We start from the raw sequence: 209,446 nt of genomic DNA, 5'->3' as shown, positions 1-209,446 counted from the left end.
AAGTGTCATATGGTGTTCATGAGCTGTCAGATCCATGATTGCTTAAAGCTGGCAGCAGGTTCCCAAGAGGAAGTCAGTCGATCCTGCACTGCCTTCAATGGGATTGCAACATTTGAGTTGGGCAGGGAGCCTTTGAGGAGCTGTGAGTCTGCCTTAAAGAACTGAGGGGCTGCAGTCTTTGGGAGCTCTGGGGAGCTGAGGGGCACCATTTGTGGCCACTGTCTTTTAGTGGAGCTAGCATAGGCACAGTGTGGAATTGGGTCAAAAAAGCTTGAGACTCGCTGGATATTTCCTGCAAAAGCAGCAACAGCTACATGAGACTTTCAACCTGGTCTTCCCGACATGTTCCAAAGCATTGCAGTGCAGGGCGGTGGCCTTTCCTCCAGATAATTTGGATGACTGTTACTCATCATCTAATAAGGAGCAGGGGGCAGAGCAGGCACAGAGGATGATAAGCCACTTATACCAGTGATGAGAGCCATCGAGAGATACGCAAGAAAGACTTGTGATTCACACTCGCTTCCAGCAACCTTGGTACCCTTGAAATGCCTGCCGAATGCTCTATGTTGGCATTACATTGCTTTATACTTATTACTCACTATCACCAGCTCCAAGCCTTTCCAATGTGTGCTACCACTTGTGAGATGAGCAGAAGAGAAGCAGTGCAGAGGGAGAGTAGACCAGGCACCAGATGCACCACTGCAGCAGGGCTGCCTCCAGCTGGGCAAGGCACAGAAGAATGTCGAATGGATGGCAGCAGAATCACATCCCAAGATGGGGCTAACCATGGCCCCAGGTTTTCTGGACACACCTGAACTACCTCCAGAGGTTGGAGTGCCAAAGAGCTCTACGGCTGTCAGGGGAGGCTATCAACGACCTGTGTGCAATGCTGCAGGATGACCTCTGACCCATTGGACTCGGTGGACATCCAAAGCCTGTGGCACTGAAAGTCCCCACTGTGTTGAACATTTATACATCCACCTCCTAATGGGATCCACTGGGGCCTTGTAAGAGGTCTTCCAGGCAGCAGCTCATCACTACATAAAATGGTGAACAATAAATTGCTCCAGAGGGCTGGTGATTTTATATTCCACACTAATTCTGATAGATGGACAGAGAGGTCTGATGGCTTTGGGGTCATTTCAGGACTTCCCCAAGTGTAAGGTATGATCAATTGCACCCATGTGGCCATCAATGCTCACTCGGACCAGCTAGCGGCCTTCATTCAGATTAAATTGCCACCTGTGAGGAGATGAGCAGACTCCATCCTCCTCCATACAGGCAGGCAAATGAGGGTGCAAGTTATACATTCCAAAAGACAAGAAACCAAAATGCATCAATGACACATTCAAAACCTAAATCCCTTTTTTTCCCAAAAATATACTTAATTCATAACACTTCTAAAAGTACATTACAAAATACTTTGACTTAGAAATTACAGAAAGTACAATAGAATTCAACTTTTCTCTATGCAACATATTCCACTCTGAGATGGCTCAATACAATTTCACTACTCTTGTGAGGCATACAGCCCAAGGGGTTCAACATAATTTCCAGCCCTTCTGTTTACTATGACTGAAGGGCCTCAGATAGTGATCTTCCCTATTGCATCTCTGCAGTGGTTGCCCCAAGCTTTACTGTGTTCTACAGCATATAAGTCCTGGACCTTGGAATATGCCAGACTGCCTCACTTGGTTGAGGACAACTCTTTACACTGGAAGACCAGCAAGTTTCAGGCAGATCAAAGAGTGACTTTTATCATGTCCATGGTCCTCCAGCCACAGTTGATGTTTATTTTGGTGTGTATCCCTGGGATCAGCCCATGGAACATCGAGTCCAGTGTCACAGGGCTGCCCAGGATGAACCTCGGCAAAAACCACCGCATCTCTGTCCCGACCTTCTTTGCAAAGCTACATTCCAGAAGGAACAGCTACCTCTATGAGGTAAGACTCCAGCCATGTAGGAAGGACCTGATGGAGAGTGCCTTTCTCATCACGAACTAAGGGACCACTTGGTTCTTGTTTGAAATTTCTCGAGATGAGACGTTCCGCCAAATGACTTTCACAGTCTGTGCAGGGAACTAGCTGATAGGATTTATTTCCCTATGCGATTCCTGCATTTGCAGTTGAGGTGGAGGCAGGCTGCTAGTTGCTGTCATAACTGGGATAACTTTAGTGGCTGTCCGCTTTAGGGCCCCAGCCTGCTGAGGAGATTCTGTACAGGTTCAGGGTTCCTCGTGGTCACCATTGCTATTCGAGATGCTCAGGCCACTGGTGGAGGGGTGGGGGTAGGGACACCTGTCTGCTACTGAAGCATCCTGAGAGGACTCCCTGATGCAGCTGCCAGCCAATCTTATTTTCAATGCACAATGGCATCACCCCGATTATCAAAGGTGGAGGAGGGGACACCAGTGATCCCAGAAAAACTGGGAAAACTCAGCGGGTCTGACAGCAGCTGTGGAGCAAGAATGGAGCCAACATTTCGAATCAGGATGACCCTTCGCCAGACCCCCCAGAGCAGTGTTGAGCTAATAGCCAAAGCAATGGTTTGCACACCTGCAGGCATCTCTGGCATCCGCTGACTGATCTGGTGGATCTGGTTCTCCATGAGGGTCAACACCCACTCGTTGGAGGACAACATGTGCTCACACACCAGAGACATGACATGGCATAGATAGGCTCCTGCATCATCTGCACATGACTGATTTGCCTCTGGCAATGTTGCCAGATATTACTTTACCTCTCACTGCAATTCCATAGGTCATGACTGACACCAGAGGCCCATCATCAGCATGGGCCTGGTCTCTCTGGATCCTCTGTCTGTCAATAATTCCGCTGTCATAGTGATATGCTCAAAGCTTGTAATCCTCAATCTAGTTCTGAATGCTGACCCATCAAAATGAGAGTTTCTGTGCTAGTTATTATTGTGGGCGGGGTGATGGGGGGAATGACATGACAGTGCGCACTTTGATGATCCTCATCCTGTTCCTCAGGAGTGGACAGCAGTGGAGGTTCTCCAGCTCACCAAACAAAGCAGGACTACATTATTCTATCACCAGGTGGATGAGTTTTATAAAACATCAGAGTTAACAGTCGACTTCATCATTCTTAGACCTTTCGGTATTTGGCATTGCTTTCCTTTGTACATTTCATATAGAATTGGGGGAAGGCAAGGAGCTGAATATAACAAAGTTACTTCTAAAGCAGAAGTGGTTAAGAACCTTTATAGAAATCTTTTATAACTCTTATCGTTTAGTACTGTAAAGTCCTAAGAATAGCATCAGAATTCACAATGTGCAATTTTGCTGGTATGCTGCCCTGATTTAGTCACTGCTTGTCTTTTGGATTGGTTTCCCTGCCTGTCCTAATATCTCTTTATGTGGCTTGATGTAAGTTTTGTTTAGTAACATTCTCCATGAACTGTCGCACACATGATCTACTACATTAAAGATGTTGTAGAAATGCCAGTTGTTAGTTGTTTGGTTGTGGTTAAAGATTTAAATTTTCTCCAGCACATTACTTTTTGATGACATCTACCAGAGAAGATGAACTTGCATGCATTTTCATCAGGCAGTAAAAGAGGCAACTGGTATGTTGGACTTCATTGCAAGAGGATTTGAGTATAGGAACAGGGATGTTTTACTGCAATTGTATAGGACATTGGTGAGGTCACACCTGCAGTATTGTGTGCAGTTTTGGTATCCTTATCTGAGGAATGATGTCCTTGCTTTAAAGAGAGTACAGCAAAGGTTTACCATGCCGATTCCTGGTATGGCAGGACATTTGAGGAGAGACTAAATCGGTTAGAATTCACTGGAGTTTAGAAGACTGAGAGGGGATTGAATAGAAACTTATAAAATTCTAACAGGATTAGACAGGGTCGATTCAGAAAGAGTGTTCCCGATAGTGGGGTAGTCCAGGGGTCATAATTTGAGGATAAGGGGTAAACCTTTTAGGACTGAGGTGAGGAGAAATTTCTTCACCCAGAGGGTGGTGAATGTGTGGAATTCACTACCACAGAGAGTAGTTGAGATCAAAATGTTGTGTAATTTCAAGAAGAAATTAGATATAGTTCTTGGGGCTAAAGGGATCTAGCGATATGGGGGGAAGGCGGGATCAGAATATTGAATTTGATGGTCAGGATCAAAATGAATGGCGCAGCAGGCTTGATCGGACGAACAGCCTACTCCTGTTTCTATTTTCTATGTTTTGATGAGTCCCAAATCAACTTCATGGTCAAGGCTTGTTAGCATTCCAAAAGCTGAGAAAGGGAGATGGAAAATCTGGCAAACCCGCTGTTGCAAAGTCAAAGGAGGAGGTCCTGAGGAAGGTAAGGAAGAGCCAGGATAGATTTTTCTGGGGCCAGGAGGAACAATGAAAGTTTGCAAACCACTTTCTTAATTTACCATTATGTTTTATGATAAAATTGCATGTTCACCAGTACTATCAATGAGCATAGAACATTTCTGAGGGTATAGATATTTTTAGAACTACAACTGTGACTTTGCGCAGAGCATAGAGAGAATAGTTTTGGTCACCATTCTTCTACAATGATAAAAGATATACATTATGTTGCTTTGGATGAATTGTCCCCTTGCTTTGGATGAAGACCATAAAGCAGTACTTCAGCATTCCCTATACGCAAAACAAATGAAGACATTAGCCAGGGATTACTTACAGGTTGCTAATCCTGTCCTATCCTTCCCAAATTCAGGCTGCAAGGATTATTTTAGTGAATTATTCTCTTTACATTCTTTTATTTCTGTGAAGTGATGGGTAAGAAACCACCTTAAGTGGCAGAAAGCAATGCCGTACAAAATATAAGATATAAATATCTTCTCTGGAAATTTTATTAACATAAATAATATAGATTAGAAACTAAAAAAAGGAATGTTCTAGAATTGTATATTGTATTATGATTTTACACTGAGAAAGTGCTACTTTGATTCAACTTTTCAAATAATAAATGGTACTGCTTCAGGTGCAATATTCTGGGGAAAAAAAACCATGTTACATTATTTATGTCTCCATTATAATAGTGGTATCATTATTCAATATGGCAAAAATGAATTACTTTTCAACATAGAATTATTTTGTGTGTATTTTTTAATATTTCCCTGTGCCTGATTTTTGGTTTGGTTTGAGAAAAATCAATAAAACACTCAATTTTCAAAATTAAAATGTAATTTCTGTAGATTTCAGTTATAAATCTGTACGAATTGCCGACAAATTCAACTTTGCACACTGGCCTCAGAACCAACAAGGATCTTGGAATGGTTTCAAATTCCCCTGCCCTGATATTGGATTGTAAGAAGTTTAACAACACCAGGTTAAAGTCCAACAGGTTTATTTGGTAGCAAAAGCCACACAAGCTTTCGAGGCTCTGAGCCCCTTCTTCAGGTGAGTGGGAATTCTGTTCACAAACAGAACTTATAAAGATACAGACTCAATTTACATGAATAATGGTTGGAATGCGAATACTTACAACTAATCCAGTCTTTAAGAAACAAAACAATGGGAGTGGAGAGAGCATCAAGACAGGCTAAAAAGATGTGTATTGTCTCCAGACAAGACAGCCAGTGAAACTCTGCAGGTCCACGCAACTGTGGGAGTTACAAATAGTGTGACATAAACCCAATATCCCGGTTGAGGCCGTCCTTGTGTGTGCGGAACTTGGCTATCGGTTGCATTCTTGGACACGCGCATCTCCATTAAGGACGGTCACCTCAGCACCTCACTGTACCGCAAGCCCACGGATAACCTCACGATGCTCCACTTCTCCAGCTTCCACCCTAAACACGTTAAAGAAGCCATCCCCTACGGACAAGCCTTCCGTATACACAGGATCTGCTCGGATGAGGAGGATCGCAACAGACACCTCCAGACGCTGAAAGATGCCCTCATAAGAACAGGATATGGCGTTAGACTCATTGATCAACAGTTCCAACGCGCCACAGCGAAAAACCGCACCGACCTCCTCAGAAGACAAACACGGGACACAGTGGACAGAGTACCCTTCGTTGTCCAGTACTTCCCCGGAGCGGAGAAGCTACGGCATCTCCTCCGGAGCCTTCAACATGTCATTGATGAAGACGAACATCTCGCCAAGGCCATCCCCACACCCCCACTTCTTGCCTTCAAACAACCGCACAACCTCAAACAGACCATTGTCCGCAGCAAACTACCCAGCCTTCAGGAGAACAGTGACCAAGACACCACACAACCCTGCCACAGCAACCTCTGCAAGACGTGCCGGATCATCGACACAGATGCCATCATCTCACGTGAGAACACCATCCACCAGGTACACGGTACATACTCTTGCAACTCGGCCAACGTTGTCTACCTGATACGCTGCAAGAAAGGATGTCCCGAGGCATGGTACATTGGGGAAACTATGCAGACGCTGCGACAACGGATGAATGAACCCCGCTCGACAATCACCAGGCAAGACTGTTCTCTTCCTGTTGGGGAGCACTTCAGCGGTCACGGGCATTCGGCCTCTGATATTCGGGTAAGCGTTCTCCAAGGCGGCCTTCGCGACACACGACAGCGCAGAGTCGCTGAGCAGAAACTGATAGCCAAGTTCCGCACACACAAGGACGGCCTCAACCGGGATATTGGGTTTATGTCACACTATTTGTAACTCCCACAGTTGCGTGGACCTGCAGAGTTTCACTGGCTGTCTTGTCTGGAGACAATACACATCTTTTTAGCCTGTCTTGATGCTCTCTCCACTCCCATTGTTTTGTTTCTTAAAGACTGGATTAGTTGTAAGTATTCGCATTCCAACCATTATTCATGTAAATTGAGTCTGTGTCTTTATAAGTTCTGTTTGTGAACAGAATTCCCACTCACCTGAAGAAGGGGCTCAGAGCCTCGAAAGCTTGTGTGGCTTTTGCTACCAAATAAACCTGTTGGACTTTAACCTGGTGTTGTTAAACTTCTTACTGTGTTTACCCCAGTCCAACGCCGGCATCTCCACATCCTGATATTGGATTCCATGGGGGTACATTTTCATGTAACCCATCCATCGGAGGACAGTAGGCAGAATGAGACATTTCAAAAGCTAAGTATAGGAGGTAGAATATTTGACGGTTCCAGTGGACCAAGGAGTTGGCACCTTCCTCAAGGGCCTCCTCGTCCTTCCCACCCTCAAGTGCTCCCTCCCCCTCAGCCTATCCATCAACACTCAAAACCCACCTTCCAATCACCTGGGCCTCCACTCCCATCCCTGTTGTTGCACCTCTCCCTCCTGGCACCCACCTTCACCTGGTCTCAGAACTTTTGACACCTGGCACTGCTTGTAGTCCCAGCAGTGACCAATGCGCCCAGTGGCACCACCAGGACTACAGAACTGCCGGCCAATCAGATTGGTCAAATCTCTGAGGGGGTACTTCTGCCTGAATGAGGGGCAGATGTCTCACCCCCAGTCAACTAACTCGCTTGTGTTAAATAGCTAAGGTATAGCTGGTATCAGGATGTGTAACGCATAACTCTTCTGGTGACAAGGCAGGAAAGCTGTTAAATCCTTCTCCAGGACTTCAAAGAATGCAGAAAATAACAAGTAGAACTGTCTGCTAACTCACTGCCTTTAACAGGTTTAGTGTCCTTTGGTACACTCGGTCATCTTGAGATAATTTGCCACTTTTCATAGATAGAAAAAAGAATTATTTTTAAATCTTGAGATTTGTAATCTGTATTAAACTGGTCTGAAAATGTTCAATTGGTTGTTTAAACAGAGCAGCTTACTATTTTAAATGTTTGTTAGCAAGTAGCACAGCAGGCAGCACTGTGCCGCACAGTGCCAGGGACCTGAGTTTGATTCCCAGCTTGGGTCACTGTGCGTGTGGAATCTGTACATTCTCCCCGTGTCTGCATGGGTTTCCTCCGGGAGCTCCGGTTTCCTCCCACAGTCCGAAAGATGTGTTGGTTAGGTGTATTGGTCATACTAAATTCTTCCTCAGTGTACCTGAACAAGCGCCGGAGTGTGGCGACTAGGGGATTTTCATGGTAACTTTATTGTAGTGTTAATGTAAGCCTACTTGTGACACAAATAAATAAACTTTAAACAGAGGTCAGTTTAATAGAGTCTCGTTTGCCCTTCAAGGCAAAGGTGACCACAACTTTCATCTGCCGTGTTTCACAGGATTCCAGTGAGTATGAAGATGACTGCCAAGGCTGATATGGACCTGGAATGTTACTTTGCAAATAGGACTGGATGTAGCAGATGATTGAGTTTTGTATGAGCTGCTGGTTCAGGATTTCTTCTCTTCATGTTTTCTCTCTGCCTCCGGTATGTGCTTGCTTTTGAAGAAGGCTGACCCCTTTTTATTTGGATGTACCAGGTGCAGCAATCCTGAGGAAACGTCTTCCAGGTCTCGGGTTGATATGAAAATTCCTAAGCACTTCCTTTGACCACCCGAGAGCCCACCCCAAACTCAAACTCTCCATAACGGATTCACTTTGTAAGCGAATGTTAGACATTTAATAGTGGCTCTGACAACTTGGCATGCAAGCTTGAGTGAGTACTTTAGTGTCTAGCATTTTATCAGAACCATCTGAAGACAGCATAATTGAAAGTGGTTTAGTTTCTTGGCATGATGCTGGTCCAAACCGGTCCAACACTGTTCAAATCCTACAGTGGGCAGACTTATTGTTCCAAAGACTTTTGGTTTGGTAGGCAGACTTAAATCTCTTTGTTTCCAGTCTGAGGTTCAAAGTCTACTGAAGGCTACACTTGATTTGGCAATTCTTGCATGTGTCTCACCCTCAACATGCACAGTGCGAGAGACTGTGCAGCTGAGAACAGTGAATTGCTGCTGGCAAGTTTTGGTCATGGAGTGAAACCTTGGGCTTGAGATAGGGATTTCTTGGAGCAGGCTGGTGTGGAGGTCTGATCAATGGCAGAAAGCCACAGACCATCAAAAATAAAAGAATATTTTGCATACTGACCCGAGTTTAAAAACTGCACCCAAACTCCCAATGGGAGCAACAGCCTTTGGCCTTCAGCGGAACCATCTCCGTAGACCCCAGTGCGATGCAGGCGGACCCTAACCATGATGCAGCCAGACTGGAAATGCCCATTGAGGCCCAGTTTGGAAATAACAGTTTTACAATGAAAACAGAGAAGAATTTCCCTGCTGTTATAAAAGGTATGTCGAAGATTTAAAAAAATTTTTTTTTGGCTATTTATTTTTAGTAGTTAGCCTCATCTCTAGTCATCCTAAATGTCCTAATGCTCTCCTGCTCCCCACATTCCCAAGATTCACATTGGAAATTTCCTCAGGATTCACCTGATTCACAGCTATAACCTCACTGGATGATTGTCAGAAACCTCACTTATGCATCTATCTGGGGTTTCTATTAAACTTCTGCCCAAAATTGGCTGATTGTACTGTGAATCTCCTTTGTGATTCACCCAAACAAGCAAATACTGCAGACAGTGGAAATCTAAAATAAAAACAGAAAATGTTGGAAATACTCAGTAGGTCTGGCAGCATCTGTGGAGAGACGAGCAGAATTAACTTTTCAGAATTGTGATCTTGCATCAGAACTGAGAAATGTAATGGGTTTTAAGCAAGTGAAAGGGGGCATGGTAGGAAGGAGAAGGGAAGGTTTGTGCTAGGATGGAGTGCAGGAAAGATTAAATTACAAAAGATTTCATAGTACAAAGCCAAAGGGATTGATAATGAGACATGTAAAGAAACAAAAGGTCTGCTGAGATGAGGCGTGAATGGCAAAAACCTACTATCCAAATGCAAACTAAAAGGATTAAGAAACAAAATGGAAAAAAACAGCAGATGAAATGACTTAAAATGATTCAACTCATACTGAAGCACTGTCGCAGGCTAAGGACTAAAAGGTCAGAGTGGAGCAAGGTAGAGAATTGAAAAGACAAGCATTCGGAAACTCAAGGTCATGTTGTGGCCTTTGCATTTATGCAGTGCAAAAATGGGACCAGTACAAAGTTCTGGTTGCAGGCTCTTCTGCCTGCAACCAGAAAACCACCTCCAAGCTACTATGGGTCTCCTGACTTAATGGGGGTTGGGCCAAACGCTAGCAGCTTCCAGTGGCATCTGCAGCTTGGCCCTAAGAGGGTCCTTAATTGACCTTAATTAGCCCTTTGCCACTGCCGAGCAGATAACCACTGCCACTTTGCACCCTCCTCTGACAAAAGCACATGGGAACATGTCAGGGAGTGAACTCCATAAGACCATAAGACCATAAGACATAGGAGCGGAAGTAAGGCCATTCGGCCCATCGAGTCCACTCCACCATTCAATCATGGTTGATAAAAATCAGAGATCATAGAATCCCACAATGCAGAAGGAGGCCACTCGGCCCATCGAGCCTGCACAATCCCACCCTAACCCCATAACCCCATGTATTTACCCGCTAATCCCCCTGACACTAAGGGACAATTTAGCATGGCCAATCCATCTAACCTGCACATCTTTGGACTGTTGGAGGAAACCAGAGCACCCGAAGGAAACCCACGCAGACAAGGGGAGAATGTGCACACTCCACACAGACAGTGACCCAAGGCTGGAATTGAACCCGGGTCCCTGGCGTTGCAAGGCAGCAGAGCTAACCACTGTGCCACGGTGCTGCCCCTTAACTCGTCACGGAACTTTCTAACTTTACTTGTGATCCTGTCTTTAAAACTAACATGTTTATATTCTGTAATACCACCTAATTCTGTATTTATTTTAATTTATTCTTTCAGTGTGTGGGTGTCACCATCTAAGCCAGCATTTATTGCCCATCCTTAATCGCCCTTGAGAAGGTGGTAGTGAGTTGTCTTCTTATATCGCTGCAATCCATGTGGTTTAGATTCGCCCACAGTGCTGTTAAGATGGCAGTTCCAGGATTTTGACCCAGTGACAGTGAAGGAGCGGTGATATGGTTCCAGGCCAGGATGGTGTGTGGCTTGGAGAACTTGCAGGTGGTGGAACTCCCTGCATCTGCTGGCCGTGTCCCTTGAGGTGGTAGAGGTCCAGGTTTGGAGGGTGCTATTGAAGTAGTAAATAGTATACCCAACCACCTGCTGAATGTGTTTAAACCTTCCCCACAGCATTGGTTAACCTGCCTGTGAGGATATTGTTCCCAACTGGGTTCAAGTGTAACCCATCCATCTTCAACAGGTATCAGGTCTCCAATCTCCCAGGATCATGTGTCCAGCCATACATTAACTTGTCATTTCCTCCCATTTCTAATCTCACAAGAGTGTGACACTGTGAATAATCTATAGATTACTCCCTCCTAAGGCCCTTTAACTTCATCTGTAGCTCCTTAAAGTCAGTCTGCAGGACCGTTTCCCTCTAGCTCCCTCTGTTGTTATTTCCAACATGGATCATGACTTCAGAAAAGAAACTCCTATAAGTGACTATTTATATAATTGCCGATAATTAAGTCCAAACTATTTTCACATATTAAATTACACTATTATTTTTCTATTCACTTCTCAAAGCAAGCTAACCAAAGATGAATTACTTACTCAACCTTAAGAGGAACTATTGAGATTATTGAACACAAGGAATATAATTATTGAATATCTAAATACTTAACCTTAATACTTAAACAGAGGATCCTTGTCTTGTGTGACTGCCCTCTTTTAAATTTACTTCACCGCATTTCTATGATCACCAAATCTCACTCTGATTGCAATTCACTAGCTCTGTCTCCGAGCAAATGTAAGTTTTAAAATCTTTATGCATGAATTTGGCCAATCGTAATTTCTACTTTGAAAACTTTTAGGATGATTAAAACCATTCTGTCTCATCTTACAAAGATGGGCAACCACCAAGTAGATTAGCGACTAAACCATTTATTAAGCTAAGTAACTATGCACAGGGAGTGAATATAAAGGCTACTGTACTCCACGATTCCAGACTCCTAACTGGTGAGGAAAACCCATGCTCAGCTCCAGGATTTGTGCACTCTGGCCCAATTGGCCAAACGGTTCGGTCACATGACCCTTGGAAAGCTTGCCCCTTAATGGGGCACGCTACCACATCCCTCCCCCGTTAAGTTCCCAATTAGCAGATTTCAATAACAATTGAACTATTTACAATATGTTATGTTGTGGTAGTTATGGCATTGTCATTTCAGACTTTGTTAGGAACAAAAGATATTTATTGAATAAGTGAAGGGGGAGAGTTGCAGCTCTAGGCCACCCTGGAGCAGTGCTCCAATCCTCACATGCTTACAACATAACTTCTAGATCATTTTGCCCAAGCGCGGACTCCACCCTCTGGGGTGATCACTCACTCTCGGATCCCATTGGTTCCTCAATGGGACTCTCGCAGTAGATGATACAGGGGCCACAATCTTATCTTCTTGTCCCACTGGCCGGTGGGCGGGGCGAGCCGGTAAAATCGCGAGAGCGCTCAGAAATCAGATTTGCTGCCAATTTCTCACCTCTTGCAATCTTACCGGCACTGAATATCTGGTATGAGGCCAAATATTTAATTTAAATGTATTTAAATTCAAATTTGAATGTAATTAGTCCGGGAATCATCCAGGCACACTTGCCTCTGTGGTCTTGCTGGGGAAGGTTCTCTTCGGTGAGGATCATGTATGGTCCCAATCAATGAGGACCAGACATGATGGCCTCGCCGATAGAACCGGAGGCCCCCCTCCCCGAGAGGTCAGGGGCAAGGGGTGCCCCTTGGATAGTGCTGGCCTGGAATCCTGAGTGCCAGGCTGGCTGGCACCTTGACACTACCCACTGGACACTCTGGCATCACCCAAGGAAGCAGGACTAGACCAGGGGTGGACCATTCGGTTGGTGGGGAGAAACCACTGTGCACTCAGCACAGCAATTGGTGAGGGGAGTGAGGGGTGCCCACTGCCACTCTGCAACGGCAGGCCTGGGGGTGCTGGGAGGCTTGCTATAGCAGTAGAGGCACTGCACAATGGCATTCTCTGATGTTATCAGGCGGCTTTCAGGCGCTTTCGGCCCCGCCCACTCCCCCTGCTGGTGAATTTCAAGTTTGTCAAGTTTTTTTGCCAGAGTACGGTAAAATTCAACTTTTAAGTTGCCCAAGAAAACGGCACAATTTTCTCCCGTTTTCACGTTCATTTGGCACTTAGGCTCTTTTTGGTAAGATCGCCCCCAGAATGTCATACAAGAGCACCATGGAACAAATCTTTGATGTGTTTCACTAGCAGTTCTCTCACCTATCACAGAACTGATAGCATCCATTACATGGGATTTTCTTGTCTCTTCGAATTCCATGTAATGACCTCTGTTGCGGAGTTCTTCTTGTGCTTTTTCTCTCAACCCCTTTTTACCTTTTATTCCCATCTTCATGCTCTAACTCCAGTTCCTTCACTGCTTGCTGGTGAATGTTGTACTGTTTTTTCCTGGCCCTAATAGATTTCTGTAGTGTTGCGACAAAAGCTGGGGGTTCTTTGTACAATGGGTTTCAGGATGCCCTTGACATAGCCGGAGAGGTTCTCGCACAGGGTCCCATTGCCCGATACGATGGGTCGGCCGGGTGTGTTTGCCTTGTGTATCTTCGGGAGGCAGTAGAGATCTCCAACGCGTGGAGTACGTGGGATGAGAGCACGGAGGGTGTTCTGAAGGTCCGGATCAAAAGTCTTGATCAAAGTGTTGAGTTGACGGGTGTGTTCTTTGGTCGGATCTGTGGGTAACTGTCTGCAGTGTGCCTCGTTGTTCAGTTGTCGGTACACTTCTTTGCAGTAATCCGTTCTGTTCAGAATGACGATGGCCCCTCCTTTGTCTGCTGGTTCGAAGACAATGTTGCGGTTGGTCTTGAGAGCGTGGATGGCGTTGCATTGTGCATGGGTGATGTTCGGGGCTGTCTTGTGAGTGCGGCTGATGAAGTTGGTGTTGACGCGCCTCCTGATGGCTTGGGCATACATGTCAAGTTGAGGGCAACAGCCTTCCGGAGGAGTCCAATTCGACTCTTTCCTCTTCGGTTGCACTGCGGATCTCTCTGTCGGCTGTTCCAGTTCATTGGCTGTCTCATTGTGTTCGCTGTTGGCCTCTTGGGGTTTGTGGAAGAACTCCCACAGCTTCATTCGCCTGATGAATTCCTCTGTGTCTGCTGCGAGACTGATGGGGTCTATTTTGGGGGTGGGGCAGAAATTGAGCCCTTGGCTGAGAACTTCGATTTCATCTGGTTGAAGTGTGTAGTCCGACAAGTTGACAACGGACTTCCCTGCAGTGGTACTGTTTTCTACTGTGTTACCGGGGTTGCTTGGTTGCTGCTGGTGGTGATGCCGAGTTTCTCAAGTTTCCTGTTCTTGATGTGCATGTAGATGGTGTAGTTCCTTTGTCTCATCTGCTTGGCAGAGTTTTGCAGCTGGTCTGCGCCCTGAGCACAAGTTGAGAATATGGATTCGATCTTGGTTTCCAGGATGCGGCGTTTGCTGTAGAGCTGGTGTATGAGGTGGTTGAGGAGTGTGAGAGAGGTGCGACGGCAAAGTCCCTCAGCGTAATCTGTGTTATAGGTTGACCTGAGTGGGTTCGTGATCCGTAGTCCTTTCGGTATCTTGTCTGCTTTCTTGCATCTTTGTAGAAACTTGGTGTCTGTGTCGATATGCGCGATCTTCTTGGAGATCCTCTCCACTTGGAGCCAGTTCCTAATAGATTTCCCAGCTACTTCTACCTTTTAATAATGCTTGTTTTTTTTTACATTAGCTTTGATGCAGCTGGGCTGCTTCTCATTTAGGTTGGGGGTTACAAAATGTAATCTCATTTCTATTTGCTGTAGCTCCTGGTGAAGTCTATCCAACACTTTTTTTCTCTCTTTTCCGTGACATGTCTTACTTTTAGACCAGTTACAACTTTATTGTCTGCTTATAGTTCATTGCTACAACTTTAAGGAACTTCTCATTATAATACAAAAGGATGGGATGCAACTCGGTTCTGCTTTCAGCTCTTCACTTTAGTTATTTCGGTGCCCTCTTCCTGGGGTCTTTTGTTGCCCTCCCCTTATCCACCACCACCGCCCCCCCCCCACCGGAAAGTTTTACTGCCTACTCTGCAGGAGGGATTTGGTGCAAGAGGGTTGCAGTTCTAGGCTGCCCTGGAGCAATGCTCCAGCCCTTACATGCTTACAACATGGCTGCTCGATGATTCTACCCAGAGAGGACGCCACCCTCTGGGGTGATCACTCACTCTCGGATCCCATTAGTTCAAGTCAGGTGACTCTCACCTGCTATGCTGTCTTAAAGAGACGGACACCACATACACAATAATACACAACAAATGGATCTCAAACACAGTCCCTTATATGGTAAGTCGGTCTGGGGACTTCCTGGTCCTTTGGGAGCATTGTAATTCACTAACAGGTTCTCTTTCAGTCGAAGCAAGTTCGATTTGAACCTCAACGGGTTGACTCACGACTTGTGAATGTATTTCAGTGCAGATAACTTCTCCAGTTCCCACTGGCACATTACTTGGCTCCACCTTGGGGTAGCTTGTTGCTCCATTACTTTAATTCAGAGCAGTATCACTGACAGGTAAACTAGTGGCAGACTGCCCCAATAGGGGATTGTGATCAGTAACTTCTATAAAATGCCATCCATAAACATACTGGTGGAACTTCTTTATTCCAAAGATGACGGCTAGTCCCACTTTTTCGATTTGAGAGTAAGTTTTTCAGCATCGTTCATAGTCCTCGAGGTGTGGGTAATAGGCCTTTCTGCATCATCTTTCATCTGATGCAATAAAACCGCTCAAAGTTTCCATAAGGAGATGCGTCACAGGTAAGAACTTTCTATTTTGAAGGGTCAAAATGAACTAAGGGACTGGGTGACTGCAATGCTAGTGTAAACTGTTCAAAGGCTTCTTCCTGATGCTCTCTCCAATAGCACCTCTGGTGCTTCTTCAGCAGTGTGTGTATAGAGGTGCCAACAGTGGAGAGAGATTAGGAATAAATCTACTGTAATAGTTCACCATTCCTAAAAAAAATTTCAATTCCAACACATTTCTGAGAGCCGATGCTTCCTTAATTGTTTGTATCTGCTCCTCCATAGGGTGTAGCCCTTCTCTGTCCACTTTGAACCCCAAGTACGTGATTTCATGAGCTTGGAATGTACATTTCTCCCTTTATAGCCTCACTCTGGACTTCTTAAATTTCTTGTAAACTTCTTTGAGATTTGACAGATGCTCCTCTTCGGATGCTCCTGATCAGATCATCTAGGCAGGCAACCACCTTAGGTAGGTCCTGTAGTAAACTTTGCATTGTGCGCTGGACAACTGCACACGCCGCTCATACTCCAAAGTGCAGTCAAGTATATTGGTATAAACCTCTGTGGGTATTTATTGTAACAAATTCTCCAGGTGCTTAATCTTACATATTCTAATGGTTCTAAAAGGCTTAACCGCATGAACGGTTTATTAAGGTAAGTAACTATGTACAGAGAGTGATATAAATATACTGTACTCCACAACTCCAGACTCCTAATTGCAAGCTCCAGGATTCACCCACTCCAGCTCAATTGACCAAATGGGTCACATGACTCTCTGAGAGCTTGCCCCTTTAAGGAGTGTGCACACATTCAATCAATAATTAAATTGCAGGTGGCTTTAAAAATTCCTGTCTTGAATGTTTTCAATCTTGTACTAGTATTGTACTCGAGGGTATGTGAATGTCACCACACTGCCTTAATCACCACTTGGTGGAGCTGGAGCTTTCTGAATTGGAGTCAGGGAAAAGACATATCTGCATGAATCAGTTCCTTTTTTATTGTATAGAATCCAGGCCTGGAAAATGTCATTCATTATTTTGTTAGAGGTGTTAATGTTCACTTTTGATGAGCTAACACCAAAGGCTGTAGTAATAGATCATGTAGCAGAAGGCATGCAGGACTGCAGTTATACTTTCAGCGGCTTGTAGCTAAGAATTTGAATTTCCTCAGCCGTAATAAATTCCTGGTATGAGCAAAGTTTTGATCACTGCCTGTAAACCTTATGAAGACAATTTCCAGTTGGCAGGAACATTCCTGACAGTGAAAAAATAGTGAATTGGGAGAAATACCTTATCTACGAGCATACAAATATGAACATACAAACATTTTTTAAAAATTAATTTTAGGGAATGCGAGCGTCGCTGGCTAGACCAGCATTTATTGCCCATCCCTAGCTGCCCTTGAGAAGGTGGTGATGAGCTACCTTCTTTAACAACTGCAGTTCCTGTGTTGTAGGTACACCCACAGTGCGATTAGAGAGGGAATTCCAGGGTTTTGACCCAGCAACAGTGAAGGAAGGGCGATATATTTCCAAGTCAGGATGGTGAGTGACTTGGAGGGGACCCTCCAGTTGGTGGTGTTCCCATGTATCTGCTGCTCTTGTCCTTCTAGATGGTAGTGGTCATGGGTTTGGAAAGTGCTGCCAAAGGAACCTTGATGAGTTCCTGCAATGCATCTTGTAGGTGGTAGGTGTTTGGGGAAATAGTAGCAATCACGCGGGCTGCTTTTCCCTGGATGGTGTTGAGCTTCTTGAGGGTTGTTGGAGCTGTGCTCGCCTGGCCAAGTGGAGAGTATTCCATTACACTCCTGACTTGTGCCTTGTAGTTGGGGGATAGGCTGGGGAGGGGGCGGGCGTCAGGTGGTGAGTGACTCGCTGCAGGATTCCTAGCCAATACCTGCTCTGGGAGTCACAGTATTTATATGGCTAGTCTAGTTAAGTTTCTGGTCACTGGTAACCTCTCAGGATGTTGACAGTGAGGGAATCAGGGACGATAATGCCATTGAATGTCAAAGGACGATGGTTAGATCTTCTCTTGTTGAAGATGGTCATTGCCTGGTACTTGTGTAATGTGCACGTTACTTCAGAGCAGGAATAGGCCATTCAGCCCCTCAAGCTTGCTCTGCCATGCAATAAGATTATGGCTGATTTGACTGTAACCTTAGCTCCATGTTCCCACCTATCCTGATCATTTTTCACCTTCTTATCAAGAATTTATCTACCTCTGCCTTAAAAAAACTCTGCTTGCACTGCCTTTTGAGGAAGAGAGTTTTAAAGTCTCAAGACCCTCAGAGAAAACAATTCTCCCAATCTTGGTCTTAAATGGGCAACAAATTATTTTTAAAAAGTGAAAAGGGGGAGTTCTGGATTCCCCCAAAATAGAAAACACTCTGCCAAGACGGCTCAGGATCTCATATGTTTCAATAAAGTCGCCTCTTACTCTTCTAAACTCCACTGAATACAAACCTAGACTGTCCAACCCTTCCTCACAAGACAACCCTCCCAATCCAGGTATTAGTCTAGTAAACCTTCTTTGAGCTGCTTCCAATGCATTTACATCCTTCCTTAAATAAGGAGACCAATGCTGTACACAGTACCCCAGATGTGGTCTCACATCATAACTGAAACATAACCTCCTTTTTTTTGTATTCAATAAACAATAACATCCTATTAGCTTTACTAATTACATCTTTAAACTGCATTCTTTTGTGATTCATGCAGATCCGCCTGCAATCTCTGATCAGTTAGATATTCTTTTATTCTTCCTGCCAAAATGGACAATTGCTCATTTTTCCTCACTATACTCCATTTGCCAAATCTTTTGCCCACTCATGTAACCTCTTCATATCCCTTTATAACTTCATTATGTCCTCTTAACAATTTACTTTCCTATCTATCTTTGTGTACTTCTATCATGATGATCTGAATGATCATCATTCAGAACTATTCCACAGATTTCCAGCCTGCCTTCAACACCTATGCATTATACAATATGGAAAGGTTTAATTATGCATGTGTTGTGCATTTGAGTAAAACACTTGCTGTTAAAGTTAGGATTATCTATACTTCAGGTAAAAGCCCTCAGAGTTCTAATTCAACCCTTTCACAATGGCTTGTTTCAAGTTGGTTGAATTGGGAATGCAGCTTTTAAAGAGACTGGGTAATTGAAATGAGGAAGAATTTCTTCACTCAGAGGGTGGTGAATCTTAGGAATTCTCTAACCCAAAGGGCTGTGGAAGCTCAGTCACTGAATGTGTCCAAGACAGAGAATGATAGGTTTCTGGGTATTAAATATAAGTGATATGGGGATGGTGCATGAAAATGGAGTTCAGGGTAGATGATCAGCCATGATCTAGTTGAATGGGAGAGTAGGTTGGAGGGGCCAAATGGCCTACACTTGCTCTTATTTCCTTTTTTTTGTTGCGTGGACAATTCTTCATAGATTAAGGGTATTTTTCTGAACTGCATTATTTAATATTGGAAAGTTGTCACTACCCTCAATCAGTATACTATCAGCTGCTTCCAGAATGGCAGAGGGTTCAACGACAGTCAGCTCAAGCTGTCCAAACAAGAAACTGAACCTGTAATCTTTTGGTATGTTTGTTCAATCACACCTGCTCTTACAAAGTGTCATGATGAGAATTGATAAAGAAATCCTTCTTACATGGGAAAATCTGTTTTGGATGGGGATATGGATGGGGACATGGTGTATTCCATTGGGATTGGGTGAAATTAATAGAAAGTCTCAGTCAAGTTATGTCAATCCTTTCCTATTGCTGGAAGATGTATGGCAACATCTGTCAATGGAACAAAGCAGAAGAGAATGAAAGGGCCAATGCCAACTGAAAAGTCTGTGTCACTGATTCTGTCCATCCCACCACACACCTGGTTATACCAAACAAGGAAAGGAAACTCATTGAATTTATCAAAGAAAAAGGAATCTCCAGATTGATTTTGCAAGTTACTTATAAGTTTACTAATACTGAGCACAGGAATTAATGTCGACACTTAAAGCTGTGTGTTAGAAATGATCAGAGCTGGCATTCATCCCCCCACCCTGTGGCATCTGTTCCCCAACCCCACCTCCCCGCGAACAGAGCTGGCACCTATCCTGTCCACTACCCACACACACACACACACTCGATCAGAGCCGGCATCTACCCCCCCTCCCGCGATCAAAGCTGGTATCTGCCCCCCACCCCTCACTAGAACTCCCACTAGGGTCCGCCCCTGGCATTTCCCCAGCACAGGTTGGGGGACAGTGTCAGGGGGCATTGGTAGGCCAGTGCCTGGTCCCTCTCTCCTTTGGTCTATACTCACCTTTACGTCCCCGGGGGACCGGGGGTGGGGGGAGGGGAGCGGTGGATCCCCACCACAGGTTCACATCTGGGTTAACCATTTGTGAACCATGCTGACGTGAGGGATCAATATTTGGTGAGGGGTTTAATTATATTAAAATATATTCAAATCAGGTTCATGCCCAGCAGTGGGCTCATAATCCCACCCAACATTTAAATATGAAATTTTACCAATGCTTTACGGAAACATCAAAACACAACATTTAAATATGGGATAATTATAAATAAATAACATAATTAAAGTAAACAAGGCAGAAGAATACTAATGATAAACACATTTAGATTTTCCATGCTCCAAAATGTGAACTCTCCTTTGCTCAACCTCACACAGTAAGGAATCCAAATCAAAGGGGCGGCACGGTAGCACAGTGGTTAGCACTGCTGCTTCACAGCTCCAGGGTCCCGGGTTCGATTCCCAGCTTGGGTCACTGTCTGTGTGGAGTTTGCACATTCTCCTCGTGTCTGCGTGGGTTTCCTCCGGGTGCTCCGGTTTCCTCCCACAGTCCAAAGATGTGCAGGTTAGGTTGATTGGCCAGGTTAAAAATTGCCCCTTAGTGTCGTGGGATGCGTAGGTTAGAGGGATTAGTGGGTAAATATGTGGGGGTAGGGCCTGGGTGGGATTGTGGTCGGTGCAGACTCGATGGGCCAAATGGCCTCCTTCTGCACTGTAGGGTTTCTATGTTTCTGTAACCTGGTTGAATGGTTCAAGAAATTCTGACCCCTCTTTTTCTCAATTAAAGTTTCAGTTTCCACATTCTAAATTAAAACATACGAACATTTATAACCATGCCACACCTAGTTATATAATTATATAATGTAGATTTAAATAGTAGTTTCACAGAGTTTATTTTAAGTCTATGTTCACTTATACATATTAATCATATGTATATTATACATCTTCAATCTTAAAAATAAAATTAAAAATTACACTTTAAATCAGCCACTAACAATAGGATTAACTGCTTAAAAGAAAGGCAAAATTTGTTTTTAAAGCTTCAACATACCTTAATAGCAGGAATCCTTTTGATCTCTCTGCTTTCAGCAATGGCACGGTGGAAATGTGGTTAGCACTGCTGCCTCACAGCACCAGAGACCCAGGTTCAATTCCAGCCTTGGGTGACTGTGTGTGGAGCTTGTACATTCTCCCCATGTCTGCATGGGTTTCCTCCGGGTGCTCCAGTTCCTTCCCGCAGTCTAAAGATGATTTGTGTACTCTCTGGTCTTCTTCCTTCTCTTCTCATTTCCCCTCTAAAATCTCTATATTAAGACCCAAGGCTTTTTACTCTTATGTGAGGAATAAAAGAATGACCAGGGTGAGGTTAGGGCCGGTCAAGGACAGTGGTGGGAACTTGTGTATGGAATCAGTAGAGATAGGCGAGGTGATGAATGAATACTTTTCTTCAATGTTCACCAAGGAGAGGGGCCATGTTTTTCAGGAAGAGAAGGTGTTACAGGCTAATAGGCTGGAGGAAATAGATGTTCAGAGGGAGGATGTATTGGCAGTTTTGAATAAACTGAAGGTCGATAAGTCCCCTGGGCCTGATGAAATGTATCCTAGGATTCTTTGGGAGGCGAGGGATGAGATTGCAGAGCCTTTGGCTTTGATCTTTGGGTCCTCGCTGTCCACGGGGATGGTGCCAGAGGACTGGAGAGTGGCAAATGTTGTTCCTCTGTTTAAGAAAGGGAATAGAAATGACCTTGGTAATTATAGACCGGTTAGTCTGACTTCGGTGGTTGGTAAATTGATGGAAAAGGTCCTTAGGGATGGGATTTACGACCATTTAGAAAGATGCGGATTAATCCGGGATAGTCAGCACAGATTTGTGAAGGGCAAATCGTGCCTCACAAATTTGATAGAATTTTTTGAGGAGGTAACTAGGTGTGTTGATGAAGGTAGGGCGGTTGATGTCATATACATGGATTTTAGTAAGGCGTTTGATAAGGTCCCCCATGGTCGGCTTATGATGAAAGTAAGGAGGTGTGGGATAGAGGGAAAGTTGGCCGATTGGATAGGTAACTGGCTGTCTGATCGAAGACAGAGGGTGGTGGTGGATGGAAAATTTTCGGACTGGAGGCAGGTTGCTAGCGGAGTGCCGCAGGGATCGGTGCTTGGTCCTCTGCTCTTTGTGATTTTTATTAATGACTTAGAGGAGGGGGCTGAAGGGTGGATCAGTAAATTTGCTGATGACACCAAGATTGGTGGAGTAGTGGATGAGGTGGAGGGCTGTTGTAGGCTGCAAAGAGACATAGATAGGATGCAAAGCTGGGCTGAAAAATGGCAAATGGAGTTTAACCCTGATAAATGTGAGGTGATTCATTTTGGTAGGACAAATTTAAATGTGGATTACAGGGTCAAAGGTAGGGTTCTGAAGACTGTGGAGGAACAGAGAGATCTTGGGGTCCATATCCACAGATCTCTAAAGGTTGCCACTCAAGTGGATAGAGCTGTGAAGAAGGCATATAGTGTGTTAGCTTTTATTAACAGGGGGTTGGAGTTTAAGAGCCGTGGGGTTATGCTGCAACTGTACAGGACCTTGGTGAGACCGCATTTGGAATATTGCGTGCAGTTCTGGTCACCTCACTATAAGAAGGATGTGGAAGCGCTGGAAAGAGTGCAGAGGAGATTTACCAGGATGCTGCCTGGTTTGGAGTGTCGGTCTTATGAGGAAAGGTTGAGGGTGCTGGGGCTGTTCTCTCTGGAGCGGAGGAGATTGAGGGGAGACTTAATAGAGGTTTATAAAATGATGAAGGGGATAGATAGAGTGAACGTTCAAAGACTATTTCCTCGGGTGGATGGAGCTATTACAAGGGGGCATAACTATAGGGTTCATGGTGGGAGATATAGGAAGGATATCAGAGGTAGGTTCTTCACGCAGAGAGTGGTTGGGGTGTGGAATGGACTGCCTGCAGTGATAGTGGAGTCAGACACTTTAGGAACATTTAAGCGGTTATTGGATAGGCACATGGAGCACACCAGGATGGTAGGGAGTGGGATAGCTTGATCTTGGTTTCAGATGAAGGTCGGCACAACATCGTGGGCCGAAGGGCCTGTTCTGTGCTGTACTGTTCTATGTTCTAAGACCAGTTCTTACCTCTCAATCTAACATCCATCCTACAAGCTCTCTCAGTTTCATTTTACTCTCTCTCATCATCCAGGGAGCTCTGGTTTTGGCTGCATTAACTTTCTCCCTTGTGGGAATATAAAGTTTAAAGTTTTAAAGTTTATTTATTAGTGTCACAAGTAGGCTTACATTAACACAGCAATTAAGTTACTGTGAAAATCCCCTTGTACTGCAATTGTACACAAACTATCTCCTCCGCCAGCACTATTTGGTTACATTTTTGTCTTCCTATCTTTGATTCCAGTCTACCCGAAATGGATCCGTTCTCAACCTGTTGAAATTGGCCCTTCTCCAGTTAAGTATATTTTCTCTGAATTGCTCCTTGTTCTTTTTCCATAACTAATCTAAACCACACTTGTTCTACTTGACTCGCCTCATTCCCACTGTAATAATCTACTTCTTCAATATTGCCACTCTCCCCCTCTTTCTTTTCTTCCCCATTTGAATCCAGGAATATGGAGTTATTAATCCTTCTTTTATTGGAACCAAGCCTCGTTATCATTACATCATATTCCCACATAGACATTTGCACCTGTAGTTCACTAATCTTATTTAGCACACTTCATACATCTACAGTCAACCTACCTTAGACCTTATTGTATTCTGTTTCAGTCTGACTCCAACCTAATGCGATATTATTTCTTACTCTGGTGCTATCTGTCTCTCACCATTCTTTGTGCACCTTGTTTCTCCTTTCTAATGCTTGTTCCCAGTGCCCACCCACTGCCAAATTAGTTTAAATCCAAGTCCCCAGATTTTGCAGGGTGGAGGGTCTGGGCGTCCTTTGCTTGTGTTTAGTGGCTTTTTAAACATTTTCACAGTGGTTCGACACAACTGCTGAGCAGTTTCAGAGGGCCTTTAAGAGACACACGTAAACCAGATCAGATATGGAAAGCCAATTTTCCTAAAGGACATTTGTGAACTAGATAGATTTGTACAGCGATCCAGTAGTTTCATGGTCATCATTACTGATGTTTCTTGCAGATTTATTTTTGTCAACTGAATTTAAATATCCAGTTGTCATGGTGAAATCTGAACTCATCCCCCAGAGCATTGGCCTAAGCCTCTGTATTACTACTCCAATAAAATAGGTCTGTTCTCTTCTGCATCCTCCCTTTCTCCCACCATTGGCAGCCATGTCTTCAGCTGTCTAGGCTCCATGGTCTGGAATTGCAGACATCTCCTTCCTCCTGCAGTCCCTGTTTAAAATCCAGGTCTTTGGTTTTGCTTTTGGTCCGCTCTCCTAATATCTGCTCTTCTGGCACAGATCCCATTGTTGATTATATCTGTGTGTGACATAAATGCAATCTAACACTAAATGGAAGGTGACTTTATATCCCAATAATTGATCAGATATTTGGAGTAAGGGAGAGAAAATCGGTGAGATTTTTCTATGGCAGCTATCATTTACCCTTAAATCATTAGTTTTGAGATTAGCTTTGGCCATTATCCAAGAAATAGATACACTTATGGTTTTTTTGAAAGCTGGTTCAAAAATGACCAGAAAATAGGGGGAAAAAATGAACCAATAATCTTTGCACATTTGTCTACCTGAACCAAACCCATTTTTTCTATTAACTTAACAGTTTTCTTTAAAAATCATCTTTCAGATGATAGGGCATCCTCAAGTTTAACGAAACAGGTGACTGCATGTTAAGAGTACCACTTACTCTTTGAAGTGTACTATGCTGACAATGTCAAAAGACACCTGCAGATAGAATTAATTGACCTTAGTGTTAACATACATATCCCTGTACCAGCAGCACAGGCCAATTAGATATGAAAAATGTGGAGTTTCAATAATGCAGTGTAAGGCATTCCAAATAATAAATTCCATTGTCAACACAGGTTACATCTCAGAGGTATCCCTACATTCTAGTTTAGTGTTGAAGCCTTTCTAAAGGAAATAAGTGTATGTATATCGTCAAACAGTTGAGGATTTTCAGAGGTTTTGGCCCGTAACAGCACTTTTTTTTATGGCCACCATTAATAAAGAACAGCAATGGATTTACAGACCATGATTTATTAAGCATTTTGTTCACAAAGCACACTCTCACAGGATCCTTGGTTTATATTCTTTCTACAATTAATATCATGGCACCTTGCAGCAAAATCATTGCTATCTCAAGCCTTAACAAAAATAAGTGAAATAAATTCATCATGCAGAGGAATATGTAAAACATTTCAGCAACAAATATTTAAAATAAAACACATCTTAGCTTCTTGATGTTTTCAGCTGATATACATAAGTAATACAAAGTACCAGATCAGATGGTTCCAGCACATGCACCAAACAGAAAGAACAGAAGTAGCTATTCACAACATTAGGTAGTTAACCACAATATTGGATTTTAAGATTTTTTAAAAAATTCATTTCAAGAGGCAGGATCTCAGTGCTTTGAAAAGGTTACATATCTCATTCTAGGTCATGAATACAACACCATGCACTCCCAGGTTAGGTACAGCACACAGACTGAATGCTGAGCAAGTCCCTTCATCATGCCTGGGTCCAATTTCAGAAAAGCATTCCTACTGCACCCAAGTAAGTTACAATTTACCACTGAAGACATCCTATTGTCTATGGAAGATTATTAATTTGAATGCCAACACCGACGATGAACCAGAGTGGATCCTGTTCTAAACCATTTCACATGGGAAAGTTTAGGCCATCATAAATAATAACTTTTGGTCTAGCAACCTGGACTAGATTGAACCCAGCTCCTAAAGGTAAAATGATAATACACTAACTTACTTTATTACTCAGTTCTCCAGTTTTCCTCTGCAAAATTTCCAAGTTGTTTAAATATGGTCACAGATTTAGCTTAGATTCCTGAGAACTGGCATCCATTGCGAAATTAGACTCCTTTATTCTAAAGGTACACAAGCAAAACAGGAATCCAAGCTAAAACCATGGCATAATATATGTGACTCTTGAACAGTGATGGGCAACCTAGGCTAGTGAGTGGGCCATAAAATTGAACCCAGGCATTTTCACTATGATTAATGAGATTGAATACATTTAATACATGCCACCTATTTCATAAGTTATAGAAAGTGCTTAATCATTCACATATCAACTTCAGGTGGTAAAAACAAAATAAATATTTACGCTTGATTGGACACAGAGGGAGTGCATGGCTCCCATAGTCAATGTTGTGCGTAATCAGCCCCCACCTTCCTTCACATGTCCTTGCTTTACACGTGTGTAATTATAGTAGGAAAAAAGCTATACAGTTGGAAACCAGTGGAATGTGACAACCCTGCACGTGGACAAAGGTCAACAAAATGTCTCGTGGCCACACTCAGAAACCAGATGGCGGCAGGTTGTCCACCACTGCGGCAGATAAGATAGTGGCCGTGTTCAGAAAATGAATTTGACTTAACTTCGTGCAAAATGCTTATGAAGACATAGCTGCGTGTCTTGTGTAAGATTATACAGTTCAATGAATATCAACCTACTGTCTTTTGATCTCATTATTATATGAAGTACAGGAATAGCAAATCTATTCAAATTGTTCAATGAGAGGCAATATTTTGCTAAAAGGAGTAAACCATTAATCCAAAAATGGAATATTAAATAATCCCTACAAGATAAAAATATGAAAAAATATACGCAATGAACTTCCACGGGATTACTACTAGACACCTGTCACTGAAGATTTGGTGTTTTGGTATGAATAATTCTGAGTGACTTTCTTTTGAACAGTAATCGTGCTGTTTTATGACACCTTGGAACAATCATGTCGGAAGGCAGTTTGTTTGCAATTAAGGTTACCTGGATTTGATAACATATGCTAGGCAATGACGTGAGAGACATAGATAATTACACTTCCTGGATTTTCATGGCTTCTTTAGGCCATTTGTAGTCGTCTAATACAAAGGAATCATAATCAGGGCTGTAGATTTGAGCACGAATAAATGTCTCCTTGTCCGCAGGTTCAGGGTACCAAGCAGCTAGGTTATTTTTATAGGCGTAATCCACAATCTATAAGCAAAAAGACAACATCTTAAAGACAAATAAACAGTTGCCGCAGAATTTAAAAGCATTAACTCCACCATAAGGTATCAGGATTTTCAATTAATCTCTTTCATGGAAACGGTTTGGGGATGAGTCATATTTAAATGTCGAGAACTAAAACAAGGTGAATTTGTATAAGTTGCAGTCTCGGAAACGGTGGCGGGGGGGGGGGGGGGGGGTCAGATTTCTGGAGGGGAAATAGGAAATTGAGGTCTTAATATGAGAGATTTTTTACAACCAGTGGGGACATTATTGCACTTGTTACTGCGGTTCAGCCTGCCTGACAAAACAACCACCTACATAATAGGGATGATTCTAGTCACCTAGGTTGTGACCCAGCATTGGGGGAGTGGCCACTCGGTTTGGTTGCCAGGTCTATTGGCAAATCCCTGAATGGCAAAGAGTCAAGTCAAAGGCACCCACTACCTTATCCACAGGAATTCAGGAAGAGGAAAGGACAGAAGAGTCACGTGTGCCGTCAGTCAGGTTTAAAGAGGAGATTGTGTGGAGCACGCGTGAACCATGGACCCATTATTCCATTTGTTCATTTGCTGTCTGTAAAATAAAACAGCTTAATGACTTGTATCTGGCCTCAGATCACCAAAGTGTTTCTCAATCCATCTCCTAAAAGGCTGGAGAGTGTAAGAGGATGTGAGAGAAAGCCATCAATGTCCAGTTCAAGTTAGAGAAACTACTGTTATGTTATCTGAAACAAGAATAGAGTCCGCCAGCATGACTCCAACATTCCTGTCGCTTGGCATTGTAACTCAGCACCTTGCTCTCATGCCCACATGTCTGTCCTTTGCCTGCAGCAATGCTCCAGTGAATACTGGCACAACCTCGAGGAACAGCATTCCCTCTTCCAGTTGGGCTTGTTGCAACTCTCGGGACTCAACATTGAGTTCAGTAACTTTAGATTTTGACATTTCTTCTCCATTTAAACTCATTTTTGAAGTATCCCATACATGTATTGCCTCAACACAAACCTCCCTCATCCCACACCAGGTCATCCATCTTTTGTTCTTAAAAGTCGCTACTTTTTGTTGCAACTTCTTAAAGCTCTAACTCATTTTCCCTCCCCTCAGTTCTGAAGAAGAGCCAAAGGACTTTCTCTCCTTACAGATGCTGCCAGACCTGCTGAGTTTTTCCAGCATCTTCTGTTTTTGACTGAGGTTTCACTATCTGGCAGAACTAGACACTAGAACTGATTAGGTAGAACTAACCAGCAGTGCTATACCTGATAAAATACCAAAGCAACCATGGAATTTGCAACTTCTGCATTATGAAAATTGAAGCTATCTTCAATTATACATAATGTACAATTGATATTTTTACACAGTTGTTCTATTGAACATATTACAGACAAAAAGATCCAAAGAAACAGCGTTTGCACAGTGACTGTTATTTTAAAACCAGTTATCTGGGCAGGAAAAGAACTTGAGCTGAATTTCTTCACTGAAACTTGAATCCACATGGAGAGGCACAAAGAATGTGGGTAACCTCAGACAGGACACAGACTTTTTAACAACCATCATCATTGCTGCTCCATAACTGACAGCAGGATATGCTTGAAATAGGATAAATAGCTGTGTTTGCAGTCTGCCTGACAGTGGCAATATTATTGCATTTTTTTTGCAATATTACAAAGTGCCAAACTATATGTCACACAACAATCCTGTTCACTCACTCATCACTCTTTTACTTGCCTGCCTACATTAACTTTTAATCCCCTGTGCCTCAAAATTAAAATTCTCATCCTCACAATTAAATTCTTAAATTTCCTTACTGTTCTCCAGCGACCTTACAACCCTCTCTCGCTGAATGTTTTGTTTCTGTAGCTCTGGCTTCCTCTTCTCCTCATTTTGTCTCAACTGTGCCTTCAACCATTTTGGACCCTTACCTCCCATCTCCCTCTCCTTCAAGATCCTCCTTAAAATACAATTTTGATCAAAGGTTTTGGTCTCCAATCTCAATCCAATCCCAATCCTTTGCGTGGGTGCCATTTTTCTTGATTAATACTTTGTGAAGCATTTTGGGACTTTTTCTACACCAAGAGTACTACATAAACACAAGCCGTTGTTACCACCCCCAGGTTCAGTTCCCCAATGTATCTAAATTAGCCTGCAGTCTGTTTATCTTGTATGAAGTTCTAACTTCCGCACAATCCTTAACGTCACCAATAAACCGGAGTTCTGTACTTAGGACAGCTTCATCTGAATCAAGAACAGTGAAGAGCCATGATCTAAACATTGATTACGCTGTGGGGAGGTAGTGGCGTAGTGGTATTATCACTGGACTCGTAACCCAAAAATCCAGGGACCTGGGATTGAATCCCACCACTGCAGATGGTGGAATTTGAAATCAATAAAAATCTGGAATTAGTAGTCTAATGATGACCACGATTGTTGGAAAAGTCCATCTGGTTCACTAATGTCCTTTAGGGAAGGAAATCTGCTATTCTTACCTGGTCTGACCTACATGTGACTCCAGAGCCATAGCAATGTGGTTGACTCTCAACTGTCCTTCAAGGGCAACTAGGGATGGGTAATAAATGCTGATGTGGAGATGCTGGCGTTGGACTGGGGTAAGCACAGTAAGAAGTCTCACAACACCAGGTTAAAGTCCAACAGGTTTATTTGGTAGCAAATACCATAAGCTTTCGGAGCACTGCTCCTTCGTCAGATGGAGTGGATATCTGCTCTCAAACAGTGCACAGACACAGAAATCAAGTTACAGAATACTAATTAGAATGCGAATCTCTACAGCCAGCCAGGTCTTAAAGGTACAGACAATGTGGATGGAGGGGGCATTCAACACAGGTTAAAGAGATGTGTATTGTCTCCAGACAGAACAGCTAGTGAGATTCTGCAAGATCAGGGGGAAAGCTGTGGGGGTTACTGATAATGTGACATAAATCCAACATCCCGGTTTAGGCCGTCCTCATGTGTGCGGAACTTGGCTATCAGTTTCTGCTCAGCGACTCTGCGCTGTCGTGTGTCGTGAAGGCCGCCTTGGAGAACGCTTACCTGAAGATCCAAGGCTGAATGCCCGTGACTGCTGAAGTGCTCCCCCACAGGAAGAGAACAGTCTTGCCTGGTGATTGTCGAGCAGTGTTCATTCATCCGTTGTCGTAGCATCTGCATGGTTTCCCCAATGTACCATGCAACCAAGTAGACGCTACGACAACGGATGAATGAACACCGCTCGACAATCACCAGGCAAGACTGTTCTCTTCCTGTGGGGGAGCACTTCAGCAGTCACGGGCATTCAGCCTTGGATCTTCAGGTAAGCATTCTCCAAGGCGGCCTTCACGACACACGACAGCGCAGAGTCGCTGAGCAGAAACTGATAGCCAAGTTCCGCACACATGAGGACGGCCTAAACCGGGATGTTGGATTTATGTCACATTATCAGTAACCCCCACAGCTTTCCCCCTGATCTTGCAGAATCTCACTAGCTGTTCTGTCTGGAGACAATACACATCTCTTTAACCTGTGTTGAATGCTCCCTCCACCCACATTGTCTGTACCTTTAAGACCTGGCTGGCTGTAGAGATTCGCATTCTAATTAGTATTCTGTAACTTGATTTCTGTGTCTGTTTGCACTGTTTGAGAGCAGATATCCACTCCATCTGACGAAGGAGCAGTGCTCCGAAAGCTTATGGTATTTGCTACCAAATAAACCTGTTGGACTTTAACCTGGTGTTATGAGACTTCTTACTGTAATAAATGGTGGCCAGACAGCGACATCCATGTCCCACGAATGAATAAAAAATTAAGAAAATATTTGTTTACCTTTGTGGCAATCTTGAATGAAACATCTCTGATGGTGCTTAGCGGTGGGTACAGACGTCCTTCTGCAAGATTCTTCTCCGTCACTAGTTCAGCAACAACCTGGGCAAAGAAAAAAATTAAATCACGCAACTGGGATTCGTGCAGCATTAAAGAAAGTGGGACCGAGTATCACTAATTTACCGCCGCCATATGCCTCGTTTACTATGAACACTTGTTTTGTACTTCAATTGTTAAAATGTAAAGAATTTGAGTCCTTTTCTGCAAGAATTACTGTTTCCATTTACTTTTCACAGGGAGGGACGCTCTCCTTGAAACTAGCTTTATAGTGGCATTGGGTATAGGTCCCCTATATCTGGGTACAGATCCCCTATTCCACACTTGATGAATGCAAAGAGAACTAGAGATGAAAGAAAAGTGAAGAAAACTACAAAAAGGAGGATTCTGAACCCACCATTGAAGATATAATTTCTAAAACTGGATAAAGTCAATGTGGTAGCTGTACTCCAATACATCATAGCAATGACAATACTACCATATGTATTCCATGAACAGTATCCCAGCAAAGGACACAGGTTACCTGTGATTGTCAATATGTGCTTTGTACTGGCATATGATGCCACAGTTGCAAACACTATAGTTCTTTCATATACTTGTGTGTCATGATCATTTTTGCTTAAAATATGAATAATCACATAGATATTATATTACATATATATTTCTATATAACTACCTATATACACAAACACCCATATTATAAACATATAACACTAATGATTGGGAGTTGAAGTGGATGAGGGATCATGAATATATAATGCCAACCATTTCAAGTTGGGTAGTTCCTTGTAGAGAGAACAGTCTGTTTCTTTGCCTTCTGCTTTTTTTAAAATGAAGGGAGTTATGTAATAATGAGGATTAGAAACTAATCCTCGTTTCACTATACTTGCATGACTGCAGGAAAAGAAATAATAAAAGAATCCGAGATTGATGAACTTATTTTCCCTACAGCTAACTAGATGCTGCAAGTTAAAAGCACAATACAGTTGGACCTTTTGACACATCTAAATGGACAATGCAAATGCAAGTTTTGCTCTTCTTTCTTGAATGTTCCTCTTGTCTGTAAGAAGACAGGATAGTCAAAGGATGGTGTACAGGGAGAGGTCAACTTTCCTATTAATAAAGCAGTTGTGCATTTGTACTTGCAAAAAAAAACATTTTTGTTCAGCCATACGAGAAGAAAGAAATGTCATTTTAAAAATAATTTTGCAGTAACTCCAGAAACTGGGAGTTCATTGATGCAAACCTCGGCTGCAATGAGGAAGACCTCTTCTTCGATGTGTCTCAGTCCACATGCGATAACTCCAAGTGCAACTCCAGGGAAAATGTAGGCGTTGTTGCCCTGTCCTGGGACAAAGGTACGACCGTCAGGAAGGGTTACAGGATTGAATGGACTGCCACTGGCAAATATTCCACGGCCCTGTAGATAGTAATCAAATATATTACTTAATATGCCAATTAATAAAAGAAATCAAATATTTACGTATTCATTATTTCCAGAATTTATTGTATAAGCAATGCATTAGAACAGATGGTGTCAGTAACAAAGAATTTGTGTCAACAGAGACTGTCTCTCTGAAATCTCTCTGAATGTAAAATAAATACCCTTACACCCTGATTCAATTATTCATTATCACCTTTCTTTAAATTGGAGAAAGAATGGATCCGAAGCTATGGGCTGGATTTCCCTGCCCACTGAGATCGGACTGAGAGGTCAGAGGGCTGGTATTGGGAGGGGAACCCAACATCTTTCCATCATCACCGTATATTATCAGTGGAAGGAAACTTGATGGCATGGTTGCCCAAGTTGAGCCACTTAGGTGACTAATAAAAGGGTCACTTTCCACTCCCACCAGCGTTTTGCCTGTGATGGGAGGGTCCAAATCAAATCAAAATCAATGAGAGGCTCCTCTTCCTGCTAAGGTTTACCTAACAGTCTCCCAACATGGCAATGGGCCCTCCCATTGGTGTTATATGATCCAAGGAGGGCCTTCTGTGGCAATTCATTCATGGGACATGGGAGTCACTGGCTGGCCAGCACTTATAGCCCATCCCGAGTTGCCCTTGGAGGTAGTTGAAAGTCAACTACATTGATGTGGCTCTGGAGTCACATGTAGGCCAGACCAGGTTTGGACGGCAGATTTCTTTCACTAAAGAACATTAGTGAACCAGATGGGTTTTTCCGACAATTGACAATGGTTTCATGGTCATCAATAGATTTTTAATTCCAGATATTTTTTATTGAATTCAAATTTCACCAGTTGCCGTGGTGGGATTTGAACCCGTGTCCTCAGAATTGACCCACATCCAGATTGCCAGGGCCCCAGCTTTTCCCAACCAAACTCACCTCACTTCACTGGTACCCCACCTCTTATAGGTGGTGCGGTCGAGGACGCTGGCTATGCGATTGGACCGAGAGCTCTTGGGAGCTGGCTGTCATTCTCAATGGTCAGTGACCCCAGTGGCAGCCTCCTAATTGGTTGCAGTTGGCAAAATGCCATCCCGGGGTCCTGCCAACCACTGGAAAGGGATTGCCTCTGACATACGGTCCTGGTAACTTCAATGTCCCCCATAAAATTCAGCACTATATTTCATCGAATTTAATTATGTAACTTACGATTGTGCAAGAAATTAATCCTTTGTCAGACTTATGCAATTATAGTGCAACGAGCAGCAGTGCCAATGCTGGAAACTGAGATTGTTTGGAGTGATTCTAAAATGATATCAACTCAAATCACTAGGCTATTGTTGAAAGACGTCTCAAAGAACACAAGAGGTTTGTATTTCACCTGGTGGAGGTGGAAACCCACAGGAGGTTAAAGCTAACGTATCCCACAAAAAATGTTAATCTCATGCACTGCATTATAAAACTTGTCTTCAAATAAACAGAACTTGGCTTGAAGAAGCAAATACCGTGTAGATTTCTTACTTCAGTCAGTCGATAACAGGCCTCTGCTGTGCACTCTGACTTGCTGGTCGGATTACTCAAAGCAAAAATAATTGGATGTTCATTATGTGAAGCCATTTCCTTTAATATTTGCTCTGTAAAGGCTCCCCTAATGGCTGCTACTCCTGGGAAAATACAAAATAAGAATGATGCGGTTATTCAGCCTCAACATTTTTGTCACTGAAGTATTTGGAGATTTAAACACATTCAGTGCTGCATGTCGGTTCTCTTTAACTGCAGCAACGCTATGGGATATTTCCAGGCCCAGACAAAGGGAGCAAAATGACAGCTTTCATTTTATAATTAAAACGAGAGGGAGGTGGTGAGAGGGAGGGTTTAAAACCTCTCCTCTTTTCATAAAAGATCATTTGAAATAACCATTTACAACAAGATGCAGTAGCTGCAAACATTTACAGTGTGTCTAAAGCAGAGCGTTTGGGTGGAATTTTCCCGTTCCGCCTGCCAACGGAATAGTAGCAGGTGGGACACGGACCATGCAAAGGTCCGTTTACCTCGGGAGGGATTTTCCGACTTTGGGGCGAATGCTGCCGGAAAATTCTACCCTTTGTCCTTAGGAATATTTTAGCTGCATGACGAGATAACACAGATAAAATTTAAAAATTAGTTTACCTGTGATTCAAAAATTATTTTCAACTTATTGCAGCTGACCAAGGGTTAAAATAGAAAATGACTTCTCTTGCCCATTACAAGAGTGATGGAGATGAACTGACTGTATGACCAAGCCAGGTTGCTTGATCTGTAAACTAATGAAGAACCAGAAGCTTCTTCCTACATGCTAATCAAATTCTACATGACAAAAGCATGAGTAGCAATGAGAGGCCTGGACAGAATGTGAATTTTTGCTTGTCAAATCATTCAATCCATCAAATGCTGCATAAGGGATGCTGAAATAGGAAATAAAAACAGAAAATGCTGGAAAATCTCATAAGGTCTGACAGCATCTGTGGAGAGAGAATAGTGCCAGCATTTTGAGTTTGGATGACCCTTCGTCAAAGTTTGTGTTCTTGGATCACGGCGCATCCCCTGGGAGCAAGCTTTCGGCCCTTTCCCTGGGAGCAAGCTTTCGGCCCTTCCCCTGGGAGCAAGCTTTCGGCCCTTCCCCTGGGAGCAAGCTTCCAGCACTGAACTCACCAGAGTTTGCAGAGCCTCTCTTTCAATTGGGCCAAGCGGGTGCAAACACTATGACACCCACATCTCCAGTAATGCCCAGTACCCTCTCAGCTGTGGAGAGCGGGGACTATCCTTCTGATAATAACTTACTTGGCTCCAGCTAAGAAGGCCAATCTGCAGCATTAAAAAATAATCCGGGTGTTGGAAGTTCAGGCCACTTCCCTGGCCTGTTGTGTACTGGTGATGTTCACATCTCCTTTCGTACACCTCACTGGGGTCCACAATTGCGACTGATTTGAACCTGAGCATAATGGTACTTAACTATGAATTCAGTCATTTAAATATTAAATTATATAATTTCTCTTAAGGACTGTAAAAGCTATTCACTTTACTACTCATGACCTGAGTGAACTGCCATATGTGGAAAACTTAATTATTTCAAAGTTCAACAATACTGAGCCCACAGGGATGTGAAGTTGTTGAGTTCCTGTCACTTCAACTCCTCTCCATATGGTTTCCCTGTAGAACTGCGCTGTGTTATCTTTCTCTCACTGTGGACCAAACTCTTGGATCCAGTCCTGGTTAGTTTTTCTTTTTAAAAGAGCCCTGCATTGACTATAGCCACAAACAAAAGATGTGGAGGCCAGAGACATTTTCCTGGCAGCTGTCTAAGACAGAACCAGATGGTCTGACCCCAAGATAAGCTTCCAACCTCATATCTACACCATCACTAAGGCCATCCAACCTTTGTAACATTATTCTGTATCATCTCTGCCCATCTGCTGCTGAAGCCCTCAGATGTTCCTTTTAACTAATCCAATGTACTCCTGGCTTGTTTCTCGTATTCTCTGTAATGTTGAGGCTATGTGCTGCCCATCTTCTCAGTTGCACCAAGTCCTGCTCATTTTTCACCCCTTTGCTCGCTGGCCTACAATGACTCCAAGTCAATCAACCATCCCAATTTTAAAATTCTCACCCCTGTTTTAAAACCCCTTTTGAGTTTTTCCCCTCCATATCTCACTAAACTACTCCAACCCCATGACCCTCCGAGATGTCTGTACTCGTCTGATGCTGACCTCTTCCATTTCACTGATTTTAATTGCTCTACAATGGAGACCATGGCTTTAACCACTGAAGCCATTAGATCTGAAATTCCTTTCTTGAGTCTCTCCACCTTCCTCCCTTTAAAATGTTCCTTAGGAACATGTAGGAAGGATGTGGATGCATTGGAAAGGGTGCAGAGGAGATTTACCAGGATGTTGCCTGGTATGGTGGGAAGGTCTTATGAGGAAAGGCTGAGGGACTTGAGGTTGTTTTCGTTAGAGAGAAGGTTAAGAGGTGACTTAATAGAGGCATACAAGATGATCAGAGGATTTGATAGGGTGGATAATGAGAGCCTTTTTCCTCAGATGGTGATAGCTAGCACGAGGGGACATAGCTTTAAATTGAGGGGAGATAGATATAGGACAGATGTCAGAGATAGGTTCTTCACTTAGAGACTGGTATGGGCGTGGAATGCCCTGCCTGCAGCAGTAGTGGACTCGCCAACATTAAGGGCATTTAAATGGTCATTGAGTAAACATATGGATGATATTGGAATAGTGTAGGTTAGATGGGATTTAGATTGGTTTCACTGGTCGGCGCAACATCGAGGGCCGAAGGGCCTGTACTGCGCTGTAATGTTCTATGTTCTATATGCTTCCTATTTGACTAAACTTTGCCACCTGTCCTAATATTTCCTTACATGACTTAGTGGCTATTTTCTTTAAATAACAATCCAATGAACCACCCGTGGTAATTTGAAGGCACAATATAAATGCATGTTGTTGTTGTTGTATTGTTCTGCACCAGTTTCGGATTTACCCTTCAGTCGTCCCCCTATCCCTTCAGCACCAGCTTTCAATACCATTATAGAAACACGCGAGTTTGAATTTGATAACCTCAGTTAGGGCTTTAATCCCAGCTCCTGTTCAAGAGGAGCATAGAAACTATAGTCAGGTTAAGCAAATCCTAAAGTTACAGGGAGGGAACAAATGACAGGAAGAGGTTAAAGTGCAAGAAGGTTGTTGCTGACGTGGAGTGTTGAAGCAAAGGAAGTGTACCAGCAATATGGAAACCCTGGTTTATTCTAACTGTGATTATGAACACACAGTGTGGAAATAGAAATGGCCAGAAAAATGCAGTAACTGACAGAATGGAGGGTGGGGTGGGTTGGGTGGAGGAAACTGGATGATGAATACTAAGACAGGATGGCTTTTGCTACCTAGACTAAATTTCCCTTAAATGAAAAAAACAAGTCGATTGAAAAATAGAGATTATTTGTTCAAAGAAAATATGGGCAACACCCTTCAGTCACCAAATATTCAACACAAAAGATCTCAGCCTCAGTTTACCCTGGGGCAGGGCTTTTTGACAGCCAGCTGAACTTTCTCTAATGTTGGAAGGAACAGTTAGTACCTGCTGTCTCTGTGTTCATTAGAAGAAAACCTGTTCATTTGAAGTAAATATATAGAAACATAGAAAACTACAGCACAAAAACAGGCCCTTTGGCCCCACAAGTTGTGCCGAACATATCCCTACCTTTTAGGCCTACCTATAACCCTCCATCCTATTAAGTCCCATGTACTCATCCAGGAGTCTCTTAAAAGACCCTATTGAGTTTGCCTCCACCACCACTGACGACAGCCGATTCCACTCGCCCACCACCCTGTGTGTGAAAAACTTCCCCCTAACATTTCCCCTGTATCTACCCCCCAGCACCTTAAACCCGTGTCCTCTCGTAGCAGCCATTTCCACCCTGGGAAAACGCCTCTGAGAGTCCACACGATCTATGCCTCTCAACATCTTATATACCTCTATTAGGTCTCCTCTCATCCTACGTCTCTCCAAGGAGAAAAGACCGAGCTCCCTCAGCCTATCCTCATAAGGCATGCCACTCAATCCAGGCAACATCCTTGTAAATCTCCTCTGCACCCTTTCAATCTTTTCCACATCCTTCCTGTAATGAGGCGACCAGAACTGAGCACAGTACTCCAAGTGGCGTCTGACGAGGGTCTTATATAGCTGCAATATGGATGGAGTGTTTAAAGTTTATTTATTAGTGTCACAAGTAGCAATGAAGTTACTGTGAAAATCCCCTGGTCGCCATACTCCAGCGCCTGTTCAGGTACACTGAGTGAGAATTTAGCATGGCTGGTGCACCTAACCATCATGTCTTTCAAACTGTGGGAGGAAACTGGAGCACCCGGAGGAAACCCACGCAGACACGAGGAGAACGTGCAGACTCCACACAGACGGTGACCCAAGCCAGGAATCGAACCCGGGTCTCTGGCACTGTGATGCAGGAGTGCTAACCACTGTACCACTGTGATGCCCACAAATTTATTTCTTTGCATAAAACCACACACAAATGTTACTAACAGTAGGGGCTGCAAGGGCACTAAAATATCGGAAACATTAAGGAATGCTGTCCTTCAACAACCTCCATCATTATCTTTTTGAAAATGAATACTTTCACACCAGGTTTTGATGATATTTGTAATGTGACAGCAATTGCAAATCTGTATGACAATCCTACACTAATTAGTCTCTACAAATTCCCTGATCTGGGACAGCTGAAATCACTGTTTGAATAAAACTCTTAAAAAAGATCAACAAAAACGTAACAGAAGAAAACAATATGCTTGAAGCTAATCCTAACGGTAGCACAGTGGTTAGCACTGCTGCTTCACAGCTCCAGGGTCCCGGGTTCGATTCCCAGCTCGGGTCACTGTCTGTGTGGAGTTTGCACATTCTCCTCGTGTTTGCGTGGGTTTCCTCCGGGTGCTCCGGTTTCCTCCCACAGTCCAAAGATGTGCGGGTTAGGTTGATTGGCCAGGTTAAAATTGCCCCTGAGATGCGTAGATTAGTGGGTAAATATGTGGGGGTAGGGCCTGGGTGGGATTGTGGTCGGTGCAGACTCGATGGGCCGAATGGCCTCCTTCTGCACTGTAGGGTTTCTATGATTTCTATGATTTCTATGATTTCTAACTCATATTTCATTTTTAAGAAGTCGGTTGTACAGAATTTGGATATTGCTGAAAAAAGAGACATGTTGCTGAAACTTTTGGTCTTGCACTCATCAGGACAAATGCAAGAATACCAAATTTCAAATGTTCACAACAATTTATACCACTAGAGAAAAAAGGTGCTTGCTGATTGTCTGGCAGATTTACTTTGATTGGCTGAGACATGGCCATGGAGAAAACAATATGTAACAACGGGCTCCCATACTTCTGGATAATTCAGAAAAGGTGCAGTGCTTGAACATATCCCTCTTGTTTGCAGAGATTGGATTCTGTGTACAAATGTATGTTGCTTCTGGCAAGCGTAAATGAGCCACATTATGAGCTTGTAATGATGCACTTTCCAATACTTCATTAATTAATAACAAATTAATTGTCATTTAATTATGCAGTTAAAGTTCATAATAGTCATGAGGATGAGCAGCTGAGTGCGTGCTTTACCCATCCCGCCCTGAATTATGGAGAATGGTGGTCCTATACCTGTTGGACTTTAACCTGGTGTTGTTAAACTTCTTACTGTGTTTACCCCAGTCCAACGCCGGCATCTCCACATTATGGAGAATGGGTCAGGGTTGGGTGGGAAAGTGGTGGGCTGGTCACCTGATATAATTTAATTACCCCCTTGCTGAAAACACATACAGCTGGGGGGGACATAAAGTCCAGCCTTCAATCTACTTCCAGTTGAATATCTCCATACAGTTCCAGTTTAAGATAGAGTAATAAATTGTTCCTTATTTATGGTAGCTCAGTGTGATAATCTGACATTAACATTCAGTATGAACCCAAGTGTAAGGTAGGGGTGGCACGGTGGCACAGTGATTAGCACTGCTGCCTCACAGCGCCAGGGACCCAGGTTTGATTTCCGGCTTGGGCGGAGTTTGCACATTCTCCCCGTGTGTGTGTGCATTTCCTCCGGATATTCTGGTTTCCTCCCACAGTCCGAAAGATGTGCTGACTAGGTGCATTGACCATGCTAAATTCTCCCTCAGTGTACTCGAACAGGCGCCGTAATGTGACGACTAGGGGATTTTCACAGTAACTTCATTGCAGTGTTAATGTAAGCCTACTTGTGACACTAATAAATAAACTTTAAACTTTAAGTGTCATTCATTCTTTAACTGTACCTATTAAAGCTGTTGGTTTAACTTTCTTCACAACTTCTTCCAAGCTTTTTGTTGGTGGATGATCCTGAGCAAACATCTCCTTTTCATGGGTCAATTGGCTTCTTTCCTGAACAAGAGCAGAAAGGAGCATTAAGAATAGACTTTATATGTGCAGCACATCCATTCCACATGTGGTAACTTGGGGCAGAACCTGCCTTTCATGGATTGGTCTCTTCATTCATCAGCAAATGTGCACCACATAAAACTTCCCTATCTCCAAAGTATTTGATTTGCTGCAGGTCCTTAATCTAATGCAAATGGAGGGATACCACAGCCGTTGATATCCAGCAAATCAAATGTCACTATTTTTTCTTACTCAAGATTAAAGGGCTAAGCAGCTGTACTAGTTTCAGACTATTAAATCATCAATGCTCCCACAAAACTGAAGCAGCAGCATTTGGCTTTTTATATTTGCTCTTACGCAGAACACCTTGCTGCCATTTACAACAACTGGCACTCATATACTGTACCATAGAAAGTTGTTCCAAAGTACAGAGGTATGAGGGAAAAAGAATAGGAGCCAACCGCATGAAAGACAGTGGTGTGTGTACATGTGTGAGTGTATGGGAGGGGTGGGGGAAATGGGGAATGGCCAAACATTTAGCTAAAGAACTGGATTTTTAGGTTGGGTCTATAGGAAAGTTGGGGGAGGTCTGAGAAGGGAATTCCAGAAATTGGGATCCTTACACAACAGAAAGCCAGGTTGTCAGTGGCAGGGCAATGGGAATGGCTGTACAAAGAAGCAAAGTTAAAGGACTGGTGGGTTTGGGGATGGGATGCTGTTGCACTGGAGGGAGGACAGGGCAAACTACTGGGGAAACCATATGAAGATTTATTTTCAAGGATGAGAATCTCACATGTGAGGCACACGGGGATCAGTGATGGATGTTACAGGCAAACATGAGCCAGGGGAGCAGAGTTCTGGATGAGTTGAAGTTTACAGAGGGTGCAGGAAGGAAAACCAGGATGATGATGACAACAAGAAAAACAGCTTGTATCTAGATAGCATCTTAACACAATGAAATGTGCCCAAGCACTTCACAGGTGCATTACAAGACAAAGTATGACACTGAGCTACGCAAGGAGATATTGGCCGGAATTTTACCATCCCACTAACCACGGGAATCGGAGTGGGCGAGGGGTGGATCATGGAAATGTCCGTTGACCTCGGGCAGGATTTTCCAGTTTCGGGGTGAGCGAGGCCGGAAACTCCCGCCCATTAAGTCTGATGATCAAAAGCTTGGTCAAAGTGGTAGGTTTAAGAAGTGTCTTAAAAGGAGGAATGTGAGTAAGAGGTGTAAGGGAAGGTATTTCAGAGCTTGGGCTGACTTAACTAAAGTCACATTTACCAAGAGTGCAGCAATTATAACTGCAAATGCACAAGAGGGATTAAAGAGGTAGAATGTCTTAAAGGTGGAAAGCGTGGTGAAGAAGTGTAGGGAGTGTATTTCAGAGCATGAAAGCACAGCGACCACTGGTGGAGCAATTATAATTGGGAACTCACAAAAGGCCAGAGTCAGAGGTGTGCAGATATCACAGAGGGTTGCTTGGCTGGAGGAGATTACAGAAATAGGGAGATCTAAGGCCACAGTGGGATTTGCAAACAGGGATGAAAATTTTAAAGTCCTTTATGGGAGTCAATGTAAGTCAGTGAGCACAGCCGTGATAGGGCAGGAATTGGTGCAAGTTAAGACACAGGCAACTGAGTTTGTGATGACTTCCAATAGTTCCAGGTAGAATGCGGGAACATTGGAATGGTCGGGTCTAGAGGTGGCAAAGTATAGATGTGAATTTTAGCAGCAGGTAGGGACAGAGGAGTCAATATCATGGAGATGGAAATTGTGATCTTAAAAATTTCTTCATAAAATGTGTGTGTTGTCGGCAAGGTCAACATTTATTGCCCATTCCTAACTGTCCTTGACAAGATGAGAGGTGCACCACATTCTTGAACTGCTACAGTCCATGTGATGTGTAGGTGCACCCACAGTGCTGTTTGGGAGTTCCATAATTTTGACCCAACGACAGTAGAGGAATATATTACCAAGTCAGGAAGGTGTGAGGTGCAGGCGGTGGTGCTCTTCAAGATAATGGAGGTATGGGTTTGGAAGGTGCTGTCGAAGAAGCTTTGGTGAGTTGCTGCAGTGTATCTTTTATGTGGTACACACTGCTGCCACTGTGCGTCAGTGGTGGAAGGAGTGAATGTTTAAGATGCTGATTTGGTGCTAATCAAGTAGGCTGTTTTGTCCTGAATGGTGTTAAGCTTAAGTGGTGTTGGAACTGCACACATTTGGGCAAGTGGAGAGTATTCCATCGCATTCCTTATTTGGGCTTTGGTTTTCAGACTTTGGGGAGTCAGGAAGTGAGTTGCTGCAGAAGTCTCCGCTTCTGACCAGTTCTTGTAGCACAGTATTCATATGGCTTGTGATCTTTGTAATGCAGAATATATAGGATTGGAAAATCAACATGGAGTCAAACAGGACATTGAAGCTGCAAATGCAAACAACATGACTCAATCTGAAGCAATGGTTTTGACTTCCCAATGGTTAGTAGGAGAAGGTTATTCTGCATGTTGAAATAGAAATGCACCTAGACAAGTGCAGTGGAGAGGTAGAGCCAAGGGGTCATCAACATACAAGTTTAAGCTGACTATATATGTCTGATAAGGAGGAGGAGGACTCCAAGAAAATATATTTGAGGGATTCTAGAGATGTGGAATTGGGAAAAAAATCTATTGCTGGGGATAGTTAGGTGGTGTCTGGGTTAGTAAGAATGAAACAAAGCCAGGACGGTGCCACTGAAATGGGAAATGAGAGAGAAAGGCATCATTGGAGAGCAAAGCAGCAGAAAATGTATTTTTCATTTTGCTTCTATTTCTTTTCATGAAAAGCAAATTGAATTTTGAAAGGAAAAAATGTTAATATGATTGAAGTTGTTGGTGTAACTGAAACAAAGACAGAATTTTTCTTTATGGAGAGAGTTTATTGACTTGTTCAATCTCACAACTCTCCTCTCACTCCACCCAGTGTCTCAGCTATCGCCAATTTGTACATGTTCAAAGACAATTAATACCCATCACCTTTTTCTCTAAACCGTAACAACGTAATTAACAAAACATTAACAACAAAGCCTCTTTGAAGGAAAGATGAAGGAAGGAGGAAATAGGGAAACTGATCGAGGGTGATGAGACCTCTAGCTTCTTTGTACCCACCCTTGGCGGGGGCAGTACGTGCTTGTACAGTAGCTATAATAGGATACAGGAGTTGAGTTGTCATTCAAAGAAAATGGGACTGGGGTAGTGATAGATCAGAGCAAACCATAGCAATGGACATTCGTAGTGCGATAGTGAGGGGCTTACGGTTGTAAAGGGAATAAGGGATAGCATGAGCGAGGCGAGGGGGGGGGGAGAAGTGACCTGAAACATTACATCACCCTGCAAGCCTCAACACTAACAGAGCCTGCAGTAATTGGGGGCTCTTTTCCAAACCACATCATTCCAATTATCACACTATAACATACCAAACTGTAACTCCCACCTGAAAAGGAAGAAAATGAAGAAAGAGTTAAAAGAGAAGCAGCACAGAAGAGAAAGAGACAGAAACAGAAATTATTAAACTTTATAGAAATCAATTAAAGTTACAGTAAAACATTTTTTAAAGTACCTTAGTAATAAGGCCCTTTGAGTCCACCATCCAAATCTTCTTTAGCGCTTCTTGCTTTGGGATTCCATCTTTTTCCATAGCCATCACAAGGAGCTGAGCAATTCCCATGGCAGCCTGTGATACATTAATAAAGTCATAGCTAATGATGTAGAACAATGTTACAAAATTCAAATTCATTACCAAATTAATACAGCAATTTTAACGTTAAAAACAAAACATTCAAATGAAAGCCCAGAGGTGAGACTGCATCACAAAACACATCAGTAACGAAGACCAAGCGCCCCATAAATACTAAAATATTGCACATAGTCTACTAATGCTGTAGTAAAGTGGTTGCAGGATGTTAAAATTAATTCACCATTGATATCAGCCACAACTATAACTGAAAACAAATTTGACAATCAGGCCATCTCTGTAACCATGGCAAGTCTCGCCTTTGCTCTAATGAAATTCAAAGAGGGAACACACCTTACTTGGCAAAACTCATTATATCTGTTTTTACAACACAGTGCGTAGAGGATGCGCCACCCTTCAAGTCAACTGGCATGGTTGCAAGAGCAAATCAAAGTGCCAATAGTATTTGAAATTTAAAAGTTCAGAACAGGAGTTAAAACCAAATGATACTCTCTTGGACCAATCTTGAAAGAGAGATGTTGGTGCTTCAAGTACTCTTATTGCAGCTCAAGGTAGGATAAGATGGCACGAAATGTGTACCATCAAACAAACATGAAAAAGGAGAGACATGTAATGTTACCTCGCCAGCTCCTTGGAAGACAAACTTATGATCATGAAGTTTGTTCTTGGTGATTCTCAGTGCAGCAAATATACCAGCTACTGCCACAGATGCAGTCCCTGTGAAGAAAATCAGGTGCAATTATAGCGAGAAACTCTGAAACATTAAAAAAAAATTACAGGCTCCAATCAACTGCATTAAATAAACAGAATACTCTGAACCCTAATTTGATTTTGAACAGTTGTCTATGTAGGAAGATATTTGAATGACACTTGGAGCAATCGCAGACTATTTTAGAAAGGTGGCCAGCCCACTGATTGTCCAGACAGATTTAGCTGTTAATGATGCCAAAATTTCTGACCTTGTTTGCTAGTCATACCCAGATGGAGGCAGTACTTTTGCTCGGTGTTTAATAAATTGGCAGGTTTTGGCAAAATTCCTGCCAGCAATTTTAACAAAGTTGTTTGTTTTAAATTGAATGATAACTGGATGGAAATAGTGTACAGAAGAATTTATATTCATATTGCATGTCTATTTGACTGACAGTAGATTATAATTAAAAGCTTTCACTGAGAATCATAATGAAAACTTGCAAATAATGTTTTTGGGTATTACCTTGTAGAATTTTTTACTTTTCTTCTACCAATATCAATTTCATATAATGTGTCATTTTCTATATGCTTAATGAAAATCAAAAGCAATCCACTTTCTTGACATGTTTATAGGTGTGTGAGTGAATGAGTTGATAGTGCGAGGATGCAACGAGGGAGGATGCCAAACACTTGTAACAAAACTAGCATTTCAAAAAGCACATTTTTATTTTGTTTAGTTTAGGATGTTGGAAGGAAATTCCTTTTGCCAACAAAAGCAATAATATTGATAATAATGAGAATGAAATATTGTTCTGCAATAATTCCATGGGGCCTCCTGAACAAACCACAATTCACTTAGAACCAAACTAAACAGACATTGACTCATCAAGGGAACCAAGTGGTTTTAAGTATACCTCCACAGAATGAATCAGTTATATAGTAATGTAAACAGCTCCAGGTGGTATAAATATTCCTAAATAAAATGATTGGCAGTTAATAAGAAATTACTCTTTGCAACACTAAAAGATAAATTTAATCCAGGGGATTCCACAGTGTCAGAGTCAATAAAGGTACAGAAGGAGGTGTTAGTCCAAGAAATTCAAGCTGGCTTTCTGTGAAGCAATCCTCTCAGTCCCATTCCCCTGCTCCACCCCATAGGCCCTGTAAGTTAAAGTACCCATACAACTTCCTTCTGAAACTATTCATCGTCTGCACTCCCACCACAAATATGGGCAGTGGGTTCCAGGTCATTACCACTCGCTGCATTAAAAAAACTTCTTTCCCTTTATCTTTTGCCCTAAAACTTAACTCTTGTGTCCCTTCGTCCTTGCACCATCAGCTTAAAGTACCTAATCCAAATCTATCATAATCTTGTGCACCTCTATCAAGTCTCCTCTCAATCTCCTTTGTTGCAAGGAGAACAACGTTAACTCCTCCAACATAGCCCTGCAGCTAAAATCACCTATTTCTGAAACTATTCTGGGAAAAATTCCTCTGCACCCTCTCAAAGACCATCATATCCTTCTTAAAGTGTGGTGACCAGAACTGGACACAATACACCAGTTGTGGCCTAATAGGAGTTTTATAAAGGATCATCAGCATTACTTCATTGCTTTTGTACTCAATACATGAAGTCCAAGATCCCATATGCTTTGTCAATTTGCTCGCCCTCTCAATATGTCCTGCCACTTTCAAAGTCCTTTCGTTCCTGCACGCTCTTTTAAACTGTACCATTAAGTATATATCGCCTCTGCCTTAATCCTTTGGCCTAAAAGCATCAGCTTACACTTCTCTGTATTAAATTCCATCTGCCACTTGTTCCCCCATTCTGCTGGCCTCATTTTCACACACAAAAACGGCTGTTTTGTGTTTTGGGACCAGAAATGGAGAATTCCACACGATTACTTTCTAAGTTGTGTCATGAACATTACATTCCTAATTTTGACTTGGGGCAAGTGTGTGTTGTGGGGCTGGATTGGGCAAATAATAACTTTGTGCCTCTGCTCCACCTTAACTCCTGAGCTTCATCACCATGTTTCAAATTTGCTCTGTTTAGGGTAGCCTTCCTAGGTGCAGTCGACATGATGTGCAACCCAGGGTTCAAACTATGTTAGGGTCTGAATTAGATCAGTGGATCCTGACATTCTGAGGCTCTTGTTTGCCTGTTACAAGGGCCTCAAACAGCAGCTGAGGAGATTGGGGAGGCAAGTAATCTGCCCCTATTTTAACCACTTGTATGCATAGCACTCACTTGGTGAAGCAGTAGGTTAAAATTTGCAGTTTACGACTGCAATAATCTGGAAGAGGGCAAAGTCACATTTCTGTACAAAATTAAAATGGAACAATTTTTTTTTAAAGTGTAGTTCTCAGAATATTGCAAATTACGATGCCACTTCTGCACATTGGCCTTATCGCCTTCATAACATTGCCACATTCTGGATTGTGAGTACAGAGTTTTATTTCTACAGTATGTTATCAGTCAATCCTTCTAACTCTATTTTCTCCAGGAACAGCCGTTTCTATTTTAATTTAGGAGGGAAATCCCCTTTGAACCTTATTGTTGAAACAAGGGGTGGAAATTTCCCATCCTGTCCGCCACGGGAATTGTAACTCTGGCAAAGGTCTGTTGACCTCGGGCGGGATTTTCCAGTCTTGGGGAGAAGATGGTCGAAAAATCCCGCCCAAGGTGTGTTAACTTTTCATGTCCCAAGTCTTCACAAAGGCACCACGGGCACTTCTGAGTAGTAAGAACACAGCAAGAGTTTTAACAACACCAGGTTAAAGCCCAACAGGTTTATTTGGTAGCAAATGCCATTAGCTTTCGGAGCGCTGCTCCTTCGTTCCATCTGACGAAGGAGCAGCGTTTTAACAGTTGTTAAAACTCTTACTGTGTTTACCCCAGTCCAACGCTGGCATCTCCACATCGTAAGAACACAAGACATAGATGCAGGAACAGACCATGTGGCCCATCGAGCTTGCTCCACCATTCAATACAATCACGGCTGATCTCAAGTGTCAACTCCACTTTCCTGCCCATTCCCCATATCTCTTGATTCCGAGACACCAAAAATATATTTAATGCAGATTTAAATATAGTCAACCATGAAGCATCCGCAACCCTGGATACAGAATTCCAAAGATTCACAACCCTTTGAGTGAAGAGATTTCTCCCCATCTTAGTCCTAAATGATCAGCCCCCCCTCGAAACTAGGTCCTCTTGTTCTTGGTTCCTCAGCCAGGGGAGACAAAGAGAATATAGACCCTATTTACTCAGCCTCTCATCATACAATAATCCTCTCATTCCAGGGACCAATCTAGTGAACCTACACTGTACTGCCTCCAACGCAACTACATCCTTCCTTAAATATGGAAATCAGAAACTGTACACAGTACACCAGATGTGGTCGTACCAAAACTCTGTACAATTATGGCAAGCCTATGTTAATCCTGCATTCCAATCCCACTGCAATAAAGGTCAACATGCCATTCGCTTCTCTAATTGCTTGCTGTATGTGCATGCTAACTTTTTGAGTTCTTTGTAGGAACATTCCCAATCGCTCTGAACATTGATATTTGGCGAGAGGTGACTCATTGAACATGTTAAAAGGTCTTTCATTTTACATTATCTTCACAAATTCTGTATCTTTCTATATATATATCTTTACAAATTCTATAGGATAGCACAGTGGCAAGCACTGCTGCCTCACAGCGCCAGTGACCCGACCTCATTTCCGGCCTTGGGTGACTGTCTGGATGGAGTTTGCACATTCTCCCCGTGTCTACGTGGGTTTCCTCCGGGTGCTATATCAAAATATACACATCTAGGGTCACCTAATGTCAACATGAATGGAAAAACCTGGTAGCAACACTGGAAGGCAGGAACTAAAATAGTAACATAGCGAGGAGGACAACGCTATACAAAACAGAAAAATAACAACAATGATTCTATGATCCTAAGAAGCTTGTGCAAGCAGAAGACAAAGGGTTGCATGAAATGAATATTTGACATTATGTATTCAGCCGATGCTAGGATCGACAAGACAGCTATAAAGATGACACAATCTTCATTGGGAACTGTATTCAGAATAAATGGCGATTGTTTAGGAAAAACTGACTGCATCTGAGCCATGAGCCTGACAGCGAACAGAAGTGGCCAAAGCAAACCGCTTCAATGAGGTAATGGAGCTGTTGAAGAGTGGGGAAAGAGAGGTCTCTGTATTACATACAAAATTGACATTAAAATGTATGGTAACCAACAGACTGGCAGTGATTCACTAGCTCAGGGAAAACTGTTGGATGCAATACCTCCATAAGTCGTTCGACAGCAAAGTTTTGGCAGATGAAAGCTTTTATGACGAGTACAATTGAATATTTTGGTGGCATTGGCCTCAAACTGACTGAATTACAATGTTTATCCAATACCAGGGTACAGAATGTTCAGGAAGGAATGTAATAATGTTCATGTCCTCAGGATATCTCACAGCGATTTACAACCAATGAATTATTTTTAAAGTGTAATGACTGTTATGCAGACAAACCTGTCAATCAATAGCATGCACCAAGTTAACACAATAGCAAATGAATCACTAACTAACTAATCTCTTTTTGGTAGCATTGGTTGAAGGAAGAATGCTCCAGACAGTGGAGGAATTCCAAGCTCTCTCTAATATAGCCTCATGAGAATTTTTCATAAAAGCACAGAATGATGCAACAAAGAAGAAAATCTTTCAAACCTGTCAAAAACCCACGAAAGTATTGATAAAGCCATCACATTAAGTCCACTTTGTTTTTTTTCCAAAGCCACGTACATTTTTGCCTTCAAATATTTATCCAATTCGTTTTTGAAAATTATTATTGGATCTGCTTCTATCACCCTCTCAGGGAATGAATTCCAGATCACATGTCAACTCTTTGTCAATCACCTTAAATCTATTTCCTGGTTATTGATTCACGTGCCACTGGAAAAAAGTTTCTCCTTAATTACTCTAACTAAACACTTCAGGATTTTGAAAATCTCCTCTTAACTATCTCTGATGTAGGGAGAACAACCCCAGTTTGTCCAGCCTGTACAAAATACTAAACTCTTTCATTTTGCTACCATGCCAGTAAATCCCCTCAGTAAATTCTTTAAGGCCTCTACATTTTTCTTCAAGTTTTGTGCCTGGAATTAAAAACAGTGGCTTAAATTTTCATCACCAAGGCGGGAAGTGGGAGTTGGGAAAACAGCTAGTTTGGGAACAAGTGCCTGCAAAGACAGGATTGTCATTGCTAAAGGGGGGGGGGGGGGATGTGCGGGTTCGAGTCGGGCCAGTTGGCCTGGGAAAGAAGTTGGAGGCAGCCTAAGGGGGTGACGGATGCCAAGGCAGCCTGTTTAAAAAGCCTACTTTTATGGCTACCATAAAAAGCCTACCTCAGTACTGTGGGACTTCATCCTAATAAAATAAAACCACAAAGGTCCTCCACCCTCACATCTCCACACACTCCACATTCCCCATCCATTCCACCTCATGCTCCACACCTATGCCCATGGTCCCTCATAATCCCCAATGCCAAGCTATGCCCCTCCATCCTCCCACATGCCAAGCTATGGCACTTAAATGCCCAGTGACCCACTATACACTGTACAGAAGTAATAAACTTTGGAATGTCAATAGGTGGTTAATAAAAAAGCTTTAAAACATTTCATTCACTACTTTCCACTATATTAAAAAGTAATTTTGCAACAAGACAATGAAAGTCTCAAGTGTATGAATACCAGAAACCACACATCCTTGAAACCACTTAATCTGTACAAATATACATTTTGAAATTGACCACAGAGATCAGAAAGCTAGAGCTGTCAATCAAGCAAATCACCCTGGGGGTGGCATGAGGGACCATGGGGTGTGTGTATGAGGGCCTTACCTTGACATTAGATGGCGTCGCCAGGGGAGGCAGGGGTTAGTCCTGAGGACAACCTTTTGAACTCTCATTCTAAAAGGGTTCGTTCCCTCATGCAGACAGGGGATGACGACTCTTCTCAGGAACCGTGAACCACAACGCTTAAAAAAAACCTGGCCTGACTCCATGAATGTTATGGAGAGTAGGATATGCCTATCTTTGCAATGGAGCCAGCCACGTTGGGAGTGCCAGGTGTGGGTTTTTGACAGGAACCAGCCTGAACCCTTTAAAGGCACTCCTGAAATTCAGACAGCCCTGGGGTGGAGACAGGAGTCCTGGAATTGGGACCTACCTGCCATTTCTAAAGGGGTCCCAAGTGCTGAAGATTGTTTCAAGAGCATTTCAGCAACTGATAGGAGAGGGAGAAGGTATCCCTGAATTTGGGGGAATTCGCAGGAAGTGAAAATGTAATAAAAACAGGACCTTCGACTTGGGTGAATTTGGTTGTGGTGAAGGGAATGCAGGGGACCAAAAATGGGAATGGTCTGGGTGGACGTGAGAAAGGCGAGAGATGGTGGGAGCGAGAAGCTGGGACACATTCTTCGACTGCCGATAATTTGATATTAATAAAAGTAAAAGGGGTTAAAAACCAAAACCATGAAGACAGGAAAAGTTTCTTTCGGAATTGCAGAGCAGTACAATTTCCTTTATGAAGTAGGTTTTGGAAATGAATAAGGCAATGATATATTTATTACTGAATTTCTTATGATTAGAAGGGATATTATTGGTGCCCCACTGACATCGCTTTGGATCAGCATTTTTGTGACGATGACCTGGTGTCACTAAACATCTGTCTGAACTGTTGTTGCTTTTGGAAGCTTATCGGGAACAATGCAGGATAATAACTACAAATGCTAAATTCTATTATATTCATTCTAATCTTTCATTCATAATAATTTTGATTACAATTTTCATTTCAAACCTGTAAAATGTCTCATAGGAAAGTAATGTTAGAACCCTGAAATAATGAGTCATTGGTCCTGCTTCCATGAACGGAAAGGTACGTGGAATAAGACAGCCAAGTATGCAGCATAGCAATTTGTTTGTAGCTTTTAACATCCTTGCATGACATTGCCTTCTATAACATTAAACAATAAAAGACTGGGGATGAAATTCCATGGAAGAGTTACTGGTCAACAGTGAAGAAAAGTACAAATTCACTCATTTTATAGTATTCATTGAGTGTCCTCTACAGAAACAATGAATGCACAGCACAGGCCTGTTGCCTTTTTAGGTCTATCCAATCAGTTCCACTTCCCTGCTTCCTCGCCTTGGAGAAAGGCTTTTGCTTCCAGGATTTGATCCAAGCGGATGCACTTTCACTGCTCTCCAGGTTCTTTCTGCTACCTGAATTTTACTCATCTTATCTCCACCCCACCAGCTGTCAATGAGAGCCGTTTATGAAGCTCAACCCTGGACCTCTGGTGAAGGACAAGAGGAACAACAGCAGCAGATACCTCCTCCTCAGCTATAAGCTGCTTCACAGCACAGACAGGATGGACACAGGGATCCAGCTCAAAGGAGCCAACAACCCCAGCATAGAGTATCTGCAGCCTCCTGGAACAAGGCATAAGAACAAAAGTAAGAAGAGTAGGAGTAGACCCTTTGGTGCGTTGAGCGGGCTCCACCACTGAATTAAACCATGAATGATTGGATTGTAGCATTGTCACTTTCCAGCCTGCACCGCCAAAGTTACCAGAGCCTGAATTCCTTTGCCTCTGGCTCTTTCAGGAAACCTGCTAGTCACATTTCCAGGATTTTACAGATACCCCCAAGGCTTCTCCCAGGTGATTAATGTCATGTTTGCCAAAGTCACCAGTTAAGCTCGCTTTTGCATTTATTCTTATTTTATTCTTTCACGTGATGTGGGTGTGTCTGAGTATGCCAGCATTCGTTGCCCATCCTTAATTGCCTTTCCAAAGGTGATGAGCTGTCTTCTTGGATTACTGCAGTCCATGGGGTGTAGGTACACCCACAGTGCTGTTAGATAAAGAGTTCCATAATTTTGATCCAGTGACAGTGAAGAAACCTACTCTAATTCTGAGTCAGAACGGTGTGTGGCTTGTCCTTCTTGGTGGTAGAGGTTGTGAGTTTGGAAGGTGCTGTTGAAAGAGTGTTGGTGAGTTGCTGCAGTCCCTCTTCTAGATGGTACACTGCTGCCACAGCGCATCAATTGTGGAGAGACGGATTGCGTAAGTTGGTGGATGGAGTGATCAAGCAGGCTGCTTTGTTCTTAATGGCATTAGAGTTTCTTGACTGTTATTGGAGTAGCACCCATCCAGGCAAGAGACGATCATTCCATCACCCACTTAACCTGTACTTTGTAGATGGTGGATAAGCTTTGGAAATTCAATGGTGAATTATATGCCACAGGATTCCTAGCCTCAGACATGCTCTTGTAGCCACAGTGTTTATATGGCTGGTCCAGTTCAGTTTCTAGTCAATGGTGACCCTCAGGATGTTGAGAATGGGGGAAACAGTACTAGCAATGTCATTGAATATCAAGGAGAAATGGTTAGATTCTCTGCTGTTGGAGATGGTCACTGTCCGGCATTTGTGTGGCATGAATGTTCCTGCCCAAGCTTGAATGATGTTTCGGTCTTGCTGCAATTGGGCACAGACTGCTTCAGTATCTGAGGAGTTGCAAATGATGCTGAACAATGGCGATCATCCCTATTCTTGACATTATGATGGAGGGAAGGCCACTGATGAAACAGCTGAAGATCGATGGGTCTCGGACACTACCATGAGGAACTCTTGCAGTGATGTCCTGGGAATGAGATGATTGACTTCCAACAACCACAACCATCTTCCTTTGTGGTACATAAAACACCAACCAGTGGAAATCTGCCCCCTGCTCCCTCCACCCCTGATTCCTATTGACTTCAATTTTACTAGGCCTGTCTGATGCGACACTCAGTCAAATGCTGCCTTGATGTCAAGGGTAATCACTCTTACCTCCTCCCTATGCCTATCCAATAACCTAAGCGGTTATTGGATAGGCACATGGAGCACACCAGGATGGTAGGGAGTGGGATAGCTTGATCTTGGTTTCAGATGAAGGTCGGCACAACATCGTGGGCCGAAGGGCCTGTTCTGTGCTGTACTGTTCTATGTTCTATGGCTCTTTTGTCCACATCTGGACCAATGTTGTAATGGGATCAGCAGCTGAGTACCCCTGGCAGAACCCAAACTGAGCACCAGCGAGCAGGTTTTTATTCATTCCTGGGACATGGGCGTCGTTGGCTGGTCAGCATTTATTGCCCATCCCTAGTTACCCGAGGGCAGTTGAGAGTCAACCACATTGCTGTGGCTCTGGAATCACGTGTAGACCAGACCAGGTAAGGATGGCAGACTTCCTTCCCTAAAGGACATTAGTGAACCAGATGGGTTTTTCTGACAATCGACAATGGTTTCATGGTCATCGGTAGATTCTTAATTCGAGATATTTTTTATTGAATTCAACTTCCACTATCTGCCGTGGTGGGATTCAAACCCGGGTCCCCAGAAAACTGGCTGAGTTTCTGGATTAATAGTCTAGTGATAATACCACTAGGCCATTGCCTCCCCATGTAAATGCCTCTTGATAGCACTGTTGATGACACCTTTCATCACTTAACGATCAAAAGTAAACTGATGCAGTAGTAATCGGCCGGATTGAATCTGTCCCGTTTTTTGTGGACAAGACACACCTGGACAATTTTACCCTTTGCCAGGTACATGTCAGTATTATAGATGTACTGGAACAGCTTGGCTAGGAGCATGGCTAGTTCTGTAGCACAGGTCTTCAGTACTTTTGCCGGCATGTTGTCGCGACCCATTGCTTTTGTAGCATACATTTCTCCAGCCTTTTGTTGACAGTGTGTGGAATTAATTGAAATGGTGGAATGCTGACATCTGTGATGTTGGGGACCTCAGGAAGAGGACAAGGTGGTTCACTCATTCAGCACTTCATCCTTGACTTTTGTCCTGATGTGCTGGCGTCCCCCATCAGTGAGGTTGGGGATATTTATGGAGCTTCCTCCTCAGTTGCTGGGAAAAGTCAGATTCAGAGGACTCTTGCATTTGCAACAAAGAATCAGTGAGTGCAAACACAAGGCAATCAGGGACCTTCAAATAAACCAATAGTTATTGTCAATTGAAAAGAATTCCACGACGTAAATGTTCAGCTGTATATGATTACTAGAAGGTTTTCATGCATGTCTATGCAAGCTTTCTTGGAAGTTGCCATGACGCCCTCATTCTGGACCAGTTACATCTCCCAAAGATCTTAACATTTCCATAGTGAGCAGCTAGCTTCTTGGAGACAAGACCTAGCCTTGAAGGACAGGGGTGATGACACCTACCACTGATGTAGAGGAAAAAGACTATCTATACCACACGAGCACAAATACCTCATTGAGCAAGTCATTGGGTTGCTGAAGTGGCAATTCAGGTGCCTGGACAAATCTGCGGGTGACCTTGAATATGCCCCAGCAAGGGTGTCCAGAATGATACGGCGTCCAGTGCCTTGCAATTCATTGCACTGCAGAGAGGACTGGAAAAAAGCACCAAAGAGAATGACAAGGGAGTTGGAGGGAGGACTCCTTTCGCCTCTTACAACTCCAGTCCTCTCTGTTGCTCTGACAGCTGAAATGTCTGCAATAAATGTCTTTTGCCAAAGTCTGCCCTGTGTGTAATTGTGCAGGGTCATCCCATTGGGACAGCAGGCAGCATGTGGAGCTCTAACAAGACGGTCACGGGAGGCCGGTGGGTATGAGGGAAGGAACTTGAGTGCCTGAAGCATTTCTCCGTCTTCCCTCTCATGGTCCACCTAAACTTGCTGCACTTCAGAGAGATGCTGAACAGTTAAGGTGAGGTTTTCCTCCATCCTATTTCAGCAAGTAGATTTTGAATGTGCAACCAATTGGTCAGACCAAGCATGCACTTGGTTACTGTCCATGTCTGATTCTCCAAGCAGGTGACTTCTCTTCCCATTGAGGTCAACAACAGCACCAAGGCCTGGGACATCATGGCATTCATGTTTGAGACAAACCCCTCTCCAATCTGCCTCAGGAAAAGTTGCTAGAACTTCACATATTTTCTGCCGATGCTATAGAATTGTCCTCTTCATGGATGAACTTGAAGCTCAGCTGAGAGGAGCTTGGAGTGTTCTGCACTTTCCATTGCTGTCCCTATCTCCACCTCGTCATGTGACAACCTAGCTAATTCCTTTGGAGACCCCATGAGGGGCTGCTAATGCCATTATTGAGCTGAACAGTTACGAAAAAGCCTGCTGCTGTAGCAATCAGGTTTCCAATCTGGTAGGTTGTTAAATTCTGCCTGATGTTTTAGTTTGATGAACTTTGAGGGCAAGCATGTGAAATCTGGCAAAGAGGAGAAGGCTTACGTAAGCAAACAACCGAGTGAAGAAAGACATTTAGATCCAGGGGTGGGAACTACCCAACTGGGCCTGTAACAATAGGGGATTCCCAACCCAAGCACAAAATCATACATCTTCCACTACTAATGGTCCTGGTGGAGTTATTCTTCATCACCAGCACTCACTGTCTGCCAAAACATAATTTAAACCATGATGTCCCAGGCCTTGGTGCTGTTGTTCAACTTGATGTTCATAGCAAGGCTGCAAACTGTCTGACTGAAAGGTGCTTTTCCTCAAATTTGCTTGATGCATATTTGGAACAGTTTAGGAAGAGATGAACAGAGAGATCAGAGTGAGAGTGGGATGCGACAATAAAGTGAGAAGTGACTGGAAGTTCAGGGTGGTGCTTGTGGATTGAACAATGACATTCCACAAACCAATCAGGCAATCTGTGTATGTTCACCCCAGTGCAGAGCAGCAAATACATTACAAGTTGGGAGGGATTGAAGGAAGATTATTGAAATGGTGGGAAAGTGGAAGGAGATAACTGTCAGGGTAACTAACATAGCAAAACGTGTGCTAGGCCCAAACATCTTCAGCTGCTTCATCAATGAACATCTGCACTACACAAATGTCAGGTAATGACCATCTCCAACAAGACAGAAATTCTAACCATCTTCCCTCAATATATTCAATGGAATCACCATCACGGAATCCCCCACCAACAATATCTTGGTGGTTATTATTGAGCAGAAACTAACTATACTAGTTATGTAAATATTGTGAAAAGAGCAGGCCAAAGGTTGGGAATTCTGCGAAAAGTGACTCGCCTCCTGAATCTCCAAAGCCTGTCCACCTATCTACAAAGTACAAGTCAGGAGTCTGATGGAGTACTGTCTACTTGCATGAAAGATTGAAACTCAAACAACATTCAAGAAGTTTAATACCATCCAGGACAAAGGGCCCTAATTGACTGGCACCCCATTCACCACCAAAACACAGTGTCAGTAGTGTGAACAATCTACATGATGCACTGCAGAAACTCACTATGGGTCCTCTGACAGCAGCTTCCAAACCTGAAGCCTCTACCACAAGAAGGACAACAGCTGCATAGGAACACCACCACCTACAACCTCCAAGCTACACACTGCTTACTCGGTCAAAATCCTGGAAATCCCTTCCTATCATCACTGTGGATGTGATGTGCCTATACCAGATGGACTGCAGAATTCAAGAAAGTGGCTTACCACCACATTCTCAAAGTAAATTATGAACAAACACATCTACTGGCCTTGCAAGAGGCACTCACATCCCATGAAATAATAAAAAAAATTATATTTCCAGAAGACAATCAATAAGGCACCCTGTAAGGAACAAAAATGACAGGTAGAATGTGACCACACTAAAAAGGGTACAGAGGAGTTTTACAAGGACTGGAGAATATTAGCTCTGATAGGCTGTGGTTGTTTTCTTTGGAGGCCATGAGGAAATTTAATTAAAGTGTGTGAAATCATGAGGTGTCTAGATCGAGTGGATAGGAAAAATCTATTTTCCTTAGCAGAGGGGTTAATAATTGGTGGAAGGATTAGGGGAAATTGAGAATTCTTTTCACTTAGAGGGTGGTCGGGATCTGGCATTCACTGCCTAAAGTGGTGTTAGAGGCAGAAACCCTCTTTTCATTAAAATAAAGTAGTTTGATATGCATAAAGTGCCGTAACATTTCAGGGTATGTATGGCCAAGAGCTGGAAGTGGAATTAGGCTGGGTAGCTCTGCTTTGGCCAGCACAGAATTGATGGCCCGAGTGGCTTGAGTCACTCCCATGATTCAATGAATAGAGACAACATAGAAGCAAGTCACTAACATGCTGTCTTTAGGCTTTAGTTATGAGGAGAGACTAGAGAATCTGGGGTAAAAGCAGAAACTGTTGAAAACTCTCAGGAAGTCTAACAGCATTGTGGAGAGAGAAACAGAGTTCAGGTTACAGGTCTAGTCTGTGATCTATCATCAGAACTCACCGCAGATGCTGCAAGACCTGCTGAATGTTTCTAGCATTTTCATGAGAACAAAGAAGGTGAAGAAGGGATCTGACGTGGATGTTTCAAAGGTATGAGAAGTTTTAATATGGTAAATAAGGATGAAGCAAATCAGATAAACTGTTATGGTAAGCCAGTAATTAGAGACTGTTTTCATATATAGTTTTGTTTTCATGGAATGTCGTACAACAGAAAGTGGTGACTGCAAAATCCATAATATCTTTTAAAAAGAATGCAGATGAATATCTAAAATATACTTGGGGAGTTTTCGGGACTAAGTGAATAACTCTTTCAGAGTGTTTAAGTAGAAAAATAGACCCTTCAGTGCTCTAAAATTCTATGAACCAACATTTCCATTGACAAAGACAAAAACTGCTTCTCAATGCTGGATCTTTTGTGTTAATTATTGCAAAGGTTTGTTAATTAACAGTAACTTTAATTCATATAGGGTCTCTTGTAGAAAAATGTCAAGTTATTGTATGAAAGGGAACTATATAATGGGATCAATCACATGATTAATCACATAAGCAGTTTTGTTGAGAAGTTTTTATTTGCTTATATAAAACTTTTTGCTCACGTTACAGGAAACAGTAAACAATGTGACCGATTGTATTTGGTGTGGATTCACAATTTATATTACATCTGTTTTCGATTCAGATTTGACTGAACTTACTTGCGAGATGTTGCCGGAATGGCTACATTTGTTAAAGAGTTGTCTATTTTTCTCAATTCTTTGGGAGCGGTCAAAAAATGTTTGGGAAATGACTAGCAGTCCTGGAACTCCCTTAAAAATGTTAAACTGATTGGAGTGGAGAATGGATGTAGACTTGCAACAACAAAAAAATAAATCTGCAACCAGCACATGTCCTCAGAGACAGTTCAACAACTGTTTATGATTCACATCACACACTCTGTTTAGTATAATTTTGGCTATTTAAACATGTTACTGTAGAATCAGTTTTTCAACCATTTTATTTTCAGATCAATGAAACCTAAAATAGTGAAGTGTGAATATATAAGAACTCCAAACTGTTGTATCGTGACGCTAAACACTAAAGCCTGAAAGTAATTTTCTCGGGTTTTTAAAACAAGATATTTACTGTCATTCACCTTCTTTCTGGGCCTCCTCATTTTACGAGACTTCAGAGCAATGCCCAGAAACAAACTGTATATGTCTCATGTGACTTTCACCAACAATCACTTCAGAAAGGATAGTCATCTGTCCTTGGTTAGAAAGCCCACCTACTTAGTTGGTGTGTGGACCTTTCCAGTTTCATTCAGCTTTATAATGCTATAATGACAATTTTTAAAAATGTCACCTCATGCAAGATAACTAATTCCATTTCCCTTCTCCGTGAGATCCCCCTTCATAATCACTCAGCTGACACTGGGTGTAAAACAGTCAGGAATTGGTTAATGTAAACAAAATCAGAAAAATCAGCAAATTGACCAATTTTCCTCTCCTGAATGAAGACTCTCAGATGGGAATGTGCTACTATTGTGCTACTGTTGTGTACATTATCTCTATACGCAGGCTATGTGTATATCTGAGGGACTCCATCCTTAAATTGCTCCCTTTAAACTTTTCCGCTAAGGATAGCAAAACATGGAAAATTGTACTTTGGCCATGGTTCCAAAGTGCCTGGAGTGAAAGGTCCAAGTTCAATCGTAACAGATGGAAGTTTGAAACTTTTGAGTTTGGAAAGATAAACAGCACTTCCTGTACATAATGTATTTGGCTAATGTCGATTAAATATCAAGTATCAAGTATTCATCATGACGCACGTATCCTAAAGGATGAATTATTTAACTGCCAATTTCTAAAATGGCAAATTTTAAATGTTACCAGTAATTTCTCTACCTACCTTGAATGTCATCATTAAAAGTGAGGTACTTATTACGGTATTTGTTAAGAAGCCGAAAAGCATTGGAGTTTGCAAAATCTTCAAACTGAATGAGGCAGTTCATTCCGTACCTATAATCCAATGAAATGAATGGATAACCAGTTAAAAATAGAACAGTAATAATTAAACAAACCAACTGTTCAAATAACATCCTTATCTGCAATCAGACACTAAGGATGAAAAGCTACAAGGTTTTATTATTGCTGTCTATTTTGAACATATGATACATTCACCATGGCTTCTTCTGTGCTGCATGTTCTATGATTCTATGAAATAGGGAGGAATAGATACAGAATACTTCACTTTTTTTTTGAAAAGTGACTATGATGGGCTTTTGACATGTGACATTTTATAAGTGACATTTCACTCGTGATTCTACGGCTGTGTGATTGAATGGTCAGCATTGAACTTGTCTTTTAAATTCAGTCCTGGAACACACTGCGCTGCTTGTAACATTATTTTCATGTTTGATTAATCACAGATTTTCATATTTCAAATATTTTGGCCAGTGGAATCTTTATCCCTAAAAAAACCCATATTTCATTGCAGTGCCCTCCACAACTAATGTGTTGTTAATATACTATCATCTACAGACAGATCTGGCTCCAAATGCTACTAATTTACTTTCCTTATTCCCTGATTATTGCCACATGCATGTTTCCACTTAACTGATTTATTGCTTTTCATCTTGCCAAAGCTTTTCATCTTGCACTCATTAAGACAAATGCAAGAATGTCAAATTTATACTGAGGGGAAAAGGGTGCTGACTGATTGGCTGAGGTGTTGCCATGGAGAAAGCAACTAGGAACTATGGGCTTCCCAAACTCCTGGGTATTTCAAACAAGGTGCAAGGGTTTGAACATATTCCTTTTGTTTGCAGGCAGTGGGTGTTTGTATTTGAATGTATGTTGCATTTAGCAACTGTAAATGAGCTACATTACAAGCTCGACTGATGGTCTGACAATGGTTGTTAGCATAGCTATTAGCACACTCAGGATTATTCAGCAAGTATTGCCCAATCATGGAATCACATGTTGCGGTTTTGCAAGCGCCGACTGTTTAAAGTCTGTACTCTGCCAATTACGAACAAACAAAGGAACACTGTTGGTTAATTCGATCAGCCAGTTGCTAGGATGAATGGCCTACGTACCTGGCATCACACTGACACAGAGTTTTACATGAAGTTGCTAAATTATGTGGCAGTCTTTTTGGACTGACTACAGCATCCTATTGTGGCAAACACCACTTGTGTAGCCACTGCATTGTGGCAGCAGGAAACACCTTCCTTAACCTATTAATCAGATATTTTGCCTTTTGAGGGTAATTTGAGGAAAACCAGGCACTATTCAGGTTTGAAGTGATAGTCTTTGGCCCATTTGCAAGTTGGCGCGATGCACAACAAACAATGATCTGATCAGGATAGCCACTGTTCTGCAGGATAGCTTGATGAGCGTTATCTCTGCTTGCATGCTAAGAAAATGGCTAGGATCCTATTTACAAGATTTCTGATCAGGCAACTATATGAATGCCAACATGAATATTGAACGGTGAAGGTACATTTAAAATGGACAGTAGTGGGGAACCCAGTAGTGGATTTTTCAAGCAGCATGGCGAGGAAAGGGAGTAGGTTAGACTGCTCCCTCTCAAAAGCGCACTTGAACGCAAGATGGCGCACATTAAGGTAAGAAATCTTACATGTGGCTGCAGATTCAAAGATTGCAAACATATTGTCTACGTGTCGGAAGTCTGCACACAATAAGATTTTAAGAACTATCCCATCAAAAGCGTGTTTCTCATGAAAACAGATGAAAATATTAGCAAGTGCTGGGCCTAAGTGGGATCCCATGTCTATACCATCTATCAGGGTACCCATAAGTTCATTCAGCTCACATTTGCAAAGGCGAAAACACAACAGGGGTGATCTTACCAGAACTTGGCAGTGTCGGTTCTGGTGTGAAAAATGGAGTGACTACACCGATGGCTCCAGCCTGATTTCTGACCAGATCATGAGCCTCATTGACAAAAATTTTTATGGCTACAAAAATAATGCTGTGCTCACGACGGCCTCCCTCTCATTCAGCCACCACGGCCTAACTTAATCGCTGGAGAGCCGCATACAAAAGGCTCCCCAAGCACTTCTTCCGCATGAAGCGCAGGGGATGGCAACCAGCAAACCCGCACCGCAATTCTTAAAGGGAGCCCTGCCCAGACGTCTGGATGTAGTATAGCAGAAGTGGGATGCACTCTACCCCTACTCCCAAGATCACCACCCCCACCAAAGATGCAGTGGCAGCCTTGGTGAGTGCAAGCTCGCTGCAGAAGAGGATGGGGCAGCATCTTCGCTCAGCCAAGGTAAGTGAGCTTCAAGCAGCCTTTTACTGGACCCCCTAACACACACATCCCACCTCCACATTCATCTCACACCCATACACTTTGGCCTTTGCCAACACCTGTAAGGAGCTCTCCTCCCCTTCCCCCAATTACCATGTTCCCCCCTACTCACTTCCATGCTCCTCACACTCCAGGTCTCACTCAAGACCATGACTGCCACACCTCATCACCATCTTAAATGTCAACACTGCCACCTATACTCTCCTTATCTGTGTCATTGCAGGACAAAATCAACCACAACAAGCATGAGCAAGCATGCCCGGCCAGAGTAATGCTGGAACTCAGAACCCTCACACCATTTGAGGAGAGAGCATTCAAGCTGGCTGGGGAGGAGGAAGAACGTGTCTGCACTAATGGTGAAGTGGGGGCAGCAGACAAACATGAGAATCCTTGAGACATGCTGTCATTCCTCAAGTCTCAAATGAGTAATCGATATCCCCTCCTTTATCCCCTGTAATACACTGATGCCATCTCCCTTCTCTTGCAGTAAAGCAGCCAAGCAGCCCGGGCCATCTACTCGGCCCCTGGACTCAATGGACTTGAGCAGCTCTAAGGGAGGCTTCTGGGACCCCACCGCTGAAGAGGCGTCACAGCTGTCACCTGCACCCTGCACCAGCGCAGATACTCACACCTCGGCGAGTTCACTAAGTCAACAGGTTTTTGGGTCACTCACAGGTGAGCACCGCACAGTTGAAGATCCACACGCAGCAGGTGGAGGTGGGGACGTCCCAGGGAACCAGCACTCGGAGGGATGTGCCCCTGGGCCTAGTCTTTCCAGAGCTGATGGAATTGCAAAGCAGAGTCGTGAGTGCCAGGAGAGGATGACGATATCCCTCCTCGGACAGCAAGGCCGGCTGGAGGAATCCCATTGCTTTATGACCGAGGCGGTGGTGCCATCACCTCAGTGCACCGAGGCCAACACTGCGAGTTTGGCATCCACAGCGGATACCTCGGTGCAGGACATGCACTCCGTGGCAGGAGATGTCCACATCATGATTCAGCTCATGACTTCCATGCCTGAGGGCATGAACTCTACAAAGAACAAAGAACAAAGAACAATACAGCACAGGAACAGGCCCTTCGGCCCTCCAAGCCCGCGCCGCTCCCCGGTCCAGGATTGAATCCTGAATCCAGGATCCCCACCCAATTTTCCAGCCTATCTACATACCAATATCCTATCCACCGAGCTGTCCCTCACAGCTACGATGCTTTGTTCATTACAACCTATTAACTTACCCCCACCCCCCCATTCCAGACCATGTGATCTCCAGGGAGAGGCGAAAACCCAGAGTGAAAAACCCCAGGGCCAATATGGGGAAAAAAAAATCTGGGAAATTCCTCTCCGACCCCCTGAGGCGATCGAAACGAGTCCAGGAGATCACAATGGCCCCGATCGGAAAATGCTTCCCAACCCTAGTCATTTCCACTTCCACGAACACCATATGAATCCCCTGCCCCCGAGACAGGTTCCCAACTATCCGCAGTCTCACTCTGTACTGGCACCAGCAAGATGATCGTAGAATGAAGCCTTGAAACGAGAAACCAGGAACAATTAGCCCGCGCCGCTCCCTGGTCCAAACTAGATCACTCTTTTGTATCCCTCCATTCCCACTCCGTTCATATAGCTGTCTAGATAAGTCTTAAACGTTCCCAGTGTGTCCGCCTCCACCACCTTGCCCGGCAACACATTCCAGGCCCCCACGACCCTCTGTGTGAAATATGTCCTTCTGATATCTGTGTTAAACCTCCCCCCCTTCACCTTGAACCTATGACCCCTCGTGAACGTCACCACCGACCCGGGGAAAAGCTTCCCACCGTTCACCCTATCTATGCCTTTCATAATTTTATACACCTCTATTAGGTCTCCCCTCATCCTCCGTCTTTCCAAGGAGAACAACCCCAGTTTCCCCAATCTCTCCTCATAACCAAGCCCCTCCATACCAGGCAACATCCTGGTAAACCTCCTCTGTACTCTCTCCAAAGCCTCCACGTCCTTCTGGTAGTGTGGCGACCAGAACTGGACGCAGTATTCCAAATGCGGCTGAACCAACGTTCTATACATCTGCAACATCAGACCCCAACTTTTATACTCTATGCCCCGTCCTATAAAGGCAAGCATGCCATATGCCTTCTTCACCACCTTCTCCACCTGTGACGTCACCTTCAAAGATCTGTGGACTTGCACACCCAGGTCCCTCTGCGTCTCTACACCCTTTATGGTTCTTCCATTTATTGTGTAGCTCCTCCCTACATTATTCCCACCAAAATGCATCACTTCGCATTTATCAGGATTGAACTCCATCTGCCATTTCCTTGCCCAAATTTCCAGCCTATCTATATCCTTCTGTAGCCTCTGACAATGTTCCTCACTATCTGCAAGTCCTGCCAGTTTTGTGTCGTCCGCAAACTTACTGATCACCCCAGTTACTCCTTCTTCCAGATCATTTATATAAATCACAAACAGCAGAGGTCCCAATACAGAGCCCTGCGGTACACCACTAGTCACAGGCCTCCAGCCGGAAAAAGACCCTTCCACTACCACCCTCTGTCTTTTATGACCAAGCCAGTTCTCCACCCATCTAGCCACCTCCCCCTTTATCCCATGGGATCCAACCTTTTTCACTAGCCTACCATGAGGGACTTTGTCAAACGCTTTACTAAAGTCCATATAGACTACATCCACGGCCCTTCCTTCGTCAACCATTTTGGTCACTTCTTCAAAAAACACCACCAGGTTCGTGAGGCATGACCTCCCTCTCACAAAACCATGTTGACTATCGTTAATGAGTTTATTCCTTTCTAAATGCGCATACATCCTATCTTTAAGAATCTTCTCCAACAACTTCCCCACCACGGACGTCAAGCTCACCGGCCTATAATTACCCGGGTTATCCTTCCTACCCTTCTTAAATAACGGGACCACATTGGCTATCCTCCAATCCTCTGGGACCTCACCTGTGTCCAGTGACGAGACAAAGATTTGCGTCAGAGGCCCAACTATTTCACCTCTCGTCTCCCTGAGCAGCCTTGGATAGATTCCATCAGGCCCTGGGGATTTGTCAGTCTTTATATTCTCTAACAAACCTAACACTTCCTCCTTTGTAATGGAGATTTTCTCCAACGGTTCAACACTCCCCTCCGAGACACTCCCAGTCAACACATCCCTCTCCTTAGTGAATACCGACGCAAAGTATTCATTTAGGATCTCCCCTACCTCTTTGGGCTCCAAGCATAAGTCTACGGTTCAGGGTTTCAACTGCCTGGTGCAGGCACGAGTGGGAATCCATGAGTGTCAGCACAGAGGATGGTGGGGCTTTTGTACTTCACTCCAGTTGTTCCTCTATCCCATAGAGGACCACCAGGCCCATCGGACACCTGAAGGGATGACGATTGTCAGGTACAGAGTCTGGGGCCTTCCAACCTCAGCAGCAGATCTTGGGGAAGCACCGAGACATAGTGGGAGGGTGAGGAAGATTAAGAAGTGATAGGCACCTCGTTGGCACAGGTGAAAGTAGGTACCAGTGCAGAGAGGTGAACGCTGTATATAGTTACAAATAATAAATCACTCCGTTCACTCAGAACTTCCACCCTGTCACTTCATGCTGCCCAGTTTGGCCAACCCGCGCACACCCAGCGCTTCATTCCTGTGGAGTGAGAGAATGGTTGTGCTATGTCTCTCCCACATTGAGAATCATTCATCATCTCTACTTCCAGCACCTTTGTGGGCAGCAAGTTCCAGAACATTACGACTTGCTGTGCAAAAAAAGTTCTTCCTCACGTCACTTCTGCATCTCTTGCCCAAAAGCCTAACTCTTTGTCCTCTAGTTCCAGCCAATTGGAACAGTTTTTCTTTCTTATCCAAACTGGTTATCATCTTGTACACCTCTCTTAAATCTCCCCTGGATCTCCTTTTCTTCAATGAGAACAACTCCAGCTTCTCCAACCTAATCTTCTAACTAAAATCCCTCATCTCTGGAACCACTCTGGGAATTCTCTCTGTAGCCTATAAAGAACCCTCAAATCCTTCCTAAAGTGTGGCGAACCAATCTACATGATAGAAAAATAATACCTTAGGATTCAGAAAGGCCACTTGTTTCAGGTCAGAATGAAATGTGTGATTGGAATCTTTGGTTCAAAAGTTGGAATTCTCAAAGTTGTTTTTCATCCCCTTTTTATCAGCTATCACCCTTCAACAGAGTTATAGACCATGAATCATCGTCCCAATAGTTGCAAAAATAATACTGAAATTGGCAATTGCTTTATATTACAATGGCAACATCAACCTTTTGAGAGATTTCATTTGTAGCCTTTAGCTTTTTAAAACAATTGCATGGCATTGTATTTCCATTTGTATCTCCACATCATTGTATTTGACATCCAGGAAATATACGATAAGCCATTTATAAAGAGCTGCTGGAGACTATCCAATTTTCATGTATTTCTTAGATTCTCATACTTCATTAGGTAAATCTTTTACAAAAGGATACAAAGTTAGTTTTCTACCACAATAGAAAATTGAGATGACATAAATTATACCATGGTAAAATTAAGGCATATATTAGGTGCACATTTTAGCCAACAGAAGTTACCATCAACAAGTTATGAGGAGAGTTTGTGATTCGCAGCCAAAGAAAAGGAACTGGGTCTTCCCAATGTTGACTACAAGTTAAAACTTATCCAAGATCATATGTTGCACAAGCAGCATTGGACCAATGGAAAAGCAGCAACATAAAGTACACAACAGATAAAAAAAGATGCTGGAGGAGGTCAACAGTGTTAAATGTTGTGCAAGGAGGAACAAAGGGATAAGACTCCATTGGTGTGGCGAATACTGAACATGACCATCATTAGGGAAACTTTGGTGCTAAGAGCATAGTTGAAGCTGGGGAGGTGGTGGTGTTCGTGCTGAGAAGTGGCCAAAATAACAACATATCAGCTAACATGGATAAAAGGCACTGAATGAACAGGATTGGAATGGGAAGACAAATGGACTATTTATTGCTGAGGAGACAAGTCAATAGATTTACTGAAGTATTAACATCAAAACTCTTCTCTAGAGGGAAAGAAAACTCATTTTGGCTAATCACGGGCTGAATTCTACTGGTAGAGGTGAGGGAAAGAGGGTCCCTGCCCTCCACTTGGCAAGTTTGTCCAGGGGCTATTTAATGGCATGTCAACTGTTAATTGGCTTGAGGCAAGACATTCACCCCCAGCTGGGAAGGAAGTCCAGTCTCTGAGGGCAGATGAGTTAACCAGCAGTTCTTTGGTCCCAGCAGTGGCACCAGGAGCTGTGACTACTGCTGGGACTACACTCAGTCCCCAATGGTGATCAGCATCGATGGGACCAGATGCAAAGAGAAGTGCAGCCAGGCTGGTAGCCTTGGCAATGGGCCACGTTGGTTGGGGGGCTGCTGTGGACAGAGTGGTTGGGGGGATTTCTGGGGAGACCTGGGGCCCTTTCACTGGCCCCTCTCCCTTGACTGACCATTAGCCTGAGCAGTGAAAATTGCCGGGATTAAACACTTGGCATGGGCCTCTCCTACCATGGGGTGCTGCCAGGCCAGTTGTGCATTTCCAGCATTTTCTGTTTTTATTTCAGATTTCCACCAAGGGCCGTATTTTGCTTATGCATTGATGAAATGAACAACCATTGTGATCAATTCTATATGTGGTGGTTAAGGTAAGATCCATACACCAGAATAATTCTTGCTTTCCCACAAACAGCAGCAGAAATCTTTCTGGTTATATTTACTTGTGTCCCAACACTAGTGGGAACACGACCTGCACATGAACAGATACAGCATCAGTCACAGTAAATCAGTTTGTGATTATTATTTGCCACTGGACTGGCTCCCTCAATTAAATTCCGAGATGCAAACTAAAACTTGGTATTAGGGAGTAAATTAGAACAGAATCATGTTAGGATTAAACATTCCCCAAAGTATTTTATTCATTTTTCAATCATGATTCTTAAAATGTTCATCAGAAACATGTTTGGGTGCTGCTTTTTTATTAGGATTTTTTTGCCATCTTTTAACAAATGAATGTACTCTTCAGGAAATAGTTAGTTAAATAGAAAATAAACAGTAACAAGTAAAAGGATTCGTGGGATTTGAGACAATGGGGACGATTCAACAATGCCACTAGCACTGAAGGCGGGATCGCCACTGGCCCACTGAATCCAATGCGAGGGCCAAAACGGGATTGTCGCCAGGCATCAAACCCGTTGGGAGTCTTCTGGCCCACTGCGCCTGCCCTGATCAGATTCCTGCCCAGAACTCTCCCAGTGGGCAGGATTTGGTGCAGGTCCTGAGAAGCATGGACCTAGCACCTTGGACTCTTTGGGGGCGGGGGGGTGCTGCTCCAGCTTGGGGGAAAGGGGTTGACCTCAGAACTATCCCTCGGATTAGGGTCTCGTGGCTGGACTGCCCTTTCTATTCCTGGAAAAAGTGCAAATCACTTTTGGTACCGTGATTCCAGGCACCTGGCTGGTTAATATCTTTACTCCCATCCGTGTACTGTGAAACCTTTGAAGTGGCCTGGTCACATGAATATCCCTGAATACCTGGAAGCCTTAGAAATCGCAGCAACACTTTAGGGGGGGCTGGACCTTAGGGGACCCCATATCGCAGTATCTCTCTTGTGGGGAGAGGGATTGAGGCTTCTAACTCAGGAGGGGGTTGCGGGGGGGCGGGGTGCTGGTGTGGACTCGGATCACCGTCATGCCTGCGTGGTGTGGGGGAACCCGTTCTATCATTGGAAGCAGAGAGGATGCCTATCTGTGCTGAGGGCTTGAAAGTGCTCCCCTTGTCAGTGGGGGTCGCCATGTCTGTGGTAGGGCCTGTCAACGCTGAGATTGGAAGTTCTTTAAAGGGCTGTAAAGCCGGGCTGGCTGTCAGTTTTGCACTATGCATATTTTGAAATGCTAAAGGTGGGTGGATCCCACCTGACCTGCACTGTTAACACCAGTGGGAAACACTCCGGTTTTCCCGCTGGCGGCAGCAGTTTGTTATTTGTGGGGAGAATCGCGGCCCATGTTTTTGGGCTTATGAGTTCCTTAATTATCAACTGAATGAGGTGGGAACTTACTACACGAAGCCTTTCCAAATTGCTTCAGAAGACTGTTACTTGAAACTGTAGTGGCTCTTTCCACTCTGTAAATCTGTGATGCATTGGAAATTCACCAATAATAAAGTGGAAATCTGACATGGGACTGCACACTAAATTCCTTTCCTGATTCCTTTCTGATTCGCAGCAGGAGCTGCGAATCAGAACGGAATCAGAATCCGTTGTGCATGTGCTGTTGCCATAGTCTGACTGTGCATGTGTAACTGTTCCTAATGTCTTTCAGGTCAGTGACAGGAGTTAGGTGTTCTGGTTTATTATTGGGGATGAAAGCATCATGACTCCTGCCAGGAGAGTGGTCATTCACTAGTATGATGTTCTAGGTTGCAGCCAATTAGACATTCAATGAATGGTATCATTTATGGTTATAGGGCTGGAAGTAGTTACAAATATAGTGAGGGATTTAAAAACGGGAATTTTAAAATGAAGGCGTGGATGGATTGAGAGAGAATATAGATCAGTGTATACAGAACTGATAGGTAAATGGGACTTGGTGTGGGAGCTTTGGATGACCTCAAGTTTACAAATCTAGAGATGTGAGTTTCAGTGGCAGATGGACTGAAGTGCAGCATTAGAGTGATGGAAGATGATCTCAGCGGTGGATAGAATTTGGGTTCAGAAACTCAGCTCTGGGTGAGAGGATACTATATTACAATTAGTCTGGCTCAGCCCCAGACAGGAACCAGGGAGAAGAAGGAATTGGCACCAAGGGAACAAGTGTTTTTGGTGGGGATTTAAGACAACAGATTTAGTCTTCCCTACATTTAATTGGAGGAAATTTTTGGTGAGTGAATGCTGGATGTTAGACAAGCAGCTCAATAAAGCAGAGGCAGTGGTGCGTTTGTGAGAGATAGTGGTGAGATAGAGTTGGCAGCATACATGTGGAACTTGCGGCTAGTTTTTGGACAGTGCTGCTGAGGGGCAGAATGTAGATGAGTAATAGGAGGGGGTAGGAACAGAGGCTTGGAGTCTCCAGAGTTAATGGTACGGAAGTGGGAAAGAAATCCAGTATAGATGATTCTCTGGCTACACTGAGATAGATAGGAATGAAACCATAGGAGGGCAGTCTCATCCAGTCGGACAGCAAAGGAAAAGCGATGAGGAGGAGGCGTATAGATCTGGTCAACCATATGAAAGGCTGCACAGGGTCAAGAAAGATGGGGAGGATAGTTAGCCAATGTTAAAAGTAACATATGATGCAATTTGTGACTTTGATGAGCAGGTGGTTAGAGAATTTTGTAGATTTTAAAAGTTACGAACATGAAATTTAGTCAGCAGATGTGTATTTTAAATTGACCTCTTAGTAGAATGGAGAAGTGCTCCACCAACATTTCCCTCATTTTGCTGTGCAAACAAATTCTAGTTCATCAAACTTTGCTCTGTGAATCTTTTTGAGTCCTTGTTTTACAACTTTAAAATGATCTAGTCTTTAGGTCACAGCGAGTAAAAGTGAGTTCAGTCATCTGAATTATGTGAACCCAGATTTGCTGTTTTGATGTTAAACATTACACTTTAAAATAATATTTTGACATGATTTCGCAATAGTCTGCCACATTTGTGCATGATGGGAAATCTGCATAAATGGAGGCTGCCGCCATGATATGAATCACAGTTAATTTCAGCAGGGAAAGAAATGGTTGCAACATCCTACCTGTCTGTGACCGCCTGCATGAACTCATCAACCAATTCATCATACGCCGGCCCACGAACTCGCTTGTGTTTCAACCCAATATAAAGCGGGTCATTGAGGAGAGCCTGGAAAAGGTGAAAACCTTTCAATCTATGTTCACCAATTTTTCCAGGTTTTGCCTTGCAGTCAACTCGTCCTTGCATTTTTAAAAATAAATCTATATTTAAAAAATCATCCAGCTTCCTAGATTTGGATTTTTCGTCAAAGCATCTCGTTACTCGACAGCAAATAAATGGAAGACTAAATAAATTAGGCCACGAGAATTTCAATTTATGTCTTTGCAAAGCTTGGAGTGAAATAATTGGGAAAAAAGATCAAAACATTATTTTTGGTTGTATAACAGGCATACTGGAAACATATTAAAGAAAATAAGTATCATTCAAAATAACCATTTGTTAGGGTTCTGTAAGTCTTTCTTGTTAATGACTCTTTCATTTCTGCAGTGGGAAATATAACTGGTAGGTGAAGCAGAATTGAATTGTAATAGTTTTCAGATGTGGCTGAGAAGAGAACATTATTTCAGGGGTTGGGAGAAGTTTTCATATAAAATACTTCTCACGGTCAGGCACTTGTCGCAAAAAAAAAGCCGAAGATCTGTTTCATATAACTGAACATGATTATAGTGCTTTCTAATTAATTCAGGCTTACTGGTCATGTGGTTAGCACAGATCAATCACTTTCCACAGCAAGCAGAAAATATAATCGAGCTTAAATAACAATAGAAGTTGTAATCGGCAACTGAACTAAATGTAAACATTTTAAAATACAATCAACTCTTGTTAAAGATGAAAGTTCGGGTCTCAATTTATGAGCAAGCCAATCAGATATGTCCACGGCAGTAGCCCACTTCATTGCAAGAAATTGTTCTCCTTTCAAATTTATCTAAATTTCCCAATGAAAAGGAACTAAGAGAACTAAACAAAAGAAAAGCTAATTAGAGAGCGATAGTTGCTTATCTATCTAACACTCATGCTTGTCCAGTCGCACAGCTCACAGTATAGATGCGTTCTCTTACCAAAAAGGGAAACACCTTTTTTGTGAGACTGAACAAGTCAATCAGTAACAGACTTGTGATACTCTGAGCTTTCCTAATCAATAAATGGTGCAGTTTGCTTTACTGAAAGAAGATTTGGAACAGTGGGTGTGCAGCCTTGTTTATAAGTGTTTCTTAGTGGTAAAGATAAAAAGCAGATGTAAACAATAAACTTTTCTACCATCAAAGAGATTTAATGCAAGGGGGCGTTAAACGAGAAAAATTAAAAATTGAGGAACGTGTCCACATCGCATGTCCATACTATTGCATTTTTATGCTGGCAGGTAGTGAGGTGTTGAAGTGACCCATTTTGGAGAGGCAGAACACAATTATCATATTTAAATCAGGCCCACAGTACAATTGGCCCTGAAATTTTATTTTAGCAGCTGCTGATAGGGTTTCTTGTGGTTCAGAAAGTCAGCAGTGAAACAGAGGAGACAGCAGGTTATGCTATTTAACAGCACTCCTTATGGCCCAGGAAGAAGCAGGTGTGTATGCTCTCCCTTCAGTCCCCCACGCTCGCTCTTTCTTACCATGAGCGGTAACCTCTCATCCACCTCCCTCACCAAATGCTAAGCTACCACCTCAGGCCTCCTACTGGGATCTGTAAATCTGCCAAGCTGTTGGGTGGGAAACAGAAGAACATGTTAATCAGGTTGGTGCCATGGGGTGTTCAGAAGTTTAGATCAGCCACCACGCTCCTATGAACCCTCCCTATAAATATTGGGGCCAAATTTTCTCTTCAGACACTCTCTAACTCAGAGTCGTCAATATATTGTAATTTCCACAATGGCCCGAATATTTCAGTGCTGTTACCATTCTGCGAAACTGACAGCAACTTCTGGCGTCTGCACCCGTGCAGTTAAACACAGTCATTTTACTGTCAATGATTCGCCACTCCTATACCGGGAGTGTTGTTGAAGTCCTCACAAATGAAAACTGATTAGAAATCACTGAATTGACATGCATTTTCGCTTTGCAAACATCTTTGAAGTTATGTCTTGTTGAATGAGATTAAACTGTTCCTTTTTAAACAGCATACTAAATTCATAATTACTTCTGAATAACTTCTCTGGCTCTGAAAAACTAAGTTTCTACTGTAGAATGTTAAATTTCTCCATTCCACAATTTAAAAAAATCCATTGATTCTTAAACAACTTGTATTTATATAGCATCATCAAGACAATAAATAGTCCCAAGTTATTTCATTGAAACACTGTAGAGAAAAATTCAACATAAAAGCACTAAGGCGATACTGGGGCAGGTAACCAAAGCTTAACCAAAGAGGTGGTTTAAGGATTGCCTTAAATGAGGAATGTGATGTAAATAGGTGGTGTGATTTAGGGAGGGAACTTTTTTGAGCATATAACCAAGTGTGTGGATGAGGGTAGTGCGGTTGATGTAGTTTACATGGATTTCAGCAAAGCCTTTGACAAAGTTGCACGTGGGAGACTTATTAAGAAGGCTAATGCACATGGGATACAGGGTGATCTGACAAGGTGGATTCATAATTGGCTTAGCAGTAGGAGACAGAGGGTGATGACAAATGGCTACTTTAGTGACTGGAGGCAAGTGACCAGTGGCGTACCACAGGGATCCGTGCTGGGTCCCCTATTGTTCGTCATTTATATAAATGACATAGATGACTATGTGAGGGGTAGGATCAGTAAGTTTGCCGATGACACAAAGATTGGCCGGGTGGTTAACAGTGAGGTTGAGTGTCTTGGGTTACAGGAAGATTTAGACGAGATGGTCAAATGGGCGGATAAGTGGCAGGTGGAATTTAACCCAAAAAAGTGTGAGGTGATGCACTTTAGAAGGAGTAATTTGGCAAGAAAATATACTACGAAAGGTCTGACACTGGGAAGTTCCGAAGAACAAAGGGACCTTGGCATGTTTGTCCATAGATCTCCGAAGGTGGAAAGGCAGGTTAATAGGGTGGTGAAAAAGGCATATGGCACACTCGCCTTTATCAATCGGGGTATAGATTACAAAAGCAGAGAGGTCATGAAGGAGTTGTGTAGAACTTTGGTGAGGCCACAGCTGGAATACTGTGTGGAGTTCTGGTCGCCACATTATAAGAAGGATGTGAAGGGGGTGGAGAGGAGATTTACCAGGATGCTGTCTGGAATGGAACATTTAAGTTGTAAAGCGAAGTTGGATAGGCTGAGGTCATTGGAGCAGAGAAGACTGAGAGGGCGACCTGATTGAGGTGTTAAAGATTATGAGGGGCATGGACCAGGGTGGATAGGGAGTAACTGTTCCCCTTAGTTGAAGGGTCAGTTGCGAGGGGACACAAGTTACAAGTGAGGGCTGGGAGGTTTAGGGGGGATTTGAGGAAAAGCCTTTTTACTCAGAGGGTGGCGATGGTCTGGAATGCTCTGCCTGAGAGGGTGGAGGAGGCGGGATGCCTCACATCCTTTAAAAAGTACCTGGATTAGTACTTGGCACGCCATAACATTCAAGGCTATGGACCAGGTGCTGGCAAGTGGGATTAGGTGGGCAGGTCAGGGTATTTCATTCATCAGTGCAGATCTGATGGGCCGAAGGGCCTCTTCCGCACTGTAGTATTCTGTGATTCTGAACTCCAGAGCTTAGGACTTAGGCACCTGGGCCATCAATAATAGATCAATTCAGATTGGAGATGCTCGAGAAGCCAGAAACAGACACATGCAGATATTTCACAGGGTTGTGAGGCTGAATGATATTATAGAGAAAGGGAGAGGTGAGATGGAGAGAGTTGAAAGCAAGGATGAAAATTTTAAAATCATGGCATTACTTTATCTGGACTCCGTGTCGACCAGCGAACACAAGGGTGGTGGGTGAACAGTACTTGACTCGAGCAGGGACAGAGTCAGTAGAGTTTTGATAACCTCAAGTTTAGAGAGTAGAATGTAGGTGGCCAACCAGGGATGCATTTTAATAGTCAAGTCTAGAGATAACAAAGACACAGGTGAGGGTTTCAGCAGCAGCTATTGCTCTGGCTGCTATTTATGCATAGTCTTACAAAGAGAGGATGTTCATCTTCAAAGTGGCCATGGAGAACGGCCATGAAGAGCTGGCACCTGGGATATGTTAGGGACAGGTTGGTAAGTGACATTTTATTACAACTCAGTAGGTCTTTGTCCAAACTGTTACTTTTTTTTGCAGTAAATAAAACTGTTTCAGCTCTACTGCCCCTGTTTCCGCTAGGTTACAGCTGGCCAGTTTCACAGCCACTAACGGCCACCCACTGCCATCACCAGAAAGTGAATTCTTAACAAGCTCTCAAACCACCAATTAACAAAATGGGTGGATCTGCTTTTGCACCAGCCACCCTCGCTCTTCTCCCACCCCTTCCGTTCTTGGGAAAACCATCAGAGCCAGGTATGGAGGTGGCAGACTGGCATGCAGGGCACCGGCATCATTTTTTTTGCCATTCCACCTCCATTGTGTTCTGAATCAGGATGGGAAAATCCAATCCAAGGAATAGGAAATGCACAGTTTTCAGATGTCAACATCAACCTCACTCCTTGGCCACTCATTCAGACTGAATTAGATGGTGCAAACTTGAGCATCACATTCAACCAACAGCACAGCTTCAAGCTCCATATATTACTTATCAACAAAAATATTTACTTTCAATGCTGCTGAAACTCTAAGCTACATCTTCTTCACCAATGGACTTGATTTTCCCCCGTACCTTTCTCGCCTGTTTCATTGTCTACCTCCATAAACTCTGACACATCTGAAATAACATATCCTGCCGCTGTGCAAGTACAATCTATCTGATCATGCCATTCTTGCAGACTTACGCAGGCTCCTTATTCCCTTGTTCTCGCCTTCAAATCTTCAATTGTTTTGGTCCACTTTATCTCCACAATATCTTCCTTCAGTTGTCCTCCTTTAGCAACCTCCTGCAATACCCTCACTAGCACAAAGAAAATACTGACATATTCATGCTCTCAGGTCGTCTCAAAGCCCTTTATAGCTAAACTTAAGTACTTTTTTGTGAGAAGTCTAGTCAGTATTGTAATTTAGGGAACATGGCAGCAAATTGGAGTCTACTAACATATGAAACAGGAGAAGTCGGTCATTTGGCACCTCGAGCTTGCTCCACCATTCAATATCATGGCTGATCTGTTTGTTTTGAATTTCACATTTCCAACTATCCTGATAACTTCTTGTTAGGCAAGGGAATCGAAGATCACCTACCTCCATCATAAAAAATATTCAATGACCCTGCCTCCAAAGTCTCACAACCCGCAGAAAAAAAACATGTTCTTTGCCCTAAAAGGGGGGCCCATAATTTTAAAACATTGCCTCCTAGTTCTGGATACACCAACAAGAGGAAACATTCTTTCCACATCTACCTTGTCAAGACTGCTTAGGATCTTATATACTGCAATCAAATTACTCCTTCGCTCTTCTAAACTCCAGCAGAAACAAACCCAATCTGTCAACCTTCCTTCATAAGGCAACCCACTCATTCCACATATCAATCTAGTAAGCCTCCTTTGAATTGCCTCCAATGCACTTACATCTGCCCTTGAATAAGGAAATGTGGAAAGCATGGAGACACAGTGGTTAGCACTGCTGCCTCACAGCGCCAGGGACCCAAGTTCAATTCTGAACTCGGGTGTCTAACTGTGCGAAGTTTGCACGTTCTCCCCATGTCTGTGTGGGTTTCCTCCGAGTGCTCCGGAGGAAACCCACATTCCGGGTTAGGTTGACCGGCCGTGTCAAATTGCCCCTTAGTGTCAGCGGGATTAGCAGTGTAAATACGTGGGGTTACAGGGATAGGGCCTGGGTGTCATTGTTATCAGTGCAGGCTCAATGGGCCAACAGGCTTCCTTCTACACTGTAAGGATTCTATGAAAACTGCACACAGTATTTGAGATGTGGTCTCATCCTGTATAACTGAAGTACAACATCCTTATTATGTTTGATTCCTCTCATAATAAAGAACAACATTCCATTAACTTTCTTAATTACTTGCTGTACCTGCACACTGACTGTGTGAGACTCCTGCACGAGAACACCAAAATCCCTCTGCACCTCAGAATTCTGCAACTATTCTCCACTTCAGTAATACTCTGCCTTTTAATCTTCCTGCCAAAGGGAACAACTTCACATTTTCCCATATGACACTCCACCTGCCAGATTTTTGCCCACTCATTCAACTTGTGCATCATTGCATTGTTCCTTCAACAGGTGAGGACCCCAAATTCCCTGGCTCTCTGCACTGTCTTCTCCTGCAAGACAAGGAAGCAGGGATATGGATATGAAAAATGCCATTGTGAAGATGTGAGCTGGACAGCATTTGCGGAGGGTGACTGAGGCCTGGGTGTGGGATGGCTCAAAGATGAGGCGAGGTATGGGCTGTTGAGATGGGGATATAAGGAGGTGCCAGGCGAGAAAGGGATGAATGGAGCTGCAAGGTGAATTGTTGCTGTGTAGAAGAATGCTAAGAAAGGCAGTGTAGGCCTTGGCACCTGGAAGTGTAATACCACTCACCTTAAAGACTCAGTTTCCACTGCCTTTTGAGGAAGTGAATTTCAAAAGCTCACAAATTCAGAAATAATTTTCAATATCTGTCTTAAATGAGTGAATTCTTATTTTTGAACAATGATTCCTAGTTCTAGATTCCCCAGATGGGGACCTGAGGGTGACATCAATGCACACACTGGACTTAAAGTTCCACAGCGGGTGGGAGATCCAAACTTCCAGTTTTGAATTGCACACGTTGCTCCCAGCAGGTGAGTTATGTTAAAATACAGGTCTCTGTGTTAGCTATTGACACACTAAGGATCTCTGATGGGCCGCCTAATGTACACCACTTTCAGTTATGTCCAACTCTCATTAGTGCCAAACTCAGTTAACTAATTTCAGTCAAATTAACACTCGGGAAGAGAAAAACCATGTTTAATGGCACCTCAAGGTCAAGTTCCCTCTGCTGAGAAGCTCTAAACTCTTCTGGTCTCTTCTGGTGTTATTATTTATAATGCTACAAAATCTAAAAGTCACGTTGTATGAAAAGTGTAATGGGTGGGTGTCAAATCTTCCTGTAATTCATATACATTTAAATTGTTTGCAATTTTTCAACAGCTGAAGTGTTCAGAGCAGTTATAGTTTACAGATTAGCTTGGACAGATTTCCTGGCCCTGTACAAGAGGATACTGACTGAACTATTGCTCATTGCTCTAGGGAATTCTGTATTCGAGAGACTTTTCACATTAAACTGCAAATGATTGTATCCAGATTTTAACAGCTTTTTCTGATGTTTGCTGCATCAATGTGCTTTACTAGAATAATAACTCATTCCGAATCTGTTGTATGAATCTGAAACAATGGTTGGAATTTTCCGGCCACTCCCACCAGCAGGATCTTCTGGTCCTGCCGACAGCGATCCCCCGCCAGGGGTTTCCTGGTGGCATGGGCTGCATAAAACGGGAAACCCCATAGAACCAGAAGAGGGGGGGGATTCCACCCAGTATGTTTAGCATTTCTTGCTCACAGGAAATTTAGTCCAAAGTAACATATGGAATTACAGGAATCTGTGACAGTGCACTAAGAAATGGGATTGCGCACGCAAATTCTACACTACACGTTCTACACTACTGTTCTGCACCACAGGTCTCCATGATCAGGAGATACTTCATTCACTGTGTGCTGCAAGCCAGAACTCCATCACCCAGGATGATGATACAAAACAATCAGAGGATTCATTGTCCCCACATCCCCCCCTCAGCATAAAGACAACTACCTCTAAATGGATTTGCAACAAGGCTCGAGATCTCAATCCGGTGAATATGTCCCAGGTATACCGCAGCAGCTGGTAAAGGATGTGATAGCTGAGGTCCCTGATAGTCGAGCTACAGGCCCATGCTGAGCCTCATGGTAATGACAGGGCTCTAGGAATGGCTGCATCTCTAGCACGTCTCTTGCAGAGGCAGGCAGGGGAACACCCATCACAGATTCCAGTGGCTAGGTGCAGCCTCGAGCAAATGGTGGTGGAGTCTGTCCAAGCCACGAATTCTCTGGTTTTGGCATGTGATTATGTGACTTTCTCTATGGAGAAGCTGTCAGCCACCATACAGATTCCAGTCCAGCAGGATGCTTGGTGACTATCAAATAGGTGATGACAAGTTGTATATATCAACACATTACCACAAATACGCAGATATTAGGAGAAATGCAATGTTAAATATATCTCTACCCATGGAAGTCTGGTGCTACTTTGTACTAACAATTTCATTCCTCTCCCCGTTCACTGTCTGAAGCTGAAGCAGACTATTTGCATTTTTAGCACCTCATTTGATCATGAAATAAGTTTCTGATCAGTTGTCTGCTCAATCATCAAGGTTGTAACATCATCCAACTTGCTGCCAGCTTCATTGATCTGTTGTTGAAACTCTCATCAATGTCTTTGGTACCTCCAGACTTGTCTACTCCAATGTTCTCCTGGTCAGCCTTCCATCCATCAACCCCCAGAAATGTAAACTCATCTGCTGCCCATATCCAAATTCACACAAAATTCAATTCACACACCAGCCCTGGCCTCATGGCTTCTAGTCCAACAATGCTTCAATTCAAAATTCTCATCCTTGTCTTCAAATCCCTACACAGCCTTGCCCCTCCAACCCTACAATCTTCCAAAGTCTCAGCACTCCTCAATTTCTGACTTCTTGTGCGTCCCAATTTTACTCCCTCAACTGTTGGCAGCAGTACTTTCCATTGCCTAGGCTCTAGGCTTTGGAATTCTCTCTTTAGGTCTCTCTCCTTCTAAAATCTTCCTTAAAATGTACCTATTTAATCAAGCTTTTGGTCACCTGTCCCAATAACTGCTTACATAGAACATAGAACATAGAAAGCCACAGCACAAACAGGCCCTTCGGCCCACAAGTTGCGCCGATCACATCCCCACCTCTAGGCCTATCTATAGCCCTCAATCCCATTAAATCCCATGTACTCATCCAGAAGTCTCTTAAAAGACCCCAACGAGTTTGCCTCCACCACCACCGACGTCAGCCGATTCCACTCACCCACCACCCTCTGAGTGAAAAACTTACCCCTGACATCCCCCCTGTACCTACCCCCCAGCACCTTAAACCTGTGTCCTCTCGTAGCAACCATTTCAGCCCTTGGAAATAGCCTCTGAGAGTCCACCCTATCCAGACCCCTCAACATCTTGTAAACCTCTATCAGGTCACCTCTCATCCTTCGTCTCTCCAGGGAGAAGAGACCAAGCTCCCTCAACCTATCCTCATAAGGCATGCCCCCCAATCCAGGCAACATCCTTGTAAATCTCCTCTGCACCCTTTCAATGGCTTCAACATCTTTCCTGTAATGAGGTGACCAGAACTGCGCGCAGTACTCCAAGTGGGGTCTAACCAGGGTCCTATAAAGCTGCAGCATTATCTCCCGACTCCTAAACTCAATCCCTCGATTAATGAAGGCTAGTACGCCATACGCCTTCTTGACCGCATCCTCCACCTGCGAGGCCGATTTAAGAGTCCTATGGACCCGGACCCCAAGGTCCTTCTGATCCTCTACACTGCTAAGAATGGTACCCTTCATTTTATACTGCTGCTCCATCCCATTGGATCTGCCAAAATGGATCACCACACACTTATCCGGGTTGAAGTCCATCTGCCACTTCTCCGCCCAGTCTTGCATTCTATCTATGTCTCGCTGCAACTTCTGACATCCCTCCAAACTATCCACAACACCACCTACCTTGGTGTCGTCAGCAAACTTACCAACCCATCCCTCCACTTCCTCATCCAGGTCATTTATGAAAATGACAAACAGCAAGGGTCCCAGAACAGATCCCTGGGGCACTCCACTGGTCACTGACCTCCATGCAGAGAAAGACCCCTCCACAGCCACTCTCTGCCTTCTGCAGGCAAGCCAGTTCTGGATCCACAAGGCAACAGCCCCTTGGATCCCATGCCCTCTCACTTTCTCAAGAAGTCTTGCATGGGGGACCTTATCGAACGCTTTGCTGAAGTCCATATAGACCACATCCACCGCTCTTCCTTCGTCAATGTGCTTGGTCACATTTTCAAAGAACTCAACCAGGCTCGTAAGGCACGACCTGCCCCTGACAAAGCCGTGCTGACTACTTTTGATCATACTAAACTTCTCTAGATGATCATAAATCCTGTCTCTCAGGATCCTCTCCATCAACTTACCAACCACTGAGGTTAGACTCACCGGTCGGTAATTTCCCGGGCTGTCCCTGTTCCCTTTCTTGAATATAGGGACCACATCCGCAATCCTCCAATCCTCCGGAACCTCTCCCGTCTCCATCGACGATGCAAAGATCATCGCCAAAGGCTCCGCAATCTCCTCCCTCGCCTCCCACAGTAACCTGGGGTACATCCCATCCGGTCCCAGCGACTTACCAACCTTGATGCCATTCAATAGTTCCAACACATCCTCTTTCTTTATGTCCACATGCTCGATCCTTTCTGTCCTCCGCAATCCAGCAGTACAACCACCCAGATCCCTTTCCACCGTGAATACCGAGGTAAAGTATTCATTAAGCACCTCCGCCATTTCTAACGGTTCCGCACAAACTTTTCCCCCTTCACCTTTTAAGGGTCCTATGCCTTCACATCTCAAGCTTAGGTGGCTTAGTTTCAAATATTTTTAATAATAGCCCTGTGAAGTACCTTGAGAATGTTTTGCTATGTTTGATAAACACAAGTTGTTGCTGTTGTTACAATGCACCAAGAGTAGTTTAGCCCAACTATTTTGCTTAATTGAGTCTGGGGCAGAGAGAAGGATTTGTAATTAAGTGCACAATTTAAAAATACAGGTACATAACACTGACCACAGCAAACTGTTAACATTCAACAATATGGTGCATTGACCTCCCTATACAAAGAGTCTGTGAATAGTCCTTTTACTGGCAGATCACTCTCTTTCTCCACCTTTTCACCTGGGTCTTTATTGAAGGTATTGAGATGACCTTGTTGAAATCGTGTCAGTTTTTCATCGTATTCCATTTAAAATGGTCAGAAATGACAGGACCGATACCAGAGCCAGTACAATTTCCAGCAAAGACAGCATTTCTGCTCTATCCTGATAACATCAGTTCCAAATATTCTTTTCAAACAAAATAATTTTAAATTACAATTAAATTTGCAATGACCAGCCTGTTGGAATTCAAAATAACCAAGTTGTGCACAAATAATCATTATCCATCTTGTCCAGAATATGACATGAATCATTTATTGAAATTCAATTAATTCATTATTTTGATGGACCTAAAAAAAAAGTACAGAAACCTCAGAATGGACATTGAGCAATGACGGAGGATTTTATCTGCCTCAGTTGCATGTGTATATGAAAGGGGAGTGGCAGCTGGTATTTCCTTCAGTTGTAAATGTGCTTTGTAAAGGACATTACTTGCTTTGTGGGTTTCAAATCTGAAAAGATCAGAAACTTTTCCAAAAGTTCTTTTCTTCATTGTGCTATTAATCCATGTGCGCAAATGTTATTTCTTAAACTTAACATGCAAGAAAAAATGATTTACCTCATTGTCTGTACCGACATCCAGAAGCACAGGGAGGCAATGCTGTGGATTCACACCACCACAGGCTGTGTAGAGAGCTAGTTTGCCCACTGGAATTCCCATTCCATAGCTTCCAAGATCGCCAAGTCCGAGGATACGTTCACCATCAGTAACAACAATGGCCTTAAAAGTGCAAACAAACAAAATTCAGCAAAGGTAGCACGTTTAATTTAACTTTCAGTCCAGGTCTAAGAACTGATTGATATGAAAATACCCGAAGCAAGTGAATATCTATTTGCTTTTAGTTCAAGGTATTACCACACTAAGAGAGAAATACATTCCCATTATGGGGAGGGGCAAGAAGATGGAGTTGAGGCTGAGATGAGACCAACCGTGATTGTACTGAATGGCGAAGCAGGTTTGAGGGCCTGAACTGCCTACTCCTGTTCCTAGTTCTTATGGCTCTTCGCACCTGGCTCCATTCTTACCTATCTTATCATAACCAGCGTACCATTTGCAGTGGCTTCTCTTCCTGCCACCACACTATCACCTCTGGTGTCTCTAAGGATCTACCATTGGCCCCTTCCTATTTCTCATCTGTATGCTGCCCCTTGGCGACACTATCTGAAAGGACAGTGCTAGTTTTCCCATGTGCACTACTGGCACCCAGCTTTACCTCACCATCACCTCTGCTAATACCTCCATTACTACATTATAATTAATCTGCTTATCCAGTACACAATTTCCTCAACTCCCTTCTTGCCTGCTGTCATCAGACTTTTGAATGGACCTACCATATATTAAGCTGATCTTTCTCTTCCCCCTACCTCCAACAGCAACATGATATTCTGCACCCAATCCCTTCCTTCTCCCCTATTACTCCAAGTGGAGTGTTGGGAAATAATTTGACATGACCTCCCCCCTAGCTGGTGGAACCAGTAATACTACTTAGTGGAGCTGCAAGGCTGTCTGCCATCTTTCCATCTACCAAGTAGCAGCATGAATGCCTGGCCCCATCTACACTGTTTCTACTTGATCTTCTGTCACATCTCTACATGCCTATCTCATGGTGGAAACTCTACTGGAAAAGTGAATTATCCAGCATCAGTTCGGCCCGCTTACCTCTGAAGTAACACAGAACACTCATTATTTTCACTGTGGTCTTTGCACTTGACATCTTTCTTTTCTCTATCCTCTTTTACTGTATGCAACATTGCCACCCTCCGTCCATGTTCGAGTTTGTACAAATAAACTAACCCTCAGGGCCTGATTTTACCATTTCCATTCTAAGTGCTGAATCTGGGTGTAATGCAGATCCGATTTAGAAATCTGCTTTCAGGCGCCCCCATACACACTCAGCCTGAAAAAAAAATCGCGGGTCCCATTCGCGCTGTGGGTGGGGCTTATCGCGACCGAAATGATCGGAACTCTGAACTGCGCATGCGCAGTTAGAAAAAAAATTGAAAAAGCGCACCCGTGTCAGATCGCTCCCGGGCCGCAGAAAGCAGAGAAAGCGGCCCGGGAGCGAAAAGCGGGAGCGAAAGCCCCCACAGACATCACTGTCCCTCTTATTCACCCCACCCTCCCCCCTTACCCAGACCGATCACGACCCCATGCCCCCTTCCCCCCCACTGATTGCCCGCAGAATGACAGCAGACCACCCAACCCCTGCCCCCCCACCCCCCCGAGACAATTTTACCCCCCCCCCCCCCCAGAGAATGGTCTGGCCTCACTCCCCCTCCCCCCCCCCACCCCAGAGAACAATCTGGCCTCACTCCCCCCACCCCCAAGAGAATGGGCTGGCCTCACTCGTCCTCCCTCTCCCCCCGCAGAGAATGGTCTTACTTGTGACTAATAAATAAACTTTACTGGCTAAGTACTGATGTCATTACCTATGAATAAGCATTGCTTCGCCTTTAGGAAAACAAAACTTACAGTTTCCAGGAAAATAAAGGTAGTTTTAAGGGATTTATATTTGCATTGGTAAACATTAGAAATAAGATACAGTTTAACTGGATTTAATTCAATGTTTTTGTGCCTGGAAGGGTAAAACCTATAGTTAGATTCATGTTGGACAATGGTGTTTGTATGTGTGGGGGTTGGTTAACTTTCAACTGTGATTCTATTGTGCTTAGAGGGGGTTACGGCATGAAAAATAAATCAAAAGCATAGGCTTGTGGCCATTGCTTAGCAACTGGAGACCATTGTAAGGTAGAAAAAGCTGTTAAGTTTTATATATTGCAGTTAAAACACTGAGTGACCATCTCGCAACTCTGCCAGGAGAAGCTGGACAGGACAGGGGAGTTGCAAAGATGCAGAGACTTACTAAGAAACAAGATACAATCCAGATAACCAGGGCATTGGTACAGAAAGAATGTCTAAAATGCTTGAAGGTAAGAGAACAGAGACCAAGGTATTGTTCAGAAGAATTCAAGGAAGAGTTAAAAAAAAATGTTCTGCATTAAAGGGGCAATTGCAGTAACTACATTTAAAGTGGGATAGCAGACTTCAGAGGTAAATGAAACATTTGATGCCATTTTAATCCAGTCTAGGAATCAAGAGTTAAAGCAATTGTGAATAGTTTGTGTGGCAATCAGGACAAAGCAATCCTCAAGGGGTTGGACTCACTGTTAACAGTTGAGCAGAAGCCTTGTTTAAGAGAATCATTTGTAAAAGCTGGTCTGTATTTCAGAGAGCAAACTGCTAATTGAAAATATTGTGAAGACATTTTTAAAGCATGTATTTTGGGAGTGGAGTTAGGAAACTTTCACGTTGCAATCATCTGGGGGGATTTTGAAAATTCCACAAGACATACACTTGAGGTTCAGAGTGGAGAGTGTATTTGACCACAGCCATCTTGTGTGTTTAAAGGGACGTTGTGTTACTGAGACTGCTGTAGTTTAAGATATACTTCGTAATCCATGTTGATCTTAAAATTCGCATGTATTTCTTCAGATAAAAGGAGCGTAATCTAACTTTTCATGTTTAATAAATGTTTTTTTCTTGTTGTTAAAATGAATTAGTGGTCCTGTAACTCTGTTCCTCCATGTTTTATAAAGAAATAAAAGTTATGGTCTTTTGAGCCAGTGTTCCACTCTGGGAGCTTCCGTTCAGTTCTAAAACTAATTGGAATCGTAATATCAGTCAGAGAAAATTTACAGCACTAACCTATTCCTTTACCGATTTCAAGTTGTCTACTAAATATGTGTTTATTGTAAGCATATCACTAATTTCTAACATGGCACTATGTTCAGGTAATGCAGGTAATCTTTCAAAAGCTTCATAAGTTTATTCAGTATTTACCTAGATCCCATGTAAAATTGCAGTCCATTCTTCTGGGAACCACACTGTTTGCTCTTTTTGAAACTCATTTGCTCATATTTTCGAAACAGCAAACCTGCCCGATGGCTACTACTTCCAACATCGTTACCAATACTCCACATGCTAATTCAATTCATTGTAAACTCATGTCACACATCTTTTCTTCCAAGATGGTACTGTCCATCCAACAACAGATCTAAATCCTTGTGCAGATGGTTAACTGCTGCCCTCCCCATTTCAGAATCTGCAAGTCTGACATGTTTTCAATGCATTTCAGTTTTTAGAATACACACACAACTGGAAAATTGTTTCCAATGCATGCAATAATGGTCTCATTAACTCCTTCTCGCCATTTCCAAATCTGATATGATTCTGCTCATCGTTTTTTCTTAATTTTCAATGAATTTATCCGATTTCCTGAATCTTTTAGCTTAATCAAGTTCATAAAGTTTATTTATTAGTGTCACAAGTAGGCTATATTAACATTGCAATGAAGTTACTATGAAAATTCCCTAGTCACCACACTCTGGCACCTGTTCGTGTTCACTGAGGGAAAATTTAGCTTGACCATTGCACATAACCAGCACGTCTTTCGGACTGTGGGAGAAAACCAGAGCACCCAGAGGAACCCACACAGACACGTGGAGAACGCGCAGACTCACACAATGACCCAAGCCGGGAATCGAACTCGGGTCCCTGGCACTGTGAGGCAGCAGTGCGAACCACTGTGCCGCCTTAACAAGTCGAGTTTTGTTCAAAGGTTTTCCGAAGGTCTGTGTAAACTATATGGAACACTGCTGTGATTTTTAAAATATTTTATGGAGGTGAGAGAGAAGTAGCTGAGTGTAATAAAAAAGGAAGTTTTTCATTGAAAACTAATTCCATTGCATATCATTACAAACCAAATCCAGTATAATCACCATATAATGAAATGCCAGAGGAAGTCTTCCTGTGTTATGATTCAAAATTGCAAATATACCCAGAGAAAATAAAAGGGGAAAGAAATGTCAGATGAAGCCCTCAGGCCCAGTTGTGAAGAAGACAGTGAGACTAGGATATTTTGGTAGAGACCATTTATTGCTCACCACGGAACTTACTTCTCCACTCGAACACGATCGCAGTGCTGGCTGACTCTTCTTTATATACACATCTTAGTCTAAACTAATCAATACCCAACACCTGTACACTTCATTACCTTAAACTCTTAGGTATTTAGCATCCATCATCAGAAGCTAATAACTACTAACAGGGAGGACAACAATAAACAAGTGAGCAAGAAATGGAGAGAAAAGAGAAGTGAAAGTGAAGATGAACATTGCAATGGAATGAAAAAACAAAGAATGAGTTACAGAAAAAACAAAGTTCAGAAAATTATCTTTCAGATAGCATCTTATGCTTTTCTCAAAATGCTAGCGGATCAGGACTGCCGGGGGGGAGCGCCAACAATCAGGGCATGGGGGGGGGGGGGGGGGGGGGGGGGGGGGAGGCGTGCAGCGGCAACAATGTGGAGTCACGGGGCTGGCCAGCGATCGAGAGGCCGGCACTGCAGGGCCACTATGCATGCCCCAATCTCGGCGCTGACAGATCGGCACATGCGCAGTGGCCGCTCAGCACTCTGCTGCCGGCCTTTCCAGCGGGAATAGGCCCCGCCCACTGATTTTTCGTGAGATTCATGCTAGTGCACTCTGCAGTGCACAGAATGTGGGAGATTCATTTTGAAAATCCCACTGGAAAAAACAACGGGATTTACTCCAGTTTTTACAAAGATTTGACACTTAGAGCTTTTTTGGGAGAATCCCACCCCAGTTTTTTGCCAAAGAAACTTGACCAGAAACACAAGAAAGCTCCATGTTCCTCTTCATACGTTTCACAGAATAAAATCATAGAATGGTTGCAGCACAGAAGGAGACCATTCGACCTGTTGCGTCACTGATGATTCTCTGCAAGAGTAATTCACCGAGTGACACTCCCCAATCTTTTCCCCATAGCGCTGAAAAATCTTTCTTTTTAGAAAATGAGCCAATTTCCTTTTAAATGTCATGATTGAATTGTTATAATTCAGATCAGAAACTCCAAAGTGTTTGATGAAGTCCGCCTGGATCATAAGTTTTGCATTTTGAATTTGGCTAGAGTAAACAGGAGATGTTTCACTTCAGGTATGATTCAAATGACCCACTAGGGAGCTTTTAGCACACAAAGTTTATTTAAGAATACAGTTAACATATAGCAATAACCTTTACCAATCACAAACAAGAAAAAAAACCATCCATGATATTGTACAACCCTGAACAGCTAAATACCGTTCCAACCAAACAAATCCCATGAACAAAACCCTTGCCATAGGTTTAGCACAAAAAATACAGATGCTCACGTGATTCTGGAACTTAATCCTTTGGTTGGATGCTGCAGTTCTCTTGATACACACACAGAGACAAGCTTGAAGTCAGAACAGCTGGCCAAAGCACCAGGGAGAGAGAGGCTCTAGGTAGCAAATCACCAACAGCAGAACTTTCACTCCAGGAAGGCCAGGGGAACTTCTGCCAGCTAGCCAGCAAAGTGGTGGTGGTGGGGGGGGGGGGGGGAACTGAAGACAAATCCTTGGATTTTTCTGGGGAGGAACCACCCGACTTTGACCTGTCAATCAATCTTCCCCCTCACAATGCAGGGTCATTAAAAATCCCAGAAAGTACCTGAGGTTCAGAGTAAAATAAACAAAATCCCATTAAAACCACTGAAGCCGCAATAAAAAGACTCAGCAACAATGAAAAAAACCCAAAGCTGCTTAACAGTAGAGAACACGATTTTAAAAAAAATTTATAAAGGTACCAGCGTCACAGAATGTGCCACGTTCAAATTCTCAGACATTGCATTCCAGATCCTAACCATTCTGTCTCAAACAAGGCTTTCCTGTGTCACCATAGCTTCTTTTGCCAAATATCTCCAATCTGTGACCCCTGGTTCTTGATCCTCTCACCAAAGGGAACAGTTTAACTTTAGCTTTAGTCCCCTCAGGATTTAAAATAACTCTATCAAGTCACTTCTCAACCTTCTCTTCGCTGAGAACAGTCCCAGCTTTTCCAATCTTTCCATTTATCTGAAGTTTTTCATCCTTCAAACCATTCTCACCAATTTTTTCTGCATCCTCTCTCAAACCTTCACATCCTTCCTGATGTATGATGCTCAGAACTGGATACTATGGAAGGGAGTTTACAGTCTCGCTCAATCCAAGACTGGAAATCCCGTCCAAGGTCAACAGCCATTTCCATTGTCCGCCCTCACCTGCTCCGATTCCGTGGCAGGCGGGGGGCGGTAGAATTCCAGCGAATATTCCAGTTGAGACCGACCCAATGTTTTAGACAGGTTTATCATAACATACTTGCTTTTGTTCTCTGTCCCTATTTATAAAGCCTGGGGACTCTTATCAACTGTGTCCTCAACCTTTGATTTGATTTATTATTGTCACATGTATTGCTATACAGTGAAAAGTGCTGTTTCTTGTGCACTAGTAAGAAGTTTAACAACACCAGGTTAAAATCCAACAGGTTTATTTGGTAGCAAAAGCCACACAAGCTTTCGGAGCTGCAAGCCTCTTCTTCAGATGAGTGGGAATTCTGTTCACAAACAGAGCACAGAATTCCCACTCACCTGAAGAAGGGGCTTGCAGCTTCGAAAGCTTGTGTGGCTTTTGCTACCAAATAAACCTGTTGGACTTTAACCTGGTGTTGTTAAACTTCTTACTGTGTTTACCCCAGTCCAACGCCGGCATCTCCACATCTTGTGCACTATGCAGACAAAGCATACCGTTCATAGAGAAGGAAACGAGAGAGTGCAGAATGTAGTGTTACAGCCATAGCTAGGGTGTAGAGAAAGATCAACTTAATGCGTGGTAGGTCCTGCCACCTTCCATGATTTGTGCACATATACTTTCCCACCCCAAAATGGGTCCCTCTGCTCATGCCCACCACTTCATGCCCCCTTTTGCTGTACCCTCAAATTCTTCCTACCAAAATGAATCACTTTAAATTTCCTTGCATTAAATGTCACGTGCCACTTATCCAACCATTCTACCAGCCTACATCCTTTTGCTGTCGAACACTTGTCTCCTTGCAACACTTCCAAATTTCGAACCATCTGCAAATTTGAAATTGTGCCTTGCTCACCAAAGTCTACATCATTAACACACATCAGGAAGAACAGGATCCTAACACCAACTGCTGGAGAACTCCAATATAAACCTTTCTCCAATCTAAAAAATAGCCATTCTCTTTCCTGTCACTCAGCAAAGTTGTCACTGTCCCTTTTAGTACATGGACTCAAACCTTGCTCACAAATCTGTTGAGTGGCACTTATCAAATACCTTTTGGAAGTCGCATCACTAGCTTTATAACTTGTCAACCTTCTTTATTACCTCAGCAAAAATCACAGGCAAGTTAGTTAAACACAATTTGCCTCAACAAATCCCATGCTGGCTTTCCTTGATTAACCTGCTTTTGTCAAAGTAACAGTTTCAAACGTTTCCCCACCATTGAGGTTAAACTGATTAGCCTGTAGTTCCCGTGTTGATCTTTACATCCATTTTTGAACAAGGATATATATTTGCAATTTGCCAGTCCTCTGGCATCACCTCTAAGTCAAAGGAAGACTGGAAAATTATAGCCAGTGGCTCTGCAATTTCCATTCTCACTTCCCACAGTATCCTTGCATGCATCACATCCAATCCTTGTTGCTTTATGAATTATCAGTATAGTCAGCTTATCTAATAATTCCTCCATATCAAATTTAAATCAATAACATGTTTTGAATCACCACTTCTTCTTTCACCATGAACTGGGTAGCATCATCTTCCTTGGTAAAGATGCATGCAAAATATTCATTCAACATCTCAGCCGTACTCCCCGTTTCCATGTGTAGATCCCTTTTTTTGTCCCTAATCATAGAATCCCTACAGTGCAGAAAGAGGCCACTTGGCCCATCAAGCCTGCACCGACAACAATCCCACCCAGGCCCTATCTCCGTAACCCCACATAATTACCCTGCTAATCTCCCTGACATAAGGGGGAATTGAGCATGACCAATCAACTTAACCCGCACATCTTTGGATAATCAGTACTACTCTCTTGTTTTATTACCCTATTTACTATTTATAAGCCGACAGAAAATTTCTGAATTGTCATTTGTATTCAGAGCCAGTAACTTCTCATACACTCTCTTTATTTCTCTTACTTGCATTTTCAATTCCCTTCTGAACCTTCTATAGCATAAATGAGTCTTTTTCTGATTGGCTGTCAGTGACTAGTGGGGTTCCGCAGGGATCTGTGCTAAGACCCCAACTGTTCACATTATAGATTAATGATTTGGAAGAGGGAACTGAATATATTATCTACAAATTTATAGATGACACAAAGTTGGGTGAGAGGTGAGCTGTGAGGAGGATGCAGAGATGCTTCAGTGTGATTTGGACAGGCTGAGTGCATGGGCATCTGCTTGGCAGATGCAGTATAATGTGGATCAATGCGAGTTATCCACTTTGGTAGCAACAATAGGAAGACAGATTATTCCTATAAATTGAGAGAGGTGGATACTCAACGAGACCTTGGAATCCTCATGCATCAGTCGCTGAAAGTAAGCATGCAGGTACAGCAGGCAGTAAAGAAAGCGACTGGTATGTTGGCCTTCTTCCTGAAAGGATTTGAGTATAGGGCTAGGGATGTTTTGTTGCAATTGTATTGGGCATTGGTGAGGACATTGAGTACTGTGTGCAGTTTTGGTGTCCTTATCTGAGGAAGGATGTCCTTGCTATTGAGGGAGTGCAGCGAAGGTTTACCAGGCTGATTCCTGAGATGGCAGGTCTATCATATGAGGAGAGACCAAGTCGGGTAGGATTATATTCACTGGAGTTTAGAAGAGTGAAAGGGAATCTCATAGAAGCTTATAAAATTCCAACAGGATTAGACAGGGTAGATTCAGAAAGAATGTTCCCAATGGTGGGGGAGTCCAGAATCAGGGGTTATAGTTTGAGGATAAGGGGTAAACCTTTTAGAACTGAGGTGAGGAGAAATTTCTTCATTCCAAAGGTGGTGAACGTGTGGAATTCACTACCACAGAATGCAGTTGAGACCAAAATGTTGTTTGATTTCAAGAAATTAGATACACCTCTTGGGCGAAAGGGCGAAAGGGATGTGGGTGGAAGAGGGGATCAGGATATTGAATTCGATGATCAGCCATGATCAAAATGAATGGCGGAGCAGGCTCAAAGGGCCAAATGGCCCACTCCTGCTTCTTGTTTCTATCTTTCTATGTAATGGACCTGGTTCTCAATTATATTATCCACCTGATATCTGTCATTTGCATTTTTCTTTTGCTTTATCTTACTCTCCAACTCTTTTGTCATCCAAGGATTCGTTTGCCCTACCTTTCCCTCTTGTGGTAATATACCTTGACCATAGTCAATTACCTTTTCTATAAAGGGCAGTCAATCATTCAGTTACAGTGCTGTCTGCCAATCTTTGCTTCCAATTTATCTGGGACAGATCCATTCTTGCCCCATTAAGTGAACTGTTTCCATGATTAAACTAGAATGAGAAAATTTGTGTGGAAAGAACACATCAGAAAAATAGATGCTGGTTGGGATCGTGTAAAAATTTGCAATGTACTTTAGTCTGGATGTCACTAATCAGCTTTTGTGGCTTAAAAATACCAGATGAAACTGCACAAATATTATTATCCTATAAATGCATCACGACATTCTGATCCTTAAACAGTCATATCCTGTAGACACTATACAACGCGAATACAGAAATCTACAAATCTCGAAATAAGCTTACCTTTATATTGTCTTCTGACCAAGAGTTCAACATTGTCGCAATGTGGCCTTTGTCGTGAATGGTAATGAACAGTCCTCTGGGAGGGAGAAACAAAAAACAAAACTTAATTTGTGAAAAAGAAATCAACAGTCGAAGGCTATTTGGTTAGAAATTCATTTCATTTACAATTTGTTGCATTTATTTTTAATGGGAGTTGTCACAAGGGGAGATTCAAAGTTGAGGCGAGTGCTATTCATAAAGAAGACTGTTGCTGCTCTTTCTTTCTGTCTCTTCTTTCCCATTCTGGTTCACCCAATAAGCTGACCTAGAGATGGGCCTATTCTAAAATCATGCTCTTCGTGACCTTTGGCCTTGTTCTATGATGGCACAGCAGTGAAATATCAATAAACACCATTCAAGAAATGGCAACAAAGGTCAGCATTCTACCACCAAGACACAACATATTGAAATGTTAATACACTGTATCAACACACCCATCTGATTCTGCCATCAACACAATATATTTTAAAGGTGTTCCTTAGAATGGCACCTAGCTATGCTTCTAGATTCGGGAACAACCCTAAAGTCAGTATGGAATAGAAGAGCTAATATGCTGCTTTCTCCTTTTTTTCAGTTCTCCAAAATAATTTGTGCTTTAAGGTTGTCACTCATCAGTAACAATCACTTGTTAAGCCATTGAACATGGACAGACATGGAGAACTTTCATTAAGTCTTTCGGTGCCAAGGGGAAACTTGTTAGCCGTTGCCTCTAGCTGCTTGTTCTTTTGGCCCCTAATTAAATACAAGTTTGTGATGCACTTTAACAAAGCCCATAAAAATACTGAAATCTTAGAAGTCAAGCAGCAATTTTTTAATACATAATGAGTAATGAGGGCCCACTAAAAGTAACCATTCAAAGGTTTGGATAATTGAAATACTTGGATGCTGCTTCCCTGCCCCCACCAATCGTCAGATCCGAATCCAATTTAACAATTGATTATTTCAAGTTCGCTACCACAGATGATGTTGCAGAACATTTTGTGAACAGTATGCATTGCAGTCACGGAATGTGGAGGGAGTGAACATGCAAGCCAGTGGTTGTGATGTCAATCAAGTGGACTGCTTTGTCCTGCACGATATTGAGCTTCTTGAGTGTTGTACTCATCCAGGCATGGAGACAGTATTCCACCACACTCCGAGATTGTGTCTTATTGATAATAAAAAGGCTTTGGGGTGTCAGGAGGTAAGATATATGCATAAAATACACAACCCCTTGATCTGTTCTTGTAGTCACAGTATTTACCTGGCTTGTCAAGTTAAATTTCTGGTCAATGATGACCCCCCAAAATGTTGATGTGGGGTTTCAGCATCTTGGGGACTCTCAATGGGAGACATTCATTCCCTGGCGGTTACTTGCCACTGATTAGCCCTCATGTCAACCAGGTTTCGCTGCACATTTAACAAGTAAAGATAGAAATTATCCCTATGAGCATGGACAGCTTCATTATTAGAATCATAGAATCCCTACAGTGCAGAAGGAGGCCATTCGGCCCATCGAGTCTGCACCGACCACAATCCCACCCAGGCCCTACCCCCACATATTTTACCCGCTAATCCCTCTAACCTACGCATCTCAGGACTCTAAGGGGCAATTTTTAACCTGGCCAATCAACCTAACCCGCACATCTTTGGCCTGTGGGAAGAAACCGGAGCACCCGGAGGAAACCCACGCAGACACGAGGAGAATGTGCAAACTCCACACAGACAGTGACCTGAGCCGGGAATCGAACCGAGGACCCTGGAGCTGTGAAGCAGCAGTGCTAACCACTGTGCTACCGTGGAGGAGTTGCAAATGGAACTAAACCCTCTGCAATCATTATCATCTCCAAATATCAAATATCCCCATTTCTGACCTTATAATGAAGGGAGCTTATTGATGGAACAGCTGAAGACAGTTGGGCCCAAGTTTAGGAGGAATTCCTGCAGCAGTGTCAATTCAATTAAAATTTCACTTTATTATCCAAATTCATTTCAGGTCCTTGCTCATTCATTCAAAATTAGTATGAATAAATACAGTGCGGCCCCATTATAACGTGATGGTTGGGGTCCATAAAATGTTATCGCAAAAAAAACGGGGTTGCGCTAAATCGGGGTTCAAGAAAATCAGCGTTCAAACTTACCCAATGTTGACCTAACATCCTAAAATCCTATTATCGCCCTATTTGACCCATGTTTTGCACATTTACCATCTGGCAAGTAAATTACCTTTTAATTAAAGAAGTCCACGAATAAATCGTTGTTGTTACAGTAGAAATTAAAACACAAATTAATTTTTAGTAAAGCTTTTTAATAAACAAAACAAAACAACAAGTTTATTTCTTAAAAAAGTGATCGAGTGTTCCTTGCTTGAACGTAGCATTTCGCTGTCTGCAAGCGAAATCTAGAATGCTTCGGAGTTGGAGGATTTTTATGTGGTCCACGTCCTGGGTCTCCAAAACCGGTACACTTGCCTCCGCCGGTGCTATAGTTACGTTATGGACGATCTCGGCGTCCGTCAGATGCTCATATGTTGGGCATTCATCGTCGGCAGAGTGCCACTGGTGTAGCTCTTCTTCGCTGCATTCAGACAGCTTCTCTGCCTCACGCACATCTTCCTCTGTGAAGCCGTACAAATCTGGCTCGTCATCATCTTCCGTGGTGGATTGGCGTGATGAAAAGGCTGGCCCCAGACCCTTTTCCCAGCATTCCTCTACACATGACGAGCTGACTGGTGGAGCATGGTGGAAACAACGGGGCGAGCGAGATTTGCCAATCATGAGCGGGAAAAAAAAGGATCCAATGATTCATCGCGTTATATCCGAATTTGCGCTAAATTGGGGCGCATAAAATCGGGGTTCCACTGTAATAGCAAGAATGAATGAAAATTACCCCAAAGAAGCCCAAGTTTAGTTAAAATATTGAAAACTTTAAAAAAACCTCTTTCAATGTATTAAGATAATCAGAGAGTCCCATCATGTGTGCATATCCTAATCCATTCATCAAACTCTTGTTAAAAGTTCTCCAAGAGGGCACAAACAAATTCAAGAACTGATGTGTCCTGCATCTGAGGGATTGTATGTAGCCTTTCCCCTGAACACATCCAACAATGACACTGAGACAACATGGGAATTAGGGGCAGGAGACAAATTCAGCCCTTCGAGCCTGCTCCGCCATTCAATCAGATCATGGCTGATCTCTCAAGATAAATGCAAAATACTGTGGATGCTGGAATCTGAAACAAAAGCAGAAAATCTCAGCAGGTCTGAGAAGCACCTGTGGAGAGAGAATAGAGCCAATGTTTCAAGTCTGGATGAACTTCGTCAGAACCAAGGGCAAAAAGAATCAGAAAAGTGGAGGGGTGGGGGAGGTTGGGGGTGGGGAGGTAAGAAGGAGAGCGGGAATGGAGAAGAGGAAAAATTGAGAGAAAGAAGGATGATAAAAATGGGTAAATGAGGTGAAAAGAAGCAACAGAATGAAACAGAATGAAATAAAATCAATGGAAATGAGGTGAAGGTGGAGGCGAGAATTCATGCTCTGAAGTTGTTGAACTCAATGTTCAGTCCAGAAGGCTGTAAAGTGCCCAATTGGAAGATGAGATGCTGTTCCTCCAGTTTGCGTTGGGGTTCACTAGAACATTGCAAAAGGCCAAGGACGGACATGTGGACAGGAGAGCAGGGTGGTGTGTTGCAGTGGTAAGCAACATGAAGGTCTGGACTCCGCCCATGGAAGGACCAAAGGTGTCCAGCAAAGCGGCCATCCAGCCTACGCCTGGTCTCTGATCTACAGTAGACAACATTGGGAGCAGCAAATGCAATAGACCAGAGCGAAGGAGGTGCCTGTGAAGCGCTGCTTCACCTCAAAGGGGCACCTAGGATCTGAGACGGTGAGTAACGAGGAGACAAAGAGGCAGGCGGCGCACCCTCCACCACCGCATGAGAAGGCGCCATGGCAGGGAGTGAGACACCGGGGCGTGATGGAGTGGACCAGGGCATCCCAGAGAGAACGGCCCCCGTGAAACACCGACCGGGGGAGCGAGGGGATGACGCGTTGAGCATTTTTCACCAGAGCCGGCAGAAATGGCGGAGGATGATCCCCTGAACGCATAGACTGGTAGGGTGAAAAGTGGAGACAAGGAGGACCCCACCCTGGCCCCAGGAGGGAGGGAAGGGGGCAACAGCAGTGGCCCGCGGGATGGGCCGGACATGGTCCAGAGCCCTGTCAACCACAGTGGGTGGAAAACCGTGATTGAGGAAGAAGGAATATATATCAGCAGCTCTATTTTGGAAAGTGGCATCATCAGAACAGATGCGGATGAGGCGAAGGAACTGAAAAAATGTGGTGGAGACCTTACAAGATGTGGGCTGTGAACAGCTGTAGTCAAGATAATTGTGAGAATCGGTGGGTTTGTAATGGATGCTGGTGGACAGTAATGGAGACACAGAGGTCAAGGAAGGGAAGAAAAGTCAGAGATGGACCATGTGAAGGTGATAGAGGGGTAGAAATGGGAAGCAAAAGTGATAAACTTTTTCCAGCTCCAGACGAGAGCATGAAGTAGCACCGAAATAGTCTTCAATACACTGATAAAGGAGTTGTGGTAGGGGGCCGGGGTAGGACTGGAACAGAGAATGTTCCACATAACCCATAAAGAGACAGGCATAACTGGGATTCATGCGGGTCCCCATAGCCACACCTTTTATTTGGAGGAAGTGGGATGAGTTAAAGGAGAAACTGTTGAATGAGAGAACCAGTTCAGCCAGATGGAGGAGAGTGATGGTGGATGGGGATTGTTCAGGCCTCTGTTTGAGGAAGAAGCAAAGAACTTTGAGGCCATCCTGGTGGGAAATGGAAGTGTAGAGGGATTGGACATCCATGATGAGGAGGAGGCAGTTTGGGCCAGAGAACTGGAAGCTGTTGATATGGCATAGGGCATCGGAGGAATCGCGGATGTAGGTGGGAAGGGACTGGACAAGAGGAGAGAGAATGGAGTCAAGATAGGAGGAAATGAGTTCAGTGGGGCAGGAACAGGCTGACACAACTGGCCTACCGGGTCCTGTTTGTGGATTTTGGAAAGGAGTTAGAAGTGGGCTGCCTGGGGTTAGGAGGCTATGGGCCCGGTAGGCTACCACATCTGTGAAGTATTCCCTCCGATTCAACTTACTAACCTGTAGTTAGAAGGCAATTCAAGGTCCACATCGTGAATCCTGACAGGAACAATATTAACTGGCGTTTTCCTAAAATCCATAACTAGTTCTTTTGTCTTGTTTTGTTCAATTTAAGAGAATTGTCTTATTTTCTGAACTTCTCCACTGAGATCCTATAGTTTGTTATTCCTTATGAGACCCACAAGTACCATATCATCAGCATACTTCAGATGTACCATTGTGCTCTGATTGAATGAAAGACAAAGATGAAAGTTCACAATCCAAAAGAGATCCAGTATTCGTCAACATGGCTCCAAGTAAATCCTGGAGACTATTGAGTCCGGTTGTGAAGGAAACTACAGATCCAGAGTGGGACAATGGGACTGACAGCAAGGTTTTTCCATTTTCTCAGTAGGCTCGAATAGTTGCATGGTATTAAAAGCTGAAAAGAAATCAACAAACATAGCACCAGCATGGTTGCCTAATTTAACTGTGTGCTGTCGGATCAAATGGACCAAGGTCAGAACAGCATCATCCATTGACTTCGGCAAACTGTAACTGCTCACTATGTGAAACAAGAGAATCTAAAAAACACACCAACACAGTGCGCTTGAAACACTTGAAGACTATCGATCAAAGAGCAACGGGTGGGTAATCATTCGGTTCAGCAGGCTGTGACTTCCTAGCAACCGGAATGATGATGGCTGATTTCCAATAGTGAGACACAGTCCGAATGTCAAATGATTTCTGAAAGACCAGAGAAAAGGGGAACTGCCAACTGATGGGCGCATTCCTTAAGAATTTCTCCTTGGGAATCAGATAATCGGCCTCCAACAACTATTTCAATGTATTAAGGGAAATAATTAGATAGATGGAGAGAAACTAATTCTGCTGATTGAGGGAGTCTAGGACCAGGAGACATATTTTAAAAATTAGAGCCAGACCTTCAAGGACTGAAATTAGAAAACACTTGAACATGCAACGGGTGGCAGAAGTTTGGAACCCTTCTGATACTAGATAAATTATTAATTTTAAATGATATATATTTTATCCAAAGGTACTAAAGAATATGGGGGAAAAACAGTTATGTGGGGCTAAATCTTCCCAATAAAATGGCAGAGTTGTTTCCAGCAAGGAAACCAGTGTGATTCTCTTCAGAGAAACAGGCTGGATTGCTCTCCAGATCTCATGACACTTTGCCAAAAAAATTCAAGGGGGCTTGTTTCACACTGTCATACAGGAAGGCGGGGCCTCAACACGCCAGCAAAACCCAGTTGCGCAGAAATTGGGGCACCATCTTTGAGGGGCACCCCAATCATAACCGGAGTAAGTCATTCCCACACCCTGCAGTATTCTGTGGCTATGACTCATCTTTCATTCCCTCACCCTGCAGTATAAATATCTCCCACTTTCTATACCTTTTAGCTTTGACAAAGTGTCATCTGGACTCGAAATGTCAGCTCTTTTCTCTCCTTGCAGATGCTGCTCAGACCTGCTGAGATTTTCCAGCATTTTCTCTTTTGGTTTCAGATTCCAGCATCCGCAGTAATTTGCTTTTATAACCTGAGTAAACCTCCCCCCACCCCAGCCCACCATGGAGGTATCAGGGGCTTCCCCCCCCCCACCACCAGCATTCGTCAACATGGCGAGCATGGGCTCAAGATCGTCCCCTAGAGTGGGGTCTCAGATTGGCCATGATCTCATTGAATGGCAGAACAGCCTTGAGGGGCTAAATCACATGCTTCCATTTCTATGTCCCAAAAGCATTTTCCTTTGTGCTGGTGTGGTACCAGTCATTTGAGAGTTACCCCCAACAATTGTCACTTCTTTCAATTTTACAAAGATTCCTTGATGCCACAGTGCATCAAATGCTGTCTTGATGGAAAGAGCAGTCACTCTCACTTCAATTCTGGAATTCAGCTCTTTTGTTCAGGTTAGAACAGAGATTAATCAGGTCTGGACCGAGTAGCCCTGGCGGAACCCAAACTGAACAGTGAGCAGGTTGTTGGTGAGAAAAGCCACTTAATAGCACTGTCGACAACACATTTCATCACTCTCTGTTTTGTCAATGCTTCTCTCTCTTGACAATCCCAGGCAGACACTGTCAGATATTGACATTAAAGATCAATTCCACAAGGAAACTTAAACATCTTTCAGGTCCTAGATGCCAATTTTTGAGACAGTACAGGAAAAAAATGGTTCATAACAGCAGAGTGGCAGTTCCCTCATCCATCACACCCAGAGGTTAAGACAAATTACTGACAAACCAGGACGCTTATGTAGGAGCAGTTCGTCAATATATCTGGAACACCTCAATGCATCAACTGTAATCTCAAATACAATACAATAGGAATATGTGTTTTGCTAATGTAATTGTCATATATTAAGACAAATTTGTTGTACAATCGATGGTGAATTTGAAGGACAATCTAATAAATCAATAAATTATTCTGAGCTCAGTCATAGGCGAGAGGTGGAAAGGATCACAGTTACGCATATTCCAATAGGTAGTTGTAGAACTGCATTGACAGTTATTTTGGAATAGGTTAATGCAGCTTGTAATGAGTAAAATGGGCAGAAAATAAAGAGGAATTTAGATTCCAAAGAATTAAATCCACGAAAAAGGAGTTTACACATGAAGTATGTTTTCTTACAGTTTCTTACAGAAACATCAATAGAACCACTAAACAACAACTGACCTTTATATAGCACCTTTAAAGTAACAAAATGTCCCAGGGTGTTTCATAGCAGCATTGCAAAACAAAATTACACTGAACTATAAGAATCATAGAATCCCTACAGTGCAGAAGGAGGCCATTCAGCCCATTGAGTCTGCACCAACAACAATCCCACCTAGGCCCTATCCCTGTAATCCCACATATTTACCCTGCTAATCCCTCTAACCTACACATCCTGGGACACTAAGGGGCAATTTAGCATGACCAATGCACCTAACCTGCACATCTTTGGACTGTGGAAGGAAACCGGAGCACCCGGAGGAAACTCACGCAGACACGGGGAGAATGTGCCAGCTCCACAGACAGTGACCCAAGCCGGGAATCGAACCTAGGTCCCTCGAGCTGTGAGGCAGCAGTGCTAACCACTGTGCCCTGTGCTGCCTACAAAAGGGGATATTAAGTCAGATAATAAGGACTTACAGATGGAACATGAAATAGAGAGGCAAAAAAGGTGTAGTGTGAGAATTCCAGAATTTAGGGGCCTAGGCAAATGACAGCACAACCACCAATACTTCAGTGTTAATTACATGAAAGCGGATATCTGAGGGTTGTGGTGCTAGAGGAAATGACAGAGGTAGGGAGGGACGATGTGTCTGAGGGGTTTGAAAACAAGGATGTGAATTTTTAAATCAAGGCATTGTTTGACCAGGAGCCAATGTAAGCTAGTGAGCCCAGGGGTGACAGACTAATAGGATTTGGTGTGAGTTTAAGACATGGGCTACAGAGTTTTGGATAACCTTGGGTGTGACTTTTTTAATGTTTGTTTTATGAACATTGCAACCACCTTTGACCCATTTCTTTTTCAGATAAAGACTTGGCTCCAGAACTCTTTTGTTCCAGTCCATAAAGGTCCTCAACTCTGCAGATCCTATCCTTACGCCCCATCTCTCATACATGCCATGCATTTATTCTGCACTACCTGCCCAGGGATATTTTTAGGGTGAATATTTTAATTTAAATGCAAATTATTCAAAACTGCTGCATACAAAGGTGAGACTTTGCAATGAATCATTCAAGGTCCAGTAAAAATGTGCATTACAAATTTGTACTATGACTCAAGATAAGACTGGAAATTGCTTCCGCAATAAATTACTAAACTTGGGGAGACTGATGAAAGTCAATTTGCAAGTGCTTTGAGGCAGAACCGAAGCTTTTTGAAACAGGAATGGATAATATCTAGTTTGAATAACACAAGCAATAATTATTTTAGAAGTGGAAAATTCAGAGTCAAGGTATTCTACACGCTGCTGGCATGGCACTTACACAAATTAAATACTGAATTATAAAGGACAATGGGGCTGCTCAAGTCATGCACCTCGGCATCCGCACAATGCTCACATAGATACAGACCCCACCTAAACTCTTAATGCTTGCATAACTAGTGCTCTGCACCGTTGCCAAGCAACAAAGTCTCATTGTTACACTTTAATCTGCCATTCAACCCCATACTTAGTTGTCTACGCAAAATTTTCAAATACAAAAACCCTCTGGTAGTTTAAAGGACAGAATTTAGTCATGAACCACATCAATAGTAGACATCTGAAAGAAAGACTGTGTGATCCAAATTACTAAATATTCATTGTCTTTTTTAGAAGCACTAAAGAAAAACAAAAAAAAAATACACTTCCCAAAATTTCCTGAAGCAGTGTACCTAGAACAATAGGACATAGGGCGGAATTCTCAACCCTTCCTCCTGGTGGGAACTTCAAGTCCCACCAAAGCTGACCCCCCCCACTGCGGGTTCCCTATGGCGACACGGGCGAGGGATGGAAACTGCCGCCGACTTTGACAGGACCGGTAGATCTCACTGGCGGATGATGGCGAGCCAGCTCTGCCATGGGAAAATCCGCCACAGGAAGGTTAGAGAATTCTGCCCATTCTTAATCTCCTAAACCAAAAAGTTTTAAGGGATCAAAGATTGGAAAACAAAACTGTAAATGCCTTAAAGGAGAGGATGGCTTGGGTACATTTCAGGTAATTCTCATGAGTGCAAAAGATGGGGAAGCCAAAGCCAGAGATCATGGGAAAACAAAAAAAAGAGTACGACGAAGCAGAAAAAGGTTGCAAATGATAGATGTCAGGTTAATTATATAGGTGAGAACCAAACTGAGTACATAAGGATCCAAGGGGAAGTGAAAAAACAAATAAGAGAGAGTATGAGATGAGAATGACAGCTAAAATTTTAAAAATCCAAAAGTCTTTTGCAGGCATATAAATAGTGAAAGGTTAGTAAAAGAGGAGTGGGGCTTATCAGGGACCTAAGAGATGATTTACATATGGAGGCAGGTGGCATGGCTAAAGTGTCAAATGAGTACTTTGCACCTGTCTTTACCAAGGAAGAAGATGCTCACTAAGTCATAGATGCTTTTAAAACGCTCCAGGAATGGACTCCACAGTGTCAGTATCATGAGGCAATGCATCTGAAGCTTCTCAGCTAGCCAAAATGCAAAATCAAACAGCTATTCTTGCTGAGCAGTCCTCCAAACAAAAAGTATTAATAAAGGCAGAAAAGCAAAATTAATCAACAGCACAAGAGTTTGGACAAGAAGGTTAACACTCAAACTCTACAACCATAGTGATCTGGCTTCATAGTCCACTGATGCTGTTCCATATTTTCCCTTCAGGCAGCCCTGCTAGCAGCATTTGAACATGAAACAGATCATGGAATGCAGAGTTATACTGACTTGGCACAGATTTTTTCATCGACAATGAAGTGATGGTGCTTATCGCTGACCTTAAAGATAGCTGTCACGGACTTCTTTTTCTGAATATGAATTTGAATCTGGTGCTAAGTCAAGGGAATGTCCAAGTGTCCAGCAACAGTGATGCCATCAAGCAGTATAAGCAGCCAATCACATTGAAACATTCTCACAGATTTCAAACCAGTAAGTAAAATGTACTGATACTCATTTTCTAAAATAAATTGTCCAGCGAGCAAATGAAAGATTACGGCTTATATATAATAAACGAAGCACCACAAAACTATGTTTTACTAAATTATGGAATTGTTACATTGGAAAACTTCGACATTGCACAATTATAAAATTAGTTTACCCCGGGCCAGTTTTTTCAGCAGTCGCTAAGACTTTTTATGCCTTTAAAATCCTGTTTAAACCTCATTAACCTTCACTTTTTTAAAAACAGTGATATTGCAGTAGAGATTTTTGTAATTCAGTGACTTCTGGAGTACTGCCGCCTGCAGGGACCTATGGAGGAGCGGAGAATTACAACATTTGGATTTCCACATTTAACTGTGTATGTGTGGATGCCAGAAGTTGCTGTCATGTTCATAGTTGCAATTTAAGTAACTGCCTTTAACACAGGATAGACAAAGAACAAAGAAAAGTATAGCACAGGAACAGGTCCTTCGGCCCTCCAAGCCTGCACCGATCATGATGCCTGCCTAAACTAAAACCGTATGCACTTAAGGAGTCCGTATCCTTCCATTCTCATTCTCTTCATGTATTTGTCTAGTTGCCCCTTAAATGCCACTATAGTACCTGCTCCCACCACGTTCCCAGACAGGTCGTTCCAGACATTCACCATCCTCTGTATAAAAAACTTGTCTCACACATCTCCTCTAAACTTTTCTCCACGCATCTTAAATCTCCGTCCCCTAGTACTTGACTTTTCTACCCTACGAAAGAGCATCGGGCTATTCACTCTGTCTATGCCACTCATAATCTTGTAAACCTCAATCAGGTCACCCCTCAACCTCCGTCGTTCCAGTGATAACAACCTGAGTTTATCCAACCTCTCCTCATAGCTAATACCTTCCAGACCAGGCAACATCCTGGTAAACCTCATCTGTACCTTCTCTAAAGCATCCATACTCTTTTGGTGTGGTGACCAGAATTGTACGCAATATTCTAAATGAGGTCTACCTAAGGTTCTGCACAGCTGCAGCATGACCTGTCAATTTTTATACTCAATGCCCTGACCGATGAAGGCAAGCATGCAGTCTGCCTTCTTGACCATCTTATCCACCTGCGTTGCCACTTTCAGTGATCGGTGGACATGTACGCCCAGATTTCTCTGCCTGTCAATACTCCTACGGGTTCTACCATTTACTCTGGAGTGGAAGCATGGCAGAGTTAAGTACATATTGCATTCACGGTAAACAAGAAACACGAATTACTGACACTCTCTTGCAGATATAATTTCTGCAGAAGAGCGACTAGATACCAGATTCTTGATTAACAAGGGGGTGAAAGGTTATCAGGAAAGATTTTGATTTAATTTGATTGTCACATGCATTGTTGCTTTTGTACTATACAGACAAAGCATACCATTCATAGAGAAGGAAACGAGAGAGTGCAGAATGCAGTGTTACAGTCATAGCTAGGGTGTCGAGAAAGATCAACTTAGTGCGAGCTAGGTCCATTCAAAGTCTGATGGCAGTAGGGAAGAAGCTGTTCTTGAGTCGGTTGGTACATGACCTCAGACTTTAGTATCTTTTTCTTGACAGAAAGTGGTGGAAGAGAGAATGTCCAGGGTGTGTGGGGTCCTTAATTATGCTGGCTGCTTTTCCAAGGCAGCAGGAAGTGGAGACAGGGTCAATGGATGGGAGGCAGGTTTGCGTGATGGATTGGGCTACATTCACGACCTTTTGTAGTTTCTTGCGGTCTTGGGCAGAGCAGGAGCCATACCAAGCTGTGATACAACCAGAAAGAATGCTTTCTATAGTGCATCTGTAAAAGTTGGTGAGAGTCGTAGCTGACATGCCAAATTTTCTTAGTCTCCTGAGAAAGTAGAGGCATTGGTGGGCTTTCTTAACTATAGTGTCGGCATGGGGGGGACCAGGACAGATTGTTGGTGATCTGGACACCTAAAAACTTGAAGCGCTCGACCATTTCTACTTCGTCCCCATTGATGTAGACAGGGGCATGTTCTCCTTTACGCTTCCTGAAGTCGATGACAATCTCTGTTTTGTTGACATTGAGGGAGAGATTATTGTCGCCATACTAGTTCACCAGATTCTCTATCTCATTCCTGTACTCTGTCTCGTCATTGTTTGAGATCCGACCCACTACGGTGGTGTCGTCAGCAAACTTGAAAATCAAGTTGGAGGGGAATTTGGCCACACAGTCATAGGTGTATAAGGAGTATAGTAGGGGGCTGAGAACACAGCCTTTTGGGGCACCGGTGTTGAGGACGATCGTGGAGGAGGTGTTGTTGTTGCTTTCCTTACTGATTGTGGTCTGTGGATTAGGAAGTTCAGGATCCAGTCGCAGAGGGAGGAGCCGTGGTCCAGGCCATAGAGTTTGGAGATGAGTTTCGTAGGTAGGCAGGAATATGGGGTTGAGGTCACAAACGGATCAGCCATGATCTAGTTGAATGGCAGAGCTGGCTTAAGGGGCCAAGTGGCTTACCCCTGTTCTGAATTCATATATCTGTACGTATGTAGATAGATCCGTTTAGAATCCATTGAATCCTTACAGTACAGAAGGAGGCCATTCGGCTCATCGAGTCTAGCACTCTATCTAGGCACACTTCCCTGCCCTAACCCTGTAACCCCATGCATTGATCAGAACCAATCCACCTACCCTGCACATATTTGGACATAAAGGGGCAATTTAGCATGGCCAAACCACCTAATCTGCACACCTTTGGACTGCGGGAGGAAACCGGAGCACCCAGAGGAAACCCATGTAGACACGATGCAGTCACACAAGGCTAGAATCAAACCCAGGTCCCTTGCGCTATGTTGGTGGCAATTGTATTGGCACTGGTATGCAATGAAAACCATGCAGGGAGCACTCACTGAAATCAGCCGAGGACCAAAAGTGTCATATGGCACCTAGTTGGGGGCAAATTAAATCCCAGTGCATCCCCAGGAGCAGAAAAATGACAGCGCCAGGTAAAATAAGTGTGCCAGATGTCTGACAATTTTTATTCTGTGAATTATGTACATTAAGAGTGTAATTGAAACTGGAAAATTCATTCCGAATCCTTAGCAGGAATCAGGGAGAGAAACTCCCTTTCCCCTTTTTCTCTGGACTACACTCATACCCTGGTCTCAACTATGAAAGCAGAATGCTTCAAAACTGTACCATCTACATCCCTTGTGTATTTTCTTGGGTTACAGTAAAACAAAACTAATTATTTTTAAGTGGCATTTAGATGGGAGCACGAAATAGCGTTTTTTATAATATTTTAGAAAATAAAATGTTTAATTTTCATTCAGTGGATATTAAACAGAATGTAGATCTTAACCAATATTTACATGACAGATCAGTATTAAACTGAAAAGGAGAAATGACACAATTGTCTAGACTGAGAGTCAACCCTGATGTTCAATCTAATACATCACTCTTACATTCAGCTTGTTAGTTTTGTATCAAGTGACAAATACAGAAAGAATTATTTTAGCTGTTTGCAGTCCTAACCAATGGTTTACTTTGGTTTTTTGACAAAATCAGACAAAGTCCAAAATCCAAACAATGCATGACAAGAAATTAAGACCGACAGCCGAGAGATCCCTAGAGAAACAAGATTTCAAAACAAAAGGGCCCATGAAAAGTCTCTTGGAAGCTAAACAAAAACATTTACTGTTGAAGAATGGAAAGGATTAGCTTGGCATACAAGAACGATAGCAAATTGTAACATTTCCCAAAATTCAGAATGAATTGCTTTGAGCTTGGTGTACATACGCAAAAACAATTGTACTATTACAAGTTTCGCTTAATTCTAAAAGTGCTTTTCAAAAATTGCTCAAAGTCCAAAAATCTTGTAAAGTGGATGAATGCACTATTTCATATTATTCAACTAACATCTACACACATACAGATAGTTTACAGCTTTAAGTCTTTTTAAGGATACCTTGGTAGTGATGGTACAGAAAGTATATAACACTGGTGATAAATACTAGCACCGTGGAACTGAAGGTTACCAAAGTAGAGTTAATGGATCCTACATCAATCCATATTTATAAATGTGAAGTCAGTCCTTCATCCTGCTTTCGCCACAGCTGCTTTTGAACCAATGCTGGGAAGTGCACTTGATCTCCCTTGGCTACTTTCTAAACTGCTCCAAACTAATCAGCTTGGAAGGCCAAAATACTGACATTTTCATTTCTGGACGTCACTTTTTATGAGTTCTTTTTGTTCTTGTGGTTTCAAGCACGTCTTTGTTTGTCTTATGGTCTGTATATGAAATTTTAAGCTTATGTTTTAACATCCACATTTTAAAGGCCTCTATTTCTTTCAACAGGTCCTTATTTATTGTCCGGGTTTCTGAGGCATCCAGAAAATGGTTAGAATGTAGCATCTTGAGAGTTTTTTCCTTGTAACTAGCTTAAGTTTTCTTGTCACTAACGCATACTTCATAAAATTACTCCCGGTTTTCTCCATTCTTCTTTGAATTTTGGCATCACAACTACCACCTTCTGTTATCATTTGTTCTAAATATACAAACTATCTACTTGTTCCAGTGTAACACCATCCTCTTCAAGCCCCACTCTATTTTCTTCTATATATTTCTTCTAACTACCATTAGGGGGCAGCACGGTGGCACAGTGGTTGGCACTGCTGCCTCTCAGTGCCAGGGACCCAGGTTCGATTCCTGGCTTGAGTCACTGTCTGTGCGGAGTCTGCACATTCTCCCCGTGTCTGCGTGGGTTTCCTCCAGGTGCTCCGGTTTCCTCCCACAGTCTGAAAGACGTGCTGTTTAGGTGCATTGGCCATGCTAAATTCTCCTACAGTGTACCGGAATGTGGCGACTAGGGGATTTTCACAGTAACTTCATTGCAGTGTTAATGTAAGTCTATATTAAGACACTGATAAATAAACTTTTAAACTTTAATGAATGTCTCAACACACATGGAGGCGGGAATTCTCCAACCACACCCAGGACTGGGATTCTCCGGTCACGCTGCAGCTGAGTGCTAAATTCTCTGTTCTCACTGGCAGCAATGGCAGGGTGAATGAGGCCAAACCATTCCAGCCAGAATGTGCACTATGGTATATATTTGATCACAAATTTCTGTTCTATTTCTGATTCTATTTCTCCGAGAGCTTTAGGGTGTTCTGTTGTTACTTCATCTATCCTTGGAGCATTTCCTGCATTCATCAATTTCAAAGCATTCTTTACCTCTGGTATCATTATGTTTGGTGTATCATTTGCCTGCACATATTGAGGATTCCCTCGATATGGTTCTCATACTTATATGTTCTCACACTTATATGTTCTGTCCATCTTTTTGCTATTGCATCCCTTTCAAAATTTTTTTCTTTACCATCTTTGCCTTTTAAGCACCCACTATCTGATGCTATTCTTTTAACTTTTAACTGTTAAAGATTTCACCTACTGGTGCATAACTCTAATTTTGTGATTTATTTCCAGCTCTAATACTTCATCACATATCTCATTATGCCATTCCTCGTTAGACTGCAGTTTTTATTTTCTCTCATCATAGACTGGTGCATTTATTTTCTTCCCTCTCTCTATCATGATTGTTTGTATCTTATCTGTCATCCACTCCTTGTCTCTTTTTCTTTCCTATTTTGGTGGTATTTCCTTTGTGGCCTGATGTAGACTCTCTGTAGTGTTTTTTCATTTGTATTTCATGTCTAGTTCGGAGACTTCTGCTTGTTTTGTTTCCTCATTCCTGAGACGCTGATACCGGTTTCTTTTACTCCAGGAGTGAATGCCTCTCTGCTGTTCTCATCCATCCACATGTGAAGGTCTAAACGGTCGCAGTCTTTTACTTTTTTGATATTTTCAGTTTCATCTTAATTTTTACCACATGGAGAAATGATTTGAATTTATATCCCCATTGGGATATGTATGAATGTTCTTTATACTGTTTCTAATTTGATTTGATTTATTATTGTCACATGTATTATCATACAGTGAAAAGTATTGTTTCTTGCGCACTATACAGATAAAACATACCATTCATAGAGAAGGAAACAAGAGAGTGAAACTTTGTCACATAATCTATTTGATTTCTATGGGCATCACCTTGACTTCCCCAAGTATCCAGTTTGATTTTTGGTTGCTTAAAAAAGGTGTTTGCCGCCACCAACAGATTATTTTCGAAACAAAACTGCAACTGTCTCTCCTCTTTCATTTCTTGATACAAGGCCATATTGACCAACATGCTAATGTTCCATCAATGATTATAGCACTTAAGTCAACCATTACAATAACCACATCAGTTGATTTGGTTTGATCTTTAGGATGCCTCTCTTTCCTGTTGTATCTTGTGTCAGGACATAAACTTGCGTGACAACAAGCTCAGAGATACAAATCTGTAAATTTATGGACATTCGTAATATGCTGCAGATTTTGTGCCCAATTTATATGGTGTCATGCCTGACTTACTGCCCAAACATCATTAAAACCACTGTAACTTATACAACAGATTTAAGAGCCCTTTTAGGCCCTGCAGTACACATTTTAAGGATGCATATTCGGTGCTGAAATGTTGCAGTAGTCCTTAAACAATTCACAGGCACATTTCTTATAAGAAAACTCATACTCTGTTGTACTGGCAAGTACAAAATAACCACAGGCAAGCTTTCAGCCAATTCATAAACAAACTAATTTCAACAATTTTTTTAAAACGGGAGCCACTGTGTCACTTTGACCAATCTGAAAGTCTGACGGAGCCTTTGCCGATAAAGCCTGACAACCAAGAACTTCACACACATTGCAAGTCAGAACAAATATGGGTATTATACTGACCTTGTAATGCTGACATTAAGCCTGCATTACTCATGGGGGTGTGGTGCCAGGAGAACCAGCCAGGTCAGAAATGGCATTTGTGTCTTGGCCACCGGGACTGTGAAGCACTGTTTGAAAACAAAGCCACCTTTGTTCCCACAATGTTTATAGCAAGATACTGTAAATCTTACTGTAATTTATAAAAAAACAATCCTGCTTCCCAGATGACTCAGTGGGTAAAGGAACCAAAGCAATGTAGCACAAAAACTGATTTGCGCTGAATATGTGCAGACATAGCTGGTCTCAACAGTAGGACTACTGCAATTAGTGACAATGCCTAGATAAGGGTAGGGACAGGACATCAGATGAAAGAAGGTTCAGGACTGAGCTTGCCTGCAGTGCCCTTCAGAACCAAAAAGCTTGTTGATCAATTACCTAAGCTCGACAAGAGGAATAGCAGCTTAATTGAAGTATCAATGAACAGTGAAGATAACTCGGAGAAAAATGTAATAGCAGAAAGTCAGAAGTTATTAAAAGATCAGTTTGATATTAGAAAGTTGAAAACTTTGAAAAACAAATGTAACCCAAGCACAAATGTGCAGTGCAACCCAAGCAGTGTGAAAAATACAATGCTTTTGATAACGGGGGTTCAGAGAGAGAAAGAGAAAAGTCTCAACTTACCGTGGCCGTCTAAATGCAAGGCCATACTGCTGACATGCCAAACCCACAGTCGGAGTGTAAATAATGGGCATAAATCTTTCAATGTTGGAAGTAATCACTCCATAGAAAAGCTTTTCATTTCGATCCTGCAGAGTCATTAGAATAATATACCTGTTGAGGAAAGCATATTGGGCAGATTACAACAGGTAACATTTAAAAGCTCACTGATCAGAACTGGCTGGGTCTGAGACCTCAAACTCTTTATAAATATAATATATATGTATTATGTATATTTCTTCATTGCTAATTTCCTAAAATTTTAAAAACTGGATCTTTTAAAATGACTGAAGCACATATGTCTATGATCCTAAGCATAAAGAGCCACAAGAGCAGTATCGCAGAGACTTGCACCTCGTTATCTCTGAAGCTACACAAATGACCCCTGTGGACTACAAAGACCAAATTCAAACAGAATTATACAAAGGCCATCTATATTTCATAAGCTAGACCTGGGTAACTGGAACTGATTCATCTGCAAGGACAGAGAACCTTGCAATCTCCAATTAAGACTTAACGGTTGGAACATTAACAACCTCGGGAACGCAGACAAAGGGATAACTCCAAAGGGGAGAGGTGGGAGTTGTGTGACATGACGACCTCCCTGCCTACAGGTGGAACCAGTAATATTTAATTCAGCATGGAGCAGCATCAAAAGAAAGTTAACCTCACCTATAAGTTGAATGGCGATCCTTTTAAATAGACTTAGTGGGTGGCAGCAGGGGGGAGGGGGAGTTAGCTGGGAGTGAATTTAGGGATTAATAAGGATGGAGTTAATATAGAGTCAAATTTTGCAATGCTTGACTTTAAAATGATTAATCATCAACAAAGAAAATAACAGAAATCATCCTTTTACAAATTTTCTATATGTCTGTTGAATTACATTTATTTTATAGCAATTACCTACTTGTCAAGGTCATTGGTTTTGGTCTCATAGCTTTTAAGGACACGGAGAACTTGAACATCTTGGGTTAAAAAACATGGTGGGAGCAGACCATGAATTCCAAGCTGTAGCCGTTCTTCAAGAGTAAACGCCATACCCTGTAAAACAAAACCATCCTCAATAAAACTTCACTCTTACAACAATGTATTTTAGCCCAACAAATAAATTACATGTGAGAATATTTGCAATCTGCAGAGACAATGAGATCAATATTAACGACCTGACAACAGGAGAGAGGGAGAGAGTGTTCAAATTTAAAATTAGGGGCAGGGTGACCAGATTTTCCAGGACTGTCTCAGAATTTGCCTCAATGTCCCGCATAACGGACGTGAGCTTGCCAGGCCACCATTTGCCCCAGACTGCTCCAGATAGCGCATGAGGAAACTGTTGAGAGTCTCCTGATGCCCTTGTCTGATCATCACTGATATCTGTACATATGCAACCAGTCTGAATCTACAGATACAGTCATGAGGGAGCAACAGCTCTGTTGACCAGGATCACTCCCCTCCTGGCTTTGGCAGGTGGACTGGGGAAATCCAAGGGGATGACCATGGATGCCTGATGGGAGTATCCAGGGAAGAGAAAAAGGGTTCGTGGATTACACCAAATTGGGAGGGTGCAGGATTAGTCAAAAATGCAGAAGACTACAACAAATCGCAAGATTCCAACAAACTTGCAGAATGGACAAATAATTAGCACATTAAGTTCAACACAGAGAGATGTGAAGTAGGACGGGTGGGATCCTCCCAAAAAATTCGAAATGCCAAATTCCCGTAAAAACTGGTGAAAACCCCACTGGTGTTTTCAGCAGGATTTTCGAAATGAATCTCCCACACTCTGTGCATCACAGTGTGCCCTAGCACGAATCATGCTATAAATCAGCCTATCCCCGCTGGAGGTGTCAGCGGCAGAGCACAGAGCGGGCCACTACACATGCGCCGATCTGTCACGCCGAGATCGGTGCATGCGGAGTAGCTCTGCACTTTCAGCCTCCCAATCACTGGCCAGCTTGATCGTTGGCCAGCACAGCAATCCCGCATCACTGGCCGTGTGACACTCCCCAACCACCTGATCGCTGGCCTCCCAGATGTGTCAGGCAGTGAGGCTGGCACTGCCAGGCTGGCAATGCCCGGGGGTCAACCCCCCCTTACCTCTGACCTCCAGAGGGGCCTCCATGGCTCCCCTTCACTCTGACAGGGTCCGGCTGCCAGCTCCCCGTTAGTGGGGAGCTGTTGTAAACCCTGCTGGAATGAAACACCCCTGGTGGGGGAGGGTGGTTATAGGAGAGGCTAGCAGGCCCGGAGACTTCAGTCCCAGGCCCACTAATCAGATGGAAATGCTCATTTAAATAATTTATTCAACCAATTTATGGCGCAGAGCTGACGGCGCCTGAAATCCGGCGGCCAGAGACGCGCGAAGGCTGAGGCGCCCAGCGGGAAGCCCGCGACCTGGCAATCGCTTAAGCCCCCCGCCCTGCAATCTGACCTGAAAAAAAGAAAGACTTTGATGAAAAGTTGTAAATTGATAGAAAGAAATCCATAACAGACATGGAGGCTGGAAGGCAGAGAAGAAATCAACCGATGCAGCTCAAGAAGAACTCCACTACTGCATGTAGATGTTTGTTAAAAATCCGAGTTAAAAAGCAGAGGCAAAGACCTAGCGCGGATTGAGGAAGGATGAGCAATCTTTAATAAGGGCTTCAAAAAAGCTTCTAAACAAGGTGCAATAAACCAGGCAGCACTGGGAGACAATTCCCTTTTAAGTGTGTGGCTTCAAACACATGCTGCAGCCCGGGGCCAGCGTCAGCACCATAATGCACGGCAACAGTATGGTGAAAAAATAGGCAGAAGAAAAAAAATTTAAATGGCTTATCAAGCAACAAATAAAAGGTTTGTCACCACTAACCCAGGAAATATTAAATGTGATTTGATGGAAAATGTTGAGATAAGCTTTTAGATTGCAACTTCCATATTTCTCCTGTCAATTTTAGAACATAGAACAGTACAGCACAGAACAGGCCCTTCGGCCCATGATGTTGTGCCGAGCTTTGTCCGAAACCCAGATCAAACTATTTCTTCCCTATCATCCCGATGTACTCCATGTGCCTATCCAATAGCTTCTTAAATGTTCCTAAAGTTTCTGACTCCACTATCCCTGCAGGCAGTTCATTCCACACCCCAACCACTCTCTGCGTAAAGAACCTACCTCGGACATCCTACCTATATCTCCCACCATGAACCCTGTAGTTATGCCCCCTAGTTACCGCTCCATTCACCCGAGGAAATAGTCTTTGAACGTTCACTCTATCTATCCCCCTCATCATCTTATAAACCTCTATCAAGTCTCCTCTCAACCTCCTCCGCTCCAAAGAGAAAAGCCCAAGTTCCCTCAACCTTTCCTCATAAGACCTACCCTCCAAACCAGGCAGCATCCTGGTAAATCTCCTTTGCACTCTTTCCAGTGTCTCCACATCCTTCTTGTAGTGAGGTGACCAGAACTGCACACAATATTCCAAATGTGGTCTCACCAAGGTCCTGTACGGTTGCAGCATAACCCCACGGCTCTTAAACTCAAACCCCCTGTTAATGAACGCCAACACACTATAGGCCTTCTTCACGGCTCTATCCACTTGAGTGGCAACCTTCAGAGATCTATGGGTATGAACCCCAAGATCTCTCTGTTCCTCCACATTCTTCAGAACCCTACCTTTGACCCTGTAATCCACATTTAAATTTGTCCTACCAAAATGAATCACCTCGCATTTGTCAGGGTTAAACTCCATTTGCCATTTTTCAGCCCAGCTCTGCATCCTATCTATATCTCTTTGCAGCCTACAACAGCCCTCCACCTCATCCACTATTCCACCAATCTTGGTGTCATCAGCAAATTTACTGATCCACCCTTCAGCCCCCTCCTCCAAGTCATTTATAAAAATTACAATTAGCAGAGGACCAAGCACTGATCCCTGTGGCACTCCGCTGATAACCGGTTTCCAGTCCGAAAATTTTCCATCCACCACCACCCTCTGTCTTCTGTTAGATAGCTAGTTACCTATCCAATCGGCCAAACCTCCCTCTATCCCACACATCCTTACTTTCTTCATAAGCCGACCGTGGGGGACTTTATCAAACGCCTTACTAAAATCCATGTATATGACATCAATTGCACTACCTTCATCTACACACTTAGTTACCTCCTCAAAAAATTCTATCAAATTTGTGAGGCAAGACTTGCCCTTCACAAATCCGTGCTGACTATCCCGGATTAAGCTGCATCTTTCTAAATGGTCGTAAATCCTATCCCTAAGGACCTTTTCCATCAACTTACCGACCACCGAAGTAAGACTAACTGGCCTATAATTACCAGGGTCATTTCTATTCCCTTTCTTAAACAGAGGAACCACATTCGCCACTCTCCAGTCCTCTGGCACCACCCCCGTGGACAGTGAGGACGCAAAGATCAATGCCAAAGGCTCTGCTATCTCATCCCTTGCCTCCCAAAGAATCCTAGGATATATTTCATCAGGCCCAGGGGACTTATCAACTTTCAGTTTATTCAAAATTGCTAGTACATCTTCCCTCCGAATATCTATCTATCTATCTATCTATCTATCTATCTATCTATCTATCTATCTATCTACTTCCTCCAGCCTATCAGCCTGTGACACCTTCTCTTCCTCAGAAACATGGCCCCTCTCCTTGGTGAACACTGAAGAAAAGTATTCATTCATCACCTCTCCTACCTCTTCTGACTCCATGCACAAATTCCCACTGCCGTCCTTGACCGGCCCGAGCCTCACCCTGGTCATTCTTTTATTCCTCACATAAGAGTAAAAAGCCTTGGGGTTTTCCTTGATCCGACCCGCCAAGGACTTCTCATGCCCCCTCCCAGCTCTCCTAAGCCCCTTTTTCAGCTCATTTCTTGCTAACATGTAACCCTCCATCGAGCCAACTGAACCTTGTTTTCTCAACCTAACATACGCTTCCTTCTTCCTCTTGACAAGACATTCCACCTCTTTTGTGAACCATGGTTCCCTCACTCGGCCATTTCCTCTCTGCCTGGCAGGGACATACCTATCAAGGACACGCAGTATTTGTCCCTTGAAAAAGTTCCACTTATCATTAGTGCCTTTGCCTGACAATTTTTGTTCCCATCCTATGCTTCCTAATTCCCGCCTGATTGCATCATAATTACCTCTCCCCCAATTGTAAACTGTGCCCTGACGTATGGCCCTCTCCCTCTCCATTGCAATAACAAAAGACACCGAATTGTGGTCACTATCTCCAAAGTGCTCTCCCACAACCAAATCCAACACTTGGCCCGGCTCATTTCCCATTACCAAATCCAATGTGGCCCCACCTCTTGTCGGCTTATCCACATATTGTGTCAGGAACCCCTCCTGCACACACTGCACAAAAACTGCCCCATCCGAACTATTCGACCTATAAAGGTTCCAATCAATATTTGGAAGGTTAAAGTCCCCCATGACAACTACCCTGTGACCTCCACACCTATCCATAATCTGCTTAGCAATTTCTTGCTCCACATCTCTATTACTATTTGGGGGCCTATAATAAACTCCTAACAATTTTATTTCCATTTTTATTTTCATTCACTGAAGGGACATATTAATGTCAAAAAGACTGGACAGATGTTTGATTAGTCCAGGTGGGAGATATAATTTAATTGTGGATCCTGGGTTTTTATGGGATTCTTGTTCAGTGCATATCATTTCCCTGAGGGAATGTGGTTAACAGACCATGATCCAGATGCAAATAAGCAATGGATTCCTGTCCCGAACAAAGTGGGGATCATGAACGGATGTAAATATAGATGTAGATTTTGTCAAAAATAACAGATCTGCTTTAAAATACGCAAGCTGGGGAAAAAAGAAAAGACTGTTCAGTATTTGTGCCAAAAACCTCCTCCTGCTTATCAGAATTTTCTCTCCTGGGAAACGAACTGTGTTTTGTGAATCCTGGAACTAATTTCTGAAGAGGTTATTTTTTCCTCTCCATTAGTTCTGACTAAATGTATTTCCTCTTGTTGATGATGGAAACTATGATCAAAGCCTGCCGTAGAACCTGCAGGTTATCACAATCTATGGAACAAATGTTTCTGAGAAATTTCAGAATAGCCACCAAGTTGACTGCCACATTTCGTGTTCTTTTGAACATTTTTCCACGGGAGGGATTTGGAAAAGAAGTTGCCTTCCTTGTATTTTTAAACAAGACTTGGGTTTTTTTTTAAAAGGCAGGTGTCGGACACAACAGATAATGAGCTGCTAATGAGCAGTTGTTTCCTCAGACTGAAAATAAGGAATTTACTGGCTGGTCTGGTAACCATGATGTGGAGATGCTGGCGTTGGACTGGGGTAAACACAGTAAGAAGTCTCACAACACCAGGTTAAAGTCCAACAGGTTTATTCCTGTTGGGACTTTAACCTGGTGTTGTGAGACTTCTTATTGTCTGGTAACAACAGATAAGCACCTCACATTCATCCATTTGGGGAGCATTCAATCTGATTGTTGGCAGGAATTCTAGCAAACTTTCCCTCGCCGGTGTGAACAATGAGAGATAACATGCCTAACATACAATTTCCATTCTTTCAAGGAAAAAAAGACGAGGTTGACCTAAATGTCCAAAGATGCACAGGTTAGGTGCGTTGGCCAGGCCATGCTACATTGCCGCTTAGTGTCCCAAGGTGTGTAGGTTAGGGGAATTAGCAGGGTAAATGTGTGGGTTATGGGAATGAGGTGGAGGGGTGGGCCTGGGTAAGATGCTCTGTCTGGAGGTCAGTGCAAACCTGATGGGCCGAATGGCCTCCTTCTGCACTGTAGAAATTATATGATTCTGTGATAAATAGACCCGGTGCATAATTTTAGCTTACAGAACACAATCTATCCAGTTGCATTAAATCAACATACATTTTCCCATGGCACCCTCGACCCCACATCTTGTGATTTCGAATTTGTGAAAATGAATTCTAACACAAAATACTTTTTTCCCCCCATTCAGTGGATCTCTAAATTATATTGCTTTGTAATCAGTGTATAAAATGTGCTATTTTAGGGTTAGCCTGGGTCACAATCCTTCACCTGTTATCAATATCAATACCAGTTTGAAATAGAATGCAAGTGAACCAGCTGAATGACATAAGTTGCAACTTGCATATCTCTCCAATCTATTTTATTTCCATTTTTATTCTCATTGTTGAATAAACATAGTAAAGTCAAAAGAAAGATTGGAACAGAAGAAACCAATACTTCCTACTTCTCCTGGAACTGAAAGATTTCAAGCATTTTTCTCTCTTTGACTACTGCATTTCTCTACAAATCTTATAGTCTTTCAGACTGCAACGTTAGCCAGATCTAAATGTTTTCTTATCATGCTTTCTAGAATTTCTTATGCTTTTAGTATTTTATTACATGTTTCTTGCTATCATGTTGCAGTGAAAGAAAGAAATGGAAAAATGTGGATTGTCAGAATAAACGGTGTTCCAGTCGAGGCCTGCAAGTTATCTTTCTTTGATTTTGGAAAAAAATGATCTCCATTCTTGTAGAATTGTTAAAACTCTCACTCTTCTATTCCATTGATGAATTACATCGGGCGGACAGCTGCAAAACCTATTTATAGTCGGTGCTCCTCTTACAAAGATACTGCCTAACACACAAGTTATCATGATTAAACTTGCACACCCATCTAGCTAGCAATACAGATGATCTCAATTATATAGCAACCCAGCAATTACAACCTGTCCATGATATTTTACTTAGTCCGGGATTTTACGGCCAACTTGTCTGGGAGAGTTGAGAGATAAATGGGTAAAGGTGCTAACTGCGTGCATTTGCAATAAGAGGCCATGGATATATAAGTAGATAGGTTGGGTTCAGAAATTTGCATTAGGAGATAGATAGACACTTGTCTTTCAGCTACTCCTGTCCATAAAATCCCTACAGTGCAGAAGGAGGCCATTCGGCCCATCAAGTCTGCACCAACCACAATCCCACCCCCATAATCCCCACATATTTACCCTGCTAATCCCCCTGACATTAAGGGACAATTTAGCATGGCCAATCCACCTAACCTGCACATCTTTGGAGTGTGGGAGGAAACTGAAGCATCCAGAGGAAACCCACACAGACACAGGGAGTACGAGCAAACTCCATACAGACAGTGACCCAAGGGTCTCTGGCGCTATGAGGCAGCAGTGCTAACCACTGTGTCACCGCTGTCATTTTGTGTACCATAAAAAGATGAAGTTTTTCTATTTATACTGCAGATACTTTTTCATGTATTAGTTTGCAAGTCTTGCCCATTTCAGTCCCAAATACTATTTTAATGATGCAAAGTGCGAATTGCTGCCAGTCATGAAATTTAGTTTCAAAGTGAGAAGTCTTGTTCATTTAACTTTTAATTGCTGTTGGAGATTTTAACAAGTCACTTAATTTATTTTTAAAACATTGTCTTTTTCTTCCTTCCTTCAATCCAATCTCTCTCCTTCTGTCCCTTTCACTATCTGATGTGACATTGAAGTTACTTACTGGGTTGTTAAGACCTCCAAAACTTTTATTATTTTATGTCTCCACTGGAGTGCTTGGCCTCAATAAGTTCAAGAGTATCTGGCTGACAGAGTGATGTCACCAAGAATAGGAGAGCCTGCTCAACTCTAATGGTGTGGAGATGCCGGCGTTGGAGTAAATGCTCTAATGGAGCAAACTAAGTAGGCGAAGTTCTCCCAGAATGTTATCCCCAGGGGGAAAGCAGTGAGATTCTCGCTGGGAGGGTCAGTGCGATTCACTTTGAAATTCACCCACACTTGGAAATGTTTTTGGAGCCTGGGGGGATTCTCACTGAATTTGTTCACACTTTTATTGGAGTGGGAACCTAAAGACACTGGTAAGACCAGCGACTCCAGACAACCATACACACCCCTCCCCCTCCCCACTCACCGGCATCAGGCTCCCTCCCCTTTAGCAGTGCCAATCCAGCACCACCAAGCTGACATTGCCCAGCCAGTTCCCTGACCACCCGAGAATTCTAACGGTCTCTGAGCTCCCAATAGTGATTCCCGCCAAGTTCCTACTGCCGAGGGTCAGAGAATCCCGGGAGCAGGGAAATCCGGTTTAAAACCCGCAAGAGCATATTTTGTTAAATTTCAATGGGGAGTAAGGAACTTGCGTAACTTACAAGGGTTTCACAAGTAAATAAAGGATAGTTATTTTTTATTTGAGCCGAAAGGGGAGGTAATAAGAAAACATGGAAGATTTTTATATTTTGGACAAGGTTGAGTTTGAAGAGGTGCTGAGGACAAAGGAATTGGCGATGAAAGGGCAAAAGGAAATACTTAAGTTGTGTTGGTTGTGTTGGTTGTGTGGGGAAGACACCCAGGCAATCACTCTGTGCTGAGAGATGTTGCAAAATCTGAAGCAGACATCCAGAAACCAGAAAAGTTTTTATTTCAGAAAGCAGTCTTGTTTTTGAATTTTCTTCGATTTCCACCACAGTGTGAAAGTGAAAGAGATATGGCAGCAGTTTTTACCTTGGCTAATATTACTGGATTTCTTGTAGTTAAAAATCTATAAGAGAGTTTTGCCTGGAAGATGTTTACTTGTGTGTTCTCATCAAGTGGTTTTTGGGGGAAATGTTTTGTAACATTGTTTTAACTGTGTAACTTTGATCTTGTGTGGTTAAGTTTTCTTTTCTTGTTATTAATCAAACTTAACTTTTTAAAATCCCAAGTGTTACTGGAATTCTATGCACCTGAGATCAGTAGGTTTTTGCCTTGTTTTTAGAATACAAAAAAAGGGTTACGATCAGAAAGGCAAGTTTCTCTCTGGAATTTGGCTTGATCAACATATAACACCTGCTGCGGTTGTAACAAGATGTATACAGTACAACACCTTGAAGTTATGCTAACGCTATAGAAACACTGCTGGAGCATTCTATCCAATTTCAGGTGCTACACTTTGGGAAGGATGTTAAGGCTTCGGAGAGTGTATAAAAGTAATTTACTAGAATGGTTCCAGAAAAGAGGATTTGAGAAGCTGGGGTTGTTCTCTTTACAGCAGAGAAGGCAACAATGAGATTTGATAGACATGCTTAATATTAAAATCACAAAGATTTTAGACGGATTAAACAAAGAGAAACTGCTTCCAGTAACCAATGATTTGATAACCAGAGGATAACCAGCAGATTTAAAGTAATTGACAAAAGAACCAGAGGCAACAGGAGAAAAAAATATTTTTGCCCAATGACCAGCTAAGGATTGGAATGCACTGCCTATTACAGATTCAATAGGGAACTGGATATATATTTATTGGAGAAAAAAAATTGCAAGGATATGGGGAATAGCCATGATTCACAGCGCCAGGGACCCGGGTTCGATTCCTGGCTTGGGTCACTGTCTGTGCGGAGTCTGCACGTTTTTCCCATGTCTGCGTGGGTTTCCTCCGGGTGTTCTGGTTTCCTCCCACCGTCGGAAAGATATGCTGGTTAGGTGCATTGGCCATGTTAAATTCTCCCTCAGTGTACCCAAACAGGCGCCAGAGTGTGGCGACTGGGGGATTTTCACAGTAGCTTCATTGCGGTGTTAATGTAAACCTACTTGCAACTAAAAAATAACTTTAGAACTAACTAGACTTCCCTTCAAAAGAGCCAAGGAAACCCACGGGCTAAATGGCCTCCTTCTGTGCTCTACTATTCTATGATATGGAAATGCAGATGTTTGCAACATCCAAATCAGTTAGATGCCAAGTTTGAGAACTTTTATACTTAAGGATGATGATGAAGAGGCAAGAGTCAGTGACAGAGAATTTATGGTTAAGGGAGAGGATATAGTTGGAGATTATAAAGAGGAATGGACTGAAGCCAGGCGGCAGTAACAAAATGGCTCTAGTTATCAGTAATTGGGAATCTTTTGCATGCCACATTTTATATATGAATTACTGCATTTCAATAAATGAGAATTTATTTTCTGGCATTTATGCTATTTTTAAAGGATAGTCCAGCATAACATCTACAATTCTATCTATCAAAAGTCGGGACAAAGAACAAGTTGGGATTTGGAAACTTCTGGCAAAATTGAGATTTCCAAGCAAAATATATTTGGATACTTCGCCAGAGCTCAGAAGGGCATACTGACTAGGGAAGATGGCTAAAAGACGACAGAACAACAAGAGGTATCATTCAGGACAGTAAGGCAGGCTGATCAGAAAGTGAAATGGAATCCAATTTGAGCAATTTCAAACAGATGCAGGGAAGGATGAGTGAGAGAGTCTGATTTTCAGCTATGGCAATCAGGAAGGAAAGAAAATGGAAAGAGAAGCTTCTTATCGTCTTTATATAAAAATAAATTTCCCTTACATGCACGTGGCTAAATTCCAAACTAAAACAAGGATTTAAATCAAATATAAAAGCAAATTACTGCGGATGCTGGAATCTGAAACAAAAACAGAAAATGCTGGAAAATCTCAGCAGGTCTGGCAGCATCTGTGGAGAGAGATCAGAGCTAACATTTTGAGTTTGGATTACCCTTTGACCCTTTGCTCTGATGAAGGGTCGTCCAGACGCGAAACGTTGCTAAGGATTTAAATCACTTTTAATTTATTTATGTCACAATGTGGGTAGAATACACTAGCACAGCAAACCTTTTTCTCCATCAGGATGCTGCTTCACAGCGCCAGGGACCCGGGTTTGATTCCCGGCTTGGGTCCCTGTCTGTGCAGAGTCTGCACATTCTTTTCGTGTCTGCATGGTTTCCTCCGGGTGCTCCGGTTTCCTCCCACAGTCCAAAGATGTGCTGGTTAGGTGCATTGGTCATGCTAAATTCTCCCTCAGTGTACCCGAACAGGCGCCGGAGTGTAGCGACTGGGGGATTTTCACAGTAACTTCATTGCTGACTTGTAACTAATAAATAAACTTTACTTTAACTTTACTTGTCGGCTAAACTTCACTTTCTCTTCTTCTACTCGTTCATCTTTTACTCTCAATGTGTTGTCAAGGCCCCTATGGTCATCTCAAACATTTATCACAAGCACATTTTGAATTTTCCAGAAACTAACAGCAGTGCTCACAAATGTCTAGGTATCAATAAGTTTCCACTTTTATTCAAATGTCTTGACTATATGACTGTTGAAACTGAGGGATCAAAATGCGTTATTCCTCAGGGGGTATAGCAGTATTTTCTTTTTTGAAAAAGCCTATAAATGGAGAAGTTGGGCACAAAATCTTGGAGGGGAGCAATCAGAGTTGGTTTATCCATCTCATTCTCATGATTGTGACATGGATAAGTGCAACTCCCCCCTTCTCTTTCTGAAAAAGCACTCTCTGCACACTCCAGGGGGGAGTAATGCTCAGGAGAAAGTACGTGTTCAAGGTAATGTCCCCTAAGGCGCAATCCCTATCAAAGGGAAATTGCAACAATGCATTGCTGGCTGCTGGTTAATTGTTTTTGGGTATTGGCAGAATAGCTAAGTCCCTACAATGGAAGGTGGAGGGTCCCAGATTGAGACACGCTACCCTGGACTCATTTTGCCAAGAGGCCGATGCCAGGTGGGAGGTCAAAACCAGGTGGGAGGCCATGTTTCTCGCAGGAACCAAGAAGCCCTCCAGAGTGACAATGAAAAGTGACTAGAAGCATGTCGCAATGGTAGTCAAAGCTTAGAGGGAAACATCATGCATCTGGTAGCAGTGCTGAGAGAGGTTTAATGAACTCACCCAGCAACACATCCTTACACCCGGGGTGCACTCCTGATACACACCTTTGAACCGTACCAGCCACACACACACCTTGCACTGCTGCCACATACTTCCAGCTATTCAGCTTTTGTAGGCATCACCCAAACACACACACACAATTAATAACGTTCTGCCTTCTCTCTAGTCGGTCCAACTTTAACTGGAGGTCACTATCAGCTTTGTGGTCTCCAAGTTCAATAGTACCATCAGTTTACTAGTAGAGTCATAGAGGTTTACAGCATGGAAACAGGCCCTTCGGCCCAACTTGTCCATGCCGCCCTTTTTTTTTTTTAAAAACCCCTAAGCTAATCCCAATTGCTCGCATTTGGCCCATATCCCTCTATACCCATCGTACCCGTGTAACTATCTAAATGCTTTTTAAAAAATAAAGTTGTACCGCCTCTACTACTACCTCTGGCAGCTTGTTCCAGACACTCACCACCCTCTGTGTGAATAAATTGCCCCTCTGGACACTTTTGTATCTCTCGCCTCTCAACTTAAACCTATGCCCTCTAGTTTTAGACTCCCCTACCTTTGGGAAAAGATATTGACTATCTACCTTGCCTATGCCCCTCATTATTTTATAGACCTAGATAAGATCACCCCTCAGCCTCCTACGCTCCAGAGGAAAAATGGCCCAGTCTATTCAGCCTCTCCTTATAACTCAATCCATCAAGTCCCGGTAGCATCCAAGTAAATCTTTTCTGCACTCTTTCTTTTTAATAATATCTTTTCTATAATAGGGTGACCAGAATTGCACACAGTATTCCAAGTGTGGCCTTACCAATGTCTTGTACAACTTCAACAAGACATTCCAACTCCTGTATTCAATGTTCTGACCGTTGAAACCAAGCATGCTGAATGCCTTCTTCACCACTCTGTCCACCTGTGATTCCACTTTCAAGACTCCTTGGATTTGCCTCAATTAACCTAAAAGCTACCCAAGTGTAGGTAACACAACTGTACAAATATGTGGCCCAAATCCAAATGGCCACAGTTCTTATCAGGCACTTATTGAATGTCTTTTGTTCTTAATAAAGTGATTTTATTTCTTCAGAAAAGCAACTACTGCTGAAAAAGTATTCTTTTAAGAAAGGGAATTAGTTTAGTATGAGGAGGTAAGCCAATGTTCCACTGGGAAGTTGTACCCTTTGTTCTCCAGAGCCAAAGATCATTGGAAAATTGGCTATACTCAAGAAAAAAAAATGTATACTAGTAATTGACATTGTATAAATAAATCAGCGTATGAGCTAAAGATGTGCTTCCTTTCCAGCAACAGCCAGGCTTGAACCAAGGGCACACAGAAAGGGGAGTTGAAAGCAGACAGAAGACTTCTGAAACCGGAATTTAGTGAGCGATTGAATTCAGAGCTGAAGTAGGGGGAGGAAATGCAGGGAAATAGATACAGAAATTAAGTTTCTTTTTACAAAATTAAAGTCAAGCTCATTTTTAATGTAACTGGCTTCTAATTTCAACAGTCACCAGCTAGGTCACCGGCCAGCTGTAATTCAGATCATGTGTGGCTGGTGGCGGGGAGGGAGGGGGGAGCTGGCTGGTCAGCTGAAACTAGTTTGTGCCTGCAAGATATTTAAAGACCAAGAGCCAGAGTACAACAGAGTGTGCTGGTAATGGAGTGAGGACTTAAAGAGGGATCTGATGAGAATCAAAGTACATTAACCGAGGAACAAAAGCAAAGTGCTCAGTTAGTTACTTACATTTGAATGATTAACTTTACAGTAACTTAAGGGGCCGCTGAAGTTACAAGTAAGGAATCAGTAAATAATAGGAAATGATAAAAACCTAAGTAGCAGCTTCAAGTAAACAATATTGGTTACATAAGAACATAAGAAATAGGAGCAGGAGTAGGCCATCTAGCCCCTCGGGCCTGCCCCGCCATTCAATAAGATCATGGCTGATCTGAAGTGAATCAGTTCCACTTACCCGCCTGATCCCCATAACCCTTAATTCCCCTGATCAGAAATCCATCTATCCGTGACTTAAACATATTCAACAAGGTAGCCTCCACCACTTCAGTGGACAGAGAATTCCAGAGATTCACCACCCTCTGAGAGAAGAAGTTCCTCCTCAACTCTGTCCTAAACTGACCCCACTTTATTTTGAGGCTGTGCCCTCTAGTTAAATCAAAGCTGAGGTTCAACAAGGGATGAAAAGGCTGAATTGCTAAACAGAGCAATACAGGTAACTAAGAAATTAAATTAAATCAACATGAAAAATAGATAAGTAACAATTGCACATTAACTAAATAAAGACAGTGTGTCAGGACTGCAAAATAAAATGGAAACATCTTGGAAATATCTGCATCTTAATTCTTCTCCGAGACAAAATACTTGCAATGACATTACACAATATACGAGAAAGGAGGGAGGAATTAGTAATTGTAACATTTTCAAAATTTCATGAAATATCTTTGCTGTTTAAACACAATCAAGTAAACATATAAACTTCTTCCAAAGATGAGATGAACTGAGTGGTAAGATTACCAAGTCAAACAGATCAAGAGGTTCCAGATTGGATCCTTGGCCTCTTCGGTTAAATTGACAGGAGGAACATTCCGTTAGTACTTGATCCTTGGAATATACATTAAACCTTGGCATGGCTTCTGCTCTCAATTGCTATTTAGTGATCTCTACTGAAGATGCAGGTCAGGTGAAAATAAGATCAGGTTCAGCAATGATGCTGCTGGACCATCCATCCCTCCCAGGCATCGCCCCACCTGCTTCCATCGCCTTCCCAATAGTCAACAGCATTTTTACATTCGTGGTCCAGGCTCATCTATTGAGAATGGGCTTTGGGTGTAGGATTAGAAAGCTGCTACTACTTGTAGAACGAGACTCCACCGGGGGACATGACCTTTAAAACCGGAGAAAACATGGGGACAACTTTTATTTATTGACTGACAGGACACATTTCCAGCATCCTCATCCTGGAAACCATTCTCATCTATTTTGAGGGGGTCATTTGCTGAAAACTTAGTACAGAACATTTATGAAGTGACAAGCTAGTGTTTAGGAGTGACAGAAGAGAAGATTCACTGTAGCCCTTTCTCCCGACTTCTGGCTGTGCCAAGGAACAAAGCCGGGTTTTCATTCTGTAACACAAAACACTCATGTTTTCCTATTTTTATTCAGAATGACATCCTTTGATAGTTCAGTAAAATGTCTGCAATGAAAAGTCATATTATATACATGGACCCCAGCACTCCTTCCTGACATACCAGATGACTCTTAAATAACTCAAATTATCTGGAGATAATACAAATACACTGCAGATGCTACACAGAAGAAAAAACAGAAAAAAGTTGCATTTGTATAGTGCTTTTCTGAACTAATGACAGTTCAAAGAGCAACAGCCAATTAAGTACTTTTGAAGTGTAATCACTATTTCACAATGAAATAGTCAGTTTGTACAGAGCAAACAAGGTTCCACAGTTAAATGGCCATATAATTAACAACACTCAAAAATAACTAAGAAAAACATACTGAGGAATAAACGTTGATCAGGATGCCAGAAGAGCTCCCCTGCTCTTTTAATAATGCTGAGCAATCTTTTATATACAACCGGGACAGACAGAGAACAGTTTAACATCTCATCCTAAAGACAGCACCACTGACAGTGCAGCACTCCTTCAGTACTGCACTCAAGTGTCAGAATATATACTGTGCTCAAATCTCTGGAGTGAGACTTGAACCCACACGTCTTTGACCTTGTGGCAATAGTGCAAGCACTGGGCCAAGGCACTTTAAAAAAATCTAACTCTCAAAAAATAGATTACTGTAGCAACAGCAATAGTTTAGCACCTGGTCCAATCTTTCTTTTATTCCGCACTGTAAAATTAAATTCAGTTTTCTCACCCTCCCAAGATATAGCAGTCTCTGTCCCAATGCCTCTGCCACAACCAACACATTTATCCCATTAATGCTACACTTCCACAGACACCAAAACATTTCCTACCAATCACCATACTATAGGGCCTCTTTCTCTAATGCTCCCAGGCCCCAACATAACTCCACACCTCCCACCATTTCCATCCCAGTGCTTCCAGAATCCTCTCAAATACAAAGCTACATGATCCCCCGCCCTCCCCTCCACAGCTCTGACATATATCTCCTACCTATCTGCAACATCCTCCCTGACATCTTTTTATTCATCCAAGTTTTAAAATAAAAGGCATGTCATTAAACTAAAATTTGTAGCTAAACAATCATCAAGACAACTGAATGAAAATATGTACTTGAGTCCAAAGGTATTGCAAATAATGGCTCAAAGCACAGTTTCAACCGATCAATGTTGCAAATACTCAGGCGATCCGGTAACATCTGTGGAGACAGAAACGTTTCAGGTCTGTGATCTTTCATCAGAAAGTCTGATAATTTTCTGATAATATAAAACATCATATCTCACAGGAAATCTGCAAGTAAAAATAAAATTGGATGTGGATCCAATCATAGAATCCCTACAGAAGGAGGCCATTCAGCCCATCAAGTCTGTACCGACCACAATCCCACTCGGGTCCTATTCCTGTAATCCCACACATTTATCCTGCTAATTCCCCTGACAGTTGGGTCAATTTGGCATGGCCAATCAACCTAACCCACACATCTTTGGACTGTGGGAGGAAACAGGAGCATCCGCAGGAAACCCACGCAGACACAGGGAGAATGTGCAAACTCCACACAGTGACCCAAGGCTGGAATTGAACCTGGGACCCTGGCATTGTGAGGCAGCAATGCTAACCACTGTGCCACCCTACTAATGTCCACTTCATAACGCCCAATGTCTCTCATGCTAGTGGGTCAGTGCTATCAACTACAATAGCCATTCCTTAATTGGATTATCTAGATAAAATCAGTTGGCTGCAAAATATTTTATTGCTGTGGTTATTGTAGCCAACAATTTGATAATGTATTTGATATTGTACTGCATCAATATTGTATGAAGACAGCTTAAATTGCTTTTAAATTACTTTAGCTTGCACACTTGGATACGTGCAAAGTGATCAAGAGATTGTCATGAACATTATTCTGGGGACTTTTAACTATTTTGCAGCCCAATGGTAGCACTCTTGTCTCCAAATCAGAAGGTTCCGGGTTCAAGTTGCACTCCAGGAACTGGAGGCCAAAATCTCGGCTGATACTTAAATGCAGTACTGGTCCTATTAAGAAATGAGGAGTACTCCCCAGGGTCCTGGATAATTTTTATCCCTAACCTAACATCGGACAGTTTATGGGACATTACACATTTCTGTGCATGAGATCTTGCTGTTTGCAATTTGGCAGCTACATTTCTTCCATAGTGACCACATTCTCAGAAGTATTTCACTGCATGCAAAATACTATGGATCATTCATGACAGCATGTAAAACACTAAATAAAATGAAAGTCTTTCATAGAAATCATAGAAACCCTACAGTACAGAAAGAGGCCATTCGGCCCGTCAAGTCTGCACCGACCACAATCCCACCCAGGCCCTACCCCCATATCCCTACATATTTTACCCACTAATCCCTCTAACCTATGCATCTCAGGACACTAAGGGGCAATTTTAGCATGGCCAATCAACCTAACCTGCACATCTTTGGACTGTGGGAGGAAACCGGAGCACCCGGAGGAAACCCACGCAGACACGAGGAGAATGTGCAAACTCCACACAGACAGTGACCCAAGCCGGGAATCGAACCCAGGTCCCTGGAGCTGTGAAGCAGCAGTGCTAACCACTGTGCTACCGTGCCGCCTTTCTTTTCCCCTTCTTAGGTTATGTGAAGCCACTCATAGAATTGAACTCTTTTTACTGAACTGACAGTAATAGGGGACATAATCGAGATCTTAAAAATGCATAAATACATAAACTATATATAGGCAAGAAGAAATACAGAACTAAACAGGTTGTTCAAAATCCACTGAGATCGGGGAACTAGGTGTCTGAAATAAACAGGCTTCCAACAAAACAAAATAAATCCCCAATCGGAAACACTGGACTGGAGTTTGCTCGGAGTGGCGAGCAAACAACGACAGTTATTTGTTAAATTTGCCAATAAAATTCCTATGTGATTTTGTGCTGGAGCCTACTGTAAGTTAAAGCTAAAAATGGTGCAGCATCCTCTACAGGGGAGCTGGAATCTGTGTGAACAGGGCAAGCAACTCCTCAACTCGTCTCTCCTTATAGGATGAGACTGAAAATTCAATAATGACCAGTACAAAGTCTGAACCAAAACGTGTCAATCAGAATATTTAATTCAATGTCAAGTCAGGTACGGAGGTAAAACAAAGAGAGGGATAGGCAGGACTGAAAGAGAAAATTATAAGTTTTTTTTACTATTTTTTAAATTGCCAATAATAATTATGAAGGAATTAGAGTCCACACTTGTAAAAAAAAACTTTTAGTGCCAGGGAGGATGTTTTGTGGTATTTTGTGGTACGGTTAAAACTTATCTTACAAGTCCGATAATTCACAACATTTCATGTGATTCAGCACTGAACCCTCAGCAAGTATAACTCAGATTCTAGAGCAGCAGAACAATTAGGACAGCTCTCCCTGATTTCCACGTTTAACTGTGCTTGTGCAGTCACTGAATGATGCTTTCCGATTTACACTTGCATGATGGCAAGCGGTTCACCTTACCGCTATAATGTTCCTAAATGAAAATTTGGCTGTGTGGAAGAGGATCCCATCAAAATCAGCTGAGCCAATCAAGTCATTTCGACTACATTTGCTAAAGTATTTTACTGCCTGTGAAGTAAATACCAGATGAGTGAGGTTGAAGGTTTAGAATTAAATAACCACACTGTAAAAACTTATTGTGCCAGTTCTGTTAAGATCAGAGAAATAATATGTTAAGTTCAGGATAATATCAATCGTGTTTTACACATTAACAAGTCAGCTGTGGAGTTTCCATAGGCATCGTTTTTTTGTTCTTTCAGGGGATGTAGGTGTAGCTGACAAGGCCAGCATTTGTTGCCCATCCATAATTGCCCTTGATCTGAGTGGCTTGTTAGGCCATTTCACAGGGACTGTTCAAGTAATACAAAACAGTTGATATCAAGCATTTTATAGGAACATACGTGTAGATCACACACGTGTAATCCAACTCAAAACAAATGACCAACACCCCTTCACTTTTGTGAAAGAGATGTTCAGCAACAGTCCTGGAAGTTGAGAGCTGTGTGTGTTTCGTGTACAGCTTCACTGCCACTTGTAATTATCATGACAGTGGTTGGGGTAAATTAACCTCTGACATCTCTCCAAGGTAACAAGCAATTAAAATGTTAATACAAATGAGCAACGACAAAAAGAATGAACAGCTCTATAATGAAGATGCAAATGGACAAATGTCCCTCGGCTATGGTACAATTTGCACCCCAGCAACATGACTTATTAAAATGGTTCATGAAAAACTTTCTTTCTCTAACTTCTGAAGCAGGCTCCACAAATCTATTAGGGTTACTAATGTTATATGCAAAAAAAATGTTTGAAGACGTGTGGGAAAGAAACAGCTCTTGAACCAGGGGTTATTTGCATTAAGCTTGCAAGACAAATATTTGGGGAATATAAAGCAGCATGACATTCCCTGCACAATATAAACAATGTTCTTTCCCCCACCCATTCCAAATGCAGCCTTAAAAGAAACATATTTGGTTCGCTGATTCAGTGGTGTTGCTACCATTATTTTCCACCACACTGGAAAATCTGTTTTTGGGAACTCTTGATAGCAGTATTGTTTTCTGAAGTGGAATGCAGAGTGAAAATGACTCATTTCCACAAATGGAACAGCTGAACATTAAGCAAGGAGACAAGGGAGTTTAGGCTGTTGAAATAAAGCCATTAAATGCAAAATAAAATCTAAAAATCAACAGGGTTTTATTTAACAAAACAAATCATGTTTTACTGTCCTTGGGATAAATCGCCTCAAGGGTTTACCCACTTAATTTTAAGGAATGATCATTTAACGAAAGACTTGCTTGTTTAAGCAGAGTTCAAATGCCTAGCTTGGGAATAAATTGGAGCATTTTAAACATCAGAGCAGGATTCCGTGAAGGATCTATCCAATGTGGGCACAGCGTTCCCAAAGGGCCTCACCACAACTTTGGGGAAGATGGTGTTATTTAAACGGCACACACAGGTCCACGTCCAATATCGCAGATAAACCTGACAGGAAACTCCCTCCCTGCACTTGCAAAACCAGCTGTCAGTTTAAGTTGCAATGTGAAAGAGGGAAAAAAATTAGGAATACATCCTTCAGGATTCTATCCTCCACTTCAAAAGCCCATAGCCCAGTAAAGATCCAGGGACGAGATTTTAACTCGTTCACTCCTTCATTGCACATAGTTAAAATTGGAACCCTGATTTGATGTGCAGCCTAAGTCAACAGAGCCTGGCCTCCAGTCGACTTAGAAGTCTTAGAAGACTTCTTGGACTTGGATCCCCTTGCCACTGGGCCAAGGCCTTGCTCTGCCAAGCCCGTAATGTAGCTGGTGCGTAACAACCACCCCATGTTAAAAGAACCAACAGGCATCATCCACCCCTTAACATGACGTTCGAGGCCCAGAATGTCAGAACCTTCATGGACAACCATAGCAGTGACAGACTGGAACAGCATGCTGCTATTGTTGCCATTGACATTGCCACCCTAATGCCTCATGACGATTTGGCTCACCCTAGCCCAGAACCAGTGTGCTACAGTCTTGAGTGTACGCTCCAACCCTGGAAGCTACAAGACGAATCCAAAGAGGAATTATACTCCAGCATCGAAAAATCTTTGGCCCAGGTCCCAATGGACGATAAACTGATCCTCCATGGCAACTTCAACGCCAGAGTTGGAAAGGACACAGACCTCAGGGAAGTATAATCAGTTGGAAAACCAATGTCAATGGGTACCCTGCTCCTGACAAAACTCCTAGGACATGGCCTCGTCATAACCAATGCTTTGTTCCATCAGAGAGACAAGTGCACATCCTCACGGTAACACCTTCGCTCCAAACAGTGGCACCTGATCAATTACAACATTGTCCGAGCAACGGACCACAAGGATGCACATATCACCCACGTCATGATGGGCCAACGACTGCTGGATGGACCACTGTCCAATCTGTGCAATGATCAACATCAATGTATCCCCAAAGTAGCAATGGCAACAGAAACAGTGCCACGAGAAAATCAATGCTGAAAAGAGAGCACTATTCAGCCAGTGCCTCTCTCCCAATCCGATTACTCCCAGTAATTCAGAGCCACAGAGATTCCACAGGTCGTCTTAGCAATTGCATCCTTTGACAACTACATTGTTAAACCAATTGAATTGCTAAGGACAGATAATGAGCACTGGATCAAGAGCATAGAGAGAGCTCCGTCAGTTTACTCAATTAGCTTTAATTGGTTATCTGTTTTACTCAAAATAGGAGTATAGAGACAGTTGCAGTGTGGGGAAGCTGGAGTAGGTTGTTGCTTTGCTGAGCTGTTATGAGAATAAACTTGCCCAAGGTAAAAGAGTAGCATCAGACTGATTCCTTTTTTATTCAATTGCGGGTCATGGGCATCACTGGCTAGCCGGCCAGCATTAATTAATTGTCCATCCCGAGTTGTCCTTGAGAAGGTGGTGATGAGCTGCCTTCTTGAGGTGCTGCAGTCCACGTGCTGTGGGTTGACCCACAATGACCCCGTGGTCAGAAGCCTATAGCTACATTGTGTAGTTAAACATGCATATTGGAAAGTCCTATGATAAACGTTTACAGATTCAATTGTCACAGTTATTTTTCAAGTAACTGCAAGAGGATGTGTAAGGGAAATAACTCCCAATGCTGCAGGACTGCGCATTACACCCAATGGAAGTTGTTCAAATTTTCCATCATGAGCATGGCTCAGTATATGGTTAAAATTAATATATCCAAAACACTTTTAAAAAGATTAAAAGTTATAAATATTATATTTTGCATGAATTTGCAATTCCACTGTTTCTTATCAAATAATACTTAAAAGTCAGAATATCTCAGATATTCTGGCACCTCACAGCGCCAGGGACCCGGGTTCAATTCCGGCCTCGGGTGACTGTCTGTGTGGAGTTCGCATGTTCTTCCCGTGTCTGCGTGAGTTTCCTCTGGGTGCTCCGGTTTCCTCCCACAGTCCAAAGATGTGCAGGTTAGGTGGATTGGCCATGGTAAATTGATCTTGGTGTCAGGGTGATTAGCAGAGCAAATACGTGGGGTTACGGGGATAGGACCTGGGTGGGAATGTTGTCAGTGCAGGCTGAATGGGCCAAATGGCCTTCTTCTGCACTGTAGGGATTCTATGAATATTAATCTATGAATAACATTATAACAGTGGCCACAACTCAAAAGTACTTTATTGGCTGTACAGCATTTTGGGTCATCCATTGGTTGTGAAAAGCACTATATAAATGCAAGTCTTTCTAACATGTAGTACATTAATTTCTCCAGCTGCTGGAGCAATTGTGTCCAGATTACCATTTCAAGCTTAAATACATGCTGGAATCAGCAAACTCAGCTGCAGAGTTTAAAATATGGAGCACACTTATTTTAAACAGCAGACATGGAGGGTAGGGGTTTTGGAGCAGCAGTGTCATAGAATCCCTGCAGTGCAGAAGGCAGCCATTCGGCCCATTCAGCCTGCAGCGACAACAATCCCACCCAGGCCCTATCCCCATAACCCTACGAATTTACCCTATGTACCCCTGACACTAAGGGGCAATTTAGCATGGTCAATCAATCTAACCTGTACATCTTGTCCCATAAGAAAGAACCACACCCAACCACAGGTTTTAACATTCATGTCCAGGAACATCTCAAAATGATCAATTTTGTTTCATAAAAGGGGACAGAAACTTGATTGAAAGGATCCAAACAAAGATTTGCGGGAGACAGGAATATAGATAAGACCCTGAAGTGGAAGTGGGGAGAGCAAATGCAACAGTAGTTTGCAATGCCAGAACGGCCCATGGTGGATCTTGAGAGGAATGATTGTGGTTTTCAAAGTTTAGAAGACAGTGTTTGAGAAGGGGAAAGAGTTCATGATGTAACTTGTATGGGAGGTTGAAAGGGAGATTGCTATCAGAGCTAGAATAACATCATTCAACATCATTAAAAATTAAATCTATCCATAGGTATATCAAAATATGAAAAAGGGATGTGTAAGATTTAAATCACCAAAGATATGGGCATCTGATAAGCCCCAAGAACACCAAAAGATATTTCAAATCCTGCAATCTCTCAATGTGCCACAACGGACTTGAAGTGGAAAATAGGGCAAAAAGCCACCACGAAGACAGATCTTTTAGAAAGGAAAAAAATTCTGGTGCTAAAAATGTTGTTAACTTTCACCTGGAACTTCCCCCCTTACAATCCACCGCCAGTCTCACCTTTGCATAAAAACGGCACTTGCGTATCCCAAAAGACCCATGAGTCTTCAATGCTTTAAAATCTCATTAATATGTTGAGCATCATTATAAATATGGTTCCCAATGAAAAATAAATGTTTCAGGGTTGTCAGAAATACAAGGGAAACACATGAAAATGCAAACACTACGTTCAGTCTGGGATGCATAAAAATGTGACACACCGTGCAGTACTCCATCTGAAGGAACATACTGGCAGTGAGAAGCATTCTTTCATTTTGATTCACTGAAAACAATCTGGCTCCTCCAAAAGATTCAGTGAAGAATTGGCTGGGAGGCCAAACTTCATCCTGAAACAATGCAAACAAATTATTTCTCAAGTGCTGTACATGTGTAATCTGACAAATGTTTCAGGCCTAATATGATTCATTAGAACTGGAAAAAGTTACAAATGGTTTCCCATTTGAAGGTCATAGATCTGAAACGTTAACTCTGCTTTCCTCTCCGCAGACGCTGAACGTTTGCAGCCTTTTTATGTTTTGATTTCACATTACTAGCAATCTGCAACGTCATGTCTTTGTGCATTTGTAATCTAATCAGTAATTTGGTTCTAGTTTATGGAGCCTTGCATGCCTTCAGAGAGTTGTTGCACTGGTTTGGTGTTGCAGGGTATAGAATACAGGACACAAGGGAAAGAACTAACATAGCGCAGAATAGTTCAGTTGTGGTAGGCTGTACCAGCATTTATTGCCCATCCTTAATTGCTCTTGAGAAGGCAGTGGTGGGCGACCTTGTTGAACCTCTGTAGTACATGTGATGTAGGTACACCCACAGTGCTGTTAGGGAGAGAGTTCAGGATTTTGACCTAACAACAGTGACAGAATGGTGATATAGTTCCAAGTCAGGATGGTGAGTTATTTGGAAGTGTTCCCATATATCTGCTGCCCTTATTCTTCTAGATAGTAGAGGCTGAGGGGCGACTTGATCGAGGTGTACAAGATTATGAGATACATGGACCGAGTGGATAAGGAGCAGCTGTTCCTCTTAGTTGAAGGGTCAGTCGGAGGTTTCGGGGTGATGTGAGGAAAAACGTTTTTACCCAGAGGGTGGTGACGGTCTGGAATGCGCTGCCTGGGAGGGTGGTAGAGGTGGGTTGCCTCACATCCTTTAAAAGGTATCTGGATGAGCACTTGGCATATCGTATCTTTCAGGGCTATGGGCCAAGTGCTGGCAGATGGGATTAGGTGGGAGTTCAGGTGTTTCTAATGTGTCGTTGTGGACCCCATGGGCCGAAGGGCCTCTTCTGCGCTGTACGATTCTATGATTATGGATTTGGAAGGTGCTGGCGAAGGAGCTTTGGTAAGTTGCTGTTGAGCATCTTGTAGATGGTACACACTGCAGCCACCGAGTGAAGTGAATGTTGAAGATGGCACATGGGGTGCCAATCAAGTGGGCAGTTGGCGCAGGGTAAGAGTAAATGAAGAAAACAGGTAAACAACAGTATTGCAGAAACTGTAAATCTTCAGTCAACATTTTATTCACTTTAACCCATCGGTGGAATTGAGGTTGAGGATCAATCCTGATCTTATTGAATGAAAGAGCAGGCCCGTGGACCTGGATAGCCGACTCCAACTTCTTATCAGGTTCCCAAGTAAAATTGGGCATTTCCTATCAATATATTGCACAGAATGCACAGCATAGAAACAGATCAATTGGCTCAACTGTTCAATGCAGGTATTTATCCTCCACTGAAACTCCTTCCAGCTCTGGCTCTATTGCATTCTTTGTCTTTTTTCTTTCATGTCTGGGTTAAGCCTATTTTAAATGCATCAACTATTCTGCGTGGCAGTCAGTCCCACATTTTCACCACTCCCCATAAGAATAGATTTTATGTGGCTCTTATCTTCATTCCCCCACTGGTCAGGACTCACTGAAAAGTGGAAACAGTTTCTCCACATTCACCTGATTTAAGCTCCGTCTGATTTCAAACACTTCCATCCAACCTTCACTTTTCCAGAGGAAAGAGCCCTGGCTCATTCAGTCTTTAACGACAGTCATATTTTCTCCATTCTGCTAATATTCTTATCAATCTTCCCTACACACTCCATATTTCAATATTAATTTTGTAGTATGGAGACCAGAACTTCACACTGTACTCCAATTGTGGTCTAACCAATGTCCCATATAAATTTAAAATTACCTCTTTGCTTCTGCATTACATTCCTGTAAAAATAAGAAACCTAGTACTTTATTTGTATTGTTTATGACCATATGATTTGTTATTGTCACATGTATTGATATAGAGAAAAGTATTGTTTCTTGCACACTATACAGACAAAGAATACCATTCATAGAGAAGGAAAGGAGAGGGTGCAGAGTGTAGTGTTACAGTCATAGCTAGGGTGTAGAGAAAGGTCTACTTAGTGAGAAGTAGGTCCATTCAAAAGTCTGATGGCAGCATGGAAGAAGCTGTTTTTGAGTCAGTTGGTATGTGACCTCAAACTTTTGCATCTTTTTCCCGATGAAAGAAGGTGGAAGAGAGTATGTTCAGGGTGTGTAGGGTCCTTGATTATGCTGACTGCTTTTCCGAGACAGCGAGAAATGTAGACAGAGTCAATGGATGGGAGGCTGGTTTGTGTGATGGGCCTCGTTCATGACCTTTGTAGTTTCTTGGGCAGAGCAGGAGCCATACCAAGCTTTGGAACAACCAGAAAGAATACTTTCTATGGTGCATCTGTAAAAGTTGGTGTGAATTGTAGCAGACATGCCAAATTTCCTTAGTCTTCTGAGAAAGTAGAGGCGTTGGTGGACCATGAAGTTGTGTCATTATGTTTGGTGAACTATGTATCTATATTCCATGGGATTCTTCCTTCTCCATCACAATTAGTCATGCTGGGTGGAATCTTTCCATCTTAGACGCTGCCGGAATATCTTGTGGTTCCTTTTTTCCTCCAGAGCAAACCAATTAGCAGCTTGTCTCTGGGTTCCCCGATGAATCAAGGAGGGTGGGTAGGAATCTATGCCTAGTACAGCAAAGGATCTTTATATAATGGAACTCCAGCTGGATTCACAATGGCAGCAGTGCATGGAGAGATAAAAGTCAGGAAAGAGCTGCAACGTGGATGCCACTCATGGGAAAGCTCCCCTCAAAACAGTTCAGATTCCTTCCTGGCGGTGATAATTCAAGCAATAAGGAACAGGGAGAAGTCCTCTTCCCAGAGGATAGCAGATACAACACCCTCATCCTGTTGCCCACTTGCTCACATTCTCTCCTCAAATGTCTACCCTCAATTCCCATTGAGCAATTAACTTCTCACATTCCTAACTTTCAGTATTTCTCATGGCAGGAAAGATGATCCCACACCTCCAGGGAGAGACAGAGACAAGTGCTGGAGGTGCAGCCATGGCTACTCTGACCATGATGGAGAAGAAGCCCTGGAGATCGGAAGGGTGGCACCATTACAGGTTGTTACTGATGGAGAGACAAATGAAATGTCACGATTTGCAGCACGCTAACTTGGAACTCAATCTCACCTACTCTCAGCACTAATTTGTGTCTTCCAACAAGTGAACCGGCAGCGCTGAAAGAGGAGATGAGGGAGGAGCCCGAGGAGTCCTCAGAGAACAAGCTCTGAGGATGCACGATATGCGACTACTGTGCCCTCTCCACCAGCGCAGGGACACACACTTTACAGATCCGGGCTCTCAGTTAAACATGGTGGCACATGATGAAGAGCGCATCACATGTGAGCAGCAGCAGGCACCGCAGACAGGGACAACAGTGGGAAGTCCCTGCCAGAGGGTGCAGGATACTTCAAACTTTGTTCAGAAGACACAGATGCTGAATTTTGAAGGTCATCACAAAGTGGGTACCCATGGAGCAGCAACAGGGAGTGTGTGTGTGAAGCTGATTATAACACCAATCCTTTTGGGGGGAGCACACCCCTGTAATCACTTGAATTAAAAATGGCCTCTTCCCACAGGTAGTTGTTTTAGGTTTGAGCAAGTAAACTACTTCTCTCCCAAGGAAGATAATTAAGAGATATTACCTTCTACCCCCATCTTCTGCGTTTGGCTAGCCTCATCCATCTCAAAAGTTGATGTGGTTTGAAGTCTTTGCAAACAAGGACCCAGATGATGCAGTTGTGGATGACAGATTATGAAAGCCCATACTAAGGCCTGGAGGGACCTGGAGGCAAGGAGAGGGAAGCAGAGGATTCCAATCACCTTGACAGCCACAGGCAATGCATAACCACCTGCTCTCTTGGACAGAAGTCTTCTTCCAAGAGGCTGCTGATCATCTGCCATCAGAGCAGGAGCCTTTGGAGGCAATGCAGCTCAGAGAGAGGTCACTGGAACTGAGTTGCTACCAGAGTTACTGCACCTCTTGCAGTAACTGTTGAGCTGAAGGAAGCTGAACCACCTCCTCAGAGGTCCAACTATCTTCAGGATATGTAGACCTCATGTCACAGCAGCAAGGTGAGATGACCCTCAGGTCTTCAAACTGCTTACAATAAATTGCACAAACTTGCTGTTCCCACAAGAATCAGTGAGTTTAGGCTGAAGGAACAGCTCCCACCAGCACAAAGCCTTTCACTGTGGCTGACCACAGGCTCGCTGATTCCATTCTCCCATGTTTACCCGCAGCACATTCACAGTGTGTAACTCTTGCAATGTTGGCAAAGAGGGATTCCAACTTAAAAGGCTTTTACACTACCACAGCTGGTTTTCTGCTCGACCAACAGAGCTTCCCACTTGACTTGTAAGCTGACCCATTGTCCTTAGAGTCATAGAGGTTTACAGCATGGAAACAGGCCCTCGGCCCAACTTGTCCATGCCGCCCAGTTTTTACCACTAAGCTAGTCCCAATTGCCCATGTTTGGCCCATATCCCTCTATGTCCATCTTACCCATGTAACTGGACACCTGCAACTCATGCTACCTCTGGCAGCTCATTCCAGACACTCACCGCCCTGTGTGTGAACAAATTGTCCCTTTGAACCCTTCTCACCTTAAATCTATGCCCTCTAGTTTTAGGCTCCCATATCTTTTGGGAGAAAATGTTGACTATCTGCCTCATCTATGCCCCTCATTATTTTAGAGACCTCTATAAGATCACCCCTAAGCCTCCTACGCTCCAGGGGAAAAAAGTCCAAGTCTATCCAGCCTCTCTTAATAACTCAAACCATCAAGTCCCGGTAGCATCCTTGTAAATCTTTTCTGCACTCTTTCTAATTCAATGATATCCTTTTTATAACAGGGTGACCATCCTTTTCCAGGATTTTCCCACCCCACGTGTCCCCAAACTCTCCCCCATTGGTCTGGGAAAATACTGGCCCCAGGCTTGAATTTTGAACTCGTATGGGAATAAAAGATGCTGTTGCAAATAGAAATTAATTCTGTAAAAATGAGTACTATTACAAAACCTTTTTCCATCCGTTAACTATGAATACAGCTTTTCAATCCTTGACTTAAAAATACATTATGCAGTTTTGAAGTATGGTTTGATTTGTCCTGAAATTGGGGGCCAGATATTAGCTTAGAGGCACATTCCACATGGAGAGGGTGGCTGTTTTTGAGGTTAGGTCATCCAGAAGTATCGGTTTCCTTAAGGTTCAGCAGGTTAGGTGAATTGGCTATGCTAAATTGCCCCTTAGTGTCAGGAGGATGAGCGAGGGTAAATGCATGGGGTTATGGGGATAGGGCTTGGGTGGGATTGTGATCGGTGCAGACTCAATGGGCCAAATGGCCTCCTTCTGCACTGTAGGAATTCTATGATTAAGTGAAGAATGAACTTCAAATCTTTTTCTGTGAGTTTCCAATCCACAGTCATTCTGATTGACAGACTGACTCACTGCGGGACGAGAAATCCTGCAGCTGAGGGCCACGGCTGAGGTGGGCTGAGGGCAGGTCCCTCCACTGGGGAAACCTGATCAGTGGATGGGTTACTGTAGTATGTTTGGCCTGGAGAGAAACTTCTTTTGGCTCACAGGCCATGCAGTAAGGGCAGTTATTTTTATATTTACTCTCAGAATGCAAGTGTTGCTGGCAAGACCAGCATTTATTGACCATGGGAAAGTGTTGGTGGGTAGATTCTTGAACCACTGAAGTCCACATGGTGTAGGTACATCCACAGTGCTGCTAGGAAGGGGGTTCCTGCATTCTGACCAAGCCACAGTGAAGAAACAGTGACACAGTTCCAGGTCAGGATGGTGTTGACGCAGAATTCGGTGGTGGTAATACAGAACCCAGACTCATGCTCCGGAGGCATGAATTCAAATTCCACCATGTCAGCTGAGGGAATTTAAATTCAATTAATCTGGATTAAAATGCCAGTTTCATTAATAATACTAATTAAACTAAAAAGAATTGTTGCAAAACCCATCCGGCTTACTAATTTTCTGGAGAAGAGGAAATCTGCCATTCTATCTGGTCTGGCCTAGACTCGCTGCAATGTCGTTGATTCTTACCTGCTAGCTGAAATGACCTAGCAGCTCACTGAGTATTATCAAACCGCTGGCATTGTGGGGATTACCTGCACCACATGAACTGCAATGGTTCAAGGGAGCTCACAACCACCTTTTCAAAAGTGATTAGGAGCAGGCAACAAATGCTGGCCTTGCCAAGAAAAAGTAGGTTTTCCCTCTTGTTGAAATAGTTTCCATCTGCCAAAAGCCCAGTTGGCAGATTTGTCCTTTAAGACTCAACCAGCTTAGTCATTGTGATGGCACTAAGCTACTCTTGGTGGCATTGAAGCCCACCCACCTAGAGTAGCTTTTGTGCCCTAGCAACCCTGTGCTTCTTTCAACTGGTGGTCAACATGGAGGTGCACTGATGCATCAACTGAGGGAGGAATCAACAGATTTCCTTGCCCATGTTTGACTTGATGCCATGAGAGCTCATGAGGTCCTGAGTCAATGTTGGCCACTCCCTCCTGACTGTATACCACTGTGCCATCACTCTGGCTGATATGTTCTGATGGTGGGACTGTACACATCAATAGCTGATGATGGAGGAGTCTGGGACATTGACTCATACCTTACAGGCACTGAGTATGACGTTGTCAGATTGTTTCTTGAATAGTCTGAGGCAGTTCTCAATTTTTGTACAAGTTCCCAGAGCAAGCATGTCTTTACACCTGAACCACTCAGAGATCAGACACAATGCCATTTACAAATCTGCATCAAATGTTTACTGCAACCAATCCTAGTTACAGTTTTCTGTCAAATCTGAGAACTTATTTAATTACCACTTTGTCATTAAATGATAAACACAGGTTAATGTTTGCTCTATATTTCAGGTTAGTGGGAATACAACCCTACTAGGATGGAGGCAGTGAGTTAACATTCAGTGTACTCCCAAAGTAATTGTTTCAGTATTTTTTGAGTTAAGCAATAATTTAAGCAATATAACAGTATCAGTAGTTGGTGAACACACCTGCTTAGCTGGTGATGGAGGAGGAATTGTGTTGCTTGGATATTGTCACTTAATGATTTGTGATACTGAGGACAATATAGGAAGAGAATGAAAAAACCACAGAGAAAGAAAAATGAATGAAGAATTTAATCAAGTAGCAAAAGTAAAGACAATTTCAAACACGGAAATACTGAGCCGCCTTAGAGTCATGTTTGATTTAATTTTATTATTAGCATACCGTGAAAAGTATTGTTTCTTGCACGCTATACAGACAAATACTATACCATACATAGAGAAGGAAAGTAGGGTGCAGAATGTAGTGGTACAGTTCTAGCTAGGGTGTAGAGAAAGATCAACTTAACGCGAGGTAGGTCCATTCAAAAGTCTTGATGGCAGCAGGGAAGAAGCTGTTCTTGAGTTGATTGATACATGACCTTAGACTTTTGTATCTTTTTCCCGACAGAAGAAGGTGGAAGAGAGTATGTCCGAGGTGCGTGGAGTCCTTGATTATGCTGGCTGCTTTTCCGAGGCAGCGGGAAATGTAGACAGAGTCAATGGATGGTTGTGTGATGGACTGGGCTACGTTTGCAACCCTTTGTAGTTTCTTGCATGTCCAGAAACAAAGAAAGCCCAGATCATACTGGAAATTATCACCTCTATTCACTCTCGTTGGTTAGTCACAAAGGGTGAAGTGTCGGTTTTCATGCAGATACACCTGTTGCAAGTATGCACGCACTCACATGCACATCAGGAATAAGGGTAGTTAAGAGACTAGTGAAAAAAAATAAAAGAATACAAGGTTAAGTGTCCTTTAATTTTCCTTGGGACATAGGTTTTAAACATTGCTGCCGATTTAAATTAGCTGATTTCTTGAATGTATTCAGGTGTTGAAGATGTTGCAATTATTACGAGAGCTCAGTTTGCTGATAAGTGACGTAAGTAGGGGTGGATAAATATTTGATAGATTGAGAAATAGAGGGCTATGGGGAAGCGGCACAGAAAAGGATTGGAGGCCGGCATAGATCAGCCATGATTGTACTGAATAGCGGGGCAGGCTTGAAGGGCTTAGTGGCCTACTCCTGATTCTATTTCTTGTGTTCTTGTGTGTGACTTCTTGAACCGGGTGCCCAACACTTTTTCCGAGAGGGAGAAAGTGCTTTAATTGTGTCTCTTCTGCTGAAGACTTTGTTGCCATCGCTGTGTAGTGACCCTGGCCTTTTATACTTCACCCATTGTGCGGTTTTGGGTGGGTCTGTCTGTGGCAGCCAATGTTTCAATATCCAGCAGAGAATCTCAGAACTCTTCCACAGTACAGAAGGCCATTCAGCCCATCATGTCTGCATTTAGCCATCCAAACAAGCATTATGACTTAGTGCCACTCTCCTGCCTTTTCCCTGTAACCCCACGCATTATTTCTATTCAAATAATCATCTAATGTCCTCCTGAATGAACCCACCTCCGGAACTTTGCATTTTAATGTCTCTTCTTTGGGCAGTTGTCATGGCGTGGCTGATGGTAAATGCCAAGCTGCCCAAGTCTCAAAGGGTAACTTGAAACAGCTACCAAAATGTTTTTTGCAGTTTGTATATGATGAGGCAAGATTCTAAAATCAGGTAATAATGTCCCTGACTATTTGTAATGATTTTATAGTTAAGTAAATATTTATTAAGAAATAAAGTCAAAAAATTACACTTGAAAGACAAGAATGTCTTCACACAGTACAGTACCAAAAGATCTAATCTTAACTATCCTCAGAATTAACCTTCCCCTTTTTTGTTTAGCAACTATTATAAATGTGTTAATCTACAGAATTCCAGTAATTTTTACCACAAAGTGTCCTTTTTCTTTTGGAGTGTCCTCCGAGGCTGACAGCAACTGGTTCTGACCAGCTATCCTGTTGTCTTCTGGGGGATCTAAGCAGCTAACTCCCTCACTTAGGTTTCTGTACTTCCTTAGATGCAGTCCTCCCCTTCGACCTCTCCACTCCCTCAATCAGTCTCTTCAAAAATGCTTTCTTCCCAGAATTGTTTAAAGTTATTTCTTTACTTTTGCTCTTCAGCTTTAATATTTTACTTTATTTTCTTGCACCTTTTTCACAACTTGTATTATATCCCCCTTTGAATTAAAACAACTCCATTCAAAACTACTATTATTGCTTTGTGTAAAATTCTGATTTAAGTTCCTCTTGGTTTCGTAATATCAAAATATTTATTACTGTTGGTTTAGATTCTTGCAGTCACCCTGTCTCTTGCTCCAATTATCATGCTTGCCTATAGCCTGTCTCACATGAGAAATATGACAGTGACATAACCAAAAGAAAAATATTACAGGCAGCATGGTGGCTCAGTGGGTGGCACTGCTGCCTCACAGCGCCAGGGGTCCAGGTTCGATTCCCAGCTTGGTCACTGTCTGTGTGGAGTTTGCATGTTTTCCCCATGTCCCCAGGTGCTCCAGTTTTCTCCCATAGTCCAAAAGATGTGCTGGTTAGGTGCACTGGCCAGGCTAAGTTCTCCCTCAGTGTACCCAAACAAGCACCAGAGTCTGGATTTTCACAGTAACTTCATTGCCGTGTTAATGTAAGCCTTCTTGTGACACTAATAAATAAACTTTTTAAATTTAACATTTTCTTGTTTTCTTGACAGTGATGAGTTTCGATGGGTCTTTCAATTATGCTCCCCTAAATGTGTCCTGTTTGCTTCCTAACCTTCACCCTGGGGGGTAGCCTTGCATGTTAAGTAATTTGTTATGTCTCATTTCAAGTTGCAACATTTCCAGTCAGCTGAAAGTTGAAAAAGTCACATTTTCAAAATTAAAATGACATCGCCTCGTGACAATATTCAACAAAGATGATTTACAACTTTCAATTCTTGTCATATCAAAGTAAATATTTTCTAAGCTTTCTCCACGTCACTGTCAATTTTGTACTGCACACTGTATTCCAAATATGGTCTAGCCAAGGTTCAATGTCAATTTGATATGACCTCCCTACTTCTATAATCTATTCCTGCCAAAATGAACCTCAGTAATTTGTCTGCACCGTTTATTAAACTAGCAATGCAAACTAACAAGTTATCAATTTTAGAGAATCCCAAGACCACAGTACAACAGTGTTAAAAACCAATAGCAAAAACGTCACAAAATCATTAATAAAATTATATTCAAACAAAACATCATGTGTGTAAAGATATCACACGGCAGAAGAGGGTTATTTTGTAAATGAAGGGTTTCTACACATATAATTCAATTCTGCTACAGCATCAGAACATCCTAAAGAAAACTCAGCCGGAATTTTACCGCCTCGCCTGCCCCTATTGCGAGGCGGGCGAGGCTCGCAGAACGGAATTCTCCATTGGCCTTGGGTGGGATTTTACGAGCCTCGCCCAAGTGAGGTCATAGAATCCCGGTACTCAATTCATTTCACCAGCAGATCTGTTCTATTTTGTAGTAGACGGGTACAATTTTGTCTTTTAAAAAGCATTTAGACAGTTACATGGGTAAGATTGGTATAGAGGGATATGGGCCAAACGCGGACAATTGGGACCAGCTCAATGATAAAAACTGGGTGGCATAGACAAGTTGGGCCGAAAGACCTTTTTCCATGCTGTAAACTTTCATGACTCTATTCGAGTGCAAAAGGGTTTGACCCATGGAACAGTTGTCATTAGTGTACCTTTAACAAAGTTTTTTTTAAAATCATGATCGCTGGAGCTAAAGGCGCAAAGAGGTGCTTTTTAAGAGCATTTTAAGGTCATCTGCTCATCTATCTACTAGCTTTTGAAGAAAACTTCAGCAGCTGTTTGCCCCAGCATAGAACAGCAAATATATTTGACAAGGAGCCAAGTACCTTGAAACCGCATACAATTCTTAGGAGGTGGATTCTTAGGAGTTAGCCTGTTCAGCGCTCCCGAGTCGCTTTACCCACCATTTGGTGCATCATTGTCCACTCATTATACAATTCTGTCATTATATTCCTGCAGTGACACAGTTATCACAATTTTTTAAGTTTACTAAAACAATAAGAACAATACCAGGGCAAACCTCACATCTCTGTGAGACCTCAGTGTACATGCTGTGATAAGAACATAAGAACTAGGAGCAGGAGTAGGCCATCTGGTCCCTCGAGCCTGCTCCGCCATTCAATAAGATCATGGCTGATCTTTTTGTGGACTCAGCTCCACTTACCCGCTCACCATAACCTTTAATTCCTTTACTGTTCAAAAATGTATCTATCCTTGCCTTAAAAACATTCAATGAGGTAGCCTCAACTGCTTCACTGGGCAGGGAATTGCACAGATTCACAACCCTTTGTGGGAAGAAGTTCCTCCTCAACTCAGTCCTAAATCTGCTTCCCCTTATTTTGAGGCTAAGCCCCCTAGTTCTAGTTTCACCCGCCAGTGGAAACAACTTCCCTGCTTCTATCTTATTTGTTCCCTTCATAATCTTATATGTTTCTATAAGATCTCCCCTCATTCTTCTGAATTCCAATGAGTATAGCCCCAGTCTACTCAGTCTCTCCTCATAAGCCAACCCTCTCAACTCCAGAATCAACCTACTGAATCTCCTCTGCACCCTCTCCAGTGCCAGTATATCCTTTCTCAAGTAAGGAGACCAAAACTGTACACAGTACTCCAGGTGTGGCCTCACCAGCACCTTATACAGCTGCAACATAACCGCACTGTTTTTAAACTCCAACCCTCTAGCAACGAAGGACAAAATTCATAAAATAATAGAATATGGATTTCTGACCAAACACTTCTGAAACATGAGGAATTTGTTCAGTTCAGCTGCTTTGCAGACGTACCACAAGCAAGCTTCTCACTAATTGTGAGGCCCCAAATCTTATACAAACAAACACCTGTCTGTTAACCATATGATCCTTTTCCAGAATATGAACTTTAGGAAATCACAAATTATTGGGAAAACACCAGATCATTGTGATGAAGGTGCTGTAACAGCTTCTCACTGAAAATGATTTCCAAGAACTGAACTACTTTAAGTTGTAAGATTACTTGCTTAGTTTGTTCTTGGGCTGTGACCCTGTCTTATGGCTTAACACAGTGCTCATTGCCCATCATAGTTGAAAGATTTGCTTCAGTCAGAAGCATTGCTGTGAACTGATCAGTGGAATCTGTCAGCAACTGCTAGCAACGATATTCAAAGAAAATTCAACAAAGTGCAGTTTTTCTTAACTGACCAGAGATGCGTAGGTTAGGTGGTTTGGCCAAGGTAAAAGAAAATTGCCCCTTAGTGCCCCAAGATGTGTAGGATTGATGGATTAGCAATATTAAGTGTGTGGGGTTACGGGAATGGGGCAGGGGAGAGGGCCTGGGTAAGATACTCTGTCAGAGAGATGGTGCAGACTCACTGGACTGAATGGTCCCCTTCAGCACTGTAGGGATTCTATGACTGTACTCATTCCCACATCCACTAATTGCACCAGTATTTAAATGTAAACACATGATCAAATTATCCATGATCTAGTTAATTTAATTATCAAAACGATTTCTCTCCACGGGCATCCCACAAAAATCTACATAGTACTACTAACATATGTGTGCATATCTATTTCTGTCTTCCTGAGCATCCCCGATTATAATCACTCCACCATTGGTGACCATAGCTCTAGTTGCCTAGGCCCCAAGCTCTGGAATTCCCTCCCCACACAGCTCCGCCTCGCTATCTCACTTTCCTCCTTTAAGCCACCCAATAAAACCATCCTTTTTGACTAATCTCTTGGCCATGTGACCTGATAGTTCCTTATATAACTTGATGTCTCCTTTTGTTTTCTAAAGCTCCTGTGAGCATTAAAGGTGCAATAAAGTTGAAAGAAGGTGGCTGTGATGACAGTGGTGAATTTTAATTAGAAACATCCAACAGCTATTGCTGGGGCAATCTCATAAATGACCTAGAAGGGTAAGTGAGGAAGAGGGTGGATTTCTTGATCTTAAAATTTAAAAGAAGTAGAAGTTCAGGGAAGGAAAAATGAGTCCAGATTCTACAATGAGTAAATGCGAAAAATCTCAAGTACAATGTTCATAGTAAACACACTGCAACAGTTTAACTACAATAGTACCGTTTTTAGGTCAAATAAAAAGGAAACAAAACAACAATGGATTTAAGGAGAATATAAATAAAAGATCAGATACTTTAGATTTATGACCTTTTAAGCTCTAATCCATTATGATGTCACAAAACATCAGATGAAAATATGCGCACTATTTAGATAAACAGATGTACCACTTTGTCAGATGATACAATGATAAAAATAAAGTACAATAAAGCATCACGAGCAAGTAGGTGACCTATGTGTAACTGGATGCAAGGGATGTCACCCAGGGGTTAAACATCTATTCGTAGCATCACATGCCATCAGTCGTGTCATTTTATTCAGGGCACAAGTGGGCAAGCAATGTACTTTAACAATGTTGGGTCTGTGCATACCCCCCCACTCCCAAACATCTGGTAAAGTTTGCTGCCAAAATAAAACAGCCTGACTGGGGCCTTTGCAGGAAACGTACAAGGCCATGGTCACTTACATCAATTGTCTGAGTGACGTCACAGTCCTGAAAGAACCAAATACCACAATGAAAAAATGGATTGAAGGTAACATCACGTGGTTTCTGGAGCATACTGCATTACACTGTTCCATGTCATGGCCTTGGTGCATTGAGGTGAAATATGAATTGGGGGCCATTGGGGCCGAGATATGAATGGAAAATGGGGAGAGGAACTAATATAGGTGATTGTAAACGGGGCTCTTAACTCGGCCCTGCATATCAGAAACAGTGGGAGAGGTATTTTCAGCTGACAAAAGTGAAAAAAATGCAACATGGGAATAAGTTAGAAAATGTTGGGAATACAAAGCAGAGGGACCAAGGATCCCAGAGGCAGGAATCCAGCAGGCAACTCTAGATAACGAAGGCCAAGTGTAAAACAACAGAAATGGTGAGGAGATGGTAAAAAAACAGTAGCCTGAATGACTGACCTCAAGAGCAACTGCAGAGGTTGAGATAACTACACTCAACGAGATTAAAATTCTAAGGGCCCCGGAGACCTCCCCTGACCCCGCACAAGACCCCATCCACTATACATTAGTAGTAATAGAAATACTAAGTTACACTTATATCTATTTGGATTTCTGCATAATACAATAATATTACAGAGAATGATAAAAACACTCCGATCAGGCAGAATCCATGGGGAGAGAAACCAACTCAGCGAACTGCCGTCCTAATTATGACCTGGATAAATGCTTACAAGCTTTGAAATGCAAAGATGTTATGACTGATCTACATGTGAGTACCGTGATTATAGCAAAGAAGATTCGATTTTCATTCTAAAGTACTGGTATCATTAGTTATTTTCAGGATCCAACTGCTTCTATGCATTATTTTACTTGTAAAGAAGTACAATTCGGATCTTTGTGATTCAGGCCGTAACAACTTGTGGATTAGACAGTTCAAAGAGCTTGTGGAGTTTGCATGTTCTCCCAGTGTCTGTGTTTCCTCCGGGTGCTCCAGTTTCCTCCCACAGTCTGAAAGACGTGCTGGTTAGGTGCATTGACCTGAACAGGTGCTGAAGTGTGGCGACGAGGGGATTTTCACAGTAACTTCATTGCAGGGTTAATGTAAGCTTTACTTGTGACTAATAAATGAACTTTAACTACTTTAATATTCCCATCAGTTTACTATGTTGCAGAAAGATAGTCCAATCTCTGTTTACAAAATTACAAACACAATAAAATAAACTGCCATTTACTGTTGATAATTGGCAGCCCCTGATGGACCAGGGACCAAGCATCTGTTTATGGAACACAAAGCAAAAAAAAATCATTCTCTGTAAACAAGCAAAAAGCCCAAAGTCTAATAAGCATCACCAGAACAAGATATTTTTCATATCTGTGATTATCAGCATTGAAGCTCTGCTTGAAACAATGAAACATTGACATTAAAGACTGGGAGCAGCTTGCTACCAGTTGTTCAAAATAATAACAATTTGTCCATCAAACTGCATACTGCTTTGAGTCACAATATCTTAATGATGAGGCAGAGAAGGGAAAAATCCTGCAGTCTGGATCCCACCACCTTATGGAACTTCATTACCCATGTGTCCAAAGATCTGTGGATCGGGAATCGGCCTGTCCCATCACATGAAGATCCAAAGAACAAAGAACAATACAGCAGAGGAACAGGCCCTTCGGCCCTCCAAGCCTGCGCCGCTCATGTGCCCACTAGACCATTCTTTTGTATCCCTCTATTCCCATGGCAGAGACTCCCGACCCGGTGTCCTCAAACCAAGGGACAGCTGACAATCACAATTATCCGCCTTTACACATAAATTAATTGCCCCTGGAGTTCATGTCCCTGAGGAATGAGGTACATTCACTAAAAATAACTATCGCAGCCAAATAAGAACTCGAATAACTCGGTGACCAAATTTAAAATAGCCATGACAAACTTCTGTGGCCAAACGTGGTCAAGTTACAGATATTAGATAAAACAAAATAGCAAATATATTACTTGGCTGGTTATTACTATTTTTCATTGTAATAACAACGTGTCTGGTCATAAAATGTTTTGAAATAAACTTTGATACAAGTAATTTAGAGTTAATAGTGGTTTGTGTAAACTCACAGTAGGATGGCAGGTTAGAGTTCAGAAATTAAAGGCAATTAAGCCAAGCAGATATAAAAATACATTTTAAAGAGAAAAAGGAGCAAAGGGGAAGTGAACCGGTAGATTTTCATCTTTGGGACTGAGTTCTGAAACCAGTGCAGAATAATGGACGAAACATTGTTATTTTCAGCAACCATAAAGAGATCCATTTCTTAACATTGCTGATGAGAAGAAACATTAATTATAAAATGGCCATGTGCACTATACATATATAACTAAAGGTGACATAGTAGATTTTAAAAGACACAAGTTTCAGGGACAGGTGTTAGCTGACTATTAGTACAATCTACAGCATGACACTCCAAACCAAGGTGCTTGAAGCGTCTTTGATAGGGTTATTTATATTTATTCTTTATACCCCATGCACTGAAAAATATGCTTTGATTTACTCCAAATTTAAAGTTGGTCACTTTGATCCATATAAGTACAAGTGCAACTGTACAGCTTAATGGGTGGCATGGTGGCAGTGGTTAGCACTGCTGCCTCACAGCGGCGGGGACCCGGGTTCAATTCCCAGCTTGGGTAACTGTCTGTGTGGAGGTTGCATGTTCTCCCCGTGTCTGTGTTTTTCCTCCGGGTGCTCCAGTTTTCTCCCACAGTCTGAAAGACGTGCTGGTTAGGTGCATTGACCTGAACAGGTGCTGAAGTGTGGCGACTAGAGGAATCTCACAGTAACTTCATTGCAGTGTTAATGTAAGCCTTACTTGTGACTAATAAATGAACTTTAACTACTTTAATATTCCTATCAGTTTACCACGTTGCAGAAAGATAGTCTAATCTCTGTTTACAAAATTACAAACACAATAAAACAAACTGCTAGAAGGCAACCACAGAGAACTTACTGCTCAATTCACTGGTGCACGTTGTTATGTAAAAGTTTGTAAGCTAACAACAGATGTCAATTGACACAAGCTATTAAAGTTGAAGTTCCTTTCGTAAAGGTGCCTTTAGTAAACTGTTCATATTACGTAATTTCAAATTCTGAAAACAGTGCAGACAAAAACTGAAAATAGTAAATAGCAAATCACTCTCACTGGGACTGCAATTGCATAAGAGCATGGAAAAGTTAACTATTTATTATCATCCAATCCCACAACAGGTTTTTACACCACCCCTCAATTCCCCGCATGAGTATCATTTTTCCCTTATGGTTCACAACCTTTTCCAAGGTGATGAGCTATTTGCAGTAGTTTCCAGTATTAATCGGAAATATAGAGGAGATGGTGACGTAATGGCCATGTTACTGGACTGGTAATCCAGAGGCCCAGGCTAATACTCCAGGAGGTGGAATTTAAATTCAAGTAATTAATTAAAAAGCTGACATTAAGCTCGACATTAAACTATCAGACTGTCATTAAAAGTCATCTGGTTCACTAATGTCCTTTAGGGAAGGAAATCTTCCAGTCTTTGATCCAATTTATTGTTGTCACATATATTAGTATACAGTGAAAAATATTGTTTCTTGCACGCTATACAAAGCATACCATTCATAGAGAAGGAAAGGAGAGGGTGCAGAATGAAGTGTTGCAGTCATAGCGAGGGTGTAAATAAAGATAGCATTGTTACAGAGTTTAAAAGAGTTAGAGTTCTAAAATCATAGAACGAGAATAAAAGATAGGGATGCTGGGCAAGAATATAGCTTGCAAGAAGTGGTCACACTTTGGCACCATCTTGGGATCTTTCCCACGTGACTGACACATACCATGTGGTTGGCTCTTAAGTGAAACTGTCGAGCAAACCACTAAGTTGTATTAAACTGCAACAGAAAACTTATAAAAGGGATAAAACAAGGTAGACCACCCAGCAATGGACCACCCAGCAATGGATCACCCAGCAATGATCAAGGCACTGAAAATGACAACAGCATATCCTGCCCTGTTGACCCTGCAAAGTACTCTCTGCTAACATCTGCGGGCTTGTGCCAATACTGGGAGAGCTGTCCCACAGACTAATCAAGCACCAAACAGCCTGATGGTCATACTCACTGCATCATACTTTACAGGCAATGTCCAGAGATCACCAACACTATCCCGTGCATGTCCAGCCCAACCACAGCACATGCCTATTACAGATGCACCACAGAAAGCATCCTTTCTGGACATATTACAGCTTGGTCTGGTTCCTGCTCTGACCAAGACCACAAGAAACTACAAAGGGTCGTGAATGTAGCCCAGTCCATCACGCAAACCAGCCTCCCATCCATTGACACTATCTACACTTCCCGCTGCCTCGGAAAAGCAGCCAGCACAATCAAGGACCCCACACACCCCGGACATATTCTCGTCCACTTTCTTCCATCAGGAAAAGCTGCAAGTCTGTGATCACGTACCAGTCAACTCAAGAACAGCTTCTTCTCTGCTGCCATCAGGCTTTTGAACGGGCCTACCATATATTAAGCTGATCTTTCTCTACACCCTAGCTATGACTGTAACACTATATTCTGCACCCTTTCCTTCTCCCCTGTGTACTCTATGAATGGTGCGTTTTGGCCGTATAGCCTGCAAGAAACAATATTTTTCACTGTATTCCAATATATTTGACAATAATAAATCAAATCAAAATCACAGTGGCATACAGTTGGGAGGGAGTTGCCCTTGGAGTCATCAGCTGATAACCAGCATTCCTCCATATTGAACACCATTTGGAAGAAGCAGATGGTAGCAAGGACACAGAAAATTCTCTGGGTGGAGGACTGACCAAGCCCTAAAACACGTATCTGCCAGACAGGACCGGTGGGAGGCGAAGGAACCATCAACAGGGAAAACTCTACTTTCCATCGCCCTCACAATCTGACTGTCACAGATGCATCTGTCCAAGACAGCACTGAAAGCAGCCATCATCACACAGTCACAAAAAATGCTGGAAAATCTCAGCAGGTCTGACAGCATCTGTGGGGAGAGAATAGTGCATTTTCCAGCATTTTCTGTTTTTGTTTCAGATTCCAGTATCCGCAGTATTTTGCTTTTACCATCACACAGTCCTTGTGGACACAAATCCTTGTCTTCCCATCGACAGTGCTGTCCAGTGTTGTGTGGTTAAATGGGATAGATTCAAAATAGGTCTAGCAACTGAAAACTGAGCAACCATGAGGGCCATCACCAGCACCGCCTGGCATATCAGTCAATTGTCCATTACCATCAGCTGAGAGTATCAATTCTGTTCAATGAATGATGCAGGTGGACAGGTCAGCACCAGCATCATGCATAATTAAAATGAGGTGCCAACCTGCAGTTCTGGTCACCACATTTTGGAAAGGACTGCACTGGAGAGTGAGCAAAGGAGATTCACCAGGATGTCGCCTGGGCTGGAGGGTCAGAGCTATGAGGCTGGGGCTGTTTTCCTTGAAGCAGCGAAAGTTGAGGGGGGACCTGACAGAGGCGTATAAGATTATGAGGGGCATAAATAGGGTGGATAGGATTAGTAGAGTGGTCAATAACCAGAGGGCATAAATTTAAGGTAAGACATAAAAGGCTAAAAGAGGAAATGGGGAAAATCTTTTTCACCCAGATGGTGTTAGGAGTCTGGAACTCGTTGCCTGAAAGGGTGGTTTCACCAGAAACTCTCATAACATTTAAGAAGTATTTAGATATTCACTTGCACTGCCATAACTTCTAGGGCAATGGGCCAAGTGCTGGAAAATGGGATTAGTGTAGTCAGGTCTTTGTTGACTGGCATGGACATGATGGGCCAGATGGCCACCTTCCGTGCTACAAATGTGTAATGAATCTATAAACCTGCTAAAGCTTTAACACAAGACTAGTTACAACCCAATTAGCAGAAACTACACGTACAGATGTACAGAGCTAAGCAATCCGGCAACCAATAGAGCAAATCCAAGTGTTATAGTCCTATCACATCCAGTTTTAAATGGCGGTGTGTGGCCAAATTCCCTTCCAACTCGATTTTCAAGTTTGCTGACAACACCATCGTAGTGGGTTGGATCTCAAACAATGATGAGACAGAGTACAGGAATGAGATAGAGAATCTGGTGAACTGGTGCTGTAACAATAATCTCTGTCAAATGTCGACAAAACGAAGGAGATAGTCATCGACTTCAGGAAGCGTAGTGGAGAACATGCCCCTGTCTATATCAATGGGAAGTCTCACAACACCAGGTTAAAGTCCAACAGGTTTATTTGGTAGCAAACACCATAAGCTTTCGGAGCTTGCTGCTCCTTCGTCAGATGGAGTGGTCTCTGTTCTCCAACAGTGCACAGACACAGAAAACAAGTTACAGAATACTAATTAGAATGCAAATCTCTACAGCCAGCCAGGTCTTAAAGGTACAGATAATGTGGTTGGAGGGAACATTAAACACAGGTTAAAGAGATGTGTATTGTCTCCAGACAGAACAGCTGGTGAGATTATGCAAGACCAGGGGCGAGCTGTGGGGGTTACTGATAATGTGACATAAATCCAACATCCCGGTTTAGGCCGTCCTCATGTGTGCGGAACTTGGCTATCAGTTTCTGCTCAGCGACTCTGCGCTGTCATGTGTCGTGAAGGTCGCCTTGGAGCACGCTTACCTGAAGATCCAAGGCTGAATGCCCGTGACTGCTGAAGTGCTCCCCCACAGGAAGAGAACAGTCTTGCCTGGTGATTGTCGAGCGGTGTTCATTCATCCGTTGTCATAGCGTCTGCATGGTTTCCCCAATGTACCATGCCTCGGGACATCCTTTCCTGCAGCGTATCAGGTAGACAACGTTGGCCGAGTTGCAAGAGTATGTACCGTGTACCTGGTAGATGGTGTTCTCACGTGAGATGATGGCATCCATGTCGATGGTCCGGCACGTCTTGCAGAGGTTGCTGTGGCAGGGTTGTGTGGTGTCATGGTCACTGTTCTCCTGAAGGCTGGGTAGTTTGCTGCGGACAATGGTCTGTTTGAGGTTGCGTGGTTGTTTGAAGGCAAGAAGTGGGGGTGTGGGGATGGCCTTGGCGAGATGTTCGTCTTCATCAATGACATGTTGAAGGCTCCGGAGGAGATGCCGTAGCTTCTCCGCTCAACACCAAATTCATCAGCCGCACTCACAAGACAGCACCGAACATCACCCCAGCACAACGCAACGCCATCCACGCTCTCAAGACCAACCGCAACATTGTCATCAAACCAACAGACAAAGGAGGGGCCATCGTCATACTGAACAGAACGGATTACTGCAAAGAAGTGTACCGACAACTGAACAACGAGGAACACTACAGACAGTTACCCACAGATCCAACCAAAGAACACACCCGTCAACTCAATACACTGATCAAAACCTTTGATCCGGACCTTCAGAGCACCCTCCGTGCTCTCATCCCACGTACTCCACGCGTTGGAGATCTCTACTGCCTCCCAAAAATACACAAGGCGAACACACCCGGCCGTCCCGTCGTTTCAGGAAATGGAACCCTGTGCGAGAACCTCTCCGGCTATGTCGAGGGCATCTTGAAACCCATTGTACAAAGAACCCCCAGCTTTTGTCGCGACACTACGGACTTCCTACAGAAACTCAACACACATGGAGCAGTTGAACCAGGAGCACTCCTCGTCACAATGGATGTCTCGGCACTCTACACCAGCATCCCCCACGATGATGGCATTGCTGCAACGGCCTCAGTACTCAATGCCGTCAACTGCCAGTTTCCAGATGCAATTTTACAACTCATCCGCTTCATCCTGGACCACAATATCTTCACCTTCAACAACCAGTTCTTCATCCAGACACACGGAACAGCCATGGGGACAAAATTCGCACCTCAATATGCCAACATCTTCATGCACAGGTTCGAACAAGACTTCTTCACCGCACAGGACCTTCAACCGATGCTATACACTAGATACATCGATGACATTTTCTTCCTTTGGAGTCATGGTGAGCAATCACTGAAACAACTATATGATGACATCAACAAGTTCCATCCCACCATCAGACTCACCATGGACTACTCTCCGGAATCGGTTGCATTCTTGGACACACGCATCTCCATTAAGGACGGTCGCCTCAGCACCTCACTATACCGCAAGCCCACGGATAACCTCATGATGCTCAACTTCTCCAGCTTCCACCCTAAACACGTAAAAGAAGCCATCCCCTACGGACAAGCCCTCCGAATACACAGGATCTGTTCGGATGAGGAGGATCGCAACAGACACCTCCAGACGCCGAAAGATGCCCTCATAAGAACAGGATATGGCGCTCGACTCATCGATCAACAGTTCCGACGCGCCACAGCGAAAAACCGCACCGACCTCCTCAGAAGACAAACACGGGACACGGTGGACAGAGTACCCTTCGTCGTCCAGTACTTCCCCGGAGCGGAGAAGCTACGGCATCTCCTCCGGAGCCTTCAACATGTCATTGATGAAGACGAACATCTCGCCAAGGCCATCCCCACACCCCCACTTCTTGCCTTCAAACAACCACGCAACCTCAAACAGACCATTGTCCGCAGCAAACTACCCAGCCTTCAGGAGAACAGTGACCATGACACCACACAACCCTGCCACAGCAACCTCTGCAAGACGTGCCGGATCATCGACATGGATGCCATCATCTCACGTGAGAACACCATCTACCAGGTACACGGTACATACTCTTGCAACTCGGCCAACGTTGTCTACCTGATACGCTGCAGGAAAGGATGTCCCGAGGCATGGTACATTGGGGAAACCATGCAGACGCTATGACAACGGATGAATGAACACCGCTCGACAATCACCAGGCAAGACTGTTCTCTTCCTGTGGGGGAGCACTTCAGCAGTCACGGGCATTCAGCCTTGGATCTTCAGGTAAGCGTTCTCCAAGGCGACCTTCACGACACACGACAGCGCAGAGTCGCTGAGCAGAAACTGATAGCCAAGTTCCGCACACATGAGGACGGCCTAAACCGGGATGTTGGATTTATGTCACATTATCAGTAACCCCCACAGCTCGCCCCTGGTCTTGCATAATCTCACCAGCTGTTCTGTCTGGAGACAATACACATCTCTTTAACCTGTGTTTAATGTTCCCTCCAACCACATTATCTGTACCTTTTAAGACCTGGCTGGCTGTAGAGATTTGCATTCCAATTAGTATTCTGTAACTTGATTTCTGTGTCTGTGCACTGTTGGAGAACAGAGACCACTCCATCTGACGAAGGAACAGCAAGCTCCGAAAGCTTATGGTGTTTGCTACCAAATAAACCTGTTGGACTTTAACCTGGTGTTGTGAGACTTCTTACTGTGCTTACCCCAGTCCAACGCCGGCATCTCCACATTATATCAATGGGGACAAAGTAGAAGTGGTTGAGAATTTCAAGTTTTTTGGTGTCCAGATCACCAACAACCCGTCCTGGTTTCCCCCATGCCGACACTATAGTTAAGAAAGCTCACCAGCGCCTCTACTTTCTCAGAAGACTAAGGAAATTTGGCATGTCAGCTATGACTCTCACCAACTTTTTCGATGCACCACAGAGAGCATTGTTCCTGGTTGTACCACAACTTGGTATGGCTCCTGCTCTGCCGAAGACCGCAAGAAACTACAAAGGGTCGTGAAGGTAGCCCAGTCCATCACTCAAACCAGCCTCCCACTCATTGACTCTGTCTACACTTCCCACTGCTTTGGAAAAGCAGCCAGCATAATTAAGGACCCCACACATCCTGGACATACGCTCTTCCACCTTATTCCGTCGGGAAAAAGATACTAAAGTCTGAGGTCATGAACCAACTGACTCAAGAACAGCTTCTTCTCTGCTGCCAACCTTGCATTAAGTTGATCTCATCCTAGCTATGACTGTAACACCACATTCTGCACTCTCTCCTTGCCTTCTCTATGAACGGTATGCTTTATCTGTATAGCACGCAAGAAACAATACTTTTCACTGTATACCAATACATGTGACAATAATAAATCAAATTAAAACTAATTAGCAGAGGAGGCTCCACAAATATTCTCATCCTCAATGGAGGAACCCAATGCGTTGTTGCAAAAAACAACTCTGAAGCATTTGTAATCACCTTCAACCAGAAATGCCAAGTGGATGATACATCTCAGTCTCCTCCTGAAGTCCCCAGCATCACAGTTATCAGACTGCAGCCACTTTGATTAACTCGACGTGACTCAGTCTTTTGGCTAAGATCAAGCACAAGATATCAGCTTGGATCTTGTTTGTCTCTCTTGTGGGTACCATGAACTGGATTCAATTGGATTTTGAATCTGGTTTTTGGAGCAAGCAAAGAATGAATTTGTGTTTGCCCGGTCTATTCTGAGCATTGGCACTGTGACTTTAAGGATGGAGTAAAATATTTTTTTAAAAACTCCACGCGACATCAAGAAATGGCTGAATACACTAGATGCTGCAAAGGTATGGGCTCTGACAACATTCAGGCACTGGTACTAAAGCCTTGTACTCCTGAACTCACCACACCCTTGACAAGCTGTTTGAGTACAGCCAAAACACTTTGGAAAATTGCCCAGGTATGTCCTGTCCACAAAAAGCAGGGCAAACTCAATCTGGCCGATTAACACACCATCAATGTAGTCATGATAATCAGCAAAGTGATGGGAAGTCTCACGGCTATCAAATAACACTTACACACTCACAACTTCATCGAACCATAGAATCCTTACAATGCAGAAGGAGGCCATTTGGCTCATCGTGTCTGCACCAACTCTCAGACAGAGTATCTTACTCAGACCTACATCCCCACCTCATCCCTGTAACCCCATGCATTTACCCCACTAATCGCCCTAATCGACATTTCTTGGGATACTTAGGGCCAATTTAGCAAGGCCAATGTACCTAACTGCACATCTTTCGGACTGTGGGAGGAAACCCACTCAGACATGAATAGAACATGCAAACTCCACACAGACAGTCATCCAAGGCTGGAGTTGAACCTGGGTCCCTGGCAGTGTGAGACAGCAATGCTAACCACTGTGCTACCCCTACCTGCTCACTGATGATCATCTTGAAACATTAAGGGAGAGAGAAAGAGGAGTGGAGAGTGAGAAAGAGAGAGGGCAAAGGAGAAATAAGGGGGAAGAGGAGTCATAGAGGTTTACAGCATGGAAACAGGCCTTTCGGCCCAACTTGTCCATGTGGCCCTTTTATTTTAAACCCCCAAGCTAGTCCCAATTACCCGCATTTGGACCATATCCCTCTATACCCATTTTACCCATGTAACTGTAAAAATAAATTTTACTTCTTGTGGTCTGAGGAAACAGCACATCGTATGGGGAAGTGTAGAATCAGATACAGCAATCTCTCGTTTTCCATGTTTAGAATCATAGAATCCTTACAGTGCAGGAGGAGGCCATTCGGCCCATCGAGCCTGCACTGATAACAATCCCACCCAGGTCCTATCCCCATAACTCCATGCATTTACCCTTGCTAGTCCCCCTGACACTAAGGGCAATTTAGCATGGCCAATCCAACTAACTCGCAAATCTTTGGACTGTGGGAGGAAACTGGAGCACCCGGTGGAAACCCATGCAGATGTGGAGAGAACATGCAAACTCCGCACAGTGACCCAAGGGTGGAATTGAACCTGGGTCCCTGGCGCTGTAAGGCAGCAGTGCTAACCACACTGCCACTGTGCCATCCAGGAAAGAGAAAAGGGGAGAGAGCGAGACAGAGGAAAATGAAAGCCAGCATAAGCTGAGGTTAGTTTAAAGAGTGCCGTGGGTGAGACAATATAGTTTTTCTGCTCAAGGTTTTGTCTGGGTGCTTTAATGTTAGCTAATTTCAATGTACACAGTATTTCTGCTATATTAAGTGATGTATTTTAGTTTGCAAGTTACTCCAGCTGAGAATGCACAGTGCCACATATGTACAGTATAGTATTTCAACTTATAAGTTGTATTTTCAGGGTGAGACATATCCACAGGAACTTAACTCCCGCTTCAACTTTGATTCCTATGGGAACCCATATAATGTAGCTTCATTTAAAGTTGTGATTTTCAGGAACGCAACTAAAACTTTAAATGAGGACTTACTGTATTCTCATTTAAGTTTTCGAAAGGTGGATGGCTACAAATACATAATTACATAAAGTATGCAAATATTTACATTTAACATCTTCTTAAAAAAGAGTTGCTCTCATGGTCAACAGCGACCCACAAACAATTGGTACTTTCAGAGGAGCAAGATTAATGCATAACGTGTCACAATGCTGTGTTCCAACATTTATTTTTCTAATTTTTCTTTGCAAACAAATAAAAGCCAAACACAATTTTGAAACAAATGTGATTAAATTAAGAGGCACCTGTAAAATTCAGGAATGTGCATTAAAGAACAGTTGGCTTTCAGTAACTTCTCTTTAGAATCAAGATTGGATTTTAAAGTGATTTTCTTTGAGACAAAGGATATGGAATTAATCACAACCACAGCATGTGGAATGTCACGGTCAAAACACTGAAGATTCACTCAAACCCATTCACATGCACAGGATCAAAAATCGGACCCTTTGCCTCTCCGAGAAGATTAAATGATCAACCACTGTAATGATTGAAAGGGAACTAATTATTTTTCTCTCACCCAATTGTGAAAATTATACAGTGAATCAATCGAAACACGAGCACAAAGCTACAGACACAAATTAATGTCCAGCAATATTCACATTTAAAAACATCTGTAATGTTGTGCAACCATGCTCTGACCAGGATTGCAAGAAACTACAAAGGATTATGAACACAGTCCATCATGCAAACCAGCCTCCCATCCATCAACTCAGTCTACACTTCCTGCTGCCTCAGGAAAGCAGCCAGCTTAATCAAGGACTCCATGCACCCCAAACATACTCTCTGTCGGGAAAAAGACACAAAAGTCTAAAAACACATACCAACAGACTCAAGAACAGCTTTTTCCCTGCTGCCACTTTTGAATGGTCCTATCATACATTAAGCTGATCTTTCTATTCACTCTTCCTGTAACTGCAACACTATATTCTGCACCTTCGCCTTTCTTTCTCCCCATGTACTCTATAAAACCGTATATTTTGTCTGTGTAGCGCACAAGAAACAATACTTTTCACTGTATTCCAATAAATGTGACAATAATAAATCAAATTAAATAGCATGTACAAATGCTGCCAGAAGGTGTGAAAGCAGCCTCCTCAACTTTGTGAAATACATGACAAGGGGACAAAGTTGAACTTTAATTGAAGCCTTCTCACCATATAGAAGATATGCAAGCGAGTTAATGTATCAATTTACCTCAAGTTACATAATATCAAATTATGAAAGGAATTCAGAATTTTCACTTCTGATACTTGTCCAGAATCACATATGGTTAAAATGCAGAAATTCATTTTTTATATTAGAATATTGTGCCACACTAAATACTCCACAGTTTTTGAAGGATAATTATAGATCAAGACAATAAGCATTTTCAAGGGTCACTAGGGGATAATCAGTCAGCTCTGTACTGTGCAGCTTTAACATCAAATACATATCCTAAGCTTTTTTAGTCACATACATTTGACAATCAAAGAAACTGTTTCTCTCTGAAGTTTTATATGTGGCTATTCATTTCTCTCCGGAGAGGAAACATCTATAATGGTGCAAATTAAATAATAAATATGATTTGCTTTTGTACAGCACTTCATTGTCTTAGGATGCTCCAAGACATTTCACATCAAAAGGAGCTGCTTTTGAAGTTCAGTTGTTATGTGCGCAAATCCGGCAACCAATCTGACAACAACGAAGGTCCCACCAAGAGTTAGATAAGTGGCCAGAGAATCCGACTCATTGATATTCTTGATTAGATTCAACGTGTTGAGAAATTCTCTTCCTTTGTTTTCACACTTTCCTTCACAAACGTTTTTCCATCAATGTCAACACTTGAGAAGGAGGTGTGAAATCAGAAGATGCCAATTGTCAAACATTTAGCATCAACAATTACATCACTGGCTCAGATTCTTCTTTATATAATAAACATTTTTAAATATTGGACAACAGATTTTTTGCAAATAGATAAAAGGAAATTACTGCAGATGCTGGAATCCGAAACCAAAACAGAAAATGCTGAAAAGTCTCAGCAGGTCGGACAGCATCTGTGGAGAGAGAACAGGGCTTGCGTTTCAAGTCTGGATGACTCTTCGTTAGACTAACACATGTTGAACTTGTGTACTATGCCTGCCATGCTTTGATGAGTAAAATGTTAAGTATCAATCTTTACTACTCAATAAGCTTTGTTAGTCTGCATTTTAAACTGATTGTCCTTTTTGCACCCATGACAATTCACCCCGGAATTGCCTCAAGGGGCAGCTTTCTACTGACATCATAGCCTTTAACTCTTGATGTTGTCATTAATGTAAGGCGCCCATCCAACAGCAATGAATCACAAGGGGATATAGTTATGAGTAAAGAGGAATATGAAAGATTTTAAGAGGTAGACTTATCTAGTATCTGAACTCTCGCTTCTCGCCCTTTTAGGCTAGTACCCAGAGAAAAGACAAAAGCCTATATGCCAGGAGTCTAGTCAGTTGCAGGAGTTGCTGGAAGGTGCTTGCTTGAAGGAACAACCAATGGCCTAATAGGGTTCAACTCCAGATTTCATGTCAGGTTTACTCCCATATTCCTCTTTACTCATAACTATACCCCTTTGGTGATCCATTGCTGTTGGATGGGTACCTTACATTAACAACAACATCAAGAGTTAAAGGCTATGGGAGTAAACCTGACATGAAATCTGGAGTTGAACCCTATTAGGCCATTGGTGGTTCCTTCAAGCAAGCACCTTCCTGCAACTCCTGCAACTGACTAGACCCCTGGCATATAGGCTTTTGTTTTTCCTCTGGGTACTAGCCTAAAAGGGCAAGAAGGGAGTGTTCAGATACTAGGCAAGTCATCCTTACCTCTTAAAATCTTTCCTAGGCTACTTTGCTATGTTAAAGATAACATAAATGCAAGTTGTTGCTGTTGTCTGCCTGCCGACTGAATCATGCACTAATTTGTCATGAGTATCATCCACAATCATTGAACAAGGGCATTAATTTGCTGTGGCCTTATTTGACATTTCAATATCCCACATATCATGCCCAGAGTTGGAACACATTACAGATTATGACCTCACAGTATACAGTTTTATAAAACATATATGGGATATCCTCATGATTACTTTCTAAAAAATTTTAAAACTGAACAAAGACTCTTTTAAAATAGCTGAATCTATGTCTGTCTGTGACCATCAAACAATAAGAACCAATATGGCAGTTTTGTAGAAACTGACACCTCAATGTCTCTGAAGAGACCCTCACGACCCCTTGCACACTGCAGAGACCAAATACAAAGGGACTCATACAAAGGCCATCTACATTTCATAAGGCAGGCCTGGCTAGGACATAGGACCTTGCAACCTCCCTTTAAGACTTAACGGTTGGAACATTAACAATCGCAGGGACCCAGACAAAGGCATACACATCCTTAATCAAAGCCAAAGTGGAGAGGTGGAAAACATGTGATATGCCCCCGCAACCGCCACCTCCCCCCCTCCCCCACCCCCAGTGGAACCAGTAATATTGCCTTGTGGAGCTGCAAAGCTCAGTCTGTCGTCCTTCCATCTAGCAAGCAGCAGCACAGAAAAGGGGCTCTGATCAGGTTTGAATGCCTGGCCCCATCTACACTGTTTCTAGTAGACCTTCTGTACCATCACCTCCAAGACTAATTCATCTTTGCATGTCTATCTCATCTTGGAAGTCAACTGAAAAGGTGAATTATCCAGCATCAGTTCAGCCTGCTGACCCCTGTGAAGGAATACATCATTGCATTTGATTCTTGACTCACATGAAACAATAATTATTTTCTCTGTCTTCTTTGCCCTGTAAGTCTTTCTTTCTCTTTCCCTCATTTACTGTACGAGGGCACAGGGGTCACGTAACGACCCATCCGCTTGCATTTTCAGTTTGTGCAAATAAACTAACCTTCTTGAGTTCATTCCATCTCGGGTCTGCTGTGGGGTTATAAATAGAATTTTAGATCATACCAAAACTGAAGGGTTGGGAAAAGCACCACTGCTTATAAAGGGGGAAGCAAATCAAAACACCTTTCTGTTTACTGATAGGTGTAGAAAGGAGAAATCTTGGGTGTTTAAATTACCCACTTCCTGTTCATACAATTAAATTTGAAAAATTCTAATCTTCAAAAAATATATTTCATGGCATTGGCCTAACGCTTTTCCCACCACACTTGCTGCTTAACCTGCTGAGTACTTCAAGCATATTCTGGTTTTATTTTTGTTTCTAAATGACATAATGATGAAAAGGGGAAATTAAATCTATCACTTACAAGGCCAAAACTGACACTGGCTTATCTTTCAGCCCAAGAATCAGAAACAGCTCTATGAGTCATTTTCCATTGTCCCTTAACGATTATCAAGAAAAGTTCTGCAGAATAAGAAGCACTCAAATAATTAGCTTTCTATTTAAGGCTAAGGTAAACAAAATGTTCAAATGTTATTCCAAAGCTTCCATGAATTATAAAATAGTATACGATCTCTCCTCCTGCTTCTGTCCCTTTCTCATCTTACATATACTTGTAGCAATCTGAAAACTAACAAAAACAGCTTGGAGCACCATAGCACAAAAATAATTTATTCAGTAACAGTATATCAAAAAGATGTCCTTCAAAATGCCATTTAATTTCTGATTACAAAGCTCAAAAATGCAGAGCGTGGAACTACATTTTCTGATTTTTAAAAAAATAATTAGACCAATAAATATTAGCATGTTGGCATTCCTAATATAAATTCAAGGTTTCATTTACAGCAACACAAAACCTTACAGAATGTAGACTTGGACATCTGTTAAAAATACTCTTCAAAAATGATGATTTTATGAATTCATTGGTGAATACGTACGTAATGACCAGTAGAGATCTTTCAACACGTCAGCATGCTGTCTCCTGTTGGATATCATGCCAGGATTAGAAATTGTTGTTGTCTTTCAGGAGAAGGAGGGGATTGTTGAAAACTTGTTCAAGTGGGCATAAGAGAGTGATCAGACTAAGAAAATGTACTTTATTACTTTTTTTAAAAAATTCATTCTGGGACATGGGCATCGCTGGCTGGCCAGCATTTATTGCCCATCCCTAGTTGTCCTTGGCTAGGCCATTTCAGAGGACAGTTGAGAGTCAATCACATTGCTGTGGCTCTGGAGTCACATGTAACCCAGACCAGGTAAGGATGGCAGATTTTCATCCTGAAAGGACATTAGTGAACCCGATGGGTTTTTCCGACAATCGACAATGGCTTCATGGTCATCAGCTGATTCTTAGTTCCAGATATTTTTTATTGAATTCAAATTCCACCATCTGCTATGGTGGGATTCAAACCTGGGTCCCCAAAACATTCGCTGAGTTTCTGGATTAATAATCTAGCGATAATACCACTCGGCCATTGCTTCCCCTACTGCTACTTCCAATACTGTACTAATGGGCACTAGCTCGGCCCACCCAGCACTGGTTCAAATATACAAAAAAAAAGCATGGCCAATTTGGTCCACCAACTGTTCCATCTATATATGGTGCAGAATGTTTACACCATCATTCTCCATCTACCGCCTCACACCCCTAACCACCAGGCAAAGACAAAAGGAAAAGGGAAAAGAAAAAGCCTTGGGCCTAGTTAGAAAATAACGTGAAGGGAACTCAGAGCATTCCCAACTTCATTTGAAAGACAAATTGTGCATGTTGCAAATGTAACCTGAAAGTTGATCTTCAATATATTCTCATCAACATGCAACCTACTGCATCCTCTAAATTGCCAATTCCACATACATCTTTGCAATACATGATGAAATGTAGTGCCGCTATCTATGGTTTAAATATTATACTAAAGTAATGTGGTTTATCAATTGATGCCACCTCATTTTTTTGGTGACACAAGTGATATTTAATTGACAGTGACACCAATTCCAGACACAAAATCAGTCACACTACAGATATTATCCACTGCTCAAGTTATATTTACTTTAAAAGGAAAAATATAATTCTGCACCACAGATGTGCAACTTTTTCCCCAAAATTGCTGAGTTGGTCAAATGAACTAAGAAAACAGCCTTGCCACTTCCCACCCTGCTCAGTCCCACAACGGAAATGACCAGAGGATATTGTACTGTCAACATGAATACTTTTTTGCATGCAAGACCGTTTCTGTCGCAAACTTCCTATCAGATATACAACACAGTTTTATCTTAAATAAGCCTTTCGTTGCACCATTCCTTATTTGCTTTTGGTCAATTTCATTCAGTGTAAACTACACTCCAGCAATTCTGTGGTAAATGATTGGAGAACAGAAATAGCTATAAACAGAATTAATACATCATGGCTTCATAAGAACTTTGAAGGTAGGATACAATTACAAAATGTAGTACCTACCTTTATTGAAATATTTTTTAAAAATCAATCAATCAGAACTAAAATATGTTTTTAGGTTGCTAAATTACTTGAAGTTATTCTAAAAATAAATCACAGGAAGTTGAGTCATCACTCAACTGTCCACTTCCTAAATAGGGTTTTTATTGTTCTCTTTCTAGATTCTTTACAGAGAGATGAATCATTTTGCAGTCATTCCATGTCCACCAAGGTTTTTGAAGTTTCAGAGGATAATGTCATATTTTTTCTGTTGATAGCTTAGTATTATTTTCTCTTAATCCGGTATTATGAAAATGGAGTCCACAAGTTGACCTTAGTCCAATAATTTTGGTAGACAAGGGATTCCCAGATATTCTGCCACAAGTTTAATTATAATGCAGCATTATAACCCACCAGTGAGGTATACAGTATCATGCAGCAGCGCTCAGATATGTGGGACCAGGGGCAACAGTGATGTGGGAGGTTAGACACGAGTTCAGGAAGAGCAATTATCTTGTAGGTCACAGGCAATCCCAAGATCTGGTTTCAAGTGGAGCCAGTGTTGGCACAGGCTACTGCGGGGCAAACTAATCTTACAATGACACCCTAAATAAGCAAAAGGGACTTCTTCTGCAAATTTTGCACATTGCACACTTCCACAGCACAGACAAATTCATAAGCCCTTGTATTTGCTATTCTGGCAGCTGTGCTCTGTTCAAAGGGTAGGGTATGCTGGTTGAATGGAGAGATTCAATCCAAATTGATCAAACTAAAAGGCATATTTTGCATTTACAAGACAGATAATACAAACATGAGATATCAAAGTTGTACAACCATCAGATGTGGGAGTAGTGCAGTGTTGTCCAATGGCAATTGCTGACCAGTCATTGACGTGACAATGGAAATGTTGTTTGAGCCACTTGCACGAATTTTAGGAGAAAATGCCTTACATTGTACAATTAAATTAGGGTTGCCAATCCACCCAGAATGGCCAGGAGCCTCCAGGAATCAGCTTCTGTCTCCTGGCAGCTTTTCAAAGCAATCTGAGAAATTTGAAATAAACAAAGGGTTCAGTTTTACCCCTCCTTGCACCTGTCAGGATTGTTTCCCTATATTACCCTGGGAAAGACACACAGTTCTGAATCGATAATCACCCCACTCGGTACTTAGAAAATCCCTGATTGTTAAACGTGACCAAGATTTGAGGTTGCACACCGGCAGCAAGCAAACAAGACAGCTCACCGACTGAGAAAGATCCAGTGTGGGCCTACATAGTTCTCATCTGCACTTGAGCTGTGGACTCAGTTTGTGCACCGAATGCTTCTGGATTTGGTAAATGGTGTTAGGGTGGAGCATGCTGCTCTGGCAGTTTTGTGCCATAAATACAGGCATAAGATTAGAACAGCTAAATATCAACATTTCATCTCAGTTCAAGTAGCTCTGTTGGAAACAAGTTAGACAGATAGACAGTCTCAGCCTGAATACAGAAAAGTCTATCAGTTAAATCATGCACGTCACTGAATTGGGAGGGTAGTCAAAGGACTTCTATAAATTTAGCATCACATCAGTTGCAGCTGTTGGCAAACTTGCTGCACTATTAACACAGTCAGATCAGTGATCCTTTATTTGTTTTTCTCTAATCTTGGGACATTGAACACCAAGGCTTAGACTTGGAAACCAGAATTAAACATTTAAAAGACACTAAGTTGTAGCAAGGAGGATTGGAGGATTGCAGATGTGGTTCCTATTTTCAAGAAGGGGAATAGGGATAGCCCAGGTAATTACCGACCGGTGAGTCTAACCTCAGTGGTTGGTAAACTGATGGAGAAGATCCTGAGGGACAGGATATATGAGCATTTAGAGAGGTTTAGTATGCTCAAGAATACTCAGCATGGCTTTGTCAAGGGCAGATCGTGCCTTACGAGCCTGGTGGAGTTCTTCAAAAATGTGACTAAACACATTAACGAAGGGAAGGCGGTAGATGTGGTTTATATGGATATTAGCAAGGCGTTCGATAAGGTCCCCCATGCAAGGCTTCTAGGAAAAGTGAGAGGGCATGGGATCCAAGGGGCTGCTGCCCGGTGGATCCAGAACTGGCTTGCCCAAAGGAGGCAGAGAGTGGGTATAGATGGGTCTTTTTCTAAATGGAGGTCAATCACCAGTGGTGTGCCCCAGGGATCTGTTCTGGGACCCTTGCTGTTTGTCATTTTCATAAATGACCTGGATGAGGAAGCGGAGGGATGGGTTGATAAGTTTGCTGACGACACGAAGGTTGGTGGGGTTGTGGATAGTCTGGAGGGATGTCAGAAGTTACAGAGGGACATAGATAGGATGCAAGACTGGGCGGAGAAGTGGCAGATGGACTTCAACCCAGATAAATGCGTCGTGGTCCATTTTGGTAGGACAAATGGGATGAAGGAGTACAATATAAAAGGAAAGACTCTTAGTACGGTAGAGGATCAGAAGGACCTTGGGGTCCGGGTCCATAGGACTCTAAAATCGGCCCCGCAGATGGAGGAGGTGGTTAAGAAGGCGTATGGTGTGCTGGCCTTTATCAATCGAGGGATTGAGTTTAGGAGTCCGGGGATAATGATGCAGCTATATAAGACCCTCGTCAGACCCCACTTGGAGTACTGTGCTCAGTTCTGGTCGCCTCACTATAGGAAGGATGTGGAAAAGATTGAAAGGGTGCAGAGGAGATTTACAAGGATGTTGCCTGGATTGAGTGGCATGCCTTATGAGGATAGGCTGAGGGAGCTCGGTCTTTTCTCCTTGGAGAGACGAAGGATGGGAAGAGACCTAATAGAGGTGTATAAGATGTTGAGAGGCATAGATCGGGTAGACTCTCAGAAGCTTTTTCCCAGGGTGGAAATGTCTGCTACAAGAGGACACAGGGGGGTAGGTACAGGGGAGATGTTAGGGGTAAGTTTTTCACACAGAGGGTGGTGGGCGAGTGGAATCGGCTGCCGTCAGTGGTGGTGGAGGCGAACTCAATAGGGTCTTTTAAGAGACTCCTGGATGAGTACATGGAGCTTAATAGGATGGAGGGTTATAGGTAGGTCTAGAAGGTAGGGAGGTGTTCGGCACAACTTGTGGGCCGAAGGGCCTGTTTGTGCTGTAGTTTTTCTATGTTTCTAAGGAAGAGAATCGGGAGACCAAAGAGAAAAATAAATGTCAAAAAGCTGAATCTGGGAGAATGGTCAAGGGAAGTGAGGTGAGATGGCGGGCTGAATGAGGAATTAGGCCAGTGAAGAAATTCAAATCTCAGGCAATGCCACTGGCTTCCTATGACATCACTTCAGCCAAGACCTCCTGGAATATGTTGAGACAGAGTTAGTTAAAGCACTAAACGTGCTTTATCAGAGTGTATGTTTACTTAGCATCTACCACCATTCTAAAGTGCTAGGCATTAACCAATCGTAGCTCGTTAGAAATTCAGTAACAAGAAAGTGGAACATACATACACACTGTTTTTCAGTTTAGCATTTTACCAACAAATGCACAAAAAGGTTAAGGAGATATGCATACATCATATGATTAGGAGCATCATGATCACATGCTTAACAATATCGTGATTTATTTTGTCCTAATAAAATTTTTCACATCTGGATTTCTAACGAGCTACGATTGGTTAATGCCTAGCACTTTAGACAACACTGGTGTAGACACAGTAACTGATGGCCAGTGTTTAACAGGGACCTACGATGTTGCTGCAACTGATTGTAGATAAATCCCACAGCTTATTGGCCTACATCAGAGGTTCTGAGGAAAGAAAGGATTAAGGCCCTGCTGGTAAATGTTTCCAAAACTGCGAAAGAAGATGGTGGCAGAGAACTGAAAAGTGGCAAATAAAACTGTCCTCCAAAAAAGAGAAACAGGGATGAGTTGAGAATTTATAAGCCGTTTGACATTAAAGTTAAAGTTTATTTATTAGTCACAAGTAAGGCTTACATTAACACTACAATGAAGTTACTGTGAAATTCCCCGAGTCGCCACACTCCGGCACCTGTTCGGGTCAATGCACCTAAACAGCATGTCTTTCAGACTGTGGAAGGAAACCCACACAGACACGGGGAGAACGTGCAAACTCCACACAGACAGTGATCCAAGCCAGGAATCGAACCCAGGTCTCTGGCGCTGTGAGGCAGCAGTGCTAACCACTGTGCCACCGCAAAGGCGAAAGGAATGAAGCAAAGTTATTAACACTTGAAGACACGTGAACTAATCAGGGAAAGCCAGCATGAGTTATAGAATTGAAAAATAACACCCAGTAGAATTCTTGGGACAAATAAAGGAACTATAATGGATGTGACACATAAGAATTCAAAGGGTATTATAACCAATAGGAGCCTGGAGGCAACAATACCATAACAAGAAATTTACCCAAATGGTTAGACAGATGAAGGAACAAAGTAAAAGAACATTTTTCTCAAAACAGTCATTGTGGCAAATGGCATTCCACAGGGATCAGCGGAAGAGTTGGTTTTAGTATTCAGGTTTTTTAAAAAAGCTTACATCTGTACATATTTCCTTGCTACAAAACTACTTCCTATTGTTCTGTCACACTTTTCTTTTAATTTTTTCCATTACAAATTGTTATTCCACATTTATAATGGGAAATACCGATGGTCTGCTGTATAACATGCTCTTGTAATCTTGCATCTTTTTTTCTCTCAATCTGCGTTGCAGAATAAGTCCTATGCTCCAAACAACTTTGTTTCCCAAAATGCCATTTAACTGTATATATTAAATCTCAAAATATTACACAGAAATGGACTTCAAAATCAAGACCAAATTATAATTGGGCATGCTGGTGCAAATAACCTCCATCCTTACACTCCGGTTGGCCAGAAAATTGATCCAACATATGCAAGGAGAGGGGACTAATTGACATAAATATAGAGTCATATAGGTTTACAGCATGGAAACAGGCCCTTCGGCCCAACTTGTCCATGCCGCCCTTTTTCTTTTAAACCTCTAAGCTAATCCCAATTGCCCGCATTTGGCCCATATCCCTCTATACCCATCGTACCCATGTAACTATCTAAATGCTTTTTAAAAGATAAAATTGTACCCATCTCTACTACTACCTCCGGCAGCTTGTTCCAGACACTCACCACCCTCTGTGTGAAAAAATTGCCCCTCTGGACACTTTTGTATCTCTCCCCTCTCACGCTAAACCTATGCCCTCTAGTTTTAGACTCCCCTACATTTGGGAAAAGATATTGACTATCTAGCTGATCTGTGCTCCTCATTATTTTATAGACCTCTATAAGATCACCCCTCAGCCTCCTATGCTCCAGAGAAAAAAGTCCCAGTCTATTCAGCCTCTCCTTATAACTCATATCTGGAATTATGATTGGAAAGAACAATATTGAACCTTGTTAATGACACCCAGTTGGCAGATATGGCAAATTATGATCAAGACTATAAAAGATGGGAGAACAAATTGATTAGCCAGATGGACAGATAAGCAAATGTGCTGAACAGCACAAAATTGAGAAGCAAGAGTAGGGAGAGGAAATGAACTTCAAAAGATTGGATTTTAAATGCAGTGAAGGAACAGGGGAGATGATGGCCTGATGGTATTAACGCTACACTATTAATCCAGAGACTCAGCTAATGTTCTGGGGACCCGGATTCAATTTTTAAAAATGGAATTATGAATCCATGACCATGAAACCATTGTAATTGCTGTAAAAACTCATCTGGTTCACTAATGTCCTTGAGGGAAGGAAATCTTGTCTAGCCTACATGAGACTTCGGGCCCACAGCAATGTGGTTGACTCTCAACTGCCCTCAGACAATTAGGGATAGGCAACAAATGCTGGCCAACCAACGACGCCCATGTCCCACAAAGGAATTTTAAAAATCAGAGAGCTTTTGGTGTGCAGAAAAACAGGTCATTAAAGTGCAGATAGAGAATCAAGGGAAATCGTAGAATGTTTACAGCAAAGAAAAAGGTCATTCAGCTCATCAAGCTTTGCCAGCTCTTAGCAAAAGCAACTCAACTAGTTCCCCATTTATTTTCCTTCCCATTTGAAAGCGATGATTGAATCTGCCTCCATCATGCTTTCAGGCAGAGCATCGTAAGCAATATGTGCTGAACAGCATGGAAAAATGTGAAGCAAGAATAGGGAGAGAAAATAAACTTCAAAAGATTAGATTTTAAATGCAGTGAAGGAACAGGGGACGCGCCGGCCTAGTGGCATTATCATTAGACTATTAATCCAGAAACTCAGCTAATGTTCTGGGGACCCGGATTTACTCTGAATAAAAAAGCCCTTTGCAATCAGTTTAAATCTGTCTCCTCTAGTCTAAGGCTCTTTCAACAATGGGAACAGCTTCTCCCTCGCTACCGACATACCTCATCCCTGGAACCATTCTTTCCTGCATCACCTCTAAAATCTTTACATTCTTTCCACTGTGTGGTGCTCAGAATTGGACACAATACTCCAGTCAAGGCCTAATCAGTTTTATAAAGATTCATCATAACCTCCTTGCTTTAGTATCCCATGCCTCTATTTATAAAGCTCAGGATGACAAATGCTTTAATAACTTGTTTTCTCAACATGCCCTGCACTCTTCAAGACTGCAGCTCTCTCTGCTCCTGCACCCACTTTAGAATTATATCCATTTGTTTATATCGTCTTTCCTTGTTCTTCCTACCTAAATATGCCACTTCTCTGCACTAAATTTCATTGGTGACATGTCTATCAATCATTATCATCCTCACAATTCGCTGTAGTTTGTTATCTGCAAATTTTGAAATTGTGCCATGTAAGCCAAAGTCCTGGTCACTAATATACCACCATATAAAAAGGGAAATAGAATGATTAGTATTGTACCTGTGGACAAAAGAAGACAAAAGCAAGGAAATATATTGTTGAACTTTTAGAAGACATAAATGAAGCTGCAGGAATTTGATTTACTGTTTTGGGCACCCTAGTACAGGAAGGACAGACAAGCTATGTTAAAGATGCAATGGAAATTAACTGGGATGTTGCAAGGGCTGAGGAGGTCACAGAAGAGAGACTTTTGAAGTTACAATTTCCCTCTACCTCCCAAACTAGAGCCAAGAAAATGAAAGGGGGGTTTGATAGAAATCTTAAGGTTTGTAAGCTGGCAATGGATAGAACAAAGAACAAAGAAAATAACAGCACAGGAACAGGCCCTTTGGCCCTCCAAGTCTGCACCGGCCATGCTGCCTGACTTAACTAAAACCCCCTATGCTTCCAGGGACCATATCCCTCTATTCCCATCTCATTCATGTACTTGTCAAGACGCCCCTTAAAAGTCACTACCGTATCCGCTTCCACTACCTCCCGCGGCAACGAGTTCCAGGCACTCACCACTCTCTGTGAAAAAAGTCTGCCTCGTACATCTCTTTTAAAACTTGCCCCTCGCACCTTAAACCTATGCCCTCTAGTAATTGACTCTTCCACCCTGGGAAAAAGCTTCTGACTATCCACTCTGTCCATGCCTCTCATAATCTTGTAGACTTCCATCAGGTCTCCCCTCAACCTCCGTCGCTCCAGTGCGAACAAACCAAGTTTCTCCAACCTCTCCTCATAGCTAATGCCCTCCATACCAGGCAACATCCTGGTAAATCTTTTCTGTACCCACTCCAAAGCCTCCACATCCTTCTAGTAGTGTGGCGACCAGAATTGAACACTATATTCCAAGTGCGGCCTCACTAAGGTTCTATAAAGCGTCAACATGACTTGCCAATTTTTAAACTCAATACCCCGGCCGATGAAGGCAAGCATGCCGTATGCCTTCTTAACTACCTTCTCCACCTGCATTGCCACTTTGTGACCTGTGTACCTGTACACCCAGATCCCTTTGCCTATCAATACTCCTAAGGGTTCTGCCATTTACTGCATATTTCCTATCTGTAATAGACCTTCCAAAATGCATTACCTCACATTTGTCCGGATTAAACTCCATCTGCCATCTCTCCGCCCAAGTCTCCAACTGATCTATATTCCTCTGATGGTCCTCATCGCTATCCGCAAATCCACCAACCTTTGTGTCGTCCACAAACTTACCAATCAATCCAGTTACATTTTCCTCTAAATCATTTATATATATTACAAACAGCAAAGGTCCCAGCACTGATCCCTGAGGAACACCACTTGTCACAGCCCTCCATTCAGAAACGCACCCTTCCACTGCTACCCTCTGTCTTCTTTGACCGAGTAAGAAGTTTAACAACACCAGGTTAAAGTCCAACAGGTTTATTTGGTAGCAAAAGCCACAAGCTTTCGGAGCCTTAAGCTCCTTCTTCAAGGGAGTGGGAATTCTGTTCACAAACAGGGCATATAAAGACACAAACTCAATTTACAGAATAATGTAAATTATAAATGTAAATAATGTACATTATTCTATAAATTGAGTTTATGTCTTTATATGCCCTGTTTGTGAACAGAATTCCCACTCACCTGAAGAAGGAACTTAAGGCTCCGAAAGCTTGTGGCTTTTGCTACCAAATAAACCTGTTGGACTTTAACCTGGTGTTGTTAAACTTCTTACTGTGTTTACCCCAGTCCAACGCTGGCATCTCCACATCATGACTTCTTTGACCGAGCCAGTTTTGTATCCACCTTGCCAGCTCACCTCTGATCCCATGCGACTTCACCTTCTGCACCAGTCTGCTATGACGGACCTTGTCGAAGGCCTTACTGAAACAACATCCACTGCCCTACCCTCATCAATCATCTTCGTCACTTCCTCGAAAAACTCGATCAAGTTTAGAAACATAGAAAACTACAGCACAAAACAGGTCTTTCGGCCCCACAAGTTATGCCGAACATATCCCTACCTTTTAGGCCTACCTATAACCCTCCATCCTATTAAGTCCCATGTACTCATCCAGGAGTCTCTTAAAAGACCCTATTGAGTTTGCCTCCACCACCACTAACGGCAGCCGATTCCACTCTCCCACCTCCCTCTGTGTGAAAAACGGCCCCCTAACATTTCCCCTGTACCTATCCCCCAGCACCTTAAACCTGTGTCCTCTCGTAGCAGCCATTTCCACCCTGGGAAAAAGCCTCTGTGAGTCCACCCGATCTATGCCTCTCAACATCTTATATACCTCTATAAGGTCTCCTCTCATCCTACGTCTCTCCAAGGAGAAAAGACCAAGCTCCCTCAGCCTATCCTCATAAGGCATGCCACTCAATCCAGGCAACATCCTTGTAAATCTCCTCTGCACCCTTTCAATCTTTTCCACATCCTTCCTGTAATGTGGCGACCACGTTTATGGGACACGACCTCCCCTTCACAAAACCATGTTGCCTCTCACTAATACGTCCACTTATTTCCAAGTGGGAATAAATTCTGGCTAGCTTCCATCACTTTTGTTAGCGAAACAATAAAAAAGGATGAAAATAATTGCAAGAAAATAAAAAAGTTTTTTTTTATTTCTATACCTAGGTGGTGATTAGAATATGGAATTCTCCTATACAAAAAGATTTGAATTTTTTTAAAAGGGAGATTGCTTCACTCTTTAAAAAAGATCAACTTGAAAGTTTATAAAGTGGAATGAGACTAAGGAGGTTATAGGGTCAAGATGCTGCAGACTTTGGCTGAATAATCTGGCTCTTCTGCAAAATTCCACAATTCTATCCCATATCTGATAATAGATGCATATCGAAGCACCTAGTGATCTCATCTGCATCTTTCTCAACCTTCTATATCATTTACATTCCCTTTGTCCCATTCCAACCCACCCACCCTCATAGTATAAATCTCTGCTGGTTCTCTTTATTCTTAGCTCTGATGAGGGGTCATCCAGACTCGAAACGTTGGTTCTATTCTCTCCCCACAGATGTTGTCAGACCTGCAGAGAATTTCCAGCATTTCCTGTTTTTGTGCAGTAAAGGTATTACTGGCATACAGTAGACTGATGCTGTCATATGAACCAATTTAATAGTTTTACTACAATACCTGCCTTTGATCTGAGCCTGAATGAGCCTGATCTCCAGTACTAGCATCACCACTATAGTTATAATGCAGGAAGAAATCTCATACAGACAGGGGTCAGTTTCCAGCATGGTCATTTTGTTGGTGTCCACATGGAGGAAAAAAAATGATCATGAAGCTAAAACAGAAATCCCAATGGAAGATCCATATTTGAAAACATCAATTTGTCTATTCCCAGATGGCCAATACGCTGGGTGTTTCCAGTATTTTCTGCTTCTGAGTTGCAGCATCTTCAGTTGTTTTTAAACTGCATCATCTTAAACAGTGCTTTGGTCAAATAAGATTCCAGAACAATTTCAGATTAACATATATGCGAAATAGAAGCATAGTCTCATAGAATCCCTACAATGCAGAAGGAGGCCATTTAGCCCATCGAGCCTGTGCCAACCACAACCCCACCCTGGCCCTATGCCCATAAACCCCAAGTATTTACCCTGACACTAAAGGTCAATTTAGCATGGCCAATCCACCGAACCGGCACATCTTTGAAGCCTCCAGAAGAAGATCAAGCAGAATAACTAATACATTGTGACAAGAACCTAAATCACTGTTTTTTTCTTATATATATAGTAAAATTGTACCCCAATTTCTTGGAAAATTTTCTGGATTTAACCTTCCCAATCTTTGAAAACGTAAACTTCAGAGCTGTCACCCTATTGATTTATTAAATATTGGCTTGTTTCCAGACCATGTTCCTCTTATAAGTATTCTCAATTCTACACAATAAATTCAGTCAGGACAGTGTTCTGCAGCTTTGCTATCCAGTCCGGGTTGCTGTGTGTGTTTGGTGAAGTTTGGAGGAGATTTAAACCAGGCTGGAGCGGGCCAGCAGCTTTACCTTGTTGAGGTGGGGGTTGCGAGTGATTTCGTAGCCCCGGGTTTTGATGTGAGGCTGGTGTCCGGGGCCTGGGCCCGGGCCTGGGCCGCTGCTGTTCCCTCTCTCTGCCCCGGAGTCGCTCCAGATCCCCACACCCGCCACCCGGCCCAACAGCAGCTTGCCGAAGGAGTTGAGGCCGTTAGCCCGTCCACACGACACCATCGCGCTCATCCTCCTCGCCGCGTTCATCTGCAGGAAAGCCGGTACAAGGATGAGAATTTTAAAACTGTAACAGACAGGGGTTCAGAAAGATGGCAGAGGAATTAAATCCCCCTTCCCCCTCCTCACAGGCCAGGAATCCCCTCCCTCACCCTCTTTCCCTCTCTCACCCACCCACTCACTCTCTCCCTCTCCCTCTCCCTCACCTTCCGGACCCTCCCTCTCCCTCACCTTCCGGACCCTCCCTCTCCCTCACCTTCCGGACCCTCCCTCTCCCTCACCTTCCGACCCGGTCCCTGCGGCTGCTCCCGGAGCCACAGTAAAGGTGAGAGTGAGTGCCGCCCAGTGCAGTCCCGGGGGTGTCTGACTTGGTGACAGCTCCGGGTTATTGATGCACCCTCCCCGCAAGGGCCAATGTTCAGTTGTTATGAGCCTCTCTCCTGCAGATTGCACTGGTTGCTGCCCCAGCTCAACTTGTCGCTGCTCCAATTTTCCCCCCCTCCCTGTCACATGGCACCGTTGCTATTCACTCAACCTCTCTCGGAAGCACTGCACAGCTTCTCCAGTCTGAGATGGTTCACTTCAGAAAGTTAACATTCTGATTCATTTTGAGTCTTTTTCATGAGGGGGGATGATGACAGAAGGGCAACTCCCCCTTACTTGGGGAGATAAAGAGCCTAAAGGAACTGGAAGATTGCATTTCAATTTTCACCTCGTGGTGGGTGATGACAAACAAATTCAGAAAGGTTCGCCAAACATAGACCCCATTTCTTCTAGAATTGATGCATCCCTGAATATTCCAGGGGAAACTCATATTACTTCAATCCATATTCTATTCATTCAGTCCTTACCTGAGCAGCACAGTAGTTAGCACTGCTGCCTCACAGTGCCAGGGACCCAGATTGGATTCCCGGCTTGGGTCACTGTGCGGAGTTTGCACATTCTCCCTGCGTCTGCATGGGTTTCCTCCGGGTGCTCCAGTTTCCTCCCACAGTCCGTAAGACGCGGTTAGGTGCATTGGCCATGCTAAATTCTCCCTCACTGTACCCGAACTGGTGCTGGAGTATGGCGACTAGGGGATTTTCACAGTAACTTCATTTCAGTGTTAATATAGACTACTTGTGACACTAATAAATCAACTTAAACTAAAATCACCAGCAAGTTATATTTATATTGCAGCTTTAACATAGTCAAACCATCCCAAGGCACTTTACAAGAATATTATAAAACAAAATATGGCACTGAGCCACAGAAGGAAATTTTAGAACTGATAACCAAAATCTTGGTCAAAGGATATAGATTTTACAAAGTCTCCTAAAGAAGAAAAGAGAGGGAGAGAGGCAGAGGGATTCAGGGAGGGAATTCCAGATCTTGGGGCCCAGGCAGCTGAAAACATGACCACCAATGGTGTAGTGATTGAAACGGAGGATGCTCAAGAGATCAGAATTAGAGGAATACATGTATCCTGGAGGTACCTGACACTGGAGGAGCTTACAGAGATAGGGAGGGATAAGGCCATGGAAGGATAAGAAAACAAGGATGAGAATTTTAAAATAGAGGCATTGCTTAACCGAGAACCAATGTACATCAGCGAGGACTATGGTGATAGGTGAACTGTAATAATAACAATCATAGAAACATACGGCGCATCGAGTCCAACTTATTAGAAACACCCATCTAATCCTGTCAGCCAGCACTTGGCCCATAGCCCTGAATGTTATGACGTGACAAGTGCTCATCCAGGTACTTTTTAAAGGATGTGAGGCAATCCGCCTCTACCACCCTCCCAGGCAGAGCATTCGAAACTGTCACCAGCCCCTGAGTAAAAATTGTTTCCTCACATCTCCCCTGAACCTCCTGCCCTCATTTTAACCTCTGACCCCCTTGTTGACTGACCCTTCAGCTAAGGGGAACAGCTGCTCCTTATCCACTCTGTCAATGTCCCTCATAATCCTGTACACCTGCATCAGGTAGTCCCTCAGTCTTCTCTGCTTCAATGAAAACAACCCAAGCCTACCCAATCTTTCTTCATAACTTAAATGTTCCATCCCAGGCAGCATCCTGGTGAACTTCTGCACTCCAGTGCAAGCACATCCTTCCTATAATGTGGCGAGTAGAACTGCACATAGTACTCTAGCTGTGACCTCATCAAAGTTCTATTCAACTCCAACATGACTTCCCTGCTTTTATAATCTATGCCTCAATGGATAAAGGGGCAAGTGTCCCATATGCCTTTTTTACCACCCTACTAACATGCTCTTCTGCTTTCAAAGATCTGTGGACAAACACACCAAGGTCCCTTTGTTCCACAGAACTTCCAATTGTCCTATCATTCATTGAATACTTCCTTGTCAAATTACCCCTTCCAAAATGTATCATCTCACTTATCTACCCATTTGACCATTCCGTCTATATCATCTTGTAGCCCAAGACACTCTGCCTCACTGTTAACCATCTGGCCAATCTTTGTGTCATCTGCAAATTTGTCAATCCTATAAATGACATTATCATCTATGTCATTTATATAAATGACAAATAATAGGGGGTCCAACACAGATCCCTGTGGTATGCCACTGGACACTGGCTTCCATTCACTAAAGCAGCTTTCTGTCATCACCCTTTGTCTCCTACAGCCAATTTTGAATCCATTTCATTAAATTACCCTGTATCACATGTGCATTTCACTTCTTTACAAGTCTCCCATGTGAGACCTTGTCAAAGACTTTGCTGAAATCCATATAAAAACTACACTGACTGCACTACCCTTGTCTACACACCTGGTCACCTCCTCAAAAAACTCAATCAAATTTGTGAGGCATGACCTCCCTCTGTTGAAGTCATGCTGACTATCCCTGATCAAACTTTTGCCTCTCCAAGTAGAGATAAATGCTTTCCTTCAGAAGCTTCTCCAATAGTTTCCCTACAGTGTGCCTTTTTTCAGTACCCTACTAACATGCCCTTCCGCCTTCAGAGATCTGTGGACAAACATGCCAAGTTCCCTTTGTTCCACAGTATTTCCTAGTGTCCTACCATTCATTGAATACCTCCTTGTCAAGTAAGTATTCTTGAGACTCACTGGTCTGTAGTTCCCTGGTTTATTTCTACAACCCTTCTTAAATAGCGGAATGACATTAGCTGTTCTCCAGTCATGTGGCACCTTGTCCGTGGCCAGAAAGGAATTGAAAATTTGGGTCAGAGCCCCTGCAACCTCCTCCATTGCCCTTCTCCCTTGCCTCCCACAGCAGCCTAGGGCACAATTCATCTGGACCTGGAGATTTATACATCTTTAAGGCTGCCAACAACTCCAATACCTTGTCCTTCTCTATGTCAATTTTCTCAAGAACCTCAAATCTCTCTCCCCGCATTCCATACCATCATCCTCATTCTCTTTAATGAAGATGGATGTGAAGTATTTATTCAACACTCTACCAATGTCCTCTGGACTGGCAGCAACTGGACTTGTTGCAAGTTAGAACTTAAAAAACAGAGCTTTGGGATGACATCAAGGTTACAGATGCTGGAAACTGGCCAGGGTTGTATTAGAACAGTCAAGGCTTGAGGTAACAGAGACATGAATGGCCCAGAACATCTGATCACTGGATGGTCATACCCCTGAAGATATTCTGGGGGAGCCTTCAGAGACTCCACGCAATAACTATTGCTTGGGAAATTTGGACTTCTGATGGGCAATCCCCTGCATCTGTAATCCCCCATCAAACACTCTGGGTTAAAGTCACTGAGCGTAGATAGTTCTGATTTACTTAGCAGAGTAGGTTAAAAGTTAAAAGGATTAAAACCAGACTCATCTAATTCTGGCCTCTTAAGCATCCCCAATTTTAATTGCTCCAATGGAGGCCATACCCGTCAGTTGCATGGGGCCTGTACTCTAGAATTCCCTTCCTATAGATCTCACATCTACACTTTACTTTCAGTGTTTAATATGCTCTTTAACACCTACCTCATTAACTAAGCTTTTGGCTATTTTCTTATGTCCTGCAGAACTATAAGTTTTATAGTGTTCCTGTGAAGTGCTTTGGAATGTTTAATTACTTATAACTTACAAGCACAGTTTCAGATCTTTAGCGACGTCAAGCAGGACATCACTGCTCCAAAGAGGTACTCCTGCGCCAATGACCCATTGCACCCAGTCACCAACCTTATGCTGCCTTCACAGATCTTCAGGGATTCTCTTGTGCCCACTTTGTTTAAAGTCTGCAGTTCTTTAATTTGGAGCTGGCTTCTCTGTTCCTTTCTTTCAGCCTAGTTTAACAGGGCCTATTTCTGTCACCTGTCTGCCCCTTACCTGGGACTTCTGTTTGTGACCTCTCCCTGTCCCCCTCCCTGGTTTGGGATCTCTTCCTGTCCCTCTTCTGTGTCCTGCTCCCTGGGACACTCACTCATCCCAACGTCCACATGACCACCCAGCCTACATCTCCCCACTTAAGTTGGGACAACTGTTAGTACTGAGCTGTAACAATGTAGGAGAACAGTCACAAAATATAAACTATTTACAATGAACGCCGTACCATATCATGTGACCTGTCCTTTTGTACCGTTCTACTTTCTTCCTTCTGTGCAGGCACGGAGAGCCAATCCTCGGCCTGGAGAATGTAAAATACTGGGAGTGCACAGTCTGCCGGTTTCCAGCTGGCACAAGCGCAAAAGACCCAAAGTTAGTCAGGAATTGGAGTGACCGACGTCCAAGCTCACCAAGATAAGTATGGGTTTCATTACAATGAACATATTTAAATCCAGCTTTCACTGTGCAATTATGAGCTTGCTTTATCTTTAATATTTTCTGTGTGGGTTCCCAGAATTCTGGAAACCTAACAATATAAGGGTAAGGTTATTATGCCTTCTGCTTCCCATAAATTTTAAACAATCACACTTTTGAACATAAAACGCTGGGGTTTCACTGAGTGTATTTCTTACAGCTCACCACGTGGTTGGTGGACTCAGCTAGTGTCACTCAGTGCCTGACTGTAGCCGAGCAGTAAGTGTGGCACCCTGGAGGTACATTCTCAAATCAATTAGTTGCTAGCTCTTTACAAATAATATCACAAAAAACATCCATCCCTCTTTTTAAAAATGCCTCTTTATCAATATAACTGTTTCAAGCCTTGTGGCCAGCAGGAGCAGGGAATTGAGCCAAGAAATCAGAAACCCACCAGCATAAAATCACACTGCAGTTCTCCCAATAGCGGGTTCATGACGCGTTGGTCTTCCAGCTGGCAGGTGGTCTTCGACAGCTGGTTGCCGGTGGAGACACATTGGGTTGCAATAACGGGAGACCAGAAACTAACAACAATAGATAAAAAACAAAATACTGTGATGCTGGAGTCAGAAACAAAAACAGAAAATGCTGGAAAATCTCAGCAGGTCTGACAGCATCTGTGGGGAGAGAATAGAGTAAGAAGTCTCACAACACCAAGTTAAAGTCCAACAGAATAGAGCCAACGTTTTGAGTCTAGATGACCCTTCATCAGCTCCCAACGCGGACTAGTCTATATCAGAGAGGCCAAACATAGTCTGTGTGGCCGATTTGCTGAACACCTTCAATCCATCCGCAAGCAGGATCAGACCTTCCTGTTGCTCGCCACTTCAACACGCTACCCTGCTCTCCTATCCACATATCTGTCCTGGCCTTTTGCAATATTCTAGTGAACCCCAACGCAAACTGGAGGAACAGCACTTCATCTTCCGATTGGGCATTTTACAGCCTTCTGGACTGAGCATTGAGTTCAACCACTTCAGAGCATGAACTTTCCCCTCCACCTTCACCCCATGTCCATTTAATTTATTTCATTCTGTTTCTTCTTTTCATCTCATTCATCCATTTTTATCATTCTTTTTTCTCTCTTCCATTTTTCCACTTCTCCATTCCCGCTCTCCTACTTGCTTGAGTTGTTGAAAGGATAGATTGTACATGTACAGGATCCAACCATGATATTAGTAAGTTGTTGTCTTATCTTGTACTCTTGCCAGCTCAAGAAGATTAGTGCTTTTTGCAGTACTCGTGAAATAGGAGGAGCAGGAAAGCTACTTCCAGCTCCTCAGAGAAACTTTGGGCTCCTCTCTGCAAAAGGATCTTTTTTCGTTCGCCTCCTTACTGTGAACATGGAACCCCTCCCCCCACCCCAAGCTTTGATGTCCAGTCTTCTCCCCACTCCCAATTGTTGGGGAATTTGATTCACTTTTAGATGACACTATATTGATATCTGTTAGCCCTTCCAGACTCCTGAGGCTAAATACCTGAGGGATTCTTTTCTGGCTTTGTACGCCCAGTTTTGCATTCCAAGATTCAACCTGCCGATCAAAAGCGCATGTTGGAAATTTGAGTGCACATAACCATTTCAATTTTAAGTTGTTGGAAGGTATTTTGAGAGACAGGATCTACAGGCATTTAGAGACACAAGGACTGATTAGGGACAGTCAGCATGGCTTTGTGAGTGGAAAATCATGTCTCACAAATTTGATTGAGTTTTTTGAAGGGGTAACCAAGAAAGTAGATGAGGGCAGTGCTGTTGATGCTGTCTACGTGGATTTTAACAAGGCCTTTGACAAGGTACTGCATGGTAGGTTGTTGCATAAGGTTAAATCGCACAGGATCCATGGTGAGATAGCTAAATGGATATAAAGTTGGCTTGATGACAAAAGCCAGTGGGTTGTTATAGAGGGTTGTTTTTCAAACTGGAGGCCTGTGACCAGCGGTGTGCCTCAGGGATTGGTACTGGGTCAACTGATATTTGTCATTTATATTAATGGTTTGGATGAGAATATAGGAGGCATGGTTAGTAAGTTTTCAGATGACACCAAGATTGGTGGCATAGTGGACAGTGAAGAAGGTTATCTCAGATTGCAACGGGATCTTGATCAATTGGGCCAATGGGCTGATGAATGGCAGATGGAGTTTAATTTAGATAAATGCGAGGTGATGAATTTTGGTAGATTGAACCAGGGCAGTACTTACTCAGTTAATGGTAGGGCGTTGGGGAGAGCTACAGAACAAAGAGATCTACGGGTACAGGTTCATAGCTCCTCGAAAGTGGAGTCACAGGTGGACAGAGTGGTGAAGAAGGCATTCAGCATGCTTGGTTTCATTGGTCAGAACATTGAATACAGGAGTTGGGACGTCTTGTTGAAGTTGTACAAGACATTGGTAAGGCCACACTTGGAATACTGTGTACAGTTCTGGTCACCCTATTATAGAAAGGATATTATTAAACTAGAAAGAGCGCAGAAAAGATTTACTAGGATGCTACCAAGACTTGATGAGTTATAAGGAAAGGTTGGATAGACTGGGACTTTTTTCTCTGGAGCATAAGAGGCTGAGAGGCGATCTTATAGAGGTCTACAAAATAATGAGGAGCATAGATCAGCTAGATAGTCAATATCTTTTCCCAAAAAAGGCAGTATGCTGCATCTCCTGTGGGATGTATGTGGTGAGGAAATCCAGTAGTGTTTCAGGAGATTTTAGTTGTAAGAAGTGCATTAGATTGCAGCTTCTGGAGGAGCGTGTAAAGGAGCTGGAGGGGGAGGTAGAGGAACTCCGCATAATTCGGGAGGCGGAGGTGGAAGTTGATAGGAGCTATAGAGAAATAGTAACTCCTAGAAATGAGGCTTGGGTCAATGCCAGGAGGAGGGGTAAGAAGCAATCGGGAAGACAATCCCCTGGGGCGGTTCCCCTCCATAATAGGTTTTCGGTGCTGGAGGCTACAGTTGAGGAGGAATCAACTGAGCATAGAGAGCAGATCTCTGGGGGTGAGCCGAGTGAGAAAGCTCAGGTGGTTAGGGGCTGTAAAAGACTGGGCCTTGTGATTGGGGACTCCACAATTAAGGGGACAGATAGGAGGGTCGGAAATAAAGGTAGGGACTCAGGGTTGGTGTGTTGCCTACCAGGGGCTGGGGTCCGGGATGTGTCTGACAGGGTATTCAGGACTCTTAGGGGGGAGGGAGATAAACCACAAGTTATTGTACATGTGGGGACACACGACATAGGGAGGATAGGGGAAGGGGATATTAGGCAGGGATTTATGGAGTTGGGGTGGAAACTAAAGGCCAAGACTGACAGAGTGGTTATCTCTGGACTCTTGCCTGTACCACGGGATAGTTTAGAGAGGAATAGGGAGAGGGAAGGTTTGAATTCATGGCTGAGGGGATGGTGCAGGAGGGAGGGGTTCAGGTACTTAAGCAATTGGGGCTCGTACTGGGGAAGGTGTGACCTCTATGAGAAGGATGGTCTACACCTTAATCAGAAGGGGACCAATATCCTGGGGGGTAAATTTGCTAAGGCCATGCAGGGAGGTTTAAACTGATTCGGGGGGGGGGAGGGATCCTGAGTAGTGGGGCTGAAAGTGAGGGATGCATGGATGGGGACTGCAATGCACGGCATTGCAGAGGTGGGGTGGAGCAGGGTTTGAAATGTGTATACTTCAATGCCAGGAGTATTCGCAATAAAGTGGGTGAACTTGCAGCGTGGATCAGTACCTGGGACTTCGATGTTGTGGCTATTTCAGAGACATGGATAGAGCAGGGGCAGGAATGGATGCTGCAGGTCCCGGGGTTCAAATGTTTTAGTCGAAGTAGGGAAGGAGGTAGAAGAGGGGGAGGGGTAGCATTATTGGTCAGAGATTGTATCACAGTGTCAGAGAGGAGGTTTGATGAGGACTTATCTGTTGAGGTAGTATGGGCGGAGATTAGAAATAGGAGAGGAGAGGTCACCCTGTTGGGAGTCTTTTATAGACCTCCTAAAAGTTCTAGAGAGGTTGAGGAAAGGATTGCGGAGTCAATCCTGCTTAGGAGTGAAAGTAATAGGGCAATTGTTATGGGGGATTTTAACTTGACTAATATTGACTGGAATTGTTATAGCTCTAGCTCGTTAGAGGGGTCAGTTTTTGTTCAAAGCGTGCAGGAAGGTTTTTTGACTCAGTATGTAGACAGGCCAACTAGAGGTGAGGCTATATTGGATCTGGTGCTGGGAAATGAGCCAGACCAGGTGCTAGACTTGGAAGTTGGTGTGCATTTTGGTGATAGTGACCACAATTCGGTTACGTTCACCTTAGTGATGGAAAGGGATAGGCATGAACCTCGGGCCAGTGGTTTTAGCTGGGGGAAGGGTAATTATGAGGCTATTAGGAGAGATTTAGGAAACATAGGTTGGACTAGGAGATTACAGGGACTGGGAACGTCCGACATGTGGAGTTTTTTCAAGGAGCAGCTACTGCGAGTCTGTGATAGGTATGTCCCTGTCAGGCAAGGAGGAATTGGTAGGGCTAGGGAACCGTGGTGCACCAAAAAAGTTTCTTTGTTGGTTAAAAAGAAAAAGGAGGCTTATGTTCGGATGAGACGTGAGCACTCGGGTAGTGCACTAGAAAGCTTTAGATTGGCTAAGAGGGAGTTGAAGAGCGAGCTTAGAAGGGCTAAAAGGGGACATGAGAAGACTTTGGCGGATAGGGTTAAAGAGAATCCTAAGGCGTTCTATAGGTATGTCAAGAACAGAAGGTTGGTTAGGGCAAGTTTAGGGCCAGTTATAGATGGCAGAGGGAAGTTATGTGTGGAACCGGAGGAGATTGGTGAAGCATTGAACCAATATTTCTCTTCGGTGTTCACGCAAGGGGACATGAATATAGCTGAGGAGGACACTGGGTTGCAAGGGAGTAGAATACACAGTATTACAGTTGATAAGGAGGATGTGCAGGATATTCTGGAGGGTCTGAAAATAGATAAATCCCCTGGTCCGGATGGGATTTATCCAAGGATTCTCTGGGAGGCAAGAGAAGTGATTGCAGAGCCTCTGGCTCTGATCTTCAGGTCGTCGTTGGCCTCTGGTATAGTACCAGAAGATTGGAGGTTAGCGAATGTTGTCCCATTGTTTAAGAAGGGGAACAGAGACTTCCCCGGGAATTATAGACCGGTGAGTCTCACTTCTGTTGTCGGCAAGATGTTGGAAAAAATTATAAGGGATAGGATTTATAGTTATTTGGAGAGTAATGAATTGATAGGTGATAGTCAGCATGGTTTTGTGGCAGGTAGGTCGTGCCTTACTAACCTTATTGAGTTTTTTGAGAAAGTGACCAAGGAGGTGGATGGGGGCAAGGCAGTGGACGTGGTATATATGGATTTTAGTAAGGCGTTTGATAAGGTTCACCATGGTAGGCTTCTGCAGAAAATGCAGATGTATGGGATTGGGGGTGATCTAGGAAATTGGATCAGGAATTGGCTAGCGGATAGGAAACAGAGGGTGGTGGTTGATAGTAAATATTCATCATGGAGTGCGGTTACAAGTGGTGTACCTCAGGGATCTGTTTTGGGGCCACTGCTGTTTGTAATATTTATTAATGATCTGGATGAGGGTATAGTTGGGTGGATTAGCAAATTTGCTGATGACACCAAAGTCGGTGGTGTGGTAGACAGTGAGGAAGGGTGTCGTAGTTTGCAGGAAGACTTAGACAGGTTGCAAAGTTGGGCCGAGAGGTGGCGGATGGAGTTTAATGCGGAGAAGTGTGAGGTAATTCACTTTGGTAGGAATAACAGATGTGTTGAGTATAGAGCTAACGGGAGGACTTTGAATAGTGTGGAGGAGCAGAGGGATCTAGGTGTATGTGTGCATAGATCCCTGAAAGTTGGGAATCAAGTAGATAAGGTTGTTAAGAAGGCATATGGTGTCTTGGCGTTTATTGGTAGGGGGATTGAATTTAGGAGTCGTAGCGTTATGTTGCAACTGTACACAACTCTGGTGCGGCCGCACTTGGAGTACTGTGTGCAGTTCTGGTCCCCACATTACAGGAAGGATGTGGAGGCTTTGGAGAGGGTGCAGAGGAGGTTTACCAGGATGTTGCCTGGTATGGAGGGGAGATCCTATGAGGAGAGGCTGAGGGATTTGGGATTGTTTTCGCTGGAAAGGCGGCGGCTAAGAGGGGATCTTATTGAAACATATAAGATGATTAGAGGTTTAGATAGGGTGGATAGTGATAGCCTTTTTCCTCTGATGGAGAAATCCAGCACGAGGGGGCATGGCTTTAAATTGAGGGGGGGTAGTTATAGAACCGATGTCAGGGGTAGGTTCTTTACCCAGAGGGTGGTGAGGGATTGGAATGCCCTGCCAGCATCAGTAGTAAATGCGCCTAGTTTGGGGGCGTTTAAGAGATCCGTAGATAGGTTCATGGACGAAAAGAAATTGGTTTAGGTTGGAGGGTCACAGTTTTTTTTTTTAACTGGTCGGTGCAACATCGTGGGCCGAAGGGCCTGTTCTGCGCTGTAATGTTCTATGTTCTATGTTCTAAATGTGGGGGAGTCTAAAATTAGAGGGCATAGGTTTAAGGTGAGAAGGGAGAGATACAAAAGGGTCCAGAAAGGCATTTTTTTCACACACAGGGTGGTGAGTGTCTGGAACAAGCTGCCAGAGGTAATAATAGAGGCGGGTACAATTTTGTCTTTTAAAAAGCGTTTAGACAGTTACATGGGTAAGATGGGTATAGAGGGATATGGGCCAAATACGGGCAATTGGGACTAGTTTAGGGGCTTAAAAAAAAGGGACAGCAAAAAAAAAGGGACGGCATGGAGTAGTTGGGCCAAAGGGCCTGTTTCCATGCTATAAACCTCAATGACTATAATTAATGGCTGGAAAATTATGTGCCCCAAAGGCCCGAATTACTAATGTGTAGTCTGGAAAATCGAGGCACATTGCCAAAAGTTCAAAGTTGGAAAATTCACCCTTAAATTACAGCTTATCTTGACTCTTTGAAAAATGTTAATAGCTCTGGTCCTCTTTGGTGGTCCTCCTGGTCTCGAGTTTATTTGCTATTTTTTCATTAATTCTCTTCTTAACATTGTTAATTCTTTTTGAATCCACTGCCAAGTCATTCTATAGGTCAAGAAAGTGCTTCATTGCCTTTTTTTTCCCTGAGACTGCTTCAGGAAATGTGGTGTAGATTAGGGCCCACCCTGTGCATAAGATTACTGCTTTCTTCAACAATGCTTTCATTACAACGGTATACGTATCCACCACAATTAAACGCACCACTCTTGTTTTTCACACCATTACGTTGAATTATGCCAAACAATATATTCCACAAACTCATCTAGTGCCTATTAAAGTTCAAGAGATAGTTTATCTACTTGTTATGGTGCTTAATTATGATTATTACCTCTTAAGGCTGATTAGATGTCCTTATTTCCCATCAATGTTTGGTTTCGCTTTTGCCCTTTGAAAACGCTGATAAGAGGGAAAAAAAATTTGCATTTATATAGTGGCTTTCAGATCTCAGAATTTCTCAAAGTATTTTATGAAGTACTTTTGAAATATTGTCATTGCAGTAATGTAGAAAATAGTGGCAGCCAGTTTTCCCAAAGCAAGGTGCCACAATAGTAACCTGTTATTGACTCCATAATTTTTTTAATGAGGTTGGTTTTAGGATAGATAATGCTGAGAACACTTGTCTTTGAAATAGTGCCATGTAAGCTTATAAAGTGTATCATGGTATTGTGCAATAACTTTAGTCTCCTGAAAACAGAGATAACACAGAATTAGTTAAGTTGCAATGAGAAGAGAATGGCTGATCCAAAGAGCCTCAAGAGGTGAATTCAAGTATTCGAGGGAGACAGAATTGTCAAACTCTACCATGACTGACCCTGGTAGAACAAGGCTTATGTTTGAGAAAGATCACCAATAGATTGTCATACTGTTAAAAACTGGCAGTCTGTCAGCAGAGTGCTTAATCCAAACTGTAAAGATAATCGTGTTCAATTGTGTCGTTACCTTGGACATTGAACAAAACATTTTCAATCAAAGAAAAATGCTAACATTGCAATTCCCTGATACACTTAAATTACATTTCTACCTATAATGATCTGAATGTCAGTTAGCATTATCTACTCAAGTGATTTGTTTAACTTTATGAGTGTATTAAATGTGTTATCGTATATGGTTGAATAAATGTCATTAGTTGATGTACATCTGTGTCCAACCTCCTCTTTGACTTGGGCAATTCAAAGTTAACCATCATGCACACTACTGTACTCTATTCCAATTGAAATTCCTTTTGTTTGTGTAGCTCTTAATATAAGGTTCACTGATTGATGTAATGTCGTTCAAAGGTGAACTAATTTTCAAACAACTAATAATCTTAGATATGTATGGTACAATAGATGATCTCTAATTCTGATGTGGAGGTCGAAAAAGAATAGATTTGTTGAATACTCTGGTTAGCAGTTCATAGATAACTTATGCATTTACTATTTCCAGCATCATTACTCAGTTATATTGCTACTTTCGCCTCAGTGCAAGGGGATTTTTGGAATGCATCAGCATAAGGGCAGAATCTTGTTTTTGATGAAGCATCAGGACCATATCCAAATCAGGAACTTGGTTCTGCTAGTAACAGGCTTTCTGGTTGAATTTTGTGGGGCTAGCCAGTAAAAGAGGTGTCTCTGGAATTGGCATCCAATTAGTTGCAGCAGGTGGGAGGAGCAGTCAGTAGCTCAGACGACAGCTGATTATTTAGAACAAAGAACAAAGAAAATTACAGCACAGGAACAGGCCCTTCGGCCCTCCAAGCCTGCACCGACCATGCTGCCTGACTTAACTAAAACCCCCTATGCTTCTGGGGACCATGTCCCTCTATTCCCATCTCATTCATTTACTTGTCAAGACACCCCTTAAAAGTCACTACCGTATCCGCTTCCACTACCTCCCCCGGCAACGAATTCCAGGCACCCACCACTCTCTGTGTAAAAGATCTGCCTCGTACATCTCTTTTAAAACTTGCCCCTCGCACCTTAAACCTATGCCCCCTACTAATTGACTCTTCCACCCTGGGAAAAAGCTATCCACTCTGTCCATGCCTCTCATAATCTTGTAGACTTCTATCAGGTCTCCCCTCAACTTCCGTCGCTCCATTGAGAACACACCAAGTTTTTCCAACCTCTCCTCATACCTCATGCCCTCCATACCAGGCAACATCCTGGTAAGTCTTTTCTGTACCCTCTCCAAAGCCTCCACATCCTTCTGGTATGCTGTCAGGGATACTGACAGCATACACAACGGCAGAACTGTGCAAGTGGACAGCAAATTTGCAGAGGTGAAAGGAAGAGGAAATGGATGCCAAAGGGGGAAGGGCAGCCCCACAATTCACAGATGCGCCATTAATGTTATGGTGGAAGATACAAAGATATAGAAGCAGTTGCCTTTTCCAGAGGACGGCATGAGGACACCACCCAGCTACAGAATAGGAAAAACCCTTGTCTCTGATTTTGTTTTGATTTGATTTGATTTATTATTGTCACATCTTGGTATACAGTGAAAAGTGTTGTTTCTTGCGTGCTATACAAAACATATCATTCATAGAGAAGGAAAGGAAAGGGTGCAGAATGTAGTGTTACAGTCATAGCTCGGGTGTAGAGAAAGGTCAACTTAATATGAGGTAAGTCCATTCAAAGTTTGTGTTGGCAGCAGGGAAGAAGCTGTCCTTGAGTTGGTTGGTATGTGACCTCAGACTTTTTTCTGACAGAAGGACGAAGAGAGTGGATGGAATTTTACAATAATTTTTTCTGTGTCCAGCTAGACTGAAAATGGGAGAGTTCCAGATATGTTTTACAGGCGAGTTTTCATACCGAATCTTATGCGCTTTGTTTCTAGCCAGAGAGGCTGTGGTCAGAGCTTAACTCACCAGACTAACTGTAGAGGGAGGTATTGTGCATGTATAGACCTCTGATGCTGCACATGCGCAGTAGCAGGGGTCTGACAGACAAAGAGAGAACTGTCAGGCTCCTGCCGCTGCAGGCAGCCTCAACTGGCTACCAACCCCCGCAATCATGGGGACCCATGGCCTGAGATACAGCCTCCACCACCCCTCCACCACCTAGAATGATTGCAGCCCCCATTCCCTCCCCCACCGATTGCAGGCATAGTGGCAGCAGGCCCCCATCCCCCCATTGGCCTGCCCCCCCCATTGGCCTCCTTCCACGGTCCCCAACCTCCCATTGACCCCACCCCCGGCACACCCCCAATTGGCCCCTCCTCTGACACTGCCCCCATGGGCCCCACCGCAGCACTGCCTGGTGGGCATTGCCCAGGTGCTCAGTGGGCATTGCCCAGGCGTGAGGTTGGCATTGCCGAGGTGCAAGGCTGGCACTGGCCAAGGGGCACCCCCACCTTGCACTTGATCTCCCTGGGGGACCCCACTGGCCTCCGGTTCCACCGGCAATGCCAACTTGACTGTTCCCCGTTCATGGGGAGCAGGTGTTTTCCTCATTGGAGCGAACCTCTCCCGGCGAGGCCACAAAGGCAAGCGAGCATGGACGATTGAACACCAGGCTCACTAAACACATGCGAAACACTATTATAATAAATTTAAATAAATGAATCAGCCTGTTGCCCATTTCCGGCAAGAGGCTGACTGTGCCGGAAATCCAGGTGTCATAAAATCGCGACAGGCAGAAAAACGAGCGCCATTCGCACTGGCCGCTTTTTACCCGATTTTACGACATTTTCCCACTGCAAACGGGCATAAAGAGGTCATAAAATTCCGCCCAGAGCATGTCCAGGGTCCATGGCACACTGCCTTAAAGATCAATACAACAGGGTTATCTGTACATTGACTTCAATGAAATTACAACTTCCTCTTGCTGCAAGCTATGCAAAATACTTGCTTCAAAGAGTTACTGCCATCAGCACTAACCATACACCATGGCTGGCACATTGAATGCCACTTTCCCCCTTAATAGTCTTGCAATGATGGTATGTTGAACCCTCAGCAATTGCCTGCTGCACTCATCTTTCTTATGTTATTATGGTGCCGACACATCATGCCATTGGGAAAGATCCATTGCATCCATAAAATGGCTCTTTATTGGTTTCTTAATTGTCCTAATGAACTACACATATCACCCAGAGGGGTTCCCAACTCATTAGCAGTCTGTCACTGGGAAATTCAAATGGGGTGTTGGTGTGGTGGGGAAAGATGTTGGATGACAGGCCCGATGTCTTTTTTCCCCAGGTCCAATATCTTTTTCTCCCACTTTCTTGACCCTTTTCACACCTCTCAATCTTCTTCCAAGGCCTGAGAAAATTTATCCTGAAGTGTGAGCATAATGTGACATCCTCAGAAGAAGACTTCCTTTTCTTAAACCAGTTTGTATTCCCACAACAACCTCCAATTCTGAACTCAGAATTACAGAATTACTATCCGGTCTTGAGAAGGCTTCAACATGGGGAACAGTCAAGATTTTGGGGTGGTCTCTGCATCAGAAGCCATGATGGAACGGACAAAGCACTGATCAAAAGTTTTGTAGCATTGTTACCAGAACGCAGATATATCGTTAATTCAAAACATTTTGGGGAAAATGTAATTTTTTTCTTTCAAAAAGAGCAACAATCACATATTGAACTGCTGTTAAACAAAGAAAAAACTTTTTAAATAATCTGAATCATTTGAGAGAAAATGTAATTCCCTTTGGTGGTTCTTCTCAACATTGCTATCAGTATGATAATAAATGCAGTGTAGAGCAATGTTCAATGCATGCAGGTCTAAAGACCTAATTTGTACTCCCAATAAAATCAGTACTGGGAATTGAGCTGACTGTAAGTTTACTGGGCCAAGTCTTTCAAGTGAGTTGCTAAAGTTTGCAGAATAAATTTGACTTCTGTCCAGTAGATTGCCCAATAGGGCATACAGAATATCTGGCCGTACTCTTACAAAAATCTGGACACTGAAAAGTAATTAGCTAAATCTGGGTAAATATTGTTTCAGTATTTATAGTGGTTTAAAATTGATTTCAAGTTTTAGTCAACTATTCCCAGATGGTAAAGAAGGAAGCGGGGATTGGGAGCTCACTGCCATGCAAAAACAATAGGAATCCCATTGTAGATCCCATCACAGAGTCGGTGGACAAGTGATGGAATGATGCAGCACTCAACCTCAGCTTGATAGCCAGAAATTAGACATTATAGATGTCAGAAATTTTCCCTATTTGGAATTCCAAGGCACACTTCCAAGGGACAAAGGTGCAGTTCGGCTATTAGGAGGCGCCAGCCAAGCTCAGTGATCTGTATAATGCATCTGTAGGAATGGTCTGCCCTCCTGGTGACCAGCCATCTGGGAAAATAGTGCCTTATTCAAACTAGTGCCTTATTCTACCAGGAGAAAAATAAAAATAATGGCCAGGATTTCCAAAAGATTAAGGTGGGATGGCACGGTGGCACAGTGGTTAGCACTGCTGCTTCACAGCGCCAGGGACCCGGGTTCAATTCCGGCCTCGGGTCACTGTCTGTGTGGAGTTTGCACATTCTCCCTGTGCCTGCGTGGGTTTCCTCCGGGTATGCGGTTTCGTCCCACAGTCCAAAGATGTGCGGGTTAGGTTGTTTGGCCATGCTAAATTGACCCTAGTGTCAGGGGGATTAACAGGGTAAATATGTGTGGTTAGGGCCTGGGTGGGATTGTGGTCGGTGCAGGCTCGATGGGCCAAATGGCCTCCTTCTGCACTGTAGTGATTCTATGATTCTATGTGGAATCAGTTTGGGTGAAGATAAGAAATAGCAAAGGAAAGTGGTCACCTGCTTCACTGAGTCCATCTTGTCAAGGTAAATTGTCTGCATTCCATGCTGCTTTATAAACGTAAAATGTCATCTAATTCGCATGACATGGGTGTAAAAAAATGAGAAACCTGAGTCATAAACTAGTGTCTTAAACCTAAATAAAGATATTACAAATGTATGAAGACAGACTTAGCTAAGGTGAACTAGGAAAATAGGTTAAAAAGTAAGATGGTAGATAATAAGTGGCAGACAAGTGTGAAAACAGGAGAGAATCACACCCATTTTTGGACAAATTCCCAGATGCAATTGTATGGCACTTCGGAAAAGATGAGGCAAAATGTGATTCTCGCCAGTAGGGGGAGTGGGCAGAGCCTATTCACGCCAGAAAACCAGCTGCTGACCTGTCGGGACGCCATTGTGTTGGCGCCCCAATTTCCCAGTGCACGGTGTACACAGTGCACTGGGAGATCTGACATTCACCCCCCTAACCCCCCCCCCCAGATCATCGCTGCCATCCCACATCACTGACCCTGATTCCACCCCTCACTCCAACCATTCACTAGCTGAAACCGCGGGAAAACTGGTGTAAATTATGATTGTTTTTCAGAGGTCAGACTCAAATCTCCCACACTCTGCAAGGCAGAGGTCACAATGGTGAATGTCATTAAAAGTTCGGGGGCCCGGTCTATTCACGCTGGAGGCTGACAGTTCCGGAACTCTGCGAATGCGCATTGGGCATGAACTGTCAGCCTGTAGTTTGCTGGCCAGCTCGATCGCTGGCCAGCCTGGGACCCTCTCAGTGCTGCCCCCCCAACCCCTCCACAGCCTGATTGCGGCCCTCACGTCCATTCATGGGCCAGCCCCGAAACCCCCCTGTCCCAGTGACCCAATCTCCAGTTCCCTCCCCCTAGCAGTGACAATCCCCTCCACCCCAGCAGAACCCCCCCCCCACCCCAACGGGAGGCAGACCCTTCCCCCCAGCCCACCCCGATTGCTCGCCTCCCTCCAGTCCTGACCGATCTCCATGCAGAGTGGCAGTGGGACCCCCCTACCATCACCGATTGCCCCTAAGTCTGGCCCCTAGGCCCGCCCCCTTGGCCAGTGGGCAGTGCCAAGGTGCCCCTTGGGCAGTGTCAGGGGGCACAGGCTGGCACTGCCAGGGTGCCCATGCCCCGAGGGCACCCCCCCGCCACCCGACCCCCAAGAGGCTCCTATGCCCCCCCTTCACTCCAGCAGGGTCTCCCGCTACTTCCCCGAAAGTGGGGAGCTACTCTAAACCCCGCTGGAGTGAAATTGTACTGGCGAGGTGGGAGATGATATCAGGCCTGGAGACCTCAGTCCGAGGCCCGATAATCACATTCAAACAACATTAAAATAAGATCAAAGTGACTTAGCTGCTGGTCCCGCCAGTGTCCAGCATGGTCCCAACCGCGCTCAGAGAACGTGAATTCTGCGAATCTCTCCCACTGGAAAAAATTAGTGCGTCGAGATAGGAGAATCATCTCCATGTAGTTTACTGAAATTAGCTGCATGTTGACACCTCAGGAGGAAGCCAATTGGGATTGTCACTTTTGGCTGAAGATGCTTGTAAATATTTCAATCTAGCTTTATATGTTTAAATGTTGAGCTTCTGCCATTTTCAACAGGATGTAGCAGGGCTCCATAGCTTTGCTCTGGTTTATTGGTTGAGGGACCACAGAGCTCTGTTTGCAAGCCTGTTGCTTACTAAGTTAATGTTTTGGAAATTACCTATGCAAGTGGCTATCTCCCCTCAAGCCCTCTCCAAGCCATTTGCCTTTAATCCTCATGACAAATTTCACACCTGAACCACCCACTCCAATGCTCTCCCTGGCAACTGTCTAAGGCTGACCCTGACTATTTGCAACCTTGATGTCAAATTTGGCCGGAAGATGAACTTTTGACCACAAGTCCATACCATCACTAAAACTGTCTATTTTCACTTCCGTAACATTGGTGACTAGACCCCTGCCTCAGCTTTACTTGCTGCTGAGACCCTCATCTAACTTCATCACCACTAAATTGAACTATCCCAAAGTACTCCTGGCCAATCTCTCACATCCTAACCTCCATAGACTTAGATCATCCAAACCTCTGCTGCTGTATCCTAACTTGCATCAAATTATGCTCACTCATCGTCCCTGTGCTCCTGATCTACATTTGCTTCTGGTTAAGTGATAGGTCAATTCTTATGCCTGTTTTCAAGTCCTTCCATGGCATTGTCCTTCCATATTTCTGTAATCTCCTCCATCCCTATAACCCTTCGAGATATCTGCACTCCTTCAATCTGAGCCTCAAAAACATGGCCAATTTTAAAAATATCATTCCAACACTCTAAGCTCTGGAATTACTACCATCAATCTCTAAGCCTCTCTTCCTTCTTTAAGATGCTCTTTAAAACCTACCTCTTTGACTAAGTCATCAGTCATTGGCTTTAATATCACCCTTACATGGCTTGTGCCAAATACTTTTTGATAACACTCTTGTGAAACATCCTGAGACATTTTACAACATTAAAGGTGCTACATAAATATAAGTTGTTGTTGCAGTTGTCATTTCAAAATTAACCTTACAAAAATTGGCACTCATCTGATAGTCATACTGACCAACATTACAATGTCCCAGACACCAGCAAAAACCGTCCCTTTGAAACCTATACAATTCCATATAAAATAGTCTTTATTCATAATTGATTTATATTCACACTATTGCATTAAAGTGTATCGTCACATCACGTGCATGGTATCAATATAATTAAAATGACAAAAGGCACATCTACTATCTCCTTAAATAGCAAATTTGCTAAATATTTAGCATTGCAATGAAGGCTCTTTGAAACATAATTTATACAAAACAGTCAATGATTCTGCACTATCTTATCACAAAAAAATTCTGCTCTGAATATACATCATGTATTATTGCGTTCCACAAATGAGCCTTTGTTTGCATTGCACTCTCAGCCTGACCTTCAAACTTTGGTACAGTTTGCTCACAAAGTGATTCCAAAGCAGAGATCTTCCATTACATAACAGTGCCTGGAAATATATGACCTAATAAAGGAGTGGTGCACTATGAAATAATCTGGGGCAATTTGCACATGATGAAGACTTCATTTTTTTGTCTGGAGTCAACTAACCTCAAAGAGTAACAGACATTTATGCTGGAATGGATCCAAAGTGAAGATGTTGATATATTTCTTATACCTTTTTCTTGCAGAAAAACATGTTGTTGTTACGTTAGCCCTATTTTTTCAGTAGTTTTATTATTGTAAAAAAAGTCACATTATAAATATAAATGACAGTTTTCCAAATGTGCCCTTCTGACACAAAGAGAACCTCAGCTGGGGAAAGCTATGGGCCTCCAAAAATAGAAGATTTTTTTGCCCACTTACCTGTGTTCAAAAATTGCGATCCAACTCCCAATGGGAGCAGCACTTTCGGCTTTCAGTAATGTAATCTCCGCAGACCCCAGCGTGGCGCAGGAGAACTCTAACTTCGCCCCGTAATGACAGGGCCAGCTTGGAAACACCCATTGAGATCTTGCTTGGAAATAGCAGTTTTGTATTGAAAACAGAGAGCAGAAGGATTTTATAAAGGATTTTAAATGCTTTTATAAAGCATGTTGAAGCTTTTAAAAAATGATTTTTGCTATTTCTTTTAAGTAATTAATCCTATTGTTACTGGCTCATTTAAAGTGTAATTTTTGATTTTATTTTTATGATTGAAGTTAAGTATTATACAAGATGTATAAACTAACATCGGTTTTATTATTTGTTTTAAATCTGCGAAACTCGTATTTAAATCTGCATTATATTATTATATAACTTTACATGTGGCATGTTTATAAGTGTTCATATGTTTTAATTTAGAATATGGAAACTGAAAATGTAATTGGGAAGAAAAGAAGTCAGAATTTCTCAAAACATGATTTGGATACCTTATTGTGTGAAGTTGAGCAAAGGAGAGTTTACATTTTGGGCCGTAGAAAATCTAAATGTGTTTATCATTAGTAATCTTCTGCCTTGCTTACTTCATTTATAATGATCTCATATTTAGCTGTTCTGTTTTGATGTTTCAATAAAGCATTTATATAATTTCATATTTAAATATTTTGCTTTAATGTTTCAGTAAAATGTGAGTAGAATTTTGTAAAGTTTAATGGAAAACATTTATCAAACAAAGTTATAAATACAGAACATTGATACCATGTGTTGCAAGATTTTATCAGAGACTGAGTATTGACAGAACTTCAGCTAATACAAAGACTCACAAAGTCAGTATCCTGGTTAAAGATGTATCTTTATTTGACCAACAATCGCAGGGAGAGATAGCACTGGGCAGTCCAACACCTCTCTGAGAGAAGGCCCTGAGCATTCCGAAACCACTCTGAAGTTACAATACATCAGACAGGACAATTATACATTTTCAAGTTCGCTTTTCCTGCCTTCCCGTTAGTTATGAACCAGTCATCATTAGTACGAATCAATCATTGTTAACAGTTGTCATATACCTTAGCCAATGATATTCTACCCTCTGACATCATGGGATTTCATTGGTCCATAGAATTCAGATGCTTCTTCTCCCTGTTGCTTAGCAACCACTGACGCTCACCAACTCTCAATTATGTCAATGGTCGAGTCAGACAGTTGATATTCTCATGTCTGAGAAGCACTGTCTTATCAGTACAAATTGAACAGCTGTATTCATACTATGGCTTTAGGAACCCATACTGTCCATAACTTATGCTGATAAAAATACACACATTCTGTGGTTTCATTGTTCCAAAGAATGTGGTTCGTCTCACTCAGTCTTCATCCCATCATGCTCTGGAGGAGCCTGCCTTTGGCTAAAGTGGATAGATTACTTTAAAAATATAAGTTAAAATCCAAAATACATGTTCAATCAGAAATACTTGTTTAAATCGCATACATATTTAAATCTCTTACTGTGATTATATGTGTCTTTGTGCAGACAGTACCCCTGTAAGTCTGGTCTGGAGTCATTTCATTTAGTGCCAGTAGTTTTATCAGTGTCTTAAATCCCTGAGTATCTGAAATTTCTCTCACACCATGTTAACATTTAATTAAACATTTTACTTTAGCAGCTGCACTATGACATTTTGTTTAATTGCCTCATCTTTACAATAAAATATTTTTTCTCTTTAACACATTGATCAATAAAATATTTTTATACATTTACACAATAGTTCTCTTGTCTCTGTAAACAAGGAGGTACGAGAGGAAGGGATATGAGGCAGGTAGGGAGGTGGAGGAGTGGGTTTGGGTATAAAAATTGTACATTTTACATGCAGCCTGACTTTTCTGCACCTACATCAAAGCCTCAAAAGAACTTCAGTGATTTTAAGAAACCGAGCTAAAAGTATGTATCAGAGATGGTGGAACATGATTCCAGATTTTCACTGGATTCTGCAGTACCTATCAGAGAGATAGTTCACATCAGTTTACAGAAGACTTGCATATGTCACCTTAAGGAATACACTTTCCTGAAACATTTGAAATAGCCATGTTGCACACTTCCCACTGTAACTGTCGAACTCACTTCATCAAGAGGCTTCTAAGGATCAACATTACATCAGGGAGACTCTTAAAATTAGGATAAATATTGCTTAAAATACATTGCAAAATCCAAATGGACTTCAGCTGAAACTTATTCCAGACACTAAAATGCACTTTTTAATATATGAACGTACCTTTTACTGGCATTAGTATGTCATGACAAAGTTGTATTTTTAAAAAATCTTTTGTTCACTTTCTGTGCATTACTTATATTTTAAACATCTTTTAAAAACATTTACAAAACAATCAACCCACCCAAAGAATGTCTGCTGCCTCTACTTAGTGCAGCTAGACCAAACAAAGTATGCAAATAAATAAGTGTAAATACTCATCCATCATCAGGGCAAGTGACAGATGTTAGGGAGAGACTGCAGCTCAACGCTTCAGTACCAGCAGCTCTAAAAAACAGAACTGGAGGTTTAAGCTTGGCGTGCTTTCAGTGCACATGTCCGTTCATCAAGACTTTCATATTGTCCCAACTCACATGTGCGGTGCACAATCTCTGTAAGTCGGGATTCGGGCTGGAAGTTACAGACCTCTGTGTTAGCTTGGGGGAAGACACAATGGCCAAGGCAATGATGTAGAGGATAGTTGGATTAAAATGAAAAGTCAAAAGGCCTATAACTGGGTCCCAAAATAGAATCCCAAATTGTACAAGCCATGTCGGCACAAATCCTAAGATTGGAAAGTCATTCAAGGATGGCTTTCACCTGAAGAAGTGTCATTAAAATATTACACCTGTGTCTGACTGACTCTTTTGAAATCAAAAAATTATTTTACAAGCTGTCAGTATGATGAGAACAAACTGAAATGTGTAAGAGGAGCCATCCAACGTTGAATGATCAGGAAAAGGGGGAGAATGCAGGGCAGTGCTGTACCACTAAGATCTATCTGATTAGAATTGAGGGGCCCTGAGATGTTCCAAAGATTTGTGCATCTGAAGGCATTTGCCAATGACTGAGAGGCCCAATACTTGAGGCCTTTTCATCCAACAGGTCACTGGTAAAAATGTAAATGAGACCCAAGGTTTAATATTAGGTGAATCTTGGGCCTACTTGTTCAGGCTCAGAGATCCATCCCTGTGCCCTAAACACCTCCAATAAATGTGAATATACAGAATAGGTATTCACGATATGAATCCAAATTATTTCTTATGAAAGCACTTTTGTCTATTTTGAAATAAAGTTTTGCACAATTCCTCCTAGTTCTGATCAAACAAAATTCCAAAATACAAATTCAACATGTGATGAGATTGATTAATCTTTCTAATAAGACTATCAAAGAACATGCTGCAAAGGCAGTTAAATAGAACTGAGCAGCAGGCCGGTCCTGATCTTTAGAAGGGAAGAATAGGCTAGGGGGGTCTTGAATGGTCTATTCCAATTTCTATACATGGAACATCAGAATCAAGCCCAATCTTGCCCTCGCTAACATCCCAACATGCATTTTTTGCATTTTTTCAACAGGGACCATCAGTTAGCGAATGGGAGCATTAAACACATGTGGCATTCTCCTTCTCAACTCAGGGTGCTGGAGCCAAATCTATCAGCCTGACTGAGGTCAGCTAACTCAGCACTGACTCCACACCTAATCTGGGAACTCCCTGTGAGATGTAGCTATGATAAATTTGCTGACCTACTGAGAAAGTTCACTAGAATCACAGGCACAGGTCTTCTGGTCTCCAGATGGTTGTACCCGTGAGGTACATGGAAGATGCACTGATGGACTCCTCAGAAGACCCCATGCAAGGACTGCACAGGAATTTCCCAGGAAGTTTCAACTGTTCTGATGAAGAGTCAAAAGGATTCAAAATGTTAACTCTGTTCTTTCTCCTTACAGATTCTGTCAGATCCCTCCCGACACCCCTGACCCCAGGGCGACTATACCCCATCCTCAGACCCTAACTAGCCCAACTCCTGCTGATCACCTGACTACCTGGCGAGGGCGGCATGGTGGCACAGTGGTTAGCACTATTGCCTCACAGCGCCAGGAATCCAGGTTCGATTCCCGGCTTGAGTCACTGTCTGAGTGGAGTTTGCACATTCTCCCTGTGTCTGCGAGGGTTTCCTCCGGGTGCTCTGGTTTCTTCCCACAGTCCAAAGATGTGCGGGTTAGGTGGATTGGCAGTGCTAAATTTCCCCTTAGTGTCAGGAGAACTAGCTAGGATAAATACATGGGGTCATGGGGATAGGGCCTGGGTGGGATTGTGGTCAGTGCAGACTCGATGGACCGAATGGCCTCCTTCTGCACTGTAGGGATTCTATGATTTTATAATCTCCTGACTCACTCTTGAACCTCCAACTGCTCCTTACCCCCAAACCCCTCTGACCCCCCCCCGACTACCCCCCATCCACAACTCCGACCACCAAACATCTCCTGGATAAACTCCGTCCCCAACTATCACCCCATCCCACCTCCCAACCACTCGACTGCCCACACCCCTGACCTGACCGACCATCTCCCCAACCCTTGACTAACTCCCATCTCCACACCCCTGACTACCTCCTCCAACACCACCCCCCCCCAAGTGCCGATCTCCCAAACCACCTGATCACACAACCTCCCCCCCCCCAACCCATCCCACCCACTTATCTTACACACTTACCTTCTCTCCTTAGCTTACGAAAGTGCCTTTGGGATTTTTACACTTCCCAGTATAGGGCAGCTAGTTCCTCTGACACCCTTAGACTATACTGAATGATTCCAGGAGCGGCTACGTTCCATATTTCCCCGAAAATCCTGCTTAGAATCCATACAAGGAATGTGGAGCGCCAGTGTATGGTATGAAAATCGAAGCAGACTGGCAGTCTAATGGTGATTCGACCCAGATTCATGCAGCACAGATTGGGACAATCATGCCTTTGATAGCTTTTTGAAAGTTATCCGATTCGTACCACTCCCCTGCTCTTTCCTCACGGTCCTACAAACTTTTCCTTTTCAAGTATTCAATTGCATTTTGACAGTTACGATTGGATCTGTTTCCATCACCCTTTCAATCTGCATATTCCAGACTATACCAATGCACTGTGTAAAATAAAAACCCTTCTCATTTATCTTCCAGTTCTTTTGTCGATGACTTTAAATCCATGTCCTCTGGTTACTGACCCTCCTGTCAGTGGAAACAGTTTTCTTAGAGGGTGATCTTACCGGCTTGTCCTGCCGTTTGATCGGCGAAGACAGGCGGCACCGCCAGCCTTTTTTTAAGTGCTATACGATTGTGACTGGGAGTTCATCCAAAAAATCAACGCGATTCACTCCCATTTTCACACTCGTTCGGCACTTAGAATTTTTTGATAAGATTGCCCCCTTAACATAATTTTCACATTTTTGTAGTCTGTTGGTCACTTTAATTGTAGCACTCTTTGGACACCCGGTGGTTTTATAGGTCAGAAAAGGCACCCACCTACCTTTGCACATTTCCAGTGTGAGTCATACCGAATACCGTAGGGAGAAACTTAGAGGAAGTTTGGCCAGGTGGACATGGGGAAGGGGAAGAAGTGACGGATGTGACAGCGATAGCCAATCAGATGGTCACAATCTTGGTGATGAAGCAATTCTTGTGGTCCTTGTATTTGTTGGTGGTTAGGATGGAGGAGATGGGAAAGGGATTTAAGCATAGAAGCATGGAAAATAATCCAGGAGTTACCTTTGTATTCCAGGATAGTGCTGGAATAGTGTGCAGTTTTCTCAGATGGGAACAGGACCCATTAGTGATCTATGTAATCCATCCAGATCTGACATTGAATGGCTAAACCAAGTGTCCATCATATCCATTCAAGTCTGCATCCATTGTAATGGAGATGAGGAGTGCACAGAGGTAAATGACTGGGGTGAGAGAGTCAGGGTTTTAATGGGAACTCTGGTGTTGATTGTGGAGGTGGAGGTGTGTTTGATCGGTAGATTAGCACTGGCTGCATGCTGAAACCATGTTAATTAGTAGGCAGCATGAAATTGGTGGATTGTAGGGGTGGCACGGTGGCACAGGGCAGCAGGGTGGCACAGTAGTTAGCACTGCTGCCTCACAGCACCAGAGATCTGGGTTCGATTCCTGGCTTGAGTCACTGTCTGTGCGGAGTCTGCATGTTCTCTCCGTGTCTGCTTTGGTTTCCTCCAGGTGCTCTGATTTCCTCCCACATTCCAAAAGACATGCTGGTTAGGCAATTAGCCATGCTAAATTCTCCCTCAGTGTACCCAAACAGGCGTCGGAGTGTGGCAACAAGGGGATTTTCACAGTGGCTTCATTGCAGTGTTAATGTAAGCCTACTTGTAGCACTAATAAATAAACTTTAACCTTTCAGAAGCAATGGGCATGGGTTAATCCCACATCCTGATCTGGGTGCCCAGTTTCAAGAGCTGTCAAACTTAGCCCTCTCTATTTGTAAAGCCAAGGATCTTGTATGCCTTCTGAACAGACTTACATTGTCCCGCCACATTCTAAGACTTCTGTGTGTGAACTCTGAGGTCTCTCTGTTCTTGCACCCCCTTTTAAAATTCTGCCATTTAGTTTATATTGCCATTCCTAGTTTCCTTCCAAAGTGCATTATTTTACAGTTCCCTGCATATCATGAAAGGTCCGAGCAAATTTCTTCTGAAGTTGTTGACATTTTAGAAATGTTTGATTTTATAGAGGGAGCCCTTGTATTTTCTGCTTCTACGCGTGTCAGCTTGAACTTTCTCATCCATCAAAATGAAGGGGAAAGAGATTGCAGGCCGGTGAGTTCATAATAAGAAAGCCCAGCTAGAGTCTCAACAGTAAATCTTCAATAAAAGAATAATAATTAACTTGAACTTCTCTTCAAAGGTATTGTAACTATTGATTAGTTTTGTAATTAAACTGCTAGTGCAAAAAGAGTGATCAAAAACAATTGGCATGACCACCAGTATACCCTAGTTAATGGCTTTAATGCTGAGATTAGTTGCTTCTGATCACAATGCTTAACTCCTTGAAACTAATACTTCAAAGACATCATTAACATTCAAGAAGAATTTTTTTTTAAATCAAAGGAAGGCAAAGAAATTAACTCAACTTTTGGAAAACTTTGTGTTCATCAGGATAATGGACGACGGCACAAATAAAAAGGACAAAAATGAAACAAAAGCAGAAATTGCCAGAAATTTGCAGCTAGTTTGTCTGTGGCTGTAAAGAGAAAGAAAAGTTTACGAATCTAGTTGAGAGTTTGCAATTGCATTTCAAAAAGGAAATTAATTAGCAGATAGAGGAGACTTCCATCCCATCAGCTTGGTTAGAATTCTATTTGCATCCCTAAAATGAAAGATGATTGTCTAACCTGCTGTACAACCTATAACCACTTCTGACCTTTTCCAACTATCTAATGTTTAAATGTGATGTACATGATTAGAGGAAAGTCTCAGTGCATGGAACAGTTAGCCTCACCATCCTCCCATACTGCAGCGAGACCGAGTCGACATGTTAGTGACAGATAAAAGCCCTAGAAAAATGTTATCAGCAGTGACTCCACCGCATCCTTTGGAATCAATAGGAGGATCATCAAACCAAAACTTCTTGAAGGCAGGTTCACAAGCAAGGTTCTTGGAAATGCAACTTTAATACCCTGGCCACTGTTTTGCAAAGCTGAAAATCGTCGCCCAGGTCTGTTCTCTCAAATGGCCAACATTCCAGAAGAGGACAAAGAAAATGCTTCAGGTACAGCTTTCCTTGAAATAAAAAGAAGAACATCCAAGTCTCACTAACTCGTGGGACATCTTGACTTGCCCCAAACATCTGTAGATCAAAAATTCACCTGCTCAGTCATATGAAGATCCATGGCAGAATCACATGACCCTGAGTAGACACCATCTTTGGATCGAGAGACAGGATAAACAAAGAGCTTGACTCATATGTTATTTACTGACATGCAATGTTAAGTTACTATAAACTAGCATTGTAGTACTGATCCAGAACAGGACAGCAAACACCCACTCCTGCAATAGAAATTCGCTCATGGTCGCCACATATCACAAAGTGATGGTGTGAGTTTGTTAGCTAATTTTATTCCAACCATTCTCTGAATAATTGTCATGATTCGAATTAACTCTATTAGGAAGTTGTTTATTGTCCTTTCTCCTATTTAAAAAAACATATTGTAGTTGCATGGCCCCTTTAAGGGGGCGTTCCCTAAGGGCCATGTGGTTGGGCCGGATCCTATGGAGTTTCGAGGCGGAAAGCTGAACCAATTGAGTGTGAGGACGCATATCTCGGGCAAGGGGAGGATCTGCAGTTGGAGCCAGGAAGGAGTCACATAGTTATACTGTCTGACCCCGTTGTAAGTATGGTTATTTCTTCCAAGTCCTTGGGGACCGTAGCGCACAGCTAGGGGGGGAAGAGACTGGAGCATCAAAAATAAGAAGAAACAAGATAAACGCTTTTTAAAAGACAAAATTGTACCCACCTCTACTACTACCTCTGGCAGCTTGTTCCAGACACTCACCACCCTCTGTGCGAAAAGATTGCCCCTCTGGACCCTTTTGTATCTCTCCCCTTTCACCTTCTTTAAAATGCCTTTGATCAGGAAATTAGAACAATTCGCCCCAAAATAGAAAACTGGGGACAGTATATTGAAAGACAGAACTACTTCTTTGTAGCAAATGAGGTAACAACTGAAGACATATGGAAGGTTATTCTGTTCACAGTTTGTGGCCCACAGATTTACATCTTAATCAGAAGTTTAACACCGCCTGATGCTCCAGACACAAAGGCCGTGATTTTCTGTCTGCATTGAGCCTAGATCCTGTCAGCTTCAAGCCGATTCTCCTTGCTCCTGGGATTCTCCGACCCTTGGGTGCAGTAGGAACCCAGCAAGAATCACTACTCATCTCCATTAAGGCCTCTGTGTGGCCAGTGACATGACTGGGTGGTGCCCATCTGGCAGTGCCAACCTGGCAGTGCCAACTGGCACCCTGGCAGTGCCAGGTGGGACTACCAGGTGGGCAATGCCAGGTGGACACAGCCAGATGGGCACCATGTGCAGTGCCAAGATATGGGACCTGAGGATGGGGAGGTGGTGCCTGAGGGTGTCATGAAGGGGACATGAGGGGGGTGGAGCATGAAGGGGGTGATCATGGGGGCATAAAGGGATCATTAATGGAGACATTAAGGAAGAGCCATTGGATGGGCCCCAATACACCGATGCCAGGGATCAATGTTGGGGAGAGGGTGGGGAAGCATGCCTTCAATGACGGGGGTGGTCCCAATGTCTGTGGTAAGAGGGAATGGGGTCTTCAATTTCACTTTGAGATCAGGGCGCCCTTTAAAAACAGTGCCCGATCTCTGTGAAGCCAGGCTTGTGGGCTTGTTGAGGCCCTGCCCCTCTCAAAACTGGTGCAAAGCTCACCCCCTGCCAAAGAATGACGAAGTTTGGGTAAAATGCGATCTGTTTCACACCTGTTTTCTCACCCAAAATAACACTTCGGAGATGATTTTGAGCCTGCATTCTCCGTCTGCGGGAATGGGGCCGGTGCTCAAAACCCAGAGGGCACGAATTGCACCGGCGAGTTTCCGAGTTCCGATCTTACTGGCTTCTTGCCGGTAGAGTTGCATCAAACACATCGCGGGACCCC

The 209,446-nt window shown here is 43.0% G+C and overlaps 1 protein-coding gene and 2 long non-coding RNA genes across 3 annotated transcripts; 1 reads left to right on the top strand and 2 right to left on the bottom strand.

Annotated features, from left to right (window-relative positions):
• Window positions 1-25,209: 25,209 nt before the first annotated feature.
• LOC144499646 (NADP-dependent malic enzyme-like) lies at window positions 25,210-179,252 on the bottom strand. Its single transcript, XM_078221873.1, has 15 exons — window positions 179,024-179,252; window positions 178,545-178,772; window positions 112,180-112,313; window positions 111,237-111,386; window positions 92,990-93,065; window positions 82,866-83,027; window positions 71,269-71,372; window positions 60,063-60,172; window positions 44,791-44,888; window positions 44,037-44,150; window positions 40,339-40,444; window positions 34,002-34,144; window positions 32,319-32,492; window positions 31,019-31,117; window positions 25,210-27,191 (listed from the first exon to the last, which is right to left on the bottom strand). Exons 2-15 carry the CDS (start codon window positions 178,770-178,772, stop codon window positions 27,030-27,032), a joined length of 1,860 nt encoding a protein of 619 aa, XP_078077999.1. The 5' UTR covers window positions 179,024-179,252; the 3' UTR covers window positions 25,210-27,029.
• LOC144499649 (uncharacterized) lies at window positions 178,437-201,489 on the top strand. The gene is made up of 3 exons (XR_013498874.1): window positions 178,437-178,786; window positions 183,322-183,460; window positions 200,162-201,489. It is a non-coding gene; the product is annotated as an uncharacterized LOC144499649 (long non-coding RNA).
• On the bottom strand, window positions 200,574-204,985 carry LOC144499650 (uncharacterized). Its single transcript, XR_013498875.1, has 3 exons — window positions 204,474-204,985; window positions 203,504-203,653; window positions 200,574-201,727 (listed from the first exon to the last, which is right to left on the bottom strand). It is a non-coding gene; the product is annotated as an uncharacterized LOC144499650 (long non-coding RNA).
• Between the last annotated feature and the right edge of the window lie 4,461 nt (window positions 204,986-209,446).

This window comes from Mustelus asterias, chromosome 10 (assembly GCF_964213995.1).
Source record: "Mustelus asterias chromosome 10, sMusAst1.hap1.1, whole genome shotgun sequence".
NCBI classification, from domain to species: domain Eukaryota; kingdom Metazoa; phylum Chordata; class Chondrichthyes; order Carcharhiniformes; family Triakidae; genus Mustelus; species Mustelus asterias.
This window is presented reverse-complemented; position numbering and strand designations above follow the sequence as displayed.

Excerpts from the sequence above, each read along its gene's own strand:
- LOC144499646 (XM_078221873.1), bottom strand. The coding sequence starts at position 178,772 with ATGAACGCGGCGAGGAGGATGAGCGCGATGGTGTCGTGTGGACGGGCT. Across the intron at positions 93,066-111,236 it reads CTTGCATTTAGACGGCCACG|AGGACTGTTCATTACCATTC; the intron begins GTAAGTTGAGAC and ends TCTCCCTCCCAG. Across the intron at positions 40,445-44,036 it reads CAAAGGGCCTTATTACTAAG|GAAAGAAGCCAATTGACCCA; the intron begins GTACTTTAAAAA and ends GCTCTTGTTCAG.